Below are 238,501 nucleotides of genomic sequence, written 5' to 3' on the forward strand. Positions count from 1 at the left end.
ACAGGCTTTGATTTTGTGCGTGTGTGTGTCTGTAAACCTATTATAAGAATTGAATTGATGCTTAGTTTAGCAATGAGAAACAGTGCGTTTGGGTCTTGAGAAACAAGGTTTTGAAGACAAAACACTGAGAACTATTAAGTATATATGCTAAAGCTTTAAAAAGCAATAGCTTTTGTAAATACAGATCTTGTAAAGGAGCTCATACAAAAATATACATTGAAGACATCCACAACGCTGAATGTCTCTGTACACAATTGATTTCATGGTATTTTTAATTTTATTTGCATATTTGAAAATACAAACAAATACTAACGAGACAGAGTAAAGCTAAGGAAAAGGACATGTCCATTAGTCTAAAACAGTGACAGCTTTATTGCTGTGAAGTTTATTCATGTGAAGTACAGTCCTATTTACAGCTTGTACACAGCAGTACGTCAGGTTGAGTTGCTCTAACTTCTGGGGCTGTGCACTTCACAAAGAAATTACTGAAAGCAGTGATCTGTGGTAAACCTAAAAAATGGAACGAGTAGATCACTGTGGGTATTCTCACATTTAAAGTGAGAATGTCCTACATGAAATCTCTCCTTAAATAGCAGGCAGAGGACAAGGCCATGGTATGCAGCTGTTCACCCCACTTTCAATATCTATGTTATCACAGACGAAAATCACAGATGATGGTGTATCTGCTTTGGCTTCTTGTTCAATACGCTTTTCTGATAAAATGGCACGGGGTTGAACTTGATGAAGTGCATCTCTTAATACTCCGTAGACGTTCTTAAAGAATATTTTCCATCATTTTGGATGTCATTCTTTTAATACCCAATGCACATATTTTGGAATGTTGAAATAAATGATTAAATCCAGTCTTCATCATAGCAGTTCAGTTTGATTAAGAAACTCTTACAATATATTTCAGTTTTGTTGAGTCTTTTGTGTTGTTTTGGCTGTCAATTAGTACCAGGGAGGTATGCTGATGATTCTCTACTATTTCAGCAACACTGTCAAAGCGCTGGATAGAGAAAAGAGAAAATAATTAGTAGTGCTGGCTTCCTTTACTGCTGTAACACTGACAGTGATCACTACATCATCTTATTGAAGAGTCAAACTAAGACTGTTACCAAGTGAAACATTCTGCCTCTTAGTAAGAGAGCTGATCCTGCTCTCAGTCCTGATTCCAATCATGAATAGATTAGATTTGGACAATGGAAGATATTGCCACTAGCTTTCTCATCTCACGTTCCTTTCCATTTGTGATTGCTGCCTGCACAAGCTGAACCACAGTTTGTTACCTTGCATATTGAAGTGACACCACATACAGATAACCCTAATATATCAAGCTACAGAGTGTTGCCACTTGCAATCTGCTTCATTTGTGGTTCAGCCACCTCTGAGTGCTGGCCAGCTCCAGGAGTAACATCATACAGACAGGTATCAACGGGCCCTGTGTTAGCCATGCCATTTTAATGCTGGTCACTGTAAATTAATACACTGACTCCGCTGCCTCTTGTTGCTTTTTTTGGTCTTAATCCAAATAGAGATGTGGGACCGACTATCTTTTTCCCCCGAGGTAATTTTTGACCCTTTGTTGAGAGCCAGATTAACTCCAGGCCCATTTACTCCATTTATTCTGTAACCTAAAAGCTGTTACCTGGGAGGCAGATAATTAGGCCGAAGCAAGTCAACTTTTGCATCCCTGAAAAGCCTCCTCTGTGCAGTGATAAAACCAAATTTTTGTTGGTGTTTGGGATCCAAGTCTATGTGCTGCTGTCAGGATAATCATCTTTGTGGTATAATAGCTAAGCAGTGATTTTTGCACTCTAGAACTAAAGTTTAACATATTCTTTATATGAAAATAGGATTAAAAGCACAATTATTTTTCTTAATAGTTTTTTTTTTTTTTTTTGAGCATAGCTATTCTTTACAATTTTTCAAAAATTTAATTAGTCTTAGGTAGAAAGTAAATAGGTGGTAGAAGTGGCTAAAGATTTATCTAGTAGCTGCACTTCTAATCCTGATAACTTTTCAAAATGGTTACATGAGCATGTTTTTAAACTTTTTTTTTAATCTCTGGTTTTAATTAGTCACAATACACAAGAACTGATGTTACACTTTTTTTATAGCTTGGTAGTTCAGTCATTATACAGGGTATACTTTTATTTTAATACATGGAGAATCTTGTTGGTCATACTGCAATGTACCTTAATCCTTGCTTGTAAGAGGTAGATAACTGAATGGAATGTTAGGAAAAATAGAAATCTCACCTCTTCGCCATTTTTTTCTCTGCCCAGTGCATATTGTCTTGTTGCTTCAATAAATCGTATAGGAATGTTGTATACTCTTCTGTTATAAAACACAACCAGTGTGTACGGTTGCCTTGAATCCTGTCCAGAACTATTCCTTACTAGAAAAGATCCATCCTAGAAAGAAAATAATTGTATTCAGGTTTTGTTTCTTTCTTTTTTTTTTTTTTTCTCCAAACAGTTCAGTATGGTTCTAATGTAATGTTTTTCATCGATAGCAGTGTTAAATCCTTTTCTCTCATTAACAAAACTATACAGTGGGAGATGGGAAGTAGCACATATTCCTACTGTCTAACAGCTTACAGAAGTTTAAGAGCCACCTTTGCTGCTGCCTGTTTTATCATAGCCAGAGAAAGGAAGAAGAAATGAACAGGCAGTGGCAGTCTGTTGGAGTACACACATTGTTAGGAAATGAAGTTACTGGCAGTGGCAAGGAAGCACAGCAGGGGTGTTTCTCCAGAGCACTCTGGATAAAACAAGCACCTACAGCTACTGATGTAGTCTAGTGCTAGCGGTAGCCTATGCTAATGCTAACCCCCATGCTCTGACCCCATCTTGCTTTACGAAGTTAAGGAGAAGGAACCTCAAGAGTGAAAATGCTGCAGATAAAATGCACAGGACTTGGCCTCTCATTTTAATGGATGCACATGTTCTGTGAGATCTTCCTGAGCTCTCTACTCTGTAGTAGCTTGCTTTGCAGTGTAAGTCTTGAAGCTACCACAATAATTTCATGTTTGAGAGTATTTGCATGGCATGGTATTCTGACCTGTTCATTATACAAATGACATTCTTAGAATATTTCTGGTTATCTTTTGATATAAAACTTTAAGTTTTTCCTAAAACAGACATTCCTTAAAAGTGACCTACCTTGTTTGATCGGTACAGTGCATCTTCTGCTGTTTTCCGATCACAGGTAGCAGCAAACCATGCTTTACTATGAACACCAGCATCCTAGAAAGAAAAAGAGAGAGTGTTTCACCTGTAAAATAAGAACAATAATAATAAAGAATCTGGCCTGTGGGAGAGTTACTACTAAATAATTACGGCTGTGAAGAAATCAAATGCAGAACACTTCAGGAAACACCGAGTTCAGAAAATTTTTGCTAGGAATTTAAATTTATCATTTTCATTGGAAGGCTAAAGAAAAAACTCTGTCAAAACAGTGGTAACAGATGTTTGGTAGAAGGCTGATATGTGACAGAACAGAGAAACATACCCTGTGGAGAGTTTTCAGGTTCAACTGCAGGATGGTTTGGCATTTTTAAAGCAGAAAGATATTCTCATAGAATTTAGAGAGGGCGTTCAGGTATTGTTGAGAAATAATTTGACTGTTAACAATCTAAATGCTGCTCAGCTGTGGCCTAGCCCATAAAGCATCCAGATTAGATAGGTATCTAATTTTGGGAATGAAATTTCCCGTGTAATTAGGGTGATTTGTGAACATGGTCAAAATTGCCTGCATGGGGATAGTACTGAGGTAGGATAAGTGCATCTTTGGCTCCTTTTCCTAAATGAATACAAATAGATGGTGGTCTACAAAACATAGGAAGAACTAGTGTCGTTGCTCTATTTATAAAGCAGTTCAGCAACTGAGACAGGTTTGGATTCAGTTCAGGTTCTTTGTTGAATTGAGTCTGAATATATATCTTTACATTTCAAATGGTGCTCTCAACCAATTTGAATGTATTGAATAGAATGTAAATTTGGGAACAGGAGCGTTTAGGAAAGGGAATGGAGAATGTTAGAGAGGTATGGAAAGAAACTATACTCAGAGAAAGGATAGGAATGAGTGACTAGAAAGTCCGAGACCTATGCATTATGAGGATCCAATAGCTAGAAGATGAATTAACAGGTTATAAAACCAGCAATTCTCAAAGCCCTTGCTGAGAAGGTTGATGCAAAAACTAACTCAAGTGAGCAGAGAGGCTGTAGAAATAGTCCTGAGTATTTCCAAATGAATACTTCTGGGTATTAACCTTCCCGGTCATTTGAATGGCTTTCCTCCAACTTTATAGTAACCAAGCTAATGATAAAATTCATTTTCACAGAAGCTTTATGAAAGCAATCTGTCGACTCAGTACAACAGAGATTAAAGACGAAGCTGCATGTTCTGGCTGAGTTGGTCTAGCTGGTTCAGTGCTGCCAGTAATGGAATGCCTTGGCCTCTCCCTTGTGCTCAGTTTGTTGCTAGCCTGATCTCATGGTGAGATAGTTTTCTTTGGTAATCTGGCAGGGTGTTTGACAGCCAGGTTGGTTTTCTGTCAGTTTAATTGGGCTCAGCTCACTGCAGGGCCAGAACACCAGAGAAGCATGTGGCTGGGAGGGGAGTTGACAGTGAAGAGAGAGCAGAGCCTCATTTGTGTGGGCATTGCACTGAATGTGTGGATTGGGTCAGACCATAACGTGCAACTTTACCTCCAAATTCTTGCCATGCATTTCTCCAGTCATACTGGAAAGGGCATAATGAGAAGACTTGCAAGTACGCATGGTACTCAGCCACTTAAGGAGTGAGCGCAGTAAACCAATCTCTGTACAACAAAACAGGAAAGAATTAACTGCTCCAAAACGTTTCTTCCTGGCACTATCTGTGGGCTACAGTCTGGCAGCAGAGAGCTGTTACCAAAGTTTGGATGTGAACCAAACAAATAATGAACCTTATAGGCAAGAATCAAGTCTGTAAGCACCTGTATAGCGCAGTATGCTACAGCAAACAATAACACCATTGTATGTAATTGGTGGGAAAACAACACTAACTTCAACAGTTAATTTTAATTATTATTATTTATTTTTTTTTTAAACAAAATGGATGTTTTATTAAACTTTGGTTTTGCCCATGGCTATTACATAAAAGCTGCAAATGTAATTGTTACAAGCTGTTTATTTCAGTGTCTGCTGGATTGTTTATTTGAAAGCTTTTTTTTTTTTTTTTATAATAAATATCCAGTATGACATACTGTTAAAATTGTTCCAGAAGTTCCAGTCCTTTGTATCCTTCCCTGTTGTATCACCTTTTTCATGCAGGCTTTAGAACACTTCATGTAGTTGGCCCTGCATAACAAGGCCTTTGTTTTGCAATCAACAGAAACATTTTTACCTTGTCTGTGACTACTAAGCTAATAAAAATGGCTTCCTGCATTTTGTGGTCTCCTTTCATCCAAAATGTGAGTAAGGGGAATTGCACTGAAATGAAAACAACTTTTCCTTTGCTTAGATTATTCAAAGCTTAATGTTGCAACAAAACTCAGAAAAATGAATTGGTCATAAAACTAACAGTATTAACAGTAATGAGGTCTGTCTAAAAGAGCTGGACATGGGAGAAACTAAAACATGGAGGATGCTGTGGTGCCTCCCCCTACAAAACAGCACTGATTTCCTTCTTGGTCCCTAAAACTTTGCTGACACCCCAAACTCCAATGAAAAAGGCAATGTTCATCAGCGTAATTCTGCCCTCTGCATTCTGCTGTGTTGGACTAGTAAGCAGAACCATCTCCATTTCCTCCTACAAATTTCTATAATTTCTTAGCATATCACATCTGTGCAGGCTAATGCTAATAGCTGCAGATGTCTTCATTGTATTGGCTTGGTGTGATTTGTTTCAGGACAATATATACAGCTATACATCAGAAATTAGTAGGCAAATTATAAGCTCTTCACAGCCGTCTAGACAGAAGTACATCATCACAGTTTTCCTTGTTTCAAATGGTGTTGAATTATTACAAACTGGAGAGTCAGGAAGACCTGAAACTTAACTAAAACAGTTTTTTTTTTTTTTTTTTAATGACTGGTAGAGTGTCAAGATTTGGTAAAATGCCAAATATGTGTTTCTCTACAGTCTGTCAAAGCTCTCCTATGCTATATGTTCTAAGCATTTTTGACTGAAAGCAAACATGTAGGTGATTTGTGACACAGAAAATCTTCACTGCAAACAGAAATATGCATGTCCTTAGCAAAGGAGTACAGTTGCTAGAGAGAGGAGGAAATACTATTTTAAAGTAAAGGATAAGGAAATTTCTGCAACGTGAACTTAGTTGATGTTGTACCTGGTCTGCAGTACTTGAAATGGATGAAATGCTGCCATGAGGGGAAATACCCAGAGAACGGTTTGCAGTTTCTGGCACTTCTGTAAAAGAGAAAAACATGCATAAGTTTTCAAACTATGCCTTGTTTTACTGTAAGAAATTGGTTTGTTATGAGGACTGTGAAAGATCTGGAAAGGAAGAACTCCAGGCAGCAAAATGGCGAAGCAGAACTAGTATGAAACATTATGAAGCTTAATTACAATTGTGATAGCAAAGCACAGTAGAAAATAGTTATTGCACCTGAAACACAGATGTTAAATAATTAAAAAAAAAATCTAAAAACTGGAAGGAAGCTGGTTGAGTAGTGTTGCACATTAATAATATGATAGAGAAATGGGAAATAAGTATAGATAATTGTCTGTTAAAATAGCACCTTGATAGATGTACCTACAGTGGACAATTATTACTGAGTGCACAGAGAGAAGATGATTGTAGAAAATATTCTGTCATTATGGAAGGTTTATTTTCTGTTTATTTTACTTGGGGGAAAAAAGCTACTAGGACTATTAGCACTGTTCCTGGATGTGATATTTTGCAGATTGCTTTAGCAAATCTTCACTAATATAATTCTGATTTAGATTCTGGTTTCAGAAAGCAGTGAGTGTTATACAGGACCTCATCATAATGATCCTGCAGTGACTCAAAAAAAAAAAAAACACACAGTTGGACTGGAAATCCCAAAGGTGTGTTTAAACTAGTTTTAGAATTTATTTGTAATAAACAGACAAATATCTTGTATTCCAAGTTGCATTCCATGTAAAGAAGAGAAACTGTAAAAACAGTTTCACGTCTCAATGAATGAATAATCCCCTGAGGAAGGCCACTAAAGAATTTTGTTTTTCTGTCAAATTTTGACTGACCAGCTACAAGAGCTAGAGCTGAATAATTCACTGTATGAATAAGTAAGAATTGCTGAAAGTTAGGCTGATTAAACTTTACAAAAGGAAATTAAAATGGGAGATCCCTTAGCTGTACAATAAATAAATAAATAGAAAGAAATGGAAAAATGGAGCTGTCTGAAGTAAGAGTGCGTTAAAGAAAGTTTTGCTAATTAGTGTATCATTTAGCATCTTAGCACAGAGTTACACTTTAGGGATTAAGAAGAATTTATGCTACAAATTGAAGCACATCAATTGTGTGACAGGGACAGACAGAACTTAAGAGCAGGCTACTGGATCAATGTGAACCATTCTTATGTTTCCGTAGCACAGAAGATGTAATTGCAACATACAACAAGCAGACATTTCCAAGAAATAGACAGAAATACTAAGAACAGTGTAAAGCTACATCATATGCAGACTGCTATGTGCAATTATCATCTATTTACAGCGTGAAAGATATGTTCATACTGAAATACGTGTGGAAAGGGGCTGGTAGGCAGGGCAGACAAATGTATGCTAACAAGAGACTAGAGAAATATTAGACAGTTTACACTTCTGAGCGAAAGAGTCTGTATACACATTGCCTAATCTGTTTTTAGCTGTAAACTGAAACTCCAAGTCTCTCTTCGAAAGTATTACTTAAAAGAAGAGCATTAGCATTTGCCATTATAAAAGTATCTATTCTTTTCCCGTAGTAGAGGGAGATTAAGTGGCTGGGTGTAATAAAAATCTGTCTGGCTTCTAGGCAACAGAAGCCTGAAACAGCCCAGAAACATATTTGGTGTTCTTCTGTGACAAGGAAGATGGACTGGATCTTTGTTATGATGGGACCCAGCTGCCTTTAGTAGAAATTTTCAGTAGTAACAAATGGGAGCAAGACACCCAATTTCCATTGATTTAGACAATAAACCCAATGCAATCCCTTAATTTTACTAGCTGAACTACACCCAATCTCCTCTTTATATGCATTACAGAGACCAAATGTTAATTCTAAACTAATGAATATGGATGGCATCTTGAAATAATCTTAATTCAAAGATTAATCTGAAGTTACAAATCAACCACATTTTAACTCAAAATCCGAACAATACTTACTTGGCAGAATTGAGGCCTTTTGGAGCAAAGATCTGAAATAAATATCAAGAGATTACAGAAAAGTTTGAGAGCTACCTTCTTCTGAAAGTATTAATTATATTATATATATAAGTATTAATTATATTATATAGCACTGTTCCTGGACATGATATTATATTATATAGTATTTATATATATAATATATATATGGATATATATATCTATATGGATCTATATCTATCTATATATTTATATATATATTATATATATATATATGGACATTATAATATAATATCATGTCCAGGAACAGTTATAATATAATATATATTATATATAAGTATAATATTATATAAGTATTAATTATATTATACATATAAGTATTAAATATATCATATATATTTTATGTATTTGGAGCTTGCAAAACTAGAATGTGTTCCCATCTCCTCCCTTCGTCCATTGACAGATAAGGCACAGGTATTTTAAAAATCTTATCCCGCTAGTACTGACAATTAGGAATTCAAATATCTGATTTAAATCTCTATCACCTAATTAGAGATTAAAGCTTCCCATGCTTTTTGTGGTGGCTATAGTATTTGGGTGTACTTGCCATGTTTACTTAATTTATTTGCTACTGTGAGGTTTCAAGAAATTAGTTTTAAAAAGCAAGAGAAGGAACTTTGAACTTTGCACATCTATGTTCAGACTGAGCAGGAGGAGCTGGTGCGCTGAAACATTCAAGAGATGATGAAAGAGGATCTTACTTTTGGGCACCACTTGGAAGGGGTGGAAGGGGAAGATCGTGGCTGGAACTTCGTCGTCGTTCTGCTGCTGTAGGTTTTTCTGTAGTTTGGGAAGAACAAATTAGAGTCAACATCTCTTCAGAAATATGTTGTCCCTGATAAGAAAGTCCCAGTAGTCAAAGGAGGGTTTCTTTTCTTATTGTCATAATTTCAGAGTATTTTCTTACATTTGCCATCCTGCTACTTCTGTTACTGACTAGTGGCATACTACCAAATTTATAGGCAAATAGCTGCGCTCTGGATGCCTTCAGGAACTCAGTGGGAGACTTGCCTTTTGAGAGGCGAGCTGTGTGACACAAAGGACACCGCAGGGGCAGGCTGCCTACAAGAGCGTGGCCGGCTGGCTGCATCTCACCCCTATGTTAGGCAGCAACTCCTGCTGAGTTTTGGCCTCAAGGAGCTGCTGCCTTGCACAGAGGCGAGACACATTTTGTGTCTCAGGGAAGGACTGGCTCTTGCCAGCAGTCAGCTCTGTGTGAGGTGGTTCTTGCTGAGCTCAGAATGAGCTCGCACTTCCCCTCCCTTCCCTCTTCTCCACTTTGAGGACTATATGGCACATAGCTGGTACATTATGTCGTGGGTTGCACTGCCAGTAACCTCAGCAGTGTTATTGTAACTGCTTTTAGAAAACAATGATGCTCAGTGCAATTAAGGCTGGCCAGATCCAGTTCTAAACTGCTAAAACCACCCTCCCCCCTAAAATAACAAATATAAATTTAATGTGATGTTGTTCGCTGCATGTTTTTAATAAAAGAAAATGAAATTCTGGTAAAAGTCAGCTTTTTCACAGTAGTAGAGAAAATTTACCTTCGTTTAGAGTTGAGGTGTCTCTGGAAGGTGGGCATGGTTTCTGCAGTAAAATACAAGGAAGTCAAATAATTATTAAGCGGCACATCATTTATACAGCAAACATTAATCTTCCTATAGCGTTGTTAACTACTTTACATTTAAAATTGACAGCATCCAGGAGAGATTCGGAGATAGGGGTATGGCCATTTTGTGAAGAAACTCTAGTTGTATGACAGTGAATGATTTTGTGAAGTGGATTTGGAAATAAGCCTTGAAGCACTCATCTCTGAATTTTACTTTTGTCCATCTATTAGTACACACAAACTGGTATTTTTTTAAAATTAATATTCAAATTGGTAAATTTATGATTCTTTTTCTGCTTTCAAGTTAAGTCCAAAAATGAGAAATTCATCCCAAATACTTGTGAATCAACATTTGAATATTATCATCTTTGTCAAACTATGCTTACAGATGTCTGAACACACTTCTCTTTCTTTACTGAAGTATAATTTATCAGTTTAGCTGGCAGTAAAGACTTTGCCAGCCTTCTTTTTCATTATTTTTTTTTAATCATAACTGATTCAAAATGGGAAGAAAAGTGTCAGTTTCAAAACATTTTTTCCAAATGAATTTAATTGGAAATTTCAACAACTTCTCACACTTTCTTCTACAAGAAGTTTGGGGATATTTTCCTAATGATGAAATGCTTACTGGAAAAAAAAAAAAAAGTGAATTTCTGCTATCATCTTGCATCTTTCTTGAGTTATCACTCCTACAATAAATCCATGTGCTTCTTATGCAGGACCCATACATTTCAGGGACTACTTCTGAGTAGCCCACGTTCCCCGTGAATTATTTCTCATTTTATTCAGTCCTTACAGTGTGTGTTTATTGTTACATCCTAGAGCACTGAATCCAAATATCCATTTAATCTAAATGTTCTTCTACTCGAGCTATTTCACTTTTGCTTAGTTCATGTAACTGCACCCAAGTATTTCCTTTCATCATCACTCTCTTCTCCTATTCTTTCTATGCCTTTATTTTTTAACCAAATTTACGATCAAATTGAGTTTTGCAAGAAAATTAAATCACCTGTAAAATTATCATTTAATTATGCAATTACAAATCAACTTACTGCTGGATTTACTGCATTAGAAGTTTTCTTTCTGTAGATTGTAGGGGAAAAAAAAGAGTAGAGTTAATTCCATGTATCTGCAAAGTAATTTAGCAACTAAGCATGTGCATGCCATTTTTCTGTGGTATGTGACTAAGTTCAGCAAGCCAGCCAGCATCTGCCATCAGTGGCAGGCAGTGAAGGACAATGGCACTGGCACGCAAGCAGTATGCCTCCAGAAATATTGAAAGAATAGTTTGCCTTCACCTAGTCTGTGTATCTTTCATGAACAGCAATAAAAATTACTCCTGAATTTTGATTACCATAGGAAAAGTATTAGAAGCTAACACCTATCCACCTAGTAATTAGCCCCATCCCCATCAAAGAAGTAGTTTTATTAATATTTTTTACTCACAGGACCCTCGGTAATGGAGATGGAGCTGATCCAGTGGGAAATCTGGATTCTTGTGTGTTACCGAAGCTATGATCTAGAAGCAGATACAAACTATTTAGTAATCAGTATTAGCTTTATAATAAAAAAAACTTTAAAAACTGTGAGGAAACAGTGGGGTTTCCTCACTGCATTTCAGTGAGATAGAGGAAAAAATATCCATTGGTTTAATTTTTTTTTTTTATTCTTGACGTGTTTTCACTCCAGTTATACTAGAAAATAGTTCAGTAACATTTCTTGCTTATTGCTGACTGATACGGATCAAATCTACACTGACACACTCCACTACATGGTATACTAAGGTCACCAATAACACGTTGAGAACAAATCCTGCTCATATCACAATGTTTTCAGTACAGAATACTTACTGTCATTGTTATTGTTTGCTTCGTGGTCCTGTAATGGAAAAATGTGTTAGATTTGATAAGAATTAGAAAAGTAAACAAATTTTAAAGAGGAAGTGCATAAACATTCTGGGTTTGGAAATCTGTAGTAATTTTAAAAGTAGATTTGTTCAGAATGCATATAACATACAGTATATTTTTTCATCAACTTCTATTAGGGTATTTGAAAAAAAAGGCAAACCAATTAATTTTTAACATTACAATAAGCTTTGGATTTCTTATAGTATGCAGAAAATTAGCCCTGACTTTTGCAGTGAGATCTTTTGGTTCACGTTTCAGGGTAGTGAAGGCAGTGAGTGCAGCGGACTGTCTTTTCACCATCCTAGAACCACAGTGATCCAACTCTTTGCATAGCTTCTTTTGTAGATGCTTTCTATTCCCAGATATTGTCCTTGAAGGAATCGGACTCCCATATGACAAGTACCTCTCCAAGAGGCACCGATTTGTCCATCTTCATCCAGTGGACATGCAGATTAATGGCTTTTCACTAACGTTGGTTACCAATGCATCCATTCTCTGGTTGGAGAGGTGTAATCCATCATCCAACAGCTGAGGGAGTAAAATGTGGAGGACCTTTTCTCCCAGTCAGCCCAGGCCTTTGAGAGGAATGAGGGCTACAGTTCTATTAACATGGTTAATAATGCAGGTTATTGTTCAGAATGAGCTGAGCAGTAAGACGTGTTTCAGTTATTATTTGTCAGAGTGCATAGTCAGTGATGGAAAGGCACAACACTAGCCAAATATCATTCACACTTCTGTGTTTGTCTTTAAAACTGTAAGGACTTGCCACTTATAAAATAAGCAAAGACCTAAACATTTGAACTAGACTGCATAATTCTGTCCTAGGCTGATTCTTGTGCAAAACTGGGTAACTACAAGTACCCCATTACACACATTGTACAGATGAGAGTTTGTTTGGGAGCTTCATCCTTGGTGCTGTTTTCATCATCTGAGGAGTCATGATCAAGGAAGGTGTTTCTGATCAGGCAAAATCATCCATTGCTATTGACAGTAAAGTTCTCAGTTCAGCTGGTATTTTTTAGTACAGGAAATTATTTCTGTGCACTGAGATACAGCCTTTACACCATGTAAAGTTTTGTGTTTTTTTTTTTTTTTTAGACCAATATAGATGTTCGCTGTACCTCTTTTGTCCAAAAAATTAATAGTGGTAATTATAATATTAGATGAATCTGACATTCAAAGTCATCTGTTTCTGTTATTTAATTCAGCTGATAAAAAGAACTCAAAACCACAAAAAAGCAGAAATTTAACACATTCTTTAAATGGGCACATTATTTACTCACTGTTTTTAGATGAAGACGATTTCTGGGAAGAGGCAAAACATTTCTGGAAAATATAAACAGTAAGGTTTTGTTTACATTTTTACATATCATATATATGTATACACACACACACACATATACACACACACATTTTTACAAATACACAGTAAGGTTTTTTGGTTTTGATTGGCTCAGGTATGTGCTTCAAGATCTAGAAAGGTCTCCAAGTAGATGGATTTAATCACAGGTATGCACCACTGCAGTGGTTGCTGTGATGCTGGGCCCTAGTGTGCACAACCCTTCCAGAAGAGCTTCTGTCCTGAGCTTTGGGTCCCGTGCAGCTGTGCACAGGACTTCACCAAACACAATAACAGTGTTGTGCCACCTGCTCTTCCTGCAACATATGGCCTATTTTGTAGAATGATGCCTACAGATGAGACAGCTGCTTTGTTTCCAAGCAGCTTCCCACATTTCTGGGTGCACAGGAATGAAATAGGCTGCATACTGAAGTTTCTTTTACTACTTCTCATCCAGAGACTTGGAATATAAATCATGGATTTGCCATCCCTTGCCCCTATCCACCACAAAAATATCTTGTTTCAAGGGCACAGACTGGTAGTAGAACTTGAAAATTGTCTGCAGAGATGTTTTACCCCTGCACTGGATTCCTACAAGGTTATTCAAAAAAATAGTACCCATTGGGCAAACTGGCTTGAATACAGAAATTGACAAGGAAATGGGAACTTCCATTCTTAACTTGTCCCAACATCCCTAGCTGTTTGCATGTCCTGACAACTGCTTTTCTGTCTGAAAGCTACACAGAATAGAAAAATTTGTCTCCACTATTATTTGATATCAATTTAAGCTGCTGTTAACTTACCTGGGAGTATCCAACTTAGGTGATTCTCTGGTCATGCTGTGCACTTGGGAGTGCTCTATATTCTGAGCAGGCGTAGAAGGAAGTGGCTTAGTGAACCTAGTAATAAAACATGAATTAAGAAAGGAAAATTGCATTTAACAGAGTGCTTACCCTTTTATTTACTACTTTCTCCTCCTTAGCACCCTCAAAATTGTAAGAGGTACCCTGAAGAGATATTTCTTTTTAATATGTACTATGTTTGATTTATTGAACATTGAAATGGATGACAAACTTTGTGCAGAAAATCTACATAAGGAGATTCATTAAATATATAGCATCTAGATGAGAAAAATATATTTTCTGACAAGCTTTAAATAATGCACAAACATTCATAGCAATGAATTACCTGGTTGCTGGTGATGGTGAAGGTTTTTCCTTTAAGAGAAAGAGAACCAAATTATTTAGTCACCTTTTGATTTCATAAAATATATATTTATGATCATAATATCATCATCATAGCAATATCTTATTTTTCTGTTGAAGGATAGATTTCTACTAGAGCTCTGTCTGGTAATCTTCATGTGGACAGGATAGGCAGGAAGTCACCACCAGTGCCTGGGAAGCCCTAAGCACACTACTTTGGCTGTATGTCATGTCAAAACCAGCAAGTAGGAAGAAAATTACTATGTCAGAACTGTCATTGCTTCTTTGCTGCAATTGTGCTTCTAGAGAGCATTCCCTTAGGCTTCTGCTTCCCAGACTGGATTGCTATCACACAGAACCAGAAATTTCAGCCCCTTCCTATTTATTTTATTCAGCAGACCTTTTGAATCAATTTGCCAGTTTTTCTTTGAAGCGAATGTCAAAGTCCTAAGTGCAGACAGATTTGTTGCCATTTTTCCCCTCTGAAAGGCTGACAGTACATATATTTTTTTCCACAATCACCTTTGTGATTGTGCCCTGTGTGAGGGCAACATGAGTCAAACTATAGGAAAGCCTTACCTCCTCTTCAGGAACCTCGTAGACTTCTACAGGACAGGGAGGAAAAAACATGTCCTTTAGTTAGCAACAATGCATTACGTTACAAGAAAAACTGATCAGAATTTGTATGAACTGTATTTTGCCTCTAGAAAAATGAATTGAAGTTGCTCAGGTTCTGCCTCCTGTTCTTTTGATGGGAACTTCAGAAAGAGTCCCAGGAAGCCTGATAAGCAGTCACTGTACCACTGTTGCAAATGATGAACCTTCCCCCATGAGCTTTTTTATTTTTATTATTATTATTATTTTACAAAAAGCAAGATTAATGCTGGTGTTGTACAAACTTGAGACAGTCTGGAAAGGTGTGTTAAAAAAATCTACCATGGGTAGGATTTTAGCCTTTTCCTGACTCAGGAAGGAAGAAATCAGGTGAATCATAAATCTAGACTGACTCATTTCTGTTGCCATTGTCCATCCTCAAGCTCCATCCCACAGAAATATTTTAATTCACAGATATTAAATCCCCAAATTACCAGCACCCTTATCTATGCCCTGTTTGTTCAATGAAAATTGAATTATATTTCAACAAATTTCATGTCAGGCTTTGTTGCTTTTATTGCTCTGAAAAGTATCCATATTCCCACCAGGGGGAGATTTTTTTTTTTTTAAAGTAATGTCTATCAGGAGATGGCTGTTGCTCAACACTGATTTACAGAAAGGCTGATTCAAAAGGGCATTTTAAGTGTCCAAAAAGTATGAAAAGTATGTCACAAAACCTTAAGTCATTCATAAAAAACTTTTATAGCTTGTGACTTGAAAGTTGAACACATTGCTAATGAATATGCAGAGACACTTAAAGAGCTGTGTGACTGGTATGTAAAGGTTACGCTCCAAGCAAATAATGACATGATGACTATGCAAAACAACTCAGAGCACAGCTAAGGAAGATTAAGCAAGTATATATGTACCTACAAAAGCAAATACGATTACTCTGATTTGCTTCTGCTTTTGTTTCTTTTGCCAAATAAATTGCTTTTTACAGAAATTAAACAGGAAAGCTTACCACAGGGCATGCAAAACATCAGCCTATACAGAATTTCTTTAATATAGAATCTTGATGTGATTTTAAAATATTGAATCTTGTTTCCTGTAGTGAAATGGGATTAATAGTATACTGAGTCCTATAATTGTTTTTGCTGTATTGATCCATTTACATTCTTTCACTAGAGCAGAAGACTAAAAATAAATCAGTTTGGGGCAAATTACTTGTTCTAGTTTTATTCATCCTTAAAACAGATTTACTATTCAAGCTAGGCAAAACAAATGCTACAACACAGATAAACCTAAGGGGGAACATATTTTTATTTTACTGAAGTACGCCATATAGTTTATGTTGTGAATACATAAAGCAGAATTTAATATTGCTCAGTCTTAGGTTATTTTATTTCAACACTGATGCAAACTCCATTTACCTTGCATGTCAGAAGTAACAGAAGGCTTTGCAGAAGCAGGGAGGACTGGTTTTGTGGTTGGTTTCATAAATCTGTTCACAGGAGCTAAAAACATATTTTATATATAAATACTTGTGTGTATACATGTTTTTATATGTGTAAATATAGACACACATATATACATTTTAAAAATAACAATGTAACATTTACATTAAGAATAAATACTAAGAAAATGCAAGTGATAGTTTTTTTTGCCAGATAACCTTGAACAGATTAACTGAAGCAGCCTGAAGTTCTCATTTTAAAAGGGAAACAACATTCAGCATTCCTGCCTTAATGAATAGGTTTGATACCGTCAGTAATGTCACAGAGCAGAATTAAATACTCCTCTCTGTTTACTTTTCACCATTGGACTGTAATACTTTCACTCTTCAGCTAAATATACTTCAAACACAGAGGTAAAAAAAAAATGAATCAAAGTCTCTCTTTATTTACTGCAAATCTAAAAAGGCTTGTTCTTTTCCCGAGGCACTTCAACAAACAGAAAATTTTAATGGCGTGGCTCCCTTGGATGAGGAGGGAGATCACATACCATGAAAAACTTCTTGGTTGTATCAAGGAAGGACTTTGAAATAGCTGAGTGAGAGAGGCAGGAATTATAAGTGGTTCCCAACAAAAATAACTTGCCATGGCCTTGTCATGGACCAAAGGACCCAACTGCCTTTTTGCAAGCTCTTAACAGCTGCACCTCTACTCTTTCAACTCTAGAAACAGACATTAATTTGACCCATTTTTTTCCACTGTTGTTCCTAACAAAGTAATAAACAATTATTAGCTTAAATAACTAAAACTCACGTTTTGCAGGTACTGACACACTGCTTTCTGTGGGTTCAATATAGTTATCATCATCATTGTCCACAGGCACAATGTAATTATCCTGTAAGAAATGCAGGACAAAAGTTTACCAGTTAAACCTCCCTCAGATCAATGAGTTGTTTGAACTGAAGCCCTGGCAGCAACTCATAGTAGTTGCCATTTCACAGTGACTGCCATTTCAGACATTTATCATCATATACAGATGGGATTCTCAGAAAACCTTTTAACTAATAACTCCATTTCAGGACTGGTGGAAAAAAGCCTTGCCTTTGGTCCTGGGGTTAGTGCATGAGGTTGCTCTCTCCCCATTGCCTTCAACTTGGAACAGAAACCATTCTGTGGTCTAAGGGGCTTCTTTGATACTTTATTTAAGGCAGATAACCACTGTGAATCAGTATGGTACTTGCAAATTACTGCTTGTGATATACAAAATATTTTGTACCATATAAACGAACAAAGAAACAAGTTAATGGCATTGCTGTCTACCATGTGATTGGTGTGGGGTCCATCATTTAAACTGTCAGAACATGTATATCTAGAAACGTTACCTCATCATCACTACACTCCTTGGGCTTCGGTGGTAATTTTGGTTTTGCAGCAGGAGATGGCAACAGCAGGGATGGCTTGGATGGTTTGTTTGGTCTGGATGAGGCTGGACTGGGTGTGCTTGGGAGAGGTTTGTTCATGGGAGGAAGCTGCTGATGACTGGTACGATTGTCTTTTAATGTGGAAGAAAACAACAGTTTTATTCAAAATTACTCATTAGCCTCTGGACAGTTTTCTACCACCTATGAAAACATCTTCATTGTGGCTGCAATTTAGGTGAAAAGGCAGCCTGAGTGGCTGCAAAGCCTGATGAGAACTGTGTGCAAAGTGGTCCTATTTCATCACCCTGGGTGGCAGCAACCCAGTCGTCTATGTCAGGATGCAGAGGGAGCCTAGATGCTGACTGTTCTAGGAACAGTCATCTAACTCTTAGATCTAACTCTAACTCTTAGGGAAAAGGTGGTGGCCATGTGGTATGGTCCATTAGATAGTACTTCTTGTGCCAGTGTGATCTTGGTGACCTTGGCGCAACAGGACAAAAAAACTGTTAGCGCACAAAGGATGGGACTGAAACACAAATTATGCCAAGTCCTCTGAGGTGACATTCTAAGGGGTCAGCAGCATTCATAAGCTTCTGGGAGTACATAGGTGGTGTTACAGCACTGTTGGTGACTTTTCTATTGCCAACGACAGTCTCGTATCATCCAAAAATTGAAAGCAGGCATCATGCTGATGTTTCTTTTCCCAATTTTTTCCCAATTGCCCAAATCTTCGCCTAACTGAAGATCACTTTCATTCACTTCAGTGCAATGCACCCATGGTTGAAAATAATCCAAACAGGAAGAAAAAAGGCTCTTATGATAGACTGATATAAGTATGATCTTGCTTATGATAAGTATACTGTTTTTCAGAATATTTATCCTCAATAATAATCTCGAAGGACAATATGGAAGGAATATTTGGGCTGCCTTGACTTCTTTTTTTATTGCTTTTGGGATGATATGAGCTACAAATAGGGTTAAGGGACTCCAGTTTAGTCTGATTTGCTTAATCTTCAATATGAACTCCCACATTAAAATACGCAGATGAACCTGGAGCTAAGTTAGTGATATACCCCATACCTCTGCTTGAATTTTGTAGTTATTAGGTGCCTATCAAGTCTCTGGAACACATTCTATTAAAACTCCAAGCTCTGCTAGTAGCAAGAGTAGCCCGTTTCATGCAGTAATAACAAATCATATCCCCTGAAAGCTGAAGACCTGACTGTCCAAATTAAAAGCAAGCTCTTGAGGAAAGGATAGGCTGGTCCATTTGAGGCCACTTCTTTGTTGGTACTGATAAATAAGCAGTTATCAAGCTGATGTAGACAACGCTTCCATAACTACCTGCGTATTCACCCCTGGAAATAGGGAATGCAGAGGGAATTTTCTTTTTCTCCTGCTCACTTGGAGGCGGCTCATAGCTGTCATCAGGATTCTCTTCACTGGGGACCACATACATCTCTGAGTCAGAGTGGTCATCTGGATTTTCATAATCACTGTCCTAGAAAAGGAGAACTTCCCATTTCTCATTTCATAACATACTTATGACTTCATAGCAGTGTATGACACAAATATCCTCACAGGAATACAATTAACTATATTATGAGAATGCACCCTTGAAAGCACATTACCCTCTCCAAACAAACAGGCACTCCTGCCTGCCCCCTCTCCAGCAAGAAGGGAACAGGTCACCTCAGGGTGACAGCTGTATGGTCTGGCAATTACTTTATGTGGCAGATGATGATAACTTGCTTCATTCAAACATACCCTATGATTTTAATCAATTTTTTTTTCCATTTTTGGAAAGAACTGGCTTTTTCTTCCTCCTCAAAAACAATACCTTCTATTTTGAAATTATTGTTCAGTTTGAGAAGTCCTTCAAATTGATACCATTCATTTATCTATTCATGGCTATCACAGACAGTATTTTTCATATGTACCTAAGTTGAATATGAAAAATTAAGGTACCTAAGAATGAGTATAAATAACGCTGGTGTAACAAATAAGATATTTCAGTAGCATTAAGTTCAACCAGAAGTAGGTGATTCAAAAATAAACATTTATTATTGCTTGTGTTGAACTTGTTGCTATAGTAACCTTCCACTACCCGAAAGAGATGTACTTACAAAGTCATCTGACCATTGTTCCTCTTCATTGTCTGCATGTTCTAAACCAAGGAGTAGAGTTACTTAAGGAGATGTAATACGGAACATAAATGTTTGTCTTAAGCATAGGTTAAAAGAAACAAAACAACAACCACCAAACATCTATCATATTTAAATAACAAAAATAGTATTGAAATTTTCTTAAACACTTGAGAGAAACATCTGTTTTTGCCTGAATAGAAAAAGTTAAATGCCTGCTTGTCTGTTTTTGATAAATTGTCTCAGAGCTGTTGGGAAAGCATTAGAATATGGTCAACCGCACATAGTCCAAAGAGCAGAGTGTGTATCCTGCTAGCACATCTCATTTTTAAATAGGATTACTTTCTTCATAACAATTAATAACAATTTCTTCTTAACATTTCTGACCTCTGGGCCTTGCAGTTTCTTGCTTCTTGGTTAAAGTTGCAAGACAGATTGTTATTTGAGTGGTTACATTAAACATGGAACATATATCTGATAACATCCAAACATTGTCCTTTTCTGCTTGTTTTCATATCATTGTTTCCATGAAAATATAACTTAACATACAAAAATGGGCACAAACTGATTGCTGTATAAACAAATATAGTTCTACCTGTCCTTTAAGATAATTCACGATGTCAATATTATCATGTTAAAAGTATCAAGAAATTCTGACTTCTGAGGCGATCCACTTGTTCAGGTCTTGTTCTCTTGTTAGAGACAAATTAAGAGGAAATATATAGCTGAAACGATGTTAGGCATGTAGGTATCAGCTATACAGACATGCAATTTAAATTTTCCATTAATCCAGCCTTACCTGAAGCATAATCCCGTCGTGGTAGACTTGGTGGAGGTTTTTTTTTTAGCCTGTAAATGATAATTAAATTTATGATCTAAGAAACATTAGATCTAATGTTTCTTGATAGAAAGAAACATTAGCCAGGCACATAAAAAAGCTGGTAACAAAAGACACCTGCAGCTGAAGAAATATAGATTATCATCACAGATGCTTAGCAAATAGCTACAGGAGAATGCTTTGAAAAGCTAGGAACAGATAAGAAATTAGTTTCTAATCTGAGATTTCTTTTTGGCAAAGAACATTTATTTTCAACAGTTTCCTTGCCTGCCCTCCCCCCCCCCCCCGTTTATTTCCAGGCAGAAACAGATAACATAAGTGCCAGAGATAAATGCACATCTATCTCAAGATGAAAATCTGTTTAAGCTCACAGAGTTTACTAAGACTATGGCTTAAGAAACCGGTGCATTACTCTCCACTAATATTTTATAAATATCATTTTCTATGAATTTATTTTCTGAGCAGTGTTGAAATATGTACCAGGTCTCTCAGGGCCAAATTCTGTTTCCACTTGCTATTATATTATGGCATTGTGCCTCTTTTTTGGTAAACGGTATTATAATGGTATTTGCAACACCAAATGAATCAGAAGATAATTTGTAGAAATCCCAAGAGGATCTTTGTTGCTATACATACAAATATATATGTATGTTCCTGTTTGTTAAATTGCACGTGCCCAGAGAAGAACCTGAATTATGTGGTCAGTTGGTATATCAATTGTTTCCTTAATGTTCTAACATTACCCTGTAAAAAAGAAAAAAATCTTGTTCACAGTCTAAACAAATTATGCATGTGTGATATTACAGGCCAGATTGATGCATCTGAAGCAAACTAAACTCTGATTTTCATAGCAACAAAAAGCACTGATACAATTTACATTGAAAAGTGTTCAAAAGACACTTTGAAGAATCCAACTAACAGCTTCCCTGTAGCACTGATGAGACCTCAGCAGAGACCTGAATCTTTTCCCACTGAATTGATGGCTTCACTTATTCTTCAATCAGGTCCTAACAAGGAATTTCTTGATGTTATTCATTGGCAAAAATAAGCAAGTTACTTACAAAAAAAATGTTCACGAAGAATATAAAATGTTTTCTTGTGACCTCTGAGCAATAGTGATATCTACAGATTTTGCTTTACAATTTGACACTCAATATTTAGGTCTGAAACACGCTACTTGCTGTCTTTGTTCAGATAACAATGTGACTCGGGACGGTGGCACACTGGCACTACCACATCAGCCTGCAAACTTTCCCATCTGTTTTGAGAAATGGTTTGGCTAGTGTTGAATTCATGGAATTCAGTTGCTCAGATAGTCACAAAAAAAATGCACATGCATGAATCAATGAGCAAGCAGTGCAGGCATTGCTAAAGCTCGAAAAAAATTAAAAAAAATCCCAGCACATCATTTCAAAACGTTATCCAATTTTGTTTGTTACCATCAATACTAATAAAAGATAGCTTCCTCTGTCTAGTCTTTATCTTCTCGTAGCATGAATAAACTTAGTGTACAAACAGTAAATTACAAAGCATTCTCAACAGCCCCGCTGTTGTGTTCTTTCCAGGTTAGCACAGGCATGTTAGAAAGAAAAACCCAGGGCCACTGCCAGGCCAAATCTGAGTTCTTAGAGGAGGGTAGACTAAAATCTATTAACAAACTTTGTGATGTGTCTATCCTGAGTTGTTCAGAGATGACGGACACTTGGAAAATAATGGAACTAAGGGAATAGTAAGAGGCTCTCTGGGTCACAGTGTAAATAAAGGATGTGGCCTGAGCCACTTTATACATTTCCAGACTGCTAAGCAGAGAACTTCAAAACTTTGTCCCAGGTCCTGTAAATCCTGGCAGTGGCCCTGACAGAAAATGTAAATATGTTACAATGAAAGCATACAAAGCACAGAACAGAGCTCTGTGTCTAAGCAGCCTATCATGCCATTGTGCAGCTCTGAAATAGCATACCGATCCCAAGTATCTTTCCCAGTTTTGCAAATTAAGGCCACTTGTTCATTTTGGAACCTGAATATCAATAGAAGAAAAGAAATCATTTTTCTGTCAAAGTTGAAATCGTTCATGGCCACATCTGAATTTGTTAGGATCTCCTCAAATACATTATTTATTCTCAAATTCAAATCCACTTAAAAATAATTTGTACTGTACCAGAATGATTTACTGAGTGCCAGAACTGAAATCCAGACTCTTCTGAAGTCAATAGGAGCTTCATTTTGCAAGAGACAAAATTTTACCCACTGTGCAACCACAATGCAAGCTGAAAAGACACTTTCAATGCCAAGGAGTTGATACCTAGCTATTTCAGATACTGATATAATTCTACACAGATGCTTGCAGAGTGACTTGGTCCTGTTCCACTGAACCAAATGACAAAGGACTGAAACAATTGAATGCTGTCCAACTGAGCACAGATATTTAAATGGAAGACAGGATGATTTCCTAACCAGCTTTTAACAGAATTACGTAAAATCATAGTAAACGTAATTTTCAAGCAAAATATTTTAGTGGTACTCAGCTCTGCACTGCAGATGGTGGAACATCTCTGTGCTAGCTTTGATAGAACATAGTTAAATAATTCAAGTTTCCATTGAATTTCTCTAAAATTTTGTAGAAAATAATTTTCTGGAGAATTTGAAGTATCTCTGAGAAATTTCAGTTCTAAAGGTCTCAATGAAATCCAAATACATTTTTGAGAGTATGTTAACAGATTTTAAAAAGCAATGTAACACATCTTACTACATATGTCATTAGCTTGAACAAATAACCAGGTAGCATTTGAGGCATTTTACGTAGTTAGGTCTGATGCTGCTCGCACAAGGACAGGTTGTACTGTACAAAAGTTCACAATTTTTAGAAGAGTAAATTATTTCATAAAAACAAAACGATATATTCTGAGATTTTGCCTTTGCAACATCCTGAGGTTAATCCAGCAAAGTATCTAGGCATGTACTTAACTTTACGCACGTAAGGAATGCTATAAGAATTGCAAGTATTAATCACATACTTCAAGTTAATATCACCTTTTTTTTTTTTTTTTTTTTGTCTTCCACAACTATGCAGAGAATTGTAAAATGAACAGCAGCAAAGGTCTGGGTTTCCTGCTCCAACAGCATTTGTTTTTATAGGCTACATCCAGAAAAGTAATCAAATATATGTAGTCATATATATGTAGCAGTTGCATTTTACTTAAAGCAATAAATTATCCTCCAGATGCATTTCATCACTAGCATTTCCACTTAGTCCCCCCAGCTTTTAAGAAGTGGCTAAAACCTCTTCATTTTCAAGAGTCCTTAACTTCTCCTGTTAGCCTCTGAACACAGCCTGTTACATTCTTAGGGAACATTTTTTTTCCAAATAGAATTTATAAAAATTATACTGACATCTTTGCTGAGACAAGCATTTATAGTTCAAGTTAGTTAGCGTACTAGATCATCTCACTTGTAATTAAATGATAAATTAATTGAACTTTGCCCAAAGCTTTTGCAGAATTCCAAACAGGTGCAATCCAGCTAACAGATACACTTTTCCTAAACTGTAGCCTCATGACCTAGTGGAATAGTTTGTTAGCTTTAAAGTATCTGGTGACTGTACAATGTAAAATTCATCTGAAACTTTTTTTTTCCCCTTTTAAAAGTGTTCTTACTATCCTTTTGCACATTTTCTTTATAAAGTGCTCTGGAGTAAAATGGCATATAGCTGTGCTGTAATCATCTTTATTTTGATGAATATTGTATTAACAAACATACTTAAAACTTCCTATTCAGCTACATGTTGAAATTGGTGTTACTTCAGAATAGTTATAATTATGTATTCCACTTTTCCCTGGTTTCTTTTTCTAACCTTGCTACAGCTCAGTTTTGTACTTTTATCTCACTGTTTAGTCCATAAAATACTATTTTTTCCCTCTGCCAAGGGTTTGATCATGGATATTTTCTAGTTGCAGCAATGCAGGTTGAAGAGACATTTAGTGACAAAATAACTTCTGCCTGAAGTTATTGTCCCCAGCATGCCTGCCACAGAGGATTGTGTGAATGCTTCCTAATCCATTCCATCAAATTGAACTGCAGCAGTAATGCTCTACCGTTTAAAACACCCAAGCCAGCAATGTGACATGAACATGTCAAGCCAGTGGATTGGTGTAGGAATAGGTCACTGCTATTTTGGAAGTGATGGATCCCTCCTAAGCTGGCACACCTATGGCTGGAAGGAGGTGTCTGGTCAAATTATAAGTGGTATAAGAAAACAGACCAGAAAAATCTGAAGTAACCCAACCAAGAATTTGGGTAAAGCAGATGAGGTGTACCTTCATACCATTCTTCAGGTCATCTAGCAAATGTGATTTCAAGAAATGGACATACCTGGATTGTGCTCAGTTAGTTGAGTAACTGTAGGTGCATGATTTTAGCCATTTCTGATGGCTTTCCAAAGGAAGTTTTGATAGGTTGTGATACTGCAAGAGGGTGAGTGACCTGAACTTCTAGCTTCTTATTCAGTACTGTAGATTATCACATACAAAAACTTTATGGTGAAATCCTGAATTTGCTGTGTACGAATTGAGTTTTAGCATTGACTTTAACAGAACTAGGATTCTTCTGAACAAGCCTTGATGCTAGGAGCTTATGATTTCCAGATGAGTGCTGTCTTCACAGTGGGTTTCAAATAGGCAGCCATCCGTCACAGTGAAATCTATCATGTCTTTCTTACTTTCCTGGTTTGTGTTACCAAAGATAGAAATAGAAAAAAATGCCTGGCGCACTCTCACTATTTATTCAACTTTGGCTATCCCTATTGATTCTTCTGCACCTGACTACAATCATGATTGTATTCATTGACATCATGATCTGCACAGCAACTGGGACTGCAGTACTGGGAACAGTTTTGCATATTATTAAAGACAAGCAGGTGAACGATAGCCTGTGGGCAATATCTTTACTTCTACTGTCATAAAATTTTGAGTCAGACTGCAGAATACACAACAGGAACTTTTAAGCAACAAAGAAACTATCTGTAGTTTTCTTTTACCACCACTTCTCAGATAGCTTTCCACAAAACTTTAAGACACAAGATGGTGGACATAGCCCTCCTCACCCTCACCCTGAAGATGAACTAATTTGGAGAATAAGACATTCGATGCAGGAACTTTTCTCCATAATCAAGAACCAATCCAGATTTTAGAAGCGTCTTAAACAGTGATAAGTCAAATGTCTTCCAAGAGTCCTTGAACGTTCTTCCAATTTCCATCACAGAGGCTTACAGTAAACATGTTGCATATGACAGCTTTGGGCTTGGGATAAGCAAGTACATTACTCGGTTGCTATACATTTTTTTTCCAATTATAAGAAGTTTGAAATTGAGCCAAAAAATGATTTATGTTTTTGTATAAGTTGCAAATCTGTGCTACATAAAGCCATTTTTAATATTTTTTCCCTGCTCTAGTTATTTTTATGTCTTTGACATGTAATAAAATAATCATATAACTGAACTGGAAGAAGTGATAACTGGATAACCACTTTTTTTTTTTTTTTTTTAAAAAAAAGAAAAAAACATATGCTAAAACCTAATCAAAAGCCCCCAAAGGGCACATTCAGAGGAATACAGCCAGTTCTAATTCTGCCAAGCTTGGTATGTGTCGTATATATCCTTATCAGTGTTGCCAACTCATGGTTTTATTGCAAGTCTCATTATATGCTGGGTTAAAGACTTGAGTTCTTAAGTCATGTGCAAATGTGAGAATTACTGTTTAAAAAAAAAAAATCACAACTACAGATGAGATTAATAACTCAGCTGCACCACAGAGGTCTCCAAAAGATTATTATATGTATTTTTTTACATCTCATTTTCAATGAGAATACATTTGTATTCTCATAGCTGGAGGAGGTGGAATGTGAGCTTTGTGCTAGTCATACATTAAGAGACTTTTTATAAGCCTGCTCTTGTTGTGGATTTTTTTTTTTTTTTTAAATCTTGAGAGAATCAAAGTATTGCAACATTATAGCAGCTATCTTATATCTGACATTTAACAATGGCACCTCTGACCTTCCCAGCTTCAGCTGCATTTAGTTCTTGTTATTTTTCCCTTATCTGTCCTTCCCCTCTTACTCTCTGGGAAGGACACACAGAGAAATACTGATGAACAGCAAAATTCATGTCTGGGCAACTATGGAACACTTTTTTTGGCCTTAGATTACAAACTTAAGATATTTTTTGTTGTTTCTGCCATCTGCTTTTCTCTGGGACGTTTGCACTGGACCCACTGCAACATTATTAACTACACTTAGCTTTCTACTTCACAGTAGTAATTTATCTCATTATAAATCAACAACACCCCCATCCCACCCCCAAACCAAACCAACCAACCAAAACCAAGACCACCAAAAGCCTTCGCAGCCTCTAAGCAATTCCTGTGAGCTGGTCCTGGCTGAAACAACCAAGTTTTTGGCAGACAGATCTCTAAACACAGTGATCTTTTTACATACGCACTGTGTTGACAAGAAAAGCATGCTTAGGTAAAATTGAAGATTCAAGTAGTTGAAAGATGGTCATTTTAAGGGAAAATGTGCTTTCGTGCTCATGTGGAAGTAAGTATACAAACCATGTGACTGTGACTCACTGTGCATTGCAGAGTGATTGCTAGAGTGAAAGAAGATATGAGGGGTGGTAGGTGAATGATGGGCGACCAGTCTCAAGAATCTCTGATATATATGGTGATACAATCCCAGCCTGCTCAGGACTTGTGGAAAGAAGCAAAGCTGTGATAAAGAGGCCACAAAGGTGGGCTAAGGGTACTGCTGGGTAACTGAGAGGGAGAGGTGGTGGCTGTTGCTCCTGTAAGTGTCTCCCCACCTCCTCTGCCCAGATTAGGGGCTGCCCCACAGGCACTAAGAGCATCAGCCTGCCTGGCTTCCCAAAGCTCCAGTATAGCCAAACCAGGCAGAGCCCTTCTGCTTCTCCCACCAGCCTATTGACTGCTTCGCAGATACCTAGAAGTAGCTCTTGTTAAAATCCTGTTTTTTCTTTTCCTTGAACTGAGCCATCACGGTCACTCTAAGAACAGTTTTTAGAAGAATTTATAAGTGCCTTTTATGGGCAAGAGCTGTATTTCTAGAATTTAATATAGTCTTCATGGAAACACTGTAGATACTGTGTACTAATTAACTTCTAGAAGTACTCAGTACTTTTGTAGCCAGTGACCCACGTGAAGAAAGACATCTGAATGAGAAAATCACATCCAAATGGAAGTTCAATGCAAATGAGCTATTGCATTAAGAAGAAGTAGTGAGCTAAATAGTTAATTGGTTTGAATAGATGTTTGACTGGAAACTGAATATGGTATTCATCTGACAAGGATGCAGAATTACTGGAATTTCTTTCTATGTATAAAAACACATGAATATTTTATAATACTCCTATGCACGTGACATCAATATTTATGCTGTTTAGTGCTTCTTACTGGAATAAGGATGTTGTTAGGTAATGGTGGATTTTGTTTTATGTGACTGAAAAACAGGAGGATTTAACATTTTAATGGCAATTCTAAGTGTTATGTCTGACCATTTAGTTCAAGGTGGAGCTCAAATTAAAAGTTAATTGCAGCAGGTAGCCTAACTAGTGGCTAGATGAGAAAGGCACACACCCAAACAACAAGTTTTGCTCAATCCCAAGAATATACAACAAAACAGTGTTTCACCCAAATACTGATTTTCAGTGCTATGAAACAGCCTCCCTTTGGAGGCCAGTTCTGCAGCCACTTCACGAAACTCTTAATAATTCTGATGTCACAGTTTGGACTGAACTTCTTTACATACACTAAAGTACATCCTTCCAGAATAATATGGTCCCATGACTACTAGCATAATGTTACAACACTTTAATCTGAATTTCCACAAAGAGAGAAAACTAGGAGTTGTATTGCAAACTTACTTTTTGAATTTGTTTATTATCCCACTTTCATTTTTCTTGATGTCGTGAACCATCTTTTGAAGCTTCCTGCAAGATATTAAACAAAATCAGCCTTAAAATTACCATGTGGTTGAACACCCATTTACATGAATTAAGAAAAACACGGGCAATATATACAGTTCTTTTCTTTCCAGTAATATTTTGCACATCAAAAACTGTTTCATGAATGTTTGATAAGTACTTCAGTTGCTAAAATAAATTCTGTAAAGTTTCCATCCCTTCTTAAGGGAGCTCTTTGGCATGATTTTTGTTATCCTTCTCCTTAAAACAATTCAGCGCAGTTTAAATGATCAATTTAAGAGCAACTGCATCATGAAAGAACATCAACTAACAGGTTAGAATATTTCAATGTTTGCATATTGTTCAGAACTGACATACTCTCTAATTTCTGATTTACACAAGTCATTTCTTACATGGGCAGTGTCCCATAGTGTTTGAAGTTATAACAGGAGAGGGGAAAACGATACATTGCTGGGCTTAGGCCATCTGAAAAAACGTTACAGTATCTGTGACTGAGCTGTAAAAACTGATGATCTCAGGACTCCAGGAGTTACATGGACCGATATCTAGAATCAAAGATTGTTTTTAACTCATCAACTGCACTGACCTCATTAAAAAATTATTTGTAACCAAGGCAATTTAAATTAATATCTCATTCTTTTTTTTTTTTTTTTTTCAGCCAGCAGGTACAAGTTTATAATGTGAAAGCTTATAGTGAAACATGTTAGAGCTCTGATCTTCCTAGAAGCTCTTATAGAAAGCATACATGTTTCTAGTTTCTTTACACAGTACATTCTTCCAGTTCACCTAAATTAAAGTATCTTTTCTTAGACCCAAGCCGAAGATTTTAATTCAATCAACAAAGAAGCAATGATTTTTTCAAAAAGGACTTTTTATAAATTCTGCCTTGCACTCTTCATTATAAGTTGTCTATGCTATTCTATGTTTTAGTCTTTCCTACCTCATCTTTGATGCAAGATCAGGCTACCAACAGAATCTTGGAAGCTTTGCTTACAAAGACAAGTAAAAACATCAAAGCTTTCTTGCCCTTTTTTAAGGCTTTCTTTAAACTAGAAGCCTTAATATGCAAAAGCTTTGGTAACACGTAGAGCTTCGCTATCTTCCATCTTCATCATCGGCAGTTGGAGCTCTCTCTTAAAAATTAAAATAAATTTTTCAAAGGAAATTGGAATTAAATGTGAAGGTCACGGGTCATATCTGATACGTAAAGGGTATTGCTAGAGCCTCAATCTTTGCACAACTTTACTTAAAAAGCCATTCAACCTATTTTTTTTTTTTTTTTTTTTAAGATTCTCAACTAATCAAAAAAAAATCATGAGAATAACTGACAAGCAAATCACAAGCATATCTTTTAACTTTTGCTCAAAGCTCATACTATTAATTTATATATATATATATAAAATTACTTATAGATGTGAGACATAGATGCCCAGAAAAATATTTAGAGCTTTCTTGCAATAATACACTATACCTGTGAGAAAAAGTCTGCATTATTATCTGAACTAACCAAATTAATTAAATATGCAAATCTGGGGGTGAAGATCTTAGAAGATCTTCTGGATTTGTGTCTTTCTCCCTCCCCTCCCCCCCCCCCAATAAATTCAGCTTCTGTTCATGTTTGAAATATCACAGATAGCCACCTTCTGCAGTTGACTTTCAGTTTTGTGCCTCAGCTGGGGCCTGGCAGAGCTTACAAATGAAAAGTAACAAAAAGCATGGAAAGAGAATAGAGAGAGGAGATTTAAATGTTTTAGTTCTAGTTTGTGAAAAGTGGTTCTTTCTAAGTGTTTGTATCATTTTCAAAAAATGCTTGGCAGCCTTTAATTAAAAAAGCATATAAGAATCAGTTATTTTTCCTCCAGTATTTATTGTTTGTTAGAAATAGGGCCCAAACCAAAAATTTAAGTCTAAATTGAGATCTGAATGTTGCTTATTACTCATCTCTGACATTCATATATATCTTTACAATGGTAAAATTATGGCTATACTTTGAAAAAAAAGTTTCATTTTTCACGTGAATGATTTTATGTCGTACTGTCACCTTGGTTCTGAAAAAAATAAACCAACAAAAAAATAAAACCCACCCCAAAAGTTGTAACTACAAGTTCCCAGAACATTTTGTTTTTAATTTTATCATATTTAGATGGATTAGACTATCACTAGTGTCACATGTGCAGTGAATAAATTTTAAATAACATTTTAATACATATTCCTATTTTTAAGAAGAGGCATTTATATTGAAGACAGTTGCTGGTCCTGCTACTGGCACAATCAGATGGTTTTCTGCATGCAGGTGAAACCAGAACATTTCTAACTTCGCATAATCAAATTCCTGAAGCCATTTTATTTTGTAACTAAAAAGTGTGATAAATTAGGGAGTATCTAACACACATTCATGATTTTTTTTCCACTTAAAGTCACATACATGTAGCTCTCACATGAGTTGCTATAATACCTAGTTTGTTGCCACTGGACAACTTAACTTGCATCAAGCCTGTGAACGTAAGCAATGCACTAAAATAGTGGTGAGTGTAGAAAGTCATCAGGCATGGATGATCTCCAGCTCAAGTGGAATCCCCTTTGACCAATGAAGTTGAACAAGCTGCAAAAACCAGTCTGGTCAGTTTGCGAACAAAGGCTGAGATTTCTTGAGATGAAAGCTGATATAATGCTACCATGTGAAAGTTTTACAGAGCCATCTGTCTGACTGGTGATTTTAGAGGGACAGTAGAAAATATGAAAGGCAAAGCAAAGTTATTGAAGAAGAGTCTTAGGGGTCACTGACCCAAGCCTGAAAGTCATTCCAGAGCAATAAGGAAAGTGAAGCACAGAAGGGCATTCATACACCTGTGTTGCCTCTATCTACATATCGACTTGGCCTCAAACACTTTGCCTGTGTCTCATATACTTTTCTTTACATAAGAAAATTTCTTCCGTAAAAAGTTCTTGCCACAGTACACCTCATTAGAACAACAGCCTTAAGAGTATCCAGGACATGGAGTCTACCATGGCCTGATGTAGACAGTCCTTGCCTTAAGTACATAACTACAAATCTTCACAACACTTCTGAATCAGGATCTTGTTAACAACTAGTGATTATTCTCCAGTTGTTCTCTTGGGATGAACAGGTACTTCAACATTTCATTCAAGGCCCTCAGCCAGCTAAGACTGTAAATTAAAATAAGCAGCAAATCTTGCATTGTAGTTAAAGATAATTAAGAGATTAAAGTTAAGAGCTGTTTCTTAACTACGTGCACCAAGTCTTCATTCAACTTCAGTTGAGTTGTTTTTTTTTTTTTTTTAAATGTAAAATTGGACTTGCAGATAGAGGTGTAGCCTATGTCACTGTTGATCTTTGAAAAACAGTTTTCGGAAATAGATACCTATTTTGAGATCCAAGTCAATTATGACTGCGTGAGACCCTTTGATCAGGAACTCCTTGCACACACTAGCTTTTCAAAGTTCTGCAGTTATTGCTGATAGTAAGCATGCAGATGAGAAACTGGGAAGTCTTGGCTCTAAGTGCTTCTAAAAAGTTTTATGTTTCTAAGAAATACATTAGAAATTCTACCTGTCAGAGGGAATAACAAATAAGACTGTTCAATGAGTCCTTCAACTCTAACTTCTCTCCACTTAAAGTTGTATTTTACAATTTCACAGTGGAGGGCAGCCAAACAGTTCAGTATATAGATCAGGCCTGTTAGAGGTGCTAACTCCCTCCTGACTGAATCATTGTCCTGACTGACTATTGTAGCTACTGGATAGAGCCTCTCAAATTTTAGTTTTTCTCCTTTCAACAGCTCTGTGCTCACTTGGGTTGTTAGGATACTGAAGGCAGATTTATTATTTTTTTTAATCTTCATTGTTGGAGCCCAACAAGGAGCATTAGTAGTTGGTAGAAAGGTGTCAAGTGAAACAGGTATTTATGAAATAGTTAGCAGACAGCAATTATTTACTTGTACCAGAAATAGATTTTTCTACTGGCTGAAAAAAAAAAGTATACACAAAATTGTATGGAAATAAATCTGGCCTATTCTCTTGTTCTGGTTTGAGCCTTGTGAATATAGCTGAAGTGTTACGTCAGGGGGTGAAGCTGCTCTGGCCTGGGCCTATCTGTGATGTCTTTGTGCTCTCCTATGGGTAGAAACTCCATGGCTTTATGGGTTCAGAGAAGTCCACCAACATCGTACTTTATACTTGCTCTACTCTTTTGATATAGGCAAATTCCCATATTCTAGAAAGGCAGTCACCGATCAGCGCAATATTTAAATGAAAGATTGAAGATTAAACTCAGGTTTCTTGATTCTGAATTCCCTACTTAGTAAAACACAAAGTGCTAAATGCAGTTTTTTCCCACCTCACTAAAGTAATGCAAGCACTGAAAAAAAGATTTTAGTAGACATCAGTCCATCTTGGAGATAAGATATGGAAAGAATGAGTCCAGTATAATAAAAAGTATGTCTGGGAGTATGTCCTTAAAAGGACATTTTCCTTTTAAGTCTTGGAATAAACCTTTCTAGAAGATGACACTTTTAGTCCTCTCTTGCCTATTTTTCTTATCTTATCAAATTTGACCTCTAGCAATTCAGGATTATCTGACGTTGTGAAAAAGGAGTCACTAGTTGTGATACATATGTAAAGAAAGCCAGAAAGGCTTACCACTGCAAATACAATACATCCAGAAAGAAGGATTTGCTGTGTCACAAAACACCTACCTGTGTTCAAGGACTGCCTTGAGCTCAGAGCTGCCTTGAGATAAAATAAAATGAAACAAAACCACCCTCTCTTTGATCTGATCACAGCTCAGCACATGAGGAATGTATGCGAAGTGAAGGGCAATGGATAGGCCTGGCTTATGACACATCTATGTACTTGGAAATCAGATGGAAGCTTTTGACGCTCTTGCATATAAGTTATCCCACAAAAGCTTTCCAAGCTTAAAATAATAGAAGAAAGTATAAATAACCCAAAGAACAATGAGATGTGAGATGTGATATAGAGCCCATCGACATGAGAAAGAGGAATTTGTCTTGATTTCAGACAGATCCACATTATCAGTAACTCTCCCACCAGTTTGATGAATTTGAGAGATTTTAACTACTAGCATTTTAAACATCTTCACGTTTCTGCACATATACATGTACATACTTTATTTAGAAAGACCATGAAGATCATCTACACCTCCAGAAATCTCTTTAGTGAGCCCTTTGCTTGTGCACAGAGCTTTTGTAACCCTAACCAAGATGTGTGCCACCCTACAGTATCCAGGAGACATTTAAGTAGGCTCAAGTCTGCCTTTTGTTTTCCCATTCATTTCAACGATGTGTGCTCAGGAAAAGATAAAGACACTGGGATTTTGTCAGACTTCTCCCAGAGAGACCTGAGGGGAGAGGGTAGGCGGTTCAGAGCATTAATGATCTCCCCATGCTCCTGGGAACCGAGAGTAAGCTTCATCTTTGTGTGCAGTGAATCCGGTACTTTGAACCTCCAGCATGCACACACCGTCAGTAATTTGTACACTTTGCTTTGTTTTGTGGTGAGGGAAGGCAAATAGCAAAGGACACTGCTCTGCTGTATGAAAACACCACAGAGCCTCCTAGGTAGGAAGAGAGGGCACTGCTGCTTTAGTGCATCTGGCTGTAAGCACAGACATGTGCACTTGAAATTGGGAGTGGTGCTGATGATGATTCTGGAAACAGGGCTGACTGCAGTGTCAGTAGGGAGTGGCAGCTAAACAAAAACCAGTTTTAAATGGTTCACAGGAAGTCTTCTATATTATGAGCATACTTCTGTTTATCTGGAGGACTAGAATTATACCTTCTTAAATTCTTGGCACTTCCAAGGCTGTCTGAATTATCAAGTTGTGCCTCTTGAGAAATCCCTATCTGCACTCTGGGAAAAGTTCCTTTACTTGAAAAGGGGCAGAATTTTGAACAGAATGTATTCAGACAGAAGATCTGTAGGGGAAGCTTTAGGCACTATCAATACATTCAATATTAATTGACCTGCATATTCTTTCTCTTCCTAAACTCAGATTTTTAATGGATAAAGTTGAACTGGCTTCAAAATAATTATATATATATAATTTATATATATATTAAATAATATATATTATTTAATATATATTAATATATATATTAATAATATAATATAATATTATATATATATATATATATATAAATCAGTCAGGTTGCACTCTGGGTTAAGTTCTTACACCATTTTGGGTAAGGCTGTTTCTCACTGACAATGCGCTCTGTAGTTCTGTGTCTAGAAAGCCTCTTTTTTGAAGATAAACTACCTCCAGTTACTTCAACCAAGAAAGATTCATTTTGGATGTACCCCTCATCTTTGCCGTGAGAAAAGCTGCGTAACAGATCAAGTAAGGCAAAAAAAAAAAAATTTCTTCTTTTCCAGGCAAATTCAAATGCTTCGCATTAGAAATGTGGAAGAATGGGATTTAGTAGGTACAAGCTTAAAGAAAACAACAACAAAAATTCCCAACAAAACCCCTTGCTTTAACATTTTAAGCTTTGTCTAAGAAGTTTTACAGAAAGGATCCACAAAAAATAAAATAGAAAGCTTAGAAGAATATAATGGAATTTGGAGAACAAAAGCTAAGTTATTACAAGATGAAAACCAAAAAAATAAAGAACAACAAAAAAAAAGGAAAAAAATACTATACCTACCCTTGTTATTAAAAAAAAAAAAAAAAAAAAAAAAAAAAAAAAAAAAAAAAAAAAAAAAAAAAAAAAAAAAAAAAAAAAGAAAGAAAGTGGGAAACTTGAGAACAGCACACCCAGCCCCAACCTTTACTGTTCCCCACAGCTCAGTTATTCCACCATGGTCTGCCCAGCTGCTCTTTATTTTGTGTTTCCACTAGCTTTTAGTTTTATAAACAGGCATGCAGGTGACAAAATTAAGAAAGAAAGTTATTGTTTCTGAACAAAAGGGGAAGACTCCTGCTTGCTGGGGGGAAAACTTGCTCACCTAGAAGCGCATTTGCAGAAGTACCACTTGAGATTTTGACAGCTTGAAGCTCTTATCTTGCACGATATATTCTCAAACTACATATAGTAGTAGGCTTCCAGCAACGTCTGATTGCTGGCATGGTCTTTGTGAAAGCTCACTGAGATCTGTAATCTGAGTGAGAGTTTTGTAAGATGTAGTTTCATATTACTTGCTAGTTTTGTTCATCTAAACCAACCCAATTAATTGCATAAAACAATTCTCCCCTTTCACCTCCCTTCTGGTAGCTCAGTCAAAAGCAAAACGAGAATCCCAAGTACAAAAAGCATCTATTTCAGCTCTTTAGGCCTCCTTCAGGTACTTCAGATGTCCACATGCACACACCACAATGCTACCTGGAACAGCGGGAGAGCAATTTCCTTGCAAGGAAATGCAGACTGGCATCAGCTGGCTGGGTGGCACCTGGTGTTTTCCACGGCTGGTGTGTGTATACAACGTATACAGACATAGCTGAATTCTTGAGGTGCAGTCAGATAAACTGCTTCAGTTGCTGCTGGTCTGGGATAGGGTGCTGTTGCCACATATGCACTCTGGGAGCTTGTCATTACCCAACCCCTGCAATGCCTCTCATGGTGGGAGAAGAGGCATTTTGGAGCTGGAGGTGGTAACCTTAGACACCAAGACATAAACTCTAGGCAAAGAGTCTTTGATCTTTATCTGTAAAGTTATCTCAAAGCTCTGAAGAAAGGTTGAAAGAAGCATGTTCATGAAGAGAAGTCAATTATAGACACCTATCTGAGAGGATGCATGAACAACAAATAGTCTTCTGCTGTGTTCATGAGAGGCACATTAGGAAATGACTATAAATATTTTAGTTTTGTCAAGATATATATATATATATATATATTTTAAGTTTGAAGAATGAGCAGAATAGGATGTTATTCAATCATGCACTATTTTGTCTAAAAGCAAAAAACATAATTACAGCAGGTGTGTGTTTACATGGTACACACAGAGGCACAGAAAAGCTTAATATTGATTATACTTTTCTTCTTCACATGCCCTCTAGGTAATCTTCTCAAAGAGTCTGTCAAACTCACTTTTACTAGCTACCAACACAGATGGAGTAAGTGAAAATACATAACATGTAAAGGCATAAACATCTCTGACACAAATTAGTCCTAACATGAAATTAAATAGTATAATTAGTTTCAGGTGACTAGGAATTCTGCACCATGAAAGAATCTTACAGTCACTTAGCAAGGAATTCTGATTCTTGACCTCTATAGGCATATGCAGATTTTTCCACAGGGCTAAGACAACGGAAGCCTTACCAATGGGACTGACTTTGGTACAACTGCTCCCTCCTTTTAGGTCAAGGCTGAGCCTTGTTCTGACTATGTGTGGACAGTGTATTAATACTGAAGGGTTTGTGTGTTTAAATTGTACAGTATTTGTTGCAATTTTTTTTTTTTTTTTTCTTTTTAAACACCCCTTTTTTACTTTAGCAGAGAAGAGTTCTGGCTCTTGTTATTTCTACTACTTGTGTGGACTTCCCAGATGTTTATGCATATCAGAAAGCAGTGATGGCCAGGCACTTTGGACTGCTGCCTTTTAAATTACAGATATTTAATAAAAAACTGAAGGCATTTCAGTTTTTTTCTTCCATCTTATCCTGTTTGCTCTCCCCTTTATCCCAACTGGATAATGGCGATACTATAAACAGGACAGAGAATAATCAGCTATTACAATATGCTAAGTGAATATTGTACATCACTTCCTGACACAAAATGTTGAGAGATTTTCTGTTCTGTAACTGACCTGCTCTGTGTCTTTTTGGTTAACTGATCTCTTTTATGCACCAGTTGTCTGGATACAACCTGATGCATTTAAAACAAACAAACAAAACAGAAGCTATATTCAACAAAGCTTCCTTCCTTTACTCTTCTGAAAGGCTTGCAAGCAGCAGATGGGATCTAAAGGCATTAGCTTACTCTAACATACTGGTCCAGTTAAAATAAAAGAATCTCTGTCTCTTCATGAAGGACTTGTTCCCTATAGCTTGACAGGTAAGAGAGAACAAGGACAGAAATTGTAGGAGTAATATGTTTTTTATATTTTACCAAACAGAGGAAGTACAAAGTCATTGCAGGGAAGTGAATAAAGACAGGACATGGTAAGGGCGCTGAAAATTACCATCTGTCAGCAGTAACATTACCTTTAGTCATGATTTTACATATGTTTTAGAAAGGTTGGATAACATTTCTGTCATTCCTGCAGTCATGTAGATTGAAAATGTGATTTGGTCACATGAAGGAAAGCAAATGAAAAAGAAAAAAAAAAAAGAGTTAATTGAACATGGAAACACAGAGGCCAGATTTTGATTTGGTTTTGAAACAGAGAAAATTCCTTTGTTCTCACTCCTCTTCCACAAATTTCAAATCTCCCATTTTAGTTCTGGTCACCTATTGAAGAACGTCAAAAAAATCTCTTTCAAGTTATGTAATGGGCATGACTAAGATTTAACCAAATATTTAAGCAAATGTCTAAATTCAACCACCTTAACGTTAGGTATGTACTTAAATTTTGTGTTGAGGTCTTACTAACGTGTGCACAACAGCACTGACATGAGATCAATAAATTTACTTCATGATCCGAGTGTAGTCTTCATCAGTGTCTTTGTGCCATTTAAGATTGCTACTAAAATAAACTTTCTAATTTAGTGATTTCAATCCAGAAAGTTCAGAGACTGAAAGAATAAAACATGTTTTTCCAAGGTGCTCAAGAGTTTGAAGGCAAGGTGCTTTGTGTGCACTGGAGAGAGAAAAGGGAGGTTTTTCTAAACAGCCTTTTAATTCTTCTCCTTAAACCAAAAGTGCATTTATATACATAATGGACTGCATTTGTTCTACCAAATAGTGCTCTGACAACCAAATAAAACAGAGCAGAGCTTCTAGATATGGCATTAAATATTAAACACTCCCATTAGCCTACTCCTAGAGACAAAAATAAGCCCAGGTATTTTAATGCTCCCTTATATTCACAAGTGACTAAGATTGGTTCCAACAAAATAGCTTTTATGTAAATATACACTAGATATGCTGAGTAGATATAAGAAATTAAAATTCACTACTTTTAGAATCTTTTGTAAAAGCTTTGTTGCTTTTTATAGAGATTTCCAGCCACAGAAGCATTGTATCCCCAGACGGGCACAGATAGGTGACACACATAGGGAACAAAGAGAGAAGTTGTGGATGCCCCATCATCAGTTCATGGATCTATCCATTCTGTTTATTTTGAAGTTATCCATTTTTATTACAAGTTTGGAGAGGTATTCCAGTCCCTACAGTTATATGGCCACTTTAGTGGAGCCTACATAGGCTGCCATTTGAAATAGGAATTCTGCTCTTCTCTGCCCTCCTCGTTTTGACCTCAGTGTTTACCCAGGTATGATGAATTAGGGAACTTAAACTGAGAAACTAACTTGTTTTTAATTTTGCCAAGTTTGGTATCAGCAAGATCGGATTTGGATCATCATATGGCCATGGGAACCCTAGGGCCTGTGTGAAGGTGGAGATGAGGTGCAGGGCAAGCAGGAGAATTGGGAGGGTGGAAGAAAGGGACTTTCTTTTGGCAGCAGCTCAAACAGGCTGAATTAAATTGGCCACGTAACTGCACTTGCAGTAGCACTTAGCTGCTTCTGGACTTCTTGCACAGTTGCTGGTGTCTGTATTTTAAGACATGAAGGAATCATTTAGCCTTATAGTCCTGGCCACTTGTATGCATGGGCACTTCGCCCAGTTACCCCTGCACTAAGCTTCATAAATGTTCACTTTTTCATATTATTGACTGAGGATGCATTATTTTAATGCTTCCCAAAGTACTTATTATATAGCATATTATATCTGTCGAGATCATAAGCCTGTAGCATTGCACGCATGGCTTCACTTATATCAGGGAAATCTACTTGTCCAAAATATATGCACTAACAGATGAAGAATAAAGATACTAACAGAATATTGAGGCTTCTTTTACCCCTCAGTCGTTTAGTTTATTTTGTGAAAACCATACTTATTCGCATCATACATATAGCCCTTTCACAGTCTACTGAAAATCTAAGATGGTTCCTAAAGACAAATGAGAAAATCCTATCACTCTCAGCCACATTATCTATCAGTTTTCCAGTTCTCATCGGCTGAGATAAAGAACCAATAATACTTGCTTTCTGAAGCAGATGTTGCTTATCTATCATATTGTAATGTACTTTACTATGCTTAGATATAAAGGAAGCTAGAGAAAACTAAAATCAGTCTACTAATGCAGTGATCATTTTAATCACATAAAGTGTATACGAGAAAACTATCTAATGATGAGGGACTTATAAGTCATCTGCAGATAGCTCAAGTCAAGTGCAGATAGCTAGACTAGATAGATAGACAGACTTTTAATTGATTTGTGCATTTTCCTATGAAAAAAGTAGTTTTGAGGCATTTGCATTAGATACATCAGAGTGGGTCACAAGTTTTCCTCATTGCAGCATGCACACAGTAATCTGCTACAGTTTAATCCCGAACTATAATGGTCGACCAAACTGAGAGGAAATATTTACATCTTTTAAATGTCAAAAATTTCAGCGCAGTTAACATAACATTGAGTGTTAGGGTTAAATGATCTGAACTCCACAAGGCATCATTTTTTTTTTTTTTTTCTCCAGTTTCTGTTCTGCAAATAATTGAAATCTTATATTTTTTCCTCTGTTTGTTCAAAATGCTGGAATTGCTTGCAGTGTTGAAGCTCCAGCTATCTCTCACCCTTTAAACAGAAAGCAAAAGCAATGGGATTCTTACAGTATTCAGTATTTTGAAATGTTTCAGTTATACCTTGTCTGAGCTGTTACAAACCTAAATATGGTTAGTGGGGATTTTTGATTGGCTTAAATGGTTTTCCAAAACTAAATTCACCAAGCAGAACTAAGACTTGATTCCATTACTCTTCACTAACTTTTAAACTGTTGACTTTCAAGAGGTTTGCTTGACTACTGGACAGCACTGAAAAAGAGAATAAAATAGCAAGTAGGCCAAAGAGATATTTTCATAGGACCATAGAATAGTTCCAAGGGGGAAAAAGGAGCTACTAAAAATCATGCTCATTTTCAAATAAAGAGGTACTTATAGCAATTTCAATCAATGTGGGAACACCCTTTCCTCATCTTGTTAATGTTGTTTTCCATATGCCATATGGAAATAAGCCATACGTGTTGATTTTTTTTCCTAAAATTTTAATTATCGTATTTTTCTTTCAAAAGAAAACGATCTATCAAATTATAATGGACTGTGCAGTATGTAGGTTTTGAATGATTCTGTAACATGCAAAACTATTTTGTTCTTGGATCAGCATATCACTGGGTAACAGAAATGTCCTATAATTTAGTATCTAGCTCTCTACAGAGCTATATGGGGTGTAGTTTTAAAATAGAGGTGAAAAAGGATATACAAAGTTTGCTGAAACATTTTTATTTCTTCTATGGCCAAGGAAATTAATTTATTGGGTTTTGTTTGGTATTGGGCATATGCTTTTTCGACAAGAAAAAGACCACAAACAGTGAATCTTTAGATCAATCTACATTACTAAGTTTTGCTGAATAACTGACAGTCAAAGGCCTGAGATGGCATAACTTATTATTATTATTATTTATTTTTTTTTTTATAGTTGTTCTGGCAAACGCTGCTATTGTGGACAATTATTTGGCAGGGCTACAATGTCACTGGAAGACCTAATTTTATTTGGAAGAATGTGCCTGTTTGGCAGTGCTGTCATAAGCTACACCAGTGACTGAACAATTTTACCTACATAGAAGGAAACTAAAGGTGATGTATATGCATAACTGATCTTGTGAACAGTTTTGGTGCAAACCTAGACTCTATTCTTATGTTGCTACCTACATTAAACAAGAGCTCTTCAGAATGGTTTCAATATTACACAGCATCCTTTTGTCCATATTGCTCTATTTTCACATACAACATATGTGGATGACAATTACACTAACACAGTTTGCTATAAACAGCATTGTAGGCAGGAAAATTCTATCTAAGTATGTATTGAATTTTTGGGTTTAAAAACAGTACAGCAGGATTCAGAATTTTTTTTTCCCCCTCCCCTAACAGTTTTTATTAGAAGCTTTATATATGACGATTTATGTTTTTAATAAACAAACAAAGAGGGCAGCTTGGCAGACTGACAAAGATTGCTCCATGCAGAACAACATAGCCAGAAAGAAGGACAATAATGGAAAAAAAAGAAAAAAAAAGGAACAAATTTGAAAGGGATTGTTCTTATGAAATGCTTGCGCAGACAGGAAGAAATGAGGAAAAAAATATAGATGGGGGTGGAGACTATGCTATGCTGAAGCAAGGGCAGAGAGAGAAACAGCAGGAGAATTTGACAGGGGAAGTTGCACTGGGAGTGAAAGAATGGATTTTCTCGGTGGTATTTAGAGAAGCTTGCACTCTGTATCTCATTCCATTCCAAAGTCCAGAGGTGAGACAGATTCATGAACTGTTTAACTGAAAGCAAGAAGAACTAGAGATTACTCAGCTTCATCATTTAATCAAAACTTCATCTTTTGTAGGGCAAACTGGACCTAACAATCACACAAAGAATTTGTGTTTGTACTTAGCAGCACAGCAAATGTAGCTGGTGAGCTTGCTTCTCCCCATTCCTGTGCATTTCAACTTCAGAGGTTGCATGCAGTCAGCACTGTGACTTCACATATAGCTTGGCCAAAACGTGCGTGTGCCACAAAGTAGACTGCCATGACTGTGTGCAGTAGCAAGTTTTCAGGGGAAACTGGAAGCTGAGAAAGAAGGCTGCTGGAGGTAGCAGTGGGTGGTGAAGGCCATTTCTGGCTGAGGGCCTAAGGGTAAAGGCAGCTAGGGCTCATGCTAGAAAGAGAACAGAGCAGGTAAGAGCAGAAGTGACTCGTGGAGATGAAATAGTGATGAGAAACTAGAAGGTCAGACCGGAAACATCTCAATGTGGAACAGCTGAACTCCTGATTCAGGCTCTTAGACTACTAAGCAGTATGTAACTAACCCTGTACACTTGCGTAAGTTTTCCTTTGAAGTGTATACAACTAAAAGAGGGGAAATACGTTAATGTTGGTTGTGAACTCTGGTGCCCAACTCTGTCACGGGGAGACTGCTTTGAAACTCCAGTTTCTTTCCTTGGTTAATTTTTACTCTGATTCTGACATAAACTACATTAACTTAAGGAAAAAAAAGGAGATTAAGTTTTTATTTGCTCCTATTCACTATTAAGAAGAATTAATTAGAATTTCTGTAATAAAAACATTTTCTTACAGTGCAGAACTGATGTTCAGATATTCCCAATTTATTCTCTCAAAAAGGAAATATTCCCTTTGATAAAACATGCTATATTGTAAACCGATGTCTTCTATGTATAACATCATTTTGCTCCCAAATGAGTTCATTTTCTGCTTATACCCTTTCAAGAGGAAACTACACCAAAAAAATCTTGTAGTAAAGAAGAGACCAAGTAGTTAAGAGCCAAGCTATCTCTATCCATAGAAAAATAGCAAAGACCATAAATACCTTCAAATTTGATAGACAACTAACAGACATTTAGGCCTCAAGGAAACTTCTCTTGATTTTTAATAGAATTAGGACTTAAACCCTCCTGTTTAGCAGGGGATGTTAAAACAAAAGGATTGTGTTTGCATTGCAAATAAGCTGACACATATCCTACCCGAGAAAAAAAAAGTCAGTTGTGTGTGTCCCCCCTCCCCCCCGTCCCACCCCCCAGCTTGTTTTTCATTTGTCAGTTATGGGGAGATAGTGATTTTAGGTTTGGGGTGGAGTTTTTTTGGGTGGGACAGGAAGAAACTGCTGCAATTTAATGAAGTTATTTCAAGTGAACAGGAAACTTTACTCTTGGAAAAGTGATCTTTTTGAAAACTGGAAGGTGTTAGCTATTTGACCTTCAGCAAGTGAAAGCATGTGGTACGCTTCTGCTTCATGCCATGGTTTGTCACTGCAGTGGGGATGGTAATGATGCCTTTGAAAATGGCATTGTGATACACAGCTGAAGGCAGCTGTGCGCAAAGGGGCATTATTAAGGTTTGTGGTCATAATAAAAAATGCAGCAAGTCTGAAGAGATGTTATAACAGAGTCATATATAGTAGCTACAAATTATTTACAGAGCAGGAATCATAAGTGCATAGTCTAAGGAAGCTGAACCACAAAAGAGCCTGCAAGTTTGATGCTATATTGTTTGACTTGCTAATTTCATGTTACCTTTGCCAACTACCATCCCTGATTATGAGTGCATCTATTTATGTATACATTTGTCTGAAGCATAAAATTATTTTCCGAAATCAAGGCATACTAGATACTGCTATGTCAGCATAGCATTGCTCATGTATTTCACTCCACACTTTAGAAAATCATTCAAACTACCAAATTCTTTGCATGCACTACATAAATTAATCTCATGATAAACAACGAACCCTGGAACTTCATGTTTTCCTGACTATATAAAAGCGATTAGAATAAACAGTGTATTCTGAGGAAATATTTCTATAATACTGCACATACCTTATAACAAACACTATATTAAAACAATAATGGAATTCCATGAAGTTCCAGCATTCCATCAAATTGATATTTAAGTTAATTGAGTGACTTAACTTCAACTGCAAACAATGCTCATACTGCAACATGGTAGTTAGAGACACATAAGAATGCTTACACTTCTTATTGTTGCAATAAATGTATTGAATATGTCAAGAATTCAGATCTAATGTAAAGCTTGCTAATTCAATGAAAGGCTGCATCTGTTTGATTCAAGTATGCCCATGGAGATGAGATTACTGAAGCCACATAATACCTACTTTTTCAGGTCTACACTGAAAAAAAATAAATCAAAAGTTCTATTCTCAAACACTGACTCAGCAGCAGTACTACTTTAATTTTTGCTGCTACAAAGCAGAAATTTTAAGAAAGCTGTCTTTAGAAAAGTATGTGAACTGTAATTACATCAATTGAACCTATCCTTTGTAGAAAAGTTCTCTGCATTTACATCTTGGCATACGGAGGAAGGCAGATTTTTAACATTCATGTAACATTTGGTGGAAATTTTGAGCCACACATGTATCTTCTTTGTAGGTAGGAGGCTATATTAGGAAGTCAAAGGCAAAATCAACAAGTCGCAGAGTGAAAGCAGGCACATGGCCATTTCAAAGAAGGACGCAATGGCTGCCACCATGTTAAACTGATCTCTTCCTATATTTGCACATCTCTTCTAAGTTTGCACTATGAACACAATCTCAAACAAACTTGTGCCATAAGTTATTAAAATCCTCACGTTGTAGTACGATCACTGTAACCACATATCCAAGTCTCTGTCTAATGAGGTATTTAAACATGTTTAAACTAAAGCATGCATGCATTTCCACTGCACGTAGTGAAAACACTCATGTTTGAGAAATATGTGCTGCTTGCACAACTAAGGTGAATTGGCAATGAGAAGGACAGAAAAAGTAGCTTTTAATACTTCAAGATAATACAGGAAAGCGGAGCTACTTCCCCTTCTTCCTTATTTTACAATTTAAAAGCTCAGGTCAAGACAGAGTGTCAGCCCATGTAAAGATAGATGCAGAAGGGATGCAATGGCTGCCTTTCTGGTTTAAGGCTTTTGAATTGGTACACAAAGAAGCTGTGGACTATTATAATCCTCACGTGTAGGACCTTCTCTATATATTTGGAAGTAATCTTGTTTTTAGCCCTGTTTTAAGCATTTGCTAGAGGTGTAGAGTAGAGGGTACAACTTTATCACAGAAAATAATATTTTATTACTTTAGGTACAAGTAACTATCTTGATGGCATCAAGTTTTCCATCACATCACTTAGCTTATTATCTTGAGATAGCTAAATGCAACCAGCATTAAGGCCTGACACTATTTAAACCATTTGAAGTGATAAACTGCAGACAGTGAGAAAACTAGCTGTCTTCTTCCTGGTCCATTGAACCATCAAGAAATGGTCAAGCTGTACAGTGCAGCCTGCCAGGTTGAGGACTATAATGGTCATCGCACCTCTACAAGTACACCCCAATATTTCAGCAGTACGGAGAGGGTGGAAATTCTGTTTCATCAAGACTAGCTTTACAAGGGAATATTTTAATTTGCATGAAGGCTTCTGGAGAGAGGGGGAGACACTTATAAATGGTTTATGAATTAGTATGAAATGCTTAAATATGAGTAATTTTAGGAAAAAACCGCATGTTTTCCAGTATTGCTTTATAGAAAAAGAAAAGGAAGAAGAAGAAAAGATGTTCCTATTTTAACCTTCATCTGAAACAGGACTTCTTTTAATTACTCAGGAAAAAAAAGGCATTGTGAAAGAGCCCTGAGGTACCCGCTCCACCAGCGCACAAGTCCAGCCACACTAAAAATACTTCAATAATGGTCAGCTTCTGCTTTTTTTTTTTTTTTTTCTCTCTCTCTCAAACCCTGTGTTTAAAGTTGTCCTCTTTCATTTAGGAGCATTTCCCGCTTTCCAGTTCCCTGTCTTCTACCCGTTCTTTCGAAGACTGGGAAACACCACAGGAACTTAACTGAGAAAGCCAGTTTATGACACTCCAATTAAACCATTAAGCCATTAATCCATTTTTTCCCTAATTTGCATATGGCTCACACACCTTAGCGAGTCCAAGCCTGTTTTCTTAAACCTTTGCAAACAAACTTTTAAACCCTTTTCCCCTACTTTGCCGGCGAAGCAGCCACCACGTTATTCTCCACAGACCCGTCTTGCACTTCCCCGCACGGCCGCGGCGAGGACCTGGTGTAACCCCACGGCCTCTGCCCGTGCCCCTGTATTCCCCCCCGTGTCCCTGTAACCCCCACGTCCCTATAACTCCCCAATGTCTCCCCTCCAGTGCAGGATGCAGCTCCCCGCGACCCCGCCGCGCTCCTCGCCCGCAGGTGCCCGGCAGCCCCGCTCCGCCCCACGCGTGGCGAGGTCTGCGGGGGTCCCAGCCCGTACCTGAGCTTCTCTCCGGCCGGCACGGCCAGCTTGTTCAGCTTCTCCATGCTCCGCGCTGCGCCACCACCCGCCGGGACCCCCGGCTCAGCCGCCCCTGGCACCGCCACTCGGCACCTGCCGGCGCCGCCGCTTCCTCCTGCCGGGAGGGGAAAGGGCACGGCACAGCACGGCCACGCTGCCTGCCAGCACCCCGCTCCGTGCTCGGGGGAAACTTCCCTGCTAGGGGAACCTTGGCAGCTGGGCGCTGCAGGCTCTCTCTCCCTGTCCCACCCGCAGGCGCAGGCAGAGGAGGGACCCGGTGCTCCCGGCCCGCCCCCGGTCCGGCCCGGCCCAGCCCGGCCCGCACAGGTGGCCGCGGCAGCTCCGGGTAATGCCTCTGGAAACGGGACACGGCTCCCCCGCGCCTCCCCGCAGCCCCCTCCGTGTGTCCTGGGGGAGCGGCCGGGGAGGAAGGTGGCCTCGCAGTGCCGACAGCCGGCTTTGACAGTGGGTGAGATCTCGATGAGCTCCAGCGGGCCGTGGAGGGGCCAGGGAAGCAGGCTGCAGCTGGGTGCTCAGCCCTGGGCTGGCCCCAGGGCTTGGCAGGAATGCAGGGACCGCCGGAGATGCTGGGCTCGGGGACTTTTCCCTTCCCGAAGGGGCTGCAGCAAAACTAGAGATCACCCAGTTGTCCCTATCCTTTTGAATATCACCGTCAGGAAAGAGACGTTTCTTCACCTGCCTTCCTAAACAGCACACCCTCCATCAGCACAGGGTGAGGTTGTTCCTACCCCAGATGTAGGTAGCTGGTCTGTGTTTAATGGCTCTGATACCTTCAGCCCAAGCTTGGTCTTTTTTTCCTCTTTAAAGGTCAACTTATAAGTAACAATGTAAGCAGGTATTCATGCTTGGGCTTTATCCTGTAGTTCTGGTACACTTTTTTTTTTTTTTTTAATTTCTATGCCTTGTATAGTGTTGCCACTCTCTTCTTTCTGTATCTTTGGCCTCTCTGTGGCTTAATCTACAAGCTAAGTCTGGTCTAGGTAAGAAACCTTTCTCTTCTTTCTCTTCTTTCATCTGCATCATGTTAATAAGTTTTGGTAAGTACTGTATATTTTGAGGACACCATAAGTTATTTATTGGGGAGATTCTTATGACACTTAAGGCAGGTTTTCATGTGGATATGTTAAATCCCTAGATTGTACTGACTATATTTCTTTTGTGAAAATTTAGTGGTAAAACATGCTTTCCTGGTTAGTGCGGGTGACAATGGGGAAACAGCCTGCCACAAGATTTATGTCTTTGCTAACAGTATTGCTCTGATCTTGGCATGGATAATGTCTTTGATCTCTCAGCCTTTAACCCAGGAATCAGTGGATATTTACACACAGTATTTCTCAAGGGAGGGCCCTTAGTGAACAAATTACCCTTTTGGGGTGTCTTATAAAGTTGGGGTATTTCATAAAGGCTTTAAATAATAACAGTCAAGTTGAATGTTATTTACTACACATGTCTCTGGAATTCCACCCTGCATTATATCTGATTATGAACTGGACACTTTTCCAAGTTTACTCACAAAGTTATTTTTGAAATTAAGGTTGCACTCTGGCAATGTGAAGAAGCAGTGCAAATCAATTGCAGTGTCACTTTACCTTTTGCTTATATAATCTTCCTGCTATATCTTAACATGTATCAGGATACAGGCTTGCTTGTTAGGCCCTTAGACAACAGCTGGTTCTTACCTGACTCACAGAAATCCCAAACTATTTCCCTTTGAGATCTTTGGTGGCAGCCTGTCATTCACACGCTGCCCTGGTTTTGCCTTGTTTCTTCATGACTCATCAGTTTATGGGTTTAGTTTTAATGCTCTACAGTGCCTGGTGAGCCAGAGAGCTTTCACTCTTGTCCTTACAGCACTGCTCCCTTGAAGGAACTGATGCTGATGCCTCATTCCCAGGGCAGTCCCCAGGTCCATCCCTCAGCCTTCATCTCTTATCCCAGTGTCCATGTAGCCATGCAGTGAAATGGACTGGGAAAGAAGTCCTCTACAAATGATCTGGCAAAAAGTAACAAAAAAGGTGGTATTAGCTGCATGCGCTTCTGGATATGGTTCAGTGCATAGGTGTTTGTGAGGGTGCAGCAAAGGGTAGGAGGAATAGGGTGTGTGGCTGTTTAAACTGGTATGGCTGCCAAGAAGTTACTCCTAAGAATATCCCTATTGCACAAGACTTGTTCATGAGATTTTGTGGTATCTGCCACAGGGCCTGTCCGTGGATCAGTATCTCAGCCAGGTTGTTTCTTTCCATGCATACACATGGCCCAACACACATCTCTGCTTCACTTTAATATCTACAAACTGCTTACAGAAAAACAAAACCAAAAAACAACCCTTTTCCTGCTGCTCCACAAGGGCTTGGCCCTCTGAATGTTTATGGAGGGCACATCTTCTTTTACTTTATAATCACTACTACCATGATGCACTGACACTTTCCAGGGGCAAAGAGTCCTGCCCTAGAATTAGCAGAAGTCTCTAGTACCAGGTGATGTAGCCTAGGCTGGCTCCCTGCTCCTGCAGTACATGGGCAAAGAATAAATTAGACTGTTCCTCCCCAGAAAGTGCATACAGTACCCTCTAGTCATCTCAAACCCAAGGCACCTGAGAGAGAGCAGTTTCTCCCGGCCACCTTGGAATATGCTTTTCCTGGGAAACCAATGGAGGGTCAAGTGCAAGTTAAGCCCTGAAATTAAGAGAAGGAAGCCACACTCCCCCATATGTCAAAGAAATTTTTTCTAGCTACAGTGAAATTCCTCCTTTTCCCCAGTTTAAATGTATTCATGTGTCAAGAACCTTTGGATCTAAACTGAAGCCTCACCAGGAAATGGCTAGAGCCTGCTTAGCTGTTTCTGGTCTGCCTACAAATCAACCTATCTGGCCATCTATTGTTGTGCTCTGAAAGCAAGGGCAGAACAAGATAGGACAGCCACTCGAGAGACAAAAAAAAAAAAAAAAAAAAAAAAAAAAAAGAACACACCCAAACCTCTCCAAACAGCTGTAGGCCTCTTTTGCCCAGCAGGTGGTTTCAGAGTCCGAATTTTGAGCTCATATTTGGACTGACCCTGTCTGTGGTCAAGACGGTTTCTGTATAGTCCTTACAGAAACACTGTTTACTGCCAGCAAGGAGGAACACACTGGGAAGGGGTGGTTCCTCCCTCCCTCCAGGGTTACTTGTTGCCCCCAAATAGTGAGGCAGGACTTCACTAGCCTCAGCTCCAGGAAATGACCTTCCTGCTTCTTCAGGAACCCTGGGAGGGCCTGGAGGCAGCAGCAGATTGGAGCCACGCAGTGAGCATAAAGTCATGCTATTTTTGTTGCTGTAACCCCAGCAACTGTCCATCTCTGACCTCGTGTTCATTTGCAGAATGCCAAAGAGGAACTAGCATTTGCTTTACCACATGGATGTCATTTTGGCCATAACAGGGGTTGACATGAAACCCCCTTCCCCAGGCATGGGTGCTGGGTTGTTCTGAGGGATGCCTGTGCTACTACTGTGCTCCCTGGCACATCTGGGGCCAATGGAGACAGTTGGGAGGCACAGCCGTCAACTTGCAAGTGATGCTGGCCATTGAGATGTGGCCTGGCAGCCTGGACCAGCTTGTGCTGCCCAGCAGAAGTAAGGGGCAGGTCCCAGGGGCATTGGGGTGACAGTAGTGTCCCAAGTGAATAGGTTTTGATATGAAGCTTTTTGCAGAAGTGTTCCTGCAGTAGTGGTCTTCTGGAGTTTTATTGTTCAAACTCTTCACCTAAAGGGCATTTAATGTTTTAAGAACCTGCATTGTCATGGACTCTGCCATTTTTTTTTTGTGATTAGGTAGATAGTGGTACTTTCCTTTTCCTGTGTATGACTACAGATTGACTGGGCAAGTTCCTTGCACCATTACTCAACATAGGTAATGCAGAATTTGCCAGTAAATTCCCTTGGCAGGATGGTTCAGAGAATATGGATACTTTTTTACTTTTTTTTTTTTTTTTTTTTAAATTTTTGATGCTCAAAATGCCTTTTAAATTTCTGGAAAGATCTTCTTAATGCCTGGAAGGACAATCTAAATGCCACTGACTGTTGCAACATCATTTCCTCATCACTGTAAATGTTGTGGCTTAGTTTGGGTTTGTTTCTCTCATGCTCTCCCAATATGACTGTATTTCTCCTCCTATGCCCATAAATAAAAAGATTTAAAAAAACAACATCTCTATCTTGCATATTCAGAAACTGAAATGATTTTTTAACCTCTTCTGCTATTTTCTTCTCTTTATTTCTCCTGGTTCATTCCTTGTGCATGCTGCCTCACTTTGATGGCACACTCTGGTTTCTATTTAAGACCTATTTTCTATTTAAGATGAGGTAATCAGGACATGGTCAAACCCAGACTTGGTGCAACAGACTGAAACTGTGAGTATTGTACCTTCATTTGGTCAAAATTTGTTGTAAATTGACAGATATTTCCTGTTTACTCCAGGCTCCAGTTCCCTATACCCTATTGTACCTTGAGTACCTCAGGTAGTATGTCCAATGTCCAGTTTTGCAAGACATAAGAAGAGTGTCTGAGGTCACTTGGTGTGTTCAGCCCAGAGCAGAGGTGGCTGAGGGGAGGTCTCATGGTGGCTTGCAGCTTCCTCATGAGGAGAGTGGAGGGGCAGGCGCTGAGCTCTGCTCCCTGAGGACAGCGACAGGACCCGAGGGAATGGCATGGAGCTGCATTGTGTGAGGCTAAGGTTGGATATCAGGAAAAAGTTCTTCACTGAGAGGGTGGTTGGGAACCGGTACAGGCTTCCCAGTGAAGTGGCCATGGCACCGAGCCTATTAGAGTTCAAGAAATGTTTGGACAACTCCCCCAGGAGTTGGGCCTGATGATTCTTGTGGGATTCCTCTTTCCAACTCAGGATATTTTGTGATTCTATGATTGTTAAGATCATCTGTGGTTTAAGATTTGTCTGAAGCATTTGAGTCCTTGGCAAGTGGTGTTCCTAGATCATAACAAGTACCTCCCTACAGTGGTAACTGTTATGGAGAAACTGTTAGGCAAAAGCCAGAGTTTGGGTACTATTGCTGACAACAGTGGTAGTTTTTCTTGACTGAAAGTTTCTGTCTGTCTCTTTCAATGACTTTTTTTTCTGATTTCCACTGAAATTAATGCTGTCTACTTCAATTCCTGCCAGTATGTAGTTTGTATGATGATTTGGGTTTTGTCAGGGATTCCTGCTGAAGCTACTGATATCACTAGTAGTCACATTACAATTAAATATTTTATAAAATATCAGCTCTACATATAATCTTTTATGTTATAAACTTCCTTTTAGGAATACCTTTCATGATGTTATCTTCATGTGGATTACAGATCATGACTATGTTTAGCCTAGGGAATCTAGGAATCTGTTTGAGTTCCTGATCTGGGTTGGCAGCTGAAGCTGTGAAGCTGTGAAGCTGAACATGATGGGGTGTTGCTCAGATGCAAGAGCATCTTCCCATAGCCTTGTCTGCATGACAAGAAAGCCTAGGAATATGTCCCAGGCAGGAGCTGTGGCACACATGACAGGTGGGCAATCAGGCTGTGTGAAAAGTCCAAGCCAGTATATTGATACAGCTTTGCCTGGAAGCTGCCATTTTTAAATATCTAAGGTTTCACATAGTTAAAATAACGAGCTGAGCCTTATAAATTATGTCATGTAGCATAAAAAATGAGCATTAAGAAGGTGAATAAAAAGAACTGCAAATAGATTAATTTTAGACATCCATTTGAAGGAAATCTTCTTTATATTTATTTTTATTTTTAATGCTTTGAGGAGCCAGTGCTGCATCAAAGAATCTCAACGAGCTATGCATGACTATTTCAAGAGGAAGCTATTTTTTACAGGTTACATTAATGCTTACAGACACAGTCTAGTGCCTTCAATGTATATAAAACAGCTGAGAAACATGATTTGATGTAAGCAATCAGTTTGATAATGAGGTTTCAATTTTATCTGTAACATGACCATATAAGACTCATGTTTTCTCTCAGTCATGCTAGAAAACCCATTTCTTAACCCTTTCCCAATTAGTAAAGTCTCGCCTCCAACATTAATAGAGAAGATCATACCAGACAATATTCTTAAAAATAGTCAGGAGTCAACAATGGAACTTCTCATTATAGGAAAGAGTTTTTTAGATGGATTTCATGCGCAACGTGTCCTGCTAAGAACCTGGTATATTTGCTCATTTTGACTTTTGAACTTCTGGGGAATGTGGGAAACAGAAGTTGCATGTTCTACTCTTTAAAGGACAGCTTTTTGATCTTTTGCTTGGCTTTTCCCTCAGGAAGTTCTGACTAAAGAGCAACTGTATAAGCTTTTCTGAGAAATATGTAAAATGACTGAAAATCCAATTCAAAATATCTGCATGATTTTACTGTCCTGAGGTTATAATATCTCATGTAGCTTAGAGTTACTTCTCCTTACCTATATCTACTTGCTGTCTCAATTCTCTCTTAGACTGATAATTGCTTCAAAAAGAGTGTTTATTCATATGTAAAGACCTCTATTTAAAAATTGAGTCTACTGCTTGTGCTCTCTGACATTTGGCCACTACTGGGATAGCACTTAAGTTGAGAATTCCAAACACTGGAACAGTGTAATGCGAATGTAAAGGCAGACTCTAGAAGGAATTTGGTTTAATCAGTCTGCATACACATGAAAGTCAGAATATAATTACTACAGTTCAGTTTTCAAGGCTGTGGAAGTTAAGTGAAAGTAGCCCAAATTGCTCCCACCTCTGTCTAAATTGGAAAATAGCCCAAATTCATACCACCTGAATCTGAACTGGGATCTGTAGCAATGTTGCAGGCTTTAATTTTTGGTAAAGGCCTGATATTTGAAGTATGCTGTACATGTTTGATCTATTCTGCTTTCAGAATATCCTTAGGAAGCTGTGCCATCAATGTGCTATGGAGACAGTGAGCGAGTGGAGGGGAAATGTGCTGTTAGCACTGGCCTGTCACATGCTGCCTGGGTGGGTTTTGTGCTTGATCATCTGGGTCTGAATGCAAACTTGTGGTACTTGATACTGTGCCAAAAGTGCACTCAAACCCTATTGTTTAAAAGTGTGTCAATTTAGATATAGTTTTGTTTCCCCTCAATATCTATTTCAGTTGATAACAACTGAAATAACAACTTACCATTCAGTGTCCTATAGCTGGTGTTTGGAAACCATGAGTTTATGGAACATGGTTCCTCATGACTTTCTATGTATTACTTACTGATTGCTATAATCAGGTGAACACACTGCAGTTTCATGTTTAAAATAATACATCTCTGTTTTTCCCAAGCATTGCTTTCAGGTTCTCACTAACTAGTCTATTTAAATTATTTTATTATTGTTTCCACTTCCAAGATGCATATAAGCTCTTTTAAACTAGAAAACACTGCTTCTTGTACAGGGAAAGATACACATAGGCATTTAGTTGTGTCTTAGCAGATGAGAGGAAGGTACATTTCTGTCCCAAGAATTTTTAAATACTTATTTTCAGAAATTTTAATTTCTTCACTATGGGTCAAATGGCTGAATGACACAGCATTAATTTTGGAAGACTCCTAGCAACTGCTGTAGAAATTTTAAAGTTTTGATCTGTTATCACTTTGGATAGTAACTACTGAAATTGTTCAAATAGTTATAGTAGTAGATGATGTGTTTGAAAATGCAACTATAAATTTAATTGAAAGGGATTTGGGTTTGTCTTTAGGCTCACTAGAGGAAACAGACAGTACATGCGGGCTTGTACTACGGGGTAGGCAAAGATGTGAAAACAGTAAATTTAGTAGGATTTTCTCATGAGGGGGCTTCTGAGCAAATTTATTTTAGCACCTGCAGAGTGTTTTATTTCCCTGGGGACAAACCCACTGTGTAAAAAGCTGCACTTCTGCTTTTCAGTTTTACCGTCATCTGTTCCACATGCACACAGAAACACAAAACTTACTCCTTCAGACAGACTAATTATTTAATGATAAATGAAAGTCGTTGGAGGCCGGATTGCCTTGGAGGCAGTGACCTATGCTGGAGCCATTTGACAGCTATGGAGGAGAAAAGTGCCTCTGAAGAGTAGTGCTGCTGCTTGGTCTGCAAATCTTATCCCTTTCCAACCTTAACGAGTGACTGCAATCCAGATATTCATAACTGGCTAGCTTTCACCTAGCTTTGAGTGTCACCAGGGAAGTGAAGCTGCAGTGGCATGGGCTTATTTGAAACCTATCAAGTCCTTCCCTCAAGAGCATCAGTCAGAATTCACACATGCAGTGGTCTAAATACACTTGCATCTCTGCTGACAAAAATCACTCTATACTCACACAGACAAAAAGTTGCATAAAAATTCAAAATGAAAGGTTTATCTGAAAATGAGGTTATTTATGTATGGCAATGATAATGTTCACACATCTCATGATGCCTTCAGCATCTGGAAGATGCTGAAAAAATGGCAGTTTTTAAACTACTTTTCTCCTGCACTGGCTTGTAATACATCTCTTCTCTGGAACAATTTGGTAGTCTTATCTCATTCCTGCTTAGAAACAGTTTTTGTTTGTTTGTTTGTTTGTTTTTTGGTCTTTTCTATTTTCATGCATTTCCATCATCTTAAGGCTGCCCTCTTTCTTGGATAACTGGGGTCCCTTATTAGAACTCTGTGCTCTGGGAGCAATTATGTCACATGGAACAGAAAGAGCTCCAAAAATTCTTCTGAAATGAATTCTTCTGAAATGTTGCCTTCGAAAAAAGACAGTGAAGTTATCAAGAGGATGGAGGACTTTCTAAAGAAAGAAAATATCTTATTAATTAAAAAGTAGCAGACTACTATGTGAAATAACAATGTAGCAATATTTTATCAATGACAGCGTTATGTGGCTTTGACATGAGATGAAGGGTCTAATAGAATACTGTTGTCTGTGGAGAAAAATTGCTCAGACTTGTAACTCTAGCCATGAAATTTTTCTGTTAATCTAAGACTGCAAATATTGTGAATTGTTGTAAGTAATATGTTCACACAGTTGGTAACTTTTATTGCATTAGGACTACAAAACAGTACCAGAGTAGGAGTGGCATACTATGGTAGAGTGAGTTCTAATTCTTTATGTATCTTATTTTGAAGAATTAGTTGTACAGCATTTAAAATAATTATTTCATAAGTTTGAGGTCATAAGAGCCTGCATTGTTGTACTCTCAGAGTACATTGAGAGAAAAAAAAACTACATTTAGTAGCAAACACTGGGTTTCAGAATAACTGTTTCTATTTTTTTTTGGTCATCCCTTCAGATTCAAAATCTGAGGAGAGAATGTGGGGAGAAGTGAAAGAGGAAAGAAAATTTGATAGAAGTCTACGTTTAAAGAGACATGTATTTAAATTTGACTATTCATTGTGTTGCACATAGTCATGTTAATAAACCTTTTATTTTCATTATTTTTTGTTTTAATAAAGAACAAGAAGGCTACTACACTGAGGAAATAAAAACAAAAAATATATTTGGGGATTAAAGAAAATTTCTGACTGGGTAGTTTAGAAATAATATATATTAAGTGATAGTTTTGTGAGGTTTTTCTTTGCTGAACATTAGTGAATTTTAAAAACATCTGCAGCATGGACTTGGGTACCTAAATGTTCTCTGTGTTGTAGAGCTCAGTCTGGAATATAAGAATGATATGCATTTGAAGTTGTCCTGTTCACTATTGCTACAGTAAGTTTGAGCTAGGAATATGTTTATGAACAGACTGGTGAGTAAAAATTAGATGCCTAAGTACTATTTGTAATCTGAAACTCTTGACAAGGAATATATTATTTTTATGGCTTATACTATAACATTTTCATGTTAGTTAACAAATAGAAAGGCAATAGTGTTACAATAGAGTGTTCCAGGGAAAATGATTTTTAAAGTAATTCTTCCTTAAGGATTGTGATTTATTTCAAGCTTAAGCCATACTTGAGGTCTGCTAACTCTTACTGTCCTATTCACTATTCACTGGAGAATTTCCCCTTTTATGGAAAAGACTTTTTTTTTTTTTTTTTTCCCATAAAAGTATCATGAGCTTCTAAAGAAATTATACTGTTTTATTATTATTATTAGTAATATTATTATTCCTGATGGAACTGATACCACCAAGACTTTCCTGAATCAAAGATCAAAGTGTATATTTATTTGTTTCAGCACTTTCCATTGGGGTGTTTTAACAGCTAAATATAGTGATATACTGGTTATACACATGTATGCAGAGGCAATCACCCACAGCCATTTGCCTCCTTCTTCTTCCTTAGGCCACTGGTGCTGTCTAATGCCACAACTGTCATATAAGTTAGACCTTTGATCTGATCCAGGTTTGATTTACTTTAAATTGAAGTAAGCCAATATACAAGAATACTAGAGTAAAAAGGGATGTCATAATAGAAAAACAAAATTTTGAGGTTGTTATAGCAGAAATGCTAATCCTGCCCAGGTATCTGCTGGAGCTATGCCATGGTTGTAAATGAACAACACAAGTCTGTACAGAAAGTGGGGTTTTCCCAGACTCTGGTGTTCCATCTTGTGTACTCTGCAAAATATACAACAGGTATAGCAATAGATACAGGTTTGTCTTTGATACATATATATATATATATATATTTTTTTTTTTCACAGTATATTTCAGCCTATTTATTTGTGAGATATGTATAGACAAAAAATAAATAAGAGAGATACTTGGTGGGTAAACATTTAGATATGAATCATTTCTTAAATGTTATTTGTATTTGTAATCTAAAAGGAATATAGCTGATAATTCATGCTGACATTTCAACAACCCTGTTACTTCCGTGATCTTGAACAATATTACCTATTCATTATAGCAACAGCATGGATGTGCCTTGTATTTCCTTGTATTTCTTAAGAGAAGAATTGCCTGAAGCCAAAGGAATGAGATAAGGAAGATATATACTGATAAATTTAATTAATTATATCACCTAGATCAGGGGTTTATAAGAGGATCTGATGACTTTTATGAAATGTATGGTAAGGCAAATTAAATGAAATAGCTCTCAGGATATTGTGAAAACTCTGTGAGCTTTCTAAAATAATAAAAAGCTGTGAAACTGGACAGTAAGGAACTAAATAGGAGAAATGACAGAGCTGTGGTAGCAGGTGGCTGGGGAAACTGAAGTGACAGAAGAAACCGAGACCTAATGCTCTGTCAAGGATGTCATGGGAGGCTGCCTAAAATGTGTAATAGAATCAGGGAAGGAGAATGGAAACTAGGAAAAATAATACAAGAACTGTAAAATATCTAAAAGGTTTGTATTTTTCCTCTCCAGAACACTGGATTATTAGGACCATAAGAAGCTTGTTAGACATTGAAAAATGAGGCATAGCTTGTTGAAAAAACAAAATAAAATATTTACCATTTCATTATCATTTTAACAGTAGTCTTAGCCCAGACCAAGACGGTTTTGGGCAGGAGACTGTGCTGACTCCCAGCTTAGGAGAATGTCCCTTCCCTCTGTCCTCCAGAGGGTAAATAAAATGACCTGAGAGAGCTGATCTGAATAGTCCTAAATTGTAACATGCTGCAGGGAAGGTTGTACTACTGTATAGAGACTGGCTGTAGTCTGGCCTTAACAGACCACCTCTTCAAGAAATCACAGCATGTCTGAATTTTACTTCTAAGAATTGTAAACAAGCATTAAGAGCATAACGTCAAGGTGTGTTTACACCGTGTGGTGGAGCACGGTGCCAGGGCTGGTAACAACTGAGCAATCTCTGAAAAAAGACACAGACAAGGCACTTCGGGTCATGTGCAGTGTCCAGCAATGCTGCTTTCCTGCTTTGGCAGCCAAGCAGCTTCTCTGCTTTACGCTGGCTCCTATGCTGGACTATGCAAGCGTACAGATGCTCTGAAAAACAGAAATTTAGAGAAAAACATCTTGGAGGTGGTCTGGGAATCTGAATCTGACTTTTCTTTCTAATATCTGCACTTTAAATATGTGCAGTATGGTGCTGTCTGTATTTAGGTGGCTACAGGTGATCTACCCACAGAGGCTCTTTGATGCTATGAATCAAGTGCTGGAGGGGTGTTAACACCATCCACCATGTAGATGTGCACGAGGACCATCATGCCAGTGTCCATTCTGTTTCTACGGTAAGTTTTTATTCCCCACCTTGATGTTGTTGTTGGAAATGGAGTTTAAGAGGAAGGTGCTAGTAAAGATGTATATATTTACATGATTTCTAAGTTTGTTTGGGGCAAATATAAATATATATATATATATATATTAGTATAAATATTTATATATATATATTTATATATATTTTTTGGGGTGGCAAATTGAATTCTATGAGTTGCCACCTGTAGCTGTCCAGGCTGTTGGGTTTCAGGTCTTGAATTTATGTTGCGTAAAGGGCTGCTGTGGCACTCCTACCAATCACACTTCAGCTTCTGCCAGGCCAGCTGTGCTGAACTGACCTTCCTGAAGCTGTTTCAAGTGACTGGTTACAGGCACCAACTGTCTGACTTGCAGCTGCAATAGGCCCTCCTGTCCCTAACTTCTTGCAGCTCATCTTGTAACATTTCTTCTCTGCTTGTCTAGCTGACTCCATTTTACCATAGTGCAGTTTTCATGGCTTAGCATTGTATCTCATCTTTCAACCTGTCCTCTTTTCATTTCTGAATTCATAAAAGTCTGAATGAAGGGGTTTAGTATGCTCCTTCATTATCTTAGATATAGTGCATGTCCTGCCATCAAGCACAAACATAAAAACTGGTGAATTAAGCTCTGCATGTTTATACAAAAGCAGAAAAAGTCTATATTTTCACTTGTTTTGCAGAGGCTAGTCTAAAGCAAGACGAATGAAATGTCTCTCCTGCAGCAAGCATATGTGTTGATAACACACTGTGTATTAAATGTTGTATTTCTTTCAAAAAATGAGAGGACTCTGTTTAGAGACTTGGAGCAAAATGAGCCAGGACATCTGTTCTGTTTTCTGCGCAGCATTTGAGCTGGGGCACATGTGGAATTCTGTTAAAATAAGATTATAAATTAATAGTTCTTCACACTTCATTGCTTGAATGAGACAGAAGTTATTTTCTTCTGAATTTTGAGTCCCAGGTGCAGCACTTTCTGACTACCAAATATGATTTTCTAAAAGGGAAGAAAGACCAGTGAATTGAAACTACAACAACTTGTTCTCTGTGGTCTGAGTACAGCCTTGTAATAGAGAAAATCAACTCAAAAAAAAAAAATCAAAATGAATCAAAGCAAATCAACTGACGGGGGGAAGAAAAAGATCCTGTCCAGACACATGACAATATTGAAGAACCGGTTTGTGAGTCAGGCACCAGCTTCTGTTCCTGGTTCTGCTTCTAGCTCTGTATACAAACATAAGAAGCTTGTTTGGGTCTCTGCTTTGAAAAGGTGACCTCTCACTTGTTTCTTGTTTTCTGGCACCCACTTTGAGTTGCTCTGTCACTGATACCTTATGGCTATACAGGCTGGTTGAGAGTACTAATGAAGATAAATGTTTCTACTTTCACTACAGTTTAGTGAGGTTGAGCTGACTGTCACAAAGCTGGGATCCTCTACAGCTGAACCAATTTATGCGTTTTTCTTCAGAGGCTGACCCACTCTTGCTCTTCAAAGAGGATTAATAGACATCTAGTTTTATTTAGCAATAATCTGTGACATATTTATCAAAAAGTCTGTGATTTAGCTTGCTTAACATCCCTAAAAATGAGCATAGTATTTCCAACATTAAAGAAATACTTTTATAATGCTATTGTAACCCTTTCAGAAACATCATTCCATAGATGACTGTACAACATGGTAAGTCACCATGAAGGGTGATTGGCCAAGGTTTACTAACTCTAAAATTTTCTAATTTAGAAGGTGTGCTGAGCAGGCTCTAGAAGAGAGAGTAGTGGAAAATCATGGCAAAGGAAATGGAAAATATGGTAAAACTTGTCTGGAAGATTGGGTTCCCTTGGTGCTAAGAAAAATGCCCAGTTATAGATTCACAGGAATGGAATTTGTCTGTCTGTGTTCTCCTGATTAGGTACTTCTCTTGACATGACCTGGGCAGCTGAGATTGGGAAGGTGCTATGGTTAGACTGTGGTCTCAGGTTCAAATCCATGCTGCCTATGATGGCTCCACAAAGCTTTCAATGTTATGATATTAATATTCCCATTCTTTCACTGTTAATTTTTGGCAAAACGCTTCAAAAATTATTTCAGAATAACAGTTTTGTCTGGCTTTGGATACAAGACAGCATGGTGAAAAGTCTAGTTACAAGAGCAGAAGTGACCTTTCTAGAAGACCTTGGTACACAACCTGCTGTGAGGGGGTCTTTCTTCCTTCTCAGAGAACCGGTGTCATGCAAAAGTCTTGGTTGCTCATGGCAGTATGGAAGAGAACCTGCTGTAACACAAGTGTCTGTTGCCCCCTTTCTGCTGCAGGAGGAGTGTAATGCTTTCTACTTCTGTAAATATTTGATGCCTGAGTAGACTTTATCAAATATGCAGTATTTAGTCTTTTTCTAAATAATTGATAAAAATGTGGTTTAATGTCAAATTCATATATGTATGTCCACATACTATATATATTTATATATTATTATTTATTTATTTATTTATTTATTTTTCCTGAGTGTATATAGTTTCTGTGACACTAGAGTGGTTATGTACTGGAAATCTTTTTTGGTCTCTTTTAGGTACCATTTTTTTTTTGGTGAAGAGTTATTTTCTGTATTTGCAGGCCTGGCCTTTTTCAGTCTGGGAATTGCTGGAGATCTTTAAAGTGGCATTTAAGCTACACCAAGAACTATGGATAGCAAGGAACTAAATCTACCTATTTAGCCATAAAACATTCAACCTGAGTCAGCGCTAGTATTTAAAGGCAAAAGCTTAATTAAAAATCCACAATGGTATATCCCAAGGAGAGGGTCAAACCTTTTATGACTACTAAATATTGGGGCAGAAGTCAACTACCACCAATGTTTTTTCATCTTGAAGCTTTCTCTGGGGTGGGAAAAGTCCAAATGTAGAAGGCCACATGATTTTTGTACTGCTTTATCTCATTTAAAGAGACAGTAAAAGCTGTTTTAGGGAAAACCCAGTTCTGACAGAAATCTCATGGATTTTAATAGTATCAGTCTTTTAATATTAAAATCTTTGGTTAGGCAAAGTAATCCATAGAAATAAAAACAAAGGAGCAAAAAATCCAAATATTTGAAAGTGAAACTGAAAGTGTGATGTTGCACAGCCTACTTTTATTAACTTGGACTACATTTAATTATAATATCATTAACCCCTAATTCCCCCCAAAAAGAGGATTAGAAAATTCTTGACATGTCATTTCTAGTTTCACATTGCATCCTGTTAGAAACCTATTATTTTATTTCCTGACTTTCCTTCTGTTTTATTCTCAAGCTTAACTATTGCCTTGAAGTTTGCACCTCCAATTTTCTTGTGTTTTTAAAGAGAAGTAAAATTGTACCAGAGGAAAATACATTTTACATGCCAGCATTTGAAACAATGGCTCTAGCTAGAAGCATGGAGAACAGGTTAAAAATGCTCTCAAGTGTCTGACTAGACAGTGGAACAAAGATGTGTAAATCTCTGTCATGAGCAGATCCAAATTAGTGCTGCCAGCAGAGGCCTCTTTGCCCTTTGGACTGTTGTCACCTTTCATGGCCTGCCAGCCTGTCTGTCTGGCAGCTGCAGCAATGGTAATATTGGGTACTGCTTTGAGCTGTTATCTCCACAGTATCTGCTGTCCTCAGTGCATGCATCTCTCCTGGCCCTGTGGCATCACTGCTTGTGAATGGGGCCTTGGAAAGCGATTTGTGGCTTTCACCTGCCACAAAACAAAAGTTTTACAACTTTTTCTACTATTTTAAGTAGGAACATCACAACTCTTGATGCTTTCCCTTTATAGCACCCCTGTGAGATAGGGAAATACAATTATTTCTGCAGGTGGGAAAGGAAGCAGGGAATGCTAAAATAATTTTCTTGGTTGTTCTTAGGAAATCTGTGGCAAAGCAAGGTCTCAAAACACATCTATCAGATCCAGATTTAGTTATTAGACACCCTTACTGCTAAAGATTTTGCCTTGCGAACTCTCTCTTGAGCCACCTACAAATGAATTAGGAGGGGAGCAAGGCTTTTGTAGCTGGTGCATTGGCCTGGAGCAAGGGTGAGTAAGTTGTTCATGGAATTTAAAGATTGATAGCTGTAAAAAGAATCTGAAAAGTGATTTTACCACACTAGGTTGTTTGTCTTCCTTAAAGAATAAATAAAAGAAGGCAGGCATAGGAGGGAAGATGAAAATGAAGTCAAAGTGCAATGTTTCTTGTCTTTGCAGTTTGAATTATGCAAGTGCATACATTTCAGGAGGATCATCTCAGAGTTACAAGGTACTTCCTTGATATGTAATGTCTCTTACAATTCAGAGTTTATTCACATGTGTCAAAAAAAGAGATTTCTTTGTCTTGGAAGGCAAGGATGAAATATTTCAGTGTGGAGTTATCTCATTAAAAAATTATGAACAAATGAAAAATAGATGTTAGAAAGTAATCTAGAAATCAGTCTTAACTATATGACATTTACTTGATTCTTGAACAGCGATTTTTTTTTTCTGCATATACTATAAATTCCTGGTAAAAGAAACAAGTAACATTTTTTGACAGCATTGATAATTGGTAGATGTTTGTTTCAAGAAAAGGAATTCAAATGTTGCCTACGCAATAATTAAACAAAGCTTATAATTATGTGTTCCTTATCCACAGTTCACCCAAGACCTTCCAGAACTGCATGTCAATATGTACAAATGATAAACTCAAGTCTTAACATCATCAAGACACCATATTTTATTTGCCAGTGAAGATTTCTCATTTACCTCACAAACTGACACATGTTAGAGAGAGCCGATTTTGTGATGAAAGATTTCATCCTGGCTTTGGGAAAGTGTTCAAAACAGTTTTCAACTGAGCAAAATTCATTTTGAGCTTGGTTTAAGATGTATTTCTAATCACATCAGCTGTAAAAGATGCCTTTTAATTTCATGGGCCCTGGGAAAGTGAAATTTGAGTAAGCTGAGAGTGTTGTGAAACAACTTGTTCATAAACATCTCATACAATAAGTCTTGGACTATCTACAATGAAGTCACTGAGCTATAATTATGTTGTTTCTTCAAGGTATGTTCAAATTACGGATGTATATTACTGTATCACTGATATACACTGTATATATATATATATACAGTGTATATATATATATACATATATATACAGTGTATATATATACAGTGTACCAGATATACATATATATATATACAGTGTACCAGATATATATATATGTATACGTATATATACACTGTATATATATATATACAGTGTATATATATATACAGTGTGTATATATATATATTTTTTTTTTTTATTATTATTTTTTTTCCCTCTGTTATCTCTTCCCCCTGGAAAATAAGTATAATACTGACTAGAGGTAAAAGAGACTTTCATTGAATTACTGGAGATATTCAGTGCAGGAGTCAGAGAATTATATCTCTGTATGGATGCACATTGTTCCTGGTACAGCTGTGGGCTCTCCTAGCAGAATGCAGAATAATTGCATGTCTTAGGTTGCAAAATATTTATAGTCTTCTAGATTCAAAATCTTTCTTATGAAGAACACCAAGTTCTTAAGAAGAACATCAAGAACATTTTAAGAAGAGAATATCAAGTGTTACACTAGTGAGAACTAGGATAGGAAAGGGGAGAGCACTTCAGAAGAACCAGCTTCTGTGTAACAAAGCCCCAGGAAGAAGGTTTTATACCAGGCAGAGACCTGAAGCTCTGGTTATGCCAGGAGGAAACATACGATTTTGGTCTTGACTTGTCTGGCAATTGCTGTTTTCTTGTTTATCTGTCCTTAGTGATCTGGTCTGTTGTGGAGTACCTGCAGTACATACAGATTCGAACAGACCTGTTGATCTGGCTCAGGTAGATCAATGCAGATCTTCTCAAGATAAAACATACAAACTGTTTGCATGCTAGAAACTGGTGATTTTTGTGATAGCAGTTAGTAAGATGTAATAGCAACAGATCTTATAGTGAAATGGTGCTAGGGACCCGGCATCCACTCTATGCATTTCAGGAGTTTATTACTTTGTTACTTTGGACTGGACATGTTATGGCCTTTTGTTGATTTGACAGCAGAATTGTTATTACAAAACACCCTTGTTATTCCCATTTACATTTTCAGAAGTCAAAGCCTGAAAGCCCACATCAGTACAAGCTCAGCTCTTAGTCTCGGTTCAGTAGATTCCTGTGGGCCCCAGTATAGTAGAAGGCATGTATATCACAGAAACATAGGTCACATCCTTGGTTGATTTTATATGCAAGTTCTCTACCTTTCCTATCAAAATGATGTCCTGTTAGGCTCAATTACCTCACCAGAAACTCCTCTCACACTTTCCTTATCCCTCTAGTTAATTATTAAAACAAACCCAGAATATTAACTTATACACTCATCAAATTCTTATCAATAGGAATATGATTTTAACAGGTAAAAAGCCTCCAAGTTCCTCTAGATTGTTACCAATAGAGTGGGATTTGGAAAACAATTCTTGTTATATAAATAGATTTAATGTTTTCTCAGCAAGGAAAATGTTGCTATGTGGAATAACAGCCATTAGGTGAAATAGAGCAACTCACTCCATATTAAATCAAATGCTTCCCAGTTTGTTTGGCTCATATAGGAAACTCCCAAATATTGTTTCCTGTGCATCAGTACAAGAGAAATAATGTACTTGAACATTAAGGCTATCCTAAATGGATTCAATTTTTCAAAAATTATATGATTGCATTTCTTATCTGTTATACCTGTATTTGCTTACCTAGTATTTTATTAAAATGACAAGTATTGACATGAAACTTTGTCTATAAATATGTCAGTAAATTTATAGACAAAGATGTATTATCTGTGTATATAAAGATCTTTCACTCAATTCACACAAGTTGTTAGTAGCAATAGCTTTTGATTATTGACATCTGCATCCAGTATTATTGAGTAACTCAGACTTTTAAATCTTATTACTGGAATTCAGAGCCAGCTAATATTTGAGAAGGTATTCTGAATGGACAATAGAGACTTCAGTGTTTTAGGGTTAGACCCTGATTTTTTTTAACTCCTTGGAGCATTGATGTATTTGGGTAAGCAACTACTGTTTTGGCACTGGTCAGTAATACATGTCCCTGTATGATGCCCTTCCCAGTCATTTCACTGGCCTAATTTTTACCTCCCAAAAGACTCAATCTTCAGAGCTTTATATATAACATTTACATGCAGACTTCCAAGTGCTCTGTCAATCTGATCAGTTAAATTGTCATCTTGGCAGTAGATGAGCCAATTCTGAAAATTTCACTCCATACTATGTACAAGAGAAGAGCTTCTGTATTCCAGAAATAGTTGAACTTGTACTTCCTAACATTAAGGTTGTCTCTGATTGTTTTGGGAGGACCATCACCCCGCAGCTGCTGTCAAAAAGACTTTCTTTTCAGCTGATTCGAACAACAGTTCTTTTCCAGCATCTTTATCCTGAGCAAGTTCCAGCCCAATCAATTAAAGTCCTTCACATGAACAAGTTTCAGTTCACATTTTTGCTTATTTATTAGCAGAGAAATTGTCAGAGTACAACAGAACATTAGCTATTTCATGGGGAAACAGATAAGAATGAGAAACTTACGGCTGATGCATTATTTTGAATCGGCTCAGCTCATAATCCGATAAATTCTGAAAAGAGAAAAAACACGTTTTGTATTTTAAATAAAGTTCTAATTAATTGAGATCACTCCATGAGGTGAATTACATGACACTTTTAAAAGTGAACTGAGCAAAGACCTAAAAATAGTTTTCAGTTTTGTAGTTACGTGATTGTCTTATCTTGGTTAATGTTTAACTTTTTATTACTCACTCCTTGTAACGTTTCTGGAAAACAGGTAGCACACACTGTATTGTTAAACTGGAATTTAACCAGGCATGTGGCAGATTAAATTATGCTGGTTAATGAATCATTCAAAAAGCGATAAGCAAGCCACTTTATATAGTCTCTTTCCAGCTCCACTACAGAGTTTCTTTTGGGGTTGTTACTGAGATCAGCAGATTAGCACAGCAGTTGCTGGCTGGAAGATTACTTTTAACAATGGTTGGGAGACTATACAGTCACCCACCTTTTGGTCTGCTCTTGTGCTAGACTTCTGCATGAGTCCTCAACTCATGAAACACTGGGGATGAAAAATAGAAGCATTTTTTGTGTGTCACATATAGTGCTGCATAAAGACCCATTTTAGCGCTGAGCAAACTAACTCAGATACAGGAAACAGTTTGGCCTGCAGCTGAGCTTCTCATGTTGGGCTTTTAATCTAGTCTAGCCAGACCAAAAGTATAATTGCGTGGTTTCAGTCCAGAAACATTGTGCTAATGCTAAGATGTTGTCTTTCTTGACATAAATTTCAACTGTAAACACGTCCTTTTAAATAGATGGAATTATAACCCTCCTCCTATACTTTGTGTCAGGAAGAGGAAATCAGTTTTTGATGATGTTGTTTCCTGAGACTCTGTAGGAGCAGCTACAGAGAATGTGAATCCCTTAAAATGATTCTTTGCAGTGACTTCAGTGATACTGAATTCATTGTACATTGATTGATGTTAGCTCAGCTCTGTTTTTCTGGATAATCTCCAGCCATCAGTTCCATTCCAAACTCTTTTGACTTTTCCCTCACCATCACATCAACATGATAGATGAGTTTGTATTGAGCATGTAAAGCAAGACACTGACAACTGTGTTAGACAAGGAGATCAGGAGAACATGTAGGTTCCAATAAAAACACATTTCCTCAGTCTGTATTTAAATTCAGTAAAATCTCTGCATTTTGAGTTCTTTGTTATATTTGTTGTGAAAATACACCATTTCAGACACTAGAGAATCCCCTGCATTGAATACTTAGGCTGTAATTATACCATAACAAAAAACAGCTGCATATCTACATGTAGTATGTATGGTAATTAGCAGATGATCTAGCTGATCTAGAAATCACCACATTCCTGAGGAAATTTAAAGCTATACTGAGCTGACTGATTGACATACAGACCAATCCGGGCACATTTAGATGTCATCAGCTGAGAATGAGTCATCAAATTGCCTCTGCAAATCAATGACTAGCAATATTAAGTCAATTTCTGCACATATTTTTTCACCTTCTAAATGAGAGGAAGAAATGATGTTTTTGTTATTGTAAGGATTAATTCTTGTACACTTCCTTTTCTTTACAAAATAAAATATTTAAGCTTTTACTTGTGTATATTAAGTTGCTAGGTGATCAAAAGACAGCTTGTGCAATTCTTTTTGGCCTTCAAAGACAGTGTTCAATGGAATCTGCTTCTTAAGCAGTACTCTGCTGTAGGTAGTGCTTCCTGCATGGGTATGAGCTCTGTGAATAGGCAGACCAAGAACTTTTTAACTGATAATTGAGTTTAGTGGGTGATGAAACTATAGACCTGAACTTTCCTTTGCTGGTGAATGTTTTATACAGAGAGTTTTAGTTCAATTCATTTTTTTTTTTTTTTTTTTTTTTTTTTTCCTGGTGACAACTTTCAATAAGGGTATTAAATTATGAACTTCCTTCCAGTTTGAGGAAACTGGCATCTATGAGTACAGCTGAAAGTTGTCTTTTTATTTAGTAAGTTCAATATTTATTTATAACAGAAAATTATACCACTGATTGTAACTGGGAAGTGCTACTGCATTTTAGCCACAAAATTCTGGTCTTAGGAAAGAGTACAAAAATATCTTGCATACTCAACATTCATGAAATTACATGGTAGTTTCTGGAAGAAGGAAACTAATTTTTCTAGTCTTTAACTGTTCATTGCTCCTGTTCTTGCTGGTGATATACATTGTTAGAGCATATGTATACATATGAGCATGAATAGGGTATATTGCAAATTAATACATGTGATAAAGAAGAAGTTAAAGTAGTTTCTTTCCTGGAGGGATTTGAATTGCAGAATAGACAATAAGGAAATAAAGGGACAATAAAAAAATAAAAATAAAAAATAGTTTCACATTGGAGTGCAGTTTAGAAAGCACATGCAACTATGTTCTTTTCAAACTAGTTATTGATTTCTTGTTTTCTATTGGTTCCTTTATTCATCAGACATCAACTTTCTTAGTAGCTTACTTAGCTCAGTAACTAACAGTAACCAAAACTCTCAGCTTGCAAATCAAGCCAACCAGCTTTGTTCAGCAGATAGTATCATGGAAGCAGAGAAATGCTGCTATGGTGCAAATGTCTGAGGTGTGTCTCTCACTCCTTTACTTGCAGAGGCATGTCTTGGATTTGAGCGTATGCTGTTGTAGCTGCTTGCCAACATAGAAAGTGAGGAAGCAGAAGCCTTACATCAAAATCAGAGAGGCAAAGCTTCTGTATGATACAGAACTGCTGAGCTGTAAGTAGGTCTTATGCATTTTTGACTGGGAAAGTTTAAGTGGACTCGTGCATGTGTACTCTGCAATGTATGCAGAGCGGCCTGACACGTCTGTGGTGCTCTAGTTCTGTGCATGTGTGTCACAAATGGCCAGCCTGTGTGCATATGGCTGGGCGGGACTGTGCTTTGCAGACTGGGGATGTGTAGGGAATGATAACTGATAGGTGGATAAGGAAGGGACAGACAACATGCAAATGGAGCCTTGTTTGAGGAAGCAGAGTAAATGTGGTTAGAAGGTAAAGCAAATGTGGCTTTCAGACGTGGTGAAACTTTGTAACACACTGGGTAGCATTTGGGAGCTTTTCCGGCCCAAGCATAGAACAGACTAAGGTGCATGTGCTCCCTCTAGTTGGTGGAAATAGTAATACCTTCTGTTCCCTAACGGCTTCAGCCACAAACGTGGCTGTCGAGTCACAGGACCTAACGTGATTTGGCTTCTGCTATTGCTTTGGAGGATTTTTGCCACGCTTTCACAGTTCCCAGCCGAGATAGTGCTAGGAGACGCAGAACTTTTTGAAGCAGGTTGTTGATGTAGATGACTGTGTGATACAGTCTTTCTAGCTGTATTTTGAAGTTCACAGCGCATCTCTTTCCCCTTCTTTACTTTTCAGCCCCTTCATGTAGGATGTAGGTAAGTACCTGCATAATATGATTACAGCTGCAGTTTCAAAGAAAGTCTTGAACAGTCCAGGAGAGCCCTGAAGGATCAGTAGGAGTCTGAATTTTTGATGTGAATTAGAATGAGAGGATTCCATTGACTTTATGAAAGGAACAAAACCAAAACCCATACTGTGTTGCTAGATAAGCTGTCAATAATCTGGGCAGTGAAGCTGTATGTAAGGTGACAGTCTTGTCATTACCTTCCCATAAGTGAGTTACGTTCTGTAACATTGATAGTTCTGAGCACGGATCGGTTTGGAGAACTTTGCTATGAAATGGGATAATTTCTTTGTGTGTTTGTATTTATACACATCCATAGATTGGAACATGATATTGTGTAATGATCTCCTCCTAATTTTCTTGACTGGGGGAGAGGAGTGGGTGGGAAGGGTGTGAGTAAAGGCTCAGATTTATTTGCTATAAAGCTATTTCATGCTGATATGGCAAAATAAATGCATAATATTTTATAAAGGCTTTGTATTCAGTATGATGAACTTCTTTATGTTAAGACTTGCTCATAGAATTTGTTGAGTAGAACAAGAAGACTGCAAGAAGCCATCATTAGGCGGCTGTTGAACAGCTACATTTTTTTTTTTTCCACTTACGAGAGACAGAAATTTGGAGTACAAATATAAATGATCTGCATTCAGGCAGTCAATGCAAGCCAAAAGCTGAAATGTTGTAGAATTGTAATAAGGCAGGCTAATGATATCCCCTATTAACTGACATAGAAGATCTATAAGTGGCCAGAGGATACGCTACATTTCTTAGTAAAAATGTCCTGATGGAATAAGATCTCAGTACTGTCCTCTAGAAACATAATCTGACTGTCAGTCTGTCTCAGAGCAAATTGGACAAATGTATAGTGGAAATATTTTGTGTCTTTTTCCTTTTGTTAGATTGAGGAAAACTGAAATGCAGGGAAAAGAGCAGAAGAGAAAATCATAGAGTCATAGAATCATTAAGGTTGGAAAAGACCTCCAAGATCATCCGGTCTAACAGTCCCCATACAGTATATAAGGTGTGGAATACTTAATCTCTGTCCAAAAAGAATGGCATAGTTAAGAAATGTTTCCATTGTGACTATAGTAGAAAGACTATTAGAAAAGTATACACTTTGAAGTGTGTAAAACTGACATCTAGTGGCAGCAAAAGCACCTCATGTGCAAAGGAGCTTTATAGCAACACCAGTTTGCAAAGCAGATTAACATGTTGTAGCTATGTTTCAGGAAACAGTAATTTCAGTATGTACTCCTCTAGCCTACTTCACATGCTAATTGTTGGTGTTATGGAAGCTTTTGAATGAAATCTGGTGCCTTCTAGTAATATCTTGCTTAAGTGAAGTAAGATGGTGGTGTCTGTTCATCTTCTTGATTGTAGAGACTACTGCTAAAGAAGCATTGTCATCCTGATAAACAGTTTCCTTATGAGAGGAAAGGTCTGGAAGGGATGTTAGAATTAAAATACATGCATCCAAAACAAACAAACACACACACACACACACACACAAACACTGAGGAGGAGACTTAAATAATCTAGTGTTGCTGAAGGAGACTGTATGGCAGTTACCAATTTGAGACTTCTTATGAATAGAGAATTCAGGCTTTGGAGCTGTGGCATTACTGAAAAGTGTAAGCTTCTCTGAGAGTTGAATTAGGAATGGCAAAGACTCAGGATTCACATGAACTGAGGCAAGATGTAAGCTATCTGAATAAAGAAAGCATAAGGGAATGTGCTTTGGTCATTCCCAGTGAATATGAAGGAAGCGTTCATCACTTGCTGAAGTCTGTGCTTAAGTGTTTTTCTGAGCCATAGTTGATAACTTCATTTCTCATTCATAATGTTACTCAGTTGTTATTTTATATCTTCTTCTATATTTTGTCTAGCTCTGCATTCAGATTTTAGTGTCTCTGAAGAAAAACTCTTGCTAAAACTCTGTATGATACCTATGCCAATGAAATTTTAACTTAGCTTTCCCTCTAGTGCTAATGTATATGTATATATATAATGGATAAATGACTAATAAACAGAAAAAAATAGCGAATTTATGCAGAAGATGAAATATTAAGTACTTTAAATTGTGTGTGGAGTGCCACCTCTATAGTCAAGGGAAGGATTCTAAACTGAACACAGAAAAATCTAAAAGCATGGTTCTAGTCTGTCTCCCATATGAAATGAAAGTGATCAGGAAGAGAAATCTAGGTAAAAATGGACACATATCTGAAGGAAGAAGGACAGGAAATGTGCTTCAGTGGAAGCATAATTAGAAAAGGGCAAAAATAAGAAAAAAGAATTGTGGTTTATTTTTCCAGGATTGGCAGTTTGTAGCAAGAATTATTAAAATAGCAAAAACTTTTGGCTGTAAATCTGTATTTTGCACTATTCCCAGTTCATAATGGCATTTATAAATAGCTTGGAGGTTAAAAATATTGGTAGCATAATTCTAATGAAACATACCATGGTTCATTTGAAACTGCACTGAGCTATATATGCTACCTCCATCATTTCATCTCTATTACTTTCAAAACACAGTGCATCACATTTGTTGAACACAAATGTTGATATTCCACAATGAAACTAAAGTCACAGTTATAGAAGTGGTATAAAAAAAAAGCTGCTGTCATTTCAGAGAGGCAAGCCTACTGCTTTAATGTGAAAGCAGAGATGATCAGCAGTCCTGTTGGTCACAGAGCTGCTCTGTAAGGGTAAGATTAGTTAAATCACACTGGCCAGAGCTGAGTGATGTGCTCTTATCTATCCTGACATGGATAATCCAGCACAGGTGCTTAACAGTGCTGATACACTTCTGACCTTTTAGGTCTGTGTGTGATAGAGGCCAGTTGCTGTGTGTAGAGTTGCACTGGCTTTGTCTGCACTCTCTGAGCTTCTCCCTACTGCTTGGACACTGACACTCTTCCAGTGCAGTGAAAATATAAGGATAGGTCATGCTAGCAGCACCAGAGTTGTTGATATTCATGATATTTCTAAGATTTCATAGCAGCCACCTCTACATTTTGCAATAATGCCTCTGTGAGTCTGTGTGGTATACATGTAGATTACTTTGAGAGAAATAACTTTTGCAAGAGTACCTAAAATGTATACATTTAAGGTTAAACATTTTTACTTTGAAAGAGCTCCAGTGAAAGATTAAACTAGTAGATCCTTTGTTCTCTTATATGCTATGAGTGGTTGTTTGTACAATTTATTTGCTTATAACATAGGGGTTTCCATACCATTCTATACCCCAGGATGTGCTAACTCACGCTTGGCTATCCAAGACTTTCTTGAACTTGTCATAGCCAGGCTCACATGCTGAATGAATACTCCCTTCCCTGAAAGCTGGCTGCAGATATAGCCTTGGTTTGAGACAGATAAAACTTGATCTGCAACATAAATCTTTTTAGTGTGTGAGACTGGAGTTTGTTGTTTTTCCTAATACATAGGTGTCCCATTAGTCTTACGCTGACCTGAGAGAGATGTGAGGATTCCAAAGTTCTTTAACAAAAATAAAAACAAATTATACTGTCTTCCTCACTAACAGTGATACTCTGTGGGCTTAGCTCTATATTTGCATGTCCTTATTGAAAAGACACTTACTGGAATACAGAAAATAAAACCACTTCCCATCTCTCTATATTAATACATTGCTAAATGCTTAAGCAAACTAAACTGGGTTCTAGCCTTTGAAAAAGGAAACAAGTCCCCACATAAACTCTTATGACCACTAGAATTTCAGCCTCAGCAAAACCCACCAGAGCCTGCTGATGATGTGGACTGCAAGATTAGGAAGTCTGATTTTGTGTATATATAAAAAGAGAATTTGGAAGAGCCAGCTGAAAGTCTTCTAGCAGAACCATTTATCTCTAAAAATACTGCATCAGTTAAAACAGATTGTTTTGCAGGACTCCCATCACTTTATCAATGATTAAGAATGTAGAAAAAAATGCTAGAGTTGAAACAGTTTATTTTAATGTTTTTAATATAAGGTGAAAATCTCAAATGAAGCTGGTCAATGCTACTGCTTCAGTGGTTCCAAAGAATTTTATTTTTACCTTTATGGGAGATCTTCAACTACTCATTTTGATTTATAACAAAGGGAAATATTGAAATGGTGGAAGTTCAATTTTTTGGCCAGCTCTAAGAATTAATGGGCTGGAAAATGTTTGTAGTCCGGAGACAAAATGCCAGTGACCCAAGATCTCCAAGAAGCAGGATGTAGTATAGAAATGTTCTCAGAGTAGGGTTCTGCTGGAAGCAGAACTGGCACTTTAGGAACTGACCACGACTCCATGCAAGATGGGAATACACTAAGCTGTTGACTAGTTTTGGACCCAGTTTAGTAGTGATATTTTAAAGGATTTACACTTTTAATAATCTTGCTCTTGAAGAGGGCTAAACCACATCTGAAGCCAGCTGCTGCTGGCAGCTGCCTGAATCCCATTTCACTAACTGCACACATGTGATTTGAGTCAAGTGATGTCCTTTTGCACAACTGTGGCTGTTGTGAAAACAAGGCTCTACCTTGGCCAAGTGACTAAGTACTGTTTCCTTCTATGTCATCTTTTCCTGCTTAAACATTCTGCTTTTGCTACCTGATATTTCCTTAAGTGAGCAAACTTTTCTGTCATGGCTGGTCTACCAAACTCATGCTGAAGTGAGACTGTGCTAGCTCTTCTGGGAACATGCTTGCCTCTGATGGAGTCTCTCTCCCCTGGATAAGGATAGGTGTGTTTTGTTTTATAATTACCTCATATTTGACTCTGGGGGAGGTGTTTGATAAAACACAGCTAGTGTGGAGCCCTTTTGGTGTTCATTCCCTAATGTTAATAAGCTGCTGCCAAGCAGGGAGAAGGAAGCCCTGTGAGGTAGCTGAACATCCTAGTGGTTTGTGGCTGCCAGAAGACCTGTTTCTGCTCACTCCTTTCTCCCTCAGCTTCTGGCTTGGAGGTATGTTGTAAGTCTCCCATCCTGTGCTGACTCTGGTGCTTCTCTGACCCTTTTGTGACTTGAACCAGCTGTAATTTAACCACGGGAATTCCCTTGAAAGCTTCTGCCTAGGAAGAGAGGTGAGGGGAAAAGAAGAAATGATAGTGGGAAGGCTCACCCCTGGCAGCTGGCATTTTCATTTGAGTTTCTGTGAAATTGGATGCTGAGGCTGGGTCTTTGGTTACTATAAAACCTCCTGGGGAACTTCTCCGGGCACTGTGCTTCCTCTATCCCCTCTGTGCTGTCATTAGCAGTTATATGGTGACATAAAGTAACCCTACAAAAAAAAAAGTTGTTCTTCAGGGAAAAAAAAACAAACACACACACACTTGATTTATCCAGATTAGACATCTGGATAAAGCCTCCATTGCAGCCAAGTGAGAGCCACTGTTAGTAAAGATGTGTGTGTGTGTGGGGAACATACAGGAAAGGTGGATGGAGAAGCACTGCCCCTTTAACTAGGTATGAAACTGTGCCTTCAATTAATCTAATTTGCTTACTGAGGAAGAAAAGCTAAAATGGTTTTGGTGGCATTCGCAATATTTGAATATTGACTTGAAGGGATATTGTCTTGACATGATGGCAGAGGCTGTCTCAGTGGAAGATGCTCTGTGCATTCTGTTGAAAAATGAGTTCTTTCTCTTTTCAAAGTACTAAGAGTTTCCATCATGCTCTCATGAGGGAGTCTGAAAATGACAACAGGAAATACCACAGCAAAGATCAATTCTCTGGTCACTGATAGGTGAGACTGGCAAGGAACCTTGTTACTAGGGAAAGTTAAGTCATAATCCTACTTAAATGCTGCTATACAGGACAAATAACCGACTACAGAGACTTTACAGGTCTCTGGGGCTATTGGAGGCCATGGGATCAACCTAGAAAATCTCAAAAAGTAGGGGGCTTTGGGCCTTTAGCTTGCCCCTGCTGGTGAAGGGCCTGGGAACTGTGCAGAAGTGCTCCCTGCTGACACTGTCTGCAAAATCAGCTGCCTTGCACTTCCTTGCATCTGGACAGAAATAATAGTTATAACAAGAAGTGCTGGGAAATAGCTGAGCCTAAAATGACTGTACAGAAAGTGTGTGAATCATCTCACCTCTCAGACCAAATGCTACTGCAGAAGAGATCAGCGATCTCAAAATGGCAGCAGCAACCTTGAAAGCAAAACCTATGAATGAGAGTAGTCTTGAAAGATTAAGAAAGATCATGTGCATAATTGTAAGCACATCAAGTTTCTTCGAGAGCTAGTATTTTTTAATCTTAATGATAAGAATAAATGTCCTTGCTGAATCAGAATCTGAACAGTGACTGTATGTGTTTGGCTTCATTTAAATAATCACAGTGGCTATAGATATGTGGTATAGATAGTCTTTAATTCATACAGTCACAAAAAAATACGTGTATGTATATCTGTAGGCATCTTGAAAAAGGACTTTTAATTTGCTTCAGTCGTGTTGCCTCAGCCACAGAAAGCAGAATTGCTAAAGTGGGAAATCACAGAGTCCATCAGCAAGTCCTTGGTTGCTGCATTTCAATAGCAGATGAAATAACTGAAAAGATAGACTTTAAGGTCCTGGCAGTTCATTGCAAGTATGAGAAGGAAGGAATGCTGTATTCTATAGAGGTAATGTAGGTAAGCAGCAGTATTATCAAGACTTCGGTATATTGAAGATCTGTTCCTAATATGTAAAACTTATGTACTAGACCTAGGCTGCTAGAGGAACTCAGCCTTTATGACTAGTCTGTGTTGAAGAGACCAGCTGTCAATACTACTTGCAGCCTGTGGCACTGGCTCAGACAGAAAAAGCTATTTCTGCCACTGGAAAAAGTAATGCATAGGTGTCTGTCAGTAGCTGTCTTCGGTCAAAGTGTGAACCTCATCTGTGTTGGTGTGTAGCATGGGGAGTGTGGATGAAGACTTCTAAGGTGGGGTGGGTGGCTGTTGGAGCACATGGCCAGCATGGAGCAGCTTCCCCTGTCCTTCTTTGCGATGCTGTGCTGAGTGCTACTGCTTAGTGGGTTATGGACTGGGTAGCTCCAACTGGTGAGAGCCACCTCTTGAAAGGTAGTAAAGCTAAAGATGAGTAATGTGATATTAACCTATGTTTACATATGATCTTTGGAAATGTTCTTGGGGAGTGCTTGGCTACAAAGTGGTTAAAGACATTTGATGTAAACATCCCCTTTATTTTTCCCAGTGTGGAAATTTGAAAGGCAGTTATAAATATATGCTCCCCCATGCCTCATATCCCTGTTGCCTTTCTGGAATGCTGTTATACTTGTTGGTGTACTCATATGGTTTAATTAAAATCTTTTCTGGTCCGATGCAATAAGCAATGTCTTCTGTCAATACAACATATCTGATGTTAATGATGCTTCTGGATGATAGATTGTTGTGGGGACAGCTACAAATGTGAAGAGTAACCCATTTATTTATTTATTTATTTATTTATTTATTTATTTATTTATTATATCATGAGCTAAACAGATAATGCCAGCTCGAAAGAAGCGAAGAAAAAGGTGCTTTGAAAGTTCCTCATTTTTCTTTGTTCTTAAGCAGAAATTTAACTGTCTAATGACCCATTTGTCAGTGATATATATCTATCTAGTACATGCTAAGCTATTAGTTGTATTTCAGTAGGAAAAAGGATATCTAGGTTTGGATATGGGACTCAAATTAGGTTAAACAAAGTTCCTGATGTTTGTATACATATGATTATCTGCAGAGTGTCAGTACATAAATGGTATAGTATCTGTCTCTTCTCTACTTCTATATAGCTGCTTGATCTTTATACACATTTTTATTTACTTGGATTTCATGTTTGGTCTGTGCACTTACTCAAGGTCCTGGGGCAGCCAATATATGCCTCATCCTCTTCCCTCTCAACACTACGAATCTTCAAAAATGTAAATATTGGTCTTTCCTCTTTGCTTGATGTCAGTCCATGAAGGCCATATCCACATCTGAATTTCTCAAAGATTTTAAGTATTCAAACTATATAATTCTACTCTTAGTATGTTCTGCATTAATTTTATAATATTAGATACTGTCTGGAAATGAACATGAAGCAGACTTAGTAGTAGTTATTGTGGACAAGGTGATGAAAAGTGGATTATAAAAATAATGACTAAAGTCATTGAAATTACTGTTCCACTGTATATAAACATACACGAATCTCTTTTAAAGAAGGAAAAAAAAAAAACTATTTATACCAACATTTTAAAATTTGTAATTTGGTCAGCTAGCCAATAGGATAGTATTTACCAGCTACATTTCTTGCAGTGAAAGTGCTAAGACATTAATATAAAACATGTAAAAATTGTTATCAAGGCTGTTGATAATCAAGATCAAATAATTGTAGGAAACACTTGTATATAGAGAAGTTGGATAGGGTTTCACTTCATGAAACATTAATGTTCAAGTTTCAGTCAGGTACTATCTGACTGTTTGGAGCAGTGTACCTTTAAATGTGTTATCAAGCTTGTACAGAGTATGATGTGGGAGTGGAAGGGAAAATAAGCATGTTTTCTTTGAGAAAAGTTGAGCTTTGAAAGCCACTGCAAGTTTTGGAATGTTAAAAAGACAAAACAGCCGAGATGCATAAATGGGCAAAGAGCAAGAAAAGAGGTCAAAGCTGTACGTGCAAATGTCCTTTCACATCCTCGTGGTTTCTGAAGATTCACATGGCTTCAAAAATAAGCTCATTCCAGGAATACAATACATGGATTTGCAACAAGTTCTATAACTATTCTGTCATTCAGATAGTATCTGAAAACTAGTGATGATATTTATGTTAGGACAAAAGAGACTAGTTGTATGTTCATTTTAAATTAGTCTACCAATACAAGCTTGCTTGTGTGTAGGAGTAATTGCTTTGTAAGAAAGTCACAGTTGGTTGACTATTCTCTCCCTTTCTCACCCCTCTACTGTTGACTAATACAGAAATTTATCTTACAGTGAGTATTTGCGTTCTTGCTTGTGTGCCAATTAAAAATTTTAAGCAGTTTAAGGCCAATTCATACTGCAGAGTGACTGTCATGTACTATTGCTTACACGCAAAAGCAAACTAGAAATTGGATAAAGATGGAGCTCTCATAAAAACCATATGCTGTGTTCTAAATGATCTGATGGATTTATGAAACTTGAGAGTCAATAATGGAAAGTGATCAGTTATTATATAGCAGTCAGCCTAATGACTGGGCACATACATGTTTAAAATAGGAAAAGAACACAAATCTAAGTCTTGATATGAGTCTACTAAGTAAATATCAAATATTGACAAATTGTGCATATATAGAAGTTAATCCACCACTGTATTAAAAACTTCACTCTCGTATCAGTGTGAAACCATCTCTTTTTCAAAGGTCCACAAGAAGAAAAAACACTATTGGATAAAAACATCTCCCTTGTGTATGTGATCATGTTCAGGTGTGCCTGTTTGGATGATGAGTGTTGGGGTAGTTGCTGACTACCTGATTAATGATTGCACTCATGAGGAGTGTCTGTGGATTTGGACACCACTGAGCTTGACTAAAGTGTCTCTATTCAGCTTTAGCTGATTAAAATTCATATGCAATATTATGTGAACATGGGCTACTTCAGATTGAAGCTCAACAAAGGCAAAATCATATTTAAGAAATTCTTGGCCTATTCCACACTAAGTTGTGGAAATCCAGCTATTGTCTGTAAATGCCAGATCATATCCATTTTATCTGTGCTGCCCAAATCTTTCCCATCTGGAATCACTGTGGTGCTTTGGATTATGATGAAGACTATAGGAAAACGTTGAAAGCATTCAATGACCTAATTGCTGAGGTTCTCAGTTTCCTGTGTTCCTGAATTTATTCGTGAGTGTAGTCACAAAAACCTTTCAAGACCCAACAGTAAATGTAACACTACACTCTAAGGTTCAAGAATACCTGACTGGACAGGGAAAAGGAAGAAGTGATAACACCATAAATAATGCATGGCACAGGTTTTAAGAAGACAAAGTTTGTTGGTATAGGACTTTCGGCTGGGGAAGTGTATGTGTTGCCATCAAGTATGACCCAAGGTTTTTGGGATGATATGTTCAAGATTTTATTTGCTTTTCTTCCTATTGCCTCTTTGAAATTCAATGCTGTTTCCACAGATGCTTTTCAAATGCTCTGTGTACCACCTGAGTCAAAAGCATTGAAGTAAGTGGCTGGGTTTGAAGTAAGTGGCTGGGTTTTTGATTTTTATTTATTTATTTTGAAAAGTAGTGAATAGTCTCCTCCACTCACAATATAATGCTGACACATGTAGATACTTCTCTAATCTGCTTTTTATATACTAGTCAGACAATGTAATGCACAAATCAAGTGTTGCTTTTTCCCCCTTCATAGGAAACTAAGTGTTTGGGACAAATGTCAACAATATTCCTTGTGCAGTACTGAGGGAGTGAAATAAGTTTTCTGCTAAAAATATCAAATGTGCATTTGTAATCTAATAAATATTAAAAAACAAAACAAACAAAAAAAACCCCAACAACTATCGGTATACTTATTTATTGCTATCCTCTCATACATTCAGGTGGTTAAGCACATTGGCTGTTTATATTATGCTGATGTTTACTATACCAAGACTTTTAAGTAAGTGTAATGGAAAGTCAAGTACCTATTCTTTTATCATGGCCATGCCATGAGAAATAAACCCAAGGCTTTTATGAGGCTCTGAGTGCTTTTAACAGCTATCAATCTTACACTTTACAAGAGCTATGTTGCAATGGCCACAGACAATGAATGACACCTTTTAAAAATGTAGATTGCATTCAAGGGGAAAAATAGTTGCACTGATAAGCCAGAAAGCCCAACCACACAGGAACTGTGAAGGAAATAGGAAGAAAAGCACAGAAACAAAAGCATTCTGCAGCAAGCTTCATGGATACTTACTAACAGTTTAAAAGACCTTCAGTTAGAATTTTCTGCCTATATATTTTTTTAGTACGAATTCAAATACTGTGCTTCTGCATTTGCCAAAATAATATGAATTTTGCATAGATTTTACTCTTAAGTATTCCAGAGGCCTAAAACAAATGAAATGATTGAAATTCTTATTTCTCTATACATCAGTTTTGTGGGTACTGAGGGAATTCTAATTCTTTCCAGCGCATCTTTCTGAGCACAAGCATGTTATATGGTTTTTCAACAATGCAAACAGAACTTCAGGTCAGGTTCGCTAATACTAAAGTCTGTGCTTATGCATAGAATTGGCACAGGGAAAAGACACTAGTGAAAGGCCTTTGCAATTGTATTAGTGTGTTTATTTGATGTTGGCAAATCCTGTGAGCTGTTTAATATGGAAAGACTGATAAATATTTTAAAGTGTCCACTGAGCCATTCTAGGAATTGCTTCAAGCTTCTGTTGTTTGTAATAGTATGTCGGTAAGTGACAGGCTGTGCAAGACATCTCTTCCTGATGATTTTAAAGACAGTATTATATCAAAAAATATTGGTTACTATATTTACTAAATTAGATTAGATTTTCAGTGAGCAAATTCCACAGAAATACTGTATATTTACAGTATTTTTTTCTTCTTCCTAACATCATAGTTATTCAGAGCAGAGGGCATTGTGTAAAAGAAAACAGGATGGCTTCATTTTAATAAGGGAGAACTTGGCAGCTTGGTCTTTGTCTGTTTCTTTTTTCTATAAATTTGCATTGAGACTTTTTAGTTTTTAATTTTAGCTGTGTAAGGTCCTTTAATTCAGCCATAAAAACACAGTCAGCATTAATGCAATGTGCTCGGATTATTAAGGGATACATCTCGCTCCTAGGCTACAAGTGTATCTGTGAGAAAGTTACCATCAGAATGGTGCTGGCATAATCCTTCTCCTGTCACAACCACATGAATGTCTAATTGGGAATAACTACTTTTGTCTCTAGTTTTGTCTCACTTTGCATTAGTAAATTTGTAGCAGCAGACAGTATCCAGACAGATTTGGCAAGTATTTCAACTAAAATATACTTTGCTCTGCTCTTGTATCTTTTGGGAAATTAAAGTTGCCTTTTTATTTATTTATTTATTTTTTCCTCTTTAGATCCTTATAGCCAGATCTTCAAGTATATAGCAGATTTTATTAGTTCTGCTGTGATTCAGGAGGAATAGGAGCTCAAAATGTATCTTTTTGGAAATTCTTTACCTCACTTTGGCATGAGTATCCCCCATCAGCCCAAGTAGCATGACAATATTTGGGGCCTTTGCATGCTGGTTTTAGTCTTTATTACAGAAGAAAGTATTTTCCCAGGAACATTTAGAAATTTCTTCCAGGCTAAGCACACTGTGGTCCCCCGTTCCAACAAAACAGTTAAAGCTAAATCAGTGCAAGTGCCTAGGGATCTCCTGGTTGCTTCTACTTTGACTGCTGCTCAATTTCTTCTCACTTTTATGCTGCTAAAGAACCACAGAGTTATGAGTTTAGTCTCGTCAGCAAAACCCATATGCGCATAACCTAATGTTCTCACTGCTGTTCTTCATTGCATGATTACTAGATATTCAATTTTTTTTTTTTTTTTTTTTTTTTTTTTTATTCTTAAGTATTAGGAAAACTAGGAAAGCTCTCTAGCCATTCCGAAATTATATTGAAAGAGTAAAATTCCCAATTTATTAACACTTTCTTGGGGATTTTTTTATCAAAAGAATTTGGACCAAAAAAACGTAAGCTCTTTACAGTTTCCATAACTGCATTAAAGACATATGGGAGATTTCATACAGATATAAGAGCAGCAAAATCAATTGGGCTTAGGCTTTTCCTTCCTGTGGACACCTCAGTGACCTACAGACTTATTTTCATCTTGCTTTCAGTTCTCTTGCTTCTGCAGTTTTTGATGTAACACACCCTTTCACAGAACCAGAATAGGTTGTATTGTTGATAAAAATGGCTTTTACACCTAGCTACTGTGGATGCACTGTATGAGCAATAGTGTTTTTTTTAATTCTTTTATCTTTCACTCATTTTGGTTTGATAGAAAACAATATTTACCAAAGGAAATACTATTGCAAGTTAGTTCAGGTTTTTCTCGTTCTGTAAAAACCTGTATTTTAACTTTTAAATGCCAAGTTTTCCTGCAAGACCTTTATTCCTGAGCTTTATTTTCTACCACTCTCTGCCAGAAGCCTTGAGTATCCATTCTATAACTGGTCTTATCCAAATCTATATCTCTGGAAAATTCTGAGTGCTTCATATTTCTTCATAGTAGAGAAGCATAAAGTGCAACTTTCTCAAGTGTTTCTGTGAGCCACAATCAGCCAATGCTTTCCAACTGCTGTGTCCTGAGTGACGTTCATGTAAACGGGCACAAAACTAGATATAACTGCCTAGTTCAGTAATCGTGCATTGCTAAAAATGCAGCATCAATATGTAATGAAAAATCTGTATAATGTTGTGCTTAAGTACAGTTAATAACAAAAGTATGTATTGAGAGAAGACCTGTTGTCTTTTCTGCTTGAGTTAATTTGCTGACTTTCTGTGGAATTTGCTCACTGAAAATCTAATCTAATTAATTCATTAATTAATCTTTATGTAACTTACATTGTACATTTACCTACCGATATTTTTTTCAAGATCAGAAACTTGTACAGATAATAAAGATAAAAAAACTTGTCATTGAAGTATTGGGTTCCCACGTTCATCTGCTTCTTCAAGAATAAAATAAAGAGTAGGGGATTAAGAATTTGTAGACTTGTACAGGAAACTGTTAATAGGAAAGTAGAGGAGGAACTAAATTATGACATTTTAAGGGACTCTAGCAGAAGATTTCTGAAATGCTTAGCAGCTGGTATTTAACAATGGGAGAGTGATTATAGTTTCTGGCTAGATTTTTTAAAATGACTAATGATTTCAGACACTAGTGTTATAAAGTCCCAGCTTGCATGCATTGTAAAAACTCCAAGTTTTCAGGAAGGAGGGAGTACAAAAGTACTCAAGATGAAGATTCTTCAAGTCACAAATTTTTTCTAATGACAATTTCCTAAGACGGTCTCTGAAGGGGTTCATTTATATAACTGGGATATTTGTATAAAGAAGAAAGAGGAGGAAGTTCAAAACTGGAAAAATTGAGACTGGAGTTTTTCTGTTTTTAAGCTCAGGGCTTATAAAATCAATGTTGGAAACTATGACAAAATAGCTTAAAATTTTCTCTAACTTCTTATCCACAAAACTTGAATGATATTTTTAATAATGTTTAAAATTATCAGGAAACTTTAAGAACAAAGACTTCTGCATCAAAATATATTCCTTTAATCCATATTTAATGCAATTATGAATAATTTGACATTTAAAATTTGATTGGATTGTTGTGTGCCAGATCATAAAGACTGGAAAGCAGACAAGCACTTCCCATCATTCTCAGCTACCGCATAAAACAAACAAATTTATGCTAAAATCACTCCTGGCAGCAGTATTTGGAATATGAATAGAAATGTGCTTGTGTCACAGAAAAAACTAAGGGGGCAGTCCTTCAATGAATACTTTCGTACTGGCTCAGGATTTTTTACTATAGGATTGCATTGCTAATTCATAGCTTTAGATGGTTTTATTCAATTGCTTTTGAAATATTTGGAAAAGCTTAGCAGGAAAGTAAATCAAAACAATTGGATAAAGTCTCAGTTTCTAATCTAGTACTCATGTAATCTGGTGATAATTATGTTTGTTGTCTCTGGGCCTTAGACTGATATTTTCTTTTGAGTGTTTACTAATATTAATTTAATGTATTTTTAAGTTAATAAATGGATAGCTAAAGTAACTTGTGTTCATATGTCAGAGATAGTGTTGCTGAACTTCAGTGTCATAGATCTCAGAAATTATATCTACATTCTGTAGCCTATCTACATCATTCTTTTGCTTTCATTTTTGAAGAATAAAGATAGATATGTATTTTTTGCTTTTAGTTTACAGATGCTTAGTGCTTTGTTGAAAGAAGATGAATAAGTATTGCCCTTGTACATTACTACTTAACAGGATGCCAGCAGATGCACTAGGCTGTAAAATGTCTTCCTTTTAGTTGTGGTTTTAAGATCACTTTAAGGTCACTTTGCTTCTTCTTCCTTTTTTTTTTTTTTTTTTTTTTTTTTTAACATTTGACTCCATTCTACGGTATGTTCCTATCAATTTCCTCATCTTTAAATAATGTAAGAACCTGTGACTCTGCTTTTAGAAACTATTTCCTATTTGGTTAGAAACAGCAAAAAGCAGAGCCCACCCCCTCCTTACTTGACAGCGAGGATGTCAAATAAGTGATCTACAAAGCTGGTGCTAACCATCCCTACACTGGTAACCCCGCTGCTGTCATCTGCAAGATCCAGTAAGGGGCAAAGATTGCACTTCTCTGCTCTCTGCTACATTTTTGGCCATCCATTTTAATGTTTCCTATCCATTTCCCCTGAGGACAAACTATTTTCAGTTTCTATCTACCCTGAGTAATTTTAAACAGCTTTAGTTTAACAGTGTTTTTGAAGCCTGTAAAGCACTTGCTTATAGGGAGAGATGCCAAGTTTGCTTGTTTTTGCACAGAAATGTTCAAGCTCTTAAGGTGCCTGGCTCCTATTGACTTCTAAGCTCATCATCAACCAGGTGAGCCCAGAGCCTGTAGAAATACCTGTAAAGGAAGGTGGTTCTGAAAGAACACTTTTCATATCTGAGCCAACTTAGCTGTCTCTGATGGAGAACCTCTACAGCTGAGAAGAATGGCAATGAGGAAAGCCCCTAGGACTGCAAATCATTGAGAAATGGCACCAGGATCCAATTTCCTTTCATGAATAGGAGCCTACTCTGAAGAAAAGAAAAGGAGGAAAGCACCCAAGGGAAGTCTGTGTAAAAGAGGAGATGGGCTCAGCCCTGGCAGCGTGTTGGGAAAAGGAGAGGAACAATGTATCAGATGGCTAGGTAAATGGAAATAGGAGAAAGAAATGTTAGAGGAATAGAAATTGTGCAAAACTGCAATGGGCTTAATGCAATTGCATGGCCAAATCATGTTTGGAGCTGAAAATACATATTTTTGTAACATCACTTTTCTGTGGTGTTGTTGATTTTGCTGTGGGGAGCTTGTGTGCATGTTGAAGGCAGGACAAAGATTTCTAAGGTCACTTCTACTCACCCAAAAAAACTTGGGAACCCCAAAATGTTAGTATTGAAGTTTTTTGTGTGTTTGTTTAAAAAAGCTTTTTTATGGCTCTCTGAGATGAGCCGTATGCCATTAAACAACAGTGGCAATGGAATTGTGATATTTAGCTGTCAGGAGAGCATTAATGACCAGTACCTGCAACTTTGTTGTTGTGTTTCTCTGGACCTCACCTACATGGAAGCTCTTTATACTTGCTTGATATGCAGGGAAAACACTGCAAGAGTTTCTTGACCCTTTTGCAGCAGCATTAGGTTATAAAGGAGTAATTATCAAGTATCCTGTTTCTGTTGTTTATGTAGGATGCCAGTAAACATTGTTTTCTTCAAGGAGCTCATGGTCCAAGCTTTATTTCTAAAATTAAGTATCCAGGGCTGGATGTCAGATCCCATTGAACAGAATCTGATGCTAGTTAGTGTTTTCCTGACAGCTATCCAAGCAGCTAAAATCAAATGTAATCTGTTCTTCCTCCTGCCCCCACCCTATAGTACTGACATGTCAATCCTGGTATTAGGAAATTCTCTCTCAGCTGAAACTGGGGAAGTGGCTTAGGTCTTGTGGGAGCCTGCAGGATTCACGTACCAGCAGAGGAGCTGCAGGTCTGCTTGCTGTGGCAGCAAAAGCAGGTTCAGTTCCTGACCTTTCTCGTCCCCTGCTTCTGCACTGCAGGGAGAGGAGGGAGCATCCAAGTGAGACAATAGTTGCTTTTTCCTCAAGAGCAGTTCTGGACAAATCTGGATGTCAAAGTACAGCCTCAGTAAGTTCAACCTGGCAAGATCTGGCAGTGTTTTGTACCGGTAGGGAGGCATGAGTCTCCCACAGGAAGATACAGGCTCCTTTCCTTAAGTATTACCCAATCAAACCAGTAGTGTATTGGTGAAGAAAATAGCATTGTTTTTCTCCAAGGTACTCATATTCTAGCAGTGCAATTCAGCACACATTTAGAAACAGCAATAAAGAGGAAAGATATATGACAGATCTTTAGGATCAGTGTCTGACCATTGTGCTATGTTTGAGACTCTTTAGAAATTTCTATATACAAACCATATAATAAAATCTTCCTTTTTGAGTTCTGAAGTTCAACTCAAAACTCACTGTTTTTATGTACTTTTCAATCTGTCACTGGAATTTCAAAACTGTATTAAAAAAAAAAAAATCAAACAAGTAACCTACTCTGACAGACCAGAAAAGCAAAGTACAGTGTAGCAAAATCAGACATTAAAAAGCAAGAGAGAATGTAATATGCTTTGTGCAATGCAGCTGTGGCTAAATGCCGATTTGCACATCAGGATGAGATTAGCATCATTTAGATATGACCTGCATATTGAATAGCTATTGTAAGTAGAGTAAGATAGATAAAAAAAGGAAAATGAAACTGTACAGTATACTTTAGATCTAATCTACCATCTTTTGTATTTTTAGATTCTACAGAAGAGTAAAGGAAGAGCTATTAATTCTACACAAGAGTAAAGGAAGACCTATTAACTCTAAATTTTTATAGAATGCATGTAATTTTTTCATATAGAAGATAAGTGGTAATCAATATATTTCTAAAACAAAGTGGTATTGCTATAAAAGAGTTTTTTTGCTGTTGAGTGGTTAGAAAGTCTTAAAAACAAAACACACATGAATGTTGATTATTTCTGTTCTGAAACTGGTAAAATTTTGATTTTAGGTGTTTAAGGTGTTATGACCAATTTACCTTGTATTTAGGTAAATCTAGTAGGTGTTCTTCAGTTATGTGGTAAGCTTTAGGGTAAGTATTTTCTGCAATGTTTCTCAAACTTTTGACAATGTTTTTTCTTCAGAAAAAAAGTTAAAATGATCGATGGCCTTGCTGAAACCACACAGGAACTAGAGGCACATATGATGTGCTGGTGGTTATATCCTGTCACGAGGGAGCAGCACATGCTGTTTTCCAGGACATGAACCTTCCAGCAAGGCCCACCAAGGGGTCCTCACTGGAGAGGCATTGCATCTTGGATTTGGGCATCTCTCATGAGTACAAAAAGCCTGTGCTGCACATGCTTGAAGTGTCAGTGTCATAGCAGGGAAGCAGAAGATTTAGGATGGGCTGAAGGAGTCTTATGGCAGGAATGAGGGCCTATCTAAGAATTGTGAAGGGCTGCTGCTAGGTGTTCAGTTGATTTTGCTCAGATTGTCCTCAGCCTTGTCAGGTACTCTTTTTTGTTTTGTGCAGCAACATCTAAGGTAGAATATTTTTTTTTTTTTTTTTTTCCAGACCATGCAAAGGTAAAACAGAAAATTGTGCCCCTCTCTGAACAAACGGGGGAAAAGTTCACTCAACTCACGTAGAAGACACCACAGAGAGATGCTTTTTTCATCTGCTAGACTAGAAGGAATTTTCAGTAATACCTAACAGAGCTCATAGTAAAACCAGCCCTAGATCTAAATATGCATCTACCATTGGGTAGATGTATAATAATGCTCTACATACATCACAAGAGACTTGTGATGTATGTGCTTAGTGTCTCTATGCAGTGGCAAGCTTATGTTTGCATTTCATAAGCTAATAATGGCAGGGGTAAGCCTCCCACTCCTGTCTAGTAGATAGCACCAGGCTTCCTCAAGTGCTTTCTGGTTTTGTGTACTTTGCTGTCCAGTGCCAGATAGCCAGGTTTTCTCTATTAACTTTTAGCTCAATATCCAATATTAGCCATATATTGGTTTGTATTAGGCATCTGTTAAGACTTTGCAGTGTGTAAAGAAATAAATCTTATAGACTTTGTAACTGAATAATAATTCTGGAAGGTGCAAAACCTAAGGTATTTGCCAAAGGTAATATATGGATGCAATAATATATGCAGGATTTTGGATTTTTGCATTTCCAGATGCTTGCAAACAAACCAGTAGATACAGTTAAGTAATCATGTTTTAAGTGGTGTAGAATAGATGATCATACTACAAATTTTTTGTTAAAGTGGAAGTATCTACCTCAGTCATCTGGTTACAATGTCATATGTTGTTCAAGCATGTCAGAGAATATCAGGACTCGAAACGTATAATAACACAAGTACAGTTTAAGCCCAATCAGACATTTACCAACTGTGTTCACAGTAAGAGAAAGCCTGAACAGCATCTCCCCCTCTGCCCAGAGGCTGCAGAGACCCACTTACATACTGTTTGAAAGAAATGAAAGTGGTAAGGAAAACCATTCTAATGCTAACAATGTCAGGTGTGTATTCTTGAGAACCATGGACTCCAGACACTCATTTATATGTTAGTAAGGCCAAGTACCCATGCCTGGGAGGGGTGAACTTGAGTGTCTTGCCAACTGCCACAATTGACACTGAGGTGCCCATAGGAGTGGCACATCCTATCTCAGCTCAGAAGATAAACTCTGAACTTATTTTAGCTCAGAAGTGGGTGCTGGAATCACAGCCTGCTGGCTTTCTCTCTAAAGAAATGTTCCTATTGTTAGGAACAACTTCTTAGGCAGACCTCTCAAACCTTAATGATTTTTCCAGCATAAGCAAAGCTATTAAAGTTGATTGTCTGATTTGTTCTAAATCAGATGCTGTGCAACAGTGAGGGAACTTGTCATTCCTGGAATATTTTAGTTTTCTTGTAACTAGGCTAGGAGCTTGGAATAAAAATGTAGGCTATTCATTTAATTATCTATAAGTTAATTTACATGTTTGTACATAGGTGAACAGCATCTTGTAGCTACTAAAATATTGCTATTGATATCTCTATGTATTCAATACATACTTAATTTTTTTTAGCATTGTTATAACTAACTGTTTCAAGCATGACATTACAGATTTATCATACTGACAATGCTACTGAACAATTTAGTTAAAGAACACATGAAAACTCTAGGAATGTTAGTACAAGACCTGTCTTTTTTTTTTTTTTTTTTTTTTTTTTTTTTTTTTTTTAACAATGCCATAAAAAATGAACATTGTTTGTTGTATCACATGCATTCTGCCATGGTTTCTGCAATGCAAAATGATGTTTAAGGGTTTGTTGGAGAATGCATAATTTGTACAGCATGCTAGCAAATACTTTCATTTTTAATCATATTTAAAATAAAAAACACAACTCTATCACAGACCATGACCAAAGGCCATCCATTGTTCCTCTTGCTTTTCTCACTTGTGTTTTATTAGGTTACCACTACTGTCTGAAAATTTCTCAAATCCTTTTCTGCTGTTGCCTGTTGCTACTTGCAGCAGGTATAAGGAGCCAACACATTTAACTTCAGTCCCTCTCTGCCAGCAATGGACTGAGTACAGCATCTTTAGCAATTCAATTTATAACCTATGAAAGGTACAGGAATCAGCCTGTATTGGACAGCTTTGTTAGCCTGCCATTAATTATTAGAAAACCCAATTTTAGTTTGTTACCATAAAGTATTAAAGTAAACATGCATGCACACAAGTAACTGCAGTCTAATGAATCACTTTGCAGGTCTGGAGCTTCTGTTAACATAAACAGCAGATGTAATGCCTGGTGCACCCAGGAAACAGCTTTGTTAAGTAACAAAGTGCCAACCAAAGATAACTTCCCTGCAGGGTATAAATAAATTATAACAATTAATTTAACTTTAAAATAAAACTAAATAAAGGTCTTAAAGTTCTTTTACTTTGATAGCTACACAAATGGAATTAGCAGTAGAGGAATCACCCAAATTCAAGGACTTACTCTATTCCTCTCTACACTCATTAGTTGAAATCAGTTTAACCACACACTTATGCAAAAACCTTTTTCAGAGTTCAACAGAAGAAGCTATCAGAATTTCTTAGATATTGTTTCCAGTATCTCTAAACTTTGAATGTAAAATTCATGTAGAATTGTGTACTAGTAATGCTTTTAGTCATGTAAGTTTTAGGGAAAAGCTTGTACATAAATAATGGATTTAAGATATAAACATTAAGATATGTTTATATCTTAAATCCATTATTTAAGATATATATTTATATATATATATAAATATTATTTAAACAACACAAAAACACACACAAAAAACAAACAAGAACCCATAAGTAATATTTCATAAGAGATGTTCCTTGCCACATTGAGGAATGAAAATGTCAGATTAATTCCTGGCACCACAAGGAAAGGAATACAAGACTTATGTTGAAATATGTTTGACTGATAGCCCTTATGAAATATTTACTTACCAAGAAATGAGATCCATTCATGCTCAGTTTTTCTACAAGCACAGCAGATTCAGGCATTCCAAACTATGGTGAGAAATAACAGAATTATTACAAGTATGAAATTTGACATTTGTAAAGAAGCTGATTAATATTTCCATGCTCAAATACTTAGGGTTGCAGAAATCTTTATACTGTTTGGCATGGATAGTCATGAAAAGGATACTGGGCAGAATAATACTAATGTTTAGAAATAAGTAGTGACTTCCACGTAAGAACAGATAAGGCCTCTTAAGTATTACCCCTTTCTTCAGAAGGAAGGGCTGATAAAATCACGAATGCAGTAGACAAGGTAAAACTATGAAGCAGAAAATCTAACAAATAGAACAAAGAGCCCAACAGAAATAAATTGTGGAAATTTAGTTGCTGTAGGATAAAAGAGGAGGTTAAAAACAGAAACAGGTCAAAAAGGTAGCTCATGGCATAACTCATTAACTGCATCACTTCAGGAAACAGTTACATCTCCAACTGCTTGGAACTGAAGGCTGTGTAGGAGAAAGCTCTCCTGCTACACGCCACTATTACCAACTCTCAGTATGCACCAGCAGCAGATGACTGGGTGAGATGTCTTCAGTTCCCATGGGAGATGGGCATTGCTAGAAAGCAATTCAGGTTCAGAAACAGGATCTTCTCTAGCATTTTTTTTTTTTTTTTTTCTAAGTAAGCTGGCATTGGTTACAAAGCAAAATGAGACAAGGATGTCCAGTAATAGTATCTCTTTGTCACAGCAATTAGATAATAATTTGGAAAAAAAGTGAACACATTGTATTGCCTTTATTAAGATATCTTAAAAGTCTAACAAGTCACTATAGTATATGTTTTAGTATGGGTTTTCAAATAAATTGCAGTTATGCATAACAAGTAGGAAAATATCAGGAACTCTTCTTTAAGAATGTACCGCTTTTGAAATGACTTTGTGTTTGTTATGCTTGGTCAAAGAACTCAGTCTGTTTCAGTTCCATTAACAATGTGTATTATAATACAGATACTACCTAATCATTTTATTGGTTTAGATTAGAACTGTGCTCTGGAAAACTGTTAAATGCAAGATCTCCCTGTAGTTCAGAAGTTTGTGTCCAGGTTTTCAAAGGATTGGGCCAGTGGTAGTTTAAACTTTTTTTTTTTTTTTTTTAATAAACTTAGTATTGAAACTGGAAAACAGTGCATCATGGGGAAAATTTGTCATATTTGTTACACACTTATCAGTTCTTGGTGACTCTTTCCTATATTATGGATGTAATTTCTTGTAGCAGTACAGACCAACTCAGATGCTAACAGAGAACATTAATGAAAATAAATTATTCTCATGGCAATACTTGTGGAATTTTCTAAGGTAATTATTTATTTCTAGAATGCATAAAAGTGATTATCCTTAAAAACCTTCAAAATGTATTTTATGTATTTTTTATATGAAAACTTTATACTCAGACACTTATACAGATGGTTTGTTTGGCCTGTAAGCCAAAATTTCTACATATATACTTGATTTTATAAATTTTCCTTTTTTACTACGGTTTGGAGAGTGCTTTGTTTGCAATTGCTATGGGTGTTGTAGACAGTGTTTGGGTGTGTGTGGGGGTGTTAATTGCTATTTTTTAATGACACTTGCACAGATGTTGGCAGAAAGGCAAAAGTCAAAGTAGCACGCAGTTTCTATTAATAATAATGCCCACCTATTTCCATTTATTTGCTCTCTTTTCTAGTTATTGACCCCGATGAGCTCCTTTTTCTATGGTGGTTTGCTGTGTGCTATTAATCACGTAGGTACCTTTCATATGAGGGGGAAAAATTGATTTTTTTTTTTTTTTTCCCAATTATTAGCTTGTTAGGCAAGCAGACATCTCATTGTTGATGTTTAGCGATGACCATTGAAAGTTTCATTCTGTTTCAAATACTGCTGACTCCACAGCATTACAATCAGTACTGAGGAGAGGGACTAGGCTACATGACAAATGCGGCAGACCAGGTAGATCAACTCTGAGTGCAACATGGAATATGTGTTGTCACAGTTATAGCATATACACAAGACAACAAGAGTAAGTACATGCATATGCCTAGCAGGTTTCCGTTATCGTCTTTAATTATTTATTCTAGAAGTCCCAGCATCAGTCATAGCATACATGTATAAAAGGTGATGTGACATTAAGGAAATTGCTGTTCAATTTATTATATTCTGTTCAGCACTCATTTGCTATCTTATATACCTATGCTGAATGGTATTTAAACCTTCCTATGAACCCAGAAAAAACTTTTTTTTTTTTCTTTTTGTTTTTTTTTTTTTGTTGCTTCAAGCTCTTCAGGAATCTTTTATTTGAGTGCTTCAGAAATACTAATCTACTATGTTTTCTTAGACCACCTTGTGAGGTGAAAGCTGTATTAGCAAGAGGAGTTGAGATGTCTGAGAAATAAAACTCATACAATATCTGCTGCTTTAGGATGTGTAACTAAAGCTATGCAGGATCTAAAGTAGGTATACATATACAACCAATATATTCAATAATTTGGCATTTTTAGGTTCTGAGCTCCCACTGTGGTTGTAACTCAGCTCTTACCACTTCTGCAAATTGGAGTCTGGAATTTCAGCTCAAGCACTCAGGAAATTGCTTTTTTTAAATTTATTTTCATTTTTTCCCTTACCCTCCCCATGTATGACTTGCATGGCTTCAGGAAAAAATGCTGAGCTGGAGCACTGACAGAATCTGATATTTCAAAGCAGAATTAACTTCGCATTACCATGAATACAGTTGCTCTTTTTTGGCAAGCCCAGGCCTTGCACACCCTACAATATCTATAAAGACTCAGAGTAGTGCACAGAAAATGCAGGCTTTTCTGCATTGAAAGAGGCAGGTTCTTCTGGATGGAAAAGACAGCACATGAAGAAGCAATTGCAGGCTATCATAATGTGTATATAAATCGGAGCAAGTTCAGTTCTGGAACTTTTCATATCTGAGTGCTTGATTCTGCAACCTTAACAGAGGTGAGAGATGCCATGTCTCTGGGAAGGTATTGGACAGTTCCCATAGGTTGACTGGCTGTGAAAGGGATAGCAGTACCTGGGTCAGCCTCCGCAGTGCTTGCATTGGGAGCTGGAGGGCTCTGTACAATCTGGCTGCTGCTCCCCAGTGCTGGTCCTTGATGCATGGAATGGCCAAACACCTGGTGTTGGTTATGCTGTAGTGGTTGGATCACTTAGCTGCCTTTGTTGGTGATATGAACGTAAGCAAAGCATGAACTTATAAAGTTGGAAAATATAATAATACTCTCCCCTGACAAGTACCAAATCAGAAGTCATGGCTTGCTTGCTGACATTTCTTTGGAAGCCTCTGTGCTGTTGAGAAATTATTTTATCTTGCCTTGTATTTTTCTACAGAATTACTGGGTACTTTAATTAATAGATGATACAGTGATTCTTGTCTGATTTCCTTTAAGCTGCAAGGCTTTGAGCTAATTAATCCTCTGAGTAGCTGTTCACAGTAAAAAGTTCAGAGTTTAGCTGAGACATTTTCATTATGGTATGAACCAATTCCATGGAAGAGTTACTTTCTTAACCTGGGGACCATGGTCTACCCTGTGATCCATCTGCATTGTAAAACTTTTTTAAACTGTACACACACAAGGACTTGTATTTATGCACAAAATGAAGTAGAAAGATATAAAATAGTACAGAAACTTTTTTACATTTTACATGGCTACAAATGGAACACTTGTAGAAACACTTCATAACAGTTTTTTTTTTTTTTTCTTGAAAAAGATTACATGCTGCTTCAATTGAGAAGGATGAGAAACCTTAATGGTATTAAATTCTCACTGTTTGTGTAAAACAAACTTTGGAAAGATGGATGCTTCTACAGGTAGGAGGATGAGCTCAAGTCAAAAACTATATAAAGTTATTTAGAGAAATTTCCATTAAAAAAAAAAATCAAAAGGAAATGTGAAAGACGACTATATAGCATAATACAGTGAATTATTTTTATTATGTAGATAAGGTATACATAGAAGTTTAAAACCTGAGCCATGATATTCAGTACAGTAGAAGGAAAAATCTGTTACATATATATTATTTATATATATATACATATATAATACACATAAACATAGATATATATCAGAGGAGATATTGTACCTATCACAGAGGAGATTATTCAAATAGTGAAAGAATAACTGAAGGCAAGCTTGAAAGACTTTGCAATTCATATTGTTTTACATATAATAGAATGGACATTGCATAGCAAGGAAGGGTACAAGCAGGCAAGTAACGATTTTTTTTTTTATTTTTATTTTTTTTTTAAGAAAAAAGCTCAAGTACCGTAAGTCTGAGGAAACATCTAGCAACTACTGTGTGTATTTATACATTGCGAAGAAAAGATGAAGAGTTAGGTTCTTACTGACAACCTGTAAATTTTAAAGTAAATTGCAAATATAAAATATGTCCACATTCACTGAAATGGTTATTTCTTCTCAGTATATAAACTGGGGCATGAAATACCTCTTCTATTCTAAGAAATAGCCCTATGAGCAAACATTTCAATGTGATTTGCCATGTAGGAGATCTTAGCTAACAGCCTCTGCCATGAAATAAATCTGTATTAAAAAATAGGAGAACACCCAGAAACTCACATAACAACATGAATGAATTCTTGGGGATGGTATCTGCTGACTAATCTATTTTCAGTATGTTTGAATATCTGTGCTATGTTTAGGATAAGATATCTGTATACTGTATCCAGTAAGATTTTCTGCTAGCTGAATATAGACTGAACTTTCTCAAGTGTTACATATGCAATTCAGTACCTGTCTCAGGAGATCTGCAACTTGAAAGGCTGTCCAGTTTTCACACTCCTCCTGCGATGGTAATTTTGTGGCCATGTTGCTATCCAGTGAGAGAGACTTGGTCTATATGAGTAATGCTGAACTGCTGCTTCACTGCTCTTTACTGAGCTGCTGTAGAAATCCTAAGAGGAAGTCCTTTCTGCAACTTTTTTCCTGTTTGCTCACTTAAAGTGAACGCCTTTAAAGATGATTTAGGAAGTATCGATGTTCTTATGCAAATTACTCTTTCAATAAAAGAAAACTATGCAACATATGCAAATATTTGTCATTACTGGAATCAGTTAAGCACATTCTGCTGAAAATCAGTGCATAAAATTTCTGAGTCATTGGCATCTGTTAGAGTTAAATATGGAACCAAATCTTTATGTCTATTGCAAAATATCGGATAGCTGCTGTCTCTTGTCTACCTCAAACTCAATTGTACAGTTGCTTGGATGTGCCTTTAGACTGCGTTTGACTTGCTTATTTGTTTTGATGTTGTGCTGTGCTGTTTACATGGGAAAAACAGCTTAGTTAATGACCTTTTACATCCATGTTGACACAATGTATAATTCAATTCTTTATCTCAAATCTGGGTGCCATGCTTTTGGATGGATATAAATCACTCAAAGGCAACGTATGATCTTAAAAATGTTTTTTTATTTTTCTTCCTCTTTGTCTGAATACCATTAAAGAACACATTGTCAACAAAGTCATTTCAATGCTATGTTATCTTTTCCAAAATGTAGGGCTGACATAAAAATGCTGGTGACAGTGGTCAAAAGCGAGATACCTAGGGAACAGTGTGGAAACAAAGCAAGATTTTCCTTGCCCTAGTGTTCCTAATATGTAGCGTTATATATAATATTAACATAATATTACTATAATATTACATATTATATTAATAACATATTAATATTACTATTAATATATAATATAAACATTCCCAACTATTTTGAAATCAATAACTTACTGGTCTGGATGTGATTTCCATATATGCTATGTGCCCGTACACTATACATGTTACACAGAAGACCCCCAAATTAGGAGCTGCGGCCACAATCCTTTAAGGAAGGAGCTGCACAATGGTCTGGCTGGACACAGATCGCAGGCTGCAGGAGGAGGAAGATGAGATGTTTGGTGGAAGCTGGGACTTGGATGGAGATGGGAGGGAGCAGAGCTGAGTGAGTCTCAGGATGGACACTTCTGCCTCTTCCCAGCCCTGTCCCTGTCTATCCATCTCCCTGGAGCTGAATCCCTGCCCCTCACACAGTGCTTCTCGGCCTCTTCATGCTTCCAGCTGAAGAGCAGCAGCACAGGCAGTTCTTACAGGGGGCAGGTTGCATACTCTAAAATGGAGCAATGGGGAAATTTTGGGAGCCATTGTTTTATAGATTGGGCAATAAAACTGCAATGATGCATCTGTGGCTGCTGAGACAAACCAAGATTATTTTGCTAAGCAGTTCTGAGTCACCACATCAGGAGAAATATGAAAGCTTCCCTAAAAGGCTGGAGACCAAGGAATGTTATATTCTGCTTTCCAGTTACTCTTCCTGTTTTATTTGGACATGTGTTCAAAGGTTAAAATAGATTTCAGCGAAGTTAAAATGTCTCATCTGTTATCTTCACATTTTCCTGCATGTATTTTTGCTATTCAAGTGACTGACAGGTCAGTTGTTGCTACTGAATACTCTTAACTCTTTCCTATCTTGTGACTTTGCAGAACATTGAATCTGGATAAACTTAACGGCTGGAATTTCAGAAATGCAGAGTAAAGATAGATGTCCTTGCATATTAAATCTTACCTCTGTAGAACAGAAAGTATTCACCAAGTCCCTGGCTACTAACAGTATACGGAAAGTTAAACTGAATTTTATAGTGTTTTGTTTGTTAGTGGTTCCAAGGGGGCGACATCTCCCTGGGTGATGGGAGGGAGCAATGCTTTCTTCCACTGTGTGTAGGACCAGAAGAAAGAGGTACCTCTCCTTTAAGAGACTTTGCCTCCCTAATTTCAGTCCAGGAGTAATTGTGTCAGTAGGGCCTTCAGGTGGAAGAGGGAAGCAGTGGGAGGAGGCAGTGGTGGGAGACTGGATTATGGTTTAATGGTTGCTTGTATGAAACATGAATAAAGCAAAGTGCAGCAATACTTTTATTTATGCGGTATAGTGTTTAGTTACTGGGCAGGTGTAAGCAGTTCTAGTTGAGAGCATCTCAGAGGCAGACTAAAAATAGAGTTTTAAGGACAGAGAGGATGTTTGAATTTAGTGCATACTGCCTGCTTCTCTTTCTGCCATGGCCCATTAGGCCAGTAACATTTTCAGAGATCCCAGCACACAATTAGGTACTCATTACTGCCTGCAACCCTCTGCTTCTATGCTTATATGCTGCTTCCCAGGCTGCAGTATGAGCTGAAGCTCCGTCCTGCTAGCTTGTCCACCCTGCTGTGCCCTGCTCTCCTCTCACTTTGCTTCTCACTGATTGCTCTCCTTCCTGAAACACTGACTAATTCTTCTACCATTGCTTTTGTTGATACTGCCAGAATTTTATATTCTGGCTTTTCAGGGTAGTACTCTCCTTAGACCAATGTTTATACAGTTATGCTCTCTACCGAGAGGGACATCTATTTAGGGAACTAGTGCTCAGCTTGGTGTTTCCACAGGGGCTGTAGCAGATGTGGCCAAACCACAGGGACTGTGGTTTGCAAGATATACTTTACTGTTTATGTTTCAGCCAGATTAAATGTGGTGATGACGACAAAATTTAAAGACCAGGAACATGGGCATTGTCATCTGGGAGCCTACAGCTATTATCTGATGCCAATACTTATATTGGCATGGTCAATGCTGTAGTTTTCTTTCCTCAAGTACATGCAATAAAAATACAGTGTTATTGTGCTTCTGCTTACTTTCCACTACTTCCAAGGGGAGTATTTCAAGAATAAGTAGGAGTCTAGATTTGGTTATTAATTAGTACCCCCATGCTTCTAGTTACTTTATGCAATTTATCAAATTTCATGGCAATCCAATTAAACGAGTGCAGTTGAACAGGTGCCAGCTGTTCACACTGTAATGAGGGAGATCCTTGAGCCTCCAGGAGTGGGGGAGATCCTTGAGCCTCCATATTTTGGCCTCCAGAATCCACCAGCTAAAGGTGGACCACAGATTGGTTCTTTCCAAATTGCCATGGCCCTATACACAACTTTCAAGCAGGCTATAGAAACTTGAATGAAAACCAACACTAGCCCTGGGCAGGTCATATTCACTCGATACTTGAATATTGAGTGTTGGGAGTCTGTTGATCTGGCAGGGTCACTGGCAGACTTTAAAATGGGTTGGCTACATGCACAGAGTGTAATCTGTTATTTTAAGCTTGTATATAACTGAAGACATTAACACTTTTCATCAGTATTCTTTACAATTTCACTCCCTGAAAAAAGGCACAAATCTATTTTCTGTACATTGAGGGCTTTTTTTTTTTTTTTTTTTTTTTTTTTTTTTTTGTATTAAATGGAGCCCTTACCAAAACTGACATTTAATACAGAACTCTATCTTGCTCCTTGGGATGCAACAAATTTCAGGGGAATCTTAGCTAACGAGCACATTGTAGACACCATGTAATCTGACCTCTAAACAGAAATTCATTCCCTATAATTCATACATAAAGCAGAGTTAACACATTGTTACAGTATACATCTGAATGATTTTTTTCCTAATATCTGAAATGTGCAAGCCATATAAGAGACATGTTTGTATAGTCTACAGCTCCTTGGAGCTTCATAAAGTGAGTTTTCAATTTGCAATTTCATAGAAATCTCTAATAAGAGAATAAGCAGTATAGAAAATGGTTCCTAGATCATACCACTGGCATTTCTTGCTAAGTACAGCTATATATTTAAAAGAAGATAAGCACTAAATATGTTAAACTTATTTTAGAACTTTCAAAGTCAAGTTCTGCTTAGGAAAAAACTTGTAGCAGCTGCATGCAACTGATTTTACTGGAATGCTCTCTGGAAAATATACTTTAGAAAGATCTTAGCTCAAGAAGGTAACAATTTTTTAAAAAAATATAAAGCATTGTCACTGATATCTTTTATGCCCATTTTATACAAAAATAACAAAAGGATCATGACTTACCATATATTCCTTATTTTTTTTCTCCCATATACTCATGTTGGAGTTGATTCCAAATAAGTTGCAGGAGCATTTTCTCATGTCTGCTCTTCCCCCTTAAACACTCCCATATGTTTTTTTGTTGTTGTTAATGTGATTGACAGGCTTGGCATTCATGGTGGGTGGGTGGGAGAAAAACATTCTTAAAGTAAAAAGCTAGAATAGTATTATAGTTTCAGTACATTCACGGTTGGAGAATAAAAGCTTGCTTACAGCTATCTGCCTGGAAGTTTGATAAAATTTGCAGATTAGTTTTGCCTCTTTTTATGTAACAGGGAATAAAAATAAAAGTATCAATGGAAATCATAGCGTCTGGAAGAAACCTCAGGAGATGTAGGCAGGGCTTCAGTAGAGAAGCAGGATCAAGTATAACTAGAGCAAATTGTCTTAGTCTTGGGAATCAGCTGGGCAAACCCTTTTTCTAACAGTGAGGTCTTGGGGGCAGCACCAGATTCATCACATCTTTAGGTGGCACAGAAGGAGGAAGAACTACCAATCTTGTCTAGACTGGAGGTTGCAGGAGAAAGTCCCTGTCAGTAGGAATAATATTTGCAGTTTGACTATTGGATGGACTAGGCCATCTCTTTCCTGAGGAAACAAACCCAGCTTCTTCAGTGTTTCTTCTGAAGCACTGATTTAGTTTATAAACTTGTTTAGTCTTCTCATTAGCATTATCTTCAGTTTGGCTCCACCGTAATTGAAAAATAGGGTGAATTTACTGGCCTCAGTATACTGTTCTTTATTTTGTTGTAAGTGCTTCTGTCTCAGTGATAGATATCCAGATGTACTTCAGACGTGCGCTCATTACTTCAGCGTCCATGTAATTGACAAAATACTGAATAAAATCCAGGGCAGAGAAAATTCTTATGGGACCCTACTTGAAATACTCTCTGAAAGAGATTCACAGATATCCTCTCAATCTGAGACAGACAAGCATATGCAATATACAGTACTTTGACCATATTTCTCTAGTTCTGTGTGGTGATTTTATATGGGACTGCATAAATAGCCTTAGTGATATGTATTTCATGCCCCCTGTCTGCTAGGTAGTTATCGTATTGAGGAAAGACATGAGACTGGTTTGACACAGTTTGTTCCTGACAAGTCTATTTTTACTGCAATATTAAGAAACAATAAATATATTGAGGCTCACCATTTGCCATAATATATTTGTGGGAATTGAAGTTGGGCTGATTGTTCAGCAGTTTATGGGCCTCCTCCTCCCTCTCCCCCCCCCCCCCCCCCCCCATCTTAACATATAGCTGTTTGCCCTTTTCAAGTTACTGCCATTTTATTGACCTACATTATGTGCTGGATTCATAGGACTCAGAGTTCAAGGATTGCTTTGGCTTGTTCTTTAAAAAATCTTTATTGTGAATTTCATTATGCCATTCTTATTTAAATTTCTAATCCACATTAATGCAAGTAGTAAACATGGAGATCCTTCCTTTGCTGCTATCAAAATTAAGCATCTGGTCACAGTCTTTTCTGTGAAGACTAATGAAATACCGAAATACTTCAGTTTTCTCTGACATTTGTTATTTGTTCTCTTTTCCTCTAAGGAATGGATTTTTAATTCCCTGTGTTTTTCTCTCACTAATATTTCAGGAGCCATGGTCATTCAGATGTACGTTAGTTGAAGCAGTGAGGAAAATGCCACAGGCTCTTTCAACAGTCCTTGCAGGTAAGCACTAAAGAAGGAGTTTCCTGCAAAAATGTTTCTGCAGAAAGTCATTGTGTACTTAGGACACTTTAGCCTCATTACATCCTGGGAGGAATCTTTATATTTAAACTGATTTTTGTTTTTCAACTTTTACTTTTTGGAAGTTCTTGTTGAAATTCTAAAAATCTTGCAACGAAAACACATTCAAAATCTCAAAATCACTTTTTTTTTTTTTTTTTTATTCTTTTTAAATTCAACAATGTTGTATTGCTTAAAACTGTCATCTGTTCTTACAATAAGGAGAGTGTAATGCCAAATTCATAACAACTTTTACAATGGTGCAACTGATCACAGACCTTGATTACCACTGAGAGTGTGGCAGAAGCAACAAAGCTTTCATGATTTTGTAGAAGCGAGAATTAAGAGCTGCTATGGGTTCCATCTAACAACGTATACTCCAACAGTGGCAAAATACAATTTCTTTTGGAGTTGTGGTTACTTTTTTTTTTTTTTTTTTTTAATTCTAACTATGCTAGCCAAATATATGAGGCATGGAAATAGGTTTCAAGAGTCTTGTGACTGGCACAGATTATTTTTATGATTTAAGTAAGTCAATTTGGGAGCCTTTCAGAGGCCAAAGAGAACTCTGGCTGCCTAAATACTTCACGGATCTGTGCAAATCTCCTTATATTCTGTCCTGCTGTTTTCCTTCCTCCTTGTGTGTGTTAGAGGATTTAGCCCTGTGGCAGGGAGAACTACAGAGATGTTTAATAAATCAATGATATTCCAACTGTTATGAAAGCTTTCATGTTAAAATGAGCATGTGAGTTTTGTAGATGTGTGTTTTCAGCTACTTTATTCTTTTTTTAGCAGTCTTAGAAAATGGTACCTTTCAAATTCTCTTAACCGCATGTAGCATTCGTTATTTTTGTGCGCTGTTCATTTTAAGATATAATACAGAGTAATAATCTGTAGAACTTCTTTCAGGATGTAAATATGAGCCAGCAGTGTGCTCAGGTGGCCAGGAAGGCCAACAGCATCCTGGCTTGCATAAGAAACAGTGTGGCCAGCAGGGCTAGGGAGGTGATCGTCCCCCTGTACTCGGCTCTGGTGAGGCCGCACCTCGAGTACTGTGTTCAGTTTTGGGCCCCTCACTACAAGAAGGACATCGAGGTGCTTGAGCGGGTCCAGAGAAGGGCGACGAAGCTGGTGAGGGGCCTGGAGAACAAGTCCTACGAGGAGCGGCTGAGGGAGCTGGGCTTGTTCAGCCTGGAGAAGAGGAGGCTCAGGGGCGACCTTATTGCTCTCTACAGATACCTCAAAGGAGACTGTAGAGAGGTGGGGGTTGGTCTGTTCTCCCACGTGCCTGGTGACAGGACGAGGGGGAATGGGCTTAAGTTGTGCCAGGGGAGTTTTAGGTTGGATGTTAGGAAGAACTTCTTTACTGAAAGGGTTGTTAGACATTGGAACAGGCTGCCCAGGGAAGTGGTGGAGTCACCATCCCTGGAAGTCTTCAAAAGACGTTTAGATGTAGAGCTTAGGGATATGGTTTAGTGGGGACTGTTAGTGTTAGGTCAGAGGTTGGACTCGATGATCTTGAGGTCTCTTCCAACCTAGAAATTCTGTAACTAACAGGTCAACAAATAATTTTTTGGAGGATCCTGGCATGTAGACTGTTACTGAAAAATAATTAACAATTTTAAAGAATAAAAAGCTTCTATTTGCATTACTTAATTGAAGGCTCTGTCTGGCCTAGCCCTAAATAATATATCTAAAGCATGTTTACTACATTTGATTGTGAAAGATTCAAGCACAAAGAAGCCTCAAATGAGAGAAGAAAAACAAAACAGATATGAAAACCAAGACCCCCCCCAAACCTTGGTAAGAATGGTTAGCACCATTGCTATACAGAGAGAGGCTGTGGTTATACACCAGTTTGAAACCTGACACCTTTAAATCACTTCCACTATATCTAGTTTGCTGCATGAATACACCCTTTTTAAAATTCTATATATTTTTTTTTATTTCACTTGCTCTATATCCCATTTGTGGGGCACATGTGCACCCCCTGACATTTCAGATGAATTATAACTATTACCAACTTCTAGTTTTTCTTTTGTTTGCCTCTTTTGTGTCTCAGAGGCTGGATATACAGCATAAAAAACATTGTCTAAAGGACAGTTGCACTTTGAGTTATTGCTCAGACTTCTAAAATCCTTCTTGTAAGGCTTTGATTGTTGGTTTGACCTTCTCTTTGAATATACAGTTTCAGCAGTTGTTCTAGGAAGATTTTCTCAAATCTCTCCTTGCATTAAACATGCACTTATCCTATATAATTGTTCGTAACCTGATTTTTACACCTAGCTTCCTTTGTCTTTTCAGAAATCCATGTTTTTAACTAGTATAATAAAACATAAAGGTATTAAAAACCCAACCTACTACAAAAGTGACATTGTTCATTAGAAATTCTCTCTGATTTTTTTTGAAGGCTGCAGTTGATGCCGTTGTGATATCCTTTCCAAGTACGCAGTGTTCTTAGCAGTTTAACTGAGCCACTTTTTTGAATTGTATTCGTTTGAACACCTTGGCAGAACTCACTGTCTACTCCTCTAGGATCATACCCTGGCTTGTATAGTTTGCTTTTACATTTCATAACGTTTCTTTACAGAACCTTTCTTACTTTGAAATTCATCTGTGTGCTGACTATCCAGATAAAATACAGAAAAATATGTACAAACATATTTCCATCTGGCAACATTTATATGAATTAAAATCTAGTGAGTAAAATTCAAAACAGAAAAAACAATATTATTTTAGTGTCTTTTCTTATCATTTAATAACATTTCTAGGCAGCTTAAATTTGAAAAACTGCAGCTGATGCTTATTTTAAATGATTTTATGTTCTGGTGTGTATTTTGTTAGTATAATGAATACTTAGTGAATGTTATCGATTTCTTTGAGGCTTGTACATTGATATGTGTAAATCTTCTACAATACACATGATTTTTGATATGAGATAAGTGAAAAAAGGTTAAATTAATATTTGAACTCCCAGTAAGCATGTTAATGCATAATTGCATAGTATTTTACAGTGGAAGATCTCAACAAATGTTTGACCATGTAGGTGCTGAAGTGTGCCATAAAGGTAGTATAAGAGGCAGTGTTTTTATTTTATGATGCTTCTGCTTCCCAGAGTTCCATTCAAGTTCTGGAACTTGGCCAGCTCCAGCTCAGTGTAGTTAGAGAAAATTCCAGCTGATTTTTCTAACAAATGTATCTCTGTATGACTTAAAAAAAAAAAAAAAAAAAAAAAAAAAAAAAAAAAAAAGCTGGATATAATAAATAAAAATAGACAAAGATATCCGTCTGATTTGAATGATTTGAAATTGCTCTGGATAACACTTTTTTATTTGAGGGTGTAGGGCTATGGACCTCTCCATTCTCAGTTGTCCACACTTGCATTTTATACCTTGCATACCTTATACCTTTGGAACAACTTTTGGTGTTTTGGGATATCCAGCTACCAAGCACCAGTTATGTTGAGTTCCACAGTGAATGAGTATTACTTGAGGTCACTGAATTATTAGTGACATGAACTAGAAAAACTTCAGTCACAGCAGACTACGGAGTCATAACTGTAATTTACTGTTAGGTTGTTTATATATTGTTAGGATGTTAAGAAGAAATTTATGTTTCTGTTTTGAAGAGGTGTTTCTTCTGTTTAGCATACAGCTTTAGAGAGGAAGAATGGTGTTTCTCCTGTGCTGTTCCTGAGCTGGGGGTCTTAGAGGAAAGCATCAAAACAATATTGAAGCATTAGCGTAACACTGTTATGTCATCATACAGTATTATATGTGTAGTATATACATAGTATATATATACTGTACAGCATAGTACTACAGCATAGTGATATAGTATTTTTGTACTAGTCATATGCAGATTGCATTCAAAGACATGTACCTAGTATATGCTTCACTGAATTCACTGAAGTCATAGTTTTATTTGCTCTTTGTACTTAAAAAAAAATTGAGATGAAATTGGACAGGGAAAATAACTGAATGGGTGAACAGAACACTACAAAATGTTGGGCATTCCTGTGAAACAGCAGAAGGTCTGAGATAAACAAAATATGACAATTGTGTCATATGAGAGAGGGAAGATCTGAGAACAGAAAGTGAGATATAAAATTCTCAGGACAAAGATATTTGTCGGTTATTGTCATAGAGTATATGGAAGGAAGAAAGCAAAAAATGATGGTTGTGGGGAGCCCAGGGTTTTCTGGAAAGCATGTTAATCACAGGTAAAAGGAATTGGTTGGACCATGTGTGTCAGCTGGCCAGTATCTAGATGTTTGGATCAAAACTTAGCAAAGCTCCTCCTGTCTTCCAGACAACAAAGCCAAGAAAATTAGATGGGAAGAATGATCTTTTGGGACAGTTAAGTGAAGACAGAAAGAGCTCAAAAGGGGAAGGATTTTTCATAAGATGGATAGGCAAATTGAAGAGATTGACAGAATAATGTTGTGGAGAGGTAAAGGTACAGAAAATGAGAAAGGAGGTGATGGGGAGATAAGCTGTATAAACAGAATTTTTCTCAACTTTTTTTTTTTGTTGTTCACAAATGGAGCTACATCTACATGTTACAACAGATCTGGTGGTGTAAATCTGCTGACATAGATAAAAATTTTTTATCAGTAGAGATTAATGGACAGTCAACAAAGTGAATATAATAAAATCTCAATAAATTAGGAATACTTTAAGAGTTGATAAATATTTAGCTTGGGGAGTTCTCAAAAGGCTATTTCAATAGATGTTATGTTTCTGCTGATGTTAATAAGTTTAAAATGAATTATCAAGAAAAAAATTACAAAGTACTTTTTTTTTTTCCTCATTTGAATTGCACACTTTAAACTCAATCATTCCATAATTTATTTTTTTTTAATGTGTGTTTTTATTTATCATTTAAATAATAGTAATGGCAGCAAAACTCCCTGCCAGCATGGTTCTAAGTGAAATTAGAACTTGGTTAAAGTGATGTGATAACAGTAAATGTATAGAGGGTCAGAGCATTCGGTGTCATATTGATCCCCACACCAAATCTGGAGAAGAGACTTTATTACAGAATTATGGAACTGTAGGGGTCGGAAGGGACCTCAAGAGATCATCAGGTCCAACCCCTGTTTTGTTTTATGCCGAATAGTCAGAATTTGGCATGGTTATATCTATTTTCCTTCCATTTTTCTTGTGAATGTTTTCTTCTGTCAACCTTTCTTCCAAAGCTTTAGCATCTTCAGGTTGATTGTCATAGAAGTATTTCAGGAAAGCTTTGCTGTGAATATTCTCACACTTGTTTTCTGTGCACGTTGGCAAAGTCACCCATAGTAGTATAAATTAATGATAATACAGAGCTGTTTCAGTTAGTTCCTCACTCCTCTCTTCTAAAGTGTTCTTCGCTCCTCTTCGTGCTAAGCACAGCTGACTTTATTTCCAAGGAAATGTGTGTGATGTATTGGAAAAATGCTCAGGCTTTTAAATATAAGTAGGGAGAAACTGAATAATGGCATCCAATATACCAAAGGGTAGGCTTGTAGTACCAGTCAGAATTAGTGGGGCTGAAGGATGTGTCTCACTGCTTGTGTGACATGCCAAACAATACCATTAAAGTATGCCTGAAGATTTTTGCTGTTTCTAAGGAATATACTGGGAATGTTGGGCTCAATATTCATGTATATTGCAACAAAATGAAGAGAACCACAGTAGCAATTGCTGTGTTTTAAATGTTTGTCTGATAAGCTTTTTAAAGGATCTAGATACAAAGTGTTCAGTACACACCTATACACTGACATTATTATAAATGTTGTATTTCTGACCTTCAGATTTTTTCTCTTGATCTTGGATTAAAAGACATATTTGTCAGTTTGACACTGCTGATGTTCTGTCTGCCAGGCCTAGTGCTGTTATACCATGATTCCTTGTGATCCCATTGTCATGGGAATGGTATATCTCAAATGATGAATATACTTTGAAGCAACACAGGAAATAAACATACTGGCTAAACTTCATTTTCAACAAGTCTTTTGGCTGAAAAATGCTGTCTTCAGTTTTCAGTGTAATTGATTTTAGGCAATGTCAATATATTTAAGAACATTATTGTTTTATCAGACTATATGGAAGGATAATCCTGTTCAGGTGGATTCAGATGAGTATTTCAATTATGTTATTGGTCAATTTTTCACTTTTGACTTCCCATGCATATGGCACTGTATTACTTTTCAAGACACTAAACTGAACAGTGGTGAAAGAAGATAGTAGGGACAAGCTGCTTTCTGTGTTTTTGCACCTCATCTAAAACAATGAGCCTCTGTGTTTACAGTGTTCAACCTTCCAACACAAACACTCTTGCTTGTATTACTTCTAACTACTAGGAAATACTTTTCTATTATGAACTCCAGTTCTAGAAACTTTTTAAAAGATTTTCCGTGCAACTGCATATAGTATTTGGTAGAATTTCATATGTATGTATTTTTTCTCAGTGTTATTATATAGCTCCATAGCAGTAGAATAATTTAAAGGTGAAGAGTGTATTTCACAGCTGTTCAGAAAGTTATAGCATGAGAAAAGTTGACAAATATAAGCCTCCTTCCTTGAGAAACATAGCTCTATTCTTTAAGACCTTTTATAAAATTTATTCCTTATAAAATAATTTGTTTTGCAGGTCTGTCTTTGAAAATTTAGAAAGCAAAATCAAGTGAACTGCTTGAACGGAATTTATCCTCCAAAACAGTTAGATTCTTATCCATCCTCTAATGCATGTGTAGAAAATGGATTTTTAGATTCTCTCTTATGCTCCCAGAGGTAATTACAATTGTATTAGGAACTATTTATCAAACAACGTATGAGAATATCAGTACTGAGGCTTAATTTTTGATGGGAGGAACTTAGTAGGATTTTGCCTAATTCCCCAGTAGATAGAATCAATGGGACTGTTTGCACAGTGTTTTAATAAATGTTCCAAATGTATATTTATATATATTACATTCTCTTTTGTAGAATATACTGTAGACAATTTTTAATCTGATTATTTTGTTTAGAGATCTAAATTGCAAATCCAAACCGAATAAGCAAGATAAAATCCCTATCAGAAAGGATGTCTTTAGCAAAGTATTTGATCAGAATAACCTCAGAATTACTCGGTTAAAGATCAGGTAACAAAACTTAAATCAAATGAAGCAATGTTTATTTACAGAGAGGATCTTAATCCTTAACGTGCTTAGTTTAACATTACAGGATCTTCTGCATTAAGTTAGTGCTTGCCTACTTTGAAGTTATCAACTGAATTTTGAAGACTTTGCAAGAAAGCTGAATGCTTTGCTGGGCTGAGAACCTAAAGCTGGTGAAATCACACTGATGTTAATTAATGTCTATTGGTATGTTTTGAGATGAATAGTTGGAGCTACATGAAGCAGAATGGATTTATGGTAACTACACGTTTCACTGTTTGGATGTCTACGTATATATATAGACATATATATGTATATATGTCTACATATATATGTAGACGTATATATATGTAGACATCCTTGTCTGAAATGATATTCAAATGGTGAAACATTTGAATTCTTCTGAAACATGATGGGGACATAGCAGAACAGATTGCTCTGAAGAATAAGATATAATAGTTGATTATTCTGTGTTTTCAGTTAGCCCTGTGATGAAGATAGGAACAGCAGAAGACATTTTGAATGGTGAAAATCATCTTGTGTTGAATATCTTTTAAGCTAGCTCAGCTGATCTTACATCTTATTATTAAAGTTTTATTCTGAAAGAGAAGTACAACAAATAGGTTCTGTGTATTATGAAACTAGTATTTTAAGTAGACTGCTTGATTAGAAGAGAGAGTAGTGAACTTGATGATTTGAAATTTTCCTCATCAGTGAATATATTTTTTCATGCAAATGTGTAAAAGTGTCAGTGGCCACATATACATGAGACAGCTTTCTCCACTTCTTCAGAAACATTTATGGTATACAATTTTAATGATATTTCACTGTGCTACATTTGTTTCTCAGAGGACTAATAAATGTAGTTTGGAATACAACACTTCAGTAGCAAAGCTCCTATCAATATTGTGTGTGTAATTACAGTACAGAGTAAACCACAAGAAGAGCAAGACATCAGTTAACCAACCTGATTTAATGAGTTATTTTTCTGGATATTAGTTCCATATATTTATTTTAGAAGTTTGAAAATGATCAGAAAAAAATTTCAAAGCAAAACAATAAATGGTCATTTCCAGTAGTAGACAATTTACAGGTGTAAATATCTGCTATCACAGATTTAATTTGTGAAACAATTTCTAGGATGAGTTGCAATGTATAGGCCTAGCTTAACTCTGATAATATACGTACATCGAGAGATTAATTTAATCAAGAGAAATGCAGTGTTATAATGCTATGCTGTAATAGGCCATAAGGGGGAGTACTTAGCTACATCACGTTGTGACAACTCTGGAATATAGACACTGAAAGTAGGAACTTTAAGACCAGCAGCTGAAAGCAGATATTCTTTTCAATGTTTATTGGCAATGAAAGTCTATTTACTAAAGGAAGAGTTCTTCAGATCTTTAGATTCAAAACAATAAAGTCACTCTGTGTTCGTATATGAATCAATCAGTAAATGTCCTACTGAACTGGAACTGTTAAAATTATTTTCCAAAAACGGAGCGTTGGTTTTTGATTGTTTGGAAAGAAGTTAGAAATTTTCTTCATTTATTTGACTGGATGGTTAATTTATTAAGTGTAAATTTGGAATACTTATAGAAAATTACGGTTTCATTTTCTTTCCCATATTGATATACTAAACACAGGTTCTTTCTGTAATTTTACCATAGATAGTTGATGTAATTCTTTTATATTGATGTTGTTTACCAAGACAGCTTTTATTGTTACTACTGTAACTGAGATAGTAATCTAGCCCACACTATACATTCATGCATGAGATATTCGCAGCTGTAAGATAGTCAGTTCATTGGCTTGTTTTGAGGTCTGTGGATTCAAAAAAAAGCCAGTGCAGATTAAGACAAGATATAAGATAGTAGGTTTTTTTTTTTTTTTTATGCTAACTGACACTTGACGTCAAGGGGGTTTCACATGACTGTTCATGTTGACTGTTAGTTTATCCTGGCAAATTATGTGGAAGATAATAGTAGAGTAGTACCTCACTTTCTATATAAAAACTCACACTTTACTTTTTTTTTTTTTTTTTTTTTTTCTTTTTTAATATCTCCATGTTCATCTTAAATACTATTCACAAAATTTAATCAATCAAGTCATAGTTACTGAAGCTAGACAGAAATCATAATGTTCCCCAATTTGTCAGTGAAGGAAATACAGCAAACACAATGACATAGATTTGCTTTGCACTGTAGTGCAATGGCCTCTTGCTGTATTTCTGTATGCAAAATTTTGTGGTAACTCTAAAAGTTATTTTCAAAAACTGCTCTTCTTTGCAACCAGCATGTGACCAAGTAAGGAGTATCAGTGCTCAGTCTTACCTTTTGATTTTTCTGCTAGGACTGATACTCTCAGTGTGCTTCTATATTTTTAAAAATAGAATATATATTGTGATATGCCAAAATTTTGCTTTAGTACCCTTTCTGGTGAATCACATATTTGCTGATGAAATCACTTCAGGACTTAATGTTTGTTCAGTTTGAAATGGTCTTAAATTACAGCTTTATTTGAAGATGATATACAGCCATTGATTGTAAACCTAATGGTTTCTCTCTCTGCTTTTGGATTGATTAAACAGTGATTCCTGAGTTAGAGAATTGGGAATAAGTGGTATCGAACACAGAAGTTCCTTGTGTGTTTTCATGCTTCAGTAATGCACTTTCAAAGCAGTATGTCAACAGGATGTTGCAAACATTACCTTATTCTTCATCAAACCATTTCTGAAGATGGCCAAAACCTGAGACAAATTTTTAAGAATGAACGAAAGACAATTGTTAACTTTTTGAAAGCATTATTTCTTTTGCCAGTGAGTTTGTCCTTAATGAAAACACTGAGTGTGTTCTCAGTCAAAGACTTTAATTTGCACTACTTTCTCAGATGAACTATTCATATATTCATTGCAAACATGTAGAAACTTTAGCTGAGCTCTTTTGAGGTCAGAATTCTCCTTGTTTAGGAACATCATCCTTGTGTGTTGAAGTAATTGATCCCAATCATTCACTGAACAGTTCTTCCATTTCAGTTTAGTGCTCAAACATTTGCTGGATAAAGTATTGCTAAATCTAACATTGAATTGCGGCTTATTCTTTTTCTTGATTTATTTCCATCTTATGGACAAAATGAGTGGGCTTAAAAGATCCAGAAGAATTTATACCTAGAACAAATCCCAAGAGAGAGATTAAATATGTATGAATAATATCAACATTTCAGTAATATGTCATAGGAGTAATCAGATAAGAAATGACAATTAAATTCTTGAAAGAGTTTGGAATGTGTTCAGCCATTATGCAAGAAATCATGGCAGAATATTCTTGCCTGGATAGTGTGGTAACAAATAGTTGGATATAAAACAAAATTTGTCCCAGACTAATATGTCCCTAGTATCCAAATCCCTCAGGAAAAAGTCTCTGTCATGAATCCTTGGTGTTAAAAGGCTGCTGTCTCCAATGAAGCAGTATCAACTAAATAATAAGTGTCTGCATCTTCAAATGTTTTATCTGCTATATGACTACAATATATATAAAGTATATAGTTGATAAAACTATCCACACCTGATAAACCGGTGCCAATGTTTGTGAATTTGCCACAATCCACACAGAAATTGATGGAGGTAAAGGGATTGTGTCTGCCATGTGTTTCTGGTGAGAGCTTGAATTTAGCTATGTGTTACATTAAATTGTTGTAAATACACCTAAAAATAAATCCTATTATGGTTTATCTTGATATGGCAAATATGATTGCTAAAAATCAAGATCATAGTTAAAGAAATTGTGTCAATTTCCTTAACCAATAGTATATGCTGAAGAAAAGACAGTGTTCCTTCCCCACCCTCCCCACCAGCTGCATCTCCAAACACTATCTTCAGTGCTGTTATGGAAACATAGCAAAAGCCAGAGGTCCATCATGTAATCTATGTAGGTAGCTTCACATTGCTTTCCTATCTTACCGGTATTTCTTCTGTCTCACTACTTATTTTGAGGTTCGTGTTGCTTATGCTAATTTAGGACTCAGATTTTACAAATTTTAATTAAACCAGTTAATATCACCATCAGAAAGAGGTGAAATAAAGCAGTGATGTCATGCCTTTATTGGACTGTATCTATCTAACTTTTCTGTAACAGTGCTACTGCTCTGCTAAATTCGGCAGAATTACCTCTGAGATGTCTACATGTAAATAAGGCAGGGACTTCTCTGTTGACTTAAGTCTTTTAATGACTCTTTGGAGAGTGGAGCCATTTTTATTTTTTTTTTTTGTGTGTGTGAATTCTAGCTACACAACGACAACAGCTTTTTACAGAGGGTCTGCAACCAGTGCTGTGTTACAGAAAAATCTGAGAAGTAGTTCTGGGAGAGGAAAAATAAAAAACAGATTAAATATTTTAAGGTTTGTTGGTTTTTGCTTTTCATTTTAAAAAGATATTTGTAAATAACTAAAAATTTAACCATAAAATTACCAGTAAAATAAGGAATTAGGGGAAAAAGAAATCATAAATCATTTTAGGTTGCCTGGCTTCACATAAAATTAAACCCTTTGTTTAACCTAAAATGAAAATAGATATTTTGGATAAACGGTACAAGGAGTTTCATTTTTGATTGAACAGACACTTTCGATCCTAGAAAAGCATTTGGGTTTCATTTCATGGAGAACGTTCTGCCTTTTCCAATAAATCATATATTTCTGTCAGCAGTTGCTCAGCAAATGAACTGAAAATATTTTGTTTACCTGATCCTCTGGATTCAGTATAAAATACTTGCCAACATGAATGCACTAATTTGCCCAAGACCTTTAGTTAATTTGACCCTAATGGGGTCATTTTACTGGATGAAGAAAAGAGAGAAGTGGTGCAAAAGCTGAGCTGAGAGATCTGTAGAGGGAAATTTTTGTTCATTTGACCACAAAACCAAGCCAGGTGGCTTCCTTGGAGTCAGGTCTGACTGTAGGCTGGCAGACACTGTTAGCCCCAAAACAGCTGTTACCTCCCCACATCTAAAACACAAAAACAGAAAAGATTCTTAATTTGCACAGCAATTGATCAGCCTTAAAGCCATTTGGCAATGTGGATAAATGGCCTAGCAACCCTGACCCCTGCTATTTTAGGGGTCTGCATGTCCATGTCTGCTTGTCCAGAACTGCTCGTGCAACAGTTCTTTATACATAGAGCATGGGGTCCTACTGAATTAAACTCTACCTCTACTGAACACTAGAGGTTTAATATCTGTTCACTTATACTGAGGAATGTTTCCTTTTAGCCAAAATCCTAACACATATTTCAGACCCTTGCTTGCATCAGCATTGTCAACTTGTTTATAGTAGACTGTCTAAAACACAGGCAAATTGGCTCTTCCCCCCCCCCAGATCTAATCTGATAATTAATATGGATATACTGCATCTCTTCACCTATATTAAATAGAGGCTGTTGGCCCAGACTAAATCTAGTCTAATGTCTCCTTTCATACAGAAACCTAAGTGTGAATTACCCGATCTTGTTGATCTGGACCTTAGCCCTTATCCCAAATTTATGTTTTACATATTAGATACCCTAAATCCAAGGTTATCCTTACTACCTTTATTTGTAGGTGTGTTGAAAACCTATTCTAGGTAAGTACAAACCATACTTTAACCCTAACATATACTTCTCAACCTCTTTTTCTCAGTCTCTTTTTGTTCTCTCTTGTGATTTCTGTCTGTTATAACCTTTACCCAAAATGTAATATTACACTATTAACATGCAAAAGCAATAACCTTTATCCAAAATGTGATTTTACCTACTGGCTCATGATGTTAAAAGCATTAAATTTGGCCTAACTATAGTCCTAACCTTACCTCGTTAGATGCAGAAGTCATTGTCCTTGATTTCAGGCTGTCACTGATTTGGTTAGTTCCTCTGCTTTTACAGTGGCAATAGAAGTGGTTGAGGTTTAAGTTTCAGAAATATAGTTAGGAGAGTATCTTTAAAAGATTGCAGTGCCAGATAACTTTATAGGGGAGTCACAATATTGCTGCTTAGTAATTTGCAACACACACTTTCTTAAATGTGTATTTGAGTCCTAGACAGCACCAGAAATCTATTATGTTCTTAGAGCTGCAAAAGATTGAAAAACAGTGACCTGAAAGGAAGGTGAATGAATTTGGAATTTCTAGCTTACTTATGGAAATTAAAAAAAAGAAAAGAAAAAAGAAAAAAAAAAGAAAAAAGAGAACTTCACTTGTTTATGTATGCGCCTGTTTTGAAACGTGAGGAATGGGGAGGACATTGGTTATTTCTTAGGCATATTCAGCTTGAATTAGTGTAAAAAGTGATGCTTATGTTAATTCTTTTTTTTTTTATATATTATTATTTTTTTTTTTTACAGTTCTGAAGTATTAACAAAGTTGAGCATTTTTTATTTATCCATTTAAAGGGGTATCTGTAAACTGTGGCTGACCTAGATAAGGGACACAGAGAAAATGTCATTGCTGATACAGTCATTACTGATAAATAAGCAGAAAACTCTGGTGTTATTTTTAACCTTAACACAACCCAGTTGTTCTCGTGAATTAATACAGGACCAAACCAACAGAAGATATATGGGGAGATGGACACTGATAAACAAACACTGTCACAACCCTGGAAACAAAATTCTATAATCTAGCACTTTACATCTATTGTCTAAAGTGCAGTGAATGCAATACAAGCTGGGTAGGCAAAGTTGGATTAATGGGAAAGAAGGCAACATGACAGATCTTCAATCATTTCCATAATGAGAAAATATTCTCAAATTCAATGACAGAAGGAAACCCGAGTAATCCTTCTTTTAATGTATAGCTAAAATCTTTCTTGTATGTTCTGGAGATGATTGAGGAGTCTGTATAACCTTTCCAAGAAGTTTAATTTTAGGGCTTCTCTGCTCTGCTATTTTTCTAATCATTTTTACTCAGTCTGCTAAATAATTATACCAAGCAATGTAATATAGCCTTGAGAACATCTTACCAGCCCACAGTCTTGTAAGGCCTGAGTATGACTGGAGAAGTACTGTCAGTTACTTTTTGTTTCCCTTTAAAACAACCACTTATCCTCAATTCTTGGCCCCTGTGTTTAGCCTTCTACATGGTACTGCCTTTTGTTTATGCTGTAGCATGTCTGTGGGTAGCACATCTGTGGAGGCAACTTGAGGTGAACCTGTGGTGGTTTGCTCTGGAGCAGCAGGGAGCATGCCCCGCAGCTTTGTATCTCACCACAAAGACTGGTGGGTTTTGTGTTTTGTTGTCTTTTGTTTGTCACCATGTTCTCTTTTAGTAAAGAGAATATGTATAAATGGTTGCTAGCGTTTCTCCCAGCAATTACTATCTATGTTTGAACATTAACATTAGTACTTCTGCAAAATAATTTTATGTGGAACTCAGAGATATTAGTATATATACATGTACACATAATGCAGAGTTAAACACAAGTTCTAAAGATATTTCTGGTTCCTTTCAACTTTGTTCAGCAATGTGTACTAGAGAATAGACATTTAGGATATTTATTAATGGCCTGTAGCATATGTCTTTTCAAAATACTTACTTCCTTACCACTATTAAATGCCACCTACTTCCTACTCAGAAACCTTTTTTTTCCTGGACATAGTCATTTTTATTTATTTATTTATTTATTTTCACTCACTGTAGCACAGTGAAGTGTGCTCTTATTTCCTGTAATATTTCTTCCCTCAAATGTGAAACTTCTTATTCCCTCTCAGAAACACATATATTTATGGTCTGATTTGGGTCTGACTTTATGTTTTCTCTATCATCTTTCATCAAGAAATATTTACATTCAGTTTCTTTTCAGGATGCTATATGCAATCAGCACAGTAAAGGCTACTGCATAGTCAGTCTTTACATTTTCTTCTTTTCTAAGCTGATTTCATCAATCACCATCATCCAGCTCTTACTTGAGTCTGCGTGGCACAGACCAGTGGTTAAGGCTATAAGCATGAAGAAGCACTGTTTTCCTCAATGCCTCATGTAAAATCAGTAGTCTGGACTAACTATCAAAATCTACAGGAGTTTTTCTCTAAATCCTCCCATTTGACTCATTTGCTTTTAGACAATGAAAGTCCACTGACAGTTCAGTATCAATTCTGTGGTGCTTGAATCAAGCTCGTAGAAGAGCAGCCTAAAACTCCTGGCAATCCAGCTGGCTTAGAAAATACCTATGGAGTGATATTGCCAAAATAATTGTTCTTGGGAAAATGATATCTTTGGGGTTTGTAACCAGTTACCTGCTTTCCATAACCATTAGCACATACTTTCTCTCCTCTAACTTGGCTTGGTTTTACAACTTTAACTCCACATAATTCAACACAGTTAAACAAAGCAGGAGCTAAATCTGTCTGTGTATCATTCTTGTGTTCCTAACACTTTGAGTTTCAGTGCATTGTAATCCACATAATGGAATGCCAGCAGGAAAAAAAAAAAGATATTGAATTGTTTCCTTAATAACATCACAAAGCGCAAAATGACTAAATCAAAATGCCTTTAAATTATAAACAGCATGTGTTTTTAGTAAACTCTTGAGTAAATTGTAGCAGAACAACTTTTGCAAATAGATTTATTAGCTTTATATCCTTCCTGCTTTCATGCTTTATGATATGTAATAATAATTAGTTTAGCATAGGAATCAAGAATTATTATGCTTCTTTCTTAGTGTAAGAAAAGTTGAAGCTTGCTGATAGAAAATTCTGCAGTTCAGTGTGGTCTTCTGATTTGTTATTGAAGTATTGAACTAACAGCTTTATTCATAGCTGTGTGATTCAACGTTGGGTCTGGCTTCTTTTCATGCAGCAGAAAATTAGCTTTTGTTTCTTAAAACTAAATCTCTGCAGCAATAAGCACAGGAAAGAAGAGCAAACTCATAATACAAAGTAGTATCAATAAATTACTTCAATTAGACGGAATTATACTGTTTCTTTGGATAATAAAAATGTGACAAAATTCATGCTGACGTTTCCTAATAAGCAGATATGCATCATAAAATAATAGCACAATATTTGTATCTGTGATTTAAGAAGTCAGAAAGATGACTTTAAAGTTTATGATCTTAAAAACACCTAGGGAGACTGTAGTTTTCTAATAAAGATTGATCAACATGCTCAGAGTTAAATAAGTATGCAAGCCCAAACTGGGCCAGGGCTTACAGGGGCTATCTGAAACTTAGTAGTATTACATTTTCTATAGACTGGAATGATGGAGCCAATCTTGATTTGTATGGGAAAAGAATTTCTGGTTGCTTTGAGAAATGAATTTTTATGCAGTTGAGAAAAAACACCTTTCAGTGTTTTTTCAGTGAAAGGTAGAGCTTTCAGATCCACAGTGTAAAATAAAGAATGTTTAAGTATTTTGTGATACTCTAAGCGTCTGCCAAATTGTAGGTGAAGTTAGTAAGAAAATGACAGAATGCTTTTGTGGAAACTGAGTCTAGAATATTTTTGGATTTTAAAAACCAGCTGGATGAAGCAAACTCTTTCCTGCAATGTATTAATTACCCAGTTACGTTACTTCTGCTGCAATTAGTTCTGCATTAGTGGAACTCAGGACTGCAATATGTCTGAAAGGTGAGAATACTGCCCTGTTCCACTGTGCTTTCTGGCTTCTTTCATCTGATATTTCTAGAACAAAAATAAATCATTGATTTTTCCATTCACTTGCAAAAGTCATAACACATCATTCAGATAAACACCTGTTTTATTTTGTTTCTGGAGGTAAAACAATATGTGAAATGCTCATCAGGAGTCTTTTTTGCTTTGCTGGTGCTAGTGATAACATTTTTTTCTACAGCTTTTTTGATGGAGTATACAGAAAGACCACTGTCAGAACTCACCATGATGTTAACCATTACCTGTTGCTTTTGCTCAGTAAGCTAGTAGGGGAGATAAACTTTCTTATTTTAGTGTGATGTGCATAAACTTGTGAAGGGAACAAGGAGATACATCATCTAATGTTATCAGATATATATCAGAGATATATCATGTAAGTTTTTCTTCTCTCTGCAACAACATTATCTATAGTACTTACTGTTATTTACTCCTCTCTTTTACATTAGCTGATCTGATTATCTCCTCAGTTTAATGATGTGGGAGCTGCATGCCAAATAAGCTTTCCTGTACTACTGAAAATTGAGTATATAATTGCAAGTTTTATAGGAAATGTAGAAACAGCCTTTTCCGGTATTTCATTATTTCGGATTAAGTGCATTTCTCTTTATTAGATGCATCATGCTTTACAATCTGTAAATGTAAAAGACAAAGACATGTCACCTGTACAGATGTTTGCATTTTTTGAGGTGTAAGTAGGCCTACAACTGCATTATTTGCAATTACTGCAAGATGCATCTATTGTATGAACTGGTAACTATTGTAGCAATAAATTAATGATTATTATCATTATACTATATATCATTATATTATGATACCTGGCCAAATTACCTACTATCTTAGCAGTATTGTACTAGTGGTGTGAGGGAGGAACTAAGCTTACAGGATAAGAATTTTTACAGAGCATTCATTTCTACTATTAACTTTTTATATAAGAAGTTTCTGAAATGTCCACAGGAGCATTATTTGGTCATCTCTCAGATAGAAATATAATCTTTTCAGCTGCCTAGGCATAAGCCATGCAACACAACTTGTGTGACACCTCAAATATGAAAGGTTATTGGATATTTGTTAATTAACAGAAATGTCCTTAATACTGGCAAGAGTATTAATAGTATTAATAAGAGTATTAATATTAATATTAAGAGAAAAATTAGAATTAAGAGAAGAATTAAGAAGAATTATTAATTAATATTATTATTAAGAATTAATATTATTAGGAAGAATATTTAGAGTATTACTGAGAGAGTCTGGAAAACAGTACTTATTACAAAGGTAAAGGCCTTTGGATAAACTGTGTTTGGAAGAGGTGTGTAATTGCTCAAAGATCTGCCTGACCATGTACATTGACAGGATTATGAAGATATATCTGTTTGGTGCTGACAGGTTCGCAAGGCTCTCGTGAGACTACAGCATAAAGAAAATCACTGATGCACAAAAGCACAAAAATCACTGATGCACCAGCACAAAAATCAAAGGATAGCCCAGTAACAATCACAAGAAGGAGCAGCAGCTGCCATTAGCAGCGTAACCATAGAATGCAATTGCAAGCGTTGTTATTGAACAGAGAAACTGAAGGCAGAGTGGAAATAATAGTTTCCATGGAATATAGACATACTGGCATGGGAAGGAAGTAACTCCTGCCAGGATTTGTCACCAATTACTTTTCCCCATGCTGTAAGGGGGAACCCTATTGCCCTGTTCTATTGTTCAACAATGTGACATCACTCTTTCCTTGTTTTCTCAGGAAGGGCTTAGAAGTACAAACCCTTTCTATAACATACAGTCAGTTAAAGAAGCTGTCAGCTCATTGTATGATTTCTACGTGGTCAGTTTCTGAGGTATGTCACTAAATTCATTTTTCTTATTCAGGTTTTCACCTCCATTTTGGGGAAAAAAAAAAAAAAAAGATAAGAAGCTATTCTGATCATGTACATCAAAAATGTACATCTGATAACAGCAACTACAAGATTTCATGTCTTCTGTATCTTACATGACAAATGCAATGATACAGCCAAGTAAGTACATTCAAAGTATACTATCAATTCATCAGTTTATACAAATTCTTGGTCACCTGGGTGTTTTAAGGAGCTTATCATTTCCACTGTGAATAGCTCAAGAGCATATATTTCAAAGTTCCTCCCAGAAAATATCGTAGTGAGTAATTCAAAGAACATAAACATCAAAGGGAATAAAAGAGAATTGATTTTTAAAGGTATCTGAACATTCCCAGAATATATTTTTCAATGTTTCCTTATCTTTAATAATTGTACATTTATTCAAAATGCTGGAATCAAATGTGACAGCATGATGTTCTCTTTCTTTATGTTGTAGGCTACCAGGTTTGTTTACCATGCACCTTGTGAAAAAATTTATATATTAGTAAATGAAAGTGGAAGAAAAAAGGGGGAACTAAAGAAATAGATTCCCAGATACCGACCCTTTTTGTTTGATGGAATTTTAAGATATTGTTAAAACTTGTTGATTACCTACTAAACAACAATATAAACTTTCCACATAATGTGGGATTAAGGGTAGAAACTTGAAGTGTTTGTGAGTCCATATAGTACCCTGGTAACAAGTGAAGAAGAAGACTGAGTTAAAACAAAGTCTGTACTTATTTCTAGAAGCTAATCTTCCTTCCCCCAACACCCTCCCTAAAAAAAAATCAGGAGAAGCAATAGCCATGTTATTTGTAAGCACTGAGAGACTGGAAGAACAGGTATCAACAGTGAGTGGCCTGCTTAGCCGCTGAAAAGGCCAGAGCTCAAGCAAAAGCAGACAGTAATATCTAGAAAGGAAAAAGAAAAATAACAGAATTTTAAATTTTCCATAGAATTGTTCATTGAGAAATGAACATTGAATTATCAAATATTTTAAAATAAAAAAGCTAAGAAAAATATTTTTTGTGAAACAATAGAGTGTGAAACACTTTTAAGCCAAAGTTAAATCAAAACCCAAAAATGTATGCAATCACTTGTCTAGTTTTTATTGGTGGTGCTTAAGATATGCTTTCTCAAAGGTTAGTATACTGTAGCGCCTGATTAAAATCACCTGTCACCTTTGACTCTTCACAGGAAAGCTATAAAAAATGGGCAAGTAATGTTTTATAAAATATTTACAACGCCATTCATATAAAAGCAGGGCACTAAGACTATCTGACAATAATCCAGAAGGTGCAGTGAAAGCATGTGTGAGTACTGACATTCAGAGGAGTTGAACTGTGCTTTCCAGAAACCACTTGTTCCCACTGTTTTTCACCCTGAGGAACCCTTTTGGAGCTGGATCAGCCCCTTGCATGGTCAGGCCCATGTCTCTGCCAGGCACTGCCTATGGACTGCTTGGCTGACTGTCATTGGCACAGGCATCACAAGTGGTGATCACTTACAAACATCCCATTCCTAATCCATGCCTTTGATGGATTAAAACAACATTAATCCACAACAACAACATGAGAACAAAGATTTCCCTCCAGGGAAGTGAACCACCCTGACTCCTCCAGGAGTCTGTACACTGGAAGAACTGCACTGAATTGGAAAGAGTTTCCATGGTTTTAAGCTGCTGGTCATGAATAGTGAAGGTGAGGTGGTGCCATGATTCAGGTAATGGGTTGCTTTCCTTCATCATATATGACAGACACACTGTATTTGCCTTTTTTTTCGTAAAACATATTCTACTTCCTGTGTTACTGTCAAAAATATTATAGTGTGATGTTGTAGGAGAGCAGATTATTTGCTCAGCTGGTATTTGGAAATCTTATTAATTTTAGAATGTATTTTTAATAAAATTGCATCATTGGCAGAGACATTTCCATGACATTATGCTGTATTTATCTGACAAAGAAAATCTTTTTGCATTGGGTTGAAAGTCAGAAATTGATTTCCAAAGGAGTTGGATGCCTAACTGACCTTGATGATTTTGAAAATCCCACTAGGCCTCTGCATCTTTTTGGCTCCTAAATACCCTCAAAAATCTGGCTCAAGTGTTATTAGAGCAACACAAAGGAATAATAACTTATGTTTTTCATGGCCGAAGGGTTTTACTGGCACTGAGCATCTTCATATTACACTGAGGGAAATTATATTTGCATATTTGAGAACACTGAATTAATTATAACATAAAAAAAGCCTTTGTTTTACATATGTAAAGAATCTGTTCTCAAATACCTTATTCCTTGTAGGGCTTGAGATAAAGTAAAGCATTTTACGAAGCCTATGAAGGCTGTAAAAAGAGATACATCCAGTGCTCAATAGATATGGATATAATTAGTATTATAGAAAACAGAAACGGAGCAACCACAACAGATTGCTCAGCCTTAATGCCAGACCCATCACACCTCATTTTTTTTCTTTTTTTGCTGTTCTTTTGCTTAAGCCTCTTAAGGTCTGCCTGTCCATTTTCCAGTTCCTATGAAAATATCTCACACAATTTAAAAATAACCTTGAAGTGATCTATTTTGACAATTTTAATGTTATGAATCAGAAAGAGGAATAGATATTTTGGCTTCTGGATTATCCTTAGGCAATGGAAGAAATGAATGGTGTCTAGTCTATGTACAGAACTATGTATATATTCTTTTTCATGGCCTCAGGAAGACCCCAGAGCTGAGAGCTCTATATTAATTTTTAATGGTTAATTTCTATTCGGATGAAAACTGTTTCTTTATATCTGTGATAATACAGTTGAAGCAGCATGAGATATAGGGCTGGGAAAATGTCAGTAATACTTTTTATAATTTAAGCTTAAACTCATGGCCATAATTGCAGGAAACAGGTTTTGAGTCATTTTTCCATAACTCAGAATTTATATCCATCCATGATAAAATGACTGAAAATAAAATTGATAGATCTGACTTAGGCAGGATTTTCCACCTTGCTTCCTCTCCTGAACATGAGCAATGAGAATTGCAAGTTATAACATTTCTGACACATTCTGAAGGACTGGCAAAATCCAAATTCTCTGCTACAACAAAAATAAAAATCCAACTTGACATAGAAATGGGGCTATTTACCACTGAAATAGTTTTTGTGCTGAAAGAGATGCACATACAGTAAACTTGGTTGTTTGCATTCACTTTGCACTGATGGAATTTCAGGGCCGTATCTAAATGGGCCCAACATGATGAAATATATCTGCAATAAATTCTAGCGAAGTCCTCTGATGACTAGTATGCCATGCTCTAGGACAGGATGGGATATAGCTTCCATAATCTTCTCTGTAGTTTGGAGGTCACTGGATGCTTAAAAGCAGAATTATTCTCTAATGTATATGCCACAGACAGGAATGTATTCAAGGGCAGGTAGTAGAAAGCAATGATGACAACATATGCCAGAGTTATAATTGAAGATGTCTCTAACAATTTCTCTGTCTTTCATTACCTTATTCTCAAAACAGCAACAGATTTATTTAATTGTAAATTCAGTGTCAAAAGCTAAAAATCTATTCCCTTTCTAATCAAATAATTAATCACACAGACATAACAAGTGTACAGACATAACAAGTGTACAGTGTTTTATAACATTTGTATACTGTTATTAAGATCATAGAAATAATTTATTTATTTATTTATTTGTTTATCAATCTACTGAAACTCAGTGTGCCCTACAATTTGGAAAATTGAGGTTTGGGGGAAAAAAAAGTAAGCAGAAACTAATGAAACTGTGCAATTAAACTAGTTGAAGCTGATTTTCCTGTAATCAATATTGTTTGGATAAAGTCTTTACGGATGATGGCTGTTTTAAGCAATTATATCATATTTGCATCTCTTTGGAGTAGTTCTGCGCAAAAGTCCTAGGTGGTAGAAAAGAAGTAATGTTTTCTGCTCATGTAGCATCTGTTCTTGATTTCAGAGGGGAAACAGAGGAAAATGACTTCAATGGGTGGTGACATTAAGTACAGCTGCTTGCAGAAAGTGTGTTAGCTCCCTTTCTTTCAAGTGAAAACATTTCTACCTTGCATCATGGATAGGATCAGAACTCCAGCTTCCCAGAGGAAGAGGCAGAAAGGGATGCATTCCCCCAAATTTTCCTGCAGTTATGAAATAAAGTTCAATAACTTTGTAATTTTTATTATGCAGAGAAAGATGGGGATGACCAGAAGAACCTTTTTAATGGAGCTGGCAAGAAGCAAAGGTTTCAGAGTAGAAAGTGAACTAAGGTAGGAAAATGTTTATATATGTAGAAATAACATGCAGGAATGGTGCTTAAAACATGCTAATTTAATAAATGCAGTTATACAAGTGACTGCAGTTGAATTTTTTGCCTTTGTATTTTGTGGATATACTTTGCTCTTCCCAGTATAATGATGCTTCAGGATTTCACTCTGTATTGCTAAAGCACAGTTCATTTCTGTTACCTTCTGGGCAGAGAGCAGGCAGAATGCAAAGACTAGCAAAAACTCTTACTTTTTACCTCTAAAGTCAATGGTTCCAATTTATCACAGGTCTGTCAATTTTATATCTTTGCACTTCTCAGTGTGCTGCTGCTCGCATGGAAAACAAGAAACCTAAGCTCTGAGCTTGTGAATGTCTTTCATGGGATTTGTTTCTGTGCATTTGTATAATTTTGCAGGAAGAAATGAGTCATGTCTCTAGCTCGTCTAAATGGGTCATTGTTTATTTCTGTCTTGATATCAAGGTTTTTTTTTTTTTTTTTTCTTTTTTTTTTTTCTTTTAATTTAGTGGCCACTACCTGAAGTGAAAAAGAATTACACGTAAATATATCAGCATGGAAAGTGTGGTGTGTTGAGGGGGCATTTCTCCACATCATCCCTGGTATTCTAATATCTAATCTTTTTCTGAGTAATACACTGCTGTGAGGTTAAGAATTACTGGCTAACACTTTGGTACAATCTGGCAGAGCTCTGGAGGAAAGGCCTAGGAATGAAATATCACAGATGTTGCATTTCAGGGTGAAGATATAATCCAGTGGCAGACTTATAATATGGTGGTCTTTTGATAAACCTATTCATTTTGAAAGAAGCCTTCCTCCAAATATTGCTTTTCATGAGCATTAGTTATTATGCAGTTTTCTGAAACCTACATCATTATGTAGGTTTTTTGAGAAGTTGGAAGAAAACCAAGTATTGATCATTTCTCTGGATCTTTTTGCATATAGCATGCAACTGGGTCTTTCCTTTAAAAGATTATTTCCACAGATTTTTCAGTCTCATCAACTTTGAAAGACCAGGGAAGAAACAAGGAAGAAATAATTTGTAAAGCAAGATTTAAGCAGGTATTGAACAGAAGTAGGCAATTAGTGTCTGATACAAAACTAATAGAATTTTCAGGAAAAAAAATATAAAATAAAATGGGCTCTTCTAAGTCCTACATTAACAATCCATTGAGGACTGATTAAAGGGTTTTATCTGGACTGCTGTTGACACAGGTATTTATTGCCAATGTTTCAGACTTTCTGCAAGTTGTATACAACTGAGGTGCTATTTAATTTCAGCTTAGCTGCTACTGGGTGAAAAACAACTGTATAACTCTTGATTTTTTTCTTTTCTTTTTTTTTTTTAAATGCCAGAGAAAATGTTAATTTGTTACATTCTGTGCCAAGAAGACGGCACAGCTGTACAGGTACCAGAGGAAACTGGTGCACAGCAACTAAACAGCTGCTGCAAGTGTAGTGATGGCAAAATTCCCAGATCTGCAGCTTGGCACAAATACATTACATATGAATATTTTATATAAAGTGAAATAAACCACAGGAAGCAGAAGTTCTATGTCTCTAACTGATTTTGTTTTACTCAAGTGAGGATGTGACAGTTTAATTAAAGTAGAACTTAGTAGGATTAAGTAGTAATAAAAACAATAATATTTCATAATGTCACCTAGCCTAGATTTGCTATCTTTAAAATTAAAATACATTAGGCATTTTTTTTCAATGAACTCTGTTCCTCAAGTTGCACAGTATGAAGAGAAAAGAATTGCACTATGCTGCGTCATCATTTGTATTTTTAAAGCATAGCGTATTCTATGCATTATGTATCTGTCCAAAATATAGTACAATTAATGCACTGGAGAATTAGATGATAAGTTTTCTATGGTAAGACTCCTCAGCATTTGTCTTTGTGGCTGGGAGATTTAATAAAGTTAGTGATTATTAGTGTGAATTGGGGTCACAGGGCCAAGAGATTTTGTTGGTTTCCTAGGAAGTATTTTGCTTTGAAAGGTTGTACAGCCAATCTGTCTTTAACAGTTTGCACAGGTTATTTTAAAGTCCATACAAACCAGCCATCTCTTCAGTGGTGCCTTGTCTTGGAATGGCTTGATGGCTTAACTTCACCAGGTTTTATGGAAGGTCAGCAATGCAATCTGTGAAGTTAATCAGGACCAGGCTCAAAGTCCCTTTGAAATTTACTGTACATGCACAAAGTTGTCACTAGCATGGGCTAGCAGGAGGATACAGAGGCTTGTAAATGGAGGATGTTGCTCTCAGGAGAATTCATGGTGAAAATTTCAGCTTCTTTGTTGACTGATTTCAGTTAATTTTCACATAGATTTCAGAGATACTGAAGTCCTACAAGTTTAATGAAAATGAAGCTTCCTCCTTTATCTGTTAGGTTTTTTTTGGGTGACTTCACCCTTCTGGGGTGTTTGTGGAGGGAAACACTTGGAAGTGCACTCTTAAATCTTCCTACCAAGTTAGTAGTCTTTTAAACTTACTGAGGAACATCAGTGGGCCAGGTAGAAATTTACAGATCACTCCAACTGTGCAATTTTTTCTTGAAATGTAAACTTTGCCCCTGTCCATTCTTTCTTAGCAGAAGGTGCTGAACTGTGTCTTTTTCATCGTGAACTATCATGGAATTCTTTCAAAAGTTATTCTAATAAAACAAACTACATTTAGTATGTAAACTTCTTGCTACCATATTTATAAGCAATGTACACATAACTGCTAAATAATTTATTGAGCCAAAACTCACTGAAATTTTTTATACTAGCTAAACTAGGATATCAGTCTTGTAAGAGACTGGCATCTTAGTAGCAAAAAAGCACTCTTTAGATGCAGTGCATAATTTGTCAGATTTAGCTTATGAACCTTTGGCAGTAGCTTAATGTAAGTAGTGAAAAATTAAATTTCCAAAAATATTACTAGCTGCAAATCTTTAAAAAATGATTGTTAACAGAATTTTGAATACTGGAAAGCTTTTCTTCATTGACTGGGAATCTTGGGAGGCAGGTTGTCAGGTATTGTAAAGCAGCCTTTTCATTATAATATGGCTTGTGCAAGCCAAATATTTTCATTTGCAAAAAGATGTGTAATAAGATAGACTTACAGCAGTCAAATGATGCCAAAAGAAATAAAATGCTGCACTTACAGGAGTTGTCAGGCTAAAGTTTTTCCTCAAAGCAGATTCAGTGACTGGTATAGACATATTGTGATATGAAAAAGCATCCTCTTCCCACATCCTAACATATAATATATACAGCAATTTTCAGGTAGTGTGTGGGAGGTAAATACAAAAATAGCAGTTCCATAGCTGTGTACAGTTGGGTTTAGAAAGAAAAGAAAACTTCTTTTTCTGTATTTCTTGATAGTGATTCTGTCACTCACATTGTGGCTGAGAACAACTCTTACCTAGAAGTGCTGGACTGGCTGAGAGGACAGGCTGTGGGTGACAGCTCCAGGTTTGAATTACTGGATATTTCATGGCTCACAGCCTGCATGGAAGCGGGAAGACCAGTTGATTCAGAAATGAAATATCGCCTCACGGTAAGACAGATCGTTCAGTGTGAATGCAGTGTCATTTAAAATGAATGACTGTGATTAAATTACTATTATTTTTTAACCTATATACATACATAATCATATTGTAGTACAATTTCATTATTTAAATACATTTTGTTCTACAGTTATATAAGTAATTCACGGTTTTAATAAATTAAGATGAAGATATTCTATACCTTTTCGAACAGCCAAATATTAGTGTCTGGTAATGCTGTTACTGTGCTCTCACATTACAAACTGAAATAATAACCATATGCTATTAAAGTGGAAACATCCGTCAATAAACTTCATACTTTTGTTGTGGTACTTTGGTGTTTCCACCAATACTTCAACATCATGGTAAATGTCCCACTGAGTTGAATGCATTTTCATGGGCTTCTGCTAGAATACTTTGCATCTTCAAAATAATACAAAAACGTTAGAACTTTTGCTGTTCAGAAGTGATCGGGTAACTGCTAGCCCTTGAAGGAACTCTGAAATCAAGGCTGCTGCAGTTTGTGGACATACATTTACAAAGTTGGCACCATAGAGTAAAACTGTGATATGGAATAAAGGTATCATTATATTTCATTATCTCTCAATGGGAGCAGCAAGTTGGACGCTATTATGAATTGCAGGCTGATTATTCAGTGAACAGTGTTTGACCTTGAAGCAATGGATGACGACACTTTCCTGAGAACTATATCTGTCAAAATTATGTTCTTATTTCTCAAATTGGGGCATAGTGTGAAACACTGATATGCAGTACCCCCAGCACAGACTGTAAATAACAACCATGCCCAGTGATGTCCACAAGTGCTGTGCACAACGCGACAATAGCACATGCCACTGGGCCATGAAATAGATACTGCGCTGTGCCAGGGTTAACACCTTCCCTTGTCTTGCAATCATGTGAGCCTTGTGCTGCCAATGGATTGGACATGGACTGGTGAAGAAATTAATTCATGCATCAGGAGAGTTAGAAGTCTAGTCTAATGCTTCTCTGAAGTGAAGGTTTCCTGCTGATTTCAGAGGGCCTGGATTAGGTTCTGTGTGAACAATGACCCTGCTTCAAAATGATAACTGTGAATACTGGTACCACAAAAGGTGCAGTATGTAATCTCTTGCTAGGCATAGGATGCCTGAATATTAATACAATATTCAATACAATATCTCACTGTTTTCTTCTTCTGATTTTTAAAGTAAGAAGAATGGTTTATAAATATCACCCTTTACCAATAAAGCATGTAGATTCTGATTCATTTTTAAGTCATATTTCATTGCCAGAAGCTGTTCCACAGGACTTTACTTATAGGAATTACTGTTTAATAACACTTCCAAAATAATAATAACAATAAAAAAAATGAATACACCAGATGGAGCTGTCGCCCTCAGATGCGGCATAAAATTCTGTAACAGAATATGTTTATATTTGCAGTCCTTCCAAGGAAGTACTTTTGCGGTATATTTGTAATATTTCCAGTGAATCTACTGAAGGAAGAATATACTAAAGAAATTAATGCAAAGCAGGAAAAAAAACTAACCTTGTAAATACTGCACTGTGTAATCTCACAGAAAAAAAGCTATATTTATGAAAATATAAATATTGGGAATGCAAAAACATCTCTAAATATGAACAACATCTTGTGAACTTTGCTGAGAGATTTACATTAGGATTAAAAATTAATCCAAAATACTTTTTATGCGCATTCTTAATTTTAGCAGTCTTTGAAAACCTATGCATTCCGGTATTATGGGAAATATATTTTTCCCTTTTCAATGCAAGAAATGCCTTCATCTTTCTCCAGAATGTCTCCAACTGTGCTAAAACTTATTATTATTGTTGTTATTATAATAATTATGATAATAATAATAATAATTATCAATTAATGAGAAGACCTTAACATATAATATAATAATTTATATATAATTATATAATATATAAAATAATTTATGTATAATATAATTTATATAATATAATTTATATAATATATATTGTTATAAAAGAATTATATATTATTTTATATATATAAAATTCCTTTTGGAATACTATTAGAGCAGAAACTTCTGAAAAAAAGTAGCAGCACTGTCAGGAGATCATGATTATACTTGGAGACTGGCTGTTTCTATTTTTATAGAAACAAAGATTTCATGCTTATAAATGTAGAGTGCAATTAGCAAGCCAGTGACAGCTGTAGCATTCACTTTAAAGCTTATAGTTGAGACCAGTCTTAATTATATAGTGGTTCTCAAATTATAAACATTTTTGTAGAGCAATCAAACAAGGAAGAGAAAAGAATTCTAGAACTTTAGATAATTTAAAAAATAATTTTAATATTTCAGTGTCACTGATTTTTTTTTTTTTTTTTTTTTTTCCTGACAACAAATAAGGATTGAAGATCAGGTTAATATTCTTTTTAAGTACTAGACTAAACTTGTACATACATGTATGTAATTTAATTGTAATTTCACCTAAAAAAAATTTGCTCCATTATGTCAGTCTTGTACAATGTGAAATGAAAATGAACTAACAAACATTTAGCTCATTTTGAGGAAAAAGAAATTGATTGAATGGTTGAATGTTTTGGGTGAAATCTCATTGGATGTGAGTTCATGGTAAAATTCCCATTAATATCAATAGCAACATAAGTGCATCTTTTGGGTCTTGTAGTAGCTTATTTGGAAGGTGTTCTTCCTGTAGGACATTTGTTGTAATGCATTGCAGAAAAGAAATGTCCTCCATGCAAAATGAGGAATAAAGCCAGAGTTACAGACCATTAGCTAACATTAATTATAATAGTCATTAAAGGACATCTTTCTATGATTGTGAATGATTGGAGAGATGCTCTGATGCTAAAATGATTTATAGAGTATAAAGGCTGGGTGACCACATCTAGGCTGGTCTGAATTCTTGGTAACAGTTGGCTTTTATAATCATAAGCCATCATTTTATTCCATAGGCTACAGAAGTGTTGAAGCAGAATACCTGTTTTAAATGGAAATCTAAATAGTTCTCAGCTTGAGGAATGATTTTGTCCCACTGATATCTTTAAGCGAAGAGATACCTTCCTTTCCACAAGCAGATGGGTTTTCTGGACAGTAGCATCACAGGAACAACAAAAAGTATGTGAAGACATCCCCAGGCTAGAAAGTAGTTCTGTTTCCTGGGTTATGGAAAAGGCAGAGGTAGAGGGGAATATTTCAGAGGGAAAAAAGAAAAGAAAAGAACCAGTGGGTTGGCATCCTCAGTAGCCTCATGAACTGTGACTGTCTCTCTTCTGCCTTTTCCTCAGACAGGACCTATAAGTTAGTTATTCTATTCTCTTCCCTTTACCTTCCCTCTCTGTCTTTTGAAAGGCAAACAGATTTATTTCCTTAAACAAAGGATCTCCTTCCACATTGGGAAAAGGAAGTATCACATTTTTTGATTCCCTACCATATCATGTGACAGGCAACTCACATTTAACATTTTCCTGAGTGTCTCACTCTGTTGTCTTGTGAAAGAGAGGCTCTAACTAATGGAAGAAATCTTTCATACTGACAAGTCAGACTTTCTCAGAAAATAAAATGAAACTTATAAACTAGCTGCCTTCTCTTCATAAAATGCTGGATATCAGCAGACTATTATTTGATCAATGCTGTCTGGATCAAAGCTGCTGGCTGTTGAATTATGTGGCCTGACACAGTTTGTAGTATCTGCACACCTCATTCACTGCTGCTACATTTTCACCCGTTCTTTGTTATTTCTTTATGCCATTATATTTTGTGTATTAAAAAAAAAAAAAAAAAAAGATTTGACAAAGAACACAGGAATCCCCTACAAGTTTAATTTTGTACCTGAGCCTGTGAAAACTAATGCTAGTGGTACCGACTCGTTCTTTTGCTTCTACCATATGGGAAATGTCGCTGTGAATGAATGTCAGTGACACCCACTGTTACTGTAGGCTGGATGTGAGGTGCAAATGCACTAGCTCTAGCAAGTAAGTTGTCCGTGTTTGGATATTTTTCAGTGGCTGGCCCCGTATAGTTAACCATAATTTCTCTTTAATGTAATGGATATATTTGCAAAAAAGAATTTTGAATGCTTACTTTTTTTTTTTTTTTTTTTTTTTTTTTTTTTACCATATTGGTAGTTGTTCCTTCCCAGTACTACACATTATTTTGAGGTAATGTGAGTTTCCAGGATTCTTTGTAATACACTGTAATTTCCATTCAACTACATTTTAGGATTGTTCCATAATCTGTACAAATACTGTTCTCCCATCCGTTCTTCCCACTGAAAAGCAATGTAAATCTTGTTTTGCTGAAAGGAGGTTATCTCCATAGTTCTTATGCAGGCACCATAATATTCCCAAAAAATCACATTATAGTAATTGCAGTTTGCTAGACATCTTTGCTGTTGATTTCCAACCCGTTTCTTTTTTCTTTTTTTTTTTTTCTTTTTATTTTTTTTTAATATATAATCAACTCCTGCTAATTAAAAGTATAACCACTGCTGATTAAGAAAAACACTCAAATAACTTTGCTAAGGCAGGAACAGAATGTTTATGTGCTAGTCTATAAACCTCTTAAATACATAGTTTCTGCATTTATTTTTCAGTCTACAATGCCAGGTAATGTTACATAAGGGCTCTTGTTCTTAGATAACACGTCTGTGTGCTAATGAAGATAGCAGCTTATTATATATTCTATTCAGTAACATGCTTTTCGTTCCCAGTTTTTTCAGCTGGCACTATCATTTCAAGCAGCATATTAACCGTAATCAATCATAGTTTATATGATTTAAAATCAATTGCTAAGTATAATTCATGAAAGTGTGCAAGAGTGGATGAGTAGTGCTGTTGATCCTGACTGAAAACCATTTTGGTTATTCTCAAGAGAGGTCTTACATATAAAATAACTTCCTTCCTTTCAGCATATACTATGAAGACTGCCATATAATTCACTGTTCCTTCAGCTATGCAAGCAAATGTCTTGTGTGTGTGAATACTATTATTTAACTGCTTTGAATCAGATACAAAGGCAATTTAGCGTGAAATTATATGTTGTGTGTGTAGGGGGCACATACACATATTTCTAGGTTTGCCTAGCACAGATGTTATCTTTATGCCTGCGTTTCTTTTTGATAAAGGGGAGGAAAGGGTTATCACTCCATTGTTGGGGTAAACATTTTTTCAGTGTATCTGTGTGATATGTATTTTTTTTTTCTTGTTGAAAGATTTCCCTGTGGTTTTTGGATGGTGGAATGCATTAAGTTTTTGACAGATCTGCCAATGTTTTTTAGACAAAATGACAAATAGCAAAAAATTCACAGAAATGCTGAGAACACTTTGAGTGTTTCCAAAATATTTCAGATTTGGTCACTTCCACTGAAAGCAAAGGAATTAAAGGACTGGAAATATAAAGCAGCAGAAAAGATGCTGCCAGGTTGTCTTTTCCAATTGCTCACTGATCAGGATACTCATACATATATATTTAGTCATCATAAGGCAAGCACTGGCTGTTGGATGAAAGCATGGAGATGATTCTTCTATGGCTGCTTGTAAATATTTCATTTTTTTTTTTTATAATGAAAAAAATAGAACATTTAGTTGAATAAATACAATCCAAACCAAAAAGTTTTGTTTTGGCTACAAGAAGAGAGTGTGGTTTTTAAAGTCATATAAATGTCAACCACTGAACCTAGATACAGACAAAAAAAAAGTCAGTTATTTGTGCATCTTTTTTTTTTTTTTTTTTTTTTTTCCTTCTGTAACATCCCTGATTTTGTATTGAATCATCTAGTGATTTATGGAAAGAAAAGTTCTGTTCTTTCAACCTTATTACTTTTTGTAGTTTTAAAATTATACTTCAATAACAATAGTATTCACATGTAGAGAGATGTTTGACATTGAAAACTTTCTGCAAGAATTCAAAATGAAAGATATGAAGAAATTAAGATAAACTTTTAACGTCAATGAAGCTAATGTGAAATTAAATATTTTTTTCCTAGGAACGTGGTAAGAGCATTATTATTCTCTAACCATATTAAAAGATACGCATTTCGGGCTCAAGGAATATATTTTTGTTATTTTAAGCTATTTGGCAGATGTGCTACCCTGTGACCCTCCTTTGTTTATTCTTATTAGGAACAAGCAGATCGGTATCCTACTTTGAATACACCTGAATCAGAAGTGCCATTGTTCACTGCAAGCAAAGTATCTCAGTATTCATGTCAAAGGAAAACAACTTTAAATAACTGCAACAAGAAATTCACGGTAAGACATATTCCATCCATGAATTAAAAACTAGGATAAGTAAAATAATTAATAGAGTACTTGTGTCCATACTATCTGTGGCACCTTCAGCAAATTCATGAGTTAAACAGCACAATTACAGTAATTAAAGAAGTTATAAATCTGCAACTTTTAAATTAAAATTGAGTGCGAACTTAATTACATCATTTCAGCAATACTGAAAGCTTAACACTGTGGATCTTTAAAAACACTAATAGCTTGTAAACACGTGAATTTTTAAAACAAATGTTAGAATAACATTCTGAAAATTTATTTTGTCCTTTATTTTTTAACAAGATGGAAATAGTGATTAACAAATTTTAGTTTAGGTCAGTCCAAGATACTTCACAATTGCTCTGCTCCCTTCTCGTTTGCCCAGGTGTTCAGTTCTTCTGAGTGTGGTTATAAGCTTCAGATTTCTACAGTTGCTTAATTGCAAAAACAGATTGAGTGAACAGTGCAATTACTTTAACATGAAAAAATCCTTACATTATTCATTTAAACAGGTACCTTAAAAACTGTCATATATCCTATTTAATGCTTTTACCATTACACAGTTCAGTAGGCATGAAGATCCTGGGATGTCTCAGGCTCCTCTTAACTTATTTTGCCTAATGGCTCCTCTTGGCTGGCTCTAGACTGTTCAATAGGAAACATTTAACATAGAAACTCTAATGTAATTTAGTCTGAACAAATCTGGCTGATATTTTGACTATAACACGAAACACCTCCTCATCTGCCTAAAGTTTTATGATTTATTTTGTTATTGTTTATAATTTTTATGCTTTTACTTTGTGTATGTGTGCCTATAAATACATGCAAACCTTACTGGTAAATGTTTGTAAGATTCATATAAAAAGAAAAACAACAGAAAACAGTAATTTGGCAATAAAAATCCTTTACCATGTAAATATGGGAATTCAGAACTAAAGCTAAGCTAGACCAAATGTCTTGGTCTGGGAATACACCAAATTAACCTGAATTTTGCCTTGTAGCAATTCTTTGAAATCACCAATTATACCAATTATATAATAGCATTTATGGTACTCAAGTAGATTAAACCGTTTCTTTACTTAAAAAAATTACCTTTTTAGTAACCTGACCAGAATTCAGTTTTGACCCATGAGGTTGGACTAGAGACCTCCTGAGGTCCCTTCCAGCCCGAATGCCTCCAGCATTACAAAAACTGCTGCTTTTGAAATGGCTACTGTGTCTCATCCTGCTAGAAAAGCAAGGCTGTGTATTGCTCTTATCATTTAGCCTCCTGGAAGTGGCAATTCTTTTTCATTTTTTACAAAATCTAAATTCACGCAGCCATAAGGAAAGATGTAGTATGGTCCAAAGATACCATAAAATGTGGCATTCATGGAGAGGTAAGAGTTAAGTGCCTTAGTTCTACACTTGCTTACAACAGTGGAATGCGGTGGTAGTTCTGAAAGTGTATAGCTCCTTGTTGAATTTTCTATATTAAGACATTATTTGTCAGTCCATTCAGAAGACAAACAAGTAAAGTAATTGTGATGGATAATGGCAATATACAATGCCTACTCCTACAAGGCATGAAGTTGTAATGATTTTTAGTTCTTTAAGATATTGGCCACAAAAAGATCCAGAAAAATGTATTGCCTTTTTTTAAAGATATGTTTTAAAATTAATTTTATTATTTTAAAATATCTAATCTATTTCAAATTCTAACAGTATTTTTCCATTTTCAGACAATGAGTACTATAACTTTTTTGAATATATAGTTTGTCTTTAAACTGTTGAATTACTGAATATAGTCCAAGATTCAGTTCAAACTTCAGTGGAAAACCATGATAACAGCAAAATATTTATTGAGCGCTTCCTGTTATACGTATGATTCAACAGAGAGGCAGATTCTCAATTACTTCCAGGTTTATCATTGCAGCAGCCTTAATGTCAGACTACAACTTGTATTTGATAAATGAATTGAGCTAAACACATTAGAAGCAGTGCAGTTTGAGACTCCCTTCTGTTCTCCTATACATCAAACATTTCTGGGTCTGGGTAGAAATTAGGTTTTGTAGTGACAAAGGTGTCAGTTTTTCATCCTCCTACTTCGGGAGAAACTGCTCTTACTTTATGCTGTATTTTATTTCTGGAGGTGGCACTGGACAAACTGATAATGCATATGAGTCTGTCTAGCTGTCTAGCATCTGCATCTTGAAAGTCATAATGTAACTCCTTAGGGCTGTTGGTCTTTTTCCTCACAACCAAAGCTTGCAGTGACAGTTGAAGGCTTTGGTGTTTATGGACTGCAAGAGTCAGCCCATTCCGTAGAGACCTGCCAGTTTGTCTGCATAATGTCATGGGAGTCAGACTTTCATTTTTTGCTGTTCTGTGGGTCTTGTATTAAACCTGTAATTCATGTTCTTGAATAAAAGTGTTCCAACAGATTTTTCAGTGAAAGCACTTAGCAAATGCACTGAAGCATTGGTATAATTCATTTGTGCATGCTGTGGGCAGCCAACCATTAAATGACAGATTTTCCCTGGCTCGATGCTGTACATCCTGAAAATGGGGTCCAATCCATCCTGAATTATGTTTTGATGATAGTATTTTGTTATAAACACTTTATTGTGTGAGACAGAGTTGTTCCTTTTTCTTACAGATTTTCTGTTTTCTTTGCTTAGCTTGAAAATACTGGGGTTTTGATCTTGCCTATTAGAGGGGCACAGAGCTATTATGTGCTTATGCATTCTTGGATGAACTTATTGGTTCTTCCTCTTACTGGGCTTTGCCCTGGTACCCTGTATCAAAATCCTCTTCTGAATGTGTAGTATCTGTGTTTAAAATAGCATAGTAGTTAACTTTTGACATCTTTTTCTCTCTTCATAAGAGCAAGAGAACAGTTGCTAATGTAGTAGTGACGTGGAGACAATGAGGCTGTGAATGTGCTAGCTTCTTGTGAGAGACACTGCTGGAGACTTGATTTTTTGAGATAATAACTGTAATTAGTGATCAGTTTGAATCTTGGATTCTGTTCTATATATATATTATGAAAAAAAGCCATTTATGAAAATCAAATGGCAGAGATATTTGATGAGATATCATGAGGACAATGTGGTGGTTTAGTGCATGCTAAACACAGCCTCTGTGTTCAGCTGTTCCATGTTTCCATTATTGTCCAAGATCCAGGAAATAACATACAGAAAGTTACAACAAATCAATTTTACATCATAGAAGAAAATAAAGCAGGGTTGCCATAAATGGTGCAGATGTGAAGTTTTCATGAATATGTTCACTGTGGGGCAAATCCCCCCCCCCCCCATTTATTTTTCTGAGGCTCGAGTAGCTCAGGAGGTCCTGTTGTTTGTATTAATAGATTGAGTATGTCAAATTACATGCCAAGGATGAAACAGTGGCATTATGTGACAGCTTACGAAGGAGAAATGTAAGCAGTTCAGACTTGTGGGGTCCTCATGTAGTCTTTGGATCACTGTGCATCACATACTGTGGCCTCATGATTCACAGGTTGAGAACTACTGCCATGGCATTAGTGATTTGGATGATTCAGGAATGCACCTGAATGTGTAGCCTGGACTCTAACAGTTGAAATGTAGCTGTTCAGATGAGTGAAGATGCAAAACAAAGGGGTAAATCATTTCACCAGAGCCTGTACATTAACATGTTTATTTTATGTTTGTCTTAAACATTAATGCTATTTTTTTTTTGTAATGCTATTACAATATTATTCTTTTCCTCACATTTAAATAGATATCTAGATATAAATAGATAGCCATCCTCCATATAGATATAAATAGATGGCCATCCTCCCCCTCTCCCACTAAAAATATACACTTGGGGGCTCCATTGTGTTTTCATGTGGTAAAATAAATGGAGTCATTCTGTTTTACCCGAGAGGGACTGTTAGATTTGAATATTAATACCAGACTGCAATAAAATTCAGAAATACATTCTTCTGTGAGGAAAATACAATTTAATTCTTACAGAAGAAACAAATTAAGTCAGAGGCAAATGTTTCTGTGATTCTGAGGCTTATTGCTAATGCTACTGAGTGTTACTCTACTTTGGCTGTTACTCACGGTAATGAGAATGTGAATGCTTAACATGGGAAAGATGCCTGGTTTCCTTTCCACTCTGTTAGAGAAAAAAAAATCCCTCTTTTATTTTCTCTTTTTGTAGCTAAAGAAATGAGTTCTGTCAGTGGCTCAAGCCCTTATTTTTATTCTGTTTTAAATCAGACCTCAGGAGAACCTCAGCTTTAATTTTATGATGAACTTGGGAGCTCTGTAGGGAGAAAGCCATGAACTGAATACATACTCTAAGTAACAGGTACTGTCTTACTGACATAGTTTAAAAAATCTCCGGACAATACATTAAATTTGCAAATTTTTTTAAAATGTATGTAAAGAGTATAGCTATCCAAAATGAACTAGTGGCTTGATCTAAGGAGAAACTCTTCTCATTTTTTAAGGTAAGTGGGAGGCTTCTTCCTAAAATACAGATAGAATACCTGCACTTCTTGGCAACCCAAATTCGCATGTTTTCATCAATCCTATGCTGCTTTGTTTGACCATATTAAAAATGGTAATATACTTTAACATTTTTTTTCTCATTACACTGTACAATTTTTTCTGCTCAAGGGCAGTGTTACATGATTGACAACCTCTCTGCATTGTTGTGCTCTATCAGCAAATTTTTTTCTCACAAATGTCCTCTTTTCTTTCATATCATGTGAAAAAAAAGCAAACTTCTCAAGAGTGCTACTCTGTTGTAAGAACTGAACCTGTTGCTGTTGGTTAATATGACGAGCAGCTGGAATTAACATTTATTTCTAGCACATGTGTGTACAATGACTCTAAGATCATGCCCATTAAGATACACATTATGCTATTACTGTTATTCTCCATCTCTCAGTGACTTTGTTTCTCCAATTGATATAACGTGACATGATAAAATCATGGGCACTGGGTGAGTATTGTTTTTTTTTTTTTTTTTTTTTTTTTTTTTTTTTTTTTTTTTTTTTTTCTGTTCAGTTCAAATACCAAAAAGTCAGGAAAAAAAAAATCAGATTGACCAAAAATAGATTACTTTATTTAGCTGGAAATCCCTTTAGTCAATTCTACAGGTTGACTCAAATTCCTTAATCCTCCTTGAAATAAAAACTTGGAAGTATTTTGTCTCTGTGTATATAAAAGGTATGTATGCACACTCTGTGTCTCTTTCCATTGACTCTTGAAATTAAGATTTATACTGGTGAAAGTGAGAACAACATTATTTGAATGGATTCTTTATTCAAAATCTTTTTAAAATCACTTTAGTCAGTTTTTAATAGACACCAAATACTAGCAACAGCAATGTTATGATAACTAGAAGCCATCCCTCAGATTTACAATGTACTAAATAAACCTGGAGTGTAAAACAGTGATTGAGACGAAAAGCAATTTATATCAAATTGTTCTCAATATAATAGTCCTTGAATCATATGGGATTTCTCCTTATTTATTTATTTATTTATTTTTAAGCACACTTTAAACTTTTGCTCTTTGGTGGGTTAAGTTCACCTCTACAGAAGTGTGGTATTGTTATTTTTTAATTTGTGTAGCAGTAGCATTTACAGGCTCAAGTAAGACAGAGACTTTTTTTTTTTTTTTATAAGAGATGCTGCACATTGTAAAAGACAATTCATGCCCTGGAGAGTTCACAGCCCTAGCAGACAGCAAATGAAAGATAGCAAGGGAAACAATGGCAGGGAGATTTGAAGCAGCTTTCCAAGGTCATATGGCAGAAGAAGAGTGGATAGAGGCATGGAAATAAGACAAGTGTCCTGTGCAAGAAGCCGTAATGCTTTCCTTGCAAAATAAATTAGATTTAAAATATTTTCTCAAAATACCTATCTTATTATATATTCCACTTTAATATTGGAAATTTCTGTTCTTGCAAAATTTTAGACAGGTTATTAAAGACTTTTGCAAGTAGTAGGGGAACGGATCTGAGTGTGATTTTTAGCATTTGTAATCTAATATTTTAGAGTACATTTTTACCTGTGCAAGATGATTACTTGTAATTTTTTTGTTTGTTTGTTCTTGGTATTTTATTTATATTAAGTCTTAAATACCAAACGTTGAATAAGTCTCACAATTTCTGTCAGCCCATTCATTATTTTTAACATAATTCATCAAAATCTCTGTGTGGTTTTACATCTGACCAGCTTGGATCTTGAAGCCTATTCTATCCTCAAATATTTCCACAGCCCTTGTCTCACCAGTGCACATTCCACAGTTTCAGGCAGAGATGGAAAATTTTCAGTAAAAAGGTTTAAAAAACAAAATAAAGAGCTGAAGTGTAGCCCAGCTATCTTTCACATTTAATTAAAGTAGCCTCTGCAGAATACTCAGGAGAGAATTAAAATCCAACACGTTGGAAATCTTAGAAATTTAGTTTCCTGTTGCACCAGTATCTTTGAAACAGGCAATCTGTGTATTCATCTAACTGATAAAGAAGTTGGCAAGGTGCTTAATGTATAAAGTACCAAGGTTTAGAATAATGTAGAGGTCAGTAATTTTTGTTTTTATATCACTGTAAATAGATTTTACCAGTGATTTATAGACTGCAAGCTTTTTCTCAGCTAATACGAGTGTCACATGCTTTTCTCCTCTGGAATATTATTCAGTATAGACTATAAGACTGAATAGACTGCAACTCCACTTGGAAATCAGTTGCTTTCTTTTTCTTAAAGCAGAAAGATTTTATCAAAAAGAATGTTAAAAGCAGTTTCATGTAAAAAGGCAGATTTGTAATTAATTGGTGTATTTGCAGGCAGTGTTTTGTATGGGGAAAAATACATATTCAATACTATTTAACTGTTTATTTAAAATGGCTTAATGAACTCTGCAAAGGCAGGAAAACACTGAATAATGCAAACAAGAATGACAAAAATGCCTTGATTATATTTTCTCATTGACTGTCAACAGTCTCTGAGTAAAACGCTACATGTGATTGCATTTTCCAGTAATGGTGGTGACATATCTTTTCTGAAAATTGCCCACCCACCAGTAGAAGGGGGCTAGTACCTCTCTAAATCAGCAGTGGTACTGGTATATACAGACATGTTTATCCTGATGGTTTATTCTTCAGTGTAGAATAAGTCTATTTAAATGCCAACAGGAGCAGCCTCCTATTGGGATTGAGAAGAAACTTTCCTAGACTTTTTGAGCTTTCTAATCAAGATGACTTTGCTAGTCTGTCATTACTACTTCCTGCTGAGCAGGTACTTACAAGAATTGTTTTCTATGTGTTTGTATAGATTATTTTAGAACACCTATAACTTTTTGGTTCTGTCTCCTGATTAATTCTGTTAGGGTTAAGCTGCACTTAGACATTTATTACCAAACACTTCTTTTTTGAGCATTCATGTACATTTGTTGCAAAGAGAGGAAAAGAAGGGAAAGGTAATCACAATTTTGTGACTGGAAATGTAAACATCACTTAAAGCAAAAAGTAGTATCTTAATTTTCCTAAATGGTAGGAAAGGATCTTTGAAGCTGATAAAGAACAAAAAGAACTTGGAAGAACAACTGCCCATCCCACCCCCTCATATCCCTCCTCCCCTCCCAAAAACAAAAAAAAAAAAAAAAAAAGAAAGAAAGAGGAGGAAACATCTGACCCCTTCAATTCCTTATTCCAGAGGGCTAGTTGAACGTAGATAGTGGCAGAAACTTCCAGATCAAGCATCCTGATGAACAGCTCTCTCTCTCAAAGAGGTCTTTATGATTTGTTATGAAAATGGCACAGCACTTACTAAGCTGATAAATAGCTGATAAATAAGTATTCAGTTAAGGGGTGGATTCCTTTGGTGAGATGGACAGAGATCCTCAGAGATTAATTACTTAATAATCCCTAACTCTCAAAGACTTGATTATTTTTTTAAGGGTCTTAATAAGCAAGTGTTCACTCAGAAACCAGGACTCTATTTGCTTCAGGGAAGTCTTTGAGAACCAATCCAACAAAATAGAACTTATGTATGAGCTATTCCTTGAAGATAAACTGGTTTGTCTGGGATTTCCTATCCTAGAGGAGGAAAGAAAATAAAGCTATTTCAACAGATAGGCTCCAGTACAGATCAACTGTTGCATTAATGGCTTATAGCAATATTAACAGATATCACACAGAGGAGCTGATAAATTAGATGCAGAAGGTACTGCTAGTTGACTACATGTTAACTGTGAGTAAAGAAAGAACCAGACAACAGTGAAAACAAACAACCCTAAAAGGGAAAGTAAACCTTGAGTAAATGTCTGCTTCAGTATTCTGATAACATTTTCTACAGATGTGAAGATGCAAAATGCTTTAATACGGTAGCACAGAAAAAAAAGGAGAAACTGGAGAATTCTCCAAAAAAGGAGAATTTTTGTTCATCTAAGGTATGTATTTCTTTTAAAGAGATACCAATCCAATTAAGATCTCAGGTTTTTATTTGAGATAAAAGCTTTGAAAATCCTATGGTTAGTAGAGATATTTACTTCAAGATTTTGATTAAGTCTTTCATTTTGATTCAATGAGACCATAAAGTTTATAATCTGAACAATGTATCAGATGATTTATTTTTCTAGAACTGACTAAACTGAATTAAATGTAATATGGAAGTAATCTACATTCACTCTGTAAAAGTTCTTCATGTTTAACGATCTAAATGATTGTAGCTCAAGCGTGTTTTTGTTGTATAAATCAGGCTGTATTCCTTCAGTGCGGGATGACAGATGTTGTTCTCAGTTTTGTGGAGGTAATGATGGAACCATTTCACTGGGTCTGCCATCACCTCAGTTAGTGAGGGAGGAACTTTAGCTCACCTGGAAGTATTATACATATAATAACTAGAATGTGCAAGTGCTGTAGGTTATGTGGCTTTATCTTTCAATATAAAGCACACTAATGCAAAGAAAAAAAAAAAAGCAAAATGTTGTTGTTGTTTTTGTTTAAAGTATATAAAGATGGACTTAATCAGAAATGAAACAAAATCTAAGCCTCAATATGAACATTGTTCCCATAAACACTAAGCATAGGAAAAACTGCTTAATTTTTTCCCTTGTACTATCCATTGCAGTCATTAGTTTAGTAAGTCATTTGCTGTCTTTTGGTATCTGTATTACAGGGTAATTATGTATCCTTATTCTTAAAACTTTTCTGAAGAGACACTTGAACTATAGCTCAGTGAAGTGTAATTGCAGGCAGATGCACACTGAGAGACAGCTCTTTATTATTTTGTAATGTCTCATGGGTCAAAGAAGAAACAGAAGTAAGCTGGAAGACAAGGAGGATATACAACAACTCATAAATATAGCAGGACGTATGGCCTTTTCAAGGCTGGGATCAGGTAGCTGCTCTTGAGAGACTGATGAGGAAGAAATGGGATCTCCTGCAGGGATGCAAGACCCTATGCAGTGCAGGAGCTTTGCAAGGCTTACTGATCATATTTTTTTATGGTTGTACCTAGCCTGTCCTGTACCGTTGGAGTGGTACATAAGGGCATACTTAACAGCCAGGTGCAGGATGCATTTTAGATAAATACTTTGAACAGTCAAAGTGTCTTCTGGAGATGGTGTACTCTGAAAATCTCAGAAGAAACCACTTAATTTTGCAGCCTTTAAAACCTCAAAATTTTTGAGGTTTTGTGCAAGGCTTCATTAAGAACTCAGATTTCCAGCTTCTAATCAGCTGGAAGCCTTCAGAAGTTCTTATGTTACATGTTCTCACACACATGCACGGTACATTTATTTTCTCTTGAAACACGGTATTCCTCACAAGGGAACCAAAAAGCTCTCTCCTCTCCACCACCATGTGATCTGTTCATTTCATTTCTAAAAGTGTTTGATATATGTATATATATATACATATAGTTGGAGGGATGGTGGTGTGGTGGTGGTGGGGTAGGTAGAGAGGCTCCAAAACTTCATAAAAGACTTCTGGATAGTTAAAAATAAATAAATAAATAAATAAATAAATAAATAAAAAATCTACTGGCAATCTTCAAGTGCAATTGAGTGCAATATCTATAATAAACCAGCCCATGGATAGTTGAAGATCCACAAATAAAAGGTTTTCCTCTTTGCATAGGTCACACCGCTGAAAAGTGTGAGGAAAAAGTGGGTTTGTTCCTTACATTACTAAATAGAAGATTGGCTACAAGTTCAAAAATGTGGTTTACTAGTGTCGCCACAGACTCCTATTTGGTTGCACTTGAAAATGAAGATGTGTAGGATTGCTTACATTTGTGCCTAATTGTAAAAGTTAGGCTGTTATTTCGCATTGTTTTATTAGATCTGCATGGAATATGGAAAGTTCATCTCACAAAAGATTTTAAATTTTGAATTTTTCCTAAATCAAAATCTTTTCTTATATTTGACTCTAAAATATAATTTTTATGATATCTGAGAAATTTTAAGTGGTTAGATAGTGATGCTGAATTCATGTGAGGAACTCTTGTCTTTTCACAATATCACAAAGAAATCTTGAATTACTATACAAAGTAATCCTTAAGGAATATACTGAATACTTTAAGCTTTTACTAACTTTTTTGTATCCCCTTTCTCCCTTCTCCCAGGATGCCTTTGAAATAATGGCTGAAAATTATGAATTCAAAGAAAATGAAATATTTTGTCTGGAATTTCTGAGAGCAGCTTCTGTGCTGAAATGTCTTCCATTTCCAGTAACCAGAATGAAAGATATACAAGGGTTGCCCTGCATGGGAGATCAAGTCAGAGATGTTATTGAGGTAACATACCTCTAAATTCTTATCCAATTAATTCTTTTACAGATCTACTTTTAGAGATCACAGACTGCAGTATAGATATTTGGTGTGTATTTACACACCCTTATGCATTTCCTTCAATAACAATATATCATCCTTGTTACTAAGAATGCAATGATTACTGGAAGCCTTTCATAGTAACATAAAGCTTGGAAACTGAACTTATGAGTTTCCCTTATGAATGAAGTTATTTAATGAATAAATACCATTAATAAATAATAGATTGTGATTGTTGTGCGCCATTTTTAAAGACTCACTCTGATCTGGATGTGGTAGTTTAACTGGTAATAATTTTGCTCATGTGACATCTTCTACCTTGGCAACATCACTTTTCTCACTTGAATGCCTTATTGGAAATACTATTTTTACCAAACTGGTAAATTTTAGCACTTTAATGTTAAATCCCACCTTGCTGTGAATAGCAGAGCATTTTACCTAGGTGAAGCATGAACTTTACATTCTTACTGGGACTTTGAGTATTGCCTGCATTGTTCTTTAATTCTTGGCCTTTTCAGGACTCCACATCTCAGGTACTGTTATTCCAGCAGGCAGCTGATTTGAGTGTCTCCACTGTCTGCAGAGGTCATTGCTGGGTGTTTTGATTCACTCTCGCTCCTGTTTTGCCTCACTCCACCGGTTAAGAATGTAGCCTCTGAAGAGCTCTTTGTACATACTACCTGAGGGCTGGGAATTCAATTATGGTTCTACGGTTCTACAGAAAGTAGAATAAATTTATGTTGTTCTTGGTTTTTTTTTTTTTTTTTTTTTTTTTTTTTTTTTTTTTTTTTAATCAGAGAGGTTGGAGGAACTATAAACTCATGAAAAATATATCTGGTCTTAAAAATGTTCTAACTTTTAAGAGAAGTAAACTCTAACAACAAAATTTAATTTTCAGGACAGATCATTGATAGCTTATGATAAATAAATTTTCTGGCTGTGAATTTATGAGTAAATAAGTACTGTGAAATATATTCAATGGTCCCAGTTTCTACTGCATCCTTGAGAAAATATATGAGTAAATAAGTACTGTGAAATTCATTGTGTGGTCCCAGTTTCTTCTTTATCCTTCAGTAATTTCTGTGAAAAAAGGATTGCAGAATTTAATCCTGTTGGAATATAATGATGTGCTCACTAAGGATGCTCTCAATGTTTTTACACGTTGATAAGATTTTCCATTAGATGACTTTACTATATCTTACTGTAATCTTGATTTTAAAAATAACATTCTTATTTGTTTAGGAGATTATTGAAGATGGAGAGAGTTCTAGAGCTAAAGATGTGTTAAATGATGAACGATACAAATCATTTAAGGTAAATCTTTTGTGATTTGTTGCTGTTTATTTAAAATTGAGTATATTACCCTCTGTTTAGTAGGGCTTAGACATGACTATCTATTTTACAGTAAAAGAACACCAAGTATAAAGAAAGAAAAGATCTTGAGTAAATACAAAGGGAAAGTATAATAATGGTGAATAATGGTGAAATCAGCTACCTTTCTAATTAGCATGATGTATATGCAGCTGCTCTTAAGCTCGAACTAAATGATCTCTTTTTCCATAAAACTATCGTGATGCATAGTCTTTGCAGTAAGTTTAACCTAATGTTTATTTTTGCCTTTTTTTTTTTTTTTTTTTTTTTATCCCTATGTTAGCCTGTTATTATAACACTATGTCATTTATTAAGAAAATACCAAGTGAAGAAGATGACTATTTTAATTCTCTTTTGTGTGAGGCAAAAGAAAGAGGACCGGAGATGTTTCTTTGTTAAGTGTATTGTAGGTTGAGATTCATGGTCAAATTTCTGCATAGTTACAGGGAATCTGGAAGATAAATACTGCAGTTTCAATTTCCTAAATATTCAGTGAATTCTCCACTGGAAAAATATATATTAGAAATATATATTTTCAATTTTATCTGCAGTTTTAACCTCTAAAAATAATCCGTGTTTTCTGAAAAAAATAAATCAGAGTAAAAGGAATGAGACTTTAATTTCCCCCATTTTATTCAGTTTTACTTGAGCTATTCAAAGGCACTTCCATTCTCTCAGAATCATAATACTGGTATAAAAGGATGTTCAGAGATGTTTGTTGATATTGTCTGTAACAACGTTCAGAAAAGAGGTGTAGATTCACATATGTAGCAGGATTCAGGAACCAGACTTACTTATTAATGGTAGTAAAAATTGAGGATCAACAATTGAATATTATGTTTCAGAGTTTAAGAATATTTTAAGAGTTTCAGAGTTTAAGAATATTAGAATAAAACCTATCAGTGAAATTATGGCCAGTATGCTTTATGCAATGTTTCACATTCCGAATTACAACAAAGCAATGTGGATCTTTTTATAGTTGAGCTCAACTTCAACATTTTGGATAAACTGGCTGTAGCCTGTCCTTTACAACATTTTTTTGTGTGTCTTCAGGTAAGTGAAGAAGAATCCCATAATATTAGCAAATTCATAAATTTTAGTGTTTAATTTGGTTCTGGTAGCTAAAGTCCCTCACAAAAATTTCATAGAACAAAAGATGGCTCAACACAGCCTGATTTGACAAAAATTATAATTTTGTATTTTATGCATTAGAAGCTCTTGGTTGTATACATGATGCTGGTGTCACTGCACTCTGGAGAGGTGGGGTAACTGGGAACCCTGCAGCTCTTTAATTCTGCACTGAGGGCAGTGTCTCAATATGAGTGCAAATCACTCATCATGACTTTAAAGATCACCAGAGGTCACAGTGTCACAATTATCAAACCACTGAAATAAATTATATGGTCTATGTTTTACTTGTAGGGTACATGAATAACATGGTTAGGTTTGCTCCTTATGGAAGTGCTGCAGAGGAAAAGTTGATATAATTCACTTTTACCAGATGAAAAAGAGCAATGTTTGTGTCCAGAATTGAAGAATTAGGCCTGTTACACACTGCACTCTTGCAGTGTCTTCAAATTGATATCTATGAATCTACTGAATAATCATGGATTTTATTTTGGAAGATTACCCCCCACCGCCTCCATGAATTTAGACAATGACATAAAATCAATTTTCTTTAGTTCTCTATCCCCACATTAATTGAATTTCTTGGAATAGTTCTATATCCAGTAATAGATCCTTTTGAAAATGCAGCACTAGCAGAAACATTAAAAGATAGTAATCAAAGTATTTAAAATCATTCTTTCATAAATGCCCATGTTTCAGACAAAGATAGGTAATTTCATCCATTATATGTAAATGTGGGATAATTCCTATTTAATATTATCGAAGATTTTCATTTTATTTTATTTTTTAAATCTTGATTATTTTCAAGGAATTAATTTCATTAGAAAAACACAAAATAGCATGGTTGGAATTCAGAGGTTGTAGATTCAGTGGAAAATGTCAATTATTTGCATCATAAATAGCTACTCAGTGAATTCCATAAAAGCACAATGAAACTATTGAGAGCTTCTGTATTGACAAAGTGAAGATGAAGAACGTGCTTTTGGGCATGCATCAAGGGTTTTCCTCTTGCTTTCATATTATTGTTCATCTGTGATATTGATCCAATGAATAATGCTTACATCTGTGACATTTTTGTTTTACAACTTTTATTGGGGAATAAGTTTAAAAAATGACTTTGGAATTAATGGGATATGTCCATACTAAAACTTTGGGGCGGTAGATTTTTATTTATTTATTTATTTTCCCTCTATGGGCAGAATAGTGAAATCTGTACTCCAAGTAAGACTGATAGGATTTTAGTTTGGCTCAGTACTGACGTACTTTGAGACTGTTTATAATATTCAAGCAACCAGAAATGATCTCTCCATTTGTACTTGAAATTGAATTCCATTTTGGAGAAGAATGTTTGATGCAACCTGCAAACATATGTGTTTTATAGAATGTAGTGTAATTTTTTTTTTTAATACGTTTTATATGTTTATAGCCTTTATGCATTTAGCATCTGTTTCTTTGTGCTATTGAGACACTGCCCTCAGTGCAGAATTAAAGAGCTGCAGGGTTCCCAGTTACCCCACCTCTCCAGAGTGCAGTGACACCAGCATCATGTATACAACCGAGAGCTTCTAATGCATAAAATACAAAATTATAATTTTTGTCAAATCAGGCTGTGTTGAGACATCTCTTGTTCTATGAAATTTTTGTGAGGGACTTCAGCTACCTAAAATATTGTAAAATATTTTCATTTCTTATATTTGCAGTAAAAACAAAGGATACTACCCTTATTTCAAACCTTTGTTGAAAGTGTGTGTTTAACTAAATCATGCAAAGTTGCTGGGCATTCTACTGTATTATTTTCTAGATTTCACTTTAATGAGAACAGCTTATGTATCAAAACAATTTTCTGCTGAATATAACTATGCAAAGAAATGAAGCTGTATCTGGATATATGCAATATGCTATTCTTTATCTTCAATATAGGATAAATTCTGTCCAGTATTTCCACTGGGAAACCACCTTGACTTATTATTAATTTAGAAAATTATTAATTTAGAAAACAATGCTGAAATATGTGTTCTTCTACTGACCTTAGCAGTTTACTTCAGTCTTTGGAGTGGGAGTGAAGACATCTGAAAAATGGTTCAGAATGGGTTTACGAACTCTGGAAGAGGTAAAAGCTGACAAGACCTTGAAGCTGTCAAAAATGCAGAGAGCAGGTAAGGTGCAAGTCCCATTAAAAACTCAGTATCTCTGCGGTCTGAGAACTTTAAAACAGAATCAGAAGAGGAGGCAGTGGCAGCACAGTTCACTTATAAATCTATTTTCTTGCTGCAGTACCTTTGGAATGTTATATTGTTAGGTTAAAATAATATTTGATGTAACAGGGCACTCTAAAATGGTGTAATTCAACAGCTATTAATGTGTACTTTTAAAAATACCTACACAGATATCCAATGAAATCCACTTTTATACACAAAATTATTGATGAGTCATTAATGCACAGTCTGTGAAAAAAACTTCCAACATTAGGAAAACCCAGAACTACTTTTCAGAGGAGACCTATCTTGTTCAAGGCAGCCCTACTCTAGTAATAAATCAAGACTTGTCATCAAATATATAATAAATTGCTTGCAAAATTACCTCCACAATCCTGGCACATCTTAACTTCAAAGTTTTAAACATGATAAAATGAACAATGTTGCTTCCCCACAGATTTTTTTGTGTGCAATTTCAGAAAGTAAAAGAACCCATTTTAAGAAAGCTATACTATACATTAAGAAAAGGAGATAATATAATCACAGAATCACAGAATTTCTAGGTTGGAAGAGACCTCAAGATCATCGAGTCCAACCTCTGACCTAACACTAACAGTCCCCACTAAACCATTTCCCTAAGCTCTACATCTAAACGTCTTTTGAAGACTTCCAGGGATGGTGACTCCACCACTTCCCTAGGCAGCCTGTTCCAATGCCTCACAACCCTTTTGGTAAAGAAGTTCTTTCTAACATCCAACCTAAAACTCCCCTGGCACAACTTAAGCCCATTCCCCCTCGTCCTGTCACTAGGCACGTGGGAGAATAGACCAACCCCCACCTCTCAGGCATGATGGGGAGGAAGGAAAAGACTTCTGAATAAGATGAATCAAAATATATTTCTTTGCATAATGTGCCCTAAAACATATCTATAGTTTCAGGTTCAAGGTCAGGCATTTCTTGCTGCTAGTTAGGGTTCTCTTGTCCTTAGTACAAACTGAGTGATTTGACTTCCTGATGAGGTGTGGCTTTATATTTCGCGCTGGGCTTACATAATACTATGTAGATTTTAATGATTCCACAGAGTGATCAGCACTTTTTTACCTTTGATTTCCAGGGTTTCTCTACTATGAGGACCTTGTTAGCTTTGTATCTAAAGCAGAAGCAGATGCAGTAAGCTTGATTGTCAAGAATACTGTGTGCACGTTTCTACCAGATGCTTTAGTTACCATAACTGGTGGATTCAGAAGGTGAGTGAAAACAAATGAGCTCACTTAACTATTTTATTCAGGTATAGACAAAATTATGTTGATATCTTGGAAAAAAAATAAAGAAACTCAGTGGGAAAGCAACAGAGATTGTTTTAATTTATTTATTTTTTTAGATGGTAGAGCAATCCTCTGGTATTCCTAGAAACCTTTGTTTTATTACTATTGATGTCTGTTTTGTCAGAACAAAACTCATCTAAGAGTAGCTTGCTGGAAAAAGGATGTTCAGATCACATAATATAATGGAGTATATTTTTTCCTTTTTTTAGTGGATCCGAATTCCCAAGCCTGAGACTATTGTAAAGCCATGCTTGAAACAAAGACACAATAGCTTTAAGGCAAATATTTGAGAATGTAGTCACATGAGATTGAAATGTAGTGAGAGAGAGCTGGTAGCATTAGAAGTATACATTGAAATAAGTACTGACTAAATTGTATATACACTAATCTTTGGTTAGGTAGGAAGCTCTCAGAGGTTCTTTCCTATCTGATTATTTTTCCTAAAGATGTTGGTCTTGGTCTGTAAAACCAAACCCAGAACAGCGAAGTAATGAGAGAAAGAATAGTCTTCAGGAGTATCATGTTTCTTGCTCTGTACTCAGTCCCTTAGTATGTCACTGCTTATAGCTTATAAACCAAAAAGGCTTAGTCAACATCTTAAGTCTGCTGCTTAATTTGTTACTTTGTTAATTTTTTAATTGGTCATGTTTTTAAAGGTAAAAATGTCTTTCAAAAATAGTTAAAATATCCCTTTAGGGCTCAAAACATGCAGTTCTATCACTCTTACACAACTAAAAATGGTATGAAAGGAAAAGATGGAAGAATGTTAGTAATTTATGTCACCTGTGTGAAATAATATTGTGTGCCTAGATAGACTCAGACTCACTCCTGTGCAAAATTAAATATAAGACAAATGTAAGGTCTATAATGTTTGTAATTGCACAGTGATTGTGGTAAATGTACGTGTATTTCATCACCTTTGTGCAACCTAATGATATTTATAGTTATTCCTTGCATGTACTTTATTTATTGTAAAGATATTTGTGGACTCCAGCTACCTATTTTCTATAAAACAGCATCATCAACAAGAACCATTAGGCTCAAATATGAACCCTGACCAGAAGTGTAAGTACAAGATTGAGCTTTATATTCAAAAACCTCAAGTGTCATCATTCTGAAACTCCCTGTTTAAGAGGTATAAGGTGACAATCTGTTCACACCAATGTCAATTAGTCAGGGGTCTTGTGCCGTTAGTAACTTAGATATAACAGATTAACATATGCCTGGACAGAGACAGATCTTTTTTTTTTTTTTTTTTTTTTTTTGATATGAAGTGTTTATGAGCTTTTTTGGCAGCATACTTTTTTCAAGGTTGAATCTCACACATTCAAATTTAAACCCATTATGCTGCTTATTTTTTCAGGGAGCTATGGTAGTTAGCCATAACTACTAGCCAGTTAGCCAGAACAGCTCCCTGTTCTTTTTACTAAGAACAAGCCTTGTATTTTTAAGTAGGTATGTCAACTCAGAAAATAAATTATTTTAAATATCTAATGATGTCTTCAGTAAGTGTGTATATTAATTACATTTAAAATACACAGAGAATATACAAAAAATGTTTCAAAATGTCAATCCTAAGTGATATTTTACCAGCCCATGGACAACAAATGCTTCAATGTAGGATTTATAGAAACTTAATTAAAGGGATTAAGGTAACTTTATTAGGTATCTATACTTTTTAATCCTGAACTGCAATGGAATCTGTATGACTAGATCTGTTTATGTCTGTCTCATATGGTAGCAAAGTTGGACTGAGCTGTAGTGGGCAGCCAATGTAAGCCATGAGCTTCCAATTTTCAATTAGCAAATTATTACTTGCTTCTTTCATGATCTATTATTTAAATAGATAATAAATAATATTGCTTTAATAAAAGAAGTAGGCAAATTTTACTCATCAAAAAACTTGCATGGATTCTCTCATACCACACCTTGTACACTACTAACACAACAGAAAAAATAGCTTGTGATTGCTCTGAATAATATATTCACTCCCCAGGACCCAGATTTGTCTTTTTTTATATATTTATTTCATAACCGTTGAAGTAGTATTTTGTTGTATTCTCTGGATTCGACTGGAGAGTTGAAAGTCAGGAATCTGTATGTTCTTATTTACTCTACGGGAGAATTGGATGAATTACCAAAAGCAGAACTTCCATTGCTTGATCTGCAGTCATGGAGATTTGGTAGGGATCTCCTTTGGATCTATGTTGTTTAATCAAAACACCAGACTTACAAGTTGTTCAAGTAAGTCATGACAACTGGAAAAGCTATTGCAATCTGTGCTGTAATCTGACTGAGAACATCTCAAGAACAGTTTCTCTGATAGTTTTGTGTACAATTTTTCCTCTTATTCTCTTGTTACAACCTAGCCCCCAAATTTTCTTTTACCTCTTCTCAAGGGTCATGTTATTGAAGCAGACTTCAGTGTCTGCTACTTCCTTGATGCCTTTTGTTTCTGAATCTTTCATCTTTCTGCCTGTTTTCACAAAACTGTAGCTCAGAATGTCTTTAATCAGAAGTACTTTCCTTGTGTCTTTGGTTGGAAGCAGCAGGAATGCTATGTCTAGTTTAAGGTAACTCTTTTCAGCTATCTGAATCTAAATCTATCATAAAGACTTTCAACTAACTGAAATAAAAGGTCATGATAGCAACCCTTCACGGCTCCCAGTTTCAGTGATCCTTAATTAACCCTGCAATAACTCCCTAATTTGAAATCATTCATGAGCAGAAATGAATAAACTTATGAAGTCTGGATGAGTTTATCCTCTGTTAGTCTCCAACAGAAACATTTAGCTAAGCACCTATAAAACATACTTCTGGAGTTTCAGTTGGTATAGTCAGGTATGAGAAGTTGGTAGATTATTATTTTTTTTTTAAATCCTTTTCTGGCATTTCTCTGGGTCATTTTGAAACAAATTAAAACACTGAAATGCATGGAAATACAGAAGTAAAACAACTATTGTGACATAAATCAACTGTGCTGTGAAGAATGCATTTTGTTATCCATCTAGCAAGGTCTAACAGCTTGATTGTGGAGAAGGAAGTATGAAGTCTGCTGATATTGTAATATAAAATATACCTTGGAAAATGTTATGAGAACGATGAATTTACTGTGCAGTCTGTTTGAATCAGGAATTGGCATGGCATGGTTTTCAGTACTCAGCCTCTCTTGTTGTGAATTTATGAGATTTAAGACTATTTTCTTCCAAAGTTAATGAGATAAATCTTGAGAGGTGGAGAATAGCATCATATCTCCCAAGTACCTCTGAGGCAGGAGTGTAGTTTAGTGTAATGCATGTTCAAACTTATAGCATTTAAATGAGAGGTAAACTGAGGACCTGGTCTCTCCCTTAATAACTTAAACACACACACACACAAAGTAATTTTATTCTGGGGAGAATTAAGAATTTTTCAGTAGCAGTAGCTTTATCTCATTCTGCATATTTCACTGCATATTATTAAAAAAATAAAATATTAACAATGTGTTAATCCAAGTGTTAATGTTGTTATTAATAATATTACCATTATTGACAGATTGTAAGTAATGACAAGCAGACAGAACTTCACACTAAATTTCATGGCAGTGAATAATCCAGTTTTCCCCCCTTTTTCCCCTGTAGCTCTGTGTTGGGACATGGTTTCAGAGTGATTTCAAGAAAAGGTTGTCATGGGCTAAATCATTACCATCCCATTCTGCAACTTCCTGGATTTTTTCTAACATTATTTAGCTGTTAATATTTGGTTTTACCACAAGAGATGATCTAGACTGAAGGCTTTTCAAGAGCAAAAATGCTTGGAAACACTTGTGTAGCTTATGGCTTCAGTCTCTGTGCTGGCTATTTATGTCCCAACTTGCACAAACACAGAAAAAAATTTTGAATGATGAAGTTCAGAAAGTGATTTGGAATAAGAAATAACATGATAAAAATTATCATTCTCATTTACTGTACTTCTGGTATGGCTTTCTGACAGCCTTTCTGTGTGCTTTGTCCATACAATTCATAAGTGATTTACAAATTCAGTTCCAGTTTTCTTGTGTTTCATGTAGCACTCTCAGATGCTTGGACTTAGATTTACAGTGGCAGGATGGTTGTATGAATTTTGTAATACGTTCAATTCTGAGAACTGTTCAGAAGAAAAGAAAATACGTGTTGACTGTGCATTGTTTCTACAGCCTTTACTAGCAGCATGGTCTGAACACAGGCTACAGGCTACGTAGTCAGAGGCTACAGCAGCTATAGAAAATGAGGATGGAACCTGCCAAAACCAGCAGAAATTAACCCACCACCTCAGGACTTCTCAGCCTTCTCTAAAGTCATGTTCAAAACCAAAAATCTAAGATTTTTTTTCCAATCTGTATTTTTAATAACCTGTCAGATGAGTACGTAGGAAATTATTATTATTATTATTATTATTATTATTATTATTATTATTATTATTATTATATGGAATAATTATGCTGTTATGTCATTCTTGTTGGATGACTTCAGAACATTATTGTTCTTTATTCTGTAGTCATAATCTTTATATCTGGGAACTGTTAAGAATATCCATGGTACTGTAAGAAGTTTGTGGAATCTGCTGAGTACCTGCTCTAGAAGGAAGTGTGTCTAATTCCTCTTGCCTTTGAGTAAATAATCCACCTATGCAAAAGCTCTATAGTACACAGGAAAAATGGTCCACAACAGGAAGGCAAGAATAACTGATTTACAGATTTCCTGCCATTAAAGCAGTGCCATTTTCTGCCACTGAGCCATTAGAAAGATTTAATTATTTAACCAGCAGAAGTCCCCATTAACCTTGGCCAACCTGTAAAAGATGCCCACAACTAGCCAAGAGTGTTCTGTTATTTTGGTTCATTGTGATGCTAAGTGACTGTGTCACTGTGTAAAAGTCACTGAGATTTTGCTTCTATACTTTGTTTTAGATAATTTTTCATATTGCAGTTCTTGAAAAGGTGTCCAAGTGTATCTTGGGCAATGCATCAAGTAGAATAACTAGTACTAGTCATGTAGTATTTGCCTGGGCATGAGGCTAATTTCTCTAGACTGCATCAGTCTTTGGGAAGTTTTATTTCAGAATCTCTTATTTTTGAATTCTCTTCTAACAGTCTAATTGTGGATCACCACCTCCTACCTTGAATTTTCTATTATCTCATCAATCAGAATTTGAGGCTCTGTAGCGTTTTAGGGTAAGGATTGCCCATGGTAAAGCAATGAAGACAGCAAAGGAGAGGCACAGTGTGTTCATCAGACAGCAGCACTTCTTTTGTATATTAAGATGCAAAAGTTCTTTCTGTGTGCAAAGACATTTCCTAAAAGACAAAGAAAAACATAAAGAAATGATGTAGAATTGGACTCTGGTCTTTCTTGCTGTGTATCAAGAAAATTGATTAAAGGTATCTTGCCTTTCCATCTCAGAAATAAAGTAAACTGAAATAGCTGAGAAAAAAACACCACAGGAATTATGTTACAGATGCTCACATTGATGAGTATCTAATGTTACTGTGATATCTTAATTTCAGAAATGGAACTTGTATGAGTAATCTGGAATCACAATTATCTAACTGTATTGACACATGCTCATAAATGAGAGAATGTCAGATGTAATATATGAAATATATTACATTTTCCAAACTCTTGGTATACACTCAAGACTTTGTGGTTTATCTAACTGAGGTAGGCATGTGGCCTGTGAGTGAATTCCTTGATAAGCCCTGATGAAAAGCTGTATTTGACCTTGACATATTGGGATAGTTCCAATAAAATATTCAGCCACAGCAGGATGCAGATGTAGAAGCTAGAACCCTTGATGTAACTCCAAATCTTTGTAAGGTTCTGAGAAATAAATGCATTTGAAATCTTGTTACAAAAATTGTTTTCTTTATGTTCAGATATAGGATTAAAATAGTACCAGACTTCAAGTTAATTAAATTAATTCTGCAAAACTTGCTTTCATTAATGTTTTAGATTAACTCATAAGCAGAGGCTCCTTATTCTACTCACTCCCTGCATTATGTTGTATCTTTAGATGCATATGTATAATGTATGCATTTGCAATGTTAGAAGTATTTCTATGCTTTTTGTTCCAAAACACAAGTATAATAGGGGAAGATATAAACTGTACCCAGCTGCTCAAGTCCAAATACTGTAATTTCTGCTTATTTTCTTCCACTGCTTTTATAAGAAGTAAACTTTTTATCTGCTGTTATTTCATTTTGTCAGGGAGAAATCTGCTATAAAGGAGGCAAGCTGCTCACTGAACATTTGAGTTGATAAGGTAGTTTGCACACACTATGATTTAAGCAGATCCTGGACAAATTTAGCAATTCCTCCAGCAACAGACTGAAGAAAATATTTGGATATCATTCATGGGCACCACTTTGCCTCTGATAAACTACTGTTCATTCTGGATGGGGCTTTTAACCCAAAGATCTTCTAATCTGATTTGGTCTGTCCTTAAGTTTAGCAAGTCAGCTGAAAGTCCTTAAACTTCACCTCACCCAACTCCATACATTTAGAAGTGTTTGCTCTGAATAAAAATAGTCTATGTCAGGAGTTAGAGACACTCCATCAGGGAAAGAACAGAGGTTGTACTAGTTTCTGCTTCAGATTTCCCATAACTCCTTGAAAAATAAACTGAGAAAGGAGAAAATATTTTTTATCCAAATTAATGGCTAACCAAGTCAAGTTAGAAGATAATCTTTTGGAGTAATTTAGATACTTCCTTTTGTGATACTTCCTTTTTTTGGAACTTTGAGGTTTGCCTTGCAGTTTCCATGATAGTCTACACCTCCTGCAATAACCTTAACAATATTTAGTTATCAATCAATTTATTTATTTAGCAATCAATCTGAGATGTTAGTTATTTAGTGATACGTGATCAGATTTGTTACCATTTTAATTCTAGACTTTTAATACAAAACTTACCTATGGCTAAAATCTTTAAAATTACTTGTTTGATAACTATTTTGTGCTATTTAGAGCATTTGTTGTTATATAGAATATAAGGAATATTGGCAGTAATATTTTCAGATTACAAAGGCAAACCTGTAGAAAGAGAACATATCACAAGTAAACAATGAAGAGTTAAATAGGATATTGTCTTAAAAATAGATCATTTCTTTAAAGTTCACATGAAAGTTATTTTTTGTCCATTTGATATTCAAACCTGATATTCAATGTTAAAATGAAAATCAATGTGTGCAGTTAATACAAGACTAAAATTCATAGGACTCTAATTGTTTTTCATCACAAATGGCAAGTAGGTTGCTTTATCCTATAAGAAGCTATTCTAATGTGTACGAGAGAAAAATTCCAGTTGAGTTTAGGTTAAGTTAGCTATTTAGATCAATGTGGCCATTATCACAGGTAGAAATGTCCCGTTACAGAGAATCCTACTGATAGATACGGTAAACTGCAAAAGTTTGAAAATAGGAACAGCAAAAGAACAGAGTCAGAATAAGAGAGAGGCTTGCTGTGAGCAGATAATTTCTGCATGTATGTATACAGTAATATTACATGTATATACAATGACTGCTTATATATGAAGAAAGAGCAGAATAACAGATAATCATTGTTATTCGAAGATTTTTTTCCTCCTTTTGCTCTTCTTCTGATTTGCCCTTAAAGGTCACTTTCAATCATTTTTGATACATGAGGGTCAGTCATTTTACAATTCTGGGTTTCTGAATTACATTGAAATATTTTTAGAATGCTTGCCACTGCATAAAACCAAAATGTTAATGGCTTCACTTAGTCAAATTAAATTTTAATGACCATGGTTTAATTTTTCTTTTAGCCCATTCATGTCCTTTAAAAAGCATTAAATGTGATTCAGTTGTCTTCTAATATCACAGCTGACCTGAATAGTCTTTTCAGTTACCCTTTTAGATGAAGCAGATCTGAATCATTTTAAATAAATAAAGACCTCTCTTTATTGGTTAAATGCTGATATTCACAGCTCATTTAGTCCATCTATTGAGATGCAATGTCAAAAGAACAACAATTTCTTTGTGTAATGTTGGTGAAGTATTTGTAGAGATTAGAGAGAAAAAAGCACAGCATCTTTGCTTTGTAATTGAATGGAATTTAAGAAAGAGGAACTCAGAAATATCTAAGTAAGATTTTAAGAAAGATACACAACTGAGAAATGTAGAGCGGTTAGCCAAGAAGTGTTTTTTTTTTTTTTTTTTTTTTTTACACTTCCATAATTCTGTTTGACACATTCTTATTTTTGGATGACAATTCCTCAAAACCTTTGCTATGCAGTAGAGCTACCTTTCACTGCATATGAGGGCAGGTGTGAGGAAGGAGGTCTCTGGGTTGAATGCTCAACATGGGATATAACAAAAGTGATCTTGGTTATTTGTTATATTATATGGGTTGTCTGATGAGATAGGATGAGGAGGATTTGGACTGCAGAGGTATCATTTCCAGTTCTTTTCATTATCTAAGTGCAAAAGAATGGTATCATTAGCTAGCAAAAATTTCAGTCCCAACCACAGTTTTGTCCTTTTAGCTGCTTGTAGGAGTATCAGATTATAAACATGCACAAAAGCACCTTGTTCCATCCTGATGTAAAATCCTAGCTCTGAAACATGCCAGTCTATCCTGATGGCTGGCTCATTAGAATCACCTAAATGGAAAGAAGCAGTGACAGCTGTCAGTACAAATAACAGCAGTCCAAACACCATCCACTTGTCCAGTGGTACTTTTTAAGATAACATACTGTTAGGATTCCAAAATGTTAAAACAGGTTTTGTATTATTTATACAATTTTCTAGATAAGTTTGACAAAATGAATGTTCTGAAGTTATGAAAAGGAGGTTATAATCCAACTACTTATTGTTCCAATGTACTGATGAAATAAATATATTTAGTAACCTATATTCTGCTGACAACTCCCATTTTAATACAGTTAGCAATAAAAATTACTGTGATTTTTATTATACTAGGTTAAAATTATTCATTCAATACTTGGTGGTGGTGGTGCAGAGAGGCAGGTAAATAGATACAGAGCATTTTTGATTGTGCTAAAATTGATTTATCGGTGTAATTTTATGTGCTGGAAAATCTATTTCCTATGCTAATGTTGAACTGTTGCTCTTTGAAAGTTTTGGTAATTTGGGAATACATAAGTATGATTATGTCATGGGGGAATAAAAGCTGTTCTAATTAAAAGGACAAATAATTGCTACCTGACATTAACGTGAACAAAGATATATTCACAGACTTATTAAGCTTCATTTTCAAAATCTGTGGAGAGAATGACAAGTATGTCTTCACAAGAAAATCTCAGGCAAAGTCAATGATGAAAAGTATAGAACTATTCTGTAGCAGAGTTGTGTTATGTGTGTTATTTGTATTGCATTTAATTCAAAGTGCATAAAAAAGTGATCAGATGCAGTCTGCAGACATTATTTTTCATACTAGTGGTATTAGTGATATCCTATCCTACCATAGGAATACATACACTACCCTATCACAGTGTATGCGAAAGAGAGAATATGAACATTAATTTTCAGTAAGGTTTTGACTTTATCACACACTTCTCTATCTGTAAGAAATTCTAAAATCACAGAAGATTTGTTTTTGGAATTTTAATGGCTTTTCACTTTTTTTTTTTTTTTTTTTTTTTTTTTAATCTCAAGGAACAAGAACATTTGGATATTACACTTTAGGTGATGTTGGTTAGCTGGAAAATACGTGCTAAAATGTTTAGAACAGTTGTCAAAAATTGGAAAAAAAAAAAAAGTCAAATTAAAAAGAAATCTCACATTTTATTTGAAAAACTGGGTTGAAATGTCATTGTGTTGAGTCCTGTAAAGGCTATAATTCAAGTGATTTGTATGTGGAATGACTTATTAAGTCAGAATTTCTTCTTTTCGTGAGTAGCCTCAGCTATAGTGTTCAACTCTATTGTCATTTCACCTGAAGACCAGGGGTATTGTGCATCATAGAAAACATAGTCAAGAGGCACAGAAACTCTGTGAAGCACTGTGATAGTATTTCAAGATCATTAGAACATTTTGATTTAGGATTTGGCCAAGAAATTGAAATAACAACTTGAATTAGGTTGTATCATCATATTTTTTTTTCCCATTTATATTTAACTGTCCATGACTGTCCATGTGAATCTTTTTGATTTCTCACATTTTTTTGTTGCCAGCCCTGCTAAATCTTTGGTGTAAATCATAGATCCAGAGATTAAAGAATAAACCATCAGCTATAATTATCGCTCAGAATTTGTAGGGAAACCAAGCACCAGCAAAAATATTGTCCAGTCATTATTGAATTTTATTTTATTTTTATTTTTTTTTTTTTTTTGCATTCTACATCAATATTCCTGGGAAGCATCAGCTGTTCAAATAGTGCTCTGAAAAGTCACAATAATCAGGGTGTCTTTTGCAAATGTTTGGCATGAAGACAGCTAGTATCGTTGATTTTTGAAATGCTCAGCTAGTGAATTTAAACAGATGGATTTTAACTCTCTGGCCAGGAAATATGTTGAAGTAGAACATTTAGATTGCAATTTAGATTGAAGCACTAGGGGCTTCACAGGCTGTCTCACAAATTAACGATAGGGTAAAATGTGTTCATAATGGTATATAAAATTGGTAAGTAAAAATATTCTAAAAGTTATAGAGCATTAAGTACAAGGAGGACTATTAGTTGAATATATTTAGGTAAACATGAAATAGAAAACTAAAAGGAAAGATAAAAGTAAGATTTCATATCAGGTGTCAAGATAAAAGAAAAACAAATACTAGAGGTCAAAGCAGATGTGTACATGACCATGATGAGATAGGGTGTGTAGTAAATCCTAGCCGAAACCAGGACAGTTATATAGTTCTGTTTCTTAGATTTTCCTCTGTAAAATAGTTTCATTGGTGTCATTTGCTAAAAGAGGATCCCTTGCAAAATCCAAGTAGCTCAAGGTGTGAATGGAATGAAAGGAGATAGACAGCAATCAAAAAGTTGTTTAGAACAATTGAAAAATTTCCCTTCTCTTTCAGAGGGCCATATGTAGAGCTTGGAGAAAATATAATCCACACTTATTGAGTCCACACTCATCCTTAATGAGCTATCCTTGTACCAAATGGAGGTGAAGGAAAAGGTTGTATGTGACCTCATTATTGTTTCTGAGCTTTGTCTTCTCACTTAGCTTAGGAAAGGTCCAAGTGCAAGCAAAAGCTGAAAGTTCTGTTTTGGCATGTGAAAATTTATCTGAAGAAAGTAAGCTTTCTTTGATAGCTGCTGTTTATGTGGCTTTGATTCAGCTTTGGTTTGACTCTAAGCTCTGTTTAGCAGGTTCTTTTGTGACCGTTTTCCCCCTTCATGACTGTCCATAGACACTTTTTCATATATACCTACAAGGATATAGGTTTAGGTAGGAAAGGAAAAGCTGCCACAGTAGTTTAAATAGCTCACTAACCAAGTCAAACATACAGTCTTTGAGGAAGTCTGGCATGTCATGTTCAAATACTGAATGCTTTTTTTCCCCCTTTCTTTGACTTCAATGAATGTGCACTTAGTGCATGTGTTCCTGTGTACATGTCAGTATCCCCCAAGCAGCAATCCAGGAGAGAATTGAAAACAATTCATTACGTTTTGTCCTGGATGTGTTTTGCTTGTTTGGAGATCTTTCTTACATATCAGAAGTTTTCAAGTATATTTCTTATGATTCATATAGTAAGGTAATTCTTTTTTTGTTTGAGTACATTTTAGTTATAAACGTTTCAGGGCATTTATACCAGAGATGAAGTTTTTATGAATATTTTGCCCTCTGTTAGTGAACAGTTACCAAGCTGACCAATACTATGCTATAATTCACTGTTTGTAAAAGAGATTTGAAAGACCCAGATACCAGGCAGTTCAGGGTTCACAGGATCAAATGCCTGTTGTTTGAAGAGATTAAAACACTGTTCTAATTATAATATGTATTTGTGTTACTAATTATAATATGTATTTGTTTCATTCCTCTAAAGCTTTCTTGAAAACAGGATATTTGTAGCAGAGCTTACTCACTGCTGATTTACTCTGAAGTCAAAGTTTATTGTTGGCTGGTTAGTTCCTGTAAAGGTGGTTGACAGCACAAAGAATTACATTTTCCTGGCAGATAATGTGAGGAAAGGTGCAAGTATCAGTGACCTTGTATTATGCTTCAAGCAACCAGAAGTTATGTTTTGCAGATCCCTATGAGCAATAGTAGCCGTAATAGTTTAATTAAGTGTGACATGATCATGCTAGTGGTGTGTGGACATGGTAATGAGGAGGTAACTGCTGACTAATTTTTTTTTTATTAAGATGTGAGTCAGAAAGGACATTTTCTACATGTCAAATAACAAGGAAAAATTAAAATAGTTAAAAATAAATCGTGTAGGCAATGCCTGCTGTAAGAGGTTGCCAGAAATAGTCCTTTGTGTTGCTTTTAATTTCAGGATAGTGGAATCTATTATCGTTGCTATGCTGTGGGAGAGTTGGATTAAAATGTTTCAGGCAATCTTTTTGAAGAATGGAAAAATCAGCATTAAATACAGAGCAGCAGATCTGATAAGACGCACTCAGTTATAATCATCAGCTACGATAGCCATGAGTAATGAGAGTATGAAGACACCTTTAAGATGGCCTATTATTTGGGGGCATATTTCAACCCAGTGCAGGTTGAAAAAGTTAAGATTATATTTAGGAAGAAGTCAGATCAAGTGTTTAGAGAACTATGACTGACTCACTGAGTGTGTCTTTAAAAGTACATGGGAAGAACTCTATAATGTCTAGATCAGGAAAAATGTTGCAGAGAGAACACTCAAAATTTTGTTCTCAAACAGAATATCTCCATGCCATGGTTTAGGAATTAAAGAAGTTGGCTAAGAATAATCACAGAAAATTTCAATTTAAGATTAAATCAATTGAGGCAACTTCATGACCTCCTTAGATTAATGGAGAATCATGTCTTGAAGCAAAGCAAGGGAATTTTTTAAAGGAGGGTAACAAGATTTCACTGTGGTGAGATTTAACTTAAGGAATAAGGTGGATTTAATGACAGGGTAGTTTACACTTTAAAAGGGTTTTCTGATATATTTATAATTGTAGAGTACATTAGTAGCATTTCTCTGTGGAGATGCGGTGTTCCCTTGCTATTACACTTAAATGATATTCTCAAATGGAATAACCTACATTGGCCCAAAAGGTATAACTGTTTCTGTTCCAGGGAACTGCTGGCTCATAGTGTTATTTCATACAGTATGGCTATCTTTGCAAAACACTGATGCTGGCCAAGTTGACAAGTTCTGAATTTCAATTTAAATTTGAAAACTGATTGCAAAACGGGTGTAATTGTATCCCATAATTCTGGTGTAAAATATGTTCACTATAATAGTAAATATTATTTTCTCTATAAATGCTCAGTTTTCTAAATATGTCCCATAAGAGTAAACTCCTCTTCCCTCAGACAAAATTAGTAGATTACACAGTCCAAAATACATCTCAGTCTAAAGCTATCTGATGTTCTCCAGATTATGGCTTCCCTAAAATTCCCAAATACCTTACTTGCAATAGGGGTATATGAATATAGTCATGGAACTGTATATATATTATATGTATATGTAAGGGATTGTACATATGCTTCGAGTTTAAACTAAGCATATTTTTTCAGAAGTACTTTAGCAGACCTTTAGTTTCTTAATAGACAGGAAACCTAGACTCAGAATCACTAGCCTGCGACTGTATGCTAACAACCAAACAGTTTAAATTTGAAATGAGTAGATATTATATTCCATTATGCAGAATAGATGAATAAAATACCTTAAAATAACCACAACTAAAGTAGAGTTAGACATATTGTCACAAGATGCCAGAAAGTTCAACTTTATAAAACAGTTTTTTAATGTCTTTGTGACTGACCCACATGCACAAACAATTCCTTGTGCCCCTCAGACATCACACCACCAGCTCAAACAGAAGTCTCAATTCTATTTTATGTTAGAAGTTGGGGAAAGTGAGGATGGGGGGAGGGTGTTGTCTCCCTCCCTCCCCATGATGGATGCAAGTAATCTATTTCTCAGTTCAAGGAATGTTAATAGAAAATCTGTCATGTTTATATAAATACCAGTACAGCTCAGCAGGAAGCACATAGAAACTTTTATTTTTATGGTAGGTTGATTCTACAGATTGTCCCATCACTGCCAAGTGAAACCCAGGCTGAGCATCTAATATCATTCAGACATTCTGAAAATGCACTTGTTTCCTTCCTTGCATGAGCATTAATATTGTCTTTTAAATTATTTAAAGTGCATGTTTTGATTTTTGGAAATGCCAAAGTAGACACACATGGAAAAGAACATTTTGATGGAAGTTTCTGTAACAAAGGGATACGACAAAGGAAAATAATCTATTTGAAACACTCAAGGGAGTTAGCTAGAGAGAATTAAAATGAGCTGGGATTGAACGCACATTTTAACTCCACCACAAGAAAGCTTCAAAACAGAAAAAACTGTTGGTATGAAGTGATTTGTTAATTTAGCTACAGTGTCAATATATTTTTTTTCTTACTTCTTTCAAAATAAAATATATCTTAAATATTATCTTATTCATAATTTCATTAATGTGTATAAGTAGAATATAAATATAATTCTGAAAATATATGTATATATTTTGGACAAAAATCTAAACTAGTAAATGGAAACAGCCTTAGTTGCAAAATCATTTTTTCCTGTTTAAAAAAAAAAAAAAGTGTGACTAATAGCTTCATAAAAGCATTTTTAAAAATATGCATCTTTCATAATTAATAATGCAGGCTGTTATCTACTTATTTCAGTAAATAATTTGAATGCAGCTGACCTTTTTGTTTTCTCTGCTGCATTATTAATAATGCTGAAGAGATCACTGGGTTATTGTTTTAGCAATATGTATTTTGCTTAGCTGAGGTTTAAGTTTACAGCTAATGCTGTTTAAAATGTGACACTTCAGTAGATTATGCAGCAGTTGAGATTGAGCTCCTACTCTACCCTTCTCTTTTTTTCTTTGTTTCTATGATTTACAAATCCAGAATGTCACCTGTTTACTTTTACCTTTAGGGAGCTGGAGTACATGGAGTACATTTACAGCCAGCTCTTGATTACCCACATCTAAATACCTCATAATGGTAAATTTCATTCTGTGGCAGAACAGAGTGTAGTAGTGCTGGTCACCAGCTACCTAAAATCCTTAGCCCTCTCCTTTAATTATTTCAGATTGATTTCTTTCCAGAGAGAGGGAGAGGCCATTTCCTTTATCTTATATATATATATTAAATAAATTCATCATCTCAGAGGTACCCAAAACAGCTGGCATTTTTCAATACACTGATGTCTTTGTTTCACTCTTTATAAATAGAGATAGTTGAATTTCCTTGGTTCTTGGTCTACGTAATTCAAAAGTTTTTAAACCTCTGAATTAAGCCAGAAGAGACTAGGCATTTCAAGTTATCTGAGCAAGTCTAGTCTGAGATGTCTCTTACAAATAATGCATCTTATTTCTAGTCTACCCTGATTCCTCCTCCCTGCAGATTTCAGAATAATTAAAATTTTACAGTTCTTGGTAACTGAAGATATTGTACCAGTGTCACAGAGCTTTTCTTAAGACTGAGATTTTGCTGCATATTGTCATAGAATATGCTGACAGTACACATGCAAAACTAGATAGACAATTTAAGACTAAATTATCATCTGCATACTCTTCCATTTTAGCAGAATACATGAGATCCCAAATCCACATCAGAATTCATTGGAGTGGATATATATTTTTTTCAAATAGTGTTGAAGAGGCTTTGCTTCGGCATTGATTGGCACTCAGCAAAATTTATGTATGCAGGAAGTTTCTGTGATGTCATTTGAAATGCTTGATTGGAATGGGGTATAATTTAAAGGATTTGCCAAGGCAGCAGAAGTAAAACTTCAGTAATGTATTTTATGACTTTAAATAAAACTATGACAGATTGGTATGGTACATTTCATAAGCTTTAAAAGCTTGAAATTATATGGACAGCTTCCAGGTACAGTTGCATTATTTACATTAAATTGAGACAGCACTCATGGTGATTCAAAGCTTAAGCATAGTTTTGTTTTGCTTGGTGGAATAGTGAATTTACTTCAGATAAAAAAATTCAGGCAGTCTAGATCTGTTAGTAGGAAAAAATCTTGTGCACAAGCCAGAGATAAATATACAACATCAGGGTATAAATGATGACAGCCACATTCAATCAGTTGTTTTGCTGAAAGCTGGAAGACAATAATGCCGTCTAGGCAATGCAACTGTTACAATATCTAGAGATAGCTCTACTTTCTAGTTAAGAAGTAAGTGGTTAAATTCTTACATGTCCGTTAACCTATTTTTGAGTCTCTCAATAGAAATTAGTCTGGTAGAGGACAAGTTCTATAATCAACTTTTAACTTACATAATAAAATTAATTGGAATTTATTTTTGATGATTATTTTTCATGCTATTTAATTTTCTGTTTTCTAACAGCTCTGAAGTTGAGCTAAAGTAGAAAGGAATTAATTTCATTGTGTGAGTAATGCATACAAAAATAGGTCAACTGGATTGTATGATTCTATTTGTGGAATGTTTTCTTGTCCTTTTTTTTTTTTTTTTTTTTTTTTTTTTTGGTCAGGTCTTCAAATTTTGAATACTACACTACTATTACATTTTTCATGATGCACAAAACATAGTATTTTTCCTGGACATCCATGTATAAGAGAAAAATGTATTTATTTTAAACAGAGTATGCAACAACCATTTGGATGAGTCTACTGAGGTCAATACATAAACCCACCATTCATCAATCATTCATTTCACAAGACAGGGAAATAAATCTTTCCAGAGTTTTTGCATTATATTATTTTTAACCCATTAAATAATTTTTAGTTCAGATAATCCAATAGAGTTGTACAAGATCAGCAGATAATTGAATTTAATTATATAGCTAGCCATTTAAGTCCTTCAATGAGTAATCATTCAGTTTTATCTTTTTTTTTTTTTTTTTTTTCTTGCTGTGTGAAAGTGATGTCAAATATATGCTAAAGCAGAGCTTGAAAACAGACATCAGCATGACATGAAGAGAAGTAGGTGGGTGTCTTGTACACTGAGAAATAGTGTCTAGGTTTCATTTGGATCAGAAAAGAAAAACACACTAAAGCAATGCATACACTTAGTCTTTGAAAATGCATTTAATGAGAACCAAGGCAATGGCACTCATTGATACACCCTTTGAGGCAATATAGTCACTGAGGGTGAAATTATGTTTTAAGTAAGATTCAAATGGCATTCCACAAGTTTCACACTGGTTCTCCTAACTTCAGTGATTTTCACCCGCACAGCACAATTCACAGAAATATCCGTAGATGTGATCGCTTTTGCAGGTGACAATTTAGCCCAAGTTAATACAAGAGAGTCTCTTAATTAATGCATTGTTAGGTGTTTTCCTGGAGTTCCTCTTTGAACAGCACTACTCATGCTCCACAGTGTTGATAGTTGGTATCCTGCTGAATAAATAAAAACAAAAGTGCTTGTTTTGTGTATGGAGTATTGAAGTTATATTCCCTTAGGTTTTGTAAATAAACTTTCTGCTCCTAAAGGGGAAGAGATTTTTCCATTGCTACTTCAGCGCAGAGTTGGATTAACTTCAAAAATAAAATAAATGGCTTCCACAGCTATGGAAAATGAATTCTGCCTCTGGTGAATTAGAATTAGTGTTACATTGGGCAAGAAAAGTAGCGTTCTAATGAAGTGTCAACCCTCACGTATGTCTCCTAAGAAGACACCTGTGAACCTTTGCCAAATACTTATGTAGCTCAGCTGCGTTTATGTTGGATAACTTGGCTGTGTGAATGCTGTCTTTGGCAATTTAAACCTCTGAACAGAAACCTGATTTATAGCTGTCCAGGAGACCACTGGCTCAGTTTTTGCTGTTTTGGAGACCTTCTAATCTATAATTATTTTATTTTTAAATGAATACAAAAAATATTTCTGCAGACAAAGCTACAACAGCATTCTTTTTTTTTTTTTTTTACTCACAAAATGCCTCAAAAGGAGTCAAATTATATCTCATAACTGTACGTTATCTTTTCAGTTAAATGTATCATGAAGTCAATTTTACATTTAATTGTCTTTGCTGGTAGCAGAATTTATTTCAGTTAATTTGATTTGATTATTGCCATTTCAGCCATTAATCAGCATCCTATTAAACCATCTCACAGCTATTAATTATGCTCCCAAATAGCCTTGTGCTTTACAGTCAGGGAAGAATTATCATTGAGGACAGGGATTCCAGAATTTCTTTTGATATGGAACACACAACTTGGATCAGTTTGGGTTTAGATTTTTAAAAAGAAATATAACTCCAATTTTTCATCACCTGTCCCATGCTTGTAAAAATCAAGTCCATGAGGGTGACTGAAACAGCAGGTACTAAAATCAGAGTCCAGATACAAAATGTATGTACAACTACAATCTTCGGTAAGTTATTCCCTCTCTACTGTGATAAATGGTACAGATGAGCCTCCTATCTGATTTCACACAGAATCACACAGAATTTCTAGGTTGGAAGAGACCTCAAGATCATCGAGTCCAACCTCTGACCTAACGCTAACAGTCCCCACTAAACCAAACCATATCCCTAAGCTATTTGATGATCTATAAAATGATATCTTGCCACTGTTGTCCTCATCACTCTGTTATGTTTAAGATGGAAGTATGAAGTCCATGCACCTAGAGAGCAAGTGAAGTTGGTAGTAGAGTTTTGCATGGTCAGGCACCCCTAGTTTATTCTGACTGAATGCTCCTCTTCCACTCTCCCTCTGCTGACAAAGTAATCAGAGCATGGCACAAGTCAGACTCGTGAACAGTTGCTCTCTGCATTCTGCTCTCTGTTTTCTCTGTGTCAGTGTTTTTTGACTGTTAACTTTGGTTGAGCTGCTTTTGCACTTCAGTGAGCATTTATTTTCTCACTATCTATTCGAAATGTATGTGAATCAACATTACATTGACGCTGTTGAATCTAAATGTTGTTTTGAAAACGTGGAGCTGACTTGAATATTAAGGACAACTACTCAGCTAAAGCTGACAGGGATTTGAAGAACAGCTTGTGTGTGGTATATGGGGTTTAGCTGGTCATTTATGATGGCAATGGGCTAGTATGATATTTATGTTACTACTCAGGCTGTTAATACTTTTTGTGGTATTGATCAAATACATAACAGAGAGTTTCTGAGGAAACAACCTCCCTCAAATAAATGTTACACAGCATATTATTGTAATTTGGAAGAAGATTTCTGTCACAAAAAATATTTTTAAACTTTTTTTTTTTTTTTTTTTTCTAGGTATTACCCAGTTCTTGCTGTTGCAAATACTTAGAAACATTCTAATTTCTTCCATTCAACAAAATCCTTCATCATGAAACCACTGCAGAAGCCCTTTTACAGATCAGGCTCTGGTCCTTTCCTTAGAAAGTGACTTGTTCTTACCTGTCACTGTATTAATTATATTCCTAGCAAAAGTCAGTGCCCTTTTGAGTCAATAAAGCCACCTACTGTAGGTCTAAATTTCAGACCTGAAAAAAATCACAGAAGACACTATGCTGAAATAATCATTTTCTAATTAAATACTGTATTCAGTAAAGCCAATTAGGCAAAATCTTCGGAGAATTTTACTTATCGGTCTATTTTGTCATTGTATTTTATTAAACTGCTAGAAACTTTCACCTGAATATGGAACTTAGTATTTCAAGAAAGCTTTTTAGTATTCAGTATTTAGTATTTAGATTTTTTAGTATTATATATTTATAATATAAATATATTTAGTATATTTCTTAGTGTTTCAAGAAAGCTTTAAAATCTGTAGTGTTACAGTTGAGAAGAAATCATGAATAACATCTCTGATTCCTTTGTAATCAATGAAAATTTTCCCTTTTGGATATTAAGCAGTCCAGGATTTTACCTTCAATGTAAGAGCGGTAGCAATGTCACACTTCAGTAAATCCAACTTAAAGATATATTTTTTCCTTTGTAGTAGGGTTTACTAAACAAATGTAGGTCTTCATCATTTGAGTGACAGTAACTCAGAATTATTTTCATATCTGGCTGTTAGCAATCATGCATCACTACTTCAAGGTCTCATCAAAGACTGTTTAGTAAGCAAACCCACAAGTGTGCAAAGTACCTGGGATTTGGAATAAAAATTTCTCTCTTTTTCTGAGAAGGCACATACTGGTGGAAGACAAGTAGTAGATACCTTAATCAGGACTGCAGTTACTAGGTACAGAATTACTATGGTACTTCTATTTGGTTGAACTTGGGTGATGTCAAATAATAGTTGTACATTGCCAATACAGTGAGTAGCAGAGCAAGAGCAGAGGATACCCCCCTAGAGTAAAACTATGGTATCAACATCAGAATAGTCAGAAAGAAATCTTTGGACTCTGTATACATGTGTGTGCATGTTTGAATGTAGCTGTAATTGTAATGTTTGACTATGTCTGCGTGGTGAAGCTACTAGAGTTTTCCCTCAGGAACATAAATAGTTTGTTTGCTATATCTAAAAAGGGTGGTTAAGCTACTACTTATCCAAGCTCTGACATTGCTGCCTAAACAAAAATTCATTGTGCTGTATTGCAGTCTGTCCCTTTCTTCAGCTATGTGTAATGTTCTGCAACATTTAATCCCTTTTCCATTGCCACGCAATCATCACTTTAGCAATTACATTTGATCTTCCTAGATATTTTTGCATGTTGCTTATCTATATTCAAGAGAATATTCAAATGGCCTCACATATTTTCAAATCACTTGGGGATGTCTGTCTAGAAGCTGTCCTCTTTGCATTTCCCAAAAGAAGAATGCAGAGAAGATGGCATTTAATTTAACATGTAATGAGTTCTCATATTTCTTTCCACAACTGGTGGAAAGGAAAATGACAAGGACTTGTCATTTTTTTACATTGGCTTTCAGCATCTTAGCTAGTGTCCAGCTTGCTCTGCAGATGACTTTCAGCTGCATTCCTTTTAATCTGAGCTCTTTGGATGGAAGGGAGATTTATATTCTGTGGTATTTTGTTCACATTCTTCATATGCTATCTGCTCCGTGTAGTTCTGGTCTGAGGTTTCCTTAACAGATTTTCCTATCTTTCTGTATTAAAATGTGATTAACCACTAAAATGGTCAGGGAAATAAGAGTTTAAAAATCTTAACGTGTTTATTATGAATATTGGTTACACAGAAATTCCTAATAGCCTTTTTTTTTTTTTTTTTTTTCTTCCTGTATTTCCTGATAGCAATTATTCTCAGACAGCTGTTTCTTAGCTATAGCTTTTTTTTTTTTTCTAATTCTGTGTAAAGTTTGCAACTGATACAGGTAATATATCCATTAGCATTTTTAATACCTCTTCAACCTCCTGAATCTGAATATTGTTTTAAGTGTATTGTCTTAGTAAACACAATACAGTTTCATCAAACAGACTAACTCAGAATATTAGGTAATACCCAAATGTTTAAGAATTTTTATACTTTCCTACACAAACCATTTTTTTTCCCACAGTTCTAGCAGGAATAAAAGTTTTAGTCAAATAGAAGGACACCTGAAATGTCTATTCCAAATATCTTTCTGTTCTCCATTATTTGCAAAATACAACAACTTCTTTGTTATAGTTTGTGGTAGTCATGAGTGTATGATTTGAAGATTTGTTATGTAAATATATGTAATTAATTTGATTAATTCCACGAATCCTACCCACTTCAATTTATATTTCTTCCTTAGTTAATATAGTTGATCAGATATTGAGAATGAGCACCTGCTAGTTTTCAGTCCTCCAGGTTATTACACAAATGTTTGGCTTCATGTATGTGGTTACTACCTCTGATATCAGTGGTAGCATGTTATGTGCAAACAGTGAAGGATTTAGCACAGAAATAAAAGTTGGCTAGCTTGTCTCCAGTCCAAGCTCTGAGAGTGCCCAGCGCCAGTGTGCCAAAGTCATCTCTGGTGATTTTTCTAAACAGATGTTGAAAACCTTTTTTGTCTTCTGAATCTTAAGTGTCTTCTTCCCCCCAAAAGGATTTTCAAGTGCCCTCTTTCTAAGATGATTTTAAGAATTGATTAAATTAAAGAATATATCAAAGGTAGAGAAAAAAAGTGTATTTTGGATTATCCTGGAAAGCCTGATACTGAAGTGAATTCCTGGTCAAAAACTCGTAGCCAGATTTCTAATCAGAAGTCAGACAAATAATTTGTTATTTAGCAAGTAAGGACGTATCTGAGGTAAATCTTTCATCTGAGAATTGATTTCATATATAAATAAAATCAGTTTTCCTTGGGGGGAGGGGAGGTAGGGAGGAGGGGATGGAACACACTTGTAATATAATAATACCACTTTGAATGAAATATAAACCTCTGAAAACACAAAAATGCAGTCAGTATAGGAAAACATAGCAGTGATCCACTAATCCACTAATAAATAAACAAACCAAGCACAAATTTAGTACAGTGTTCAGCGTTTTAAAGTCAGAAAGAATTGTTATGATCATGCAAGTAGAGGCCCTTCAGTTAAGCAATTAAATGGTTTAAATGGTTTGAAGGACCTCATAGAAGAATTTTATTCAGGGATTTATCCCATTCATTCTGGTTTATTCCACAGCAGGGTAACTGTTAGATTGTCAAATGAGAGAAAACTTTACGTCTATCAGAATATACTTATTGGAACTTCTAGAAAACAGGTACATTTTAAAGAGCTGTCATGGAGAAATAATGAGTGAGGTATACCCAAGAAGAAAAATCCGAGAACACAGAGACTATAAAATCAAACTAGGAGAGAATGCCAACATTCCAATCTGAGTATTCCCATAGTCTCTGAATACCAAACAAATGGACAGGAGTGAGAACATCACAGTAGTAGAGCATAAAATGTTTTAAAAATGTGATCTGTAGTGTGTGGGGGAAAAAAAAAAAAAAAAAAAAGAAATCATACTGTGAACCAAAATGATGAAGACCTGACAGAAAATCAGGGATAGAGTAAACCAGTGAAGAACAACTATAGTATAGAAAGCTTAGCTGGAAAATGCAGGGTTGTTTGTATGTACTGTGAGTGATTACATACACAGAGCAGATATAGATACCATCTGACCATAGTAATGCACTGCTCTTGGAGAATGCCTTCATGCTGAAGGGAGCTGATAGAGAATATGCTGATGAACAAATCTAGGACTTAGCAGCATTTCAAAGAAGAAATGCCTTTACTTAGTTTGCAGATAAAGCCTAGCATATTGTGGCAACATTGAGAAGTAATATTTCTATGAACCACGTGGTGTCAATAGTAAAGGTAATAATATATCAGTGTTATGACAGGTCCATCCAAAGGCGTTGTGCTGCCTGTGAGCTACTTCGTTGTTTATATTTTCTAGAAAATTCTAAGCATTAAATACACTTACTCTTATGAACATAGGCTGTTGATCATTTTGTATTTCACCCACTTCAAGGACTTGCAAGGTTAAGAAAGACTTCTAGTGGTGTCTAATGCAAGCACATATATGGAAATGCAGCATTTTCTTCTGTAGCCACTTGAACTCTGTATAAGTGCAAAGCTTGCTAAATGATTCTCAGGGCTTTGACACATAACTTACTATTGCAAAAAGGTGGTTTAGCTCCTCCATTAGTGAAGCTTTGTGAGTGGTAGCGAAATATCAGTACATCTTTTCTCAACTAAAATCATTTCATGAGAATTGCCACTGATATGGCTTAGCTGCTGTAGAACATCCTGAGGCTTCAAAATACTCTGCATACATAATACTCAACAATATCTAATCTTCCATAAATTTCCTCTATAGAATAGGACAATGTGGTTATCCTTTACCATATTATCATTTGATCCATTTATTTAAGTTTATTAATGATACTTAATGACTTGGAATTTAGATTTTGTATTAAAACAATAATAACAAAAAGAAAATTCCTACAACCTGTTCCTTAACAATAATTTAATTATCAGCTTTATACAAGTTTAGTCAGCCAAGAATTGAACACAGTTAATTAACAGTGTTCCATCTTTTGTAGTCCTCAGGCTTGAATAGATTATTAGGACAAAAGCTAAGCTGCAATCTCAGTTCTGTAAGGTGCTGTTTTTCTTATGGCCCCAGCCCAAAAAGGATTAGGTTTAGATTTAAAGGAAAGAAAAAGATGATGTAAAGGGATCTGTTTAGTTTTATTTTTTAAATAGCATTCTACTTTTATATAAAAGCCTTGCAATTGGAGTTCTGAGGCAGTGGCATGCCAGAATTGAATCCCTACATCTCTGACCATCTTTTAGCATACTAAACACCTGTTTAGCCTGTGTGGATTTATGTTAGATTGCAGTATAAAATAGACTTGTAGAGCCAGAAATAGTGTCATACACTGTACTCATGAGGATAACCATTTAGAGAGGAGTACTCTTAGGACTCTCTTCTCTGCACCAAGCACTGGCTCTGCATTTCCTGTTTAACAGGAAAAAAAAAAAAAAAAAAGAAAACAAACAAAAAATCTGGATGTGAAAGCATCAGACTGAGTGTTCTCCTTCTTGGCTGAGTGCTTTTAATCCAAGAGCTAACAGGTAAGTAAATGACCTGTGGACACTGGTGTAGAATCAAGGGCTAATTCTGACCTGGAACTGCACTGCTATGGAAGGCAGGAGAGAAGACTGAGGATCTGCCTCTTGTGAAACAGGAACATTGCCAATATTTCTGAGATAAATACGGCAATAAAAAGATGAGCGATCAGTGTACCAGTCACTGGGCTAAGATAAATGAGGACAGGCACTCCCAGCAACTTGGAGTTAATTTTTCAAACAAAGTGTTTGTTTTCATTTCTAAGTAAATGATGCCTAGTTAACACCCTTCAGTGTCTAGATCATGGTGAAGCCAATCTCTAACCCACTTTCCTGAATGTGGTGAGGTTCGGAAAAGACCGAAGCCTGCAGCATTCCTCTCCAGCTTTGGGAGCGAACAAGAGATTGAGGTTTCATCTCTGATGCACTTAATCAGGTGATGAATTCTGGGTTTCCAAATCTGTGTTGAGGATCAGATGTCAGTTACTATGGTGCTTAACTTGTATATACTCAGGTACTTAATCACATCAATCTATATAGTTAGCTTCATCTTCAGAGAAACTGTTGGTATGTGTATAGAGATAATTGTTGATCTTCCTGAGATGGGGACAGAGCATCTTGGCACTCTTTGATCCCATATGACCTTTACATGAGTTTATGAATACCGATGGTTGTATGCTTGTATGCATACACACAAAAATATATAAACATATATTTTATGTATATATCTATGTGAAGAAAATCCCTACTCTGCTGTAACAATGACCATGTTCTTTCAACTTCAAATGAATGATGAACTGAACCAATGTACAATTTACTGCATTTTTTGCATGGTTTACAAACCATGAGAAGTATAAATTATACAGCTTTTGAATTTACTAGATTGTTTTTATATTTTAAGGAAGGTAATACATTTATCTAGAATGAAAAAAAAAATTATTTGGCAAGCGGCACTAGTGGAAATGTGATTAAATGTTCCAGTACAACGTCCCTGATAACTTCAGTAAGAAATTAACCCAATGAGAATTAGTTCAAAGAGAATCCAAAATGTATTTGACAAAAACAATGATTTTATTTTGAGTGCTTTTATGTCAGTTCTAAACACTATCACTTCAGACAGAAGTATTTCAATAAATGCTCCCTGTCTTGGGAAATAAATGACCAGTAAAACACCTTAGATATCTTGAGGTTTTATGGGTAGCCTGAGGCAGGAGATTGTAGACATAGTTAACATAAAATATGCATATATTGAGTATGTGTTGAGTACCAGAGGAAAAAGCAGGAATCAGCTTCTGATTCTATTAGCTTCTAAGTTCTTTTGATTATATTCATTTTAATAATTTTAGGCAAGTTTTCTTCTGCCACTTTCTGCATCTCCAAAATAGGAATAGCAAATTCCCTTTGGAAAAAAAAATAAAATTTTTTTTTTGAAACCTGTAAGTAAAAACTGCTATACAAGAACTTCAAATTATTATGGTAATTTATGAGATAATGAATGTTATCCTCAAAAAAAAAAAAAAAAAAAAAAAAAAAGTGTTACATGAAATACTAACTTCTTGAATTTGAATTGCTTTTCAGATTCTAAGCCTAGACTGATGCTTTGTTTGAAATGCCTTTGAAATCTTTTCCACCTGTTTAAGCAATTTTGACTTTGCTGCAGACATGGCACAATAGTTACATTATAGCAAGTTAGACAGCTTGTCAAATGTAAAACCTGCATTTTCATTTCCTTATATCTTGCTGCTAATGCAGTTCTACTGTCCATCCAGATGATTTCCTGTTATACAAATGGTAGCAGATGTTTGCCAATGAGTTCTATTCCTACAAACGTCAGTCTAAAAAAATCAGGTTCAATTTTATGCATTATTTTAAGAGAAAGTTCAATTTCATTAAATACACACACACAAAAAGGCAAATCTTTTGTTTTAGACAGTTCCAATTTTCACTACTCTTGTAACAGTTCACAATTTCTCTGAATACTGGACATAGCACTGAACAGAAACAAACCTGAACTATAACATTGCATACATTTGTGAACATCTGCAATAGCGAACTTTCCCTCTAATGGAGAAGATTTTGGAAATATTCTACACTCAGGTGCCACTACTTCAGATTCTGGGTAATTACTCCACCTTTTATATACTGCACCTAGTTGCAGAAGTATCTTTGCATAAATATCTTCCCTTTCTCCTCAGACTGGCCTGATTAAAGCCAATAAATAGATGCGTATGCAGTCCCTGACAACATTTAGACGAAAATGAATGCCTTGTATTGGTTCTGCAGTCCTCAGATGAATTGCACTCCAGAACAAATTTTCGGACTTTCTCAAACATTTTATGATTCTGAATGGAAACATTCCAGATAGCTTGCTTTCTCCTGTTTTCTAATGATAGATGCATCTTAATCTGATTTAAGCATAACATATTTGGTAACCAGATGAAAGGCAAGCTGAATGCTCTAAATGAAGGAGAGCAAGAGGTTATGACATGATTTTTGCTTAGGAATATTTACGATTAAACTCTGTGCATATATATTTAATTCTGAAATCCTTAGTAAATGTAATAAAGAAGCTTTAGTCACATTAAGGCTGAACTGTTCTCAAGAAATGAAACAAACAAAATTCTAGAAAAACAACCAGCCAAACAAAAAACAATAACAAAAAGCATTGTTACATTTTAAAAAGAAAGAAGAAATGTAAAATATTTGGAGATGATATTTCTGTCATAAAAAGAAATAATGAAATTGCACATAGTCACACTTTTGTTCATTAAAGTGTCCATCAAAAGCTAAAGAAAAATATTTAAGACTGTAGTAGTTAGACTGGCAAGTTTATCTGCTATTACCACACTGCATTCCTAATATGTTCTTCAGTATTTAGATTAAAATTTTTTATCCAAAGACTGAAACTGTATTTTCTGAGACTTTAGGAGAAGAAAGAGATTTAACATCACCAAATGGATCTGCAGTATCTAGCTGAACAACAGAGAAAATACATCAAAACTTTAAATTATTACTTAACAATGAACACTGACAGACCTGATAAAAGAAATAGAAGATTCTATTTTGATTGTATTTCAAGAAATATTGCTATCACTTTATGCTGCAAACTCTTTTTATAATGCAGGAGAAAAAAATTATCTTTGAAAACAGCATAAATTCAGCAAGAACTTAACTCTTCTTCTTCTTGTTATTTATTACTTTTAGGGGTAAAAAGATTGGACATGATATTGATTTTTTGATCACCAACCCAGGACCAAGAGAAGATGATGAACTTCTGCATAAAGTTGTTGACTTGTGGAAAAAGCAGGTATGAATTTAATAATATTTGGCTAAAAAAGAAAAAAAGATGTTCTATCAGCATGGAATTAAGCCTATATAACGCTTAAAGAATGTTGACTCCTTTTCACAGAAGATTTCAGTATTTTTAAATTGCATGTTCTATTTAATTATTAATCATGATGAGCTAGGTGTATACTACAGCTCTGAAGTTGAAGGTAATGTCAGGGGTGCCCTGCACACACTATTATATCCTCCCCTAAGAATCTGCAACTGATCAGAGGTAAGTTAGGCTAAATGGAGTTTTGGGTGATGCAGAAAAGCTGCTATACTTAATTTCTCATTGAGATGGGAGTAGTTTCCCCAAGTTACTGCTTTGATTTTGGGGAGCTCCAACATTAAGTATAGTGAACTTCTGTAACCCCATGGTGCGATGTTAGTAAGTCTGAAAGCTTGGGTACAAAACACCTGGAATTCTGTCCTCCTTTCAGCCCATAGATTAACACTTTTCCTGGTTTCCTGTTTTTTGGAATATGGTAAAAATTGATGTAGTCCTCTTTGATGTTTGGGTTTTTATATATGCACATATTTCACAGAAGAATTGTTCATCTAAGGTTTGTTGTATTCAACATTCTTCAGTTCCAAGCAACATTAAAGTTAGAAAATTTTGAATTATAATAGGTGCAGGTACCTCAAAATATTCCTGGGTCAGAAATATGGTATGTTGGGAAAGGTAAGCCTGTTATTTATTTATTTATTTATTTATTTTTCTCCTGTCAGGCCAGCTAAGATATTTTTCACTTTACTTCCCGTACTGTTCAAAGGATTTGAGTACATTTCAACATGTAAAAAAGACCAGCAGTCTGAGATGAATCATCATGCCTCACTGCTAAGCAAAGTCATCTTTCAGTGCAGATAGCCTGGAGAGAATGCTTTCAAATTTATTCTTGACTGATGTACTTTAATTAACATATAATGTGTTAATATGTGAAAGATACTAATAATATTCTCCAAACAAGCAGAAACTTATCTGATTTTATGAAGAACTTATTATTTTAGAGGTGGTCGAAATCTTTCTACTGGCTTAATGACATCAAACTCATTATTTCCTGGTAAAATACAACCCTAGAAGAATTTCTCTTCTTTTGGCTGACTTGGTATCCAAAATGTTAACAGACTATTACCAATTTTAAAGATTTCTCTGATTTCTGTCATAATTGTGCATGCAAAGTGTACATATTAAAGTAGACTGCTAGAAGGTATACTTTATCATACTCCAATGAAAAGCAATGAAGCTGTGACAATTAATGAGTGTTGAGGAGCAATTCTATTTTTATCTTTTTATTATTTATGTAAAGATTCTTTCTCAGGCATTCCACTCCCTTTATTCTGAGCAAAGCTGCGTTTCTTCTTGGAAGCTGTCCTTTTGCTTTCTTAAGCAGATTTGAACCTCTGGGAAGGCATGTGCATGTCCTCCAAAACTGTTTATTACCACACAGCAGAAAGGAAAAGTGACAATAGGGTGAGTCTAGAGCCTGTCCCTGGGTGCAGCCTTTCATTCCTTCTCCCATTCCATCACACTTCACTTACATTAATGAGAACAATGGCAGTGATCTGAGAAGTCTGGCAACTGCAGAAGCTTTTCAGGTCATCCTGAGTTGTTTTCATTAAATGGAATTGAAAGGAAAGAAAGAGAAAATAAATCATTCTTGTTGATTTTTTTTTTTTCCCAAGGAATAAAATTTGGCAGAATTGAATGCAGGCAAGAGTGCAGGAGGTCAAGGGAGGCCAAGGGTCTGATGAAAAGATTAGGATTCCTCTAGAGATCTCCCAGCATGAAGAAAATGTCAGAAGGGGAGATGCACAGTGGAAGTAGCAATGAAATCCAAACAAGCTGGGGATTGTTTAAAGCTACAAACAAAGACTTTCTGTGGTTTGTTATTTCTCCAGAATTTTTGGGGCTTATAACACTTGTTATACAGCCTCTCTACTGTGATCATTGTAATATGTAGGCTTTTACCGTCACTACTGAAAAATTAGCTGCCAGAAAAATGAAAATACAAAAAGAAAGAGGAATTATATTCCTCTTGCTTTTTTATTACCTTTGATTTCTAAATGGAAAGGAAAAAAAAAAAAGAATAAAGAACCTAAAGCACTTTTATATTTTTGACGGTACACCTGTTGGTTGCTTCACAGCTTTCCACTTTTGTGCTACTGCTTCAAAGCCCAAATTCATCAAAGAATGTCACTGAGGTCATGATGTTGACTTCCTTTCAACAGCTCTTAGTGAAGGATTCTGCAATGTTTAACTTCTAAACTATGGACCCCATCCTTATTTAAATAGTTTAAAAGGGCCTTTTTCTTAGCCAAAAAGTTTAATGTAACAAGATCCTTCCATTGAAAGCTGTTGAAAAATTAAGTGGTTAAATCAACACCATCGTGCTCTTTGATGCAGCAGCAGCAACCGGGGATATAAATGGACTGAGTAACAGAGAACACAGTCTCCCCTGAACTTCAAAGAAGAATGGCTAAATGGAAAAGCTGCAATGTAGTATACAGGTTATGGTTTTAATGATTCCAAGAAACTTCATAAAGTAAGAAATTACTTCCTCCGTGGGTTAGAGCTTGGAAGTGCATGGGCAAACAGGCTGAGCTGTCTGTGTCAATGCAGTTTCATTCACATACTGTGTAAAGGGGGGTTTATTTTTTGATAAAAACTATATTGCTGTATTTAGCACTGTTGCTGTTAGATATGTACCATCAACAGAGGAAGAGATGCTATTACTGCAGGCATTCCTGTACTCTCCATTTTTTTTTTCTTTCATATTCATGAAAGTATAAAGTTGCATTAGCCCACATTGACATTTCATTTTTCTTTCAGCTTTTAACAAAATGGGACTATTGGTGCTTTCCTATGCTTATTAATTTTAACATTTTGTGGTCTGGGTTAGACTCTATCATTCACCCTTGCTGAGGTGAACATGTCAGGAAAAGGAAGGCTTGAAGTCTCATTGAGGTGTATGGTGATGAACAAGCAACTAGTCTGGCTTTTTCATTTCTGGAAATAGCTTTTTGTAAACAGGGTTCACAGAACAGCAGCACTTTCATTATTGAGTGACAGCTGGATGTTAGTAGCAAAAAAACCTGTTTCTAAGACTAGATACAGAAACAGTAGAGAGGCTGGAACAAAGAGCTTATTTCTTTAAGATGAATGCTCGCTCTGCTTATAAGGATGCAGGCCTGTATTCATTCCTTTGTAAGCAAATGTTGCTTCACCTTTTACATTCTGATTTTTATTTATTTTATTTTATTTTATTATTTTATTTTATTTTATTTTATTTTATTTTATTTTATTTTATTTTATTTTATTTTATTTTATTTTATTTTATTTTATTTTATTTTAATTTTTTGCTGCATTTTGGCTCAGTTTCAGCAGGAGCTGAGGACATTCTTATCTAAAATAAAGTAGTGCATGCTGGCTAGAGTACTTTGGTGGGACTTGAGATAACTTGGCTTAAACCCCTTAGGCAGAGGATGGGGTTGAGTATGATTGTCCTGACTCTGGGGTTATTGCATAAAGTAGGCAGAAGTGTTCCACTGCCTTGTATGTTTTAAGTAAGGATCCTGGCAGCAGTGGCTGTTCTTATGAAGTCTGATTTTTCTGGTGTGTACTGTCTATCTATATGTGGGTAAGTATGTATGCATATGTATGTATATGTCCCTACTTATCTATTAGTTCTTGTCACTCACCAGTGCAAATACTCGTGGCATGGAAACAGGGAAACGTTCCTGAACTCTGGTGCTGGGCTGTGCATTCCTGTCAAAACCAGGCTGTTCAGGACACGCCCAGAATTAGATCATTCTGCTGTATGGGGAACTTCAAGCTGAAAAAATTGTCATCAAAGGGACCAAGGCAGCTGTATGATTAGGCAGCAACTGAAAAATTTTGTATTGCTGATCAAGCCTTTGATGCCATTTCCTAACGATTCCTCACTCTAACAGCATTGACTGCTCCCAGGCATCAGTTACTTGAGCTGTTCAACTTTATAGAATTCCATTTATCTCACCTAGGTAGCGATTTTTCTGGGTTGAAACCTTGAACTAACATGCCTACATCCTATTTCAGTTTAGCTATAGGTATTTCAGTAAAAATAATACTGTTCCACTTCAGTAAACCATCTTAGAAGGAAATTAAGAACAACAACATATATATATTTCAGAAGAACATATTGTATTACATTTGCTTTGATATAAAATAGTCTTACTCTGCTTTAACCCAGCTACCAATATATAGGAATAATGACTTCTTGTAACATTAAAAATGGGATAGCATTTCATTTAATTAAAAATAACAAAGAATGCTAAAGACGATATTTGATTCTTCAGCTATCGTTTATATATTCTTCTCAAAATTCACACACATCCCCAATTTGATCAAACATTTACTCCAATATTAATACTTCTGATGTGCCAGCATTCAGTCTATTTAAGTAAATGTGCGTTATCATTTTAAAAGGGGGAAATTCTTTGGGCATTGACATAACAAAAAATACATTTGATTTTGATGATGATGTAAATTTGAGACATGAAAATGCACACATTTTAAAACTTGATTGTGTAAACAAGGTCTACAGCAGTTTATGTTGTGTAGATCAAATGGAAATTTGCAAACAGCTGCAGATTCCCTGACATAGACTAATGTGAAGGCTGCAATTTTAGCAGTAGACGACACTTCATGCAAACTTCATAGCTGACTGCCCCTTCAAGTCATACTTTTTCAGAAAGTATAGAAGTGCTGTTTCAACTGTACTTTATGGGGTGACAGTGATGTCCAGTGCTCTATCAAATCAAATTAATAGGAAACATTGTCATGAATATGACCTATGCTTTGGCTGCTATTTAAAACCATTATCCTAGGTTTGAATCTGTTTTTGGTTTCAACTGTTTGTTGGAGTCAGCACTTGTGTAATTCTTGCCTAATTACTTTTTTTTTTTTTTTTTTAAGGTTGAATTTACAGCAGGGTACTTCATCTTATGCTCTATCAACTTTAGAAGTTGCCCAGCCAATAAACACTGAAAAAAACACTACAAGATAACCCAGAGATATTTAGTTCTAAAATATCTTTCCTAAATATCTTTCACATTTGCTAACCATGACCATCTGCAAATACTTAAAATGTATTCAAGTAGAAGATATGGTCTAGTCAGCAAGGGAAAACAGCAACAGGAAGTCTTCAATACAATTTTGTTGTAACTGCTTCATAATTTGCTTGATGTTAAACCTCAGGTGCCCCAAGGAGCATTGCCTTGTAGTTCCTAAACATTGCAATACGAAGAGTTTTAAAAGAAAACTCTTTAAAAACTCTGTCTTTAAATGCTGTGGTTTAATAGATGGAATTTGCAGTTCTAAAGCAGCTGGGAGAACTCAAAGGCAGGACCTTTGGTAGGTCTGGTATCCAGGACGAATTTTAGGTAAAGGGAACATTTTTAGCGTGTGTAGTAGAGCAAAGACTCTTACGTCAAATTTACTCTGTTTACATTTACAATTGTATATTTCTGTAATGAGTAGCAAGATGAAAAAAATGACTTTGAAAACTAAGCAAAACTGATTCAGAAGATATCATCCAAAAGATGTCTTAAAAAGCCTGAGCATTTTATATCAATGCCATTTGCAGACACACAGATACATAATCATATCTCCTTAAGAGCTTGCAGCCTTAAAATCCAAGGAATAGTTACTGATGGCCAAGTGTGCATGTCTACAGATCTCGCTGAGACAAGACACTTGCCAGGTGCTTGTCTGTGCAGGGAGAAGCCACTGTAGTCTGTATTATTTTCCTAGATTTATCAGGGTGTCAGGAACAAAAATCCTACTAAGAACACCCATCTATAGTAGGAATTCAATTCCTTTTGTAGTCCACCTAAGAAAGATGGGCTTTAATTCCTAATTCTTTGTACCAAGAGATTTCAATTTCATTAGAGCAAAGAAGCATTGATATAGACTGAGGTAAATGTGCAAAGCTAGTGATCTGAACACTCTACCTACAATCAGCATATGGGTGTGGGAAATGTAGGTACCTGGAACAATAAAAAGGACACTTTAGCACAGCCTACTGTAGTTGTTAGGAAATAAATCATTTGAATTTCTTCTGGGATATGCTATGCAATGTCCCACATCTCAAAGACAAGAAAGGAGAAATGAGTAAGAGAAGTGAAAACCCTGATGAAGAGGCTAAAAGCTTTTACAGAGAATGGGAAGAAGTTTTGAAGTCATCAATTAACTATCAATGATCAAAGAGATCAAACGAATTTTTTTAGCATTAAAAACAGCAACAATAAAGATTAAGAATTAACCTGAAGTCAGGCATACTTTGTTAGTAAGAGTGGGTGAGATTAGAAACAGTTATGCATTAACATTCAACAGCTGTTTTGGGTTTATATTTGGAAATTGTATCAGTGTCTTGTGACGTTGGGGTAAAATTAAGAAAAAATTACTAGCTGTTTTAATGATGGATGTGAGAGAACACCTGCTAAAATTAAGCATTTTCAAATCAGCTTGGAAATGAGTAATCCAAGAAGGAGCTACGTAAGGAATTTTCTTAGATTAGTTTATTACAGTCTTCAACTCAGGAAAAATTCCAGAGAAGAAATGTCAATGAAAAGCAAATAGTTATCATTAAAATGGCTGGCCCAGTGACCCATAAAACAGCTTGAGAGTGATCCCTAGCAAAATAATGGGATCGTTAATGTGGAACTATCATCAAAAAAAAAAAAAAAAAGCTTTTTTTTTTGGCCAGAGCTGTACCTCTGATATAGTAATATAGTAATATAATAGTAATAATAGTAATGTTTTCTAAGATATTTAACGTTACCACATAAAGTTAACGACTTGTGATATATTATCAAAAAGAAAATCAAAATAACGTATTTTTAAATTTGGTGTTTATTATGGAGATATCCTTCCAAAAATCAGTTTGTTACCTGTGTTTGAAGAGGCTTGACATGGAGAACATTATAATTACCTATTGATAACCATGAAAGAAAAGTACTACATGATCCCAGTTCAATATTGCATATTTAAACAAAACAAAACAACAACAAAAAGAAGCTAATATGATTATTCTTTATCCTATATCAAGTCATATGTTAACTAAAAGTCAGAAAGTATTCGTGGCCTTTTATTTTTTTTTAAGGTGAGACCAAAATAAAAAATATTAGACAAGAGGAAGGTGGATGTGTAAATATTTGAGGGATTTCAGAGTTGAGACAAACTTTGGTCCAAGGATATAAATCTATCCTGATGATGGAAGTTTTAAGAAATACTCTATTCATCTTATCAGAGAGAAGTTCTCTGATGAATTGAGTTTGGTCAATGTGTGGATTTAAATACATAAGCATATATAATATGCTGACAATTGTTGATTGGCCTGTTGGTCTTGAAGAGAAAACTAACCAACTCACCTGCCCAAGCACGGTTAATAAATCCAGCATAGTTGTTTTCCTTCTAGCAATAATGATTAAACACTTGTCAACCTATGGAGGAAATGGTATGCATTATTATTGCTAACCTTTATAACAAAGCTGGATTCCGTTTGCAGAGGCAAATCTCAGAAGTCTCTGCTTTCTGTGTAATCTGGTGCTCAGAGGGGAGGCAGTCACAGTGCTCTCCTATATTTTATGAATCTATAAAATCTAAATTAAGGTTGAGAGTACCAGGAGTCAGGCACCCATCTGAGTGTTTTCATCATGTGCAACCTCTCTCAGGAAGTGAAATATTTTTGCCAGCTGAGTCTTCCTGCTAGAGATGGTTTCAGTGTTATGGAGCATTGTATCAAGCCCCATTTTGCTCTGAAAGGATAACAGAGGGAAGCAGTGTGATTGATAATATTTCTCTTATTTATTTTGTTGTTGTTGTTGTGTATTCGATATTTTGCTTTCTTTAAAAAGGATATGCTTGGCAGCAGAGAAAGAGAGGCTGGTCCTTATCTTGTCTCAGGTGCTGTGTTTTGGGTGAGGAGAAGTTTTCTGACTGGTGGGGGGAGATTCGCTTGAGAGCAATGGAAGGTGTGCCTTTAGATCCCAAAGATATAAGAAGCTTTGTGGGTGTAAAGTAAATATAAAATGCCCTTGTTGAAAGGTTGCAGGCTACAGAGCAAGGCTGGAGGATAGCACTGCCCCTTCCACCCAGCGCTTCTTGCAGTTCTGGATTAAAAGGAATTAATTTACAAGACTATTACTTTTATTTTTATTCTCACTCTGAACTGCAAGGAACAAAATATTTTAAAAGAAAATCATGTTTATATTTTAATAAAATCTGGCTACTGAGGTTCAACATTTTTTTGGTGTAGTCCCTTCAAACAAAAGGTATGAGCAAGGCAATTCCAACTCTCTGGTGACTCTACAAGGAAGGAGAATTTCCTTTCACAAGGAAATCTCAGATAACAGACAGTGCAAATGCTCTCTTTGGAAGCTGTCAGCAAGACTGTTCTTTGGACTAATGTGTTTTTCTAGATATCTGCCTCGTGAGAAAGCATCAATCTCTGCTCCAAAATTTCTGTTGACATCAACCACAAAGTCTTAGGGGGAAAGGATAGAGGGGAAGAATTGCAAATATTGTTTCCTTAGTATAGGGTAGGATATTGCCATTATCAGACAGCTACCACTGCAGATTTCTCTCTAAGGATTGGTTGGTATTTTTCCAAAAGTTACGTATGGCTATTTTATGTCTCTTCTTAGACCAGATTTTGCCATTCACAATTTTGTGTTTACTGAAACTGTATTTTACAAGATATTTTAAGATAACTGTCTAGAACGTCTGGAATTTCAGTAAAACCAATCCAGCAATTCAATGTGAGCAATGTCTTCTCTTTAGGGCTTACTTCTGTATTGTGATATCATTGAATCAACATTTGTAAAGGAACAGATACCAAGCAGAGAAGTTGATGCCATGGATCATTTTCAAAAATGTTTTGCAATATTAAAATTATACACGCCAAGCACAGACAACAGCAGTTACAATACGTCAAAAGAATGTGATATGGCAGAAGTCAAAGACTGGAAGGCAATCCGTGTGGATCTGGTCATAACCCCCTTTGAGCAATATGCATATGCTTTGTTAGGCTGGACAGGCTCCAGGGTAAGTAACCACAGCAGGTGGTTTTTTTTTTTTGTTTGTTTTTTTTTATAAGCATCGCTAACCTATTGTTGCAATTGCAGGGCTATTCAGAATTCATGGAATTTTAAAAAATGTTCCTTCTCTCCACACATCACTTTTCATAACCAGTGATCTTAGGTTGAAGTTGATGAACTCATCACTGACATTTATGGATTTCTGTCTAAAACACTTAACATTTGTTTTCCTTGAAGCTTAGTGTTTAAATTCATGGAATGAAGAGCTATATTTTCAGTCCTTTGCATTGTCTTTTTACATGACACTAGCGTTAACAAGTGACTTCAACAGTTACTGAGTAAAGAGATGATTTGGAAAGTTTCACAGAATTATCATAAAGATTTTACAGGACATTTAACATTTGAGGAAGAAGTGCTCTTATTTGGAACTTATTTTTTTTCATAGAAAATTGAAAACAATTTGATATTTTTCATTTTGGATTAAGGAAACTATTTTGTTTCTATTTTGCGTATTGTAAAATTATTTAAAATTATAAAACATTAAAATTTACTCATTAGTTTTGAACTAAAATAAAGTGTTTTAGTGTTTTAGTTAATATTCTAATATGGAAGGAAAGTTTCAAATGATAGCTACTTTCTATAATAGAAGTTCTTGTAATAGCTTTTTTAGTGGGTATAATATAAAATAGCACAATATTTTCAAAATAAATTCTATATAATTGCAAACTCAAAACTCAAATGATTAATCTGTCTCCACACGGAACTAGTTTGTGATCTGTTCTACATGCTTGCCCTCTGATGTTCATTTTGTTAGAGAATGATTATGTGGTATAACAAAGAGTTCCTAAGCCTGTTCTGAGTGAGCTTTTTGATGTGCTAGAAGTACAAATGCACTGCCACTCTGTTCAACCCAGGTTAATTGGAAGCAGGGTGCTTTAGACCAGGCAAAATGCTGTAGCTGATGTGTTCTCCTGCTGAGCTGATGAGTTACTTCAGACACTTTTCAGTTTTGAGATAATAAAATGTGTTTACTTGGATTTTGGATCAACTGCAGAATTTGACGTTCATCTTATACAGGAAATGTTTGGCTACTTAAAAGCTCCTCTCTCTTCTCTGCAGATGGATGTCTGTTCTAAAAATGCACTTTGTCAGACCCTTTGTAGGAAAGGACTCTATCTTTCTCTACTCACTCGGTTCCTGCTACCTGTTGAGATAACTCACGTAGAGACTGTGGGAGCCCATAGTAAACTGTACATAGCCTTGCTTTCTCTTATAGTACCCAACTGTTCTCAGACTAGCCAACTGAAATGATGGACCATTGACTATCAAAGTATTGTTCTTTCAGATGATCCATCTGTTCAGACTATAGTCTTTTGGTAGAGATAATTTTCATATATTCGTTTATTATTTGGTTTGCTGTTGGGACTCTAGTATAAAGGATAACAATTTTGATTGGACAGAATTGCTCTTATCTATTGTGTTTCTTACAGCAATTTGGACGTGATTTGCGAAGATATGCTACTCATGAAAGGAAGATGATGTTGGATAACCATGCCTTATATGACAAAAGAAAGGTACTGTGTTTTTTGTTTGTTTGTTTGTTTTTCTCAGAATTAAGATACCACATTTTTATTTATTTTCAGTTTATTTTTGATATTAAGGTATCTAAAATATTTTAGCTTGAATGTCTATCTGTGAAACAGTCACATCTTCACAAGATTTAGTTTTCCTGCTACAGCCTGATTCAATCTGAACAAGTATGTCTGGAAATCTTTGGCATAGCTGAGGTAATTTCTGAAATTTAAGAATTAACACATGTGGGACACAGGTATTTGGAAGGAATTGTGCAACCTTCACAAAATGGAGAACAACTTACCTGCAAGCATTCAAAAAAGGTATTTTTTTGTCCTGTTTCAGAATGAAAGGTCATTTCTGTGTCACAGGCACAATTTCAGTGGGCATTGTACTGACATTTTGAAGGAAAAAAGCAATATTAACTGGTACCGGCTCTGAGGAAGTTTCTGTGGGTATGATACTAAATGGGGATCAGTGATCATTTTGCTTTTAAAGCTCTGCATTCAGAAGTTTGTGTGGAGTTGTTTTGCTAGGCTTGTTAGTCTTGGTTAAATGGTAGTAATTCTAGTCTAAATGCTTTTGGCTGGAAATATTCTGACCTCTGTATTTATCTGGCTTAATGTCTGTATTTGTAACAGACCATTTTAATAAGAAGCAAAATCAATATTGAAGATGCTTATTGATGTCATTATAGGAGAAGGCAAAAGTACCATGCCAATTTTTACATTAATCTATCATTTGTATTCCTTATAGAATGGAGGCTGCTTTTAACATCTCTACTTACATACCGTATTTTCTCATTGTTTGTGAGATGCAGCAGTGATCCAAGCCCTCACCCCATTACAGATGTCTCCATCTGCGCTTGTCAGGCACATATGCTAGAGAATCCTCAGTTCACATAGAAACCTAGGGAAATGATCAGACTAATGATCCATTTAGTCAAATATCCTGTCTTCAACAATTGTCAATACTAGATGCTTCAGAAGAAAATATTAAATTGCATAATAGATAAATATACAATTACATGTTCAAGGCAGAACTTTCTTCATGAACTCAGAGATGATGTCACTGCTTGTATTCATATTTTGAAAGCATTTAAATATAAAAGAAACTCAATATAACATATAAAATATTCTTATCTGCAGTTTAATATGTGTTAAATATATCATGCTGTGTAACGGATAACTGCACTAGTGAAATACAAAGCAGTTAAGAAACGTCAGTGTTATTTTTTTGTGTGTGCAGCAAAAATTGCTTACATGGGATACCAGTATGTATTATTACATACTTCTTTACCCAGAACACAGATGTATTCAGTGATGCAAAATGTCATTCTATTCATTCATGAGCAGCATCAGTCAGTATTCTTTTTTCTTTATTGTTTTTAGGCTTTATATCTGACTTATATCTGACTTACCATTCAAATCCCTCTGGGAAAGAAAATGTGAGTTCCGTGTGAATTTCAGTGGTCTAATAAGGATATTTCACAGAAAAATGATGAGTTTATCTTCACAATGCCCTCTGGGAAGAAAGGTGCTTTTGTATTCCCAAGTGAATTCTGAGGCAGAGAGAGATTTAAGGCCCTAAAAACCCAATGATGCTCCCTGTGATGCAGCATCTGGCCTCAGTTTCATTCTATTGGGTATCCGCCTCAGGATTTCGCAAAATACATAGAACTGAGTACATCCATGACATGTTTCCAAAAGCTGTCAGCTCTAACTGAGTCTCAACCATTTCTGCATGTCTGAGTCTCAAGTTATATTTCTCCACTGTGCTGCCCAAAAATGAAGAAACAGAATTAGTGGTAGGACTAAGATGCTAGATTTAGAATGTTTTTCTTACAAGAATTATCTGTCAAGGACAAAGGAAAAAAAAAAATCCAGGCCTACAGAGCAAATTTCAACTGCCTTGACCACAAAGTCCTTAATCTAGGATATCCGTATATGAATGATATGAATGAATCAAATGTTCCTTTCTGTGTGGGCTCTGTTTACTTTGGAGGTTTTTATTTTTCCCAAGCAAAACCTAAGCCTCCCTTTTCCCATTTAAATCCAGACACAGACAGTTTACATCCAAATCTTATTTCCTACTGCCAGATATAGACATACTACAATTTTTCCAACAAGAAGTCCTGACAATGTCTTGACACAGCAGAACGTTGTTCTTTTCTGTGCTGCACTCTCAGAAACAACCTAATTTTCCACAAAGAAAGAAGACCATGCCTGAGACAGATACCCATTATGAAATATGAAACAATAAACAGGAAGAGAGAAACTCCCTCCCTAAGTATTCTAATATTAAAATCAAATGTTTTATATTCATAGATTATTTTTCCCCTGCAATTTTGCATGAAGAGATGCTCATAAAGGACATTTTGAACAAAAAGACTTCCACACTGCCACCCAGTGTGTTATAAAGTCAGCAGTCTGTATAATAACAGCAAGTGTTTATAGCTGTGAAACTTGAAGTGATGACCTATAGAAGAGGAGAAGTTTGCTGTAATTATATGTCTGGGATGTGTGGCTGCCAAAGTTGATTTATTTTTAGGGTCATCAAGTCAGCAAGTCAAAGGTGATCTTAGAATCAGTGATGACAAATAATTAGTGACTTGATTCCCACTTCAGGGAATGTATACCCAAATAGTGATAAAATTTTTTAAATTTAGTTATGAAAACTAAAGAAAATCTTCCTTTTAGTAATTCAAGTGCTTTTGATTCAAAAACATTTAGTTAGGCACTTTGAAACATGTTTTTATCTGTACCTTCTCTTAAATTTAGATTGGTACATGAACATATGCATTTCTTTGTGGTACTAAATCTTACTTTCTTACAGGAAAGCTTTTAGAATGCTTAAATAAAGAATGCAACAGAACCACTGAGATAGTCTTTCATTATAAAAGGCAACATTTTCCTTGTTTGCTCTACATTCTGAAAAATAAATTGATATATTTTACTCTTCTGTATTAATAGTTATTAGCCCTTTGGCACTGGAGCTTGCACTGTGGCCTACTGCCTGAACTATGATGCTCTTTGGAGAATCCTATATTCCAGTGCTCACAGGGTAACACCAGGAGAGAACCCTGCTTGCTTTAATGGGTTTCCAGAGGGATTCTGACAGGAATAGAGAACATTAACACAGCAGTTAGGAATCAATTACATAGCTTCCAAGAGGGGAACAAAAGGAATGGATATTTCCTCCAGGGACTTATTACAAAGTTACATGATGAAATTATTCCTCAGCCTTGATTTTATTTATTTATTTAAATTTCCCAGCAGTGTGAATAACTTTCATATATTTGCAGGTTTTTGTAGATACTGTGCAGCTATCAAACTAATGTTATTTATTTATTTATTTATTTTTACCTACATCCAAAATGAAAACACATTTCATGGATTTTCTTTTGGTAGGAAAACTGAGATGCAAAAAATTGAAAATTTATGACCAATTATCTGACAGCTCTCATTTTCATAACAAGGTGAACGGGTGTTCAGATCTGTGCCTCTGTAAAATTTTATCCTAAAGTTATGCAAATCAGCATTTGTATATACCAATGAAGCATGAAGTTGCTGTGATTTACACCAGCTGGATATTAAACCTTATGATGATTCCCACAGTCAGGGAATGAAGGAATTCATTGATCAACAATCAGGAAGAAAGAGAACTTGTATATTCCAAGCATCTTATGATATTATTATTGCTGTTGCACTGATTATAAATGGCACGATGCATTTATGAAAAAGGCCAGTAAAATTCTCAGTGTAAAACTTTCCTGATTTATGAATGATCATATGGTCTGTAGGTAAAGTAGATGTCCTTTTGCTACTAAGCCATTTTGATCATAAAAGGAAATTTATTTTTCTGAGTAAACCATAAGTCAGATTGAAGTCAGTTCAGCTGAATTGAAATTGAAGCTGGAGGCCTTTCCTTTAAAAAAAATCATATTTTTTTTTAGCTGAAAACCATGGCATCACTTGTTGTCTTTATACCCCTAAGTCTTGGGCCAAGGGTTATTAAAATTTGAGCATGCCAGCTCAAAGAATTTTTGGTTAGAACATGCATTGCATCTGGATGTGATCTGGTGCAACAGAAACCAGTGCTTAAACTCTTATTTATATATTTATGTAATGTGATCGTCAGATCACTATCTGAACTGTAGTTTTTATATGCATATATATATATTACAGTTTGCTACATACTGAGATTTGAAAGACATTTCCTTGCAATGATTAAAAAATTGTGATGTATTATGTCAGTCATTAGCAAGTTTTGACAGTATCCTGACAGCATTTTAATTGGGTAAAATGGAGAGAGATCCTAGAGGATCAAACTAAGGAAGATACAGCTATAAGATCTGTTTTATTTCTAAACACTTAAGCTGAATATCATCTGCTTTCATGACTGTGTAATAAACGTATGACTTACTGTCACATACAATGTTTACTTATTTTTACAGTGATTTTTACAGCAGCTGGCAGGTCACAGGCTTTCTGTTCTCGAAGGAGTAGCTGTCCTTGAAGTATGAGTGTTTCTTCACTTTTATAGTTTCAGCAATAGGATTCAGGAATGGCAAACTTTATTGATTGCTTCTTTACCAACCTCAGGTGATGTTAGCTACAGTATTTTTGTCATGCAGAGGGGTGCTGAGGAGAGTGTCTAAAGCTAGGCTTTATGATATGGGATTTTCGCACTCTTCAATATGGTCAAGACTTAATGTGTTATTGGAATGACTGTTCTCCCATTAAATTGCTCTTGTCTTGGAGTCTGTGCTTTTCTTCAAAAAGAATATTCATTAAGGAAAAACTTCGTTATTCTCTGGAGTATGAAATGCTACCACTCTGCTTTTAAACTTAGCATCATCTTTAGCTTTGAAGTTTGTTCCACCAAATATATACTATTTTGTAATCTGGTCATTACCTCCATACCTCTTCTCTATGATTAATCTCATCCAAGTCTCCATTTCTCCTTAATTTCACTCCATATCATCCACTTCTGTAGATTCCAGTGCTATCAAATTTCCTGTATTTACTATTAATACCATTGATAATTCCAGGGAATGGTGGTAAAATGGTGGCTACAAATTTGAGATGTTTTCCTTGCCCCTATATTAGAAGAACGTGACAGACTTTTGTGAGTTACCTAGAGAGCTGCTGTAGCTCTGGAAGATGTAAGTTACATCTTCTTGATGAATTCAAAATCAACTTTTACATATAGCTAAGATTCCATACTGTAAGCAGTAAACTGAAATGAAAATTCAAAAATAATCATCATCAACATTTTTTGTTGTTGTTTGTTTTTTAAGCTTTTTTTTTTTTTTTTTTTTTTTTAAACTTGTGTTATTCTGACACTTGCTGATAGCTGTGGTGTTGCTGAAAACCCTTTTTGTCAGTTGTTACTGTTAAAATTCCATAGGAACATAAATATGTTGGATTCTTTTTTTTCCCTGTCTCTTTGCCCTTGGATGTTATCTGAAGTTGCAGCTTGCAATTATGAATTTACTATTCATAAATAGTAACATATGTTGATCCTGTTATTCCTCGTGGCTCATCCATTTGAAGATCAAATTCAGATGCCCAATCTTTGTTATATACAGCTAGACTGCAATAAATCTACAGCTATTTGCTGGTCTTTCTGCTCCCTTTGCTTTTCTATGTGTAGTCACCAGTTAGAAAAGTTCCTCCAGCTTCCAAAAAACTCGGCTCACACAGTTGTTTCGATACAATGCCTGTATTTGATGTGTCTGTGTTGATGACTGTGAAGACAGTTGTTCCACAAACTTCAGTTCCTTTTGAGGAAAGGCAGCATAGATAATCTTTAGCATTTGAAGGAAAGGTTGCATGAATAGGCTGAAAATGATGTGGTGTTTTATCAGTTTGAATTTCCAGGGCTGTACACTGTCCAAAGCCTGAACTTGGAAATGCCTTAAATGCACAGCCAAGCCAATCTGAAAAGTATGTGTGAAATTTTTTGTACCTATTGCTGGTATTTTGGCTCAGATGCAGATGTACAGTAAGGATAAGTAGTTAAACACTGTGACAAAAACTGGTTCAGTTTAATGAAAGAGTTTGATCAATCAGTATTTTGCTCTTTCCCTCTAACTATGAGAAAGAGCAAATGTTTAATGAAGGATTTTGGTCATTCCAAATTTGCTTTTTCTCTTAATCAGAGGGTAAATCAAAATGTTGACACTTTCTGCAAAGGGAATCTCAGCTTTGAAAATAGTCCAAACCTCCAAATATCAGACAGATTTTGGGGCCACAAGCTCTGAGGCACTCACCTTTGCTGGTTGCTCCAGGTTCTTGGACCCTGGCTCTGATGTAATTAAAATGACTTTTTTTGAACTCAGGCTCCCAGTACCCTGTCAGGTAGGTTGTTGAGAAGATGGGAAAACTGCCAGGACATCAAATAGACTTAAAAGTGACTGGCAAGTTATATTCTACTGGATTATTGTGGTGTTTTTTTTTTGTTTGTTTGTTTTTTTTTTTTTTTTTTTTTTTTTTTTAATTTATTTTTATTTTTTCCAGAGGAATGTTTTGATGATTACACCATTTTTGTGGAACACATTCCAATTCTTATTCAGCTGAAACCACATATCTTGTTTCTCTACAGAAATAGGTGTAAGGATGCCCCAAACTTCCAAAGTGCAGAATATACTTCTGAAAGATATACTGTGCTATGCAAAGCCCAGCCCAACCACTTTTATTATGGATAAATTTAAGTTTTAAGAAATGTAAAATTGCTCAACCTTTCTTTTACTATTACTTCCTAACTAAGTTCCTTTATCTAAATTACTTGAAAAGTAATACTATTACCAAATAGTTAAGAAGCCATTATCAGAAAATAAGGTACTTTGGGGTTGTTTTTGCATTTTAATGGGAACTATTGCTTGTAGCTACAGTAAAGAAAGATGTCTAGAACTTTTCAATTATTCACACAGTTTCAGTTGTGGTGGGATTCTTTATTGCTTTTTCCTTTCTTTCAAAGTATATGAGTTGTTCTTGATGTCATTTCCTGTTCAATAGTTACTAACAGCCAAAGAGCCTGGCAGAAGTTTTTTGCACTCAGCATCTGAGCTGTAGTCATTTCCTATTTCATAAGAGAAGAATCTGGGTAAAACAGGAACTAGTTTCAACTGGTTCATGCAAGAAGTTCTGAATGATGTATTTTTCCAAAACAGTATCTTTTGAGTATGTCAGTGAGCATGGGGAAATTGGTCTGAGTCAGAGGCATGCTAAGAAGCCATTGCGGGTACTTCTCTCTGTATATGCTTCATGGTCAGAGATTTCTAGGGATGTCATGTAGAACTTGACTTTTTAAGAAAAAGGTTCCTTAAGGTTCCTAGGGCATAATAGATTGATTAAATTATTAGCATATGAAAGCTATATTGCACTAACTTGTAGGTTGCTTGATTTTTGTAAGCGGAGAGTCACAAGCTCAGCGTTATTTTGAAGAGTCATTGGGGCAGAAAGCAGTTATTAGTTTTATGTCCTATGAAAATTTAAGACAGGAAATACCCGGCTTAATGTTTTCTATTGTTAAAGAAATATTCTAGAAAGTACGATACTGGATATAACTGCTCTGAATGGTGAATATCACAAGATAATGGGATCCAGCTTTGCAAAACATCAAGTGCTGTGCAGCTACAATGACAAACAGTAAAACTCTGTGCTCCCCAAATTTTTAAAGAGAATGTTTGATTTTCCTTAGGAAACTGGTACAAACACAAAAGGGGAAATTTATCATGGGATTTCTTACTTCCAGACTGTGAAGATCACATGTATGCAATAGTTATCATTGGTATTGCAGTCTTCAATCATTTGCCTGCAGAAAGTGTTCCTATTTAGGGAAATCCTTAATTAAGTCTTCAAGCATGGCTTGCCCTGGCTTTCCTTGCACATATCTGTAGAGCCAAATGAAGGTGAGACTGCAGCCCAATAATAATGGTTACAAGGAAAACTATCACCATATAGAAGTTGCAACAGTAGAGGATGGAAATAGTTTCCATCCTTGAGGAAGCCAGACTGATTGCAGATGTCTGGCCTGTTGCCTGTGCTTCCTACATTTTTATAAACAGTTATCCTAATACAAAGACAGTTTGTTTTTTTGAGCATTGATTCTTTTCTGTGACTATCCTATACATACAACTGGGAAGAAGATCTGACTATGATTTTATAACTTTAATTTAATTACATAGACATAATATTTACATGTGTTTAACACTTCAACAGTCATAGTCTCAAAATCAGTTTTCTTGTGTCATTTGAGTGTTTACTCCGCACTATCACTGAAAGAAGGTTCCTGCAGAAGTTTACTAGCACAGTTAAAGAGACATTTTTAGGATTCTTTAAAAATTGGATGTTATAGTCTTATTTTGGCAGATGCTGCTCTAAAATTATGAAGTTATAACAGTGAGAGAGCCTTGAGAACATCACAATGAATTAAACATGCTGCAGCTGCAGAGTTTGCTTTAGATGTCTGCAATAATGACTATTAAAGCTAAAGTAAACTTAGAGATCCAAATTTTATAATATTGATTTCCAATGTGATCAGTTGTTCACATAATTATTGCTACAATTAAATACTGAGTCATTGTAAACAGATGTACATACATTTATGTTACAGTTCTTCTGTCTCTCTGAGGAAAAGTGGCAATTGCATATGTGGTTTGGGGGATATGTTCTTTTTGCACCTGCTCTATTTTTAAAAATTAAGAATTAAAATAACGAACTTTTTTACCCTCTGGAAAAATTAAAAATGATTATGCATTTTCTTCCAAAGTATGCTTCTACCCAGTGTTTTTAGCAGTTGAAATGTTTCATGTATAGCATATGATAGCTCACTTTTACAAAGTGAGCATGTAATTTTTGTACATATTTAGCAAAGTTTAAACTCCTTGTAATAACAAATTGTACATTCAACACGGATAAATGTACCTGTGCTTCCTTTACTTGGTGGGTTTTCTGAACCAGTGAAACCAGGATTGCTAATGAAATGAGAGATGTGTAAACAGGTACAGATTCAAAACATTTTGACTATACTTTCTTATTTTAAATTCTAGGACAGTGCAGAGCCAACCATTTTCAAGTGTTTTAATTCAGTTATTAAATCAGAATGCTTGGGTAAATTGTAGATTATGGAGCAGGTAGCATAACCTCAAATTTCCTCTTAAAAGAAAAACAAATCAGAAATCCCAGAAGAATCTGGGAAGACAGGAAGCTAGAAAAGGAAAGAGATGGGGTCAACGAGGAAAATGGGATATGGGAAAATGTAGTGGGAGTGAGAAGAGGAGTCTGGACAAACAGATCAGAAATGAGAGTTCCCAGAAAAGGGGAAAGAAGATGGTATATTTGATTATCAGCAATCGTTATGGAAAAGAGCCCGGGTTGGTTTATAAAGCTGAGCTGAAAAGAGGCACAAAAAAGAATCTTTAGGCTGTGTGAAAGTTTGATGGAGTAACAACAAAATAAAAATCATCAGGCTCTAACTTGGCAACAAGAAATGGGTATTCAATTGGCTCAAATAAACTGAGTAAACTCTCATTTTTATTCTGGATATGGCATGAGTAGAACCTGAAGTTATATTAGAGATCTGAGGGGAGAGACCAAGGCTATAACTTAGTATGGGGAAGTAGGGAAAAGATGGAGCTGGAACAGGTACATATTGGAGAAACTCAGCTTGCAGAGAAAAGATAAGTTGATCCCAGGTTAATCTGCAGCACAAGATTTTTTCAATGCTGTCCGCATCTGTTAGTTCTGTGGCACAGCATATTTCCTGCCTAGTGAAAGATGTATGTTACAGGAATTGAATGAATCAATATTTCTTTGGAGAAAAAAAATCTCCATGTATACACTGAGGAAAACTGAACTACAGTTGCAATCAAACAAAATTAAAATGCAATCAACCACATTCCAGAATTTCTCAAACTGCAGGTCTCAGGATTTCTCAAATCTCAAGATTTTTGTGATCTCAATAATATTCTTTTGAAATAGTTTGTAATAATCCTATATGAATTACATTCAACTGCATTTCATAAAATCTAGGATTCTGTGCATTTTTTCGTGTTTCATTTATTCATATGAAGCTTTATAAAGACAAATATGGTAAGACAAGAGCATTTGACGAGGTAAAGCTACTATAAATATCATAGTCTTAAAGCAAAAAAGAAGTATAGTTAAGGCAGAAGAGTAAATAATTCCTGCTAATCATTTTAATCACTTTGTGATAATATGCAGGTCATCAGAGAACTACATGAGGCAATAAGAACAGTGTTCCTCTTATTTGCAAGGAAGCTCCAGTTTTGGGTACAACAGTGTGCTATTTAACATGTTAAAATTTTTTGACTGGATTGTAAGACAGCAGGTTCCAAGTTTTTTTCCCTTTGTGAAAATGTATTCTTGTAGTCTGGATGGTCATATATAGTAGTCTTTATTTATTGTGGAATGTTTTTAATTAATTAAATTGTAATGGGAGAATGGATGCTTAACTACGTAGTGTCTTGCAACAGAGTAATAATGTGCCTGTCATTTTAAACAGAGAATAATTCCATTTTATGCACACCATAGACTTGTCAAATAACATGGTCATAAACTTTGTCAAATAAAGAAGTGGTCATTCAGTTAAGTCAACAGATAATGTTTTTAAATATCTTATTTTTTAGCGTCAGTTCTTCAGCACTAGTCTTTTTGGTTCTTCTTCATCAAAGCTACTCAGTGTCACCCCTTTGCATGTAGAAAGCCTGAAGACATGTCACTCTGTATTATGAAATAATTAACTGTATAAATGTCTAAGATGTACTAATATTAGCCTGATTAATTCCCCCCCTCCTTTTTTTTTTTTTCCTCAGTACATCTACTTGGTATTGTTCAGAAATTTAATTTGAATAAATCTATAACTAGAGCAAATCTACAACTGAACAGTTTTAAGAGAAATATTCAAGTATGATATTTCTGATTAAAAACACAGGATATGTCCAGTGGTAAAATAAAATGATAACTTATAATTCTGGCTTCCATTACATTCAAACATTATTCATGCCCAGAATTATTAGAATAAATTCCACTGCACTATTTTGCATCAATACTATTACACAAGATTTTGCTGGAGGGTATTGAATAAATGTAATTCTTGTAATAGTGCTTTTTTTTTTTTTTTTTTTCAATCATGGATTGTTATAATGCCATTTCAAGGGGTCTTTTTTGTTTTCTTTCTTCCCCTCTCTGATTATTTATCATCTTATTTGTAGCTGGATTAGAAACAGATTAGTTTTTATTTTAAAGCAGGCATGGTGATTACTACAGAAAACACCAGTGAAACATGAAAATTACATTTGGAGATAATATAATATCAGAGGGACAGGTTATTTACTATTGAAAAACATTATGATTTCATCAAAGGCAAAGTTCACAGTGTCTACACATTATTGTGGAATATTATCGAACTTTGTGAAACACTTCACATTTCCAGCACAATTAGTACTTCAACTTCTATGCTGTATAATTATCATGAAATTGTTTTTACTGTTGAGAGTCCCATTCATTATTTGTAGCAAAAATATTTAGAAAAATATCTAATTATGGGCAAAGCAAAAAATCACCAACACCTTGTTTTAAAAAGAAACCTCTCTCTTGAAGAAAATAAAAAAAAAAAAGAATAGAAAAAGAAAAAAGAAAACTCAGAGAAAAACATGTAAGGAAAATCACTTCACAGTTGTTAGTTGCATTGCTTAGGAGAGTACTGGTAGGTAGGTACTTAATATTACACTAAACAACAAAATGTAAAAACTTTTGTTAACCATAATGATGTTAAATATTATTGAGAGTTAAGAATACCAATGGGTATTCTTCAGGGCTTGATTCTTTCACATTTGATTTATCAAATAGTATCTTATTTTGAGAATATTGTCTTACTGACTACTAACGAAGTAAGTTATTGTCCCTCTCAGGTCAGCTTGAGATATATATTAGTGTAAACATCAGGACAAGGAAGAAGTTTTAATTTTTCCATGTTACTTTCTGACAAGAGTTCATACTACACAAGATAGCCATTGAATACAATGACTTGAAACCTCTTACCAAATGACATAATTTATTTATTTATTTATTTATTTTGAAATTGCTTTACTTAGATATTATTATTATTATTATTATTATTATTATTATTATTATTTTTTTTTTTTTTTTTTTTTTTTTGCCTTCCTCTCTTCCCCCCCTTCTTTCTCTGTGAGGAAAATCATTTAGCTGGCTGTGAATGTTACTGATTACAGTGATTCTTGCCACCACTTTGCCCTAATGAGTCAGCTAATGATTTCAGAGAAGTAGCCACCATTTTACAGATTGATGTTGCATTGTATTCCCATACTTTCATTGTAGATTGAAGGTACTCAACTTCGTATTGCTTGGTATACTGCAGGAATTTATGGATCTGCTGTAACACTTTCTCTACTGTTGCTTTTCATAATTCTGGGTCTCTAATTGGTGTAAAACTGTAAAGCTATTCGCTGCACTGAAGCTCAAAGTGGATTTTTTTTTTCACCAGAGATGGAAATCTGTTCCTTTCTACTGCTATGGAGTTTTCATTTATTTTCTCACAAGTTTCTTTAGACCATTCAGAGCTATTAGCTGGCTTGGTTAATGCACAAGCTCTGTGTGCAAGAAATCACTCCAGCAAGCAATTGCTTTTTCAAGGGGGAAAGCAGGATTGCATAGGGAATAACTTTTTGTGAGTTAACACTTTTTGTGAGTTAACACATTTTGAATGGAAAGTGATGGAAATACTGTAAGTCTGCAACATGCTTCCTCGTGTTTCCCACAGCTCCTATATTTGCTGAGTTACTTTGCAGGCACCACCTGCACCTTCCCCTTAGAAATACCCTCTCAGAAATACACTAAAATAAAACAAAAACAGGTTAATGGTTTTATACCAAGTCTGCTACGGGGCTTTCATAAGACCTGAAGAAAATTATCTGGACTATTATTTTTCCCCCATTTTCTCTTTCTATTACTTTCTATTCTAGGTCCCCTTTCATTCTTGCTTTTTGGCTGGCTGGTGGTTGGAGTAAATTTGTTGTGCTGTTCTGTAAATTTGTATGGATTAAACTACTCTGAGTCAGTGAGATTAAAGATATTAGAGTTTGCATCTATGTGAAGACAAAAAAGAAAACAAACAAACAAAAAAACCCAAGCCAATAAATGTCTGGACTAAAATTACAAGGTGTGTACCAAAATTCGACTGAACTATTTTTTTCACTCTTTCCTTCAGTTTTACCTCCCTGACTTCTTGTATGTGTTGTACCTGTCTTCTATATGAAAGTGTCAAACTGTGGAAGCTCATTGGCATGTCTGGTAATGTAAGACATTTTAACGCCACAGGTATCATTACAAGGTCATGTCAAGTCAGTCATTCAGTAACTCCTTCATTCTGTATTTTTTTGTATTTGTCTTTTGTTAGTCTGATATCCCCCCTTTTGCCCTTCACTCCTCCTTTATTTTTTGTTACTTTTTGAAAAAATGCTGCTAGGTTTTCTGTATTTGTGTTTCCAAGATAAACCTCATTGAAGTTGATGGGGAGCAAGAATATAATTGATGCAAAATGTTTATTTTGGGTCTTGTAATAACTTAATTGTCAGTAAAAAGAATATCCAACTAGTTGTGCCATGGAGTGAGTTAGGATAATTTTTCATTAGTCAGCCTGTGTAATCTAATTGCCTCTCTTCTGAATGACCTTTCTGAGAGGAGAGAAGATGCAAGTGCATAGCTGAATCATACATTCTCCTTGTCCTCTCTTCTCTCAAGCTTTCCTGACTTGGTTGCTTTGACAATGCTGCTTGTCTTCTGCTTGTCACATCCAAGACTTCCCAGACATCTGCATTCAGTGTATTCAGTGGTTGGCTCTAGAACTCATATTTTTTGTTTGAAATATATACTTTCCTTGCCAGTGGTTGACTTTTCTGTGAACTTTGAATTTTTTTCACGTCTGCCATTCATTGTGAGTTAATGCAGATATTCAGGCTAGGAATGCAGGGGAAGGCTTCCCAGGTGCAAAGCAGCAGTAAGATTACATAATTTCCAAAAGCTTGTCTGCAAAGCTTCACCAGAAACCCATGTGGCTCACTGCATGCCACATGAAAAAGCCTCTAACATGGGACTGTAATTTTGGATGAAGAATTTACAGGAGAGCAGTGTAATGTGTGTGCATTTTGTGGACACATGATTTTACAAATATTTTTGATGGAAAGACCAGGCTCTGTCATTAGCTGAATGGCACAGCTCTGGCAAGCTGTGTTGCGTTTTAGGTCGGTATAATACGAAAGTCAGAAAATAATGAAATTTATACCTGTGTTGTGAGGTACACATTGTAAAATGTTGATTTATTAAGACTAGCATCTTTCTAAAAGTTTCTGCAGTTCTGCAGTACTTGTGCAAACAGTGATGATGCACAAACACTTTTTCTAGCAAAAGTGGTCCAGTGACATAGAACAGATAAGGTAAAACTAAGGTCAGGTAAACATATGAGAACATTACTCCTGTTAATCACGTGGAAAATATTTGCTTGGATGGGTTAATTATGTTTCTGCCTTCACAATTTTTTTCCCCTGTAAACTCATTTTATTCATTTTATTAACTTCTCACAGTCCAGCCTTTGTTTCCTCTGACCTGCTGTCAGTTGAGTGTTTGGCAGAGACAGACACCAACCTGACAGCATGTGGTTTGAAAAAACTGAAGCCTTTGTATGACGGGAACTGGTGACTAAAATTGGGCTCCTACATCCCAAAGTGCTTAAGCAGGAAAGAGCACAATTCTGTGGAAAATACATAGATTTACTTAAACAGTAATATATTTCAATGTAGTCGTATAAAGAAATGTGGAAGTCTTTTTATTTAATTTTATTTAAATTTAAAATCAGTGGAAGGCTTGATTTGTCGTGTCATGGAACGACCTGTAACCTTATTTCCTCTTTATAAGATGACTTGTGAAATGGCTGTTGTAGCTCTTTGATACAGCATAGAGGCTACGCTGGACGGACAGATGTAATTAGAGTTGTTTAGCAGAATAATAGTGTTGTAGTTGTTCTTCCCACCTAATGGGATTGTTGACATGCCCAACTATTTTTTTTTTCTTTTTGAACAAGGTCTTATGCTACACACAGACTGTGCTTTTATTCAAATAGCAGCACTGCTTTCATGCAAGAATTGTTATACATTCCTTTACAGCCATCTGTATTTTTTTTTACAGGCTACAAATATTATTTGAGCAAGAAGGATCTGAGAAAAAGGGAATGTGAGCAATTTAATAGCTTTGCACCTTTAAGCTCTCAGCATACTGAGAGCTTAAGTTGCATGTCTTCAGTGTTCAGTGTGTGCTGCTCCACTGAATGCAGTGGCCTATGGTATCTAGAGAATTGGTTTCACATCTTGGAAGACATTGCAAGCAATGTAACTAACATAACCTAGCATAACCATTAGATCCAAATAATTATTTATGTGTATACATATATATACACACATATATATACACATTTAACTGACTTGACATAACTGATGACATATGAAGAGAAGCCCAGCATTAAAATGACAAATATATTTGTAAGAGAAATATAAGGTGCATAGTATAATTTCTTCTATAGTGTTTTATGCTATCATTCATCTATAATTGATGTTACCCCACAAAAATATTTTTAGAAAGGACTCTGTCCAAGCACAATGAAGAGTTAAGTTCCAGCTTTTCAAATGACAGTCTATCCTCTTCTTTTCTGTTGTTCATTTATCATTGTCATACTTACTGCTGCTGTAACCATTCCAGACACGTAAAACAATGGGGGTTTAGCCTGCTTGGTATTTATCATTCTGCATACCGAAAACATTATGAAGTTTAAAATCATCAAACTGACATTATATCTTCACTTAAATAATTTTAAAAAGGAAAGCAAATATTAAAGTAATTAAATTGACATGGACACAAGTTAGTCAAAGCAGACCATACAAAAGTTAGTGAAAGCAGACCAAATTTAAATGAGGAAATTACTAGCTAACCTACTGAAGAGTTTTCCATTTTATAGCATGCAATGTTACCAGGATACAAAGGAAAGGTTAGAATAAATGCATAAGTTATTGAAATTCCCAAATGCTTACCTAGAAGCAGCTGCATCAAACAGTTTTGTAATTTGTTAACAATATATTGTTGGTAATATTCTGTCCCCCTCACTCCTCCATCCCCTCATTTTATTTGGTGAAAAAGAATGTAAGAAGTCCCAACAGACTATAATGATCATTGCCCCTTGAGGTCTTTTGCTCTGGAGGGGGTTTGCATCTTACACAATGTCATAGTTTTCCAAAGGATAATGAAATCCACTGGAGAATGACTGCATTCTTTCTGAATTGCAGTTGTATGGCAACCAAAATCAGCACTATGAAAAAAGAGCAGAGAAAATGGGACATAAAATAATACATTTTAAAAATGGTCTTTGAAAGGGCGTGATTTTGCTATGACTTATTCAAGAATAAATGCTCAATGTAGAAAGTAGAGTTGGGCCAGTAACGAACTAGGAAATTTCATACCTTAGCTTCTCAGCTAATACCAAGGATGATAAGGATTTAAATAGAGAAACAAATCAATGAAATTTCTGCCAACTGTCTCATCTTCAGGACTGAGGTTTGCACACATACATACTGTATACATACCAACCTAAAGTACTTTGCTTTCCAGAGGATTCTGCTGGTTCAGAAGCATTGATTATCATCTCATCAGTGATACTGCCTGCATGATCTTAATGTTTTTTATTTTGAGGTACTTGCATTCAAACTAACTTCCTAAGTTTATCTTGAGATGGGGAAAATTGTAATAAAATGCCACAGTAACAAGCTGAAGGTTATTTATAGTATTAGTTATAATACATGATTTGGTATTTTGCAATATACTATTACTACCAAGGTTTTTGGTAGTAAATAGTAGGATATCAGTCTACTTGGAATGTGATTAAATGTGTGTTTGCCAAGAAGAATGAGTTAATATTGATGCAGAGCATGAGTAGATCTGTTTTCAGAGATGTATGCAAAGCTGGTAGAGAAACAGTTTCTGTGTTTCCTGATGAAGCAATCTCAGCGGAGCATTGTTTCGTTAAGTGCAGTGTCAGGAGGTTGCTGTCATTGCAGCATTTTTTCTTCCTGACCAAACAGTGGAAAAAAGACAGATGAGTACTGTAGAGCTGGATGTGTATTGGGTGTATAAGCAGTAGAGTTTAATTTCAACAACATAAAGGAATTATCCAGGTTGACTGAAAGTACAGGTTGCTCAATAAAAGATAACTGCATATCCAGTGGCCTAAATTTTCACGTCCCTTGTGCTTCTCATGAAAATCAAGAATTTCTGCATGTTAATTTCAGTAATCTCTGATTTCTTGGGATATCTTTTCTTCTTTGTGGTTACTGGATAAATTGCTAACCATATTTTAAAGTTTCCAATCTTGGTGTGTAGAGTCAAACTACCTAGGCTGAGCTACTCAAAAAGTAGGTTAGACACATGGAGGTACTCTGAAAATGGACAAGAAAAATGGTTTGCAGGTACCTTCTGGTGCTTTCAGCTTTTCTGATTATTTAAGTAACATATATGCAAAATCAGTAGAATTGGTATTTGGCCCCCAAAAGGAACAAGTACTGTTGGCATATGCTGAGCTATATAACTAAAACTAGACTTCTACTTCATTGGTTAATGGTTTTATTTTGTGGCTTTGTTAGGTGTGAGTTGAAACCAAGTGACAATAATAGTGTAACATCTATCTGAACTTTGACAGTGCTAGTTAAGAAATCACCAAGTAGTGCTAACTCTGTGCCTTCTCTCTCTTCTTCTCTGTCATCAAAAGTAGCATTGATCATTAATACCGAAATGAAAGTAAGAGGTAGCAGTTCACACAAGAAAGCACTTCGATGGCAGCTGTTTTACATTAGGTGTTGTTAATAGTCATGTTTGCAACTGCAAATGTAATATTTACATCCATTGAAATAACAGCAGTGATTAAATGGGATAAGAGCAGAATGATACCAGCTGCTCCAGAACATCATATTTTTTTGTAAGCTTGACTGATGTTGATTGAGCATGCCCTGGATCTGTGGAATGCCAGTAAGAAGCTGAAAAGAAATCCCCAAACAACAACAAACCCCAATAGCTGGGCAAGCAGTTCATTAGTAACATCTCTTGAGCAAAAAGAAAAGAAAAAAGAAGAAAGAACAGTACTGAATACACTAATCAAATTTTCATCATTGTATAAGCTCTGCATAGATTGACAAAGAGGGAAAATAATAGGTTATGATTAACATTAATAACACTTACATTGCTAAAGCAGTTGGCAGATATCAACTAGAGATTCATTTAGAAACATGGCTTGTAGCTACTGAGAATGGTATTCAGCATCAGATACTTTGTATTAGAAATTTTCCCTGTCAAGCAAATGAAATGAATTTTGCTTGCAGAAAAACAAGAAGTGACAGAACAAAAGAAATGGGATGCAATTTGGGGTCCCAGAGATATGAAGAGCTTCTATTAAAGAGTATCAAAGTATCTGTAACATCTGTCTACAAGAGTAAGATCTTTTTTTTTCTCATTTTACTTTCCCCCCCCCCCCCCCCCCCCCCCCAGTAATTTATATGTATGGCTTGCCCTCTCTTGTTCACATTTAGAATTAAACAAAACAAAACAAAACAACAACCAAAAAAAAAACCAAACCAACAAACATAACAACAGCAACAAATCCTAACATCCTGTCCTCGCAAAGTCAAGCTCTAGGGAAGAAATATTTCTGGTACTGTTACCTGACGGGTAGTTTTCAATCTTTTCTTTCATTTTCTTTTACTCTGTGTTCTATCATTTTTTCTAGTCCTCTCCAGATGAAAAAAGGATCTACATTCTCCTAATTATTGTTTTTTGTATCTGACTTTTATTCCAGAACCTGACGTTTGAATTTCTTAGAAAAAAACATTGTCTATGCTTTGTAAGCAATCTTTCCTATTACAGACACAACTTTGAACTGTCAGTTCATTATGTATATGTGATTATTTTTTTCAGCTTTTCATGCTCCATCAAGTTTCTGTAGTTGTGGGCACTGTTCCAGAGTCTAAATATTCATATGCTGAGAATTCCATGCTCGAATAATACTTTAGAAAATAGGAAACTGGTTTTACACTAGAGGTAAAAGACAAAAACATTTGTCCTAATTAGTTTTTTAAAAAAATCTCGAAATAATGGGCAAAATTATTCCCTCAAATTTCTGATACAGTGTGTTTGCATATGAAAATTATCTTATGTAAATAGAATTCATTACAGGAAAGTGAAAACAACTTCATATACCTTGTTAAGTACTTTTACTGTGCATTGTTGTAACAGATCTAATCCATATGGAATGTTTTATTGCCTGAAATCAATGCCTTTGTAGAAGAGCTTAGTAGAATATCTACTTAACTCGTTGGTAAAGATATTTTTTATTTTTATTTTTTCAATGGGTTTGGTTGTGTTTTTGTGTGCAAACCCTAGCCCTAAAGTTTTCATGTGTGCAATTGAAATGTGTGGAATATGAATGCCAAAGATTTAGCGACATAAACAAGTAGCTTCTGAACATTGCAAGGAACTATTTGTTGTACTTTGTGTATTTATATGGGACAGGACAGAAAATGATGCAATTTTAAAAGTTGCTGATTTTTGTAATATATTTTTTATTAGTAACACAGAATACTTATTATTTCTTGTTGCCATCATTACCATTGACTCTAAGTATTTGTCTGTTAAGATTGTTTTTGTCTAATTGAAGATAAACTCTCTGAAATTAAAATAATGAAAATGTTCCATATTTATTCATTGAATAGCAATTATTTGATAAGAAAGATAAATGGATTCAAGACAATATTAGCCAGAACAATTCTTAAATATCTACTTTGCTGGTTGGGAACTCGGAATGAGCAAATCAGAGCCTCATATTCTGTCCTTTCTGTCCTCCCAAACTCAAAGGAACACCAAAGGCCTCTGACTCAATTCACTCAGGAGCATCTAATCTCTACTATTCAATTTAGTGTTTGTAACCTTTCTAGCACAGTTAAACTGACTTTCATTCTACTTTGTGGCATTGAAAAATAGCTGTTAGGAAAGCTGGCAGCTTGACTACTCTGGCTGTCCAAGCTGAACAATGTCAGAGAAAGATGGGGCTTTGCTGTAGATAGAGTTAGATTTAGAACTTCAAATTTCAGATACTCCTATGATGAAATGGGAACAGTTTTCTGGTTTAGTTGAAACCCTGATAAAGTTTGAGTTTACAAACTGAGTTTTGAGAAAATTAAAGTTACATTTTACTTTGGATGTTCAATTCTTCATTATGCCTTGGCAAAACCATGGCTGCTGATGGGAGTGAGAGATGGATCAGGCACTGGAAAGAAGTGAACTGATGGTTAATAACAATAAGTCACTGAGTTCCAACTAGTGAGATAAATTTTACTGATGATGCACAGGCATGTTTTAGGGGCAGCATGAAGTTCACACAGACTCAGTGGTTTTGTTTACTCTTTCTGGCTCATCATTTAGTGACTTGCTGCCAGAGTGATGTAACCCCATTTACTAGAACCATTTGAGCCTGACCCTTCAGCCAATTGTTCACCTATCATATTATGTATTTGTCTAGTTGTATGCTGGACATTTTGTCCAGAAGGATACTGTGAGGAACAGTATCAAAAGCTCTGAAATCCAAAAGGATTACATCAATAGGCTTCCCTTGGTCAACTATGTGCTTAACATTCTCATGAGAGGGCAGTTGAAAGGGAGAGAACAGGCAGTAACCAGAAGTAAGATTTATGTATTTCAGTAACCAGCTTGCCTGATGCTTTCTGAGGCCCTTGTGTTGCATGATCACTATGGGAGATCAGGGAATGAAAGAGGGTGTGGAGGAGAGAACACAGAGGGTAAACTTGGAAATCTCTGGTGCCAGTTGTTCCACCATATTGTGAGACTGCTCCAATGTAGTTGTGGACTCATCCTTACCCACTGCCACGGGTATGCTGGACAGCATAGCCTTCCTGGAGGCAGTGGTTAGCATCTGAGAAAGCAAAGACACTGGCACAGATTTTTCTAAATTTTAGTATAATCAGAGATTTTCCTAAGAGGAATTCATTAATGGGTAGTTTTCCACTCAGCTTTGCCTCTTTCACAGTAGAAATTTTAGATTGTAAAACCCTAGCCCTAAAGTTTTTCATGGTGGTGGAGTTTGAGACTGTTCAGAGCTTAACATCGATTGAGACTTAAGAACAGAAGATTCAAGAATTGCTGAAATATTAAGTATTCTTTTTCAATGGAATGAGTTTGTTCTTGCTTCCAAACAGTGAGGTTTGCCCTGCTTTAACATTCATCTACCTTAGCAGTTTTGTAATTAATATTGTACTTCAGTGTGTCAAGGAATGCATAAAGCTATGTATATTACTCTATCGGTCTTCTTAAGAAAGATAGAGTTAGTGGGCTGTTCCTGTGCAAAATACTCTCCTGTGATGTCAGAAGAGATCTGAAAAAATAATTAAATAAAAATAGAATTTTACTGTAAATTATTCATTAAGAGTGTGCATTTGAAAACCCAGTTGCAGCTGATTTTCAGCTAATTTTCATCTTGCTTTTCCAGACAGATTTTTTTTTTCTTTTTCAGAAAAGTCTTCTGTAAATATTAGAAACTTGGAAGGCATTAACACTTTGAATATTTGGTTATGCATAGTTAGTGAATCAGCCTGAATGCACTTATAGAGAACATTACTATATTAATTTATAATATAACTGATTATTTTTTTTTTAAGAAAGTCAAGTTACTGACCCTTGCTGAAGGGAAATGTAGGTTTTATTCGAGTTCTAACACTTGCACACAGAGATTTGAAAAAACATATCAAAACAAAGAGTTGTAAACTAATCATTAGAATTGAAGGCATCAAGAAGCATTAGAATTATTTTCTAACTTGCTTTCACACTGCAAGGTCACCCCTGAACAAAGTGATGAAGATAATGTATTTTGTAGGGAATATAATGGGTAGAGTTGTCAAAAATTAACTCCTTTTAAACAGTGAAAACATCAATTGAAATTTACTTCTAACAATTTTATTTATTTATTTATTTATTTTTATTTATTTATTTTTTTAATTATTTCACAGAGGATCTTTCTCAAAGCTGGAAGTGAGGAAGAAATCTTTGCACATCTTGGCTTGGATTATCTCGAACCATGGGAAAGGAATGCTTAAAATGATTTGCTAGTGTCCATTCATCGGTTGACAGTGATGGTCTTTCTGCCTATCTTGCAGTCTGATTTAGATATATATATTACATGTCTCTAACAGAAAACTTTTAAAAATATTAGTTAGAAGTCCTTATGTATGCTTACGTTCCTAGAAAAGAACAGATTAAGTTCTTCAGAGTCCTTTCCAGTCTTTCCAGTTTAATCTTTGATTTTTCTTCATAGGATGACAAAGAGGAGGTAGAGCTTGTGGATTTATTTATTTTTTTTTCAAATGAAAACTTCTAACTGGTGAGATTTTTGCTTGTAACAGAAACTTCAATAATAATAATGCTTTTTAAAATATTGTCAGCTATGACAATACCTAAATAATACAAAACATTTCAGCTGAGTCCAAAAATCACTGAAGTACACGCTTAGCTTTAGCTGAATTTCTTAAGTATTTTGCTGCATTCATATACAGTTTTTCTACAGTATATAAAGGCCAAAGTCCTAGGTGGAAATTAGTCTGGCAGTCTGAGGCTTCAGCTATAATATTTATCTAGTTGCATCACCACTCTATAAAAACTATAATCAAGCTGAGAATTCAGCTTAGACAATATTACACAGGAAGAGATTTTGGAAAGGAAAAGTGGAATAACTCAGTAGCAATCTTCAATGGTGAGGAAAAATACTATAAATTTGGAGTACTAATTTGGACTTCAGAAGATCCAGGACGTGATGTGATGATCCTTGATCAGGAATTTGAATTGTAACCTATATGACACCAATTGCTTTAATTGTCAGACTGGTGGCTGCTGTGGTGTGAAAGCTTTTATTTATCTGTACTCATTTTTTATAACTTGAAATTTATTTTTTGTCAGTAGCTATATATGCACTGGAATGAGAAGTTTACCTGAGCTCTTGGCTGCTCTAAACTGTTATTCCATCGTTTTGGTCAGAAATTCATTTTGTATGTGAGACACTTTCTAATGAAAGTGATCCTTTGAGATGTTTTGTTTTCAGTAAATTCTCAGTGGCTCTTGTGATTGTTATGGATTTGGAATACATTTATCCTTTAATGAACAAGGGTATTTAGTAGTTTAATATGTGAAGTTACTTACTGACAATTCCTTTGTCAAATTTAGAATAAAGGTGATTGAGAGCACCATGACTGGTCAAAATTTTTTCTTAATTAATACTGAACTTTTTTTCCACCCGCTAAGGCTGATTTCACATCTTGGCATGACAAAACCATTCACAACAAGTCTTACTGACAGTAACGGTGTCCCCTATTCAAACAATGACAATGTCCCATGGCAGCATAGATGTCAAGGTTCTACATGTGCATAAAATATACCAAGACTTAATATTATAGTGCTTAATTACAAGATGAATGACTTAAAGTGCAAGTGTCAAAGCTATTGCTGGTAATTAAAAAACATCTTCTAAGAAGCTGCCTCCTCAAGAGATGTTTTGTTAGTATAGTAGACAGTATTAACAAAAGTTCCTATGTGCAGTTTTATATGCAACATATTTCTGGTTGTTAAAATAGGTAGTAGCTGTGTTTTTCTGTGAAATGTATTCATTTTCATGGCTGGAATTAGAACCATAAAAACACTTTGAATATATCAGTGCTTATTCAGTTCTATATATTTGATGCCCAGTTCTTTTAGGGTACAGTTTATTCATCACACTCTCCATCTCTACTACTGTATTCATGAACAATGCTCTCCTTCAGTTTAATACAGGTATTCGTCAAGGTAAAATGTTACAGAATCAGGCCCAGAAGTGACTGTAGGAAAATGAAAACTATTTCTTAAAAAAGCATCTTTTTTTTTTTTTATACAATGATCTCATGCTATTCAATAAACACAACCATATCACAGGTCATTGGGAGATTTCTCAAGCTTTAGCAAACAACATGAAATAAAAGATGAATAGGAATGGTCTGCTGCAAGAAATTAATGCTATGCCGTGAATCCATTCTATAACTTGAGATAATCTGCATTATATGGTACAATTTAAATTCTGTAATTTAAAGCCATGATATTTGTCATTATTATGATGTCTTTAGTAGAGTTGTAGGAATTTATTTATTTTTTTTCAGATATAGTTATGTGACAGAAAAAGTATGCTGACCTTGTTTACAGGTCCCATTCAACTGAGGAATGGATTTTTAAAAGGACTGCATTGTAAACCATTCTAAAACCTAAAATGGGGAAGTAGAAAAATGTGATAACAGCATGAAATTTTATTCTTGACTGTACCAATAAAACCATCCCTTTAAAGTGTAGTTTTGCTAACTGAGCTGAAAATACAATGCCACTTTCTGAATTGCTCTAACTAGAAAGCACTGGCTTCACTTCCTTCTTTATCATACTGACATATGAAACACCTTCTGTGTTTTGCATCAGGATGCCGACACTTAAGTAGCAATGAAATTTTTCAGTCCTAGTGAAGAGAATAAAAGCTACACTACCTTATCTACATATACTTTTTACTTGACCAACATTTATCATAAATTATACATTCCAGTTGTGCTGTTTCTGCATACCTCATGCCAGAGAGGAAATATGAAACATTCAATTTTTCACGTAAAGAAGAAATGTTTGAAATTCATAACTCCCATCCTGACCGCCTATGCATCACTTATAATTATGCCACCTGTGGGGGAGAAGATACCAAACACAGGTTCTGTCAGCTCCTTGAAGAAAAAAAACAGCACACTACTTTATTTTTTTTTCCCCCTCAATTTCCATAAGCTTTCTTTAGAATACATTTGACAGAGAATGAAAAACATGATTGCTACCTGGATCATAAATTACCAAAAATTACAGTATTTTTAACTGAGCGGTTGGATTAAACAGAATGTTACGTTAGATGACCAGGATGGTCTGGCTATGAAGAATATAGCATCTGTTATGAATTCCTCCACTGAAGAAGCTGCTACCCCTGTTACTATCATAGAAACTGTATGCATGATCATCTCTGATAGCACTCACCAAATTTATTGTACATGCAATGACAGAGCCAAGAGGCATAGTGGATGTCATTAGCAACAGTTATACACAGGAATAAGTAAAATTTTAAGACTCAAGAAGAACATAGAATCATTTAGTTTGGAAAAGACCTTCAAGGTCATCATGTCCAATCATAAACCTACCTGGATTCATTACTAAACCATGTCCCTTAGTAACATCTCCACTCATCTGTTAAATATGTCCAGGGATGCGTATTCACCACTTCATAGAATCATAGAAACACAAGATTGGAAAGGACCTACAAGATCATCTAGTCAAACTGTCCTCCTATCACCAATACTACTCACTAAGCTACTAAATAATATCTTGTAGCCCCTTGTCTAGGCGCCTCTTGAACACTGTGAGGGATGGTGACTCCACCACCTCTCTGGGCAGGCCGTTTCAGTGCCTGACCACTGCAGAAAAAGTTTTTCCTAATACATAATATAAATCTCCCCAGGTGCATCTTGTGGCCATTTCCTTGACTCCTATCTTTAGCTATCTCAGAGAAGAGATCGACCCCCTCCTCGTCATAACCTCCCTTCAGGAAGTTGTAGAGTGCAATGAGGTCTCCCCTGAGCCTCCTCTTTTCCAGACTAAACAATCCCAGCTCTCTTAGCTGCTCCTTATAGGACTTGTCCAGACCCCTCACCAGTTTTGTTGCCTGTCTCTGGACATGCTCCAGGGCCTCAGTGTCTTTCTTGGAGTGAGGAGCCCAAAAGTGAACACAGTATTCAAGGTGCGGCCTCACCAAAGCTGAGTACAGGGGGATGATCACCTCCCTGCTCCTGTTGGCTACACTATTTCTAATACAAACCAGGATGTCTTTGGCCTTCTTGGCCACCTGAGGACACCGCTGGCTCATGTTCAGCCAAGCATCAATCAACACTCCCAGGTCCCTTTCCTCTTCTAGCCACGCTGCCCCAAGCCTGTAGTGTCGCATGGGGTTATTGTGGCCAAAGCGCAGGACCTGGCACTCAGCCTTGTTAAACCTCAATGCATTTGCCTCAGCCCAGCAGTCCAGCCCATCCAGATCCCTCTGAAGGTCCACCCGACCCTCAGGCAGATTGACTCAACCTCCCAATTTGGTGTCATCTACAAATTTACTGAGGGTACAGTCAATCCCCTCATCTAGGTTAATAAAGATGTTAAACAAGATAGGCCCCAGTACTGACCCCTGGTGGACACCACTTGTAACAGGATGCCAGCTGGACTTCATTAACCACTACCCTCAGGCCACCGGCAGCCAGTTTCCCCAGAAGAATACTGTGGGAGACTGTGTCAAAGGCTTTGCTGAAGTCTAAATAGACTACATCAACAGCCCTTCCCTCATCTACCAGTGTGGTCACACAATCATAGTAGATGAGGTTGGACAAGCATGACCTGCCTTTCGTGAACCCGTGCTGGCTGGGCCTGATCACCTGAATGCCCTGCAAGTGCCATGTGATCTCACCCAAGACAATTTTCTCCATAACTTTCCCTGGAACTGAGGTCAGGCTGACAGGCCTGTAGTTCCTCAGGCACTGTGGCCTCCTTACTTCCCTGGGCCTGTTCCAATGCTCCACCCTCTTTGTGAAGAAATTCTTCCTAATATTCAATCTAAACCTCCCTTGGTGGAACTTGAGACTGTTTCTTCACATCTTATCACTTGTCACTTGAGAAAAGAAATGAATGTACATGCACGTACCTTATTCACTAGAGATGTAAAATAAACTGACAGCAAAATTTGGAAAATGTAAACTTCTTTCATTTTAGTTAATAGATTCTAAATGATAACTTGAAGTTTCTTGCGACAATTAAATGAATTCTGACCAGTCTCAGCCCTGTAATGATTTCAATAGTTCTTGATGGTGCTAGTCACCTGCGGCTATATTAAAAAAGACAGAAGGCAACAAAAGACAGAAGGAAAACAGGGATGGAACAGCTTAAAGGAAATAAAACCTTACCAGCTGAACATACATGTATTTGAATCCATGAGAAATACATGTGAAATTCCATGTGAAATCTCCCTACAGAGTGGTAGAACTGCTGGAATCAGTGGGATAATAATGCTTTTGAACTCATGATGGAAGGGTAAGGCCTGGGGGCCTGGAACAGGTCAAACTCTTGTAAAAAGAACAGACATGTTTAAGATAGGAGGAAGGAGAATAGAAGGTAAAAGAGAATTTCCAATCAGTGAACTTAATAGCTCTTAAATTGCTAGAAGGATTAATAGATTTTAATCTAATTACTTTAGATACTTAAAAACAAACAAACAAAAAGATAAATTATTAGTGATGTGTTCATCAGAAACAAATCATATCAAACTTATCGAATTTCTAAAGTCCCTGGAGGCTGATTTTTAAAATGCTTGTCTCTCCTCCCCTGCTTCTATGACAATTTGGCAAGAAGTAAGAGGATAAGGTTGATTGTGTTTGTAAGTATCTACATACTAAATTGCTAAAAGGTAATCGGTGACTCCACCTCTGTGAAAAACAGGGAAAAGTTAAAACAAACTAATAAACTAACAAAATCATGTGTATTTCCTTGATGATTTGTGATAATTTGTGATCATCAGATATCCCAAATAACATTTTCCAGTGTCAAACATGTTACAACAATATAATCTCCAAATGAAACGTGTTTTCTGCAGTTTATGGCCAGAATTGTTTAGGCTTCTCATAAAAAGTGTATTATATATTATATTCCTCAGTGTAAAATGTATTCTTTCACTTGTTGAACAACTATTTATTTTAGGGTACAGTCTAACAGCAATTGCAGTTAAAATCATCAAGTCCCAGGTCTGAAATTTTCGATGAAACCACATGAAAAAATGAAAACCTTCCACAGAGGCTAAACTTCTGCCAGAATGGCTGTCAATCTATAGCTGATCATGCTGCTGGTGTTCCTTTAGGAACCCAATAGGGACCATATCCAAAAAAGTGTCATGTATATAGCTGTAGATGAATCACAGCTTCAGAACTTTCCAATTCTAGCTTCAGCTAGTTAGCTATCTCTCTTTGTATACACTTCAAGCTTCCCTGTGTTTCAAATCACAAAAAGGAACAAGCAATCTTTACCCCTGCTGTGTTTAGGTGCCTTTTATTTTAATCATGATGGACAGGTTTTAGCTGATGGTACTACAAAGAAAAATAGATCAGTTCATAGTCATGGCTAGTATTCCCCTTTTAGGGTCTAATTTACTTAAGTTGAATTGTTTTATTTATTTATTGTTTGTTTGTTTGTTTTTGTTTTACAGCTTCTTTTACATATTTTGTGGTATTCTACATCTGGTCTCTCAAATTCTAACTCTGGATTGAATCTATTTATTTTTACCTGAAAATTTGAATCTTTGAATGTAGAAATAAAATGCCTTTAAACGTCCCATATCTCTGCCATGTGTATACATGTGTGGCCTCATATCTTGCTCAGTTATCCACAAAATAGTTTGCTCTAGGAGCTCCTGATCCTCATGCTTAGCTTCCCAAATCTGTCTACATGGGTTGCTTATTCCACAGTCCCACTTCATTCTGCCATTTCAGCTATGCTTTTTGACATTACAATGATTTGTAGCTAGAATGTAATTCTGTGATGGCCAAAACAAATGCCACACTAAGTGGCAATATTAAAAACAGAAATCTCAGCTTGTATTTGTCCCTCTTCTTCTCACAGATCAGCTTCTTTCAGTTCACATGGTCATTTCATTATCTAAAGGTTGTATGGAATACAGTGAAAATGTACTGTGCACTATCCTGGCCTAAGGTACTCTGCTAAATTCAAATGTTCTTTGTTCTAGTATCACCTTGTACAAAGTCAAGTTTTAATCAGGGAAGGCTCCTCTCCATCAATGCTGTTCAAACCTCTTCAGGATCCTTAATTCTAAAATATATTTTGTAACATCCTCAATAATTGCATATTATACTTAAACCATAAAATCTAACCTTATTTTTCCACCTAATACAAATAACTAATATTCTCAAATACTACTGGTAGTAAAGACAAGCTATATGATTTGCATTGTTGGGGCAACTGAACTACATATCCCAGAATTCTAAGTGCTGGGGTAAACATTTTGTCACTTGGCTGATCAGCATCACTGAGGACTACAGCTGGTGATTGACTATGAGGAGGGAGGTCACGTATTGGGTAAGTACCAAGGCTCCTAGTTTGTTGTAGTTTAATAAGTCAATACACTGATTTGAAAAATTAACTACTTTTTTTTTTTTTTTTTTGGCTGTTGTGGACTTTAAATTCTAGTCCCTTTGTGCCTATGCAAAATAAAAATAATAAAAATTTACTGCCACATATTAACTTTTTCTTCTGTCCTCTCCAAAATCAACATGTTAGTTCAAAACAATTTTTGGAAATGACTCAGCTTCCCAAGTCCTTTGTTGCTACTTTTGAACTTATAAGGGAAAAATATTTATATAAAACCAACTCAGAAATATTTTCACTAAATAAGAAAACCCTTTTTAGCAGGAGTAACATTATTTCATTTATTTGTTGCTATATGTACACACACCATATACAAATTATTCTATGTTTCCTGTCAGCTTCGATATCTTTTTCTCTTCAGGAAACTATGTGTTACCACATAAAAGAAAATAACAAAGAAGGTCTCCATTTTTAAAGAGTGGATGATGTCTCTGCTAGGGGAAGTGTAGATAATTCCAGAAATTGATGGTTGTAACATCTTAAAAAGAAGAGCAAATTTTAAAAAATCTCATCCTAGCGCTTTGAAAATAAAATTGTAATCTTTGTATATTTCTAGCTACCAATAGAGAGATGGTTTGAAATTGTCTTCACAGCTGGGTAGAGCATCTGAGGAGTTTATATAACTTAAAAAATGAAGTTTGACAAGGTTATGCAATTGTGTGACTAGGTAGGAGTGTTTCTGCAGTTAGAAACTGATGATACGAGTCCAAAATTGATCTTTTTTTTTTTTTTTTCTTTTCTTTTCTTTTTTTTTTCTTTTGTAACCTAAGGATTCTTTGGAAGACCATATGGTCCTGTGGCTTCCATAAGTATACTCTATGAACCCCACACTTCACCGTGCAATGGCTAGGAAACACTGCTTTTGCATTCCTCTGAGGCACAAAAGAGCAAAATGAATGTTGAGCAGGGTAGCTACATGTAGGATCTTCTGCTCCTTGTGATCCTGAAATCCTTGTGCTGCTGGTTTAAACTGTTCTGTGCCTTTTGACTTTTACACTACAATTTTAAGTGGGTTAAAGGCTGCTAGAAATTATTTGTGTGTTGGTGGTATGTGAGTGGGAAGTAGTTTCTCTGGAAACCTGGTTTAGTTGCATGGCTGTAGCTGCTGTGGGGCACTTTACAAATGATGGATGTAGTTCGAATCTTTCATGATATCAATACTAAAAAAGAATCCTTATACCACAAATATCAGTATTTAACTGTACTGGACAAAATGTCAGGACTACAGAGGGAATACAGACATTTCTCTCCCATTCTGTCTTGCCACTTAACCTCAGTTAGACCTGACTTCATTAGGGGAGCAGGACATATATATAATGGACTCCACTGGCAACTATAAAACAGGTCCTGTCCTTCTCCTGCCCCTTGCTGACAGGGACTCGTAACACCTTTCTTCACCTACTCACCCAAAAGACTCAGAGGTTCCCTTTGACTGCATATAACCTGAAAGGGCGATAAGGAGCATCACTAAGGAAATTTCTGTCCAACGCAAATAACTGGGGCCTAATTAATCAGACATCTTAAAAATGCTGCTGCAAGCTACTCTGATGTATGTGTGTATATAGGGAAAGAGTTTCAAAAGCACCCAAGTGAGAATGAAAGCATAGATGAGTGGGCTGCTCTGCTGTGAGTGTTAGTGACAGATGGCTGCTATGACAATCCTGACTAGATGATAAATGACTATACTTTAATGCCTACAAACCACAAATAAACATAAAAAGTGCCTCCAAGAAACATTTGAACTGAAGTTTAATGATCATACAAAATTATCAGCAAATCAAGAATTACAAACTACTAAAGAAAGACGAAACATAGAATAAATTTTTTTAACATAGGGGAGGGATGGACAAGTATGAAGAATAATCAAAGCTGTCAAAGATGAATTTAATATTGCAGTGATTCCAGCCCCTGAGAAATCAAAGGAACCACAGTGAGATGCGGCAAATCCCACTGGAAGCAAGCACTTCTCATGTCCAATAATGTAGGGGCAGACTAAACCCTGCAAAACCAAACTTTGATGTATAAAGTGGGACAAATCAGCCACAGCTAAATGGGCAAAAATAAAGAAAATGAGTGAAGATGAGCTATTATGACATACAAATTTTAAAATAAGGTTGTAGTATTTGTAAAACAATAATTGAGGCCCACCTGAGAGCTGAAATAAATTACATTATATTAACAGAATTAAAGAAAAATTATATTAAATCTCATAATATGATAAACAGCTATCTCCATGGGCTAGTTGTGACAAATCGCTACTATGGGTAATTATTTTATAGTAGGAAAGGGGAATGCTTTCTTCAAAGTTATCCACCTTCCAGATTTTCTGATTTCTGTAATTCCACATGAATAACTGTCAATACTATTTGCTTGTTTAATATTGGAACAGGTGAACTTAATTTGAGTGTTTATATTGTGAAGTAAATTACATTTAAAATGCACATGAATTTGCTAAGAAAAGAAGCATAGAAAATAATTTTCTATAGCCAGAAATCTATTTACAATCTGAAAAAGAGCACTGTAACTCTGTGACAATATTCCCTACCATCCACCAGAATCTCCCCGAGTATTGATACTAAAACCGAAACTACAGTATTGGCAAGAGTTAGGAGTTGTTGAAAACTATTAGGTCTGGGATGACTTTGACTGAAATAAGAGCAAGAAAACTGTAAATTTACTTTAGAAGACATTGGATCTGTATCAACAGAGAAATTTGTTCAATAATTTGTACGCAATGGCACATTAAGATACCATAAAAACAGAATAATTCTGGGACCTGCATGTTATTTGGCATGACCCTTTTAGAAAGTTACTTATCAGGACATTCCGGATATGTCTTAGTGGCATTATTTCCAAAATACTTGCAAATATAATGTAAATTGAGAATACTTCAAAAATATATGTGTGTGTATTTATTATTTAGCAGGGCCATCATCATGCCCAAGAATAGTGAAGCTGCTACCTTTATGTGGCAATCATCTTGTTCAACTTACAATTATTTCACTTTATTTATGACTGTAAGGACTTCATGAAGTAAATTGATCAAGTTTTCTTCCTGAAAATATATCACTTAGCTCATAAATTAAGAAATTAGATTTTTTTACATGTGTAATTTCAACTTTGAAATTGAATTCTTAACAACCACAAACAGAACAATTATGAGCAGACAAACAAAGGAAATAACAAAATGTTATCTCCTGTCCCTTATTTATTCTTGTGCTGTTGTTTTGTTGTTGTTCTTTTGTTTAGTTTCAATAAATTTTACCCTTGAGTGTGCTTCTGCAACAGAAAAAAGAAAAGAAAAAAAAAGAAAAAAGTTCACCAATTTTGTTATCAAACTAAATGATTTTTATGAAGATGTTATGGTTGTTAGACATATCTTAGCAAAACACAAAACTCAGTTTATGGAAAGCATTAACATTCATGACTGATAATGCAAATGTAAGTTATGTCACGGTATAGTCAATATGCCATCTGCTCCAGAAAGAAAAACATCTGTTGGTAAATATAAACTGCAGAGCTTACGTGGTATGCAATATGTTCAGATACTGTATGGAATAAATAAATTGGACATTGACAGTCTATTGTGTTAGAGGCATTCAACTACTTTCTTATTTAAAAGAGGAAAAACTCAGCTGCAAGTATTTTTGAGATGGTGGAGGAAATTATTGCACCATGTCCCATCCAGATGGCTTTTGCTAAAGCCAGTTACTGACAGACTGCTGTAATCATCATCTGCAGTTATGAGTTGCTTTAATATAGCATGGACACAGCTATATGCTCCTTTATACATATGCTCCTCTACAGCAGAAGTTTCTGTGCATGAATTTTCATTGTGGTGATGACGCTGCAATTTCTGGTATTGTTGGATCTGGCTGCATTTTCTAGTTTATAGGATGAAAATCATGATTATGACACACTTATTTTCATCTGTATCAATGATAAAACTATTGTATCTTTAATTTATTGATGCTATTTATCATTATTAATATAATCATATATCAACAATGTACTGTACTAATATAAAAACACAGGTAATGCTTTTGGAAAATGGCAGTAGTTTTAGAATTATACGGGCCTTGCCAGTCTGTAAAATTTAATATTTTCAGTCTTTTTTTTTCCCTCTTGATTCAGAGTATCCTCTTTTCAGATTCATTTTCTTCAATTGATTTTAAGTGCTTAGACAAATAATTTTATTTTATTTTACAACTTATTGGGAGAACTGAGGCAGAAGTGAAATTCTTGGGGAACATCATTGTTCTGCATCCATATCTTGTAGAAAAGGGTGGCACCAGCAGTACGTCAGAAAAGTCTGTGAAACCTTTCCATTATTTTTAAACTATTTGTTCACAGCAAACTCATTTGCTGTCTCTCTTTGTAGTGCTGTACTTGGTACTCCTGATTCCATGCATTCATTATCTGAGGGATATTTTTATCCTTAAGGATGTCAATTGAAGTGTCTCACAAATCCTTGCCCAATCATGAGTTGTGAGTGCTAGCCAAGCAGCAGGTTTAGTCACTTGCAATGGAATTGATTGCCCAAGGACAAGGTGAAAAACCTTTCTGACTGTAAATACTTTAAAAAAGAGTAGATGCAGAAAATGCAGCGAATAGTTCTTAAAAACTGTATGTTAGATTGCTTTCAAACTCTGCTACTTTTTGGGGTTGGACCCAATGATCTCTTGAGGTCCCTTCCAATCCCTACAGTTCTGTAAGAAATATAATCAATGGATTGATATTCACGGTACTAAAAGGGATCTGCGTATGAGCTTAACTCTTTGCTACATCATTTGTCCAGCTGTGCTGCCAGTACTTCAACAAAAAGACCTACTTTTAGTCCATTATCTGTGATGTAATTGAGCCACACATCTTCTCTTTGTTGTTGCAGCTTAAAGTTATGCTTTCTGTGAATCTTTTCTGGGATGTGTGGTTTATTCTGTGTTATTAAAAAATAAAGATAAAAAATGGGGCCGAGATGTTTTCAGGCCTCTTCTGTACAAACAGTGAGAAACTTTACTGTTGAACACAAATGGTTTAGAAAACTCCAGAGAAGACACAGACAACAGCATTTTTGATAAACTTCAATTTGTCAACAAATAGATTTGGAAATATGGTCGGGTTCGCGGCTATCTTGCTAGAAGAAATAAAAGCACAGACCAAGATATCAATATTGAGGTAATATGAGTGGTCTATCTTTCTTAGATGAAATAAAGATAAGTTGATAGAATGGATGTAAGTCTTAAATATCTAGTCACCAGACTAGCAGCTCTCATCTCTCTCTTGTATTTGAACTGAATATTAGGCATAGGAATGGCTGTGTACTAAAGAGAAATATAGCAGCTGAACAACCTTTGCCAGTAAGAATAGCCTGCTTTTGTTTATTATTATTTACTATTTTTTCCCTCTCTTTTTGTTGTTGTTGAATTTAGATGGAAAATGTTACAACCCATCCAGTAGTGGAGATCAGACAAATGATAACAATAAAAATACCTGACAGACAGAAGGTGTTGAAGAAAGATATAATTGAGTATCAGCATCCATGCAGGGTCATGCAAACATTGCCAAAGAATTTGGCCTCTAAGTGCCAGCATGTAGATTAGGAACGGTGCTGGGCCAAGACTGGAGTGCTCTGAGGGACATCAGAGCTGAGCTTATTCTTTGTAGGAAATTAAAAAATCTCAGAACTGGCCAAGGTCAGAAACTGGCCACTAGTCTCCAAATTGCAGCTAGACAATGCTAATATAGGCACTGTAGGGAAAACAAAACAAAACAAAACAAAACATACAGTACTTTAAATATGCTCATTAGAGTCCTGCAGTGCAGTAATGACTGAAAGAAGACGAGTGTGTAAAGAATTGGAAGAATTTATATTTTTTTTTTGTACTTGCTCAGTTACATAATTCTGAAATAATTCTTAGCAGATTTAAAGGAGATATGGCCATTGGATGCAAGGACAATTAGTTGAAAGCTTACACAATGCATGAGTTCTTAGTTCAGCCATTGTGGTAACAGCAAACCAAAGCAAAATGGCATTAAACAAAATCCAAATAGACTAAAAAACAAAAAGGCGTATATATACATATTAAAACAACAACAACAACAACAAACAAAAAAACAGCTGCAATATTTTGTAAATGATTACTGCACTATTTTAGCTTGAGGAAACAAAACAGGTATAAAGAAGATCAGTGGGTTTTATACTACTTCTATTAAGCTGCACTCTGAATCTGTGGACCTTCTTAAACAAGTGTTTACATTTGGCAGGAAAACATAGAAAAGTGTGTAGAACAGTAGGTGTTGATGGCTGTGGAGATGCAAAACAGAATTTGGTTGCTGTGAGTTTGTCAGAAATCTTGTTTGACAGGCTTTAAAATGAAGGATGAAAGTTGGGGGGAGGGTAAGAGGGGAAGTCAAGGGAGTGAAATCCAAGAAGCAAAGGGGATTTGGGGAGTGAGTCAGTAATAGGATTCTGAGGAAGCTGCCCTCCCCTGGGACAGAGCAGAGGTGCCGACATTGACAGGCCAAGATGTAGGAGTATTTTATATGCCTGACAACAGCAGAAAATGGACATAGAAAAGCTGGAGGAATGTAAGTTTTAAAAATAAATCTTTAGCAAATAATGCCTGAAGAAAGCAAGTTGCTATGAAGTTAAATAGAAATAAAAATGCTAAGTAAATTAAAGACTCACAAGGCATCAAAGCAGTGGCTGTGATTCTTCAGATTTCAGTTCACCAAGCAAACAGACTGTATTTTTGGCAGGGTTGCAATAGACAGAACAGTGAGGGAATTCTCTTCCATTGCAGGAGAGATTTAAATATGGTGCAGATTGCTGTGTCTCATAGCTAAGCTCCTCCTATGTGATCACAAAAATCCTCTTTTCTGAATCTCTTTTAGATAAAAGCGTAATATAGCAAAATGAAAATAGAACTAAGGCTCATAGAAAACTTCCATTGCAAATATGAGGTATAGTGGTTAAAATGGGATCAGAGAAATTAATGAGCATTACACAATTTACCTCTAGTTATGGAGCAAGATTTTCTGTAGATTTCATGGTAGTTATATTCTGCAGTTGAAATGCTGCATTATTTATAGTATGCATAAAACCTGATTCTCTAAAGCCTGAGAAGAGCTTTTTTTTATTAAACAGATGTGGCAGCATGTTCTGTTTCTTGATACCATACCAACAGCAAACACTGAAGTCATGAGGGCTGCTACCTATCTTGATTTTTATCATTTAAAATTTACAGTGTTTTTAAGGATCATGGTTTTAATAGACTGTTGGATATTTAAAATGTGAAAGATGACAGGATGATTAGTTTCTGTTTGTAAAACTTTTAAAGCTAAGAATATAACATAAATAATACAGTATGTTATTTTCAACTGTTGAAGAGACTGAACAGTAGCAGTTAAAGCAGAACAGCAGTTCCTATTTACCACCACAGTATTCTGGAGAAAATGTGCTATTGTGGTAAGAATATTACATACAAATTCCAACTGCATTTCATTTAACCAGTGGTTAAATTTACAATAATATGAGCTATTTGGCATTGGGAAATACTATGGTTTATGGTTTTAACTATCACGTAGATTGTGTTTCTAATAAAGACAGATCTTGCAGTCTGGTAAATTACCATTTTTAGCTGTTGTCCACAAGATGTGTTTTTGGCCCTGCTATAACTTACATACCTGCTCTTGTTTTCACTGTGCTTATCTTTTTTTGCTTCTTACTACTCATTTATCAATTATACACATATTCAGGTCATTCTCATTTCATTTCCTTATACACTGGCATTTTCAAAGAAGCAATAGAATACAAATGCAATATGAATACATAATATGTAATACAAAGCATGTGTTTTGTTTCCTTATTGCTAGAACTCACTGACAGCCAGCTCATGGATTAGATGCTGTTTATAGTCCTGTAGTGGGTTTACGTGGCAAGGTTTTGGTAGCAGGGGGCTATAGGGGTGGTTTCTGTGAGAAAGATCTAGAAGCTGCCCCATGATTGGGAAGGGCCCCATTGTTTTCCAGATCTGAGCCAATAAGCGATGTTGTTTGCGCCTCTGTGAGAGCATATTTAAGACAGGGAAAAAAACGCTGTGCCAGACAGCAGCCAGGAGAGTCAAGGGAGTGAGAAACAGCCTGCAGGTGCCAAGGTCAGTGTAGAGGGAGGGGGAGAGGTGCTCCAGGCGCCGGAGCAGAAGTCCCCTGCGGCCTGTGGTGAGGACCATGGTGAAGCAGGATGTCCCCCTGCAGCCCATGGAGTACCACGGTGGAGCAGGGTTCCATGCTGCAGCCCGTGGAGGAGACCACGGTGGAGCAGGTGGCCCTGCACCGACGGAGGCTGCCGCCTGTGGAAGACCCCTGCCGGAGCAGATTCTGGGCCGGACCTGTAGCCCGTGGAGAGGAGCCCACGCAGGAGCAGGTGACCTGGCAGGAGCTGCTGCCCGTAGGGGAGCCAGGTTGGAGCAGTTTTCTCCTGAGGGATGGACCCCGTGGTACGGACCCATATCTGGAGCAGTTCTGGAAGAGCTGCTGCCTGTGGGAAGCCCACGCCGGATCAGTTCATCAAGGACTGCATCCCGTGGGTGGGACCCCACAGCACAGGGGACGAGAGTGACGGAGAAGGAGCGGCAGAGAAGAAGTGCTGTAGACTGACCATAACCCCCATTCCCCCGTTCCCCTGCGCCGCTCAGGGGGAGGAGGTGGAAGAGGGTGGATGGGGGGGGAAGGTGCTTTTGGTTTGCTTTTTCCTTTGTTTTCTCACTTCTCTCGCTTGTTAGTAATAGGCAATAAATCTTACTATCTCCTTATGCCGAGTCTGTTTTGCCCGTTACAATAATTATTGCGTGATTTTCTCGTCCTTATCTCAATCCTTGAGCCCTTTTCACATATTTTCTCCCCATTCCTCTTTGAGGAGGGGGAGTGAGAGAGCGGCTGTGGTGGAGCTCGGCTGCCCACTCGAGCGGAACCACGACAAGTCCCCAGTAGTATCTCAAAAATCTGCAAAATATTTTCCAGTGTCATATGCACTGATGATCCTAGAGTGGGGTCTAATGCAAGGAGGAGAATTGGAAGCTGTGAAGATTCCCAAGGCAGTTCCCAATGAGATCAAAAAGCCTGTCTGAAAACAGTTGAAGCAGAAGTCTGGGAAGAAGAATTAAAGATTTTAAAAATTTTAAAAAGGAAGCTGAGAGAGTGACATTGGAAAATGTGCTGTTTCTTCACTTAGAATCATAGAATCATTAAGGTTGGAAAAGACCGTCAAGATCATCTGGTCCAACCTTCACCTTACCACCAATATCACCCACTAAACCATGTCCCTAAGCACCAAGTCCAACTTTTCCTTGAACATGCCCAGGGACAGTGACACCACCACCTCCATGTACAACCCGTTTGACTGCCTGACTACTCTTTCTGAGAAATGTCTTCTCATTTTCAACCTAAACCTCCCCTGGTGCAACTTGAGGTCATTCCCTCTAATCCCATTAGATATCTGTGAGAAGAAGCCAACCCCCAGCTCCTCACAGCTTCCTTTCAGGTAGTTTTAGAAAGCAATAAGGTCTCTCCTGAGGCTCCTCTTCTCCAGATTAAACAACCCCAGTTCCCTCAGCCGCTCCTCACAGAACTTGTGCTCCAGGCCCTTCACCAGCATCATAGGCCTTCTCTGGACATGCTCCAGGGCCTCGATGTCCTTCTTGTAGTGAGGGGCCCAAAGCTGAACACAGTACCTCAAGGTGAGGCCTCACCAGAGCAGAATAAAATGGGGAGGTGATCATTCCAGGTCCTCCTAGCTACACTATTCCTGATACAAGACAGGATGCCGCTGGCCACCTTGGCCACCTGTGCACACTGCCGGCTCATGTTCAGGTGAGCATGGATTAGCACCACCAGATCCTTTTCCTCTGCACAGCTTTCAAGCCACTCTCCCCCAAGCCTATCTCCTGTATTCTTGTTCTAATACTGTTGCTTTCATTTGCTCCTTAATGACTCCCTAAAAACGTTTGTGGTCTTATTAACCATTAGATCTTTTTTAATGGTTTACACTAACCAGCTCCTTGTTCCATGTTGTTGGTCTCTGTTTCACCTGTTTGAAGGCTTTACTATTGTGATAGTTTTGCATTCCTAATGGTTCCACTGCTCTTTCCTTCTATGCTCCAGAATTTATTTTTTTGTCTTCTACCTTTTTGTCCCTTGGTCCCATTATTAGGAGCTGTTTCTCCTGCGTCAGTAACCCTCATCTTTCATCTCTCAAGCCTCTTGTCCTACTGTTCCATCAGTTAGATATATCTCATAATAATGTGATCAAACTAAGCTTCTTGTTGATATCTGTCTTGAGGTTAGGTGCTGTGTACTTTTAAACATTTCATTTGTAGCAACACGTGAAACTTTAAAATGACACTTATCAAATTTCAACTCATTAAACAAGTGGACTATTCTCCAGGGCATTATAAGATAATGTGACATCTTCAAGTTCACTAATACTTCATTATATACCTCATTACAGTGTAGACTGGTATGGTTATTTTCATTGCATAGATTAAGAAATTGAGCCAAAGTAATACAATCTGTTGCTCACGGTATCTGGCAGCAAAGCAGAGAAAAAGTCGTGAAAATTAGTCCTGTCTTTGACACATTAGGCAACACCAAGAAAATATTAATCCTGGCTGGGCTAAATATTTGTAACTTATTACTGAGATTTTGTCTAGGTAGCTATTATTTTGAAAATGTTTGAAATGATATTGATGATGACGTTTTTGTTCACTGACATTATAACTAAGAATTAGAAATGAAAAAATGCAGAACCAGTTTCTCTGTCAGGTAAATTCTACTAAGGTCAGTAGTAGAGATTTTAGTTCCAAGGAAGTCTTAACTGGGAATTTGTGTGACCATCACATGTGGAGAATGCTAATTAATAAATTATTCTAAAAATATGAGTGGTCTCAGACAACTGAATTGCTATGAATTAAATCCTACACCAAAGTTTTCTGAGACAAATATTCTCCTTCTCACTCTCAAAAAATCAGGTCATCCACATGAGAAAGATACCCAAGCAACAAAATGAACTTCATCCATGCTGTGTGCTCATGCTCTGTATCCTCTGGGATGAGAACTGATTGAACAGTGAATATTTAAACTTGGAGTGGTTTAAGGTCTGAGACAACCTTGAAGACTAAAAGCTTGTGGACTATTGGGATTAGAAATGGATGACTGCAAGATTCTTGGAAGTCCACAACAAGGTTTTTAATAAAACATGGAAATGGTCTCAGATAAAGAAAAGATTTTGTGATTTTTAACTCTATTTAGCATTTTTATTTAAGAATGTTCAGATTTACAGAACAAACAGAACATTGCTTTTGCAGGTGAAGATGCTGGGGAAAAAAAAAAAAAAAAAAAAAAGGAAATGTCTTTTGAACAATAGTTAAAGAAAAAAGTTTTCAAAAGATCCGTACAACAGCTCTTAGGAGAGTTTATTCAAAATAATTGCCCAAGATACGTTTGGCCATTCTAGATTTATGACTTTCTTATTTCACAGTTCTAGAATTTTTTGTTCCAGAGTCTCTTTGTGAATGTGTTATTATACTTGCCATTTCTATCACAAATTCCATGAATTTGAAGTTACACATAAGAATTTGGAGTTTTCCACAATTCCTCAGTGGACTTTCCACTGGAAAATGGTACTTTTAATTCATTTTTTGGCATGTACATGATCTATTCTAGCTGTTTTGGAATTCTTTCTGACAACTAATCATAACCACTTAACTATTTCTACTGCTCTTTAATTAATTCTTGGATCAGGAATACAATGGATACAAATAAATTGATGTAATAATAATAAGGGTAGAAGGAACTGGAAGGATCCTATCAAGTTTAAAGAGCTCTTAGAAAAGCCAGTGATTTCCTGGAGCATTTGTTCATCCTCTGCATCCTTGCCCCAGACACAATGTTATTTCCTCCCACAGTTGCTGTCTGGTCTTCCTGAAGAAATATTCTTATTGATGGAGATAATTTAGTTCAGCATTTCCAATGGTTTTTAATTGTGTTTGGTCTGTGAGATTAACAATCTAGATTTCTAGTAATGGGTTAAGGAATTATTATTCATCCATCAGTGGGCAGCTTTCTTTGCATGATAATTTAGATAATACAGTATAGGATAGCTACCAGCTGCATGTCTTCAATATACAGCACCCCTAACAAGAATGGCAATAAGAATGTTTCAGTTAACGTTTGTTAGCATTTAAAACCTTTATAAAAGAAGATTGCTTTTTAAGAATACCTGGACCATCTGTCATTTCACCATTCCTATCACATGAGAAATACATGTGTGAGAAACATTTTGGGGACATGGCATCAAGACATATGTTAGATTGTTGACAAGGCATGTGGTTTAAACAGTACAAGAAATATACCTGGCTGTAAAGATGTTGGATTATTCTCAGCTATAAAACCACTGGGCTCTTAGTGAACAACCACCACATCGTAGTTTCAGTAAAATTAAAAAAAAAAAAAAAAATAGTAGGGCTGGTTATTTCTTAGCCTTCTTATAGACTGTACTTAGATACTTAGATATACTGAAGAGCATTAAAACGAACACATCATTAGTATAAACCTAAAAATAACAAAACTGACAGAATCAGCATCTGCTGTTTGCTTTTTTTTTTTTTTTTTTTGGTCACAAAACAGTAAAAAGAAAATCATTGCCAGTTGCATAAATGAGACATATCTTTGTAAATATTTAAATAACCATTGAAATAACCTTTCTAGTTTTGTACAATAAGTAGTGCAAGCTAGCAAGTATTATTGTTCCAAATGTGCTGCTTTCTCAGTTCTATATTCAATGGAAAGATATAATGGGCTTTATTTTAAAAGAGAATTCACCCAAGTGTATTGTGTTAGTTTTTTTTTTTTTTTTTTTTTTTTTTTTTTTTTTTTTTAAGACATCAGTTAGATGCTTTCTAAAGTGTTTGTAAGGGAGAATGTTTCCTTTTCTCTCTCTCTCCCCACCCCCCCAGCATGCCATGGGAGTTAAATAAGCATGATTTTGTTTTTGTAAACTTTTTGGCTTGGACACTAATGATTCTTGAAAATCAATACATATCCTACCTCCCAACCAGCCCCCACCAGCTTGGACCAGCACATTGATCAGGTAGTCAGCATCAGCAATGATAGATGAACTTTCCAAGTATGTGGTTACATCTTTGCCAAGGTCACACATCTCTATCCTGACCTAAAAGCAAGCCAGTAAACGAACTGCTGTTTGCTCCTCCAGCAAGATGTGTGTCCATCAATGTTTCACTGCTCTGTATGGAAATGGAACAGTTTGCAGAGACTCTGCTTCCTATGAGATGCTTTGCCCAGCAGCCAGGAGTTGTCCGAGGCATTCTGTATGTGAAGAAACATCCCATGCAGCTATTTCACATGGATTCCTCATTGGGCCCACTTATTCCTAACAAATAAAGTATTCTGCTTTAGCCCATTTTGGAAGTGTATAACACTCAAACACAAAAAGATAAATGTACAGAAGCACAGGTTTATTTTAAATGAAACCAATAAAAAAGAGGTGATATACTTTAATTTCATGTCAAACTTGTTTTACAAATGCTTTCTGGTATAAACAAGCCCCCAAACTAAAGCTTTCCAATAGAAACTAGTGGAGAGCAACCAAAAAGAGAAAATAAGTTAAAATGATTCAATTTGATACTGCTGTTTTAGCAAAAATGCGTAAATAAATAAAAAACAAAACAAACTCCACATAAACAATTGCCAAAATGTTGTTTTGCTTTAAGAATGTATTTTAAATCTTGGTATTTGTGTTTCATAACATATGGGATATTATGTACAATGATGAGAAAAGTACATATGATCAGGGTTATAGAAGGATGAGCTAGCACTACACTCTGTCCTTAGTCATTCCAGCCACCAATGAACTGGAAGTACATGTATTTCTCCCTTTTACACCACTCTTCTTTTGCCCAATTCTGCCAAATGTCTCCATTTGAGCATGGAACGTGCCTACACAATTATTGCTGATTATATACTTATATATTGGAATACCTTTTTCTTTTCTCTAAAAGCAGTGCTGGCTTTTTCTCAGAGATGATCCTCTTGATTATTCAGAGTGATGATCCCTCAGAGTACTCTTAAATGAGAGACGACAATGTACTGTGGAGCCACCCCCAATCCTCCATTCCATGTTCACATTCCATTACAAAGAACTCTGGTAGAGCAAGACTCTGGAGAGTAATATTTTTACAGTTTCATTACCATCTAGTGTATTAGACCGTGGCAAAAACAGAGATTAATGAAAAATATATCCTGTTACAGTGAATGATCACTTGGCAGCTTTGGTTATTTTAAAACTTTATCTAAGCTCTGTAAACTAAGCTTTCACCATCTGTTCTACCTTGCAATTATAAATGCAGCAAGAACATAATTCACTAGCGTATCATAAAAGTGGATACTGCAATTGATTAAATGATATTGCTATGTGTATGTGTATTTGATTATTCAGTTCCTGTATTTTCTTTTTAACTCACAAATCACTCCAAACACATCATACAGGGATTTTTTCTTGGCAAACAGACAAGAGATGCATTCTTTCACATTTTTCACATTCTTTCACAATTTTCACATTCTTTCACACAGGGGGGAGGCAACATACTGATGATAATGATGGATGGAGGGAGAATACCAGAGAGTTACAAATACTGTCAAACATAAGTATGCATGCTCCAATTCTTTGAACAAGTCGGACTAACCTGCTCTCTTGCAGTACTTCAGAACATAAGGACCTACTTGGAAACTCTTACGAATAAAGAGCAAGGAAGTATTTGTTCGCTTAAATAGTATCTCACATTCTGCATATAACCTTTTGCATGACACTACATTGTCTGTGCATTGTTAAGAATTGAAATCTTGGTGCTTTTTTTTTTTTTTTTTTTTTTTTTGGTATGTGATCCAGGTGCTTTTATTACTGTCAAAGATACTAAAATGAATTTCATTTCTACTACATGCTAAGATTAAATTCAACTTGACTTGGGTCCTGGTAAAATAGAAAAAAGCACTGTATGGTAAGGCAGTTACAAAACAGGGAAGTTACACAATAAGTGGAAAGAAAAAATACCTGTAATGTGTTGCCATAAATAGGAAATGTCAAATGAGTTCACAGATTTCAATTAATAGTGAAACATAAAAAACAGTGTAGCTTTTAAAATACTTAATTTCCTTAAAACTAACAGATTCTAGGGAATTCATTACAACTGGTAGAAACTGATACTTCAACCCAAAGTCTGTCTTGATGAGAGCTTGCTCAGGTGGGATGAAATAGAAATTTGAAGGGACTTCTACAAAGATCTAGTAAATTTGTAGGTTCCCTCAAGGTCTTCTGTCTGAAGATATACCTAATACTGCACTTCCTTTTTCATTATTTCTGCAGAATCTTTTCTGTAATAATATGCTTAAAATATGTACATTTTGCCCCACTTAGTGTGTCCTAACTATGTCCATGAAACACACTGCACAAGAATGTATTGGTCTGAATGGACGATAAATTGTTTGTGATCAAATCTGTTTTGAAAGATGCTTAAAACTAAGTGGAAGAAAATTTCATGTTTATTTTTTTTCAGCATTACTCAACTGATTAGAATCCATTACACTGTAGTTTCTGTGGTTCTCAAGTTTTAGCTTACTTCCTCCCAAACAACTCTTCTGTATTGTTACCTTCGTTGCCTGATTTAAGCAGATAAGGTGACTGAGTTCTTCATGACATTAATGTACATTTAATTTATATCATTACTTCTGCAGTTGGCCTCAATCTTCTTCTGAGAACTACAGTACACACCCCAGTCATGTCCTGTCATCTCTTTTGCTCTTTCTGTAATGTCATCTTTCCTCATTCTGACAGATAATTTAGACAGCCTGCCACATACTTTCCTTGCATCTAATTCCACTGGATCTGAAGGCATTGAAAGATGGAATGTGGTGGAACAACACAATCTGTAGCACGTCCCAGTATTTTTATAAATATTTTAAAGTATTTGCATTGACTGCAAGGATTTCCTATGCATTAGCAATGCAGTCTGGATAGAATAGTAGCATGACTTTGCCAGTAAATAATACATGGTAATTTCCTCAAGAGATTTTTTTTTTTATATCAACAAATAATATTTTTTCTTGTACTACTACATAAAAAAAAAAGTACGCTTACCATATATTTGCTTGGAGGTAATATAAATGTATAATGGATTGTTAAAAAACAAACATTAAGCATAAGGAAGCTTAAAAACCCTGCTAAATCCCTAGGTGGATACATGACACACTCAGCCATAATGCTAGTATTTCTGTTAGTTATGAACCTATCTGCAATGATGTATTGCTCAGAACAGCAGACAAACAAGGCTGTTCAAACAACTTTACGTGTCAAACAGCACATATATCAATCAATAAAACACATAAATCAGCTGTTGATACTTCATCTTGAATTGGCATATGCAAAGTCTCATTTACTTCATGGGCCTAAGCCATGGCATGGTAGGTCCAAGCACAACAGTAAGTGGTGGAGCCTTAGGACTGGAGCCAAAGTCACTCAAATCTGGGGGACAACTTATACTGACTTTCAGCAGACTGTTAATTGGTCTTAAAATCATTTATTCTGAAATCTGAACAGATATCTTTTAATACATCCAACATGTTATTTGTGAATATAATTTTTGCAACCAGCCCGTCTCTGCTGTTGGTATGCTGGTGCATTGTATCAAAATTGGCTTCACAAAAGAAACTACCATCTTAATCCAGAAAAATACCTAATTATCCTGAGTTCAGACCTGGTTGCTATTCTGGGGGCTCATTAAACTAATTCAAGTTGATGAACCATTTACTTTTGTTGCTAAAATGTTCATGTTCTTCTAGAGGTCAACAGCAAGTGAGCAGTTTTCTAGCAAAATAAGAAATCATACCATTCCAAAGGCAGACAAATACCTCCAACACACTGCTAGGTAGCTTGCATATGCAACACTTAATTTATCTGCTTGTTTCTTACTATTTCTGAGCCTCAATTCTCCCTTCACATGCTCTGTGCTCATCTCTTCTACTAGTAGTTTGTTTGTTTGTTTGTTTTTAATATATATTGGATTTTCCTTCCTTTACATTGTCTTTTTGTTTAAATGTTTTTTAAACTTTAGTGAACTTTAAATCTTACAGTAGAATCAGAGTTTAATTTTCAAAAACACATTTTCCTCTTTGATTTGAAACTGGGCAAAGAAATAAGAATTCCTTTTTATACTCAAACTTTAAAAACCTTAGGAGACCCAGAAAAGAAATCTCCAAGGGTTCAATATTTTTAAAAAGAGATTAATTCTTTCTCTAAAACGGTAATTTAATATGGCAGGTTTTTTTTGAGTTTTTCTGTAACCAGAGATCACTTTTTTGCTTTCCATTAAAGAACAACCACAGAGATACTAACGCTGCTTAGCAATGTTTATAGTAGACATTATTTAAACTATAATATAAATGATTTTAAGATATGAAGTCAGTTGCAGACAGACTCTAAGAGACTCTGATCAGCGATGAGAAATTTTTCACTAGATAACTAATTCATATGGCTATCTGCAGAGCAGAACTGTTTTGGCCAGCTGCCCGTATCCACTTCATCACACGTTTAAGTTTAATTAGACTTTGTAGACTGATGGATTATAAAGCCAAAAGGGAGCTATTGGGATTGCCCAGGCTGACCTCTTTTGCAATAGGGGCCAGAGAACTTTGCTGAATAAATCTGCGTTCCAAGAACAAGTCTTTTCAGCCAGGTATCTGCTTTTGTTGTACAAACTATGGTGATGAGTTGTAACTTTTATTATTATTGATCTGGTATTTCCACACTACCCTTGCACTAAGGGCTTTTTAGCCTTCATTTTCCTTATCTTAAGCTTTATACCAGCCAGCATCAGCCCCTGAATTCATTCTTCTCTCGGGGGCCTGGGAAGATCCCTGCTCTCAAATGTCTGCCTGCAGCAAAGGCTCCTTGGTGTACCACTCGCAAGGCTCCCTTGGCCACCTGGGGGCTGCTTCCAGGCCTAGCTGGTGGGCCTAGGCAGCTGGTGTCCACACAGGCCTGTCTGGGCCTCCTGTGTTTGCCACTGTGGAGAAACGCCTCTCTGTGCCACTTAGGCCCCACAGTCTGCTGCCACCGCTACACAGCGGGAGTGGAGTAGTCAGCCTACACCTGCACTGTAGTCCTGGGGCAGAGTAAGTGCCTTTACAGTGTTCAACAGCTCAGACCTGTGTGTGGACCTGCCATGGCTGTGACTGAATGCTTGACTGGGCGCAGCCCTGTCAGATACTTCCTGGGGAAGCAGCTCCTCCCTCAGCCCTTCCAGAGAAACTGTGCCCATCTGTGAATGCCAAGTGGCTCCACGTGAAAACAGGTTCACTTTATGCTAAAAGAGGTTCAAAGGTGTCTTGTGACAGGTCACCCTCTAAAAAAACTCCTCTTGGGAATGTCATAGTCTGGATGGAGCCCAGTAAGGTGCTGAGCCACTGGGGTTAGATTTCCGAGTTGCCGCTATGTAGTCAGCAACTTACACAGTTACGTCCCCAGATGGCAAATATAAGTGTATATTATCCATAGGATCACCAGTTACATTTAAATAGGTATGCATGCAGGCTTGGAAAGGGATTCCATGTATTTGACTGCTGAGACTCACAGTTACCATAGGTACCAAACAGAAGTATTGAACAACAGTTAATAGCTGTCTAACTTTCAGTGGC

The 238,501-nt window shown here is 35.9% G+C and overlaps 2 protein-coding genes across 9 annotated transcripts; one reads left to right on the top strand and one right to left on the bottom strand.

Moving 5' to 3' along the window:
- Nucleotides 1–258: 258 nt before the first annotated feature.
- Nucleotides 259–96,964, bottom strand: BLNK (B cell linker). Of its 4 annotated transcripts, XM_084526568.1 has the most exons (25): nt 96,240–96,964; nt 91,413–91,475; nt 66,682–66,728; nt 28,839–28,904; nt 22,869–22,925; nt 20,870–20,919; nt 20,053–20,093; nt 19,271–19,427; nt 17,888–18,057; nt 17,319–17,400; nt 16,485–16,568; nt 15,037–15,062; nt 14,441–14,469; nt 14,056–14,151; nt 13,197–13,239; nt 11,857–11,884; nt 11,453–11,525; nt 11,059–11,089; nt 9,942–9,984; nt 9,096–9,174; nt 8,356–8,387; nt 6,341–6,420; nt 3,168–3,251; nt 2,262–2,417; nt 259–1,009 (listed from the first exon to the last, which is right to left on the bottom strand). In XM_084526568.1, the coding sequence occupies exons 1-25, from the start codon at nt 96,312–96,314 to the stop codon at nt 890–892; spliced, it is 1,812 nt and encodes a 603-aa protein (XP_084382694.1). In that variant the 5' UTR covers nt 96,315–96,964; the 3' UTR covers nt 259–889. The 4 variants fall into 4 exon arrangements, with proteins under 4 accessions (XP_084382694.1, XP_084382695.1, XP_084382696.1 ...); XM_084526569.1 differs by lacking the exon at nt 22,869–22,925; XM_084526570.1 differs by lacking the exons at nt 66,682–66,728; nt 91,413–91,475; nt 96,240–96,964 and adding an exon at nt 46,926–47,174.
- DNTT (DNA nucleotidylexotransferase) lies at nt 47,281–213,690 on the top strand (the record flags this gene model as incomplete). Of its 5 annotated transcripts, XM_084526574.1 has the most annotated exons (19): nt 47,526–47,679; nt 58,935–59,083; nt 69,320–69,443; nt 87,688–87,800; nt 93,152–93,208; nt 95,200–95,299; nt 102,035–102,110; nt 120,808–120,953; nt 125,012–125,091; nt 128,480–128,654; nt 134,777–134,905; nt 145,509–145,679; nt 146,955–147,026; nt 150,244–150,367; nt 151,521–151,653; nt 179,538–179,640; nt 188,482–188,745; nt 190,229–190,312; nt 212,464–213,690. In XM_084526574.1, the coding sequence occupies 11 exons, from the start codon at nt 125,018–125,020 to the stop codon at nt 212,548–212,550; spliced, it is 1,416 nt and encodes a 471-aa protein (XP_084382700.1). In that variant the 3' UTR covers nt 212,551–213,690. The 5 variants fall into 5 exon arrangements, with proteins under 5 accessions (XP_084382701.1, XP_084382700.1, XP_084382702.1 ...); XM_084526575.1 differs by lacking the exons at nt 47,526–47,679; nt 58,935–59,083; nt 69,320–69,443; ... (1 more) ...; nt 93,152–93,208; nt 95,200–95,299 and adding an exon at nt 47,281–47,415; XM_084526576.1 differs by lacking the exons at nt 47,526–47,679; nt 58,935–59,083; nt 69,320–69,443; ... (3 more) ...; nt 102,035–102,110; nt 120,808–120,953 and adding an exon at nt 122,152–122,515.
- Nucleotides 213,691–238,501: the final 24,811 nt, after the last annotated feature.

The sequence above is a fragment of the Aythya ferina genome (assembly GCF_964211825.1).
Source record: "Aythya ferina genome assembly, chromosome: 7".
NCBI classification, from domain to species: domain Eukaryota; kingdom Metazoa; phylum Chordata; class Aves; order Anseriformes; family Anatidae; genus Aythya; species Aythya ferina.

Coding starts and splice junctions, on each gene's coding strand:
- BLNK (XM_084526568.1), bottom strand. CDS start 96,314: ATGGCCACAAAATTACCATCGCAGGAGGAGTGTGAAAACTGGACAGCC. Junction 8,388..9,095: donor CTTCCAAGTGGTGCCCAAAA/GTAAGATCCTCT, acceptor TATTTATTTCAG/ATCTTTGCTCCAAAAGGCCT. Junction 2,418..3,167: donor CACTGTACCGATCAAACAAG/GTAGGTCACTTT, acceptor TTTTCTTTCTAG/GATGGATCTTTTCTAGTAAG.